Genomic DNA, 260,673 nt, shown 5'->3' with positions numbered 1-260,673 from the left:
CCTGGGAAGACCATGACACAGGCATTATGGAGGCCCCATGCCTGGGATAACCTAAGGCCGCCATTTCACTAAATCTGATTTGGTGTCAGAAACAACTGGAAAAGTAACTAACCTCAGACTGGGAACTTAAACCACTTTGCTTTTATTTCCAACACCAAGGACATCATCCTCACATCGAAATGAAGCTAGAGAGAAGGTAATAGGTTTTGACCTCAGTACTTCTAATTACAGGAAAACACATCTGGGCCTGGACATTATTTCAATGCTCTGTAGTGTCTGGATCAATACTTATGTACACCAATGTTATATTTTTACGATGTCTGCAGAGCCTTTCACTTGTCAGGTGATAATTTCTTCACTCTTTGCACAGTTGACTAGAAACCGTTGGGCGATTTTGTTTGTGCCTAAACATAATGTAATGTGTTTATGTAACTCTGTTCATTCTGTACACATGACATCTATTGCATCTGTCCATCCGGGGAGAGGGATACTTCTCTGTTGCTCTCCTGAAGGTTTCTTCCATTTTTTCCCTGTGGAAGGTTATTTTTGGGGAGTTGTTCCTGATCCGATGTGAGGTCAAAGGTCAGGTATGTCGTATGTGTACAGATTGTAAAGCCCTCTGAGGAAAATTAGTAATTTGTGATATTGGACTATACAAAATAAACTGAATTGAATTGAAAAAATTGAATTGAATTGAATTGAAAAATTGAATTGAACATACAAAAAACAACAATAAACTTGGGAAAAGACAACCAGCATTATTTTGTTGAAATATATGTATACAGATTATCTCTCAAGGTGTAAAGTATTTCCCAAAAGCGGATATTCCTCTTGGTGCTCTTTTGTTTGTTTCAGGTTTACCCTTGGTGGGTATGCCTTTAAACCCAACCTCAAAGTGACTGTTGACAGGTCAGTAGCACTACCTTTTCTGTCGGACAATGAACAGTACTTCTGACTGGTGACACTTTTGGGTGTTGGCTATAGCTCATGGGGCAGAGTGGCAGTCCTGTAACCACCAGGTCTCCGGTTCGATCCCCGCTCTCCCAATACTTCATGTTGAAGTGTCCTTGAGCAAGACACTGAACCCCCAGTTGCTCCCCGAGTGCTGCACTGCAGCCCACTGCTCCTTAATAAGGATGGGTCAATGCAGAGAAGGATTTACCCACGGGATCAATGAAAGTGTAAATGTCTTTCTTTCTTCCACTGAGGGTCTTGGTTTGTGTTCGTATACTCCGCTGGATCTCTGTCTGAAGGCAGATGTGTGTCCTCTTCTCAGCGTACATCCATAACGTCCTGAAATTGTAGCTGATCATCAGTTCAAGTGAAATCAAAGGGAAGCTGGGGTTGTCAAACACATCTATCTATGAGATGACACCACCACCAGGTTACAAGGGAGAACTACTGTCAATATTCAATTTCTTATTTCATTTTTGAATTTTAAGTGTCGGATTGTTTCTTTCTGATTAATTCTAGGACCTTGTCAGCAGGTATACAGGAAAGTGTATTAGTAAGAAATCAATAGCATGAGTCATTTGTTCCAAGGAGCTATCGGCAGCACCCTCTTGTGGTCTCGCAAGTAATATCCTCTCCAGAAACAACACAGCGCTGTATGGCAGTCAAAAAGACATTATATTCATGTTCAAGTAGTAAAGTCAGAAGTAGGGTGATGTTATATCGCTGGAAAAAAATGATTAATGAGGATGCATGTATTCAAAACATACAGAAGCACTTGTACTGTGAGATATGCATGTGTAAAAGTTGGAGAATATGTAACAATGACTGTACGATAGTCCATCCAAGACAATTGAAGATTGATATTACTTATTCCTAAAATAATTTATTCTTATAAGGACTCCAATAATTAAATACCCGTTTAAATATTATATAGCAAAAGAAAAGAATGCTTGGCTGAATAGGAAAAGTTGGTCCATCAATTAAGGTACAATTTATTTATTTATGTATTTATTTGATAAGGCAGAGCATGTTAATGAACATCAGTATAAAATACATATCAAAAATGCCAATTTAGATCCGTAGTCCCAAAGCAGGTACAAGAGCTATTAAATGTGAATATATACAGATACAAATATGCAATAAACAAGTAAAAAGGACAAAATGCATCTTACTATAATTCAAGTTAGTTCTTTTTTGCCTTTCGTGATTGTTTGAGATGGGTCTTCAATGTGGACATTCCCTTATTGTTCATGGTAAGCCATTGTAATATTTACTGTGGAGCCTGACGGTCCCCTAGTGGCGGCCCCGGTGCCAATGCCATGTTTAGCCCTCTGTTCAATTACAGTTTTTTTCAGGCGCTACCAAGCGTTTGTCCAACCAGTGGTCACATTTTCAAAACTCTAAACACAATTGGCACAGCATCGGTCTTTTGTGGCCATACCATTCATACATTTCATGTTGTTTTTAAACAATATGCAGTCAGTGAACACATTTCCACAATAATTACATTTTCTTAACAGACAAGCTATACCTCCCAACAAAATTAATTTTAATTGAATAATTGACACACAGCTGATTTATGTTGGGTAAATTGGTCAAACCACAGCTGATTCCAGTCTGGCTTAGACTCAGTGGCATTACTTATACAGTAAAAGGAGGACTTTGAGGAGTGATGTTTTTTGGAAACAGAAACAGACAAACACTGTAATGTCTGGACGAGGACGAGGAAGAGGAAGAGGAAGAGGAAGGGGCCCAGGGAGAAGAGCAGGAGCAGTGAGAGGAGCAGGGAGAGGAGCAGGGAGAAGAGCAGGATCAGTGAGAGGAGCAGTGAGAGGAGCAGGAGCAGTGAGAGGAGCAGGGAGAAGAGCAGGGAGAGGCGCAGAAGCAGTGAAAGGAGAAGGTGCAGTGGCAGGAGCAGTGAAAGGAGAAGGAGCAGGGAGAGGAGCAGGGAGAGGAGAAGGAGCAGGGAGAGGAGCAGGAGCAGTGAAAGGAGAAGGTGCAGTGAAAGAAGAAGGAGCAGGGAGAGGAGCAGGGAGAGGAGCAGTGAGAAGAGCAGGGAGAGGAGAAGGAGCAGTGAGAGGAGCAGTGAGAGGAGAGGAGCAGGAGAAGAGCAGGAGCAGTGAGAGGAGCAGTGGCAGGAGCAGTGAGAGGACCAGGGAGAGGAGTAGGGAGAGGAGCAGGACCAGTGAGAGGACCAGTGAGAGGAGCAGTGAGAGGAGCAGGACCAGTGAGAGGAGCAGTGAGAGGAGCAGGAGCAGGGAGAGGAGCAGGGAGAGGAGCAGGAGCAGGGAGAGGAGTTGGAGCAGTGAGAGGAGCAGGGAGAAGAGCAGGGAGAGGAGCAGTGAAAGGAGAAGGTGCAGTGAAAGGAGAAGAAGCAGTGAGAAGAGCAGGAGCAGTGGCAGGAGCAGTGGCAGGAGCAGTGAGAGGAGCAGGAAGAAGAGCAGGAGCAGTGAGAGGAGAAGGGGGAGGAGAAGGAGCAGTGAGAGGAGCAGGAGCAGGGAGAGGAGCAGTGAGAGGAGCAGGAGCAGGGAGAGGAGCAGGAGCAGTGAGAAGCAGTGAGAGGAGCAGGAGCAGTGAGAGGAGCGGGGAGAGGAGCAGGAGAAGAGAGAGGAGCAGTGAGAAGAGCAGGAGCAGTGAGAGGAGCAGGAGCAGGGAGAGGAGCAGTGAGAGGAGCAGGGAGAGGAGCAGGAGCAGTAAGATGAGCAGTAAGAGGAGCAGTGAGAGGAGAAGGAGCAGGGAGAGGAGCAGGAGCAGGGAGAAGAGCAGGGAGAGGAGCAGTGAAAGGAGAAGGTGCAGTGGCAGGAGCAGTGAAAGGAGAAGGAGCAGGGAGAGGACCAGTGAGAGGAGCAGGGAGCAGGTGCAGTGAGAGGAGCAGGGAGCAGGTGCAGTGAGAGGAGCAGGTGCAGTGAAAGGAGAAGGAGCAGGGAGAGGAGCAGGGAGAAGAGAAGGTGCAGTGAGAGTAACAGGGAGAGTACCAGTGAGAGGAGCTGGGAGAAGGTGCAGTGAGAGGAGCAGGAGCAGTGAAAGGAGAAGGTGCAGTGAGAGGAGGAGAAGGAGCAGGGAGAGGAGCAGTGAGAGGAGCAGGTATGAGGAGAAGGTGCAGTGAAAGGACCAGGGAGAGGAGCAGGGAGAGGAGAAGGTGCAGGGAGAGGAGCAGGAGCAGTAAGAGGAGCAGGGAGAGGAGCAGGAAGAAGAGGAGGAGCAGTGAGAGGAGAAGGGAGAGGAGCAGTGAGAGCTGCAGGGAGAGGAGCAGTGAAAGGAGAAGGAGCAGGGAGAAGAGAAGGTGCAGTGAAAGGAGAAGGTGCAGTGAGAGGACCAGGAGCAGTTAAAGGAGAAGGTGCAGTGAGAGGAGCAGGAAAATGAAAAGGAGCTGGGAGAAGGTGCAGGGAGAGGAGAAGGAGCAGGGAAAGGAGCAGGAGTCGTGAGAGGAGCAGGGAGAAGAGGAAGAGCAGGGAAAGGAGCAGGAGCAGGAGTAGTAAGAGGAGCAGGAGTAGTAAAAGGAGCTGGAGCAGGGGCAGGAGCCGTGACAGGAGCAGGAGTAGTAAGAGGAGCAGGAGAGGAGAAGGTGCAGTGAAAGGAGAAGGAGCAGGAGCAGGGAGATGAGAAGGTGCAGGAGCAGGGAGATGAGAAGGTGCAGGGAGAGGAGCAGTGAGAGGAGCAGGGAGTGGAGCAGGAGCTGTGAGAAAAGCAGGGAGAGGAGCAGGAGCAGTCAAAGGAGAAGGTGTAGTGAGAGAAGCAGGAGCAGTTAAAGGAGAAGGTGCAGTGAGAGGAGCAGGGAGAAGAAAAGGTGCAGAGACAGGAGCAGGGAAAGGAGAAGGTGCAGTGAGAGGAGCAGGAACAGTGAGAGGGGCAGTGAGCGGAGAAGGAGCAGTGAGAGGACCAGGAACAGTGAGAGGAGCAGTGAGAGGAGAAAGAGCAGGAGCAGGGAGAGGAGCCGGGAGAGAAGTAGCATTGAAAGGAGCAGTGAGACGAGCAGGTATGAGGAGAAGAGAAGGAGCAGTGAGAGGAGCAGGGAGAGGAGCAAGAGCAGTGAAAGGAGAAGGTGCAGTAAAAGGAGAAGAAGAGAAGGTGCAGGGAGAAGAGCAGGGAGAAGAGAAGGTGCAGGGAGAGGAGAAGGAGCAGGGAGAAGAGCAGGAGTAGTGAGAGGAGTAGTGAGAGGAGCAGGAGCAGTGAAAGGAGAAGGAGCAATGAGAGGAGCAGGGAGAGGAGAGGTGTATTAATATACACCTCTCCTCATGTATCGACAGTATGGCTAGCTGGAGAGAGAGTAGAAAGTGATGACATCACATGCTTTATAGCATCCATTTGGCTTTGATACCCATGTGACATCACATGCTTTATAGCATCCATTTGGCTTTGCTACCCATGTGACATCACATGCTTTATAGCATCCATTTGGCTTTGCTATGCATGTGACATCACATGCGTTATAGCATCCATTTGGCTTTGCTATGCATGTGACATCACAGTCACCTTGACTAAATCTATGCCTTTGATTTTTGTCTAGCTCTTGACATCACAGAACATTCCTTGTTCCAGAAAGCCTTCTAAATGGAAAACAAGAACGGAATACAGCAGGCACATAAGTAAGGAGCTGTGCATGTGACATCAGTCACCTTGACTAAAACTTCCTGCTAACCACTAACCCACAGTCACCGCAAGTTTAATGCATCAAAATACAAGTTTCTATTGAGCACTATTCATAGTACTCCATCTAAGTCACTCTTCTGGTCAGGGTGCAGATTTTTTTCTTTTTCTTTTTAGAGGGGTGGAGGTTGGTCTGTTGGTTAAAGTGTGTTAATTAATGTGCGTTAAATATTAATATGCATGTATCGACAGTATGGCTAGCTGGAGAGAGAGAGGCCGGCCAGTAGAAAGTGATGGCATCACATGCTTTATAGCATCCATTTGGCTTTGCTATGCATGTGACATCACAGTCACCTTGACTAAAACTTCCTGCTTACCACTAACCCACAGTCACCGCAAGTTTAATGCATCAAAATACAAGTTTCTATTGAGCACTATTCATAGTACTCCATCTAAGTCACTCTTCTGGTCAGGGTGCAGAGTTTTTTCTTTTTCTATGCTGAATGATATCCTTGAAGCACAAGTCTGTAGACCCTCTAGAAAAAAACGACGAACAATCAATCTAGTTAAAACCAACAGATCCTAGTAGAGGGTCCTCTGCTGTCCGCTCTCTGCGATTTTGGTGTCAATCGGTCGTTTAATCGTGTTTCTATTGAACCCAATAATAACTCCATGTTCTCATTGAAAATTAGCGCTAATGCGAACTTTTAGCCAATGCTAACTTTTGAATGATGCACTTTTGAAAAATGCGCTTTTGAAAGATGCTTTTTTGAAAGATGCACATTTGAAAAATGCACTTTTAAAAAATGCACTTTTGAAAAATGCACTTTTGAAAAATGCTTTTTTGAAAAATGCACTTTTGAAAAATGCACTTTTGAAAGATGCACTTTTGAAAAATGCACTTTTGAAAAATGCACTTTTAAAAGATGCACTTTTGAATGATGCACTTTTGAATGATGCACTTTTGAAAAATGCACATTCCAAGAGTGGCGTCTGAATATGAATAACCTAAAGTTTGGGGCTAATCGCTACAGGTTAAGGGCCTCAAAACAGGCCCAAAGTGTAAAATTGGGCCTTAAAAGCCTTATTTATTCGTCTTTTTTGACAAGTGCAAAACTCGCCATGAAATCTCCATACTTGGTCCCACAGACTCCAGATTTTGCACATACACTCTAGACATAGCCTATTAATAGGAAATGGGGTTACATTTGTTCAGATTGAAAGTGATTTTTGTCTAAGCATGCTAGATCTTAGCTTTCTTTTCCAGATTGTAGCCTCTCCCATATGGGTCCCAACCATGTCAGCTGTGATTCTGTAGCCCTTAGCATCTCTGTTTGGCAGTGGTTTGAAAACCCAGATTTCCATCCTTCAAACGTCCATAAATCCTCTGAAGAATGTCCAAACTGCTTGTAAGTTGAAGGGTCAATTGCCCTGGTTGAGCTGAATGATATCCTTGAAGCACAAGTCTGTAGACCCTCTAGAAAAAAACGACGAACAATCAATCTAGTTAAAACCAACAGATCCTAGTAGAGGGTCCTCTGCTGTCCGCTCTCTGCGATTTTGGTGTCAATCGGTCGTTTAATCGTGTTTCTATTGAACCCAATAATAACTCCATGTTCTCATTGAAAATTAGCGCTAATGCGAACTTTTAGCCAATGCTAACTTTTGAATGATGCACTTTTGAAAAATGCGCTTTTGAAAGATGCTTTTTTGAAAGATGCACATTTGAAAAATGCACTTTTAAAAAATGTACTTTTGAAATATGCTTTTTTGAAAAATGCACTTTTGAAAAATGCACTTTTGAAAAATGCACTTTTGAAAAATGCACTTTTGAAAGATGCACTTTTGAAAGATGCACTTTTGAAAAATGCACTTTTGAATGATGCACTTTTGAATGATGCACTTTTGAAAAATGCACATTCCAAGAGTGGCGTCTGAATATGAATAACCTAAAGTTTGGGGCTAATCGCTACAGGTTAAGGGCCTCAAAACAGGCCCAAAGTGTAAAATTGGGCCTTAAAAGCCTTATTTATTCGTCTTTTTTGACAAGTGCAAAACTCGCCATGAAATCTCCATACTTGGTCCCACAGACTCCAGATTTTGCACACACACTCTAGACATAGCCTATTAATAGGAAATGGGGTTACATTTGTTCAGATTGAAAGTGATTTTTGTCTAAGCATGCTAGATCTTAGCTTTCTTTTCCAGATTGTAGCCTCTCCCATATGGGTCCCAACCATGTCAGCTGTGATTCTGTAGCCCTTAGCATCTCTGTTTGGCAGTGGTTTGAAAACCCAGATTTCCATCCTTCAAACGTCCATAAATCCTCTGAAGAATGTCCAAACTGCTTGTAAGTTGAAGGGTCAATTGCCCTGGTTGAGCTGAATGATATCCTTGAAGCACAAGTCTGTAGACCCTCTAGAAAAAAACGACGAACAATCAATCTAGTTAAAACCAACAGATCCTAGTAGAGGGTCCTCTGCTGTCCGCTCTCTGCGATTTTGGTGTCAATCGGTCGTTTAATCGTGTTTCTATTGAACCCAATAATAACTCCATGTTCTCATTGAAAATTAGCGCTAATGCGAACTTTTAGCCAATGCTAACTTTTGAATGATGCACTTTTGAAAAATGCGCTTTTGAATGATGCTTTTTTGAAAGATGCACATTTGAAAAATGCACTTTTGAAAAATGTACTTTTGAAAAATGTACTTTTGAAAAATGCACTTTTGAAAAATGCACTTTTGAAAAATGCACTTTTGAAAAATGCTTTTTTGAAAAATGCACTTTTGAAAAATGCACTTTTGAAAGATGCACTTTTGAAAAATGCACTTTTAAAAGATGCAGATTTGAAAGATGCACTTTTGAAAGATGCACTTTTGAAAAATGCACTTTTGAAAAATGCACTTTTGAAAAATGCACTTTTAAAAGATGCAGATTTGAAAGATGCACTTTTGAATGATGCACTTTTGAAAAATGCACATTCCAAGACTGGCGTCTGAATATGAATAACCTAAAGTTTGGGGCTAATCGCTACAGGTTAAGGGCCTCAAAACAGGCCCAAAGTGTAAAATTGGGCCTTAAAAGCCTTATTTATTCGTCTTTTTTGACAAGTGCAAAACTCGCCATGAAATCTCCATACTTGGTCCCACAGACTCCAGATTTTGCACACACACTCTAGACATAGCCTATTAATAGGAAATGGGGTTACATTTGTTCAGATTGAAAGTGATTTTTGTCTAAGCATGCTAGATCTTAGCTTTCTTTTCCAGATTGTAGCCTCTCCCATATGGGTCCCAACCATGTCAGCTGTGATTCTGTAGCCCTTAGCATCTCTGTTTGGCAGTGGTTTGAAAACCCAGATTTCCATCCTTCAAACGTCCATAAATCCTCTGAAGAATGTCCAAACTGCTTGTAAGTTGAAGGGTCAATTGCCCTGGTTGAGCTGAATGATATCCTTGAAGCACAAGTCTGTAGACCCTCTAGAAAAAAACAACGAACAATCAATCTAGTTAAAACCAACAGATCCTAGTAGAGGGTCCTCTGCTGTCCGCTCTCTGCGATTTTGGTGTCAATCGGTCGTTTAATCGTGTTTCTATTGAACCCAATAATAACTCCATGTTCTCATTGAAAATTAGCGCTAATGCGAACTTTTAGCCAATGCTAACTTTTGAATAATGCACTTTTGAAAAATGCGCTTTTGAATGATGCTTTTTTGAAAGATGCACATTTGAAAAATGCACTTTTAAAAAATGCACTTTTGAAAAATGTACTTTTGAAATATGCTTTTTTGAAAAATGCACTTTTGAAAAATGCACATTTGAAAAATGCACATTTGAAAAATGCACTTTTGAAAGATGCACTTTTGAAAAATGTACTTTTGAAAAAAGTACTTTTGAAAAATGCACTTTTGAAAAATGAACTTTTGAAAAATGCACTTTTAAAAGATGCACATTTGAAAGATGCACCTTTGAAAGATGCACTTTTGAAAAATGCACTTTTGAAAAATGCACTTTTAAAAGATGCAGATTTTAAAGATGCACTTTTGAAAGATGCACTTTTGAATGATGCACTTTTGAAAAATGCACATTCCAAGACTGGCGTCTGAATATGAATAACCTAAAGTTTGGGGCTAATCGCTACAGGTTAAGGGCCTCAAAACAGGCCCAAAGTGTAAAATTGGGCCTTAAAAGCCTTATTTATTCGTCTTTTTTGACAAGTGCAAAACTCGCCATGAAATCTCCATACTTGGTCCCACAGACTCCAGATTTTGCACACACACTCTAGACATAGCCTATTAATAGGAAATGGGGTTACATTTGTTCAGATTGAAAGTGATTTTTGTCTAAGCATGCTAGATCTTAGCTTTCTTTTCCAGATTGTAGCCTCTCCCATATGGGTCCCAACCATGTCAGCTGTGATTCTGTAGCCCTTAGCATCTCTGTTTGGCAGTGGTTTGAAAACCCAGATTTCCATCCTTCAAACGTCCATAAATCCTCTGAAGAATGTCCAAACTGCTTGTAAGTTGAAGGGTCAATTGCCCTGGTTGAGCTGAATGATATCCTTGAAGCACAAGTCTGTAGACCCTCTAGAAAAAAACGACGAACAATCAATCTAGTTAAAACCAACAGATCCTAGTAGAGGGTCCTCTGCTGTCCGCTCTCTGCGATTTTGGTGTCAATCGGTCGTTTAATCGTGTTTCTATTGAACCCAATAATAACTCCATGTTCTCATTGAAAATTAGCGCTAATGCGAACTTTTAGCCAATGCTAACTTTTGAATAATGCACTTTTGAAAAATGCGCTTTTGAATGATGCTTTTTTGAAAGATGCACATTTGAAAAATGCACTTTTAAAAAATGCACTTTTGAAAAATGTACTTTTGAAATATGCTTTTTTGAAAAATGCACTTTTGAAAAATGCACATTTGAAAAATGCACATTTGAAAAATGCACTTTTGAAAGATGCACTTTTGAAAAATGTACTTTTGAAAAAAGTACTTTTGAAAAATGCACTTTTGAAAAATGAACTTTTGAAAAATGCACTTTTAAAAGATGCACATTTGAAAGATGCACCTTTGAAAGATGCACTTTTGAAAAATGCACTTTTGAAAAATGCACTTTTAAAAGATGCAGATTTTAAAGATGCACTTTTGAAAGATGCACTTTTGAATGATGCACTTTTGAAAAATGCACATTCCAAGACTGGCGTCTGAATATGAATAACCTAAAGTTTGGGGCTAATCGCTACAGGTAAGGGCCTCAAAACAGGCCCAAAGTGTAAAATTGGGCCTTAAAAGCCTTATTTATTCGTCTTTTTTGACAAGTGCAAAACTCGCCATGAAATCTCCATACTTGGTCCCACAGACTCCAGATTTTGCACACACACTCTAGACATAGCCTATTAATAGGAAATGGGGTTACATTTGTTCAGATTGAAAGTGATTTTTGTCTAAGCATGCTAGATCTTAGCTTTCTTTTCCAGATTGTAGCCTCTCCCATATGGGTCCCAACCATGTCAGCTGTGATTCTGTAGCCCTTAGCATCTCTGTTTGGCAGTGGTTTGAAAACCCAGATTTCCATCCTTCAAACGTCCATAAATCCTCTGAAGAATGTCCAAACTGCTTGTAAGTTGAAGGGTCAATTGCCCTGGTTGAGCTGAATGATATCCTTGAAGCACAAGTCTGTAGACCCTCTAGAAAAAAACAACGAACAATCAATCTAGTTAAAACCAACAGATCCTAGTAGAGGGTCCTCTGCTGTCCGCTCTCTGCGATTTTGGTGTCAATCGGTCGTTTAATCGTGTTTCTATTGAACCCAATAATAACTCCATGTTCTCATTGAAAATTAGCGCTAATGCGAACTTTTAGCCAATGCTAACTTTTGAATAATGCACTTTTGAAAAATGCGCTTTTGAATGATGCTTTTTTGAAAGATGCACATTTGAAAAATGCACTTTTAAAAAATGCACTTTTGAAAAATGTACTTTTGAAATATGCTTTTTTGAAATATGCTTTTTTGAAAAATGCACTTTTGAAAAATGCACTTTTGAAAAATGCACTTTTGAATGATGCACTTTTGAAAAATGCACATTCCAAGAGTGGCGTCTGAATATGAATAACCTAAAGTTTGGGGCTAATCGCTACAGGTTAAGGGCCTCAAAACAGGCCCAAAGTGTAAAATTGGGCCTTAAAAGCCTTATTTATTCGTCTTTTTTGACAAGTGCAAAACTCGCCATGAAATCTCCATACTTGGTCCCACAGACTCCAGATTTTGCACACACACTCTAGACATAGCCTATTAATAGGAAATGGGGTTACATTTGTTCAGATTGAAAGTGATTTTTGTCTAAGCATGCTAGATCTTAGCTTTCTTTTCCAGATTGTAGCCTCTCCCATATGGGTCCCAACCATGTCAGCTGTGATTCTGTAGCCCTTAGCATCTCTGTTTGGCAGTGGTTTGAAAACCCAGATTTCCATCCTTCAAACGTCCATAAATCCTCTGAAGAATGTCCAAACTGCTTGTAAGTTGAAGGGTCAATTGCCCTGGTTGAGCTGAATGATATCCTTGAAGCACAAGTCTGTAGACCCTCTAGAAAAAAACGACGAACAATCAATCTAGTTAAAACCAACAGATCCTAGTAGAGGGTCCTCTGCTGTCCGCTCTCTGCGATTTTGGTGTCAATCGGTCGTTTAATCGTGTTTCTATTGAACCCAATAATAACTCCATGTTCTCATTGAAAATTAGCGCTAATGCGAACTTTTAGCCAATGCTAACTTTTGAATGATGCACTTTTGAAAAATGCGCTTTTGAATGATGCTTTTTTGAAGATGCACATTTGAAAAATGCACTTTTAAAAAATGCACTTTTGAAAAATGTACTTTTGAAATATGCTATTTTGAAAAATGCACTTTTGAATGATGCACTTTTGAAAAATGCGCTTTTGAATGATGCTTTTTTGAAGATGCACATTTGAAAAATGCACTTTTGAAAAATGCACTTTTGAAAAATGCACATTTGAAAAATGCACTTTTAAAAAATGCACTTTTGAAAAATGTACTTTTAAAATATGCTTTTTTGAAAAATGCACTTTTGAAAAATGCACTTTTGAAAAATGCACATTTGAAAAATGCACATTTGAAAAATGCACTTTTGAATGATGCACTTTTGAAAAATGTACTTTTGAAAAAAGTACTTTTGAAAAATGCACTTTTGAAAAATGAACTTTTGAAAGATGCACTTTTGAAAAATGCACTTTTGAAAAATGCACTTTTGAAAAATGCACTTTTAAAAGATGCACATTTGAAAGATGCACTTTTGAAAGATGCACTTTTGAAAAATGCACTTTTGAAAAATGCACTTTTGAAAAATGCACTTTTAAAAGATGCAGATTTGAAAGATGCACTTTTGAATGATGCACTTTTGAAAAATGCACATTCCAAGACTGGCGTCTGAATATGAATAACCTAAAGTTTGGGGCTAATCGCTACAGGTTAAGGGCCTCAAAACAGGCCCAAAGTGTAAAATTGGGCCTTAAAAGCCTTATTTATTCGTCTTTTTTGACAAGTGGAAAACTCGCCATGAAATCTCCATACTTGGTCCCACAGACTCCAGATTTTGCACACACACTCTAGACATAGCCTATTAATAGGAAATGGGGTTACATTTGTTCAGATTGAAAGTGATTTTTGTCTAAGCATGCTAGATCTTAGCTTTCTTTTCCAGATTGTAGCCTCTCCCATATGGGTCCCAACCATGTCAGCTGTGATTCTGTAGCCCTTAGCATCTCTGTTTGGCAGTGGTTTGAAAACCCAGATTTCCATCCTTCAAACGTCCATAAATCCTCTGAAGAATGTCCAAACTGCTTGTAAGTTGAAGGGTCAATTGCCCTGGTTGAGCTGAATGATATCCTTGAAGCACAAGTCTGTAGACCCTCTAGAAAAAAACAACGAACAATCAATCTAGTTAAAACCAACAGATCCTAGTAGAGGGTCCTCTGCTGTCCGCTCTCTGCGATTTTGGTGTCAATCGGTCGTTTAATCGTGTTTCTATTGAACCCAATAATAACTCCATGTTCTCATTGAAAATTAGCGCTAATGCGAACTTTTAGCCAATGCTAACTTTTGAATGATGCACTTTTGAAAAATGCGCTTTTGAAAGATGCTTTTTTGAAAGATGCACATTTGAAAAATGCACTTTTAAAAAATGCACTTTTGAAAAATGTACTTTTGAAATATGCTTTTTTGAAAAATGCACTTTTGAAAAATGCACATTTGAAAAATGCACATTTGAAAAATGCACTTTTGAATGATGCACTTTTGAAAAATGTACTTTTGAAAAATGTACTTTTGAAAAAAGTACTTTTGAAAAATGAACTTTTGAAAGATGCACTTTTGAAAAATGCACTTTTGAAAAATGCACTTTTGAAAAATGCACTTTTAAAAGATGCACATTTGAAAGATGCACTTTTGAAAGATGCACTTTTGAAAAATGCACTTTTGAAAAATGCACTTTTGAAAAATGCACTTTTAAAAGATGCAGATTTGAAAGATGCACTTTTGAATGATGCACTTTTGAAAAATGCACATTCCAAGACTGGCGTCTGAATATGAATAACCTAAAGTTTGGGGCTAATCGCTACAGGTTAAGGGCCTCAAAACAGGCCCAAAGTGTAAAATTGGGCCTTAAAAGCCTTATTTATTCGTCTTTTTTGACAAGTGCAAAACTCGCCATGAAATCTCCATACTTGGTCCCACAGACTCCAGATTTTGCACACACACTCTAGACATAGCCTATTAATAGGAAATGGGGTTACATTTGTTCAGATTGAAAGTGATTTTTGTCTAAGCATGCTAGATCTTAGCTTTCTTTTCCAGATTGTAGCCTCTCCCATATGGGTCCCAACCATGTCAGCTGTGATTCTGTAGCCCTTAGCATCTCTGTTTGGCAGTGGTTTGAAAACCCAGATTTCCATCCTTCAAACGTCCATAAATCCTCTGAAGAATGTCCAAACTGCTTGTAAGTTGAAGGGTCAATTGCCCTGGTTGAGCTGAATGATATCCTTGAAGCACAAGTCTGTAGACCCTCTAGAAAAAAACAACGAACAATCAATCTAGTTAAAACCAACAGATCCTAGTAGAGGGTCCTCTGCTGTCCGCTCTCTGCGATTTTGGTGTCAATCGGTCGTTTAATCGTGTTTCTATTGAACCCAATAATAACTCCATGTTCTCATTGAAAATTAGCGCTAATGCGAACTTTTAGCCAATGCTAACTTTTGAATAATGCACTTTTGAAAAATGCGCTTTTGAATGATGCTTTTTTGAAAGATGCACATTTGAAAAATGCACTTTTAAAAAATGCACTTTTGAAAAATGTACTTTTGAAATATGCTTTTTTGAAAAATGCACTTTTGAAAAATGCACATTTGAAAAATGCACATTTGAAAAATGCACTTTTGAAAGATGCACTTTTGAAAAATGTACTTTTGAAAAAAGTACTTTTGAAAAATGCACTTTTGAAAAATGAACTTTTGAAAAATGCACTTTTAAAAGATGCACATTTGAAAGATGCACCTTTGAAAGATGCACTTTTGAAAAATGCACTTTTGAAAAATGCACTTTTAAAAGATGCAGATTTTAAAGATGCACTTTTGAAAGATGCACTTTTGAATGATGCACTTTTGAAAAATGCACATTCCAAGACTGGCGTCTGAATATGAATAACCTAAAGTTTGGGGCTAATCGCTACAGGTTAAGGGCCTCAAAACAGGCCCAAAGTGTAAAATTGGGCCTTAAAAGCCTTATTTATTCGTCTTTTTTGACAAGTGCAAAACTCGCCATGAAATCTCCATACTTGGTCCCACAGACTCCAGATTTTGCACACACACTCTAGACATAGCCTATTAATAGGAAATGGGGTTACATTTGTTCAGATTGAAAGTGATTTTTGTCTAAGCATGCTAGATCTTAGCTTTCTTTTCCAGATTGTAGCCTCTCCCATATGGGTCCCAACCATGTCAGCTGTGATTCTGTAGCCCTTAGCATCTCTGTTTGGCAGTGGTTTGAAAACCCAGATTTCCATCCTTCAAACGTCCATAAATCCTCTGAAGAATGTCCAAACTGCTTGTAAGTTGAAGGGTCAATTGCCCTGGTTGAGCTGAATGATATCCTTGAAGCACAAGTCTGTAGACCCTCTAGAAAAAAACAACGAACAATCAATCTAGTTAAAACCAACAGATCCTAGTAGAGGGTCCTCTGCTGTCCGCTCGCTGCGATTTTGGTGTCAATCGGTCGTTTAATCGTGTTTCTATTGAACCCAATAATAACTCCATGTTCTCATTGAAAATTAGCGCTAATGCGAACTTTTAGCCAATGCTAACTTTTGAATAATGCACTTTTGAAAAATGCGCTTTTGAATGATGCTTTTTTGAAAGATGCACATTTGAAAAATGCACTTTTAAAAAATGCACTTTTGAAAAATGTACTTTTGAAATATGCTTTTTTGAAAAATGCACTTTTGAAAAATGCACATTTGAAAAATGCACATTTGAAAAATGCACTTTTGAAAGATGCACTTTTGAAAAATGTACTTTTGAAAAAAGTACTTTTGAAAAATGCACTTTTGAAAAATGAACTTTTGAAAAATGCACTTTTAAAAGATGCACATTTGAAAGATGCACCTTTGAAAGATGCACTTTTGAAAGATGCACTTTTGAAAAATGCACTTTTAAAAGATGCAGATTTTAAAGATGCACTTTTGAAAGATGCACTTTTGAATGATGCACTTTTGAAAAATGCACATTCCAAGACTGGCGTCTGAATATGAATAACCTAAAGTTTGGGGCTAATCGCTACAGGTTAAGGGCCTCAAAACAGGCCCAAAGTGTAAAATTGGGCCTTAAAAGCCTTATTTATTCGTCTTTTTTGACAAGTGCAAAACTCGCCATGAAATCTCCATACTTGGTCCCACAGACTCCAGATTTTGCATACACACTCTAGACATAGCCTATTAATAGGAAATGGGGTTACATTTGTTCAGATTGAAAGTGATTTTTGTCTAAGCATGCTAGATCTTAGCTTTCTTTTCCAGATTGTAGCCTCTCCCATATGGGTCCCAACCATGTCAGCTGTGATTCTGTAGCCCTTAGCATCTCTGTTTGGCAGTGGTTTGAAAACCCAGATTTCCATCCTTCAAACGTCCATAAATCCTCTGAAGAATGTCCAAACTGCTTGTAAGTTGAAGGGTCAATTGCCCTGGTTGAGCTGAATGATATCCTTGAAGCACAAGTCTGTAGACCCTCTAGAAAAAAACAACGAACAATCAATCTAGTTAAAACCAACAGATCCTAGTAGAGGGTCCTCTGCTGTCCGCTCTCTGCGATTTTGGTGTCAATCGGTCGTTTAATCGTGTTTCTATTGAACCCAATAATAACTCCATGTTCTCATTGAAAATTAGCGCTAATGCGAACTTTTAGCCAATGCTAACTTTTGAATAATGCACTTTTGAAAAATGCGCTTTTGAATGATGCTTTTTTGAAAGATGCACATTTGAAAAATGCACTTTTAAAAAATGCACTTTTGAAAAATGTACTTTTGAAATATGCTTTTTTGAAAAATGCACTTTTGAAAAATGCACATTTGAAAAATGCACATTTGAAAAATGCACTTTTGAAAGATGCACTTTTGAAAAATGTACTTTTGAAAAAAGTACTTTTGAAAAATGCACTTTTGAAAAATGAACTTTTGAAAAATGCACTTTTAAAAGATGCACATTTGAAAGATGCACCTTTGAAAGATGCACTTTTGAAAAATGCACTTTTGAAAAATGCACTTTTAAAAGATGCAGATTTTAAAGATGCACTTTTGAAAGATGCACTTTTGAATGATGCACTTTTGAAAAATGCACATTCCAAGACTGGCGTCTGAATATGAATAACCTAAAGTTTGGGGCTAATCGCTACAGGTTAAGGGCCTCAAAACAGGCCCAAAGTGTAAAATTGGGCCTTAAAAGCCTTATTTATTCGTCTTTTTGGACAAGTGCAAAACTCGCCATGAAATCTCCATACTTGGTCCCACAGACTCCAGATTTTGCACACACACTCTAGACATAGCCTATTAATAGGAAATGAAAATGTATTACATTTGTTCAGATTGAAAGTGATTTTTGTCTAAGCATGCTAGATCTTAGCTTTCTTTTCCAGATTGTAGCCTCTCCCATATGGGTCCCAACCATGTCAGCTGTGATTCTGTAGCCCTTAGCATCTCTGTTTGGCAGTGGTTTGAAAACCCAGATTTCCATCCTTCAAACGTCCATAAATCCTCTGAAGAATGTCCAAACTGCTTGTAAGTTGAAGGGTCAATTGCCCTGGTTGAGCTGAATGATATCCTTGAAGCACAAGTCTGTAGACCCTCTAGAAAAAAACGACGAACAATCAATCTAGTTAAAACCAACAGATCCTAGTAGAGGGTCCTCTGCTGTCCGCTCTCTGCGATTTTGGTGTCAATCGGTCGTTTAATCGTGTTTCTATTGAACCCAATAATAACTCCATGTTCTCATTGAAAATTAGCGCTAATGCGAACTTTTAGCCAATGCTAACTTTTGAATGATGCACTTTTGAAAAATGCGCTTTTGAATGATGCTTTTTTGAAAGATGCACATTTGAAAAATGCACTTTTGAAAAATGTACTTTTGAAAAATGTACTTTTGAAAAATGCACTTTTGAAAAATGCACTTTTGAAAAATGCACTTTTGAAAAATGCTTTTTTGAAAAATGCACTTTTGAAAAATGCACTTTTGAAAGATGCACTTTTGAAAAATGCACTTTTGAAAAATGCACTTTTAAAAGATGCACTTTTGAATGATGCACTTTTGAATGATGCACTTTTGAAAAATGCACATTCCAAGAGTGGCGTCTGAATATGAATAACCTAAAGTTTGGGGCTAATCGCTACAGGTTAAGGGCCTCAAAACAGGCCCAAAGTGTAAAATTGGGCCTTAAAAGCCTTATTTATTCGTCTTTTTTGACAAGTGCAAAACTCGCCATGAAATCTCCATACTTGGTCCCACAGACTCCAGATTTTGCACACACACTCTAGACATAGCCTATTAATAGGAAATGGGGTTACATTTGTTCAGATTGAAAGTGATTTTTGTCTAAGCATGCTAGATCTTAGCTTTCTTTTCCAGATTGTAGCCTCTCCCATATGGGTCCCAACCATGTCAGCTGTGATTCTGTAGCCCTTAGCATCTCTGTTTGGCAGTGGTTTGAAAACCCAGATTTCCATCCTTCAAACGTCCATAAATCCTCTGAAGAATGTCCAAACTGCTTGTAAGTTGAAGGGTCAATTGCCCTGGTTGAGCTGAATGATATCCTTGAAGCACAAGTCTGTAGACCCTCTAGAAAAAAACAACGAACAATCAATCTAGTTAAAACCAACAGATCCTAGTAGAGGGTCCTCTGCTGTCCGCTCGCTGCGATTTTGGTGTCAATCGGTCGTTTAATCGTGTTTCTATTGAACCCAATAATAACTCCATGTTCTCATTGAAAATTAGCGCTAATGCGAACTTTTAGCCAATGCTAACTTTTGAATAATGCACTTTTGAAAAATGCGCTTTTGAATGATGCTTTTTTGAAAGATGCACATTTGAAAAATGCACTTTTAAAAAATGCACTTTTGAAAAATGTACTTTTGAAATATGCTTTTTTGAAAAATGCACTTTTGAAAAATGCACATTTGAAAAATGCACATTTGAAAAATGCACTTTTGAAAGATGCACTTTTGAAAAATGTACTTTTGAAAAAAGTACTTTTGAAAAATGCACTTTTGAAAAATGAACTTTTGAAAAATGCACTTTTAAAAGATGCACATTTGAAAGATGCACCTTTGAAAGATGCACTTTTGAAAGATGCACTTTTGAAAAATGCACTTTTAAAAGATGCAGATTTTAAAGATGCACTTTTGAAAGATGCACTTTTGAATGATGCACTTTTGAAAAATGCACATTCCAAGACTGGCGTCTGAATATGAATAACCTAAAGTTTGGGGCTAATCGCTACAGGTTAAGGGCCTCAAAACAGGCCCAAAGTGTAAAATTGGGCCTTAAAAGCCTTATTTATTCGTCTTTTTTGACAAGTGCAAAACTCGCCATGAAATCTCCATACTTGGTCCCACAGACTCCAGATTTTGCATACACACTCTAGACATAGCCTATTAATAGGAAATGGGGTTACATTTGTTCAGATTGAAAGTGATTTTTGTCTAAGCATGCTAGATCTTAGCTTTCTTTTCCAGATTGTAGCCTCTCCCATATGGGTCCCAACCATGTCAGCTGTGATTCTGTAGCCCTTAGCATCTCTGTTTGGCAGTGGTTTGAAAACCCAGATTTCCATCCTTCAAACGTCCATAAATCCTCTGAAGAATGTCCAAACTGCTTGTAAGTTGAAGGGTCAATTGCCCTGGTTGAGCTGAATGATATCCTTGAAGCACAAGTCTGTAGACCCTCTAGAAAAAAACAACGAACAATCAATCTAGTTAAAACCAACAGATCCTAGTAGAGGGTCCTCTGCTGTCCGCTCTCTGCGATTTTGGTGTCAATCGGTCGTTTAATCGTGTTTCTATTGAACCCAATAATAACTCCATGTTCTCATTGAAAATTAGCGCTAATGCGAACTTTTAGCCAATGCTAACTTTTGAATAATGCACTTTTGAAAAATGCGCTTTTGAATGATGCTTTTTTGAAAGATGCACATTTGAAAAATGCACTTTTAAAAAATGCACTTTTGAAAAATGTACTTTTGAAATATGCTTTTTTGAAAAATGCACTTTTGAAAAATGCACATTTGAAAAATGCACATTTGAAAAATGCACTTTTGAAAGATGCACTTTTGAAAAATGTACTTTTGAAAAAAGTACTTTTGAAAAATGCACTTTTGAAAAATGAACTTTTGAAAAATGCACTTTTAAAAGATGCACATTTGAAAGATGCACCTTTGAAAGATGCACTTTTGAAAAATGCACTTTTGAAAAATGCACTTTTAAAAGATGCAGATTTTAAAGATGCACTTTTGAAAGATGCACTTTTGAATGATGCACTTTTGAAAAATGCACATTCCAAGACTGGCGTCTGAATATGAATAACCTAAAGTTTGGGGCTAATCGCTACAGGTTAAGGGCCTCAAAACAGGCCCAAAGTGTAAAATTGGGCCTTAAAAGCCTTATTTATTCGTCTTTTTGGACAAGTGCAAAACTCGCCATGAAATCTCCATACTTGGTCCCACAGACTCCAGATTTTGCACACACACTCTAGACATAGCCTATTAATAGGAAATGAAAATGTATTACATTTGTTCAGATTGAAAGTGATTTTTGTCTAAGCATGCTAGATCTTAGCTTTCTTTTCCAGATTGTAGCCTCTCCCATATGGGTCCCAACCATGTCAGCTGTGATTCTGTAGCCCTTAGCATCTCTGTTTGGCAGTGGTTTGAAAACCCAGATTTCCATCCTTCAAACGTCCATAAATCCTCTGAAGAATGTCCAAACTGCTTGTAAGTTGAAGGGTCAATTGCCCTGGTTGAGCTGAATGATATCCTTGAAGCACAAGTCTGTAGACCCTCTAGAAAAAAACGACGAACAATCAATCTAGTTAAAACCAACAGATCCTAGTAGAGGGTCCTCTGCTGTCCGCTCTCTGCGATTTTGGTGTCAATCGGTCGTTTAATCGTGTTTCTATTGAACCCAATAATAACTCCATGTTCTCATTGAAAATTAGCGCTAATGCGAACTTTTAGCCAATGCTAACTTTTGAATGATGCACTTTTGAAAAATGCGCTTTTGAATGATGCTTTTTTGAAAGATGCACATTTGAAAAATGCACTTTTGAAAAATGTACTTTTGAAAAATGTACTTTTGAAAAATGCACTTTTGAAAAATGCACTTTTGAAAAATGCACTTTTGAAAAATGCTTTTTTGAAAAATGCACTTTTGAAAAATGCACTTTTGAAAGATGCACTTTTGAAAAATGCACTTTTGAAAAATGCACTTTTAAAAGATGCACTTTTGAATGATGCACTTTTGAATGATGCACTTTTGAAAAATGCACATTCCAAGAGTGGCGTCTGAATATGAATAACCTAAAGTTTGGGGCTAATCGCTACAGGTTAAGGGCCTCAAAACAGGCCCAAAGTGTAAAATTGGGCCTTAAAAGCCTTATTTATTCGTCTTTTTTGACAAGTGCAAAACTCGCCATGAAATCTCCATACTTGGTCCCACAGACTCCAGATTTTGCACACACACTCTAGACATAGCCTATTAATAGGAAATGGGGTTACATTTGTTCAGATTGAAAGTGATTTTTGTCTAAGCATGCTAGATCTTAGCTTTCTTTTCCAGATTGTAGCCTCTCCCATATGGGTCCCAACCATGTCAGCTGTGATTCTGTAGCCCTTAGCATCTCTGTTTGGCAGTGGTTTGAAAACCCAGATTTCCATCCTTCAAACGTCCATAAATCCTCTGAAGAATGTCCAAACTGCTTGTAAGTTGAAGGGTCAATTGCCCTGGTTGAGCTGAATGATATCCTTGAAGCACAAGTCTGTAGACCCTCTAGAAAAAAACGACGAACAATCAATCTAGTTAAAACCAACAGATCCTAGTAGAGGGTCCTCTGCTGTCCGCTCTCTGCGATTTTGGTGTCAATCGGTCGTTTAATCGTGTTTCTATTGAACCCAATAATAACTCCATGTTCTCATTGAAAATTAGCGCTAATGCGAACTTTTAGCCAATGCTAACTTTTGAATGATGCACTTTTGAAAAATGCGCTTTTGAATGATGCTTTTTTGAAAGATGCACATTTGAAAAATGCACTTTTGAAAAATGTACTTTTGAAAAATGTACTTTTGAAAAATGCACTTTTGAAAAATGCACTTTTGAAAAATGCACTTTTGAAAAATGCTTTTTTGAAAAATGCACTTTTGAAAAATGCACTTTTGAAAGATGCACTTTTGAAAAATGCACTTTTGAAAAATGCACTTTTAAAAGATGCACTTTTGAATGATGCACTTTTGAATGATGCACTTTTGAAAAATGCACATTCCAAGAGTGGCGTCTGAATATGAATACCCTAAAGTTTGGGGCTAATCGCTACAGGTTAAGGGCCTCAAAACAGGCCCAAAGTGTAAAATTGGGCCTTAAAAGCCTTATTTATTCGTCTTTTTTGACAAGTGCAAAACTCGCCATGAAATCTCCATACTTGGTCCCACAGACTCCAGATTTTGCACACACACTCTAGACATAGCCTATTAATAGGAATTGGGGTTACATTTGTTCAGATTGAAAGTGATTTTTGTCCAAGCATGCTAGATCTTAGCTTTCTTTTCCAGATTGTAGCCTCTCCCATATGGGTCCCAACCATGTCAGCTGTGATTCTGTAGCCCTTAGCATCTCTGTTTGGCAGTGGTTTGAATACCCAGATTTCCATCCTTCAAACGTCCATAAATCCTCTGAAGAATGTCCAAACTGCTTGTAAGTTGAAGGGTCAATTGCCCTGGTTGAGCTGAATGATATCCTTGAAGCACAAGTCTGTAGACCCTCTAGAAAAAAACGACGAACAATCAATCTAGTTAAAACCAACAGATCCTAGTAGAGGGTCCTCTGCTGTCCGCTCTCTGCGATTTTGGTGTCAATCGGTCGTTTAATCGTGTTTCTATTGAACCCAATAATAACTCCATGTTCTCATTGAAAATTAGCGCTAATGCGAACTTTTAGCCAATGCTAACTTTTGAATGATGCACTTTTGAAAAATGCGCTTTTGAATGATGCTTTTTTGAAAGATGCACATTTGAAAAATGCACTTTTGAAAAATGTACTTTTGAAATATGCTTTTTTGAAAAATGCACTTTTGAAAAATGCACTTTTGAAAAATGCACATTTGAAAAATGCACATTTGAAAAATGCACTTTTGAATGATGCACTTTTGAAAAATGTACTTTTGAAAAATGCACTTTTGAAAAATGCACTTTTGAAAAATGCACATTTGATAAATGCACTTTTGAAAGATGCACTTTTAAAAGATGCACTTTTGAAAAATGCACTTTTGAAAAATGCACTTTTGAAAAATGCACTTTTGAAAAATGCACATTTGATAAATGCACTTTTGAAAGATGCACTTTTGAAAAATGTACATTCCAAGAGTGGCGTCTGAATATGAATACCCTAAAGTTTGGGGATAATCGCTACAGGTTAAGGGCCTCAAAACAGGCCCAAAGTGTAAAATTGGGCCTTAAAAGCCTTATTTATTCGTCTTTTTTGACAAGTGCAAAACTCGCCATGAAATCTCCATACTTGGTCCCACAGACTCCAGATTTTGCACACACACTCTAGACAGAGCCTTTTAATAGGAAATGGGGTTACATTTGTTCAGATTGAAAGTGATTTTTGTCTAAGCATGCTAGATCTTAGCTTTCTTTTCCAGATTGTAGCCTCTCCCATATGGGTCCCAACCATGTCAGCTGTGATTCTGTAGCCCTTAGCATCTCTGTTTGGCAGTGGTTTGAAAACCCAGATTTCCATCCTTCAAACGTCCATAAATCCTCTGAAGAATGTCCAAACTGCTTGTAAGTTGAAGGGTCAATTGCCCTGGTTGAGCTGAATGATATCCTTGAAGCACAATCAAACGACGAACAATCAATCTAGTTAAAACCAACAGATCCTAGTAGAGGGTCCTCTGCTGTCCGCTCTCTGCGATTTTGTTGTCAAACGGTCGTTTAATCGTGTTTCTATTGAACCCAATAATAACTCCATGTTCTCATTGAAAATTAGCGCTAATGCAAACTTTTAGCCAATGCTAACTTTTGAATGATGCACTTTTGAAAAATTTACATTTGAAAAATGCACTTTTAAAAGATGCACATTTGAAAGATGCACTTTTGAAAAATCCACTTCTTCAAGAAAGTGTCTCAGAACACACGATTTAAAAGTTACCATGAATACCTGATGGTTTCATAACTTTAATAACCAAAACATACATTTACTTCTTTTATGGTCTTAAAAGACGTATTAGCCTTGGAAACATGCCAAAAGTGGATTTTCCTAAAGAATACTCAGTTTGTTGATTTTCTTCAAGAAAGTGTCTCAGAACACAAGACTTACATGTTTCTTTGCATTTTCATAAATATCTGGTGCTTTTATAACTTTACTGCCCAAAAAATACATTTACTTCTTTTTATGGTCCGAAACATCTTTTTAGCCTGTACAGATTCCAAAAGTGGATTTTCTTAAAGAAAACAAAGTTCTTTGATTTTCTTCAAGAAAGTGTCTCAGAACACAAGCCTTACATGTTTTTTTTGCATTTTTATAAATATCTGGTGCTTTCATAACTTTACTGCCCAAAAAATACATTTACTTCTTTTTATGGTCCGAAACAACTTTTTAGCCTGTACAGAGTCCAAAAGTGGATTTTCTTAAAGAATACAAAGTTCCTTGATTTCCTTCAAGAAAGTGTCTCAGAAACACAACACTTACAAATGTCATGACATTTCCATGAATACCTAACAGTTTCATAACTTTACTCCCCAAAAAATACATTTACTTCTTTTATGGTCTTAAAAGACGTATCAGCCTTGGAACAGGCCAAACATGATTTTTCCTAAAGAATTCAAAGTTCCTCGATTTTCTTCAAGAAAGTGTCTCAGAACACAATACTTACATATTTCTTTGCATTTTCATGAATATCTGGTGCTTTCATCACTTTACTTTTTAAAAAATACATTTACTTCTTTTTATGGTCCGAAACATCTTTTTAGCCTGTACAGAGTCCAAAAGTGGATTTTCTTTCAGGATACTGAGTTTGTTGATTTTCTTCAAGAAAGTGTCTCAGAACACACGATTTACAAGTTCAGCCTTGGAACAGGCCAAAAGTGGATTTTCCTAAAGAATACAAAGTTTCTTGATTTTCTTCAAGAAAGTGTCTCAGAACACAAGACTTACATGTTTCTTTGCATTTTCATGACTATCTGGTGCTTTCATCACTTTACTGCTTAAAAAATAACTTAACTTCTTTTATGGTCTTAAAAGACGTATCAGCCTTGGAACAGGCCAAAAGTGGATATTCCTAAAGAATACAAAGTTTCTTGATTTTCTTCAAGAAAGTGTTTTAGAACACAATACTTAGATGTTTCTTTGCATTTTTATGAATATCTGGTGCTTTCATAACTTTACTGCTTAAAAAATACATTTACTTCTTTTTATGGTCCGAAACATCTTTTTAGCCTGTACATTTTCTAAAAAAGTGGATTTTCTTAAAGAATACAAAGTTCCTTGATTTCCTTCAAGAAAGTGTCTCAGAACACAAGATTTACAAGTTTCATGACATTTCAATGAATACCTGATGGTTTGATAGGTGGTTCTTTGCATTTTCATAAATATCTGGTGCTTTTATAACTTTACTGCCCAAAAAATACATGTACTTCTTTTTATGGTCCGAAACAACTTTTGAGCCTGTACAGAGTCCAAAAGTGGATTTTCTTTAAGAATACTCAGTTTGTTGATTTTCTTCAAGAAAGTGTCTCAGAACACAAGACTTACAAGTTTCATGACATTTCCATGAATACCTGATGGTTTCATAACTTTACTGCCCAAAAAATACATTTACTTCTTTTATGGTCTTAAAAGACGTTTCAGCCTTGGAACAGGCCAAAAGTGGATTTTCCTAAAGAATACAAAGTTCTTGGATTTTCTTCAAGAAAGTGTTTTGAACACAATACTTTCATATTTCTTTGCATTTTTATGAATATCTGGTGCTTTCATAACTTTACTGCTTAAAAAATACATTTACTTCTTTTTATGGTCCGAAACATCTTTTTAGCCTGTACAGTCCAAAAGTGGATTTTCTTAAGGAATACAAAGTTCCTTGATTTCCTTCAATAAAGTGTCTAAGAACACAAGATTTACAAGTTTCATGACATTTCAATGAATACCTGATGGTTTAATAGCTTTACTGCTTCAAAGCTGTATCTCCATGTTTTTATGGTCTTAAAAGAAGTATCAGCTTTGGAACAGACCAAACATGAGTTTTCCTAAAGATTGCAAAGTTCCTTGATTTTCTTCAAGAAAGTGTCTCAGAACACAAACTTACATGTTTCTTTGCATTTTCATAAATATCTGGTGCTTTTATAACTTTACTGCCCAAAAAATACATTTACTTCTTTTTATGGTCCAAAACAACTTTTTAGCCTGTACAGAGTCCAAAAGTGGATTTTCTTAAAGAAAACAAAGTTCCTTGATTTTCTTCAAGAAAGTGTCTCAGAACACAAGACTTACATGTTTCTTTGCATTTACATAAATATCTTGTGCTTTTATAACTTTACTGCCCAAAAAATACATTTACTTCTTTTTATGGTCCGAAACAACTTTTGAGCCTGTACAGAGTCCAAAAGTGGATTTTCTTTAAGAATACTCAGTTTGTTGATTTTCTTCAAGAAAGTGTCTCAGAACACAAGACTTACAAGTTTCATGACATTTCCATGAATACCTGATGGTTTCATCACTTTACTGCCCAAAAAATACATTTACTTCTTTTATGGTCTTAAAAGACGTTTCAGCCTTGGAACAGGCCAAAAGTGGATTTTCTTAAAGAAAACAAAGTTCCTTGATTTTCTTCAAGAAAGTGTCTCAGAACACAAGACTTACACGTTTCTTTGCATTTTCATAAATATCTGGTGCTTTTATAACTTTACTGCCCAAAAAATACATTTACTTCTTTTTATGGTCCAAAACAACTTTTTAGCCTGTACAGAGTCCAAAAGTGGATTTTCTTAAAGAAAACAAAGTTCCTTGATTTTCTTCAAGAAAGTGTCTCAGAACACAAGACTTACATGTTTCTTTGCATTTACATAAATATCTTGTGCTTTTATAACTTTACTGCCCAAAAAATATTTTTACTTCTTTTTATGGTCCGAAACAACTTTTGAGCCTGTACAGAGTCCAAAAGTGGATTTTCTTTAAGAATACTCAGTTTGTTGGGTTTCTTCAAGAAAGTGTCTCAGAACACAAGATATACAAGTTTCATGACATTTCCATGAATACCTGATGGTTTCATAACTTTACTAACCAAAACATACATTTACTTCTTTTATGGTCTTAAAAGACGTTTCAGCCTTGGAACAGGCCAAAAGTGGATTTTCTTAAAGAAAACAAAGTTCCTTGATTTTCTTCAAGAAAGTGTCTCAGAACACAAGACTTACATGTTTCTTTGCATTTACATAAATATCTTGTGCTTTTATAACTTTACTGCCCAAAAAATATTTTTACTTCTTTTTATGGTCCGAAACAACTTTTGAGCCTGTACAGAGTCCAAAAGTGGATTTTCTTTAAGAATACTCAGTTTGTTGGGTTTCTTCAAGAAAGTGTCTCAGAACACAAGATATACAAGTTTCATGACATTTCCATGAATACCTGATGGTTTCATAACTTTACTAACCAAAACATACATTTACTTCTTTTATGGTCTTAAAAGACGTTTCAGCCTTGGAACAGGCCAAAAGTGGATTTTCTTAAAGAAAACAAAGTTCCTTGATTTTCTTCAAGAAAGTGTCTCAGAACACAAGACTTACATGTTTCTTTGCATTTTCATAAATATCTGGTGCTTTCATATCTTTACTGCTTAAAAAATACATTTACTTCTTTTTATGGTCCGAAACATCTTTTTAGCCTGTACAAAGTCCAAAAGTGAATTTTCTTTAAGAATACTGTTTGTTGATTTTCTTCAAGAAAGTGTCTCAGAACACAAGACTTACAAGTTTCATGACATTTCCATGAATACCTGATGGTTTCATAACTTTTCTGCCCAAAAAATACATTTACTTCTTTTATGGTCTTAAAAGACGTTTCAGCCTTGGAACAGGCCAAAAGTGGATTTTCCTAAAGAATACAAAGTTCTTGGATTTTCTTTAAGAAAGTGTTTTGAACACAATACTTACATATTTCTTTGCATTTTTATGAATATCTGGTGCTTTCATAACTTTACTGCTTAAAAAATACATTTACTTCTTTTTATGGTCCGAAACATCTTTTTAGCCTTTACAGAGTCCAAAAGTGGATTTTCTTAAGGAATACAAAGTTCCTTGATTTCCTTCAATAAAGTGTCTAAGAACACAAGAATAACAAGTTTCATGACATTTCAATGAATACCTGATGGTTTAATAGCTTTACTGCTTCAAAGCTGTATCTCCATGTTTTTATGGTCTTAAAAGAAGTATCAGCTTTGGAACAGACCAAACATGAGTTTTCTTAAAGAAAACAAAGTTCCTTGATTTTCTTCAAGAAAGTGTCTCAGACCACAAGACTTACATGTTTCTTTGCATTTTCATAAATATCTGGTGCTTTTATAACTTTACTGCCCAAAAAATACATTTACTTCTTTTTATGGTCCAAAACAACTTTTTAGCCTGTACAGAGTCCAAAAGTGGATTTTCTTAAAGAAAACAAAGTTCCTTGATTTTCTTCAAGAAAGTGTCTCAGAACACAAGACTTACATGTTTCTTTGCATTTACATAAATATCTTGTGCTTTTATAACTTTACTGCCCAAAAAATATTTTTACTTCTTTTTATGGTCCGAAACAACTTTTGAGCCTGTACAGAGTCCAAAAGTGGATTTTCTTTAAGAATACTCAGTTTGTTGGGTTTCTTCAAGAAAGTGTCTCAGAACACAAGATATACAAGTTTCATGACATTTCCATGAATACCTGATGGTTTCATAACTTTACTAACCAAAACATACATTTACTTCTTTTATGGTCTTAAAAGATGTATCAGCCTTGGAACAGGCCAAAAGTGGATTTTCCTAAAGAATACAAAGTTTCTTGATTTTCTTCAAGAAAGTGTCTCAGAACACAAGACTTACATGTTTCTTTGCATTTTCATAAATATCTGGTGCTTTTATAACTTTACTGCCCAAAAAATACATTTACTTCTTTTATGGTCTTAAAAGACGTATTAGCCTTGAAAACATGCCAAAAGTGGATTTTCCTAAAGAATACATAGTTCTTGGATTTTCTTCAAGAAAGTGTCTCAGAACACAAGACTTACATGTTTCTTTGCATTTTTATGAATATCTGGTGCTTTCATAACTTTACTGCTTAAAAAATACATTTACTTCTTTTTATTGTCCGAAACATCTTTTGAGCCTGTACAGAGTCCAAAAGTGGATTTTCTTTAAGAATACTCAGTTTGTTGATTTTCTTCAAGAAAGTGTCTCAGAACACAAGAATTTCATGACATTTCCATGAATACCTGATGGTTTCATAACTTTACTGCCCAAAAAATACATTTACTTCTTTTATGGTCTTAAAAGACGTTTCAGCCTTGGAACAGGCCAAAAGTGGATTTTCCTAAAGAATACAAAGTTTCTGGATTTTCTTCAAGAAAGTGTTTTGAACACAATACTTACATTTTTCTTTGCATTTTTATGAATATCTGGTGCTTTCATAACTTTACTGCTTAAAAAATACATTTACTTCTTTTTATGGACAAAACAACTTTTTAGCCTGTACAGAGTCCAAAAGTGGATTTTCTTAAAGAAAACAAAGTTCCTTGATTTTCTTCAAGAAAGTGTCTCAGAACACAAGAATTACATGTTTCTTTGCATTTTCATAAATATCTGGTGATTTTATAACTTTACTGCCCAAAAAATACATTTACTTCTTTTTATGGTCCGAAACATCTTTTTAGCCTGTACAAAGTCCAAAAGTGAATTTTCTTTAAGAATACTTAGTTTGTTGATTTTCTTCAAGAAAGTGTCTCAGAACACAAGACTTACAAGTTTCATGACATTTCCATGAATACCTGATGGTTTCATCACTTTACTGCCCAAAAAATACATTTACTTCTTTTATGGTCTTAAAAGACGTTTCAGCCTTGGAACAGGCCAAAAGTGGATTTTCTTAAAGAAAACAAAGTTCCTTGATTTTCTTCAAGAAAGTGTCTCAGACCACAAGACTTACATGTTTCTTTGCATTTTCATAAATATCTGGTGCTTTTATAACTTTACTGCCCAAAAAATATATTTACTTCTTTTATGGTCTTAAAAGACGTATTAGCCTTGAAAACATGCCAAAAGTGGATTTTCCTAAAGAATACAAAGTTCTTGGATTTTCTTCAAGAAAGTGTCTCAGAACACAAGACTTACATGTTTCTTTGCATTTTCATAAATATCTGGTGATTTTATAACTTTACTGCCCAAAAAATACATTTACTTCTTTTTATGGTCCAAAACAACTTTTTAGCCTGTACAGAGTCCAAAAGTGGATTTTCTTAAAGAAAACAAAGTTCCTTGATTTTCTTCAAGAAAGTGTCTCAGACCACAAGACTTACATGTTTCTTTGCATTTTCATAAATATCTGGTGCTTTTATAACTTTACTGCCCAAAAAATACATTTACTTCTTTTTATGGTCCAAAACAACTTTTTAGCCTGTACAGAGTCCAAAAGTGGATTTTCTTAAAGAAAACAAAGTTCCTTGATTTTCTTCAAGAAAGTGTCTCAGAACACAAGACTTACATGTTTCTTTGCATTTACATAAATATCTTGTGCTTTTATAACTTTACTGCCCAAAAAATACATTTACTTCTTTTATGGTCTTAAAAGACGTATTAGCCTTGAAAACATGCCAAAAGTGGATTTTCCTAAAGAATACATAGTTCTTGGATTTTCTTCAAGAAAGTGTCTCAGAACACAAGACTTACATGTTTCTTTGCATTTTTATGAATATCTGGTGCTTTCATAACTTTACTGCTTAAAAAATACATTTACTTCTTTTTATGGTCCGAAACATCTTTTGAGCCTGTACAGAGTCCAAAAGTGGATTTTCTTTAAGAATACTCAGTTTGTTGATTTTCTTCAAGAAAGTGTCTCAGAACACAAGACTTACAAATTTCATGACATTTCCATGAATACCTGATGGTTTCATAACTTTACTGCCCAAAAAATACATTTACTTCTTTTATGGTCTTAAAAGACGTTTCAGCCTTGGAACAGGCCAAAAGTGGATTTTCCTAAAGAATACAAAGTTTCTGGATTTTCTTCAAGAAAGTGTTTTGAACACAATACTTACATTTTTCTTTGCATTTTTATGAATATCTGGTGCTTTCATAACTTTACTGCTTAAAAAAAAAAATGTACTTCTTTTTATGGTCCAAAACAATTTTTTAGCCTGTACCGAGTCCAAAAGTGGATTTTCTTCAAGAAAGTGTCTCAGAACACACGATTTACAAGTTTCATGACATTACCATGAATACCTGATGGTTTCATAACTTTAATAACCAAAACATACATTTACTTCTTTTATGGTCTTAAAAGACGTATCAGCCTTGGAACAGGCCAAAAGTGGATTTTCCTAAAGAATACAAAGTTTCTTGATTTTCTTCAAGAAAGTGTTTTAGAACACAATACATAGATGTTTCTTTGCATTTTTATGAATATCTGGTGCTTTCATAACTTTACTGCTTAAAAAATACATTTACTTCTTTTTATGGACAAAACAACTTTTTAGCCTGTACAGAGTCCAAAAGTGGATTTTCTTAAAGAAAACAAAGTTCCTTGATTTTCTTCAAGAAAGTGTCTCAGAACACAAGAATTACATGTTTCTTTGCATTTTCATAAATATCTGGTGATTTTATAACTTTACTGCCCAAAAAATACATTTACTTCTTTTTATGGTCCGAAACATCTTTTTAGCCTGTACAAAGTCCAAAAGTGAATTTTCTTTAAGAATACTTAGTTTGTTGATTTTCTTCAAGAAAGTGTCTCAGAACACAAGACTTACAAGTTTCATGACATTTCCATGAATACCTGATGGTTTCATAACTTTACTGCCCAAAAAATACATTTACTTCTTTTATGGTCTTAAAAGACGTTTCAGCCTTGGAACAGGCCAAAAGTGGATATTCCTAAAGAATACAAAGTTTCTTGATTTTCTTCAAGAAAGTGTTTTAGAACACAATACTTACATGTTTCTTTGCATTTTCATAAATATCTGGTGATTTTATAACTTTACTGCCCAAAAAATACATTTACTTCTTTTTATGGTCCAAAACAACTTTTTAGCCTGTACAGAGTCCAAAAGTGGATTTTCTTAAAGAAAACAAAGTTCCTTGATTTTCTTCAAGAAAGTGTCTCAGAACACAAGACTTACATGTTTCTTTGCATTTTCATAAATATCTGGTGATTTTATAACTTTACTGCCCAAAAAATACATTTACTTCTTTTTATGGTCCGAAACATCTTTTTAGCCTGTACAAAGTCCAAAAGTGAATTTTCTTTAAGAATACTTAGTTTGTTGATTTTCTTCAAGAAAGTGTCTCAGAACACAAGACTTACAAGTTTCATGACATTTCCATGAATACCTGATGGTTTCATAACTTTACTGCCCAAAAAATACATTTACTTCTTGTATGGTCTTAAAAGACGTATCAGCCTTGGAACAGGCCAAACATGATTTTTCCTAAAGAATTCAAAGTTCCTCGATTTTCTTCAAGAAAGTGTCTCAGAACACAATACTTACATATTTCTTTGCATTTTCATGAATATCTGGTGCTTTCATCACTTTACTTTTTAAAAAATACATTTACTTCTTTTTATGGTCCGAAACATCTTTTTAGCCTGTACAGAGTCCAAAAGTGGATTTTCTTTCAGGATACTGAGTTTGTTGATTTTCTTCAAGAAAGTGTCTCAGAACACACGATTTACAAGTTTCATGACATTACCATGAATACCTGATGGTTACATAACTTTACTAACCAAAACATACATTTACTTCTTGTATGGTCTTAAAAGACGTATCAGTCTTGGAACAGGCCAAAAGTGGATTTTCCTAAAGAAAACAAAGTTCCTTGATTTTCTTCAAGAAAGTGTTTTAGAACACAATACTTACATGTTTCTTTGCATTTTCATAAATATCTGGTGATTTTATAACTTTACTGCCCAAAAAATACATTTACTTCTTTTTATGGTCCAAAACAACTTTTTAGCCTGTACAGAGTCCAAAAGTGGATTTTCTTAAAGAAAACAAAGTTCCTTGATTTTCTTCAAGAAAGTGTCTCAGAACACAAGACTTACATGTTTCTTTGCATTTTCATAAATATCTGGTGATTTTATAACTTTACTGCCCAAAAAATACATTTACTTCTTTTTATGGTCCGAAACAACTTTTGAGCCTGTACAGAGTCCAAAAGTGGATTTTCTTTAAGAATACTCAGTTTGTTGATTTTCTTCAAGAAAGTGTCTCAGAACACAAGACTTAGAAGTTTCATGACATTTCCATGAATACCTGATGGTTTCATCACTTTACTGCCCAAAAAATACATTTACTTCTTTTATGGTCTTAAAAGACGTTTCATCCTTGGAACAGGCCTAAAGTAGATTTTCTTAAAGAAAACAAAGTTCCTTGATTTTCTTCAAGAAAGTGTCTCAGAACACAAGACTTACATGTTTCTTTGCATTTTCATAAATATCTGGTGCTTTTATAACTTTACTGCCCAAAAAATACATTTACTTCTTTTATGGTCTTAAAAGACGTATTAGCCTTGAAAACATGCCAAAAGTGGATTTTCCTAAAGAATACAAAGTTCTTGGATTTTCTTCAAGAAAGTGTCTCAGAACACAAGACTTACATGTTTCTTTGCATTTTCATAAATATCTGGTGATTTTATAACTTTACTGCCCAAAAAATACATTTACTTCTTTTTATGGTCCGAAACAACTTTTGAGCCTGTACAGAGTCCAAAAGTGGATTTTCTTTAAGAATACTCAGTTTGTTGATTTTCTTCAAGAAAGTGTCTCAGAACACAAGACTTAGAAGTTTCATGACATTTCCATGAATACCTGATGGTTTCATCACTTTACTGCCCAAAAAATACATTTACTTCTTTTATGGTCTTAAAAGACGTTTCATCCTTGGAACAGGCCTAAAGTAGATTTTCTTAAAGAAAACAAAGTTCCTTGATTTTCTTCAAGAAAGTGTCTCAGAACACAAGACTTACATGTTTCTTTGCATTTTCATAAATATCTGGTGCTTTTATAACTTTACTGCCCAAAAAATACATTTACTTCTTTTATGGTCTTAAAAGACGTATTAGCCTTGAAAACATGCCAAAAGTGGATTTTCCTAAAGAATACAAAGTTCTTGGATTTTCTTCAAGAAAGTGTCTCAGAACACAAGACTTACATGTTTCTTTGCATTTTCATAAATATCTGGTGATTTTATAACTTTACTGCCCAAAAAATACATTTACTTCTTTTTATGGTCCAAAACAACTTTTTAGCCTGTACAGAGTCCAAAAGTGGATTTTCCTAAAGAATACAAAGTTCTTGGATTTTCTTCAAGAAAATGTTTTGAACACAATACTTACATATTTCTTTGCATTTTTATGAATATCTGGTGCTTTCATAACTTTACTGCTTAAAAAATACATTTACTTCTTTTTATGGTCCGAAACATCTTTTGAGCCTGTACAGAGTCCAAAAGTGGATTTTCTTTAAGAATACTCAGTTTGTTGATTTTCTTCAAGAAAGTGTCTCAGAACACAAGACTTACAAATTTCATGACATTTCCATGAATACCTGATGGTTTCATAACTTTACTGCCCAAAAAATACATTTACTTCTTTTATGGTCTTAAAAGACGTTTCAGCCTTGGAACAGGCCAAAAGTGGATATTCCTAAAGAATACAAAGTTTCTTGATTTTCTTCAAGAAAGTGTTTTGAACACAATACTTAGATGTTTCTTTGCATTTTTATGAATATCTGGTGCTTTCATAACTTTACTGCTTAAAAAAAAAAATTTACTTCTTTTTATGGTCCAAAACATTTTTTTAGCCTGTACAGAGTCCAAAAGTGGATTTTCATTCAGGATACTGAGTTTGTTGATTTTCTTCAAGAAAGTGTCTCAGAACACAAGACTTACAAATTTCATGACATTTCCATGAATACCTGATGGTTTCATAACTTTACTGCCCAAAAAATACATTTACTTCTTTTATGGTCTTAAAAGACGTTTCAGCCTTGGAACAGGCCAAAAGTGGATATTCCTAAAGAATACAAAGTTTCTTGATTTTCTTCAAGAAAGTGTTTTAGAACACAATACTTACATGTTTCTTTGCATTTTCATAAATATCTGGTGATTTTATAACTTTACTGCCCAAAAAATACATTTACTTCTTTTTATGGTCCAAAACAACTTTTTAGCCTGTACAGAGTCCAAAAGTGGATTTTCTTAAAGAAAACAAAGTTCCTTGATTTTCTTCAAGAAAGTGTCTCAGAACACAAGACTTACATGTTTCTTTGCATTTTCATAAATATCTGGTGATTTTATAACTTTACTGCCCAAAAAATACATTTACTTCTTTTTATGGTCCGAAACAACTTTTTAACCTGTACAGAGTCCAAAAGTGGATTTTCTTTAAGAATACTCAGTTTGTTGATTTTCTTCAAGAAAGTGTCTCAGAACACAAGACTTAGAAGTTTCATGACATTTCCATGAATACCTGATGGTTTCATCACTTTACTGCCCAAAAAATACATTTACTTCTTTTATGGTCTTAAAAGACGTTTCATCCTTGGAACAGGCCTAAAGTAGATTTTCTTAAAGAAAACAAAGTTCCTTGATTTTCTTCAAGAAAGTGTCTCAGAACACAAGACTTACATGTTTCTTTGCATTTTCATAAATATCTGGTGCTTTTATAACTTTACTGCCCAAAAAATACATTTACTTCTTTTATGGTCTTAAAAGACGTATTAGCCTTGAAAACATGCCAAAAGTGGATTTTCCTAAAGAATACAAAGTTCTTGGATTTTCTTCAAGAAAGTGTCTCAGAACACAAGACTTACATGTTTCTTTGCATTTTCATAAATATCTGGTGATTTTATAACTTTACTGCCCAAAAAATACATTTACTTCTTTTTATGGTCCAAAACAACTTTTTAGCCTGTACAGAGTCCAAAAGTGGATTTTCCTAAAGAATACAAAGTTCTTGGATTTTCTTCAAGAAAATGTTTTGAACACAATACTTACATATTTCTTTGCATTTTTATGAATATCTGGTGCTTTCATAACTTTACTGCTTAAAAAATACATTTACTTCTTTTTATGGTCCGAAACATCTTTTGAGCCTGTACAGAGTCCAAAAGTGGATTTTCTTTAAGAATACTCAGTTTGTTGATTTTCTTCAAGAAAGTGTCTCAGAACACAAGACTTACAAATTTCATGACATTTCCATGAATACCTGATGGTTTCATAACTTTACTGCCCAAAAAATACATTTACTTCTTTTATGGTCTTAAAAGACGTTTCAGCCTTGGAACAGGCCAAAAGTGGATATTCCTAAAGAATACAAAGTTTCTTGATTTTCTTCAAGAAAGTGTTTTGAACACAATACTTAGATGTTTCTTTGCATTTTTATGAATATCTGGTGCTTTCATAACTTTACTGCTTAAAAAAAAAAATTTACTTCTTTTTATGGTCCAAAACATTTTTTTAGCCTGTACAGAGTCCAAAAGTGGATTTTCATTCAGGATACTGAGTTTGTTGATTTTCTTCAAGAAAGTGTCTCAGAACACACGATTTATAAGTTTCATGACATTACCATGAATACCTGATGGTTTCATAACTTTAATAACCAAAACATACATTTACTTCTTTTATGGTCTTAAAAGACGTATCAGCCTTGGAACAGGCCAAAAGTGGATTTTCCTAAAGAATACAAAGTTTCTTGATTTTCTTCAAGAAAGTGTTTTAGAACACAATACATAGATGTTTCTTTGCATTTTTATGAATATCTGGTGCTTTCATAACTTTACTGCTTAAAAAATACATTTACTTCTTTTTATGGACAAAACAACTTTTTAGCCTGTACAGAGTCCAAAAGTGGATTTTCTTAAAGAAAACAAAGTTCCTTGATTTTCTTCAAGAAAGTGTCTCAGAACACAAGAATTACATGTTTCTTTGCATTTTCATAAATATCTGGTGATTTTATAACTTTACTGCCCAAAAAATACATTTACTTCTTTTATGGTCTTAAAAGACGTTTCAGCCTTGGAACAGGCCAAAAGTGGATTTTCCTAAAGAATACAAAGTTCTTGGATTTTCTTCAAGAAAGTGTTTTGAACACAATACTTACATATTTCTTTGCATTTTTATGAATATCTATTGCTTTCATAACTTTACTGCTTAAAAAATACATTTACTTCTTTTTATGGTCCGAAACATCTTTTTAGCCTGTACCGAGTCCAAAAGTGGATTTTCTTCAAGAAAGTGTCTCAGAACACACGATTTACAAGTTTCATGACATTACCATGAATACCTGATGGTTTCATAACTTTAATAACCAAAACATACATTTACTTCTTTTATGGTCTTAAAAGACGTATCAGCCTTGGAACAGGCCAAAAGTGGATTTTCCTAAAGAATACAAAGTTTCTTGATTTTCTTCAAGAAAGTGTTTTAGAACACAATACATAGATGTTTCTTTGCATTTTTATGAATATCTGGTGCTTTCATAACTTTACTGCTTAAAAAATACATTTACTTCTTTTTATGGACAAAACAACTTTTTAGCCTGTACAGAGTCCAAAAGTGGATTTTCTTTAAGAATACTTAGTTTGTTGATTTTCTTCAAGAAAGTGTCTCAGAACACAAGACTTACAAGTTTCATGACATTTCCATGAATACCTGATGGTTTCATAACTTTACTGCCCAAAAAATACATTTACTTCTTTTATGGTCTTAAAAGACGTTTCAGCCTTGGAACAGGCCAAAAGTGGATATTCCTAAAGAATACAAAGTTCTTGGATTTTCTTCAAGAAAGTGTTTTAGAACACAATACTTACATGTTTCTTTGCATTTTCATAAATATCTGGTGATTTTATAACTTTACTGCCCAAAAAATACATTTACTTCTTTTTATGGTCCAAAACAACTTTTTAGCCTGTACAGAGTCCAAAAGTGGATTTTCTTAAAGAAAACAAAGTTCCTTGATTTTCTTCAAGAAAGTGTCTCAGAACACAAGACTTACATGTTTCTTTGCATTTTCATAAATATCTGGTGATTTTATAACTTTACTGCCCAAAAAATACATTTACTTCTTTTTATGGTCCGAAACAACTTTTGAGCCTGTACAGAGTCCAAAAGTGGATTTTCTTTAAGAATACTCAGTTTGTTGATTTTCTTCAAGAAAGTGTCTCAGAACACAAGACTTACAAGTTTCATGACATTTCCATGAATACCTGATGGTTTCATAACTTTACTGCCCAAAAAATACATTTACTTCGTTTATGGTCTTAAAAGACGTTTCAGCCTTGGAACTGGCCAAAAGTGGATTTTCCTAAAGAATACAAAGTTCTTGGATTTTCTTCAAGAAAGTGTTTTGAACACAATACTTACATATTTCTTTGCATTTTTATGAATATCTGGTGGTTTCATAACTTTACTGCTTAAAAAATACATTTACTTCTTTTTATGGTCCAAAACAACTTTTTAGCCTGTACAGAGTCCAAAAGTGGATTTTCTTTCAGGATACTGAGTTTGTTGATTTTCTTCAAGAAAGTGTCTCAGAACACACGATTTACAAGTTTCATGACATTACCATGAATACCTGATGGTTTCATAACTTTAATAACCAAAACATACATTTACTTCTTTTATGGTCTTAAAAGACGTATCAGCCTTAGAACAGGCCAAAAGTGGATTTTCCTAAAGAATACAAAGTTTCTTGATTTTCTTCAAGAAAGTGTTTTAGTACACAATACATAGATGTTTCTTTGCATTTTTATGAATATCTGGTGCTTTCATAACTTTACTGCTTAAAAAATACATTTACTTCTTTTTATGGTCCGAAACATCTTTTTAGCCTGTACAGAGTCCAAAAGTGGATTTTCTTAAAGAAAACAAAGTTCCTTGATTTTCTTCAAGAAAGTGTCTCAGAACACAAGACTTACATGTTTCTTTGCATTTTCATAAAAATCTGGTGCTTTCATCACTTTACTGCTTAAAAAATACATTTACTTCTTTTTATGGTCCGAAACATCTTTTTAGCCTGTACAGAGTCCAAAAGTGGATATTCGTTAAGAATACTCAGTTTGTTGATGTTCTTCAAGAAAGTGTCTCAGAACACAAGACTTACAAGTTTCATGACATTTCCATGAATACCTGATGGTTTCATAACTTTACTGCCCAAAAAATACATTTACTTCTTTTTATGGTCCGAAACAAATTTTTAGCCTGTACAGAGTCCAAAAGTGGATTTTATTTAAGAATACTCAGTTTGTTGATTTTCTTCAAGAAAGTGTCTCAGAACACAAGACTTACAAGTTTCATGACAGTTTCATAAATATATGATGGTTTTCTTGACTTTCCATAAACAAAGCTTGCATCTCCATATTGTTATGGTCTTAAAAGACGTTTCAGCCTTGGAACAGGCCAAACATGATTTTTCCTAAAGATTACAAAGTTCCTTGATTTTCTTTAAGAAAGTGTCCCAGAAACACAACACATACAAGTTTCATGACATTTCCATGAATACCTGATGGTTTCATAACTTTACTAACCAAAACATACATTTACTTCTTTTATGGTCTTAAAAGACGTATCAGCCTTGGAACAGGCCAAAAGTGGATTTTCCTAAAGAATAACAAAGTTTCTTGATTTTCTTCAAGAAAGTGTCTCAGACCACAAGACTTACATGTTTCTTTGCATTTTCATTAATATCTGGTGCTTTTATAACTTTACTGCCCAAAAAATACATTTACTTCTTTTCATGGTCCGAAACAACTTTTGAGCCTGTACAGAGTCCAAAAGTGGATTTTCTTAAAGAATACAAAATTCCTTGATTTCCTTCAAGAAAGTGTCTCAGAACACAAGATTTACAAGTTTCATGACATTTCAATGAATACCTGATGGTTTGATAGCTTTACTGCTTCAAAGCTGTATCTCCATGTTTTTATGGTCTTAAAAGAAGTATCAGCTTTGGAACAGACCAAACATGATTTTTCCTAAAGATTACAAAGTTCCTTGATTTTCTTCAAGAAAGTGTCTCAGAACACAAGACTTACATGTTTCTTTGCATTTTCATGAATATCTGGTGCTTTCATCACTCTACTGCTTAAAAAATACATTCACTTCTTTTTATGGTCTGAAACATCTTTTTAGCCTGTACAGAGTCCAAAAGTGGATTTTCTTTCAGGATACTGAGTTTGTTGATTTTCTTCAAGAAAGTGTCTCAGAACACACGATTTACAAGTTTCATGACATTACCATGAATACCTGATGGTTTCATAACTTTAATAACCAAAACATACATTTACTTCTTTTATGGTCTTAAAAGACGTATTAACCTTGGAAACATGCCAAAAGTGGATTTTCCTCAAGAATTCTCAGTTTGTTGATTTTCTTCAAGAAAGTGTCTCAGACCACAAGACTTACATGTTTCTTTGCATTTTCATTAATATCTGGTGCTTTTATAACTTTACTGCCCAAAAAATACATTTACTTCTTTTCATGGTCCGAAACAACTTTTGAGCCTGTACAGAGTCCAAAAGTGGATTTTCTTAAAGAATACAAAATTCCTTGATTTCCTTCAAGAAAGTGTCTCAGAACACAAGATTTACAAGTTTCATGACATTTCAATGAATACCTGATGTTTTGATAGCTTTACTGCTTCAAAGCTGTATCTCCATGTTTTTATGGTCTTAAAAGAAGTATCAGCTTTGGAACAGACCAAACATGATTTTTCCTAAAGATTACAAAGTTCCTTGATTTTCTTCAAGAAAGTGTCTCAGAACACAAAACTTACAAGTTCCATTGCATTTTCATAAATACTAGGTGCTTTCATCACCTTACTACTCAAGAAAATACATTTACTTCTTTTTATGGTCCGAAACAACTTTTTAACCTGTACAGAGTCCAAAAGTGGATTTTCTTTCAAGATACTGAGTTTGTTGATTTTCTAAAAGAAAGTGTCTCAAAACACAAGATTTACAAGTTTCATGACATTTCCATGAATACCTGATGGTTTCATAACTTTACTAACCAAAACATACATTTACTTATTCTATGGTCTTAAAAGACGTATCAGCCTTGGAACTGGCCAAAAGTGGATTTTCTTTAAGAATACTCAGTTTGTTGATTTTCTTCAAGAAAGTGTCTCAGAACACAAGACTTACAAGTTTCATGAAATTTCCATGAATACCTGATGGTTTCATAACTTTACTAACCAAAACATACATGTACATCTTTTATGGTCTTAAAAGACATTTTCCTAAAGAATACAAAGTTCCTTGATTTTCTTCAAGAAAGTGTCTCAGAACACAAGACTTAAATGTTTCTTTGCATTTTCATAAATATCTGGTGCTTTTATAATTTACTGCTTAAAAAATACATTTACTTCTTTTTATGGTCCGAAACATCTTTTTAGCCTGTACAGAGTCCAAAAGTGGATTTTCTTAAAGAAAACAAAGTTCCTTGATTTTCTTCAAGAAAGTGTCTCAGAACACAAGACTTACATGTTTCTTTGCATTTTCATAAAAATCTGGTGCTTTCATCACTTTATTGCTTAAAAAATACATTTACTTCTTTTTATGGTCCGAAACATCTTTTTAGCCTGTACAGAGTCCAAAAGTGGATATTCGTTAAGAATACTCAGTTTGTTGATGTTCTTCAAGAAAGTGTCTCAGAACACAAGACTTACAAGTTTCATGACATTTCCATGAATACCTGATGGTTTCATAACTTTACTGCCCAAAAAATACATTTACTTCTTTTTATGGTCCGAAACATCTTTTTAGCCTGTACAGAGTCCAAAAGTGGATTTTCTTAAAGAAAACAAAGTTCCTTGATTTTCTTCAAGAAAGTGTTTTGAACACAATACTTACATATTTCTTTGCAATTTTATGATTATCTGGTGCTTTCATAACTTTACTACTTAAAAAATACATTTACTTCTTTTTATGGTCCGAAACATCTTTTTAGCCTGTACAGAGTCCAAAAGTGGATTTTCTTAAAGAATACAAAGTTCCTTGATTTCCTTCAAGAAAGTGTCTCAGAACACACGATTTACAAGTTTCATGACATTACCATGAATACCTGATGGTTTCATAACTTTAATAACCAAAACATACATTTACTTCTTTTATGGTCTTAAAAGACGTATTTACCTTGGAAACATGCCAAAAGTGGATTTTCCTAAAGAATACAAAGTTCTTGGATTTTCTTCAAGAAAATGTTTTGAACACAAGACTTACATGTTTCTTTGCATTTTCATAAATATCTGGTTCTTTCATAACTTTACTGCCCAAAAAATACATTTACTTCTTTTTATGGTCCGAAACAAATTTTTAGCCTGTACAGAGTCCAAAAGTGGATTTTATTTAAGAATACTCAGTTTGTTGATTTTCTTCAAGAAAGTGTCTCAGAACACAAGACTTACAAGTTTCATGACAGTTTCATAAATATATGATGGTTTTCTTGACTTTCCATAAACAAAGCTTGCATCTCCATATTGTTATGGTCTTAAAAGACGTTTCAGCCTTGGAACAGGCCAAACATGATTTTTCCTAAAGATTACAAAGTTCCTTGATTTTCTTTAAGAAAGTGTCCCAGAAACACAACACATACAAGTTTCATGACATTTCCATGAATACCTGATGGTTTCATAACTTTACTAACCAAAACATACATTTACTTCTTTTATGGTCTTAAAAGACGTATCAGCCTTGGAACAGGCCAAAAGTGGATTTTCCTAAAGAATAACAAAGTTTCTTGATTTTCTTCAAGAAAGTGTCTCAGACCACAAGACTTACATGTTTCTTTGCATTTTCATGAATATCTGGTGCTTTCATCACTCTACTGCTTAAAAAATACATTCACTTCTTTTTATGGTCTGAAACATCTTTTTAGCCTGTACAGAGTCCAAAAGTGGATTTTCTTTCAGGATACTGAGTTTGTTGATTTTCTTCAAGAAAGTGTCTCAGAACACACGATTTACAAGTTTCATGACATTACCATGAATACCTGATGGTTTCATAACTTTAATAACCAAAACATACATTTACTTCTTTTATGGTCTTAAAAGACGTATTAACCTTGGAAACATGCCAAAAGTGGATTTTCCTCAAGAATTCTCAGTTTGTTGATTTTCTTCAAGAAAGTGTCTCAGACCACAAGACTTACATGTTTCTTTGCATTTTCATTAATATCTGGTGCTTTTATAACTTTACTGCCCAAAAAATACATTTACTTCTTTTCATGGTCCGAAACAACTTTTGAGCCTGTACAGAGTCCAAAAGTGGATTTTCTTAAAGAATACAAAATTCCTTGATTTCCTTCAAGAAAGTGTCTCAGAACACAAGATTTACAAGTTTCATGACATTTCAATGAATACCTGATGTTTTGATAGCTTTACTGCTTCAAAGCTGTATCTCCATGTTTTTATGGTCTTAAAAGACGTTTCAGCCTTGGAACAGGCCAAAAATGATTTTTCCTAAAGGATACAAAGTTCCTTGATTTTCTTCAAGAAAGTGTCTCAGAACACAAAACTTACAAGTTCCATTGCATTTTCATAAATACTAGGTGCTTTCATCACCTTACTACTCAAGAAAATACATTTACTTCTTTTTATGGTCCGAAACAACTTTTTAACCTGTACAGAGTCCAAAAGTGGATTTTCTTTCAAGATACTGAGTTTGTTGATTTTCTAAAAGAAAGTGTCTCAAAAAACAAGATTTACAAGTTTCATGACATTTCCATGAATACCTGATGGTTTCATAACTTTACTAACCAAAACATACATTTACTTATTCTATGGTCTTAAAAGACGTATCAGCCTTGGAACTGGCCAAAAGTGGATTTTCTTTAAGAATACTCAGTTTGTTGATTTTCTTCAAGAAAGTGTCTCAGAACACAAGACTTACAAGTTTCATGAAATTTCCATGAATACCTGATGGTTTCATAACTTTACTAACCAAAACATACATGTACATCTTTTATGGTCTTAAAAGACATTTTCCTAAAGAATACAAAGTTCCTTGATTTTCTTCAAGAAAGTGTCTCAGAACACAAGACTTAAATGTTTCTTTGCATTTTCATAAATATCTGGTGCTTTTATAATTTACTGCCCAAAAAAATACATTTACTTCTTTTTATGGTCCGAAACAACTTTTTAGCCTGTACAGAGTCCAAAAGTGGATTTTCTTTGAGAATACTCAGTTTGTTGATTTTCTTCAAGAAAGTTTCTCAGAACACAAGACTTAAATGTTTCTTTGCATTTTCATAAATATCTGGTGCTTTTATAACTTTACTGCCCAAAAAATACATTTATTTATTTTATGGTCCGAAAGAACTTTTTAGCCTGTACAGAGTCCAAAAGTGGATTTTCTTTAAGAATACTCAGTTTGTTGATTTTCTTCAAGAAAGTGTGTCAGAACACACGATTTACAAGTTTCATGACAGTTTCATGAATATATGATGGTTTTATGACTTTAAATCCTCAAAGCTTGCATCTCCATATTTTTTATGGTCTTAAAAGACGTATCAGCGTATTATAACAGGTCAACAATATTTTTTACTAAAGAATACAAAGTTCCTTGGTTTTCTTCAAGAAAGTGTTTAATGACATATTTTCATGAACCTCTGGTGATTTTGGTCCGCTACATTTTTTTTTTTTTATGGTCTTAAACGACTTTTCAGCAAGCACAGAGGGCAAAAGTGGATTTTCTTAAGTAATACATAGTTTCTTGTTTTTCTTCAAGAAAGTGTCTCAGAACACAATACTTACAAGTTTAATGACATATTTTCATGAATATCTGGTGATTTCATCACTTTATTGGCCACAAGCTACTGTTGCTTTTTTGTTATGGTCTTAAACGACTTTTCAGCCAGCTCAGAGGGCAAAGCTGAGGAAGAGTAGTCTGTCAAGGGAGAGGGGGGAGAAAAAGGGAAAGGGGGAGAAAGGGGGAAGAAAAAGAGGGGGGGGGGGAAATGCACTGGTTCAAATCCCAACCCCTACAGGTTTGAGATTCATGATATTCATAATAAAAGTGCATCTATTCCCTGATATTGACTTGTGCAATCCAATTTACAGCTCCCTCTTCACCAAGACGGACCGGTACAGCGCCTGTTTTACTGCTGCAGCCGCACCGATCCGCCTGTCGATCTCCCGCTCCACCTTACCCTCACTCGTGAACAAGACCCCGAGATACTTGAACTCCTTCGCTTGGGTAGGCAGTTTGCCCCCACCTGGAGGGAGCAATCCGCCGGTTTCCGGCAGAGCACCATGGCCTCAGATTTGGAGGTGCTAACTCTCATCCCTGCCGCTTCGCACTCGGCTGCAAAACGCCCCAGTGAATGCTGGAGGTCCGAGGAGGCAAACAGGACCACATCATCCGCAAACAGCAGAGAGGCGATCCCGAGACTCCCAAACCGGATCCTCTCCGCCCCCTGGCTGCGCCTAGATATCCTGTCCATGAAGGTCACGAACAGGACCGGTGATAAAGGGAAGCCCTGGCGGAGGCCAACAACCACCGGGAACGTGTCTGACTTACTACCGAGGAGACGAACACAGCTCCTACTGCAGGCATACAGAGACCGGATGGCCCGTGCCAACGGGTCCGGCACCCCATACTCCCGCAGCACCCCCCACAAAAACCCCTAAGGGACCCGGTCGAAAGCCTTCTCCAGGTCTACAAAGCACATGTAAACTGGTTGGGCAAACTCCCAGGACCCCTCGAGTAATCTTGCGAGGGTAAAGAGCTGGTCCACTGTTCCACGACCGGGACGAAATCCGCACTGTTCGTCTTGAATCTGAGGTTCGAAAAGCGGTCGGAGCCTCCTCTCCAGCACCCTGGCATAAGCTTTTCCCGGGAGGCTGAGCAGTGTGATACCACGATAGTTCGAGCACACTCTCCGGTCCCCCTTCTTGAAGATGGGAACCACCACCCCGGTCTGCCAGTCCATGGGCACTGTTCCCGACCCCCATGCGACACTGAAAAGGCGTGTCAACCAAGACAGCCCAACAATGTCCAGCGCTTTCAGCATCTCAGGGCGGATCTCATCCACCCCTGGCGCCTTGCCACCAAGAAGCTTTTTAACTACACTCTGCCAGGGATATGGGTGAATCCACCCCAAAGTCTTCCGGCGCTGCCCCCTCTCCGGGGGACATGTTGGCCGGGTTTAGGAGTTCCTCAAAGTGCTCTTTCCACCGCCCGACGATGTCCCCAGTCCGGGTCAGCAGTCCCCCCCCCCCCTGCTGAGAACAGCCTGGGGTAGACCCTGCTTTCCCTTCCTGAGCCGTCGGATGGTTTGCCAGAACTTCCTTGAGGCCAACTGAAAGTCCTTCTCCATGGCCTCCCCGAACTCCTCCCATGCCCGAGTTTTAGCCTCCGCGACCATCGCCGCTGCAGCCCTTCTGGCCCGCCGGTACCCGTCAGCTGCTTCAGGAGACCCCTGGGCCAGCCAGGCCCGAAAGGCCTCCTTCTTCAGTTTGACGGCTTCCCTCACCCCCGGTGTCCACCACCGGGTTCTCGGGTTGCCGCCACGACAGGCACCGATGACCTTCCGGCCACAGCCCCGAGCAGTCGCGTCCACAATAGAGGCTTTGAACAAGGTCCACTCGGATTCCATGTCCCCAGCCTCCCTCGGGATTTGTGAGAAGTTCTTCCGGAGGTGGGAGTTGAAGACCTCCCGGACAGGATCCTCTGCCAGACGTTCCCAGTTCACCCTCACTACACGTTTGGGCTTGCCAGGTCTCTCTAGCCGAGTCCCCCGCCATCTGATCCAACTCACCACCAGGTGGTGATCAGTTGACAGCTCTGCTCCTCTCTTCACCCGAGTGTCCAAGACATACGGCCGCAGATCAGATGATACGATTACAAAGTCGATCATTGATCTCGGGCCTAAGGTGTTCTGGTACCAGGTACACTTATGAGCCACCTTATGTTCGAACATGGTGTTCGTTATGGACAAACTGTGGCTAGCACAGAAGTCCAACAACAAAACACCATTCGGGTTCAGATCGAGCAAGCCGTTCCTCCCAATCACGCCCCGCCAGGTTTCTCTGTCATTGCCCACGTGAACGTTGAAGTCTCCCAGGAGAACTATGGAGTCGGCAGGCCGCCGACTCCAACCCTTTCCAGGACCCCTCCCACCGACTCCAAGAAGGCCGGATACTCCGAAATGCTGTTCGGTGCATAAGCACAAACAACAGTCAGAGCCTTACTCCCCGCAACCCGTAGACGCAGGGAGGCGACCCTCTCGTTCCCCGGGGAAAACTCCAACACAGCGGCGCTCAGCCGGGGGCTCGTGAGTATCCCCACTCCCGCCCGGCGCCTCTCACCCTGGGCAACTCCAGAAAAGGACAAAGTCCAACCCTTCTCCAGGAGCTTGGTTCCAGAGCCCATGCTGTGCGTGGAGGTGAGCCCAACTATATCTAGCTGGTACCGCTCCGCCTCCTGCACCAGCTCCGGCTCTTTCCCCGCTAGTGAGGTGACGTTCCACCTCCCTAGAGCTAGTCTATGCCGCCGGCGATCGGCCCGCCCAGGTCTCCTGCCTGGCCCGCCGCCCGGTCTACATAGCACCCGACCCCGATAATTCTCCCTGCGGGTGGTGGGTCCACAGGTGCTCCATGATGTTTTTTCGGGCTGAGCCCGACCGGGCCCCATGGGCGAAAGCCCGGCCACCAGACGCTCGCCGACGAGCTCCCCTTCTGGGTCTGGCTCCGGGAGGGTGCCCCGGTTTCCCTTGTTCGGGCAAGGCAACTTCAGTCCGTGGGCTACTTATCATCAGGGTTTATTGAACCGCTCTTAGTCTGGGCTCTCCCCCAAGACCTGTTTGCCTTGAGAGACCCTACCAGGGGCTGATGCCCCGGACAACATAGCTTCCAGGATCACTGAGCCACTCAAACTCCTCCACCACGTTTCCCTGTTACCCGGTGAGTCGCGGACTTGCACAGAGGCAGCACACAACTTGAGGTAGTTCCAAAATGCTTTTATTATCAACAATCACAAATACAGGCTCGGTGACGCTCCTCACTCTTCCCTCTCGCCTCTCAGTCCCTCCTGCTCTTTATTAGGAAGAGACAGATAGATTAACCCCAGCTGAGGCTGATTAACCCTCAGCCCTAGCTGAGACTGATTAGACATCATTCCGGCAATGTTCCCTGAGCCACCCGCCCCCCGCTCCACCCACTCTACAGCTGAGTCTAACCACACCCCACTGCCACAAATACATTATAATCTTATAGTCACGGTTATAATACTAATAACACAGCTCACTCACACAGAAGTATTATTTGGAATTCCACTAGATCGAGCTAATTATATTATAAAATCCAGCTCATGGAGGAACACAGTGCCTACTTCACAATCACGAATCATGACGCATCTACTTAGCGCTCACCACTGTATTCCAGATTCATGCAATTCAGCCATCTGCTCCACAATACCGTCTGTCTGTACTTTGACTACTCTTTCTTCTTCTTTTCCACCGTTTTAGTGAAGTTCTGAATGTCCTCGGCCATCAGCTGGGGCTCCTCCATGGCTGCAAAATGGCCACCGTGGGCCATGGGCGTGAACGTCACGAGCTTGCGGTACTTCTGCTCCACCCAGAGTTTAGGAGTGTGGATCAGCTCGTTGGGGAAGCAGGCGAACCCAGTGGGGACGTACACAGGAATCCTGCGAGGAGATGGTGAGGCGTTAGCATTTAGCAAGGGTGTGATTTTAACATTGGGGGTTATTTAACCTCCTAAATTCCCCAGAGGCATCAATGTGTTTCAGGGGCTGTGGCAAGCTTGGTTCTAACAAATATGAAGTGAAGATACTGCCTTGTCGGGAAGGATTGTTCATAATAATTTAACCAGGAACCGACAACAAGTATTGTGACTGATTTAGAAGTTAAAAAGTTCAAAGAAATATTAAAATGAGAAAAAAATGTAAGCTGGGCACAACTAAGAGTAGCGGCTTGTCAAAAGGAGAATAACTGGTCCACCTTTTAAAAAAGGTCGGTCCACCCTAAGTGAGCCTGGGCAGAAGTTGTTACTAACTTTGGGGCTAACCCTGTTAACTTTAATCAGCCGAGGCCGCTAACTCTCCAGAGCGGGTGAACTCGGAACGGTGGCCTGTTTAGCGTGCAAGTGAAGGATTTAACCTGCTTGTGCATAGGGTTCCCGTGGCAGCTCTCTTCCACACTGAGGCCTATGGCTTCAGATGGACAACGTGAAAACATAACGCCTTGGGCCAGCAGACTTACTGTTGTAATTCTACTTCGCAGAACACAGGATTTGCTGGTCTACCGCTGCCTTGTGTTGAAAAATGTAAACTCTGGCGAATGAGCCAATTGTTTTGCATCGCGTCATTTGCACGGCCGAAATTCGCTTTATTCGCATCTGTACATCAACTTTGCATGGAAAACGCTTTTGGTGAGAACGCAGCATAAGGATTCATGTGTAGTTATGTCGCAAACGTCCTGCAGAAACCTCCGTCAAGTCATGTAGAAAAACGTTTTTAGGAGGGAAAAAAGCATTTTGACTAAAACAAACCCTTTTTGACCAAATTGTGAATATTCAGATTTGAAAACATAAGGAACACCACTGGGGAAGCTACACAATTACAGTATATATTTGTTGTACTCAATAAAACCAAAAAAGAGAAGGACCCTCCCTCAGAATAAATCAATTAGCTGACACTTTCGTTTTCCACAGCTGTTCTTTAAGCAATGTGTGAGTAACGGCTTGGTCACTGTTAAACTCACTTAGAGTGAGGCTGGTTGAGGCCTTTGCCAAAGTTCTCCTTGTAGAACCTCATGGAGGGGACGATGCAGCCAGAGGTCCAGTAGATCATCACATTAGTCAGCAGGTCATCCAGGGAGAACTTCCTGCAAGGCGCCACACATACAAAAGCTGTAATGTTACAGTAATGAGGCTACTGAGTGGTACCCACTGCAGGACCTCATCGTTCATCCATATCGTCTGAATTAAAATATACTGGATTAGCACTGGGTAAAGTAATCTACTTTCACAATTGAGCTCAAGGGCTACTGTTCATATATATGCTACTGCGACTGATAGTATTCAGGACTTATTGTGTGCTTATACTTGATAGTTTGATACAATATCTTCATACGAGAGGATAACGAAGAAGATGTGACAATAGCAAACATTCCATCGTTTTCTCATCACCTGGTGAGTCCTCCGTCCTCCAGGTTCCTGAAGTCGCGGCTAGTCCATGTCGAGAACTTCTCCAGAATGTAGGCAGCCAGACCCACTGGGGAGTCGTTCAGTCCTCGGCCTGTGGGGAAATGAGTCAGGAATTATCCGAGACGAAGGCTTCTTTCACATTACAAACGTAGAGTGTTTTTTCCCTAATCAGATCTGGGCCACTTTTATGTGTGGTCCAAAATTCAGTTCAAGTCCAAAAGTCACAAAAATCTTGTGGACATGTTGACTGGAGGGGTTTTGGGATGTCACATAGTTAAGTTACACATCTTACTATAGTTATTTTACTTAATTCACAGTATATTTAACTTAAATCAAAAATAGATATGATTTAGGAGTATTATCTGTTGGGACCCATTCTTAAAAACTGAGCAATATGTTTAATTTAATGTGTATTTTTAGACCAATGTGTGGGACGTTATTGGTTTCAGTGCAGAGATCTGTGAACACCAAAGTCAGATATGGGTCACTGCAACCATGAATGGGATCAGTGGAGGCAGATAGATCAGATGTGGGTCAAATAAAATCTGAATTAAGCATTAAGCCGAGTAATGTGAGCATAGCCTAACATAATAATACCAGAGATTCTATTAATCACTTAAAACTCTCTGGAAGCCAGTCTAGACCCTCATGTTGCCAGGTCCTTACCCACAGTGTCAGGCTTGGTGGCCTGGATGTGCATGTAGCCAGACTCCTTGATGGACTCTACCACCAGTTTCTCCATGCAGGGAAAGAGACGCTGAACATCCATGTCAGAGAAGCCAAACATCTTCGGGAATCGACGGCCGAGCATGATGGATAAAGCCATGGGCAGGCCTGGTTTGGACGGCGGGGCAAAGTTCACATGCAAGCCTTTGACTATCCTGGGATAAGAAATAAAACAAAAAGAAAAGACGAGTAATACCTTATTCAACGTTATTGTTGGTAACTTTTAACAGTCTCAAACAGGTGGGGAGCGGCGACTCCTTCTTAATAAGAAGAAAGCAGCTTTCAGGTCTGGGGAGAGTTCAGGAGAGTCCAGCGCGACCTGAAGGTGAAGCTCAGGGAGTGCAAGGACTCCTACAGGAGGAAGCTGGAGGCCAAACTCCAGAACAATGTGAGGGAGGTGTGGACCGAAATGAAGCAGATAACTGCTTCAAGGTTAGAGGGAAACAACCAGGTGGCTCCCTGGGCAGGGGGCAACGAGCTAAACTGTTTCTTCAATAGGTTTAGTTCACAGTCCTCATCTGTCTCCTCCACACAACACACCTCCCCCTCTGTCCCCCCTGGAGCGCTGCACAAACACAGAACCCTCAACATCAAAGGGTTCTTCCACCCTCCCCCCCTCTCTGTGACAACTGACCAGGTGAGAAGACAGCTGGAGAGACTCTACCAAGGCAGGACCTGATGACATCAGCCCCAGGGTCCTGAAGACCTGCGCTATCCAGCTGTCGGATGTAATGCAGCACCTCTAAAACCTGAGCCTGAGACAGGAGGAAGTCCCGGTGCTGTGGAAGACGTTGTGTCTGGTCCCTGTTCCAGAGAAGGCGACTCCGTCTGACCTCAAGGACTTCCGACCAGTTGGAGTCAAATGTATTAATTCAAATATGATTATAAATTATAAATGGGGGCTGCACGGTGGTGTAGTGGCTAGCACTGTCGCCTCACAGCAAGAGGGCCGCGGGTTCGATTCCCAGTCGGAGCGGTCCTTCTGTGTGGAGTTTGCATGTTCTCCCCGTGGCAGCGTGGGTTCTCTCCGGGCTCTCCGGCTTCCACCCACAGTCCAAAGACATGCTGCAGGTTAATTGATCTCTAAATTGCCCATAGGTGTGAATGTGAGAGTGACTGGTTGTTTGTCCCTACATGTGCCCTCGATGGACTGGCGGCCTGTCCAGGGTGTCCCCTGCCTTCGCCCTATGTCAGCTGGGATAGGCTCCAGCGCCCCCCGCGACCCTAATGAGGATAAGCGGTATTGAAAATGGATGGATGGATGGATGATTATAAATGTGCTGATGTATAATTTCTAATGAAATTGGCCTATCAGTGACATATTTGGAATGCTGAATGAATTAAATCTTCATCTTCAAGGCAGAGACCAGCACCTTCCTCAGCTGACAAGATCAACGGTTTCATTCAGAAGCTGGAGATGTGCGACAGGCAACTCGATCAAGGGAATATTGATTCCTTTGAGAATCTGAGTGAATTTGAACTAATACAACTTGATGGCTCACACATATCTGCACTAATTTTCCACGTTATTGTTTTGTAAAGATATTTAGCGTAAAACGCAAATATTTGAACTTGTTTAATTTAGTTTTTCACAGGTTGCACTTTATTGTTATTATCTTTAAAATATATTCAGTGCCAAACATGTAAATTGTAGCCACAATAAGCTATTTGCCAAATATTTGTTCTTTTTTGCACAACTTTATTTGCATTGTTCTAACAAAGTGATTGCACTTTTTATTTGTTTTTGTCTGATGGTGCAATCTGGTTTTCTTGAAAGTGATTGCAATTCTCTAGAAGTTCTGTCTGATGACTGCAGTGGACGGGTGTATTAAGGACGGACGGGAGGTGGAGCACAGGGCAGTAGTGGATGACTTTGTGGAGTGGGCCAGTAGAAATCACCTGCTTCTGAACGTGGCCAAGACCAGAGAGATGGTGGTGGACTTCAGGAGGAAGACGACGGCTCCACAACTGCTGAGAGTTCTGGGAGAGGATGTGGACATGGTGGAGGAGTACAGGTTCCTGGGTGTCTCCACCGACAACAGACTGAACTGGAAGGCCAACATCATCGCTGTGTACAAGAAGGGGATGAGTTTACTCTTTTTCTTGAGGAAACTTGGATCCTTCGATGTGTGCAGCAAGATGTTGGAGATGTTCTACCAGTCTGGTGGACCAGTGCGCTGTACTTTTCCGTAGTCTGCTGGGGGAGCAGCATTGGAGCCGAAGACACCAACAGACTCACTAAACTGGTGAGGAAGGCCGGCTCCATCATTGGCTGCAAACAGGACTATCCAGAACAGGTGGTGGAGAGGAGACACTGAAGAAATTATTGTCCATATTGGACCACCCTCTGCACCACCTACTGCAGGGACAGCGGAGCACGTTCTCCAACGGATTGCTTCAGCTCCGCTTCACAAGGACAGATACAGGAGAACATTCCAGATACAGGAGAACATTCCGGCCAACTGCTATTAGACTTTATAATAAATCACCTTTGGCCAGATCCTCTTCAAATTGAATAAACATCAATAACCCTCGCACCGCTTTCACTTTATATACTATATACATTGCATATTTATTTTCTTCATTGTCTTTATTATTTAATTTTCTTACATTTAATATTTTATTGTATTGTACTTATTGTAACCATGCTTACTGCTGCTGCTACAAACAAATTTCCACCTGGGGATGAATAAACTATATATCTATCATCTGGCCAGTAGAGGAGTTTCACCTCGCTGCTTAGCCGGTCCCCACTGGGAGCCACACCGACACCACAGTGCTGGAGACCGAGGCCGTAGTAATGGGCCACGCTGGAGAATGCAATGCACGGGAAAACCAGAACCAGAACAAAGCGGGGCAGACCATCATACCTTGCTGCAGTAAAATGAGCGCTTTCCTAAATGTTCTCTGGTGCTTGAAAAACACTTCCGCTTTTGTCCACAGGGACCGCCAAAGTCCACAGAAAATTAAAGTTCCTCATAGTGGCTTTAAGCATTTACAACAACAAAAATGTGTGTCAGGTGTTGAGGAAGTTCTTACCCGGGCTCCAGCTGAGCCATGTTGGTCGTAACCAGCCAGCCCCAGTCTCCTCCGTGAGCGTAGAACTTCTGGAAGCCCAGGCGTTTCATCAGTTTGTGGAAGATGTGTGCCGCACAAACTGAATCAAAACCTGTCCTCACACACACACACACACAGTGTAGTATGAACACATGCAGTTTCTACAGAAAAAAAGAGCCTGCATGAATATCATCATACTTTATCTCTCAAGGCAAGAGGGAACAAATATATATCTTTGCTGACTTACCTTTCTTATGCGGCGCTTCCGAAAAACCGTACCCCGGTATGGAGGGGCACACCACCTCAAACACAAGATCCTGTGGGTCCGACGGTTCCGTCAGCAGAGGGATCAGTCCATAGAACTCATAGAAGGAACCGGGCCAGCCATGGACCATTATCAGAGGAACAGCAGCAGATCCCTCTGGCACCTTTTTGGGCTTCACATGCAGGTAATGGATATCAATGCCTAGATGATGCCAGGTCAACAAGTGAGAAGGGGTTAGAGGTGGGACATATCATCCTCATCGTGAGTGTGTCAGCGGTGCAGGCCTCACCTTCGATGTTGGTTTTGAAGTGGGGGTACCGGTTGAGCTTGTCAACATGCCTCCTCCAGTCAAAGTCATTTCTCCAGTAGGAGACCACCTTATGTAGGGACTGGGAGTTGAAGCCGTAATTAAACTGGCTATCCTCCAGGGAGGGGACGGGGCGAGTCTGGTCTATCCGCCTGTATAGGTCCTGACAAAGAGGTATATGTGGAGGCGTGAGTAATCGCTACGTGGCGGCAACTCTTGAGGCGCAAACTAAGAGGGAATCTAACCTCCAGCTCCTCGTCGCTGGTGGCGACTTGAAAGGGGCGGACGGTGATGTCCTCCCCACTGCCAGGGGGCAGGCCGGCCCCCCACCAGCCATCCTCCGTCTTCAGCGCCTGGGTCCTGCTCCTCCGAACCAGGAAGAGGATCAGCCCCCCGATCGCCAGGGCAACCAGCACCTCCGTGAACATGGTGCTTGGCTTCTGCGGCCGGGTAGAAATATACAGGGCCGAACGCGAGCAAGAGCGAGACGACAAAAGGACGTGTAGAACAGATGACACTGGGAAAAAGTTGGTGTACAAACTGTTATTTTACAAGGCCAAGACACGTTGTACCGTTACTGATAAATAATAATTTGTAACTAAATGTGACAAAACCCACATGTCAAACTAAATAAAACACATAATTAAAGCTGCAAGCAGCATTGATCAGGCCCTCGCAACCCTGCACACCTCGAGGGTACTAGAAATATGAGACAAACAGTAATTACATGACTTTCTCTTACAGTGTTGTAAGAAAAAGTCATGAGTCTGATGCAAATGCTTTCAGCAAGTATATAAGGGGGGAGGTGTGGTCTAGCAAGCCAGACAAAGGTACCAGTGTTGTTGTGGTCACAAAGGTACCAGTGCTGTTGTGATCAGCTGGATTAGGTAAAGAACAGGGCTGACCAAGCCCCCCCGCCCCCCAGTTTACTGAGACCTGCATGACAGCGCTTTACAGGCTAGGACGCGGAGGGTATCGGGTCTAACACTTTCAACGCCCCCTACCCCTCCACAGAATAACCTGTGTGCGCTGCATTCCGATTAGAAAAGCAGAAACGAGGCGACATTAGCTCATCGTGACACCTTATGTTTATTAGCCAACGTAAATGGAGATTTAACTAACGTCACCTTAATATATAACAAACTATCGACTTTGAAAGTCATTTTTTCACCTGTTCGAGGCTTCAATGTAACCTTAACTTGGTCAAAACGAATCACTCTTTCAGAGGGGAGTGGCAAACAACACGGTCTAAATAACATCACCAGTTAAGTAGACGGCACCCAACGGCCGACAGTTACCTGCTGTAGCTCGCACCACAACGGAATGCAAGGTGCTGGACTTCAGTCCGCTCCTATCTGCTGGACTTAGTGGTTGTGCTGGCTTCGTTCAGTCCCTCTGTTGGTTTGCGCTCCGAAAATTACGTTTTCAAACTTGGACTGACATTTGTGTCCAGCTGGGTGGACACACGCTACTTGCTTATAGCTTTACTTGCGTGAAGGAAAAAACGTGAGGATAACGGCTGCAAAACTGTGTGGAAATAGCAGAGGTGCATTATGGGACATGGGGTCTGTAGTTATGTAACTATGTATACTGGTATGACGAAGCGATAGTAAGAAGTGGACGCTGTTTTTGATACATACAGTGGGTACGGAAAGTATTCAGACCCCTTTAAATTGTTCACTCTTTGTTTCATTGCAGCCATTTGCTAAAATCTAAATAGTTCATTTTATTTATCAAAAATGTACACTCAGCACCCCATCTTGACAGAAAAAAACAGAAATGTAGAAATGTTTGCAAATTTATTAAAAAAGAAAAACTGAAATATCACATGGTCATAAGTATTCAGACCCTTTGCTCAGTACTGAGTAGAAGCACCCTTTTGAGCTAGTACAGCCATGAATCTTCTTGGGAATGATGCAACAAGTTTTTCACACCTGGATTTGGGGATCCTCTGCCATTCTTCCTTGCAGATCCTCTCCAGTTCCATCAGGTTGGATGGTGAACGTTGGTGGACAGCCATTTTCAGGTCTCTCCAGAGATGCTCAATTGAGTTTTTCCGAAGACACTCCTTTGTTATTTTAGCTGTGTGCTTAGGGTAATTGTCTTGTTGGAAGGTGAAACTTCGGCCCAGTCTGAGGCCCAGAGCACTCTGGAAGGGGTTTTCTTCCAGGATATCTCTGTACTTGGCCGCATTCATCTTTGCTTCAATTGCAACCAATCGTCCTGTCCCTGCAGCTGAAAAACACCCCCATAGCATGATGCTGCCACCACCATGTTTCACTGTTGGGATTGTATTGGGCAGGTGATGAGCAGTGCCTGGTTTTCTACACACATACCGCTTAGAATTAACGCCCAAAAGTTCAATCTTGGTCTTAGACCAGACAATCTTATTTCTCATAGTCTGGGAGTCCTTCATGTGGTTTTTGGCAAACTCTATGCAGGTATTCATGTCTTGCACTGAGGAGAGGCTCCCGTCGGGCCACTCTGCCATAAAGCCCCGACTGGTAGAGGGCTGCAGTGATAGTTGACTTTGTGGAACTTTCTCCCATCTCCCTACTGCATCTCTGGAGCTCAGCCAGTGATCTTTGGGTTCTTCTTTACCTCTCTCACCAAGGCTCTTCTCCCACGATTGCTCAGTTTGGCTGGACGAAGAGTTCTGGTCGTCACAAACTTCTTCCATTTAAGGATTATGGAGGCCACTGTGCTCTTAGGAACCTTGAGTGCACAAACACGGCTGGACTCCAATGAAGGCGTAGAACCATCTCAAGGAGGATCAGAAGAAATTGACAGCATGTGAGTTACATATGAGTGTCACAGCAAAGGGTCTGAATACTTATGACCATGTGATATTTCAGTTTTTCTTTTTTAATAAATTTGCAAACATTTCTGCATTGGTTTTTTTCTGTCAAGATGAGAGTGTACATAAATGAGAAATAAAATGAACTTTTTTTGATTTTAGAAAATGGCTGCAATAAAACAAAGAGAAACATGTAAAGGGGTCTGAATACTTTCCATACCCACTGTACATACATACACAATCACACATACACACATGCATGCATAAACAAACACACATGCATGCACACATAATCACACGCACACTTAAATCAACGTCTGACCAGACATTGGTATATTTTGATCTTAAATACAATGTAACTTAGTAAACGTAGTTGTACAAAAATACATTGTACAGAGCACGTTCCATGACAAACGCAAGAAAAAGTCACAGTAAGGTAAATACAACATTGATGCACACCAAAATACAGACTCTGTTTGGGGGGTGTCATGACCCACTTCCACTCCCCTCTCCTTGGTTTGGGATGGCACTTAATATGGCAGAGTGCAAGTGGGTAAGGAGAGGGTGTGAGGCTGGTTTGGAATTTGTAGCAAAGAGGTTTTGAGTATTTGCCATGTGTTTTCACCACGATGACGATGCAATCGTGCAGCCATCATGAAACTTTGCTGGTGTCGAGTTCAAAGTTGGTCCTCACAAAAGGTGCCAGAAGTAGGGGGTAGAAGGTAGGCAAAGGGCCATGGACATCATGCAGTAATCGGCAGTAAACAGCAACACAAGATGAATACAGGAGATACTGGCTGTACTGGGGTAAATAAACATTTATTGAATGTAACGTAATGATTCTCAGAAAATAAAATGGCATTTGGAGGTGTGTGTGTGCGTAGGTCCTCCACACTGACGTTAGGAAATCAGATGGACCTGCTTCATTCATGTGGCACAAGTCCATGATGAAAAAGACTAAAAGAAAACAATGGCTGTGCTGAAATGTAATCCAACATAGCTACTTAGATGTAAATAGAAACAAAGAAAATACATGCAATGTCTTCATTGCCCATCCTTTTTTAAACTGAAATTAAACACAAGCTCCTGTGGAAAAAAAATTGAAATCAAGATGCCAAAGCTGCTCACTGCAGCAGAGGATTTGTCAATTGTGGACACTTACACACTTACATTACCCCAGCCCTCACCTTTTCTCCCTCTACATTTCCAAACCTTTCCCAGCAACCTACACTGACCATATGTTACAGTAATACCATCAGGGATGAGATCACAATACCCGATGAGTAAAAAGGCAAGATCACTGGATTTTTTTATGAAAAAAGTATCAAAAAAAGTCCTGAGAGTAAAATACATACAGTATACATGACACGTCCCCAACGGTATTAAAATCAGTGTAGGCAGCCAAATCAATCTCACCACAATCCCATCTCTCGGGCTCCACGGTGCACTCAGATGGTACTGTGCTCTCAACAACTAATGTGTCCACTGAACTCAGTCTGTATGATTTAGAAGGCCAGTGCCCGTAGAGCATTTTAGTCCATCTCCATGGACCCGCTGTGCGTCTCCTTGGATACCATGAGCCTCATCAGTTTCCCGTGGAGCTTCTCGATCTTCTTCACGTCCTGGGCCTGGTCTGTCTTGTACTGTAAACACTTGGGGGTGGACAAAAGACGACATGAGGGCATGGGTTAGCCATCATTACAGTCCATTTCATTAGACTAAAATACACAATTAGTGCAGCAGTGACAACCAATTTGGCACTGCTACATTGACTATTGTTTTTGAAAGGCTCAAACCCATCAAATATGGATGGAAGCAGAATATTTCATAAGATAATATCCTGTTGTGAATTCTGGAAATGATTACATCTTTCTTTCTTTTTGATACAGTTGGCTTTTTGGACCTTTGGACTGAGATAATTACTTTTCACCACTTCGCTCACAGTGCGTTTGTGTTTGAGTGTGACAGAGAGAGGGGACTATTACAGGCCATGTTTCTGTACGTTATGAATAATAATAATTTGAATGTAAATATTATGAATGCAATACTTTAAAACTGTTTGGTACAGACTTAGTCATTTGTTATAACTAATATTTACAACCGGAGTGTCACTGGGCCATTTTACGGTTTGGCAACGGATTCTTGGCCATGGCCACTTTTTAAACATTTTAAATGAACAGCCTAACATTCACCGCAAAATATATATATTTGAAATGTGTTGTTTGACTGTGGGGAAAAAAGATCGACCAGCCTGTCAAATCACAAATGACAACATTCAATTTACAGAACGAGAGGAGCCGGCGTGAAAAACTAAAAAGTGTTGGGATAATGTGTTGGGATAATGTAAATGTGACATGCTTCGCGCATGTCACATTTACATTATTAACAAGGAATACTTCAACCACGGAATGACCCTTTGTATATCAATTACACACCCCGTTTTATTACATTACATGTCATTTAGCTGACGCTTTTATCCAAAGAGACTTACAATAAGTTTCATATTGAATTCTCGAGGAATACTTGTTTATTCTTGCATGATCAAATCTCACATTTAGGCTGCCCCCCCTTTACTTAGTCAGTTGGTGAACTAATCAGTCCTTTTGGTCTTGGTTGACTGCGATATATTAGTCGATTAGTTGTTTTAATGCTTACAAGTACAAGTTATGCGGACCTGTCAATTAAACCAACCAACGGATGAGTCAACAAACCCCCACGAGCGTTAGTCGACTAAGAATGTGTTGGGCCGAGGACCGCCTGGTCTCACACAACGTTACATCCAGTCGCGTGCTCGGTACCACATGCTGCTAAAACCTCACCATCGCTTCCAACTAAACTCACTTACCGCGGCATTGTCGGTCACTTTGACGCAAAGGTTGCCGTCGCAGTGTCTGTACTTGAGGACCACGCGGACCTGTGAACAAGAACAGCTACTAATCAAGACCAGCAGCTTGCACAACCACGTCACTAACGAGCTGCCCGGCTAGCGAGCTACCCAGCTAGCATGCGAACCCACTTATAGGAGTGTTCTCACCTTCATGGGGTCTGTCAGATACAGTTTCTCTGCCGCACGGGCGAACTCCTCCCAAGTCTGATAGTACGGCATGTTTGTTTGTTTCTTTGAACCAAACAAAGTCACTATTAAACCAAAGAATCAGTCTGAATCAGTTCAGTTTTGCTAACTTCAGAACACCACATCAGCACAGAGCGCGAGAGCAGCCAATCAGAATGAAGGGAACGTGAAGCCGGAACTACTTCCGGGGTTCTGTTTCAAAACAAAAGCGCGTCAGGCATGAGTTCTGAATGTTGCGTGTTTTCCTATGCACTAATGCTGTCAGTGGATCGTAGTTATACATCGTGTATTTAATCAACAAGTTAGCATCAAAGAGACCTAGTTACACATTAACAAAAGGACAAGAAACAAATTCTTAAAAGAACCAGTCACATTTATTTATAACAAAACATGAAGAAAAAATCAACAAAACGGGGGGTCTAAAACACTGTACACTGAAAATAACGAGCCATTCAAATATTATTAACATCAGAAGTAACGATATTAATTAACTATATAATAAAAACAACACCATAGACACATTAACACAACGCTACTGCAGACGCTACTGTTTATGACAACGTCACAAACATTTTCCTCATGAATTTGCAGCACTTTAAAGACGTTTTGAATTAAAACAGCCGACTATTTGTTTGAGAAAACAGCAATATTGTAACGTCCACATTCTCCATGGTAGTCAGCAGTGTGGTCCATGTTAATCTGGTTGCCCTCGGCCTTTCGTTGCGACTGCTGCCTGAATTGTACGTTATTTAACAGTATAAATAAAGCAATTAGAGATGATCTTGGCCTAGTGGTAAGATCCCCGACTTTCAATTGTCTTATCACCCAATGATACGAGATCGAATCCCGTAGCTTTTGTTCTATCTTTTTATTTTGTTGGTACTGTACTACATAATTCTTTTACGTGACACGTTTGCACAAAACAAGCTTCAAAGTCGATTATGTGTTATTTGTAACAATTTTATTTCAAAGGAAGAGCAAGGTGGTAACTTCCTGTTTCAACACATACAGAGCAAGCGACGTTTCAACTCGAGTGGACTTTCTCTCAAAAGACACTATACGAGAAGGCTTGACATTGAATTGAGGAATTCAACAATACGGCATTCGCGAGGACAGCTACGTGTTCTCTCGCTATTCTCAACAGCTGCCGTAACTACGACAACAACAGAGGCATTCGGCCGAAAGTCGCCAGTTAACAGGGTCGCCTGTTAAACCGTAACAGCGGCCATTCGCTACGATTTCGTGCTTTTCCTCAAACGTCCTCCTTGAGAATGCCGTTGGAAGTAAATCTGCCACCAAGTCCGGTTCTAGTACTCAATAACATAACTAGTTTCAATAACATGAACCGTGCTATAGTTTTCTGTTAGACGACGAGTCACGGTAGCCGATTGACCAATCACAGCGGCTCGCGTGACCATTAACATGCGATGTGATTGGATAACGATGCTGTTAAGCAGAGGAACACATGAGACTCCTGTTTGTGCAATGAGAAAATAAGCTAATAGGGAAAAAATAATTATAATACATGTAGTGTATTTGTGAAAAACAATTACATTATAAAATAGATATAACTTTTAATTAAAAAAATTAAATAAAATTAAAAAAATAATTACAAAATTAATAAAATAGCTATAACTTTGTGATTCTGTTTAGGCCTTCAGAGAAGGCTTTGACGGCCTGCCACTGATTATTAGTGTCCGAGCAACTGATGAAGTCAGTCCGAGAGGGCCCCATTGAAATTGCTAGGATTCTTCTTATTATTCCACTTTTTATTTTTGAACATTGGGCGCATTTTTGGGGTACTTATGAGGCTGGAAAAGTAACCAAATTTGGCAAGCTTGTCAGGCTTGGTGAAAATAGCCATCTGATATAGACGTCAAATTTGGGTTTTAAAAAATTGCTCTCTAGCGCCCCCTCAAAGTTTTACAGGCGACGCCCCTCACCCAGAATGTCCGTTTGACTTGAAATTTTTTACACATGTCCATATCCACCCGCTTTACAAAAAAGCCTCTCAGACCCCTAAGCTCCGCCTACTTAGATTTCCCGCCATTTTGAATTTTGTGAAAAACATAATTGGCCATTTGTCCTACACACTGGGTCCGAATCGTACAAACATTTATATCAATCAGATCATTGAAGCCAGATGACCTATAATATGTCAACCGTTTTTTGATACCACTTACCACTCTTATTTTTCAATGCTCATAACTTTAACACTATTGGGACTAATCACTCGAAACTTGCAGGATATGTGCACATTGCATCCTGTAACATGCAAAAAAATATGATTTGAACACTAGGGGGCGCTACAATAATTTGCTGAATTTGGGCGTTTTTTGCTTGTTTTTGTCCATTTTTGCCGTTATACATTTAAGGTTTTCTCCAACAAAAATTATCCGATCAACTTCAATCTTGTTTCCAGGATGATCTGAAGGCCTTAAAGATGATTAGTAAGAAAAAAAGACCATTCACCATAATTCACTTGTCGTTATGTTGACCCCAATAAACGCCCACTTTCTGTGTTTTGTTATGTTATGTTGCTTTAACTGATCCAATCCTTCATTCGAAACATTCAAAATTGTCATAGGAACACCTACAAGTTTTAGACCATAATATATATATATTAAATATATATATTAAATATATATATTTTAAATACATATTTGTTCTAAATATAAACTATATATTTAGAACAAATATGTATAATTATATCTGTATATATATATATATGTAACAGATTTGTATAGGGCAAAGAAGTAGTTCACTCGGATGATGATTTCTTTTCCAGCATTTATTTGCTCCTGCAGAAGACAATACAACACACACATTGTCTTACAAATGGTGACTTTTCACCAAACTTGACTTGATGTTATGTTATATCCCTTTCTGTGATTTGTTATTATAGACTGTTGCTTTAACAGTCTATAATGATTATTTTTGGAAGGATTGGATCAGTTAAAGTTTAACCGATCTAATCCTTCCAAAAATAATCATGCATGATGCCAGTCAAGGCCTGAATACATTTACATGAAGAAACATTCAAAATTGTCGTAGGAACACCTACTAAAAAATAAAATTACAAGTTTTAGACAATAATGTCTTTTCATCTGATCAGTGGTGTAACAGGCTAAGCATTTGCCTTGCGACTGGGAGACCTGTGTTCAAATCCAAGCCAGGGCTAATTTTTGCTTTTTTTATACATTTAATTTACATGATGTGGTCTAGACTTCATGTAGAGACACATGATGCATGTATATGTATACATTTTCACAGCACCACCTACTGGCTCAACTGGACGTGCTCGAATCTGCCCAAACTTGTCAAGCATGTTACAAGTCACGGCCTGAGAATATCGACAAGCATATTTTCACTCATAGTCGAAGCGCCACCTACTGGCTCAACTGGACTTGCTCGAATCTGCCCCAAACGTGTCGTGCTTGTTACAAGTCACGGCCTGAGGATATCGACAAGATTATTTTTACTCATAGTCAAAGTGCCACCTACTGGCTCAACTGGACTTGCTCAAATTTGCCCCAAACTTGTCATGCTTGTTACAAGTCACGGCCTGAGGTTATCGAAAAGATTATTTTTACTCATAGTCAAAGCACATGTTACAAGTCACGGCCTGAGGATATCGACAAGCATATTTTCACTCATAGTAGAAGCGCCACCTACTGGCTCAACTGGACTTGCTCGAATCTGCCCCAAACTTGTCGTGCTTGTTACAAGTCACGGCCTGCGGATATCGACAAGCATATTTTTAGTCATAGTCGAAGCGCCACCTATTGGCGTAAGAAAATCAGCGTTACAAACGATAAAACGTCCGACCGGCGGCCCTGCGTTCCTGGCCGAGCGGGCCAGCGACCAGCCGGCGCCCCCGACTGGTGCCGAATGAGCACCAAAATAATTATTTTTTCTAATCCTTAATCTCTATTTATTCCAGCACCTTTGGTTTAGAACAATAACTGGATGTGTGGTGATTAGTATTATTTAGATAGCATTATATGACAATTGTAACGGTAATTGTAAGAACATTGTAAGTAGCATTGCTTCAGATGGTGGAAATAATATATGGCATTGATTCGTCACAATAGTTATTTACTATGTGATGACATGTTTTGTATACGATCTGAAACAGAACTAGCTGTCAAATAGATTCAGTTGAGTAACACGTGTTACTCCCCTTTTGGAAAAAAACAAGTACTACAAAACTGTTCACAAGTACAGTACAGTATAGTGTAATACCACAGGTCGCACACTAGATGGCGGACAAAGTGGAGGTATATCTATATTTTATTATTATGTTATTCAAGGATATTGATGTTTATGTCAACATCTTTATTTATATTCCTTTATTCCTGAGCATTTCACAGTGAAGGTAGAGATCTAATGACATTTCAGCGTGTTTAAATGATCACAAAGTGCCTTCAAAGTACTCCCATAGTTCAGACTAGACTGATTTTTTGTTATTGCATGAAGCCCCCCTCCCCCCACACACTTGTATTGTTTTGGTTAAATCAGCCCTTTCCACAAAGGCGAAGCCTTGTACCAAAGTCCAGTGAAGTTACATAAAGGCAAGAGCTCAAATATGAGCTTTTTTGATCATAATCCTCTTTTAAAAATTCAGACAACTGGGATCTTTCTTTTAAACATAATAACAGTCGGTGCATATCTAGAGCAGCTTAGAGGGGGCTTAGTTGTGCTCTCTTTTTGTTGTTTCTCTTATTGTATGTGGACAATCTTCATTGTGAAAGATACAGACGGAGGCTCTGGCTCAAAGAGCACCTAACTATTCTAGCTAAGGCTAACCCTTCAGCTAGGGTTCAATTACGAGACCAGAGAGGACTATCTGTGTGCTATCTGTGTCCTACCACTAATCATTCTCATGATGCTTTTTTTTTTACATTGCACCATATATCCAGATAACATAGCAAAGGGGTGTGGAGCATAGTAAATAACACAACGAGTGTCGGGGGCAACCCGTGGCAGGCCATCCATCAGTCTGCGTGTCTGCAAATGCGACCATATGCATTTGCTTTGGATTTCCAAAATTCAAAAGTTGTCGAAAGCCACCATATTGCAACAGAGCACTGCTACAGGGTTTTTCTTCATCAAAGTTTCTGTACTATTTGTCCTTTGAGCTGTGGTCTCCTAAACACGCTGTGAAAGTTTGGCATAAGAGCAAATAGTTTAATTCAGATTGTACACTGCAAGAGAGTTTATAGTGAAGATATATGTAATTAATAATACAATTGTTAATAATACTACTACTACTACCACTACTACAAATAATAACACTAATAATAAGATTTTCAGTTGAAATGTATTCCAAGATTACTGGAATTTGTATTTATTAATTTGTTTAACTTAACTTTAACGTGCATATTTTGTATTATTTGCAATCCACTGTCGTCCAAGCTCAACATCACAGACAGACAGCAAGAGAGCCAACTCAGTTGTCAGGGGCAACCTGTACGTGATACGTCCCACAAATTGCGTCAAATGCTGCTTTCAAGTACTATGGGAAAGCAACTAAAGAACATTTAAAAAACAGCTCACACGAAAGACCCAACAAAATATTTTTTATATAACCCAACGTTTATGCTATTGTAGGTGACGGGCAGAGTATATGTCTTTGTTTAATGAGACAATAATATATAAAAGCTGCACGCTGTCTAAATAATTCACCATTCAGCAATTGTGTTCGCGTCGCAATAAGTATATCAGAATTCTGAGAATTTATTTTTGCACCAAGAAAAATCCCGCTGGCTAAATATGCCTTGCCTACCTCTAGAATGTGTCGTTTTCTTTAACGTGCCTCCAATAATTTAGGACTTGGAGGTGACGCTTGTAAATTGTGCTGTGGGTCTTCAAAGTAGGAGCTTTCAGTGCGGCCATGAACGCAGAACGTGTTGCAGCCAGCAGGCAGCGGCAGCAGACCGGGCATCCGAGCCGAACAGCGCCGCATCACAGCCGAGACCCCAAGTGCGTCAGAAAACGGCGAGAAACGCTGCGATTCTCCACTTTCTTCCCAAGCGACTCTTCACCACCAGCGGAGCCGCGACGCTCTGATCATGTAGGACTCGACTGTTTCTTTTTTTAAATTTTTTTATAACTCCCAGTTTTCTTTTTTTTCCTTTCATTTTTCTTGTGTACTTTTTTTCTTTCTTTTTTTACCGGATAGCCTGCCGTCGGCACCCCTTTCATCTGGTAGCCTTTAACCGAGCGGTGAACTTTTCGGGGGAGAAAACAAAACTACCCCGTCGTTGATACCCGTCGTTGATACCCGTGGTGATATATTTGGCCCGGCAACACTTTCGTCATGAGGTAAGAAAGCTTCCCAAAAATGGTCTCAACGGCGAAACACTATCGGAGGAGATAACGAGATAAAAGTCGTGGAGTTCCGAGCGTCCCGGAGTGCGAGGGAAACTACAATTGAGATGTTAGCTTGACATGTTACAGACAGTAGCGCCGCTCCGTTATGCCGAAGAAGAAGCGGCAGCACGTTAAAGGGGGAAAAACGGAATACCGTCCACTTTTCATCGCACCGACGGGGATCGTTCAGTGACGAAACGGTTCCGCTCGAAATGTGTGCTGCATTTGTGGACGTGCATGGCTTTGGAATGGCGCTCGCGCGTTCCTGTCGCTGCACTCCCACACAGCATACGAGAGGGATTCATCTCTCAGTGCTGGAGATAGGGCGGCATTTGATGCCACATTATGAGTGACGCACACACACACACGCACAGTTCTCTCGGTGCTTCTCGGTCCTCAAAGTAGCTCGTGCGCTTTTGTCAGCTGCGGGGGGTGGAATTACACGGGAGGAGGGGGAGGGGGGGGGGGGGGTCTCAGCCTCTCTAAACACACGGTAGTTAAATGCTAATGTGAAGAACACGCGCACTGACACTTCATGACACATGTCAGAGGTGTCCTGGTGGAAGGACAGGACGGACGGTCTTGACACCCAGGTGTACACTGCTCCTTAAAGGCAGGTTTTTTTCTTTTCTTTCTTATCTTTATTTAAAAGGGACCATGTACAGTTAAAACATAAATGCCACCATTTGATGCACTGTACCAGATTGTAGCTACAGCTAATTTGCATCTGTAGTCCCTTGACAGACCATAACAAACATAAAACAATAATAAACAGTACAGGATAAGACACAATACAACTGTATATGTGGTAAGAAGAACACACAATACACACAATGTGAAGCAACAGTACAGCACTTTAAAAGTAAGTAATACAAACCATTAAAAGTAAGTAATAAAAAACATTAAAAGTAAGTAATAAAAAACATTCAAATTGATTAATACAAACCATAATAATTTTGCTCATTGAGTACAGCGCTCACCAGCTTTCAACTGATTTTTAAAAATAATTGTTAAAAGTGCTGATAGAGCAGCAGGTCTTCACCACGTCAAGCAGGGTGTTCCACTGATTTGTGGGAAATGTCCCGCTTTGTGTAGGAGGGTTAAAATGTACAAAACAGCTTCTATGGCAGTGTTGGACCTTGTCCCCTGCCTTCCTCCCATCTCCAATTAAACTGTTTGTGTGTGTATTAAGAAGTGAGACATGCAGTGTGAGATGGTGCCGGCCCCCCTTTTAAGAAAGCCCATAATTGAATCCAGATGGAATCTCTCCATTGGCCAAACTGCAGTTAAGAAAAGCTTTGGTTGTTTCAAAAAGCCGCATTTTGTGTCCATGTCTCAGAATGGAAACCACAAACTATTCCTCATACTTATATACGTGTTCTGGAGCATATCTCTCCTCGAATGTCGAGATTGGACACGCCCCCAACATCAGCATCGACTTGAGTGTGTGTGTGTGTGTCTGCAGTGAGTGGCGGCCCCAGCTGCTCAGAGCTGACTCATGCAGGACACTTGTGGCTGTGTGTTTGTGAGCCATGAGCTTGTGGCCACAGTGGCAACCCTAAGGTATTGGTCCACCGGCTGTTTGGTGCTGGAGCTAAGCCAATGCGGCAACCTCCGAGGTCTGAAAAGTCAAGCCAATGCGGAGGTGTCTTTGCATTCTCTCCACTGACCAACAGTGGGCGACTCCTCTGGTTGTATAGAAGTCTATGAGAAAATAACTCTACTTCTTTCTTGACTTATTCCCTCAGTAAACATTGTAAATATGTGTCTCACTTATGGTCTCACTCTCTAGTTTCAAGTCTTCTTCAATACAGCATGATGTTCATTTAGTAAATGATGGTCCATTTGGAGTAAAAAAAACATAAAGCAGGGTATACTTGGGGCTTAGGGTTGTCACGATACCAAATTCTAACTTCGATACGATGCCTGCCATAAATATCACGATACCCGATACTTACGATACGATACCAGAATTCGATACGATACCACAAATACGATACGATACTGGTATATTTATCTATAATAGTAATAAATAAAACATCTGTATGGTTCTCTTTTTACCAGCTTGTTCCTTCCCAGCTTTTTCAACACTTAACAAATGGTATTAATATTAGTATTAGCCTACAGCAAGATATTAATGAAAACTACATGGTGCCATCACAGCATTGATTATACACGGCTATGTAGCCTTTTGTCCATATCTGACCAGATGACTACATAGTTCCTTCCATAAGTATGAGCAATTGTAGAGTTCATATTTTATCTTAATTTATGGAATAATTATTTTTCCTTAACTAAAATAAAAAAGACTTAGCTGAAGATCCACCAGCATGTAGCCATTTTGCATCAATTGTGTTTCATTTAGTACACGTGTGTGCATTGTGACCTCATGATCATATAGACAGGTCGTCAAAGGCTAAGACTACTCATGTTAAACTGTATGTGGGTGAGCTTAAGGTGTGCACCATGTTTATAATCACATTTGATTACCTGTCGTTCTTTGAACTCTTTGAAAAGTTCGGGGTGTCTGTCTGAAAGGTGCTTTAATGTTTGACGTGTTGCTCCTTGGTCTGAGTGGCTTTGAAACACGTTTTGCAGACGGGTCTCTGTATGTCAGTGGGCCTTCCTTTACTGTCAGTGCGCTTTCCGCATCTTTTTTTTTTTTTTACAAAAAGTTGCAAAAAGCGCCTGCACGTGACGTCATGTTGTCTCCCCAGCGATCACTGAGTGAGAGCGCGCTGCCTGTTAGTGTGTGAGCGCTGCGCAGCCACGCCCCCTTGCAGTCAACGCGCTGGGCAACATTAAAGAAGCAGAGCACTGCGTCCGCTCTGATCGCGCGCTATTTTAATAAAGTATCGATACTAAAAATATGCAAAACCCTATCGTTTTGAACGTACTTGTATCGCGGTACCTTTTTAGTATCGGTACACTGTGCAACCCTAGTGGGGCTACAAGGTGATTGTCCACTCTGGGAGCTGCCCGTGTTTTTTGTCTTGGAACGTCAACCCTTTTACAGTGTTTCTTCAATTCATAATTGTAATGTTTTGGACACACCAGCAACAATATTTCTGTCTGGCAGGCGGAAGACAGACGTCAAGTTGATTTCGGCCATCAGGAGCTTCCAAGCTCTTTAAATAGGCCACATAACTGTCCAATAACTGCAAAAGGGCGCTTGGCAGACCCGCCTGCAGGCCTCCAGTCAGCAACAGAGACGGAGTTGTGTGAGGATGCTTGTCTCCACTGTAGTGGGGCTTGAACGGAAACACACCAAGCATGCACATTTTACGGCAGCACCGAGATGTGCCGATCACGATGATGAGGGGGAAAACAACAAATACCCCCCCTACGAGAGCAGCAGCAGCCAGGCAGACGGAGCATCTCAACGCTGATTGGCTTTCGCAACCTGGCGAGTTGAATTTCGCAACCATTCGCGTCTGTGCATTGACTTTGCATGGGATCTACTCGCGCGAAACATTCGCAACGCGTTTGGTGTGAACGCCCCTTAAGAGATGCTTTTCAGTTTTATAGCCTGTTGTGACCGGCTGCCTTTTGGGAAATTCCACTACTGACATAGTAGTCATCAGTGTGCAGTCAGAATAATGGACTGTGTGCAGCCACTCGTGTTGATATTAAAATGGCGAGAATTCTAACTTTCTTTGTTCTTTTTGAAGGTAAACATTTTTTATGTTTTGCGTAAACATTGGGAAGGATGAATCTGGTGATATTGCTGTGCGTCTTTCCTCTGTTTGGATCCTCTAACGGATACTCGGGCTGGCGCTTTTATCCTGACTGTTGAGGTCAAGGATACCTGGCACACCAGTACTTTCCTGAACCATGAGGACACTTCCTTGCGTCATTTCAGGCCGCATGTAGCACTGATGTCGGCCTATCTCGGGGGCGGTTGATAAGTGGCATCGCCAGGGTGACGCGCGGGGAGGGGGGGGGGGGGCATTAAGCGTCATGGTAACAAGCCCTGACAACCGCTGAAAGGCCTGGTTTTTCCCTGCAGGTTCACGCCAAAAATGACTGACCTGAGCCGAGGGCACTTTCTTTTTTAATCCAGAATTGCTGCATTTGAAAGACCTGTTTGTGTGGTCTCTCTGAGGTTTAATGTGGACAATCTAAATGAGGTGTTTAATGAGGTTATTGTCTTTTTTCACTTTGAACTTTAAAAAGTGCTCTAAAATTAAAGTGTATCATGAAGCAAATAGCGCGAAAATTCGGAATGCTTTTGCTGTGGACGCAGCATTACGCTCCCTGAGTCGGTCTTTCTGCTCTTCCCAACTTATCTAAAGGTGGATTGAGCTATAAAATGTGAATTAGGTTTTTGGGAAGATTCTGATTCCGTGTCTGGCTCCCTGCCACCATCTGCTCCTTGCTCTCCTTATCTTCCTCGCTCCCTCTCCTCCCTGTGCAGCCTCTCGCCGCCAATCTTTCCTAATCTCGCTCTCTCTCTCCCCCCTCCCTATCTGCTCCAAAAAGATCTGTTTTACGGGCTCAGAGCCAGCTCATTTTGCATTGTTTCCGTCGGTTTCCCCGGAGCAAGCCTCGAACCTCACATCTCGCGTTTCAGCCACCGGCCGCCTCTGTTTTGCAGAGGTAAAGTCAACCCAAGGACGAAAGTAATCACAGCCCGTGGCAGACGCAGGCCTCTCAGGATTATTGCTGATTCACTCGCGTGAAAGACAAAACTTTGAGCTCCGAGTGCAGCCACAAGCAGTAGTCGCGGCACCAAATCACTGCGGTCGGAATAAATCCAGTTTTAAGTATATATTTCGACCATATTACGTGGTAAAGACCAACTGAAATCACGTGCTGTAAAGTGCAGCTGAAGGTTAAGTGCCTTGATCAAGGGCAACCCAAAGGTAGCTGCAATGGGAGCAAATTTAAATAATTCTTAGTGTCCAAGTTGACCCGGTGATTAAACCAGAAAAAAACCCTGTCACAAGCTCACTTCTCTAATCTCTAGGCCACCACCACCACCCATCATGTCCTGTGTGTGTGTGTGTGTGTGTGTGTTTATCTCTGTGTGTATACCAGACTAGGTTAATTAACTGCCCTCCTATGTTTTTCTCTGTGTTTTGCTGATGTCATGGTGTGTAATTTGGTGTTTAATTGTTCCTTTGTTTTGGGGGCAGTTGGCAGATAATGCACCAACAATGCATCTTGACCAATACACACGTGTACGTCTGTTGAGAGAGCATGATGCCATCTTTCTTTTTGCCTGGCAACGGGGATGCTGGCGAAACTTAACGCCGCTCCGTCTAGGACTGTTTTTATTTGTTTTGTTTCTACCTTTTTTTACAATTTAACATTGATTTTAATTATTTTTAATTTTATTTAACAGTGTAGCCATTCTTCTGACTTAATTATTCTGCAAATCTTGGATTCTTTTTTATTTTGTGATTGCCGTTGGCTCCTGCTCTCCACCGCTGCGATCTGGTCAACTGGCGTTGGCTGGCTAGCCGACAGTCTCTCGCTGGCTAGCCAACGGTCTCTTGCTGGCTAGCCAACGGTCTCTTGCTGGCTAGCCGACGGTCTCTTGCTGGCCGGCGCTTTCCATCCCCTCCCTCTGGTCGGCCGAGAGCATCGCTGCAGCTCGTCATCACAACAACAGTCCCCAAGAGTGAGATGGTGGCACGAAATTACAGCTCCACCACCCACTACTCTTCCTGCTGACTCCACTCCCCAAAACCGGACTGGTACACCTTTTATTCCTACCGCATACCCACTGCAGCACGCTCAGTGGCATATCCCGCTGCTGCTAACCATAATAATTTGATTAGAGTTCCCCTGCAACATCCCTCACTACCTCCAATTAATAGGAATCTGGCAAATGTTGGTCTTTTAAATATCAGATCACTAAATAATAAGTCTTTTTTATGCCACAATTTTATTACTGATAACAAACTGGACTTTTTTGTCATCACAGAAACTTGGTTATCTGAGGGAGATTGTAGTCCTCTTATAGAGGCAACCCCCCTGATTTTACCCACCTTCATCAACCCCGGATGTCAGGCAAGGGAGGGGGGGTTGCTATTATTCACAGAAAAGGTTTCAAATGCTCTCCCATTTCACATGGTAACTATATCTTTTGAACATCTTGGTGTTATGGTTAACTCTAAAGACCCTGTCATAATTGTTATAATCTACAGACCGCCAAAGTCTAACAGTGTTTTTATCCAAGAGTTTGCCGAACTTTTAGCCTATTTTATGTCACAATATAACAAAATTCTTATTTTAGGGGATTTTAACGTACACGTCTGCTGCCCGTCTCAGACTCTTGTAAAAGATTTTATGGACACTTTGGAAACTTTTAACCTCACTCAGGCAATACAATAGCCGACATGCAAAGGGTCCCATCCTCGGCCTCATCCTGTGTAATGGTCTCAGCCCCGAAAACTTTAAAATTAAGGATATCTGTGTGTCTGATCACAAAGCAATTTTATTCAGTGCGGTATTATCCCAACTTCCCACAAATCACAGTGCACCTGCCCGTTGCCAGGTTTTTAACTCCATGTCTGCTAGCAAATCTTTAGAGTGTTTTACTGCTGCTTCTTTAACTGCTTTTAATCCACATTCTGATACTGAGGAGCTGGTCTCTCTTTTTAATCACACCTGTCAGACTGTCCTGGACTCTGTTGCCCCCTACAAGGTCAACAAGTTGAGCAGAACACTACAGCCCTGGCTAAATGAATCCACCAAAGAACTTAAGAGAGACTGTAGGAGAAAGGAAAGAAAATGGAAAAAAACTGCCCTCCACATTTTATAATATTTGGAAAGAGGCAATGAATAACTATCAAAAGGCAGTTAAAGAATCAAAAACCTCTTTCTTCTCCAATTTAATTCTAAACAATCATTCAACCCCCAGAGTCTTATTTAAAACCTGTTGCCAGAAATTTGGGTGTAATGTTTGACTCTCAATTAAATTTTGAATCACAGATCAAAAAAATTGTCCAGTCCTGCTTCTTTCAATTAAGAATAATCTCAAAAATCAAACCCATATTGTCACGCTCAGATCTGGAAAAAGTCATTAATGCACTCATTTTCTCCCGAATCGACTACTGCAACTCCCTCCTTTCCGGCATAAATCAAAAATCCATTTCCCGCCTCCAACTAGTCCAGAATGCAGCAGCTCGGCTTCTGACTGGTTCTAACAGACGGCATCACATTACTCCAGTCCTGGCCTCTCTCCACTGGCTCCCTGTTAGTTTTAGAATTGGTTTTAAGATGTTGCTGATCACATTTAAAGCGCGCCTGGGTCTGGCCCCAAGCTACATCATTGAAATGTTAGCCCCATATGAGCCAACTCGCAGCCTTAGATCCTCCGTTGGGGCCCTTCTGGCCATTCCAAAGTCAAGGCTTAAATCAAAGGGTGACCGTGCTTTTGCCATTAGAGCCCCTCGACGTTGGAACGACCTACCTGAGGGGATAAGGCTCGCAGAATCAGTAGCTTCTTTTAAATCACTTCTTAAAACCCATTTTTATAGAACTGCTTTTAAGTGATGTCGTCCTTTCATGCAGTTTCCCCTTATTTCCCCTATTTTAGTTTGTCTGTCCTGCTTTATTTTGTATTTGTAATTTTCTATTCCTCTATTGTGTTCATTGCCTATATGGCATTGTCTCCTTTGCCTCATGTATTTTCTGAAATGTTTACTTGTATTGATGTAATGATTTTACCTTGCTTCTATGTAGAGCACTTTGTAAACTCTGTTTTTAAAGGTGCTATATAAATAAATGTATTATTATTATTATTATTATTATTATTATTATTATCTTGTCCTCACCATGTCGAAACTCTAAGTAGGACTCCAGATTTGATTTGACTAAAAAATAGATTCACTTCAGTTTACCGATATATATTTCTTTAAAGACTTTTAGTTAACTTAGTTTAATGCCTCATGAAATACAACTCAAATTCAATTGCTATATTGTAGTCACGTGCAAGTCTGTGGTCCAAATACTGACATTCATGGTAAATGCATTAAACCGGCCCAGATGACGGGAAGAGCTAGAGACAGACTTGGTGAAGTTAGTAGATGGGTTTTCTCAAAGTGTTAATAAACATAATCTGGTACACACAAAATACAAATTTATTTGATCATATTCACCAGAAGTATCAAAGATGTTACCTGTCTCCCTAATATATTAAAAAGAGAATTACGCTAAACTATGAACAGAATGTCTCTACTTTTTAGAAAAGTAAAAAAATACAAAGCCTGATTTTGCCCGAAAAAGTATCGATTTTAGAGGTTTTCTAGTCTTCCGACCACTCAAAGCGCTTTAACACTACTTGTCATCATTCACCCATTCATACACTGATGACAGTAGCTACCATGCCAGATGCCACCTGCCCATCAGGATTATCTAACCATTTCATATACCATAGCAATATGGGGTACAGTGTCTTGCCCAAGGACACATCAACATGGACTAGCGGAGCCAGAGATCAAACCGCCGATCCTCTGATTGAAGGAGACCCTGCTCTACTACTGAGCCACAGTCGCTGATATCCCAAAGTAAAAGTCTGTAAAAGTGTATGATTCAACTTTTCCCATGGTCTAGTCTAAAAAATAAAGCAGTTAACAAAAATGTTCAATAAATCCTAATATTGAATTGCAACTCTTATATATGAGCGAAAGAGTAAGTAAAAACACAGTTTAAGAGTCGGGAGATAAGCATATCGTTCCTGCCCGACTACTAACTTAATACTATAAACACTTTATAATGACCTCAACAAAGATATTGAATGTGGATCGCTCATGTCACGGCCGCTCCCCCGAAGGTCAGTGTTGGTGGCAATATTAATTCAGCGTATGCTTGAAGAGTTCCCCGGTCCGAAGCTTTACCAAAACCTGAAACACACAAAAGTCTCCAGCCAAAAAGTCATATCTGCTCATTGTTACTCTCATTTAGCGTAAAGTGGAGGGTATTGTTTGTTGGTGCCAGAGGTCGTCCAGAGCTACAACTGTCAAGAAAATATGTGACATCTTCATCAGTCACAGCATTGAACTGACCTGAGGGAGGCCGACATTCTTATGTCCTTGTGTCACTTCCAGCCCCACAAGCTCACGCCCTCACTTGTTCGTGTTTTCACATCGCAACTATAGTTTCACAGCTCCGAATAGCCTAACCCCAGCACGTTGGCGGTATTGATTGAAGCTCTGATTGTCTTGAACCACTTTCTTATTGCCTCTGTAGCACAGCGAAGTGTTCTTTTGAGAGGGAACGGGTGTTAGTGTGTGCTTGGACTAGTGGCGCAGACAGTGTTGGGTGTATGCTGAGCTCTAGATATTTCCATCGGCATGCGAGCGACAGACAGGAGGGGAACCTGTGTGCAGGAAGTAGTCTGATGGGTCTGAAAGGTTACGGGGTGGAGGTGAGGCAACTTGGACACCACGGACTGATGTTTGGAACCCGTTGGACACGACTGCTCAGGGCTGATTTTTTCAATATTCTATGTTATCTTTACAGATTTGTATGAATTGCAGTGTTAATATTCGTGGTTTTAAGATGAATCCTAATGTGATAAAAACATTATTCTTTATTTGGTTTGTTGATCGTAACCTAAGACCACAAAGAAAGAGTGATAAGGAACAACAGAACAAGGTCTCGTCCAATCAGTTTATTCAACAATTTTGATGAATCCAGCCCATTCTTTTCTTCTTATCTGGGGCTGGGTCAAAGGAGCAGCAGGCTTAGCGGATTATTCCAGATGTCCCTCTGGTCAGCAAAGTTGTCCAGCTCTCTGCCAGTGAACCCCGAGGCCAGACGGGATGTCTTCACTAGGGTTGCAAAATTCCGGGAATATTCAAAGTTGGAAACTTTCCACGGGAATTAACGGGAATAAACTGGGAATTTTGGGGTAATTTAACTGTATTTACCTTGTCATAAGCAGACATGCATGCAAACATTTATAATACAACTTTTAAAAATGACTTTTTTGACATTTTGTGAGTAGAACTTTATTCTTTCATCGAACAACAAAAACATGAACGTTGAATAAAAAAGGTGTATTCCCTATGCTTTTTTTTTAGTGTTTTTCCCTGAATCCTTTCAGGTCTAAATGCTTTCTTCTTGGACCTCATCAACGTCCTCCTCACTGCTGTAAAAAGTTAGTCTACTGTATACAAATAAACTTGGTATTAAAATGAACATGGCTTCAGTTTACCAAGTAATCAATATGCTAGGTAATGACAAACAGTGTTGGGAAAGTTCACTTTCTACATGAACTAGTTCAGTTCATAGTTCATAATTCAAAATGTTGAACTAAGTTCACAGCTCCAAAAAATTAACTAGTTCAGTAATTGAAATCTCTATCTGTCTGCAATACCGCTCTTGGCCTCTACGCAACTCGGCGCTCTCACACTTGCCAGGCATAGGGCTGAAACGTTCAGACACAACACTGATGACAAAGACGTTCAAAAACAACAGAACGTTTTATGTTTACGTTTATGTTTCTGGCAGACAATGTTCCCAACCAGCTGCATTCAGGGTCCAGCTGTGCTAGGCGTGCATAGTCTTGTTCTAGGGTTGTCACGATACCAAATTATAACTTCGATACGATACCTGCCATAAATATCACGATACCCGATACTTACGATACAATACCAGAATTCGATACGATACCACAAATACGATACGATACTGGTATATTTATCTATAATAGTAATAAATAAAACATCTGTATGGTTCCCTTTTTACCAGCTCGTTCCTGCCCAGCTTTTTCAACACTTAACAAATGGCATTAATATTAGTATTAGCCTACAGCAAGATATTAATGAAAACTACATGGTGCCATCACAGCATTGATTATACACGGCTATGTAGGCCTTTTGTCCATATCTGACCAGATGACTACATAGTTCCTTCCATAAGTATGAGCAATTGTAGAGTTCATATTTTATCTTAATTTATGGAATAATTATTTTTCCTTAACTAAAATAAAAAAGACTTAGCTGAAGATCCACCAGCATGTAGCCATTTTGCATCAATTGTGTTTCATTTAGTACACGTGTGTGCATTGTGACCTCATGATCATATAGACAGGTCGTCAAAGGCTAAGACTACTCATGTTAAACTGTATGTGGGTGAGCTTAAGGTGTGCACCATGTTTATAATCACATTTGATTACCTGTCGTTCTTTGAACTCTTTAAAAAGTTTGGGGTGACTGTCTGAAAGGTGCTTTGATGTTTGACGTGTTGCTCCTTGGTCTGAGTGGCTTTGAAACACGTTTTGCAGACGGGTCTTTGTATGTCAGTGGGCCTTCCTTCACTCTCTGTAAGTCAGTGGGCTTTCCTTCACTATCTGTATGTCAGTGCGCTTTCCGCATCTTTTTTTTTAACAAAAAGTCGCAAAAAGCGCCTGCACGTGACGCCATGTTGTCTCCCCAGCAATCACTGAGTGAGAGCGCGCTGCCTGTTAGTGTGTGAGCGTTGCGCAGCCACGCCCCCTTGCAGTCAACGCTCTGGGCAGTACCGCCTCCTTGCAGTCAACGCGCTGGGCAGCATTAAAGGATCATAGCAGTGTGTCCGCTCTGATCGCGAGCTATTTTAATAAAGTATCGATACTAAAAATATGCAAAACCGTATCGTTTTGAACGTACTGGTACCGCGGTACCTTTTTAGTATCGGTACACCGTGCAACCCTATCTTGTTCTCAACTACATTTAAGTTCCCTGTTATATGCTCTTGCAAAAAAACTTAGGCACATTTTTTTTTCAAAATTCCCGTGGAAACTTTCCGGAAATTTACCCGAAACTTTCCGCCCCTTTGCAACCCTAGTCTTCACTCAGTTATTTATCCATCCATCCATCCATTATCACCCGCTTATCCGGGGTCGGGTCGAAGTGGCAGCAGGTTCAGCAGGCCGACCCAGGCTTCCCTCTCACCCGCAACACTTTCCAGCTCATTCTGGGGGGGATCCCGAGGAGTTCCAAGGCCAGCCGGGAGATATAATCCCTCCAGCGTGTCCTCGGTCTTCCCCGGGGCCTCCTACCAGTTGGACGTGCCCGGAAAACCTCTAATGGGAGGCGTCCAGGAGGCATCCTGACTAGATGCCCGAACCACCTCAGCTGACTCCTTTCGACACGAAGGAGCAGCGACTCCACTCCAAGCTCTCCCCTGATGTCCGAGCTCCTTACCCTATCTCTAAGGCTGAGCCCGGACACCCTACGGAGGAAGCTCATTTAGGCCGCTTGTATCCGAGATCTCGTTCTTTCGGTCACGACCCAGAGTTCGTGACCATAGGTGAGGGTTGGAACGTAGACCGACCAGTAAATGGAGAGCTTTGCCTTCCGGCTCAGCTCAACTCTCATCCTTGCCGCTTCGCACTCGGCTGCAAAACAAGTTATTTATAGCCTGTATAGCATATATATTCCAGCATCTTTTGTGTCCACACCGGGTCCTCATACCAGTAGAACGTGCCCAGATAACATCCAAAGGGAGGCTTCCTGATCCGATGCCCGAAGTTTCTCAGCTGACCCCGTTTGATGTAAAGGAGCGGCTCTACTCCAAGCTCCCTTTGGGTGCCTGAGCGCCTTCCCCTTATCTCTCAGGCTGAGCCCAGCCACCCTATTACGTGGCCTCCTCAGCTCCTCGTGTAAATCACACATCTGTGTGTGTATGTGAGGCCCTGCCACTTTGTTTTGGGGGGGGTCAGTGCCATTCGACAGTACAGCCTGTCGGCATGAAGCGCTGCTCTAGCCAGCTCTAGCCCAAGGTGAGCTCAGCTGTGTAATTTGCAAACAGGAGGCCAGGCCAGCAGGATGGTCTCATGAATGTGCACTTCTCCGCATTTTCCTGCCAGCCCCCCCGCACACTTTTATTCTTCTGAGATTTCAGCTCATGCCGGTTTAGCACGCTTCACTGAAATCTTTATCTAATCTTGGGACAAACAAACCGAAACCTATCCCTTTTTGTGTAGGTATTTTATTTATATATATATGTATATATGTATATATATATGTATATATATGTGTATATATATGTATATATATATGTATATATATGTATATATATATATATATATGTATATATATACATACATATTTATATGTATATATATATATATATATATATATATATATATATATATATACAGCCCACTCGTCATAGCCGTAAAAGCACAGGTGTTGCTGGTAAAATGAAAATAATGAAGGCTCAGCCCACCAGTCAGCCAGTGATGGAGAATAAAAGCCTGAATACTATCTGTGTTTCTTTTCTTCAACCTTTAACAAGCCAAACAACATTGGTCACCCTCACCCACTGCCCGCCGTGATGCAATGTTGACACTCACCTTATTCAGTGCATTGTTTTCCGAGGACGTTCTTTTTTTTTAAATGGGCGAAACTGTTTTGTTTTATTGTTGTGCATATTGTGATGTTGTCATTTTTGTACGAGGTTGTTTGAGTGTTTTATTTTGTCTCGTATCAACCTGCCCCCTGTTGCTGACTTTATGACAACCAAGTCATCAGTAAGAGAGAACTGGTTCTCAATTGACTTATCTCGTGAAATTAAGGTCAAATATAATAATAATAATTAAAAAAAATAGACAGACCTACAAAACAGTTTCTTAACCCGCTTGCTCCTCATGGCTGTAAAAAAAACCAAAGAGAACGCTGAACCCTGCAAACAGCTGCTCTGATTAATATATGTATTCTTTCATTTCGAAACGGCATCCTTATGTTGTTGTTGTTGTTATATACAGCCTTTCTGAGGTTATTGCATGGTTCAATATTTCATGAAATTGCTCCCTTGTGGTATTTAACAGCACCCTCATTCACTTCTTCAGCCTGGAGCATGTCTAGAGTGTGTCATTTTAAAAAGGGTTCTGTAAACGTTACTTGATACTCGTAAATCGGTAACATAAACCTATGCTTGCGTTAATGCACAGCCAAGCAGCACTGTGTGATTGAGCGGCCCATTGATCGCTCAGGACTAAGTGAAACCCCCGACACTGCACAGACAGCTGCCCGTCCTTCCAGTTGAACCGGGGCTGTAAAGGAGCTGAGGACGTGGCAGCAAAATATTCTATTTCCCCCTCTGCAAATTTTACACCCTTGTAGTTCGACGGTCCGGCGACGGCGAGGAACACGCACTCTGCCATCAGGTCACAGCACGGATGCAAAACACACACGCACACACACACACACACACACATACACACACCTAAGCCTATTCCCGTAAATTAGATTCACTTCTTCACAATACAGCATGATGTTCATTTAGTAAATTATGGTTCATTTAGAGTCAAACAGACCATAAAGCGGAGTGTGCTTTAGGCTGGGCTCACTGTGATTGACAGGTCGAAATCGCCGAACTCAAGGCTTCTTAACATCAGTCCACAAACCAATTCAATTCAGTTTATTCAATTTAGTTTATTTTGTATAGCCCAATATCACAAATTACAAATTTGCCTCAGAGGGCTTTACAATCTGTACACATACGACATCCCTGTACCAGGACCTCACATCGGATCAGGAAAAACTCCCCAAAAATAACCTTTCACAGGGAAAAAAGGGAAAACACCTTCAGGAGAGCAACAGAGGAGGATCCCTTTCCCCGGATGGACAGATGCAATATATGTCATGTGTACAGAATGAACAGCATTACAAAGTTACATAAACACATTACATGAATATGACAATGTATGAATGGAACTCCAATCCATGAAACAGAAGGAGGTAGAGAGGAGGCGCATCAGCAGGGCCAACGCGGGAGGCCGGCTCACCAGGCATCAGACACCTCCAGGTCCAATGGACCCTATAAGATGTGAAGTCACAACGACTCCGGGGAGGAAGCAGAGTTAATAAGGTGCAATGGAGAGATGTAAATTCATCCATATGGAGAGAGAGAAGATGAGATAGGTGCTCAGTGTATCCTAAAACATCCCCCAGCAGCCTATATGCCTATAGCAGCATATCTAGGATTTATAGCATTTAGTGAGCGCAACTCTCTAGTGGGGCAATATGGTACTACAAGCTCCTTAAGATATGATGGTGCATCACCAATCAAGGCTTTGTAGGTGAGGAGAAGAATTTTAAATGTGATTTTTGATTTTAGAGGGAGCCAGTGCAGAGCAGCTAATACAGGAGTAATGTGATCTATTTTCTTAGTTTTAGAGTACACCACCTGCAGCATTCTGGATCAACTGGAGGCACTTAAGAGACTTATTAGAGCAGCCTGATAATAAGGAGTTGCAGTAATCTAGTCTGGAAGTAACAAACCCATGTTACATGTGATAAGGGGCTTAATCTAAACATGTAACCCTTGAAACCTCCAGTCAACTGCAGTCTCAACTAATTGTATTTATCCCTAAATAGAGGATTGTTGTGAACCACAAGATGGCAGTAATTTATGATGATGTGGCTTCACTCTGGCTAATGTTCGCTAGCTAGCAAGCAAGCCTTTGGAGCTAACGCACTATCAGAGCACCGTTAGCTAGCTAGCGAACTAAATAAGTTCAAAATAATTACTACTAGTTATCACTCACCGGAAACGATGGACATGTATTTCTTGACGATGTCGCTCCCCTTGATGAAGTCAACGTGTGCTGGCCGGGTTGACGACGAGGAAATTATGGGGGCATTTTTTGCCCCTCTCCTAGTGATATCAGGGGCAAAATTATATTTCTTAGGGGCAGTTTTGCCCTTTGCCCTTGTGTATTTCCGACGCTGGTTTGACCAATTTTTATTAATACCATGCTGTACCAAAAAACAACCAAGTCATCTGCTGAAAAAGTGAAAGGTTTGCCTGGAGTCCTCTAGAACATGCGTTCGTTTGATCACCAATGTATTGATGGAGATATTATGGCTAGTTGTTGTGTCTTTCTAGTAGAATGACTATAGTACCTACCTTAGATGTACGATGGGGCTCCAGCCCCTTGGTCACTTCCGAAGAGAGCAGGAAGCGCAAGACGGCATCTCTCGTACCTGGAGATATTTTGGCTTCAACCGGAGAAAGTGGACACCACGGCATCAATCCTTTATTAAACAGTCTATGATCTGAACATGTGTGGACAGAAAATGAGACATGTTGAGGGTTTTTACAGAACATCAACAGATAATTTAGCGTTAGCCTTTTTGTGAGCGGATGCAAAGCCTTGCCACTTGAAGCTGAAGGGTCCCCCCCCCCCCCCCTCCGCTCCGAACAAAACAGGGTGATTCCTCAATGTCCGAGTCATTGTAGAATAACTTCACACTGTAAAATAAAAGTAATAATGCTGTACAGCAGGGGTGTACAACTTAAGAGTGCTATTAACCCCCCTATCTCCCACTACCCACAAGAAGACGACAAGCAGCAAAACGACTAAAGATACATATAATAATATTTGTTGTTTAAATACTATAAAGTGAATAATTAGTTTCCATTTAAAATGACGGGGTATTTTTGTCACAAATGTCAGCTTAGTTCCATGACAACCTATCATGTCTCTGCCACGCTGCAGGCCCCCTCCGCGCCTTTTTAAATTGTTCTGTCATCAGAAGTGGTCGTCCCGGCAACACATTGTCGCCACATTGACAATCTTTGTCCAGCCAATTGTAGCCTCGCTTGGATTGTGAATGAGCATAGAGGAGAAATAAGAGTCGCAGCTCCAGGAGGATGCTGGAGAGGGAGAGGGAGGAGGGGTGTAAAGAGCGAGCTGTGAAACGGTACATCCACGTCGCAGCCCGGCCTCATTCGGCCTCCATAATGACTGCGACCCCGGACACACCTCTCCAGCTTTGTTCCCCTGGACAATAGCTGTGCGCTGGCAGGGAGAACCATCCGACGCATGAACTCCCCCACAGTCAGCTGTGCTCAACAGGCTGGGCTGAGAGAGGGACCCAGGCCGAGCAGGAAGGATGGCTTATCCTTCGCTCCGCTCGGGCACCACCAAACAAGAGCTGCTTCAAACTTGTCAATATCTATGAAAAGAGTTGATGCGCAGTTCTAGCTTGTATAGCACCAGTATTACCCCCCGTGTGCTCATTAAATCTTTAGCAAAACAGACGTGTTTGTGATAAAAGAAGAATGAGCGCAAGAGAGCAAAAGGTGTAAAAGGGAGGTTTTCTAATTACTTCTTATTAAGCTCCAGGTGCCTGTTGCAACATGAGAACGGCAGTGTGTGTATGTGTGCTGAATAATTTATTTTGGCTGGTTAGGTTTGTGATGCAGCATTTCAAATTATGAGTCTTTCCTCTGTGCTGATTATTGGCTGGGGGAAGTGAACAATTTTCATGCCCACACACACACCACACATACAACATGGTTGTGTGTGTGTAAGAAGCTAGGCCGCTGTCCTGCAGTTCGGTGCCCCCATATTTTTGATCTTGCCAACCTTTCCCATGCGGTTACCCTTAATCATCGTTTACCATCTCTTTTATTTTTGAACTGCAGTATCTGTTATCCACCGGAGCTGTTTGAGTGGGGCATGACCTTCGACACAGTAAACACCATCAACGAGTTCTATTTCTATTTCAACTCTGAGTGCTGAGTGTGTTTGTGTGTGATCTGATGAGGTGGTCCTGTCTGGTTGCTCTCTGCTCCCACTTTCATTCACCGCTCCTCCTCCTCCTCCTTGTGTGGCTCAGACCACTGGCTTCTGAACCATCTCAAAGTGTTGTCTTGCTATCGGCTACAGCTTGAGGGTGTGAACGGTACACAGAGGTCATTCTTCGGTTCTTTTCCAGGTTGAGGAGTCACAGTCTGGTGTGAGTTTAGAAGAGCAGGGGTAAAAAAAAAAGTCATGTATTTTAAACAGACAGTAGTGTGTGTTAAAGACAGACCCAGTCCTCTTGTGAGTTCGTCCCGGTGACCAGCACGGCTGGGTGATTCCGTGGCTGTGGAGCAAATTTGATGCACCGGCCTCGTCTTTTACACAACTCTTTCTCCGTCACTGTTGTAGCTGACTAAGTCACATGTCAATCAGCTTGTTGTTCTAACCCCAGCAAATGTTTCTCACAGCGCACGGCTAACAGTGTTTTTTTGGGCTTATTTGTGTGTGAACTTTGGTCCCGAGGGCTTCAGTTCCTCCTGCAAACGGCTCCCTCTAGTCTCTGAAAACGAGACACTTTAAACTTTCAGAGTAATTCCTCCAAGGGGCCCTCTGACAGCCCTACGGTAACACAGCTGCTGCTCAGAAAGCAGCCCGCTTATCACCTGTTGACCCTCGAGGAAGAGGAACGTGTGTGTGTGTGTGTGTGTGTGTGTGTCATCAGAGAGTCTAGCAGGCAACAATGTGCTAGATTGTTTTGGGGGGTTTTCAACAGTTGTTTAGCCCCTATTGTCAGCTGCTGAGCTGTTGGGGAGGGACTTTTTGCTCGTGGACACTTCGGCAGGGTGCATCTAATCATGTATTTATGTATTCTCACAATCTATTACCCAGCCCCACACTCGTTTGGTCTCCTGCAGCTGCACTAAGTGCACCTCAGGTATGCTGAGACTAGTGAAGCCGATCCAATTTAGTTAAGATCCATCCATCCATCCATTATCACCCGCTTATCCGGGGTTGGGTCGCGGTGGCAGCAGGTTCAGCAGGCCGACCCAGGCTTCCCTCTCACCCGCAGCACTTTCCAGCTCATTCTGGGGGATCCCGAGGCGTTCCAAGGCCAGCCGGGAGATATAATCCCTCCAGCGTGTCCTCGGTCTTCCCCGGGGCCTCCTACCAGTTGGACGTGCCCGGAAAACCTCTAATGGGAGGCGTCCAGGAGGCATCCTGACTAGATGCCCAAACCACCTCAGCTGACTCCTTTCGACACGAAGGAGCAGCGACTCGACTCCAAGCTCCCCCCTGATGTCCGAGCTCCTTACCCTATCTCTAAGGCTGAGCCCGGCCACCCTACGGAGGAAGCTCATTTCGGCCGCTTGTATCCGAGATCTCGTTCTTTCGGTCACGACCCAGAGTTCGTGACCATAGGTGAGGGTTGGAACGTAGACCGACCAGTAAATGGAGAGCTTTGCCTTCCGGCTCAGCTCCCTCTTCACTAAGACGGACCGGTACAGCGCCTGTTTTACTGCTGCAGCCGCACCGATCCGCCTATCGATCTCCCGCTCCACCTTACCCTCACTCGTGAACAAGACCCCGAGATACTTGAACTCCTTCGCTTGGGGTAGGCAGTTTGCCCCCACCTGGAGGGAGCAATCCGCCGGTTTCCGGCAGAGCACCATGGCCTCAGATTTGGAGGTGCTAACTCTCATCCCTGCCGCTTCGCACTCGGCTGCAAAACGCCCCAGTGAATGCTGGAGGTCACGGTCCGAGGAGGCAAACAGGACCACATCATCCGCAAACAGCAGAGAGGCGATCCCGAGACTCCCGAACCGGATCCTCCCCGCCCCCTGGCTGCGCCTAGATATCCTGTCCATGAAGGTCACGAACAGGACCGGTGATAAAGGGCAGCCCTGGTGGAGGCCAACACCCACCGGGAACGTGTCTGACTTACTACCGAGGAGACGAACACAGCTCCTACTGCAGGCGTACAGAGACCGGATGGCCCGTGCCAACGGGTCCGGCACCCCATACTCCCGCAGCACCCCCCACAAAAACCCCCGAGGGACCCGGTCAAAAGCCTTCTCCAGGTCTACAAAGCACATGTAAACTGGTTGGGCAAACTTCCAGGACCCCTCCAGTAATCTTGCGAGGGTAAAGAGCTGGTCCACTGTTCCACGACCGGGACGGAATCCGCACTGTTCGTCCTGAATCTGAGGTTCGACAAGCGGTCGGAGCCTCCTCTCCAGCACCCTGGCATAAGCTTTTCCCGGGAGGCTGAGCAGTGTGATACCACGATAGTTCGAGCACACTCTCCGGTCCCCCTTCTTGAAGATGGGAACCACCACCCCGGTCTGCCAGTCCATGGGCACTGTTCCCGACCCCCATGCGACACTGAAAAGGCGTGTCAACCAAGACAGCCCAACAATGTCCAGCGCTTTCAGCATCTCAGGGCGGATCTCATCCACCCCTGGCGCCTTGCCACCAAGGAGCTTTTTGACTACCTTAGCGACCTCTGCCAGGGATATGGGTGAATCCACCCCAAAGTCTTCCGGCGCTGCCCCCTCTCCGGGGGACATGTTGGCCGGGTTTAGGAGTTCCTCAAAGTGCTCTTTCCACCGCCCGACGATGTCCCCAGTCCGGGTCAGCAGTTCCCCCCCACTGCTGAGAACAGCCTGGGGTAGACCCTGCTTTCCCTTCCTGAGCCGTCAGATGGTTTGCCAGAACTTCCTTGAGGCCAACCGAAAGTCCTTCTCCATGGCCTCCCCGAACTCCTCCCATGCCCGAGTTTTAGCCTCCGCGACCATCGTCGCTGCAGCCCTTTTGGCCCGCCGGTACCCGTCAGCTGCTTCAGGAGACCCCTGGGCCAGCCAGGCCCGAAAGGCCTCCTTCTTCAGTTTGACGGCTACCCTCACCCCCGGTGTCCACCACCGGGTTCTAGGGTTGCCGCCACGACAGGCACCGATGACCTTCCGGCCACAGCCCCGAGCAGCCGCGTCCACAATAGAGGCTTTGAACAAGGTCCACTCGGATTCCATGTCCCCAGCCTCCCTCGGGATTTGTGAGAAGTTCTTCCGGAGGTGGGAGTTGAAGACCTCCTGGACAGGATCCTCTGCCAGACGTTCCCAGTTCACCCTCACTACACGTTTGGGCTTGCCAGGTCTCTCTAGCCGAGTCCCCCGCCATCTGATCCAACTCACCACCAGGTGGTGATCAGTTGACAGCTCTGCTTCTCTCTTCACCCGAGTGTCCAAGACATACGGCCGCAGATCAGATGATACGATTACAAAGTCGATCATTGATCTCCGGCCTAAGGTGTTCTGGTACCAGGTACACTTATGAGCCACCTTATGTTAGAACATGGTGTTCGTTATGGACAAACTGTGGCTAGCACAGAAGTCCAACAACAAAACACCATTCGGGTTCAGATCGGGCAAGCCGTTCCTCCCAATCACGCCCCGCCAGGTTTCTTGGTCATTGCCCACGTGAGCGTTGAAGTCTCCCAGGAGAACTATGGAGTCGGCAGGTGGCGCCCTTTCCAGGACCCCTCCCACCAACTCCAAGAAGGCCGGATACTCCGAAATGCTGTTCGGTGCATAAGCACAAACAACAGTCAGAGCCTTACTCCCCGCAATCCGTAGGCGCAGGGAGGCGACCCTCTCGTTCCCCGGGGAAAACTCCAACACAGCGGCGCTCAGCCGGGGGCTCGTGAGTATCCCCACTCCCGCCCGGCGCCTCTCACCCTGGGCAACTCCAGAAAAGGACAAAGTCCAACCCTTCTCCAGGAGCTTGGTTCCAGAGCCCATGCTGTGCGTGGAGGTGAGCCCAACTATATCTAGCTGGTACCGCACCAGCTCCGGCTCTTTCCCCGCTAGTGAAGTGACGTTCCACGTCCCTAGAGCTAGTCTATGCTGCCGGCGATCGGCCCGCCCAGGTCTCCCGCCTGGCCCGCCGCCCGGTCTACATAGCACCCGACCCCGATAATTCTCCCTGCGGGTGGTGGGTCCACAGGGTGACTGCTGCTCCATGTTGTTCTTTCGGGCTGAGCCCGACCGGGCCCCATGGGCGAAAGCCCGGCCACCAGACGCTCGTCGACGAGCTCCCCTCCTGGGTCTGGCTCCGGGAGGGTGCCCCGGTTTCCCTTGTCCGGGCAAGGTGGCTACAATCCGTGGGCTGCTTATCATCAGAGTTTGTTGAACCGCTCTTAGTCTGGGCTCTCCCCCGAGACCTGTTTGCCTTGGGAGACCCTACCAGGGGCTGACGCCCCGGACAACATAGCTCCCAGGATCACTGAGCCACTCAAACTCCTCCACCACGTTAAGGTGGCGATTCATAGTTAAGATATGCTTGACAATGAAATGGCATTAACCTTAATGACACCTGACCTTTTTTAAAGGGGTGCTCCTCCATTTTTACGTGTCGGTTTCACTACAGCGTACCACACCATCTGAGCAGGTCTTTCAAGTCCTATGAAAGTGACTAAAGTGACATCCCCAGAGTAGCTCACAAATTCATAATATAAAAACTGACTGTGCCTTGCAATACTACCACACAATTTAATTATGTCCTAAAATAAAAAGTATTATGTTTCAATACATATAGTATATCAAATTTAGTATGCCAGAAAAATACCAGGATGTCTCACTACATCCGGTCGCACTTTGCAGTATGCAAGTCAGCATGCTTTTCTGGCTATTCCGACCCACAATTCTCGGAAATATGCAGCACAAGGTCAAAGGTCAAGGTGCGATGTTATTAGGTTATTAGGTAATACAAGTAGTATACCTAATTCAGTGGTCACCAACCTTTTTAAGCCCAAGATCCTTGACCTCTGCCTTGGTGACAAAATCTACCTATTGAGGCATTGAGAGAAAAACACTGTCCAGACTGGACTTACAACTGGAGGCTTTTTATTTGGCCTAATTGTGATTGAATGAAATCAAACACTTCCAGCTTTCAAATGGATGTGACCAAGAACACACTAAATGACTTAATTTCAGTGATTTAATAATAAGTGTAAGTGCTGTATCCACACGTGTCACCTCATGTCATTGTAAAAAAAAAAAAAACTGGAAGAGGCTTACATGGCACGCTGTAATGCTTGCCAACCTAATGCCCAATATCCTACCGTGTGTGTGTGTGTGGCTCAGCTAGACTGTACTACGGTTCTGCTTCGAAGAAAAAGCGGACTTTCTCTGTGTAAATGTGGCCGAAGAGGAAAGAAAGGTGGCCGACTCCGCGTCCGTCCATCTGTCCCCTCTCACTGTCCTTGTCCCCATTTTCTTCTTCCTCCGTGTCGTTGTCTCCGCTCGGTGTCGAAGGTCACAATTTGTACAAATCAGTCTGTCCATCCATACCTTTTCCCAGTGAAAACGCCCTCAGTGTTACCTGGTATAATCGAGCCGCTCTTGGTCTGGTTGTATGTGTGCGTCTTCTGGAGGTGGGAGTGTAGCAAATGAACACAATGCCAAGTCCTCGTGAATTGTCATGTTTTTATGGTGCAGGAAAAGACAACAGTGTACAACACAATAACCTCACCCTTCAGGTCAGAATAATGACAACAAACTTGGGGATAACGGTGATGGTAATATTCCTTGCATCTTTTCAAAGTTCTTGAGTCTTTCAATGTTTATCTGTATTTTCAAGTTGGCAAAAAAACAATCTTTTATCCACATTCTGAGTCACATCCTGGAGCCGTTTACTGATCAGGAGATTATTTCTCAGACATTAATATTTTTTAAACTTCGGAGAGCAGCAAGCAGTGTGTTTGTGTGCGTCTGTTGGAGAACAGCTGCATCAACTTACTGCCTTCATACATTGTGGCCACCTATGGTCTGTGCAACTCTCGTCCATTAAATATTTCTCTCTATGTGCATCACTCTTATGCTTCTTTTTTTTTTGGAAGATAATTTTGTTCATCATTTTACTTAAAGCAATATTGTCTGCTGCTGCAACTAGTCCCCATGCAACTGCATTGTTTTCTCCTATAACGAAGATACATCTACAAAAGAAACTAGGATTTCCAGCTGTTTTAAGGAATGCTTTTCCATTTTCTAAAAAGTGAAATGATGTGTTTGTGGCTGGGGCTGGAGTGCTACGGACAGGGAAGGGCAGTACGAGTCAACACACTGTTGTGACTTTTCATGGCATCTGAAGAATAGAATTTAAAAAAATCTGTTTTTGTGTTTGTGAATGTTGTCAAAGTCAGTGTGTGTGTGTGTGTGTGAGCAGCGTCTGTCCTACATCGTTCCCTTTGTGAGCCAAGTCTGGTCTTATCAGCTAAAGATGAAGAGAAGAAGACTTTTAGTGCCCGTCAGCTCCTCAGTCTCTCCATCGTTCTTTCTCCGCCTTTTTTTGTTATTTTTCCTCATTAAAAGTGTGTGTGCGTGTGCATGTGCGTGCTGAGCAGCAGCAGGATGCATCATCAGCTCTTTGGCAGATCTTTGACAAGAGAACCGCCTTGTAAAATACAATCAGCTGCTCTGTCTCTCACTTCTGTCCCCTCCCCACCCCCCATTTTGACACAGTCGTCTGTTTCCATGTTTTGCCTCCATTGTTATTCTCTATATATATCTTTCTCCTCAATGCTCAGCCCCCCCCCCAATACAAACCAAAAGGTTTAATGCTGTTTGCAAGCGTCCGATTTAGCGTTTTTAAAAGCTGCATTTGCTTTTGCCACATAGCCGAACTACAATATGATATGAAGCGGTCGGCTGCAAGCGTGCATTTTGAGCTGTTCACTTGGCCAAAGATGGTTCGTTAGAGGGAGAGAGAGAAACGCTCAAAAAGACCAACGGACTGGGGACTCCTGTAGCTCGAAAGCAGCTGAGTATTGGCCATGAATAAGAGTCAAGAGAAGTACAGTTTGGTTCATAGGAGGGGGGAAGGGGGGGGGGGGGGTTACAGATATACAGGTGCCAAAGGTGCGGAGGGTCCTAAAGAATTGCTTGTATTAATAATTTAAAACCCATTCTCGAAAAAGGGCTTCTAGAAATATACAGGCTAAGCATTAAAAAAACATTGCAGGAAGTGCAATGCACACCTCACCCACTTTTTTGAGACCCTAATGGTTCAATCCAGCAACTGTGTATAGTACTGTGGCCAGCGTACTATGCCCCCAAGTACAGAAATACCAAACTAGGTTTGAGATAAATTACAAAGTGTTTTTGTCCACCAGAGAGCACTAACAAGAAGACACTGTGTTAGCATGTGTTTGTTTGTGTCGTCCAAGTATCGATATCACTTTGGACCCAAAGACCCTACAGGGGTACGACTGCAGTCAAGAGTATGCACGTTTGGGGGCCGACCGGATGCAGCGGAGGAGTGCAGACGTGTATTCGTGAGCTCTCGGTGGTGGTACCTAGCTTCTGCCTATATCCTGATTTAACCTCTCATAACTTTGGGTTGTATGCAAGAGGCAAAGCCATTAAGAACACTTTTGTATGGCAAGCTACAATTTTCGGAATAAAAGGCGAAAGAAAGCAACAAATCAAACTTCACGGCACCTGCACGCTGTAACCACAAGAAACATGGCGGATGGGGAAACGGAAACATCCTTCGGCAAACTTCTCGATGCTATTCAAGAAAGTAAAGAGGACCTCACAATACATATTGACAAAAAAACAGCCGATATACAAAAAACATTAACGAAAATCGAGTCCTCACTTTCCACGCTGTAAGAACAGGTCGAGGAGATACAGACACGAGTGAATGCAAACGAAGATGATATTAAAGATACGCGCGACCGTGTTGACAAAATGGAGAAACTGATAACGCACCTCAAAGAGAAAACTGACGACCTGGAAAACCGCAGTAGGAGATCTAACATTAGGATAATAAATGTGCCGGAACAAGCAGAAGGTCGTGATGCCGCAGGATTTTTGGAAAAGTTTATACTGCAAATCCTGGGTAACGACAACTTCACTTCACCTGTCACCCTGGAAAGAGCGCACCACATCTGGAAGAAGTCGGACAGACCGCGGCCCCTCATCGCCAAGTTCCTGAACTTCAGAGATAAAGAGTAAGTCCTTCGACTGGCCAGAAGTAAAGGAGAGATGACATACGAGAACAAAAAGATATCGCCTGCAGCGTAGGAGACGAGTTCCGTGACGTGAAGCGGACGCTGCGAGAGAAGGAGGTGGAATACGCACTGATCTACCCAGCCCAGCTTCGCATCAAACATCTGGGATCCATCAAGTTTTTCTCCACTCCAGCGGAAGCGCAACGATTTTTGAAAGAACTATCAAGTGAGTAACCTAAAGATGACCAAAGTGACTGTAGTACACAGTCCACCGTCATAGACACTGATAAGAAGAGTTGATTGCGTTGAGTGATTAAAGCTGCGACATAGTAGCCTAAACCTGTTATCTTCAAATGCTCAGAATAACTGGGACCATGGCTGATGATAAACCTGCACCTGTTAACTGAGACATGGTCAATTGTTCACTATTCAATTATGGCTGTACGTCCATATATAAGCTTATGAGCGTGATGTTATGGGTTACACCCCAGTGGTAAAAGGGGATCACACTACTTAACCAACTTCTTTATCCCTTACATATTTAGGCCTTATTTGTGATATAGTTAAATTTAAAGCTTTGCCTTATACAAACTGTTATGAGTGGCCAGTTCTAATTTTCAGCAGTGCTGAAGCCACCACTGCTTTTTAGGAGAGTTACCTACCTAATGAGGTTTTGTTACAGGGGTTTTATTAGGCAGGTTTTTACTTTAATGTTTTGGGGATATGTATGGTCTCTCACTAAGATTCAAACTTCTACTTACACATATGTCCAGATTATTCTTATGGCTGGGTTCAGTCTTAGCATTACACTCATGTCCATTGCTTTACCACATCTAAACTCAGTGCAGAATTACAATCAGACATCCTTAGAGCTGAACACTATGATACTTATCCTTCTGAGACATCTCTACGAAGAACTTATATTATGGGTAAATTAACATGTATATCTTGGAATATAAGAGGGGTCAACTCGCCAATTAAGAGGAAGAAAATGTTGACATATTTAAAGAGGCAGAATGTAGATATTGCCTTTATCCAAGAGAGCCACCTAACTGACACTGAACATTTAAAATTGCGTAGACTGGGTGGGTAATGTTTTTTACTCTTCCTACAAGCAAGAGGTGTCGCCCTGTTCATTAATAAACACCTGAACTTTAAATAAAATTCAGTTGAAAAGGATAAAAACGGCAGATCCTTGGTGAATATATATATATGGGCCTAATTACGATGACCCGTTGTTCTTTAACAATCTGATTATGAAACTGGCTACAATTGGGGGTCAATGTGTTGTGGGTGGAGACTTTAATTTGGTCCTAAACCCTCTTTTGGATCGATCATCACCCAAAACATCTTCACTATCAAAGGCGGCAGCAGCACTAAACCAAGGTATGAAAGATATAGGCATAATTGACGTGTGGCGAAATCTTTATCCAAACCAGAGGGATTTCTCTTTCTTTTCACCAATGCATAATACACACTCTAGAATTGACATGTTCTTAGTGCCACTAGATATGATGGCCAGTGATAGAATGCTCCTATTTAGCAGCTGTTAGGGTTGTGTGGTGTGGAGGACCCAAACGCACGCTCACGCAGCAGACTTTAAGATTCAAAATGAGGATCTTTATTTCCCTAACGGAACGGGAAGGAAAAAACAGCAAAGAATAAAACAAACAAAACAATGATCAGAGTAGTCCAGCTGATCAGAAGCGAGTGTTCCCTCGCTGGAGCCGGGAGGGCAACTCAACCGAACTCTAGTCCTTGCTACCAACGGGATCGGTAGAGACCTGGTGATTCCCCAACATGCAGTAAGGAACCAGACTGGTGACCGGAATGATCTGACAACCCGCCAGGGAATGCCATGGTCCTTAAAACAGCTGGCAGCACTTAGGGCAAAGAGCCCCAGCTGAGCCAAAGGAGAGGGGCGTGGTAGTGGGCGGAAACCGGAGGTGGAGACTGTAGACTGACAAAAGCAAAACATTAAGCACATAACAAACCGGACAGGAGGGGAACAAAGAGGGGAGCCAACACTAACATCAGACAGGGATCCTAACAGCAGCTACTTTCTCAGATCATAACCCTATCAAACTCTCGTGGATGAGTGATACTCCACAGCCCGCAGGTGGAGATTTAAAAATTACATGTTGAAAGACCCTGAATTTATTTCATATATGACTACCGATATTGAAATATTTCTTGATGCCAATTCAAATTCCTCCTCGCATGCCAACATTTGGGAGGCTCTTAAAGCCTATATGAGAGGTCAAATTTTATCATACAGTGCCCACAAGGCAAAACAAATTAGAGAGAAACTCACTAAATTGGAAAGAGATATTAAAAAGCAGGAACAGGACTACATTGCCACCAAAAAGGAAGAACATCTTAATACACTAACAAAAACAAGAATGCAGTATATATATATAAATAGGAAGCATCTGATAAGTGTATACACTCAATATTAACAGAGGACAGCAGACTCCTTGACAATTCACCATCCATAAATGCAGAATTTAAACAATTTTATGAAGATTTATATAAAGCTGGGCAGGACGCTGATAATATTGGAGAAAAAAGGTTTATGGATGGAATAACCCTTCCCAAATTACAAGATGAGGATAGAGATCTGCTTGATGCAGATATATCAGAAATGGAGGTACTCCAAGCCATTAATTCTTTACAAAATAACAAGACTCCTGGGCCAGATGGCTTCCCTATCGAGTATTATAAGACCTTTTTAAAAAAAAATTACTGACCCCCCTCGTGAACATGATTAAAGAAGCTCTAGAAAATAAAAAATTACCAGATTAATTGGAAATTGCAACAATCACATTGCTTCTGAAACCGGGTAAGGACAAACAGAAATGTGACTCATACAGACCCCTCAGTCTCTTAAATGCAGATTATAAGATACTATCCAAACTAATTGCTCTCAGACTGGAAGATGTTATACCAAAGATAATACATGCTGACCAAACAGGCTTCGGCAAAAACAGGTACGGAGCTGATAATGTGCGGCGACTGCTTCACATTCTGAACACCGTTCAAAAAAATCAAAATCCTAAGCTAATATCTATGGAATGCAAACAAAGCATTTGACAGGATTGAACCAAGCTTTCTTTTTCGGACTCTAGAGGCTATGGGTTTTGGAGAGAAATTCACTCAGTATGTTAAAACACTTTTTAATGCCCTAAAGCTAATATTTTAACAAATGACATCTTGTCTAACACTTTCTCACTATCCAGAGTGAACATAAACTTTCTCTTTATGCAGATGATCTCCTATTATATATAACCAAGCCACACACATCAGTCCCCCCTCTATTGAATTGCCTCAAAGAATATAGTGCAGTTTCAGGGTATAAATTAAATTACACTAAAAGTGAGATTCTACTACTAAATATACGGGACAACAATATTAGAGCTCTCACTGACCCATTAAGATGGTGCAACATTGGTTTCAAATATTTGGGTATACAAATTGGCAAATCGGATGAGCATATATTTAAACAGAACTATATAAAATTATTGGAACAAACAAAACTTAATCTTCAAAGATGGATGGATCTCCCTCTGTCTCTCATAATGAACATTTTACCTAAGTTTATTTACCTATTTCAATGTCTCTCTGTAAATGTTCCAAAGAGTTTCTTCAAAGAGCTTAACAAAATTATAACTCCTTTTATATGGCAAAGGAAAAACTAGGTCAAACTCATCTCCCTGCAGGCTCCATATTCAAGGGGAGGACTTAACCTACCAAACTTAAAACAATTGTTATCTTGCCTCTCAGTACCAACCAATTTGGATCTGGCTGCATGCAGAGAACAGTGAGGTTAGATGGGTCCTAATAGAACAACATGAGATGAAGTCTACGCCTATAAAGGATGTTCCATTCATAGGTACAAAAAAAAGTTTAGCCACACTCACAAACAATTCAATAATACTGAACACATTTGCTGCTTGGCAGGAATCTCACTCACTCCTGGACACAAATATTTATTTTCTTAGAAGGGCACCGCTGTGGGGTAATCCCAACCTCTCACACCACATAGCTGATTCAGTGTTGTGGGGATGTAGGGATAGAGAAATTCAAACAGCTGCTGACTTATACATTAATGATATATTTGCTAGCTTCCAACAACTAAATGAAAAATTCAACCTTCCCAAAGATAGTTTCTTCAAATTCTTACAAATTAGAGACTGGGTTAAGGAGAAATCTAAAGAAATATTCCCAGATATCCCAAAAGAAACTCCCCTTGAAACCCACCTATGTAACAAATTATGCAGATCAACAAAAGGAATAATATCTTCAATATATGGTATCATCAATGGAAAGTCACTTGTTTATGATAAAACATCTACAAAAGGGAAATGGGAAACAGACCTAGGCTGTGTCTATGAGGAGGCATACTGGTAGCATCTATTGGAACAGGACGGCTTCAAATTAGCCCTCTGCAGGTTCTTTTTTTTGGTCCTCATTGATGTATATGTTGTGAGTACTGTATTGGTTTATATAGATATAAATGTGTACGGATGGGTGAATGTAAACTGTATAAAGACTGGTTAGATATATAAGTAAAAGGAAATTGAGAGCCATACGAGGGAGGGGGTGGGGGTTGGGATGGGCAAAAGTTTGTGTCATATTTTTGTTCTGTTTTGTTTTGTCTTGTTTTGTTTATGATGTTAAAAAAATCATTATGCTTGTGTGGTGTTTTTATAAGGTTATACATTTGTGTATTTTCTTTTTGTAAAATACAACTTTCAGTATAACAAACTGTAAATGCTTGCTATTCACCATAAATATCCTGTAAAAGCTTTTGTTAATAAAAACAAATCTTTATTAAAAAAAAGAGTATACACGTGACTTCCTCCAGTTGAGCTGACAGACGTCTTGCTGGCTCACACGCATGATCACCATAAAAGGATTCAACGATGAGGCTTCAAAATGACTTCATAATGACCTGCCCCACAGGATCCACTTCTAAATAAGTAAAGACCAAGAGTATTGATAAGGTCTGGAATGAATGGTTCTCCTATCGGTACTTTAGAAGTTAAAGAGTGAGATATCCTCGTCTCAAACCTCCTCTCTCTGTCTGTCTATCTTTGTGCATGCACAGACACACACACACTCACACACAGACAGACTCGGCTCAGTACAGCGTGAGACGTCACGGCAGAGAGAAGAAAAAAAGATCCAAGGTGAGGCTACATTTGACTCCGGTAGATGCTGAGAACTCTTGTTTTCTCAAACTCAGTAAAACCCTCATATATATATATATATATATATACTTATATACTAGGGGGATGGGAGGCTGTACGCTTGACTTCCATAAATATTTACATTAATTTAGAAAATGCAAAGCAAAGGGGGAAGCCAGGCGGGAGAGGAGGTCCAGCTTGTTCCTCTGTGCCGACGCTTCAGCGGACTTTACTCAGCGAGGAATCTCCCAAACACAGACTGCACTCTCCCTCTTATCTACTGTTGGCAAAGACTTCCACCAGTACGTCCTCATCGGTAAACAGAACATGGAGCTTTTGGCCTCGAAAAAAGGCTCTAATCCCATACTGTCAAAAATAAACCAAACAAAACTTTGTTCAAAAATGAGATGGATTGGATTGGCTTCAAAAGAATTCAGTAAAAAAGTAAAACCTTTCCTTTGAGCACTGAGATGTGTGCTTAGTTAGCTGGTATGTTACATTGCAACTAGTCACTGCTGTGGTTGGGCCTCAATGACTCACTGGACTTTGCTGAGGAGGAGGAGAGGAGGAAAGAATGTGTTTGTTTGTCCCGTGAAGCTTCATGAAAGCCCAAAGTTCCGTTCTAGGATGGTTCCATTGCGGTGGCAGATGGAATTCCAGTAGTTCTTGCATTGTGTTGTTTGGGCCGTGGGGTATTCACACATATGGACGAGTATGAGGGCCAGGGGGAGGGGGATGTTATTCTCAAAATTCTGTCTTTATTCTAAAAATGCAAAACACATCGGATCACTCGTGCTGCGGGGATAGGCCGCGTAAAATAAAAAATTGATATTGCGGGAACCGTTTACAAAGACATCGACTTTCTCTTTCTATAAACTCTTTCTTCAGACTTGGTTTTATTCTGGCAAATATTACTGTTCCACAATTTAGGACAAAGTGGCCATTTACGGCACGAAACACAGGATTACGACTTAAACGGCGTCGGATTGATGCTTGATAATCTATATAACTTAATTTACTACTGTTGAACGTGACTGTTTCTTCCACTTTTGTTGAGTTGATCCACCTTGATGGCGATGATGGCGATGCCGTCTGCATACACGTAAGACGTGTATGCAGACGGCTGTTCCTGGAACAAAACGCAGGTGGCACGTGCAAACCCGGTAATCCGGTTCCCTAAAAGTCCCAAATAATGCTGAGGATTACTTCAGGAAGAACTTCTGTTATCTTTGCAGGAGCTGCCCGAGACGCATTGGGTCTCAGAGAGCGACGCGGAGAGCGAGAGAGAGGGGAAGAGAGCGAGAGGAGAGAGGGAAAGAGAGCGATAGGAGAGAGGGGAAGAGAGCGAGAGGAGAGAGGGGAAGAGGGCGAGAGAAGAGAGGGCAAGAGAGCGAGAGAGAGGGGAAGATAATCTCATCAACATGAGGCCGTATGTGCATTCAAATGAGCTTTGTGTGTGTGTCTCTGGTGTCAGACCAATCACGCAAAGCGTGCAGCAAGTTAGAGTGCTTAAATCAGATCGCTGCCTAGTCTGACCAGTGCTTACCACTTGTACATTGTGTATAGATAGACTGGTGGGACTGGAACAGTCTACAGTGGTAGTAGCTGTGGTTGTTCTAGGGTGCATACATAACTTTATTTTTTACAGGTGTCTGTACACACTCAACTGTCTGATGGTATTAATATCTCCTCTGATCAAAGTTGAATACATGGTTAAACAAAACCATATTCTTACCTAGGCTTGTCTTTTTTTGGCAAACCAACCTGTGTCCATGTCTAACTTTAACCAATCGTCTCTGCCTCAAGCAGCTACATCAGGCGAGTCTTGCCAAGAAATGTATTAGAACAAATAATGACGTGCTCTGCCAGAATATGCTTTTGTCACCAGCTGTCAAAGCTTATCCCTTGATGTAGCTACCGTTGCCGCATCCCACTATTCCATGTGCTGTAGCCTGTCCACAATATCGTTACACTCAAATAAGTAGTTTTGAATATCCGACTAAGAAATTACATGTAAAAGTGATTTTAATCCACATCACGGACAACATCCACATTTCTTTGTCACTGCTGCTTCTGGTCAATGTGCTCGCTACTCCCACAGGAGGCTGATCAGGTTTGCGGCCTACCGTTTTCAGCTGTCACACCTGCAACATATTGGCACTCTACTCCTGAACCTCCTGTTGCAGTAGAGCGAGCATATTGCCCAAAAGCATAGGCAACAAAGAAATGGTGATGATGTAACAAGGGAAAACACTGTTTTATTCTTTTTTGTGGTAACAGGAGATATTAGTAGAACCCCTCTACTATCATGCAGACATGTGAAGGTGTACAGATACCCGTGTGGGTGTGATATTAGTTTTTTTTTAATTCTCGAGAGCTGCAACTGGACCCGACTGGAAAGACAGGAGATACCACCAAAAAGGGCCCCAATCAGGGATAAGTGATCAGTGAATCAAGAGAGATAGATTGGGCATCCTGTGGTGTGCAATTAAATAATGTTGAATAAAGTCTACTTACAAAGCCTGTCTTGAAGAAGTGTGCATTCTCATCTCCAAGGATGACAGGAAGGCCACAGAGGACTGCTGTTCACTTTCCAGTCACATCTGTACTCAAACAAATATTTCAAACACACACAATTCCTAAGTGGTAAAGGACAATCAATTGACAGCTCTGCATGCAATGGCACTACTTTAGTAACCACATAAATAAAAATTACTTTGCTTGAGAAACCTACCCCTGGTGTGACTTGTAGATATTCATTAAGTTTCTCGCTGACACTTTCCTCCTTGGACTTGGAAATCTCCAGGAAGTGAGGAGCAGTGTATTTGTCGAGTTCTTTGAAGAACTCTGCTTGCAGATTTTTGCTTAATAAGCGATATAACTCAGCCAGAATCTAAAGGAAAGAGTATGATAATTTAAGATTTAGTCATATTAGACCTACACAATAAAAAGTGCTTGCTGTTGGGACACGGTGCCACTCGCTGTGGCCGAGAGGTTCGCCGTCATACGGTTGTTGTTGAATTACTCCTCGTTCAACTTAACCTAACATTACATTTCATCTTCATTCAACTTTACTCACCAGAAAGTGTTCTTTACCAAGTTTCTTTAAGTATGGTCAACAAAGTACCGGATAGTGCTATCCAGCTAGCCGGACGCTACACACATCGGGCGGACAGATCATCAGACGACTCCGGGAAGACCAGAGGCGGAGGATTGTGCATCTATGTGAACAAAGCTTGGTGTACGGACTCTGTTACTCTTGGGAGACATTGCTCACCTAACCTAGAGTTTATCATGGTTAAGTGCAGACCGTTCTATCTGCCACGGGAGTTCACTTCCACCATCATAACAGCTGCCAATATCACATTGGACGCAAATGCTAAAATAGCAATGAACGAACTTCATGGGGCCATCAACAAACAGCAGACTCAACGTCCAGAGGCTGCTTTTATTGTTGCGGGTGACTTCCATCACTCTAACCTAAAGACAGTCCTCCCAAAATTCCACCAGCATGTCTTCTGCCATACCAGAGGAAACAAAACTCTTGATCAGGTTTACACAAACATGGCTGCTGCCTACATAGCGACCGCCCTCCCCCACCTAGGACAGTCGGAAGATAGCAATGAACGGACCATCTTTCTGTGTTCCTCAAACCCAAATATTTACCTCTCATCAAACTGGTCAGACCAGCTGTGAGAACCATCAAGGTGTGGTCAATTGGGACAGACTCAACACTCCAGGAAAAGTTTCAACACACGGACTGGTGTACCTCTCAGGCCACCTGTGGCTCACAAATTGACATTGCTATGCTTCCTCTGTTTTAAATTACATTACCACCACCATTGACGGTGTCACTACAGAGAAGCAGATCACCACGTACCACAACCAGAGGCCATGGATGAACAAGGATGTGCGGCTCCTACTGAAGGCCCGTAAGATCGGGGGATGCACAGGCCTACAGCACATTTAGAGCAAACCTGAGAAGGGGCATCAAAAAGGCCAATCACTGCTACAGGCTGAAGATAGAGGGTCACTTCTCCAACCACGACCCTAGACGTATGTGGCAGGGCATCCAGGCCATCACCAACTACAGACCAAGCAACACCTACTCCACACCTTCAGACATCTCCTTCCTGAACAAGCTGAATGACTTTTATGCCCGCTTCGAGAGGGAAAATAGGAACATTGCCACCAAGATGCCCCTCTCAGCAGACAATCAGCCTCTCACACTCTCCACTGAGGTCTTCACAGCACTGAGCAGGATCAACGCACGCAAGGCTGCGGGTCCTGACGGTATTCCCGGACGTGTGCTCAGGGTATGTGCGGAGCAGCTCACTGGGCCATTTACTGACATCTTCAACCTGTCCCTTACTCAAGCAGCTGTGCCTATATGTTTCAAGACCACGTCCATCGTGCCGGTGCCAAAACACTCCAAACCGACGTGCCTCAATGACTACCGCCCTGTGGCACTCCCATCTTTATGAAGTCCTTTGAACGGCTGGTTCTGGCACACATGAAGGTTTCCCTCTCACCCACACTGGACCCACATCAGTTTGCCTACCACAGCAATAGGAGTATAGACGATGCAGTCTCCACAGTACTGCACTCTGTGCTCACACATCTGGAAAACGACAACAGTTATGCATGACTGCTGTTTGCGGACTTCAGCTCTGCATTTAACACAGTCATCCCCTCCAAGCTAATCACTAACCTTGGAGACATGGGCACCAACACCTCCCTCTGTAACTGGATTATGGACTTCCTGACCAACAGACCACAGTATGTAAGGTCAGGCAACATCTGCTCAACCACTCACCACCAGTGTGCCACAGGGCTGTGTGCTGAGCCCATTCCTCTACTCCCTCTTCACCCATGACTGCATGCCTGTGTGTGGATCCAACTCCATTATCAAATTTGCAGACGACACCATGGCGATCGGTCTCATCACCAACACCGATGAGACAGCCTACAGGGAAGACCAGCTCCTTAACACCAGCAAAACTAAAGAGCTCATCGTGGACTTCAGGAGAGCGAAAAGAAGCATGCATGACCCCATCCACATTAACGAGATGGCCGTCGAGCGTGTCTCCAGCTTCAAGTTCCTGGGGACCCACATCTCGGAGGACCTGTCCTGGAACACCAACACCTCCAGCCTTGTCAAGAAAGCTCACCAGCGCCTCTTCTTTCTGAGGAAACTGAAGAAGAATCACCTGTCTTCTTCAGCCATCCTGGTGAATTTCTACCGCTGCGTGATCGAGAGCATCCTTACCAATTGCGTCACAGTCTGGTACGGCAGATGCTCTGTTGCGGAGAGCAAGGGACTGCAACGGGTGGTGAAAATCGCCCAGCGCATCACAGTTACTCTACTCCCAAGCATTGAGGAGGTCCAGAAGAAACGCTGCCTGCGTCGAGCCCACAGCATCCTGAAGGACTCTTCTCACAGACTGTTACAGGCGCTTCAGGAGCTTGCGGTCAAGGACCAGCCGTCTGAGGAACAGCTTTTTCCCCAGAGCTGTTACCCTTCTGAACTCTACCCCCCTCTGAACCCATTACACCATTCTATCTGCACTGTAGTCACTTTGGACTCTGAATTCTACCCCCCCCCCCTCCCCCTCTGACCCCTATTACATTACACCACTCTATCATGCACTACAGTCACTTTGATACAATCTGTTTGCACTCAAGTAAATATGCACTGAATATTTGCACTAGCAACCCTAGATAGTTTCCATTAGTATAGTCTGTTTATATTCTGCACTATTTAATGTTAATTTCATCTGTATTTGTATTTTATAATCTGTATATATCGTTATACTCTCTGTTCCACTTCTTGTTAGATGCCAAACTGCATTTCGTTGCTCTGCACTAGTACATGTGCAATGACAATAAAGTTGAATCTAATCTAATCTAATCAAAGTAAGCAGACATGAGTTAAACTCACTATTTTTCTTAAGTAAGGTCACCAATTACATTTTACAGTGTACATGCATACAGTGTCTTTTCATCCAAATTAGGTTTGATTATTTATTTTGGTGAAAATAGCCATCCGATCAAGGAGTCAAATTTTTTGTTTTTTTAGTTGCTCTCTAGCGCCCCCTCAAATTTTGACCGGCGACGCCCCTCACCCAGAATGTCCGATTGATTTTTCACACATGTCCATATCCACCTGCTGTGGTAAGGATCTGTGGCCCAATGAACATCTTAGGGGCGTGTCTTGTTTTTCAATGCTCATAGCGTCAACACTATTGGGACTAATCACTCAACAACATTTGTCCTAAATGCACATGGCATGCCTTAACTTGCAAAAAAAATCTTGTGCGATTTGAACACTAAGGGGCGCTACAATAATTTGCCGAAGTTGCCAATTTTTCGCGTTTTTCGCTAGTTTTTGGCACTTTTCGCCGTTATACATTTAACGTTATCTCCGACAAAAATTATCCGATCGACTTCAATCTTCTTTCCAGGATGATCAGAAGGCCGTCGAGAAAACGTAGAGACACATGATGCATGTATATGCTCACATTCTCGAAGCGCCCCCTACTGGCCAAAACAAATGAGCCTAAAATGCATCAGATTCACATGTAATTTACACAACATGGTCTACACTTCACGTAGAGACACATGATGCATGTATTTGTTCACATTCTCAAAGCGCCCCCTACTGGCCAAAACAAATGAGCCTAAAATGCATCAGATTCACATGTAGTTTACACAACGTGGTCTACACTTCACGTAGAGACACATGGTGCATGTATTTGTTCACATTCTCAAAATGCCACCTAGTGGCTCAACTGGACTTGCTCTAACCTGTCCCAAACTTCTTGTGCTTGTTACAAGTCACGGCCTGAGGATATCGACAAGTTTAATTTCACTCATATTTGAAGCGCCACCTACTTGCTCAACTGGACTTGCTCTAATCTGCCCCAAACTTGTCGTGCTTGTTAGAAGTCACGGCCTGAGGATATCGACAAGTCTAATTTCAGTCAGTCAGAGCGCCACCTGCTGGCTCAACTAGAATTGCTCGAATCTGCCCCAAACTCGTTGTGCTTGTTACAAGTCGCGGCCTGAGGATATCGACGAGCTTATTTTCACTCAGTCGACGCGCCACCTACTGGCGGAAGAATATCAGGGTTACGCGACAAACGGTAAAACGCTGCTCACAGCATTAATTTTACTTTAATTTGACTTCTAACATTTGCTACTCTGCAAATGTTTGCCAAGTCAGCAGTCACCGCGCTGGTGTATCTGTGCTGTTATGTTTTTCATGTACACACACTTTCAGCAGGTTTAACCAGTCCGGCGATGTGGACTGTAAGGCTCTGGCATTTTGTTAATTTTTGCAGAACTACCAAAAAACAATATGTCGTTGTTTGACTAATCAGTGAATCAACTCATCAGCCCACCACAAGCCATAATCATAATTAGCGTTTTATATATTAATTAAAAAAGATTCATAATACTATGCATTAAGGCAGTGGGCTGCTTTCTCACCGTATCGCTGTGGTTTGAAGGGCAGCTTCTCTGCCTGCGCACCCATTTCACTCTTAGCTGTATTGGAGTCAGACTAGATTTTTTTATTTCGCTGCGGAGGTCAACACAACACCTCCCTATTTTGCTGCTTCATAATAAAAGCTTTAAAAGGCATAATCAGGCGCCAAGTTGAAGGAAGACGGGGTATTTCACTGGGTGGTTTGATGAGAAGATTGTAGACAGGTGTTGGAGATGAGCCCAGGTGCCGGTTGAAGGAAGCCACACCCACGCCACACACACAGAACACATGGGGGAGACACAGGGAAAACAAAGAAACAGCAAAAACGGACTGGGGTCACAGGCGAGCCGTGACACTTTTATTGTGAAGAATTTACAGGAAATTAAACAAGTAAATTAACACATTTTCACACACTCGCACTTGTTGCTTTAAATGGGAAATGTTTTTAAAACCTGTAAGAATCTGTTCCACACACACAAAATCACACACATTCACAGGTTACTCAGCATCTCCCTAATCCTGTCAGTCCACTGGCCCGTTCCTTTCCACTGAAATGAAAAAGTCCATCACCATAGAGACCGCATCAATGGCCGATTAGCATGAAAGGTGAGCTGAGGAGACGAGGGGAGAGGAGTGAGAGAGAGAGAGTGAAAGAAAGAAAGAAAGAGAGAGCAGAGTTTAGCACGGACAGAGTGGGAAAAAGAGAGGAGATACCGAGGGTGGAAGGGAGCAAAAGAATGGGCTGGAGGGGACGAATGAATGGAGAGTGTGTTTGAGAGCAGGGTAGAAAGAGAGGGGGGGGGGGGGGGGGGTTTAAAAAGATGTGATGCATTGGCTCTTTCGCTGTTTAGTCAAGGAGGAGGGTTTATTGCCATGGATAACTGCTCTCTCTCTTGCCACTGCCTATCTATCTATTTATCTCTTTCTCACTGTCTGTCTCACTTCACTGGTTCAACCAATTTGTATTTTGACTAAAATTCTAATAGAGAGTTGGATAATGAAGATCTGTTCAAATAAAGAAGCCTCATCGTTGTGCACTATAGTTAGCGTCAATATTGACGAGTATTCATCAGATTTTGATAAAAGAAACATTTTGAATGTTGTGTTGATGGATTGAACAAGAATGTCCTAGAAAAGCTTCAAATTCAAGGTTATGGTGCAATTTCTAAACCCTCGGTGAGGCCCTGAAAGCCTTCATGATCACTACATTATTGACTATGACTAAGATCAATGCTTTACTTCTTCGGTCCAGTAAGTGACGCAAGAAATAGACGGTAATGACGAGTTTGTTGGCTTTGTTGTCGATTGTGTTGCAGGTTATGAGCAGGATTCTTTTTCTTTTTGAGCGCACTTAAAGGAACAGTGGGCAACATTTAGAGCGATCCAGTGGGGAGCCTTTTTGTGTTTTTACCCAATCTGAAGTTGTGGATGCATTTCAAAACCCGAAATACTAAATGTGACTAGTGCTAAATAATTTAAGATCGTATTATTGATAAGCCCCGACGTTACTGGTGATTTTTATTGGTACTTTTTAATATTTGGGTTTTATTTGTGCGCATCTGCAAGTGAACCAGGTGAAGTGAAGGATACTCAAGATTTCTGGCCACTGTACTCGTTACTGTACTTTCAGTAAAAACATTATAGCGGTGTCTTTTTACTTTTCGCCGAATTGTTTGCAATTATATGTGTGTGTGTGTGTATGTATTGTCATGACCCGGCTCTTAGGCCATAACAAATGCCACAGACAACAGCTTGGGGATACTTAAAAAAGGTTTATTGAACGCATAAAGAAACGTTTACCTGTATGACGTGTGGCAGTCAGTAACATCAGTGGTGTCCATGTGCGTGCGTGAATGATGGTGTGTAGATGTTGGCGGTGCAACCCAAGTGTAACCCAAAGACCAAGAGGTGAACGATCGCCACGGTCTAGTACGCTCCAATAGAACCGCGCCCTGAGCAACACTAGTGCCGGCCTCTTATGCCGTTGTCAATCCCGGCCCAGGTGCGCTGCATCATGCCATCTGTCCCGCACACCTGCCGTGATCAGGGGCCGTCACACACCCCCCCCCCCTTAAAGTCGGTGCCCCTAAGGGATCACCGGCATCAATGCAACGGTGCCCGTGACAATGCATCTGCAATAACATTATCCTTTCCTTTAATATGCCTAATATCTAGGTCGTACACCTGAAGAAACAATGACCATCGCGTCAACCTCTGATTTGGGCATCTGATGGAATGCAAAAAGGTCAAAGGATTGTGATCCGTATATACCAAAATCCGCCCTCCTGCTCCTACATACACATTAAAATGCTGTAGGGCCCAAATCAGCGACAAAGCCTCTTTCTCAATAACAGAGTAATTTCCCTGGTACTTGTTAAATTTCTTCGAGAAAAAACTGACTGGCCTCACCAATCCCTGGTCATCATCCTGAAGCAAGACGGCACCTGCTCCCACCTGGCTGGCATCTACCTGGAGCATGAACGCCCTATCGAAACAAGGAGCAGCCAGCATGGGAAACAAGCACAACAGAGATCTCACCGTATCAAAAGCCCCTTGACATTCAGACGACCAAACATACTTCACCCTGGCCTTGAGCAGTTTAGTGAGAGGAAACACAATTGTCGAAAAGTTTTTACAAAAGCTCCTGTAGTACCCCACTAAGCCCAAAAACCTTTGCAACTCCTTTGTCCTGGGCTGTGGATATCCGGCTATCGCCATGACCTTGGCCTGAACTAGCGCCACACGGCCCTGTCCCACCACCCGACCGAGGTACGTCACTGTAGCCTTACCAAAGTCACATTTGGCCAAATTAATGGTGAGCCGCGCTTCCGCCAAACGATCAAACAGTGCTCGGATGCGCTGAAGATGTGAATGCCAAGTGTCGCTGTAAATGACCAAGTCATCCAGATAAACCGCACAACCCTCTAATCCGGAAACTACACGATTCATCAACCGCTGAAAAGTTGCAGGGGCATTCTTCAAACCAAAAGGCATCACTTTATAGGAATAAAGACCAGACGGTGTGATGAATGCCGCAATCTCCTGCGCACGCTTCGACAACGGCACTTGCCAATACCCTTTAAGCAAATCGAATTTGCTTACAAATTTTGCAGACCCCACCTCGATCAATTTGGACTTTATAGCCTTTTTAATGTTCTCCTTGACGCGCTTATCTCCCTCAACCACCACAGAATAATGCTCTGCAACCCGGAGCAACTGCTCTTTTGTGCACGCATCCAGGGACTCCTGAGACGGCGAGTCAATGAACGCCTTAGCCTCCGACATGTTGGCTATCTACCACGACCATCGGACCAGACAGACACCACAAAGTGTACCCTCGTGCGCAACGAGGAATAATCCTCACCTCGGTTTGGAGTCTCCCCGCTATCTAGAGAGCAACCCAGCTAACTAAGCTAATCCCTAATCTTCATGCAGCTACTTGTGGTGGGTATTTATGCACTGAAGACCGCTGGTGTAGCAGAGCGACTAGCAAGCTAGCAACTCTCCTGAAACCACGGACATGCTCCCAAGCAAGCTTCAACCACGTTCACCACAGCACTACACCCAGCCCAACGAACCCAAAGGGAACGTCGCTACAGTCTATCAGCGGCACAAATGACAACAGAACAGAACAACGGACCAACATGGTCAACGGACCAAACAAACTTTTTCCCAAGCACACGCACATCCACTACACCTCCGCACACACAACGCCGGTCACGGTGAAAAACCACCACAAAACACGGGAAAAAAGCTGGACGAGCCCCCAATTTGTCATGACCCGGCTCTTAGGCCATAACAAATGCCACAGACAACAGCTTGGGGATACTTAAAAAAGGTTTATTGAACGCATAAAGAAACGTTTACCTGTATGACGTGTGGCAGTCAGTAACATCAGTGGTGTCCATGTGCGTGCGTGCGTGAATGATGGTGTGTAGATGTTGGCGGTGCAACCCAAGTGTAACCCAAAGACCAAGAGGTGAACGATCGCCATGGTCTAGTACGCTCCAATAGAACCGCGCCCTGAGCAACACTAGTGCCGGCCTCTTATGCCGTTGTCAATCCCGGCCCAGGTGCGCTGCATCATGCCATCTGTCCCGCACACCTGCCGTGATCAGGGGCCGTCACAGTATATATATAATTAAAATTAAAATAATTATAATTTTAAATGAAAATGAAAAAATACAGGGTTGTCATATTTTGTTTGACTGTAAAAGTACTTTACAGTAATGAATCGGAGTAAACTCATGAGCAACAACAGCTGAGGTGGTGATGTCATCAAGTCAGCTGCTGTTCAATTTTCAGAAAGACCGTCCTGCGTCCTCCCGTCCTCTGGAGTCTGGACTCCCAAGTCCAAACTTCAAACTCCAAAAGTGTCTGTACTTGATGTACTTGGTATTGAGAAATGGCCTTAGTTGGTTGCAACCTGCCACTAAAACTCGCACACTGTTCCTTTTTAAAGGGGACAAAAACACTTGAGAACTACGTTGCCAATTAGAGCAGATTGTCTTTTTACGAGAAGGGCTCTAATAGAGACCGACGCTAAAAAGGCACGTTTCATAAGAGGGGTATATTAAGATGGACGATATGAGAACAATTAGTTAGAGTTATTTAGTCACTGCAGACCACGGTGAAAGACGTGCCGTATCTATTCGGGTCTTCTGTGACGGAAAGGTAAGGAATCTGCAGACAGTTCGGGCTATTTAGGAGCTGACATACTGTAGCAGTGGGTCACGCCAGCGAACAGGACTTGACTGGTTGGTCTTAGACGACAGACAACAGATACACTTGACCTGCGACCTCGCGAGGTATTTGACATGTTCTATTAGGGTCAAGGCCATATGTGACTGAGTGATGGTTTTGTGTCACCTATACAGGGGATAAACAAGCTCTGCTGCATTCTTCTCTAAACGGGTCCACTAAATGTTTCTTGGACTATGTCGTCAAGTCTCTGCAGGAGGCCTGAAGGTCCGACGTCTTGAATCCTGCACTTCTATTGATTAAGTGGGCTGAGTGCAGCTGGGCTATATGCAGACCTCTCTGTGCTGCATGCAATTCATGGCTCAGAGGTCTGACATGTTGTCATTTTGGTTCAGCGTGATAAAGTATGAACTGTGACGTTTTTTCTCTCTCACATTGAACAATACACATCGGTGAAACATGATTGATTGGAACTCATCTTTTGCAATTCTACTCTTTTTATTCAGTGGAGCGAAGGTCTCAGCATTCTTTGAACAATCACAACGTGTCGTCCAGCGGCCCCTGAAGCCGAAAACCTTCTACCTGTTCTGAGCCTGCCTTCCCAAAATCCTCTCAGAGAGCTCGTGGGCTTACTGTCTCAACACAATAGACTGTAGGAATGGTGTTTGTACTTTCGAGTTGGGTGACTCAGGAGAGACGGATTAAAAAATCAAAGTAGCCAATATATTTCCCATAATGCGTGTGTGCTTCGGTTAGACCCTCCTTAAATGCCAACATCTTTCCAACTTCACCACCTGACACAATGTTCTGTTGGACATGTTTAGTTTTCAGGCCCAAGCTCTGATAACCCAAGGTTTCTTTTTTGGGGGACTTCATTTGTTGTATGGTATGGTATGTTTTCTTCTTTAGTAACCGATGGTAACATCCGCATCCGAAATTCATGACAAATGATGATGCTAGGACTTCAGAATATCTATTTTAGGAATGGGCACAGAGGCGTTCCCTCCCTGACGACCCCCCAACTGCAGATCCATTGCAACCCCTCACCCAGCTGCTCCACATTTAGCCCTGGCTCCAGTTAGGGGGTGCTACCATCCACTGTCAATGTCCGTCTCAACGCTGGTTTACTTTCTCCCAAACAGAAGTGGTTGAGCCAGCCAAGCAGCTGCTCATTCAGTCAGTGAGTCAGTCCGTCCGTGGAGGAAGTGGACACTTCAAGAATCCGACCCGAAAAAAAAACGCTTCCAAACGACGCATTCCTCTTTCAAGCGGAAGTGCCGGTTTCAGCCGAGATGACCCGAGACTTGTAAGTTTCCGAGGTGATGGTTGGGGGAGTAGCGGAGGCAAGAGGCAAGATTGTGCAGGTTAAACACACCGTCAGGAGGTATCACCTCTGAAGCCGGTTTAGCAGTTAAAGTACAGGTGCTCGGGATAGGGAGGATTAGCCGGCCTTGCTGGCCCGTCTGTTTGAACTGCCATTCAACCCTTTGGGCTTCTCTTTCTCCCCGGATGAAGAACCAGCTTTAGCTCTTTGCGCCATCCACTAGAATTATTCATTATTTGGAGGCCCTCTTGTCGAGAAGCTTGTATGTGTCGCTGTTAAACCTAGCGTTCCATCAGAAGGAGCTTCATGGGGTATCCCAGCACCCTCAGCCTGGTGGGATATTGACCGCTTTCCTATGAGCCCTCCATCTGCAGTTTCGTGTGATGTTCAAAGTCCACGGGCATGCTACCTTGAGGTGACCGTCGCGCAGAATGTAGCCAAACTAGTTATATGTGTGACGTCTCCCCACCCTCGCCCCCCTTTGCAGAGCTGCATTGTCGACTCGGTATCCGTCTGCATGTCACCTGTTGTCGGCCAGTTCGCCCAGCAACAATGACATCATGGAACCATGGAAGCGGTGCAGGTCAGCAACACAGAGTTCCTCTCCTGTCCTGTTGTCTTGTTCAGCCCCGGGCTAACTTAAGGTGGGCTGATCTTTTAAGGTGGACCAGCTATCCTCCTTTCAGCTCTGAATATTACTTTAAACCGTTACTAGAGTCCCTAAATTAATGGATTAGTTCAGGTTTTTGAAGTAGGGTTGTGTGTATACTCATGTTCTGCAAGGTCAAATATTTTAAGAGAGCGGTATAACGGCTTCAGTGCAATGTCGCAACGAGGGAAAGCGGCTGCAAAAAAAAGAAAATGGAAAACCAAAATAACAAAAGTTTTAATATACTGGGGAGCTACAGAATTATGTAAAAAATTGTCATTTAATTAGTTGTATCTGATTTATTCTGCCACCGGCAACGATTGTAATTTCAACAGGTCGCTGATTTTTGAGCATCCCATGAAAATGAGAAAATCTGCTACCTCACTGTTTTGAACATTGCTAATAAAAGGAAGGATAGACAAAAGACGTGTTATTCTTAGAGCTTCGCGAGTCTCTGGAACTCGATCCAGAGAGGAGGAGCTTTTGGAACCCAATCCCAACAGAGAAGGGCTGATAATGTTTCCTATCTGGCGACGACGTTTGGAATGTGTGCAATGTTGGCTTTTTTCAAGGAGACCATGGAGCATATTTCCTCAGCTTGTCAAATGAAGGTCGACCACATGCTTTCCCTTCCCCACATCCGCAAACGCGGCGCCAATCACCTGCAGCGCCAACACCATGACGTCACAGTTGACCTCAGGAGGAACTATGTCATATCAGATAGAATAGCTCATTCAGAAGATACAAGTAAAAAATTAAACAGAGCTGGCAGACGGGAAACCAGATTCGAGGTCACGTTAGGTTCTTTTATCTGAAATCTGCGAACATTTTCAGGTTTTCCTTCTCGCGCCGCGTACTCAGGACCGAGCCTGAACTCTCATGTAAAATGATCTGTGAGAGTCTCGGTGTACCTGGAAACGTCCTGTAGGAGTTATGAGGGGAGGGGGGGGGGGGGGGGGGGGGGGACAAAGGCTGCTCTTAGTTTGCACTGTATTCTGGTCGGTGTTGAACATGGTCTTCCATGTGTGCACAAGGACGCTTTGACAGAAACAGGTGTAAGCTCAGCCACCACCTGGCTGCCACCTGATCGTCCCGTTCCTGTTGTGTGTCTCGGTGTCTATCTGCGTCACGGGAGGGATATCAGATGACTGTCCAGGAGGAAAAAATGACGGGCTATTTACCTCTACTTTCTTACGTTCACCCAAAATAAAACATACAACAACTGCTACAACTAGCGTTAAAAGGTGTATTCAACTTGTCATTTTGTTTTGCCAATTTTATGATTTCTGAAGAACTCGGTTAAATAACTGACCCGCAAATGGGGAAATGGCACCGATGTGGGTGAAACGCATTGGTGTAACAGTCATTACTTGAAAATGAAAAATGTCCTGTTCATCTTCAAAATAACTTTTTGGGCTGAAGACTAGTCTTGCGATGCTAAATAGCCTTTCACAGGCTGCTGAGGCAGCTAGAGGTGTGTTTAGCTTCACAGACAGCTGTACGCACAGCTTGTGCGCACAGCTTGTGCACACAGCGTGCGCACTAGGACGCGGTTCAAATCGTAATGCTGCGCTCTCGCGGCTCCTGTCAATCCTATGGTGTGGTGGCAAGCTAACGTTAAGTTAGCTAACGTTAGCCAACTAGTGCTGCAATTATTATAGCTAAGATGACTCAAATCAATGGTCAACACTTCTTCAGCTCACTAACTCTAGCGATCTGTCTACTACACTAATTGTCTCATTTGATTTACGATAGCTAGCAAACGTTAGCCTAGCATATACCATGTTTAGATAAATTAGAAGATCATACACCTGTCTCCCCCCCCGTTACTCGCTTCGTTTGTAGCGAGTAACGAAGGTTTCAGGGGAAATGTATCGGAGTAGAGGCATCACTTTTCTTTGCAAAGTGTAGTAAATTAAAAGTGAAAGTCAACATAAATATAAATAGTAAAGTACAGATATCCCAAAAAACGACTTAAGTAAACTCCACTGGTGAAACGGCACGGCAGAGTTCAACACGGTCGGATTCGGGTCATGTAACGCACACAAGAGCAAAGATCTCGAGGTGATTCATTGTGTTGGCATCTGAAAAGCAGTCGCCTACAGGCGGTGATATATCAATAAAACAAGTGATATTTCCACACAGACGGCCACGTGCTGTTAGGCTGACGGCGCCCACGTTGCGGACATTTTAACATATCGCCAGAACCCTTCTCAACTGCGTTTAAAACTCAAGCTTGGTCCCATAGTATGAACAAAGGCGTTGATACTCTCCGAAACATCAGAGGGCTAACAAACCAAATGCACTGCGAAGAATCAAAAAGACGAGTGTCCGAGATACGATAACAGACTGTAGGCGTAAACAGCAAAAGGCCCTAAACCGACCGTAACAATGACGGGGAGGCACTTCATGGCCTTTGTACAAGCCCTGTAAAGAAAAGGATCATGTATTACGCATTATATATCTGGAAAATCACTATCTACACGTCAAGGCCCAATTAAAAAAAAAACTTGTCCAATAAGCCCAGTACGTCTTCCAGGAGTCATCTGCTGGCTCAGCCAGCCGGGGAGGAAATACAGTATCACGTGATATCATGTTCGAGGGTAGCAAGGTTTTTAAGAGATTCCACTCAGAGGAAATATCCATTATTACTGCATTAAAGCATTGCTGACTTGTGTGTGTGTGTGTGTGTGTGTGTGTGTGTGTGTAGGTGAACGTGTCAGTTAGCGATGTGTTGAGTTGAAGGCTCAATGTCGGGCGTGCGTGCACATTAATGTGCCGAACAAAGACACAAATATACACATCTCCTCAAGCCCTCGTTCCGACCTCCAGAGTTTAGTACAGCATCCCCTTGCAGCCGTGTGTGTGTGTGTGTGTGTTTGTGTGTGTGTCATCACCCTCCTAGCGTGCTGTGTTTCCGTGTGCCCTACACTGAAAGCACAGCACACGCCGATAGAAATGCACTGCCTTATTGTGGCTGATTTCATGGCTGTCGAGTCAGCTGTCCAGTGGGGAAAAGAGAAAGAAAACGTCAGGAACTATTTATTTGCAACATGTGTAGTAATTACATCAAACCCTTGTGTAGCCTTCAGGGTTTAAACACAATTTGAATACAAACCCTAGAAAAAACGGTCTGTTCAACAAGTTGATCCTTTGTAACTGACAGCTGTAGAGGAAGCTTATAAGTACCAATGTGCATAAAAAAAACATACTGGACTATCTAAAAAGATGTGTTGTAGTTATATAATATAGGACATGGTTGATTTATACCCCATGATTTTGTTTGCAAAGGATATTTAGCTTGTTACAGGTGTGTTCTCGCCTTCAGCACTGCTCCTACATTACAATTATGAGGCCGTAACTGGTTTGCGCATATACCATTTGATTTGCCCAGAGTATATGGTTTTAATCAGCCTGGTCGCACTCCCACAGTCCCAACACTGATGCTCAGGCAGTAGGGATGCAACTAACAGCTATTTTGATAACCGACCCTCAGAGCAGTAGACACGGTATAAAGAGAGAAAGTTCACCAAGGTCGGGATGGAAGGGTCGGTGGATGGGGGTCAAAGAAACACAGGGCTTTCACCGGGGGGGACTGGCGTTCTTGTCCCAGTTGAAACCATGCAGGCATCAGTGTCTCGCTCAAGGACACTTCAACATGCAGACAGGTCATTGTATGTATGTGACGATTGTAATTGCAATAAACCCTGACCATGGTGTTGTTGCCTAAACCTAACCCAACATTATAACAACACTAAACCACATACACATACAAGATTAAAAGTAACCGCTTCACAACTTGCACTACGTGTTACGTTAATCCTTTCACATTGTTCACTGCATGTTACAGCATGAACCACAACCGTTTCACAACGTTCACCACATGTTAAAATGTTAGTCATGACTGTTTCACATTGTTACTGGTGTCACAATGTTAACCAGGTGACACATCTTTACATGTGTCACAATGTTAACTAGGTGTCACAATGTAACCATGACCGTTTCACATGGTTAACGAGGTGTTACCCTGAAATCACAACCGTTTCACATTGTTAGCAAGTATAACGTGAAACATGATCGTTTCACAACATGACAATGTTACAACAGGAATCATGACTTTCACATCGTTAGGCAGGTGTTACAACGTTAACCGCATGTTACAACGTTAACCGAGTGTTGAAACATTAAACACGTGTTACAATGTTAACCGCGTGTTAAAACATAGAACAGTCTCCCTGACCACCTAAGGGCAACACAGACACTGGACTCTTAAGACTGGCCTAAAAACCTTTTTATTCAGGAAGCTGTTTATGACTTTGAGTTGAGTTTTATGATTTGTCAACTATTCCTTTTTTATTATAGTTGATTTTAACTATGTACTGGCTCTGGCATTCTTGAATGAAGAGTGCCTTACAAATAGAATGCATTATTATTATTAAAACATTAACTGCGTGTTACAACGTTAACCGAGTGTTAAACGTTAACCACGTGTTACAATGTTAACCCAGTGTTGAAACATTAACCGTGACCGTTTCACAATGTTCCACATTCACATCATGTTGTTTTGATAAAACCATCTGTCACATTTCAGTTACAGATGGTTTTTAATTTACCTGATTCCCGTGAACCAACCCAGCCTTAAGTGGAACTTAGCCCAAACATTCAAATCTGAAATCTGGCGACCAATTCAAATGGCTTCTTGATTAAAGCAGGAGGTTGTTCTGAGGAGTTGAATGCCAATGTCTGTCTCCATCACTTCAACAATGAATAGTGACATATTCATGACACATCCAGCTCTGTTCTTAGGCTGAGAGCTAATGAATAGGGCTTAACATGTGGACCTCTCCTGCTTAGTTCTTTACATACACATAACAAAACACGAAAAAAGACGGTCATCTAGCTCTCAATTTACCACCAAGAGTTGGCATAGCAACCAATAAAACCCAGCGAGGGTCAATCAGTAAATATCAGCTCAGTGGGAAAGCCCAAATGTTTGGCTGAAAACACCAAACACACCATCTGTAGATTTTTGATTCTGATTTATTTCCTGTGTGCTTTTTCTCGGGAGCCGCAAAAACCTTTGACCCCATTGTTTACTGACTGAAGCTGTGTTTCCAGCACTCCAACTTCAATCTGTTCTCTGTATGGTCTTTCCTAGCACAGAGCTGAAATGAAAAGACTGAAAACAAACTCCAGCGCAGTCGCACGGATGCACCACATTTAGACGGTGGACGTAAAGCCTCGCAGTGAAAAGAAGGGGGGGGGGGGGGGGGAACGCTCAGCTCATCCTTGTACCGGTGTCGCCAGACGTCGCTAATTCTGGCCGCTCATTCCTCCTAACTCTCTTCTGCATGTTTTTTGTCGGAGAGAGTGGGATGAGTTAGAGATGGGGAGGGAGAGCTCGTAGAGAGTCGCGCAGATAAAAGAAGAAAAGCCGGAGCGAGAAGAGCTAAGAGCGAGGAAGGGAAGCAGCCGCGGGCAGATGAAAGAGGGCGATATCAAGAGAAAGACAAAAGAGGTAGGATATAGATGTGGCACAGGGAACCAAAGGAAGAGAAAAAGGAAAGTGACAGAGCGAAATAGAAGAGAGGAACGCCCCCCAGCCCTCTCTACTTAAACCATCCTGAGCGGAGCCGTGCCACACTGCGTGATACCGCCGCGGTGATTCCCCCCCCACCCCATAACAGCCTCCGCCACGGAAGCCCAGAAGAGCGCAAGAGTGGGCTGTGCGGGAGCAGGAGCCTGTTGCCTGGATACCCCTGCTGTCGCCAGAGAGGGAACAAGCCAGGATTGAACCGTGTGTGTGTGTGTTTGCTGGCTGGTGTCGCTGCCATGGGAAAAACCACAGCTGGCTGACTGTCTGAATGGCTCTCTTGCTCGCCGGCCAACGCACTGACATCGCACACATGAATAAGGAAGGAATCACCCTGATCCGGGGGCTTTGAGGATAGGAGGTGGGAGGCCGGGACTGGGACGGGGGGTGGGGGGGGACTCACTGATTGGTAGAGAGGGTGAGAAAACCAGAGATTACCTTGGTCGAGTGAAAGGGAGGAAGCGAGGGCAGGCGAGACGGGAGAGGCTGAGGAAGGGGGAAGGCTGGTAGGAGAGGAGCTGGGCCGACCGGGTCAGTTCCAGCAGGAAGCGGCCGCGTGGAGACATGCAGATCCAGTCCTCTGGTACACAGTCCAAAGCCTCCAGCGTCACCCTCAGTCAGAGATGTGTGCTGGAATCCCAAATGGAAATCCACCGGTAGGTACCTGCCGTCGTCCGAGTGGGTGCTTCTTCTGTGTTTCCTTCTCGTTCTTGTTGTGCTCGCTCTCTACAGCAGGGACCTTGTCAGCAGCAGTCTTTATTGCTGCTGTTTATGGATTCAGAAAGCAGTCAAGGCCTCATGGATGGGTAGTTTAATTGAAGACAACAATGGAGGCAACCTCTAGCCTGTTACAAACTGTACAGTAGAGCCACTCCAATGTCAATGTGTCCCCACCGGCGTTGTTTTCAGCCCAGACAGCTCTGTGGAATCTCTCTGAGGAAATTGCCGACTGTTGGGGCTTTATTTTCCCGCCAATAGGAGCGCCAAAGTGACGTAAACTGTCCGGCACCGCTTGCACTTATCTCCTGCTGGGAGATCGGCGTGTTTGCTACATTCCAAATATATATATGAATAAATAAGCAGCTCTGTTACAGTACAACAATTGCCTTTTTAGACTTTTAGTTTTGAAGTTCAGTGGGTGTTCTCAGGTACATGATTTAATTAACCTTATTGCTGACTTTTCAGGGTTTTTTTTGTATTCACACGAGGGCAGGACAGTAATGGTGGCAACAGCAACACTAGATGGAATTGTCGTCAAAAGTAAAAAAAGTTTAACCTTTATGCAACGAAATGTACAACTTGATGTTATATAGCTCCCTCACACAAGGGGAACGTTGTTTACAAGAGTAGGAAAAAAACATCCATTTTATTGCTGTATACTTTACTAAAATAATCTCATAAAAGTGTAGGCACAACATCATTCTATTCTTTGTGGTCGTGCCATTCAGTTGGACTGTTTGTTATTCGTCTACCGTTTGACTGATTCCATGTGAATGTAACTTTTGTTGCGACTGGGTTTTAACTCGCTCCCGTTATGAGTTGCTGTTTGTGTTGTCGTTTACAAGGCTAACAGGTTGTTTTAAAAAAAATGGTGGTTGCATTATGCTTAAAGAATGGCGCCCCTAAACAACTACAATCGTTTCTATTTCTTGAGTGGACACAGTAAAAACGGGGGTTCTTAGTACTACGAAAGGGTTCCCCCGGGTTCGTCGACGCCTGATATCACATTTAGAGAACCAAGCTGATTTGCACCTTGCCTGTTCTTTGTGCTTCTTCACTTCTTAATGCAGGTCTCCGCTTCTCCGCTCCCGCGTTGAACCAACGTTCCAACCCCAAAAGCAAGTCGTCTGTGGCTGCTCTGTCCTTCCTCTACCGTGCAGCATGGTTTTATACTAGAGCTGATCCTTCGCTGCAGTGCCTTTTCCTTTGTGTTTTAAAGACTATTATTCCAGTAAGACGGGGACTTAATCGCTTCCATCCCAGAGAGACTTTTAATTTACATGAAATGCTGAAAAGGAAGAAAAAAGAATTGTGATCTTGATATAATCTTGGTTTTATAATCCTGTTTCAATGCTATAAGAAAGTGACAATACCACCATGGACTAATCTGTCCTAACCAGATAATAGCTGTTCTAGCCACATGATTAATAGGCACAGAGTGCTTTATTTAAAGCCTATTTGCAAGATGTAAACCATGCAGGTCTTTTGGCAGCATCTGTGAGAGAAGGGCTTCCCTTCTCATCTCTGTGTGCCTCATCTCTCAGAGTGCTTGTTTGGGATATCGATACTTGCGGCGTGCAACGGGATGTTAAACAAGAAGACAGCTCTTAATTATTGATGCATTTTGCTAAAATGTCAGAAAAAATACATCCTTCTTCAGTTCACTCTGAGGAAGTATTCCCTTTTTGAAAGGACGGCGTTCAGTGTCGGCACCTGGTCAACTGCGAGTGTGAATTAGAAGAACAAATGCATCTTGTTGTGTCTGAATGGTCTCAGAGATGATTAAACACAAGGGAAGGCCAGAAGGAGAGTAAGGTCACGTGCTGTGGTGATCTAGTGTTGCCGAACTATCTTTTGTTTTCCTTATTCAGGTAATGTCATGTTTCACCAGTCGCCCTGTATCCCTTTTTCACGTTGCAAGTGGTTTAGTGATGAGCATGTTAGACACGGGGAATGTAGCTAGTTATTTCTCTGTGTGTGTGTGTGTGTGTATGGTCTTGTACTTATTACATAATGAGCACCACGCACACATGTTTATGTGAGGACAGCTATGGAAAGTGAGGACGTTTTGGCTGATCCTCACTTCTTCAAAGGCCGGTTTAAGGTTTAAGACTTGGTTTTAAGGTGAAGTTTAGGTTTGGCATTTAGTTGTGGTGGTTGAGGTTTGACTTAGAGGCTGGGAAATGCAGTGTGTAAACGAGTGTCCTCACAAAGATAGAAGTACAAGGATTTGTGTGTGTGTGTATATGTGTCATGCCTATGGGTGTGAAGTGGTGGCATCCATATCAAAAGCAACTCAACAAACATTATTATGTAATAGTGTAATGTGTTTGAATTGTTTACATGGAAACACAAGCAACACAGACTACATTTGAGTCATTAGCGCTCAAGATGTTCATTTGTTTGTGTGCCTATGTAAACAGTTTTAAAAAGACAAAAAGAAAAGAAAACAAAGCTCGAAGACATGGAACAACAAAAACATAAAACATACCACAAAATAAACCTTTAGCAGAGGAACTGTGTGCTGCTCTCTAAAACACAAAATGATTACACATCCACTCTAATCCTGGGAAATCATTCTATATAAATTACTTAATGTATGGCTTGTTGTCATGTCATTGAACTTAATGATTAGTATTTATATTCTTTTTTTACCATCTGCGCAGGAGAATCGTGTGTTTTCTCTTTCGTGTCCGCCTCTCTGTCTTTCTGTCTTGCATTCTGGAGCAGCAAACTGCATAATATATTGGTTGGCCAGTTATGGCTGCATTCTCAAGGACCTCTTGTGATTTTGGTGAATCTCAATTTCTCAAAACATCAATAATTACCCGTTTTTTACTGCCATTGACTGCCTGCTGACTCCTCCCTCACAACTCTTAACAGGCTCCAGTCCATAAGGGGCGCTAGTGAAAACCCAGCTGATTGCATCTCTGACACCCTGCCGCTGCTCCCCACCCAGAGACACTGTAGTGGGAAACAGTTTGCATGCTTTTAGTGTTTTAGAAGGTGTGTTTGGCTAAAAGCTAACGTACTGTTGGTTCACACTCTTGATCACTGCTTTGCGCCGAGAGAAACAATGGGGGGGGAAACAGTTGGCTCACATTTATTGTTTAGTTTTGGACTTTGTTTGTCTAACGGCTAACGAAACTTCTAGTACTCAGTTTATATCTTATGCAACAACTTAAAGCCGATTACTTGCATACGTAACGGCTTGTTTTTGAGTTTGAATGATGTGGGATTAACGACAGGCTTGATAATCTGATTGTATCATTGGTCAGCCATAGTTACCATTCATGCTGTTTTGAAATGTGCCCTCATATAAAAGAGGAACGTAGTTTTCACAGTTGAAGTGTCTCGGTAAGCGGTGACAGTGAGGCAGCATGCACAATACCAGGACCCTGAGTAAGAAGCTCAGTTTGATGGAATACAACCATCTTTCATTTTATTATCTACACCTGTGAAATGTGGGAATTCCTCAAGAAAGGCCTAATTTATATGAATTGTGCCCACTATATCCTGACATTTCCCACACAAAGGCTCCCACAGGTCCCCTTTGACTGCCCACAAGGGACAAACATCCCATTCATAATTTGGCAACTCAAACCAAATTTTGCAGGTATTTAATGATCGTTTGAAGGGCATTTGGCCTGAATCCACTGTTGTGTTCCCAATGCCATTAAAACAAGCCAATATAGTTGTTTACCTGAAGGTTTCACTTGTTGGTCTCAATGGTTACATACCAGGACTGCTGCTAAGTCCGGTCCAGACCTACTCGCTGGTCAATGTGTTCCCTTTCCTCTGTGTGAATCGGAACACGATTGGAGTCTCATAAAAATGTGCCAGGCTCCCGGTTTAACACACAGGGGCTGCCCTCTGGAACCCTGCAAACACCCTGCGATACACTGCTCTGTGTGTGTGTGTGTGTGTGTGTGTGTGTGTGTGTGTGGAGGCCGGTGTGGCGCCTGGAGTCTGTTGGGGTTACAGTATTATGAGGGGATGCTTGCAGACGTATGTTTTCCGTTTGTTTTTTTGTTTGTTTGTACCGGTGCTGAAGCCCCTTTCCCACTGGACACCCACTAACATCTGGCTCTTGTCTTCAGCGGGAGAGGTTTCAATCACCATTAATTCCAAGGACAAATGACTCAGCGCTTACGAGTATTTATTGTCTCCACCGCCGATTGGCAGTAATGGAGACATGACTCCCAGGTGGACACGCTCATTTTCTCCACTTTTACGGCCTAAAAAATATATAAGAAATCTAATCAACAGGGTTTTGGACAATATTTATTATGTATTAACATACAAAACATACAGTTAATATGCTCTCCTCAAAGCCACCAGACTCCAGTCATTTTAACCTCGCTGATCATTGAAACACACTTCATTTAAACTAGACAGAAACAAAAAATTTGATTCATCAGAACCACTCGTCTTGCCCTTTGTTCTAACAACCAGCAACTCTGGTTTGGTGGAAATAACCAAGATAAGATATGTTGCCAAAGAGTTGCTGCTTTATCACGGTAACTGCTTTTCTACTTGTATTGACTTGGACTTGATCCCCACTGCTCTCTTACCAAGAAGTCAGCAGTAAAACGTCTCTTGCATCCATTCTTTGGATTGTCCATGATCCCGTTTGACTAAGTGTGCCATTTTTTATTGATTAAAATGTCAGATTTTTAAAGGAAGTAGGGATCCATAAACCTGCTCTCTGGTTGAGTTGATCACAATGATGCTGGTTGCCATGGCGCTGAAAAGGGCAGAGTCATTAAAGGCAATAAGAGAGAGGAAAGCCACCTGTGGATCCTTCCTTTGGGGCTCTGCTTTGCTCAGCTAATGGTTTCTGTAAGTGAGTTGCTCGAAGCCTAATTGAATCCAAGAGGATTGTGTGTATCGGGAGGGTGGGGGCAACGAGACCTCAAACGAGCGGCGCTTGAATGGGCCAGTTGATGGTCCAGGTAATTACGGGGCTATAATGTTTTGCACCATAATGACCTGCATTAGGTGACTAGGAAATAATTAGGGAGTAACAAAGCGGCGCTACTGCAGTAGCGAATTAAAATTAAATGCCACTCTCGGTTTACATGTGTGCGTGAATCCAGCACGAGTCTCACAATCTTGAGCCAAACATTTCCATATCTGTATTGTACAGGCAGCCGCTGAGCGAGCACGCACGTGTGGCGGTTAGAAAGAAAGAAAAAAAGCACTGAACAAACTAAAGGCGCATTGCTGGCGGCCCATGCTATGCAAGTAAGTGTTAAAGAACGTAAGCATTTTTCAACCTGGACCCTGTTTTCCCATGTGTTTTGTGTCTATGTGACTAATGGGGACAACAACGATTGTCCAAGGGTAAAATCAAAGACTATATTTTATCTGTAGCTGTAATAATGTTGTCAGACACTTCTAATAACAATCTGAGCCTGTCAGCGAAAAGAAACAAGCACTTCTACTGGTTACTGACGCTACGGAGCGATTAAATCGCAGTCCGTTTAGCGGCTGACAATTTAGAAAATTGCTCCTATTAGTCACTTAGACCCAAAAACATGGGGAAATGGGAATCAGGTTGAAAAACTACCAAGTCACATCCATATATGGTACAATAAGAGTTGATAAATGACAGAGGTCATGTCCAAATGTCGTACGATAAATCGATAAAGTAATTATCGTGACAGGCTGCTCAGATGAAGATGTACTGTCAGGACAATGAGGATGGGGCTGATAATAACATTTCCGTTCCCACTGTGACCCTTATCACTTCCTTTCCCTCGTCACTGATCCTAATGAGTGCAGACGACGTGAAGTACGTATAATTGAGAAGCGTGCGTCCTAATTCTATCCTGCCGAATTATCGAGCCGGGCCGCGACCTTCACTAACTGCCACACACACACACACAAACACATACAAACTCTCTCTCTCTCTCTCTCTTTAACAATGTGGGATGTGCTGGATTTTATATATAGCCAATAGTGGCGATGGCTTCTTTGTCACACCTCAGGTGCAATCATGCCACCAGGCTGGACCTCTTCAGCTCTGTCTCTTTCTCTCCCACCATCTGGTGGAGAGGATGACTCACACTCGTGAGCACAGGGTATTTTCTCACGGCCATATCGTTTGTGTGTGTATCAGCAAAGTAGAGAGAAGGTAGCCTTCACACAGACAAACAGCTGTTCATGAATGGTGAACAGGTTTGTGTGTGCCCACCTGTACACATCTGCTACTCTCTCTCCCACGTTCTCTCTCTCTCTTTCTGTCCTTTTAGCAGTGCACAAACCTCCCGCCCGTGTACGGCAGGGTTGCTAGGGTGACGGCTCGCTTTGTAGTTCTTATAAAAAGGTCTCAGGGTCGGGGGGAAAGGGAGATGATGGGGGGTGTAGGAGGGGAGGGACTGTCGATCAGCACCTCAAACCGCACAGCGACCAGCTGTCAGGGCATCCTGATGGAAAAATCAATCGCTCTCTCGATGTCAACCTTTATGAGAGAGCGTTGGCTTGTGATTTGAAAGCTACTTCTCTTTACTTGTGATTTGACAGGCAGAGATGTCTGGAATATTGAATACACAAGTGATACAGCACTTTAAGTTAAGCTAGTTAGCTGGGCATGCTAACATTAGCTCACATCAGAGGAGACAAACGCACTGTTTCCACTTGCGGTTGTAGAGGGAGGACTTTGGATGAAACCTTTTTTTGGCATTGACTTGTTTGTCGGACAAAACCTTCGGGTCTGATAAACTTAATTTAAAAAAAATTAATCAACAGAACAGTCGTCAATAGCTTAGCTCCAGGCGATGACTGATGTTTGTTTTTTTACTTTGTGCAGGGATTGAAAACGCTGAAATGAAAATGATTAAAACGATTTTTTAGAAGAACTACCTGAAACCATTTAAAATCGTCTGCCGGTCCCTTGAGCCCACGTTGGAATCCACTGTCCTAATTCACTACGTTTCCAAGCGCTGGCACAGAACCTGCAGTTATTGCTTGGACGGGGACTTTCTCTCCTCCGTGGGGGCCTCTGCTGTTCCTCCGTGCTCCCTCCTCCCACCGCACTGATCACTTCCATATGGGCTGGAAGCGTTCCCCATGCTGCGCACCGCACCGTGAGTGATCGCTGATTAATGAGAGGGAGACAAAAAAGACTGAGAGGCAGAGGAAGAGAGAGATGAAGGGGAAGAAAATATGGTTGGAGGAGGGCAAGTCGGTGAGCCGGAGGGTTATAAATTGAGTGGAGAAGAAGAAGAAAAAAAAGAAAGAGAAGCTGAAATTTAAAGACATGGAAAGGAAGGAAAAAGTAAGGATGAAGATGTCCATCCTTCCTTCCGTCCAGGCCCAGCTGCACTCCTCCCCGAACAAACCCTTGGGTCATCCCCCAGTCCCAGTTTACCTCTCCTCCTTCCTCCACCCCCACCCCCCTCCTCTCGTTTATTCTCACGGCGAGGACACCCGCTCCACAACATATATCTGGTTTTGCTCGCATGTTTTGCTTTGGCTTCACAGGATTAATCATCCTCCCCCGCTTCTGGAAAAACAGCTGACTCTGGCCTTCCCAGCAGAGCGCCCCTTTATTTGTCGGGATAGTTTGCAGCCAAAAAGGGCAAATGCGTCTGTATCCATCTTACGGGAAACAAATCGTACCGTAGTAGACAGCAGCTAAATTGAGAGGCCGAGCAGCTGAAATGTTCACCGTCTCTCGGATTTCATCAAGAACTATGGGAGGAAGTGTACATCAAGCCAAGAAAAAACCCAGAGATTGTAATGAATTCGCCCCCATAACTAGGATATGAATGGATACTGTAAAGAAACAGCAAAGTTCCATAAATAAACAACTGATTCCTATGAAAGTAGCTCAGTGGCACAGGAAGTAAAAAAGAAAAAAACTAGTCCAGAATTTATGGAGCTAAATCCATGCCAATAGTTTTGTTCGTTTGAAAAAAAGATTTGAACCGAATTTTTGGTCTTGAACATTGAAAAATTTAACAATGTATTCGAAATAAAAATAAGTGTATGAAAAGTTTTGTTGGTTTAATTATAATTTAGATTCAGTTGTTTTTTTTTAGAATAAAATATATTTTTTCATTTTTCAGTAGCATATTTTATATTTTCAACTTTCAATCTTTTTTTTACAGTTACAAATCTTTTTCCCCCCCCAGGCTGTTCTCAGCAGGGGGGGGGAACTGCTGACCCGGACTGGGAACACCGTCGGGCGGTGGAAAGAGCACTTTGAGGAACTCCTAAACCCGGCCAACATGTCCCCCGGAGAGGGGGCAGCGCCGGAAGACTTTGGGGTGGATTCACCCATATCCCTGGCAGAGGTCGCTAAGGTAGTCAAAAAGCTCCTTGGTGGCAAGGCGCCAGGGGTGGATGAGATCCGCCCTGAGATGCTGAAAGCGCTGGACATTGTTGGGCTGTCTTGGTTGACACGCCTTTTCAGTGTCGCATGGGGGTCGGGAACAGTGCCCATGGACTGGCAGACCGGGGTGGTGGTTCCCATCTTCAAGAAGGGGGACCGGAGAGTGTGCTCGAACTATCGTGGTATCACACTGCTCAGCCTCCCGGGAAAAACTTATGCCAGGGTGCTGGAGAGGAGGCTCCGACCGCTTGTCGAACCTCAGATTCAGGACGAACAGTGCGGATTCCGTCCCGGTCGTGGAACAGTGGACCAGCTCTTTACCCTCGCAAGATTACTGGAGGGGTCCTGGGAGTTTGCCTAACCAGTTTACATGTGCTTTGTAGACCTGGAGAAGGCTTTCGACCGGGTCCCTCGGGGGTTTTTGTGGGGGGTGCTGCGGGAGTATGGGGTGCCGGACCCGTTGGCACGGGCCATCCGGTCTCTGTACGCCTGCAGTAGGAGCTGTGTTCGTCTCCTCGGTAGTAAGTCAGACACGTTCCCGGTGGGTGTTGGCCTCCGCCAGGGCTGCCCTTTATCACCGGTCCTGTTCGTGACCTTCAAGGACAGGATATTTAGGCGCAGCCAGGGGGCGGAGAGGATCCGGTTCGGGAGTCTCGGGATCGCCTCTCTGCTGTTTGCGGATGATGTGGTCCTGTTTGCCTCCTCGGACCGTGACCTCCAGCATTCACTGGGGCGTTTTGCAGCCTAGTGCGAAGCGGCAGGGATGAGAGTTAGCACCTCCAAATCTGAGGCCATGGTGCTCTGCCGGAAACCGGCGGATTGCTCCCTCCAGGTGGGGGCAAACTGCCTACCCCAAGCGAAGGAGTTCAAGTATCTCGGGGTCTTGTTCACGAGTGAGGGTAAGGTGGAGTGGGAGATCGATAGGCGGATCGGTGCGGCTGCAGCAGTAAAACAGGCGCTGTACCGGTCCGTCTTAGTGAAGAGGGAGCTGAGCCGGAAGGCAAAGCTCTCCATTTACTGGTCGGTCTACGTTCCAACCCTCACCTATGGTCACGAACTCTGGGTCATGACCGAAAGAACGAGATCTCGAATACAAGCGGCCGAAATGAGCTTCCTCCGTAGGGTGGCCGGGCTCAGCCTTAGTGATAGGGTAAGGAGCTCGGACATCAGGGGGGAGCTTGGAGTCGAGTCGCTGCTCCTTCGTGTCGAAAGGAGTCAGCTGAGGTGGTTTGGGCATCTAGTCAGGATGCCTCCTGGACGCCTCCCATTAGAGGTTTTCCGGGCACGTCCAACTGGTAGGAGGCCCCGGGGAAGACCGAGGACACGCTGGAGGGATTATATCTCCCGGCTGGCCTTGGAACGCCTCGGGATCCCCTAGAATGAGCTGGAAAGTGCTGCGGGTGAGAGGGAGGCCTGGGTCGGCCTGCTGAACCTGCTGCCACCGCGACCCGACCCCGGATAAGCGGGTGATAATGGATGGATGGATGGATGGAATCTTTTTTTTCAGGTTCAGATCTTTTTTTCACTATCAGATCGGTTTTTTTCAGGTTCAGACTTTTGGCCGGGATGTGGCGTGGGGGGCGTGGTTTCAACTACAGGGGCGTGGTATCATGAGTGACAGCTTAACACAGAAGGCTGACGACCTGCTTCAACTACGTTGCCTTCAAGATTCGAAACTGTAAAAAAAAAGATTGAAAGTTGAAAATATAAAATATGCTACTGAAAAATTTAAAAATATATTTTATTCGAAAAGAAAACATAACTGAATCTAAATTATATTTAAACCAACAAAACTTTTCATACACTTATTTTTATTTCAAATACATTGTTGAATTCTTTAATGTTCAAGACCAAAACTTGAATTTTCAGGTTCAAATCTTTTTTTCAAACGAACAAAACTATTGGCATGGATTTAGCTCAGCGGCCATGGACCTCTGCATATGTCTCGAATCATCTGCCGATGTTCCGCCAGCAGCGTGCTGTGTCCAGCCAGCGTAGCTGCTCCGGGGGTCGCTAGATCCATGTTGGTCAGTCTGTTCTGTCACGGGAGAACAGGGTTAGGACTCAAATAGAGACAGAAATCAGAGAATTGTGTTTATTAGCAACGGTGGGGGAAGTGTGGAGCCCGAGGTCCGACACAAAGGCAAGCTGACTGTGGTGTGAGTCCCGTGGCCCGACATCGGAGGCAGGCAGGTTGCGGCGTGAGTTCCGTGGCGTGAGTTCCGTGGCTCGACCCAACTCGGGGTGTGGCCATGGGCAGCGTCTGGAGGTAAGACAACAAATGGCAACACGAAACAAACAGGGGATGACAGACACATGAGGTAAGGAAACTTGGGAGAACAGAGGTAAACACACTGGGTCAGACAGGGATCCTGACAATGGGCTGTTCGTGTCACCTAAAATAAATCTTTAAAAGATCCACTGACGTACCCAAAAATTGTAATACCACGATGCAAAATGTGCTTCAAAGGGCACTGCGTAATCCGTTCCGTAACAAGACGTAAGACACTGTGATTGTCCACATACTGGGCACTCAGCCAAGATCCCCATTGGGACTCTTCAGAAACAGTGGATGACATTTCAGCCACCCCGTTTTCTTTCCTTTGTTTCTATTTTTAGACAGTTGGCTTGTTATGTAACAGTGGCCTCATCAGCAGCGGAATTATCCCAATTTCCACCCGCAGCGGTCAGTACAATCAGGGAGCGTAATATAGGGTGTCCTGATTCTCTGTTATTCATCTCGTGGCACCATAGAATCAAAAACACAACGTCTGAATCCAAGGAGCCACATGCAGAGTCAACATCTTTCTTCCTTTAGCCCTCCCCCACCATGTTTATCTCTCTCTAAGTCCTCTCCTCCTCACACCTACACCCTGCCACCGCCAGGATGTGACATCACAGCGCCCCCCACCCCGGAGTTGCTCTGTTCCTCTTTGAAGTCGCCGCCACTCTGAACTCGGAAGCCTCATTAACATTAATGAAGGGGACGGAAATATTCTCATCTCATATCCCATTCTCCGTTCCTATTCTCAGATCTGCAGATATCCTTCACATCTCTCATCTGCGTTCCTCTGCTCCATTAGGGACCTTTCAACGCGAGTTAATGTCCACGTATTTCCATCACAGGACTCGGAGTCACGAGGTATCTGAACGGGGATCGCTCTGCTGTGTCTGAAGCTTGAAAATACAGCCGAAAACCGTGATTTAGTCTGTGTTGTATTGAAGGGGCTACATTTGTGTGCAGCATGCTAGTTCTTGCAAGTTCCAGTTAGCGTGCCCCTCTTTGCGAGCCAATCGCCCGCCGTTCTGCACTGCGCCCATGCGGTGGTTACCGCCGTTATCTTCTGGTCTGACACACAGCCCAGAAATGCACCATATGTCTAAGCTGTATGTCGCCGTCAGCGAGGCCAGAACTAAAGAAAATACCTTTTTTTGGGAGAAACAGACTTTACACACGGTGTAAAGTATAAACGGTGTAAAGTATAAGCGTCTGCACAGTGCAAGTGGCATTTGCCCTGTGCAGACGCGCCGATAGCAAGCGGTGTGTCTCAGTGGAGAGAGCAGCTGATGTGTTTAGTGGAAGAGCTAACAAGCAGAAGAGGAGGGTCAACAGGACTAGATAACACCAGTCAAGTAAGAAACAAGAGGGAAATCTACGTTTCGCTGTAATTTCTTTCTCTTATACATCATATCTCTGAAGTAGCTGTGAAGGCAAAAAAAAGGGGGCAAACGCAGCAGCACATACCGTGCGTCAATCTCAGCGGGGGACGTTAACCTCTTAGCGTTCCTGTAAAATACAGGTAAAAAACACCTATCCAGACGTACCCAAAGTAAATTGAAAGCTGTAGGAGAACCATTTGGAGTAAATGCATGGTTTTGGTCTCTTTTGAAAGGTAACACTCTGAAGTTTTTCCCCCCAACAGTCAGAGTCACTTTAAGTGCTGCTGACATTGAGTAAATAAATATAAATATTTTAGTGAAACAGATGCCTGCAGATGATTATAGCTGTCACTTATGGTCTGGAAAACACAATGGGAGCATAGCATAAAGCCTTACCTAGTCCAAGTAAAAAGTAGATTATAATTTTACAGAAAATGAAGATTTTACACATGTTTTACTAAGGGTATGTTTAGGCATTTTCCAATAAAGGCAATTTCGAGACTCCATTTTAGGCCCTAATGAAAGGTGAAACAGATGTGTCATATACACATTCACTATTGCACTATTGCTGACACAAAGGAACTGAAGCATAAACACTTTATTGTTTTTATTCCCCGAATTGAAACCAAATTGTGTGCAAAATTAACCAAAATTGACAGGTTGTCATTACGCAGTGATATTGCGGGTTTATTCACTTATCTGGCGCCCTAAGGCGGGACATCGTTGTTTTCGTCTTTTCATTGGCTATTCGAATCCAGCGTCATTTGACAAAAAGGACTCCCTGTGCGCGCACAGTAGCCAAAAGAAGTTGGTCAGCCCTCTTCTTTTTCGCTGACTCTGGTTTGCTAATGTAGGTTAAGAAGAGGATATCTTGCTCACATTTGGTGTCAATTGAAAGGTTAGAGTCCAACGAACAGTTTGATATCTGGGTTGTAAAGGTGCGCGGCAGAGAACGGCTTTTACAGCTACTTTTCTGAAATATTGTGTCATATCTGCCGGCTGATCTGAAGTTTGTGGATATTTATGGATGTAATCACGTGTTTTGGACAAAATCTTTTACTGAATTGGATCGTATGGACCTTTTTTCTTACGACGTAACAAGACCGTTTTTATTGGAATGTGATGACCTGTGGCTCAAAACGAAACTTCATCGGTGAGTCGGCTTGATTTAAAAAAACGTTTGTTTGTTTGTTGTTGTCTGACAAAAACGTTGCCTGTAGCTGCTGTGGTGGTCCGATCTTGAAATGGAGTGGATAGTTAGAATCACAAGAATCGTAGGTTTCTGTCCACACCACTACCAGCACCTTTAGGGTTCAAGGAAGTCACTGCGCCCCGGTCAAGAAGTAGTCCCGCAGAACCAACTGCCACATCAAGTCACAGAAAATACTTTTTGTATATCAGCATTGTCATAAGCATGCATGAAACTGACATTACAACACGCTCGTAACATATATATGTGTAGTTATGAATGAATTGTCCTGCCTTTCTCTCCCCTCCATGTGAGCTTTGGTTTGTTTCTGCTCACACCTAGCCAGTTGTTGGATATGTGGGAGTGGAGGTGTCAGTGCAGCCTGGAAAATATTTTTGTGATGTGGAAACAAAAAAAAATATACAAAACGTCAGCGCTTCTGTCAGTCAGCTTCTGTTGTCGGAACGACGCACCTAAGCAGAGGTGTGAATGCGTGAGAGTCGAATGTATGTTTGTATGGATGGATATGTTCCAACGCGTTCTCGCTAATCATACGCTCTCTCAGTGACCCCCCCACTCCCCCCCTCAATAGCGTCTTCCAACAGACTTTCAACTTGGCTTTACTTGGTTTTTAGGGTTTACTTGGTTTCGGCAACAAAATTACTTGGTTTAGGAAAAGATCATGGTTTTTGGTTGTTACATTTGTTACGTAAAATAACTAACGCCATATACTTTAGTTGGGTAACAAAAGTAAGTCAAATTAAGGGGCCACCACCTCCCAGTCTGAAAAGTGAAGCCAATACAGGAGTGTCTTAAACCTGCATTCTTTCTAATGGCCAACACCTCCGGTTAGAAAATGTCCAATTATTCCCTCAGTAAAAAATTGTAAACATGAGTTTATGGTCTGAAGTATTCTTCAATACAGCCTGATGTTCATTCCGTAAATGATGGTCCATTTAGAGTCAAATAGAGCAGGGTACGCTTTAGGGCGGGGCTTACTGTGATTAACAGGTCGCTGCCACGCATCAACCCTTTCATAGTGTGTTATTTAGTTCATGTTAAGGTAATCCCAGCCTTTTTGTTCGCCTAAGAACAACTTCTTCAGCATTCGGTTGGAATGATGAACAAAAACCAGGGCGGATGCGGGGCTTTTCCTTGACTACGTCCACTTGTGGATAGAACAGGTCAACGTAGACCAACCTAAAGACCGACGCGCTCCCATTGCAGCGAGCCAAAAGCTGGTGGCTCATGTTTGTAAGTACGAGCATGCAGAACACAGAAGAGACGCATCGTTACCGAGATTTACGTCAAACCCTGAACTTGTATGTTAATCAGCAGCGTGTGCACGTGTCTGAGCCTCGTGCGGGTTGTTCTTGTCACTGTGGACCCTCCAGTTTTTTATGCATTTCTAACCTTGAAATGGATACTTTAAAAAAAAACACAACATGTCTTGTCCTCCTCTCATCCCTTCCCCATCCTGGGCTGTCTTCGCCTTGGTCTTCTCCCCAGGCAGTCTGGGCTCGTCTGCTACTCCATTTTTACATTCGCTACCTCTCGCTCCCCTCTCCCTTTCCGTGTCACTATCGGTCCATTCGGCACACTGTGGCTGGCTGTCAATCATGTGTTGGCTCATTTAACGGGCACAGTTTACAGTTTAGCCTGTAAAAACTAAAGTGTCTTTGTGTCTCTGCAGGAGTCTTTTGCTATTGTAGATATTGGATATCATATAAACATGGCAAAAGGTTAATGTGTGAGAGCACCAGTGGTCACGCCCGCAATATTATTGAAATATCGATATTGAGGGTATTTGGTCAAAGATAAGTGCAATATTTGCTTTTCTCCACGTTGCTTTTTCTGGCTGGCTCTTACATGCCTGGCACTCGGGAAAAGTTTTCTCCAGTGTAGGCAGACAGGCAGGAAGCTTATTCTGCGAAAGCTACAGACACCAGAGCCATTTCTTTTTTATTTCATTTGATTTGTTGATTGCTGTTGCGATATCAAAACAATTTCAACAAATTTAACTAAATTGCAAAAAACCCTCTAGCTTTACCCGCATAGATTTTTGATTTATAAGATGAGCTAATTGAAAGCACCTGCAAAATGCAGTAGCCATGCAGTTCGTACATAAAAAAAATACATAATATTCAAATATCACAAATTAGTTTTACTTCACAACAAAGGGTGTTATATACTACTAATAAAAACAATGCTGTATGTCTAATGGTTGCCAGTGTAGTAGTAGAGCAGCAAACAAGTGAATCAGCATTTATTTTTCATTTTGCCGTGTCTTCTTTGTGTGTAGCAGGGTCACACTGACCAGATGTTGCGTCACCAACGTACCTGCAGTCCCAGTTTAGAAAGAATCCTCCAGGCTATTTTGACTTTTAGCACAACATGTGTTGAGTCTGAAAGGAGGATAAGACACAAACAAGCAAAAAACAACAAGAGAAATATGGTTAACAAGCTCCCCGGAGCCACACAGGTTACTTTTGGAGAGGGGGGTGATCAGCTCCATGCCTGTTTGACCATCACATCAGGTTGTGTGATCGTCTCCTGTCTCTGTTTTTCTGCAGTGAGCAGAGCATCTGCCAGGCGCGAGCCGCCGTCATGGTGTATGACGACGCCAACAAGAAGTGGGTCCCGGCTGGTGGTTCCACGGGCTTCAGCAGAGTCCACATCTACCACCACACGGGCAACAACGCCTTCCGCGTGGTGGGTCGCAAGATCCAAGACCATCAGGTAAGTTAGATCGGACCCGCATGGAGCCCTTATTCATCTAGTGCATGAAGTCTGTTTCTTTACAGCGGCAGAGCCAAGTCACAGAGCTGTGTGTGTGTGTGTGTGTGTGTGTGTGTGTGTGTGTGTGTGTGTGTGTGTGTGTGTGTGTGTGTGTGTGTGTGTGTGTGTGTGTGTGTGTGTGTGTGTGTGTGTGTGTGTCCACCCAGGCCACCGTGCTACCATGATCACAAGTGTAACAATACATGAACTCGACTCCAAAACACAGAGTAGCTATTAATGAGTTGATGAGGACCACCGGAGGCATGCATGTGTGTGATTGTGATGACGGGTCAGCACGCACTGCCTTTTAGAAATCCCACAATTCTCTCTGTCTTTTGTCTTGAGTTTCGCTCTGTGGCAGGAGGGAGGCAGGGAGTCATGATGCCTCTCCGCCTTTAGCGGTGCAGCATTCTTCTGCAATCAGTGCGACAGCATCAGGTCATCTATAGCTGAACTGGGTACCATGTGGTTACGGGACGACCACTCTCCCCATGAGCTACAGCCGATATGTGACATCACAGTGATGTCCACTTGCTAGACAGTCTATTGTTGTTGCTATTTACATTAAAAAATAAATACGGAGGAAGTGGACCGAAACAGGAGCCGGTCAGACAACTAAATAATACATCTCGTTACTCGGACCCCTGGATTGTTATCCTGAAGTCATGACGCACAACAAAGAAAAACAACAAACACTGGTCGAAGTGTGGCCTCACCAAATAATTGCCTTTTGGACATTTACATAAAGGATCAGGTTGGCGGTTCACACGCTGCGCTTCAGGCTGACTTTTATTCGCCTCCACCTACAACAAGCATCTAGAGTCTCACTTCCTTCTCACATTCAACAAACCCAGACTGGGAATCCCTTCCCGCCTGCCAGAGAGGCATTGTAATAACCCCCGGAAATTGACAATAGATTATTTCGTGCCGGGGTTATAATACTTTTTGCCGGCACCAGCGCCCGCTGTTAATAAGTTATATAAACTACCAGATTGGTTTCAGTTTTTAGTGCTGGAAGAGCTGTTTATTGGTCAAAGCAATAGGATGCCTGGCTGGTCTTGGTACAGTTTAATCTCTCCGCTTCTGAAAATCTCAACTCGCCACGATTAGCGTTGGACCACAGGAACGTGTCGGATTCAGTCCCTCATTAGTTTGAACGTGAGATGACACAGCGATTATGGGATTAAACCTCATTACACAATCTTCCAGCTGTATCGTCTGTGAAGCATTTTCACATCGCTTCACAGCGCCAAAGAAATGAATGCACTGATGATGATGCAGATTAGGATCTTTCGGTTCAGTATGCTCTTCACGTGTGTGTGTGTGTGTGTGTGTGTGTGTGTGTGTGTGTGTGTGGGCGTGTGCGTGTGCGTGTGCGCACATGCAAGATGCAGAAGAGGAGAGTCTTTTGTTTTTCTCTGAAGTTCGGAGACCCACGTCTGTCTCAATAACTCCGAGAGGAGAAACTTGAGGCGCTTCTGTTTGGCCACGTGCCCAGGATATGATTCCCTCCCCTCTCCTCTCCCCCTCCCCGAAGCTACAGCACCGAAAGCCCCTTCAACACGGAGCGAGTGCTTCCTGAAGTGACTTCACGTGACCTTTTCGCCACGTATTGGCCGCAGTGTCCCCAGTGCTGTTTAGAGGGACAATAATTAATTCTTTTTTTCCCCTCAGCCCCTGACCTCGGCAGCATGGCGGACGGAGCTTGCGTCATGAATGAGAGATGGGGTGTGGATGGAGCGAGACCAACATTATTTTGATTGTTCTTATGTGTGTATTTGTGCAACTGAGCCACAGATCTCAAGGGTTAGCCTTGAAACACGCCGTCACATTTCCACAAGACCCTAGCCTGTCACTCCCCACGGCCCGCAATTGGGGGCCGATTTTCACATTATAGTTAGACTGTGTAAAACCTTACAATAAACATGAGCAAATATATTGATGTTATACATCAAATTAAACAAGAATCAGTCAGCCATTTCCACACAGTGGCTGATTCTTGTAGCCCAAGTTCTCTTGTTAAATCCTCTTGCTTTTAATAATTCTTTCAGTTAATGTTTGAGTTCAAAGAATTATTAAAATATCATAACCATCATTTTGATGTTTGAGTTCAAAGAATTATTAAAATATCATAACCATCATGAGTCAGCCCACTCGGTACGTTTTAGGAACTAGCAACCCGTAGCTCAGTGCTATCAGAAAAAGCCAGATAGCAAAGAGCAAGAGGATTTATCACAGATTCTAAACTTCTTCAGAAAATCCTTCTGCACCAAAGCATCACCGAGATATGAGTCAAAGAACACAGCAACATGAATCGCTTTAGCGCTTACAGTCACAAATGTTGCTTATCTTTGGCTTTTTTTCTTCTTCTAATAAACAAAGACTGCTATATTTGGGCTACATTTGGATGTATTGAACATCATAAATAATATACAAGTGAAATATATGGTTTGGTACATGAGAAAATTCAAAATGCCCATTTCGCCGAAATTAATCTGTACTAAAACCTCTCTAACTTTGTTCTGCTTTACTTTTTCAAAGTCAAACTTTGCATAGAGACTGGTCTCATATTGTGCTATGATCTCTGTGGGTTTTGACCTTTGCTGTACATCATTCCAAGAGATAATCATCCTGAAAGTGCTTTTTTTTTCTAGGCGAACCCGGGAATTCAACTTTCGCTCTCTTTCATCTTTATTTACTCTTAACAAGTAACAAATATAATAATATTTACACATCTGAACAAAAGCACACATGGTTTGCCTTTTTATTATAACACCGACATTATTCAAATAGCCTTTGTGGTTGCAGAGATACACCCTTTTTAGTTTAGAGCAGAAACCTAGAAAATAGGTTGGGGTTTAAAAGGTTAAGCTCTCAGGACTTTAGAAACACAGCTGTGCAGAACTCGACAGCGTGTTGTTCTTTGTGGCTCCCTAAATAAAGCTTTATTACTGTGAACAGTTTAATGGTCACATTACTTATTACCAATCTAAAGGATGTTTCCTCTTCTCCCTTTCCCCATCGTGGACATCTCCAGGTGGTGATAAACTGTGCCATTCCCAAGGGGCTGAAGTACAACCAGGCCACGCAGACCTTCCACCAGTGGCGCGACGCCCGGCAGGTCTACGGCCTCAATTTTGGCAGCAAGGAGGACGCCAACGTATTTGCTAGTGCCATGATGCACGCCCTGGAGGTGCTCAACTCGCAGGACACAGGTAGGGCTGCTGTGTTTGGGTTTGACCTAAGGGTTCCAAAAGTGTTCCTCTCAGCGTTTACCCTCAAAATAACTGGAGGGGGGGGGGGGGAAACCTTTTTTATCTAAAGAACCCTTTTTGGAAGAAAGATTTCTTCAACAATTGTAAAGACGTTAAAAGATCCTCCCAGCTCACAAGCCTGTTGTAGGTTGTGCTGCACCACATCAGCCCTTGACTTTAGGAGCCTCATAAAGAACCACGGGCAGGTTCTTGATGAAACACTTGGAATAGAAAGGAGTTCTCGGTAGAGCCCCTGGGTGGGCTCTAGAGATGAAACCCTTGGAAGAGGAAAAGGTTATCATTAGAACCCCATGGGTGGGTTCTTGTTATCACCCTTAAAAGGTGGAAATATTCTCGATAGAACCAACCCTATGAGGTTCTAGTGACCATCTTAATTTCTAAGACGATATAAAGTAGTAAGGCAGAGAGATCCAGGTATGACATGCTGCACACTTCCTGGGTTTTAATCAAATACAAGCATAACGTCATTTTGTTTTCAGGAAACTGCCCTTTTAGAGTTTCTGCTAGACAAAAACATTCAGTACATGAGAATAGAACTCTCCTGTCCTAAAATAGCATGATGAGCTATGTTTTCCCCCCAGTTATCCTGTGAGAATAAAAGCATAGATTATAACAGAGGTTAGTGGTTGCGTCTGATTTGGCGTCCCAAAAACTAATCTTCAGCTACCATGATCGAGGCAGGACTTCATCTATAATCCAACAAAGACGAGGCAGAGATTCTATGTGGAGCTGCCTTGTATTTATGTGATCCCTGCATGACCTGCCATACCCCAGACCCTCTCCTCTCCTCCTCCGTTTCCTCTCTTTTTTTCTCTTCAACTTTCTTCTCTCCTTTTCTGCTTCCTCCTCTCTTTTCTTTTCCTTCCCTCTCCCGTCATTTAGTGTCTGTCTTCTGTTGTCCTCTCCTCTCCTATTTCCTCTCCTCTGTGTACCATTCCCTCTTCTCTCCCTAAGCCCCCCCCCCCTAATTAACCTGATAGTGATGCGCCTCATTATGCTAATAATGCATTGAGTGTGTGTGTGGTATGTTTGTGTGTGTTCGAGGAGACGGCGTATCAGTGGAGAGACATTCAGAAGACAACACTTACCATATGAAAGCTAAATCTACTGTGATACTACAGTAATGGGTTCTCTTCTTTCTCCCTACCAAGTTTAGTTATTTATTTAATGAAAAAATATTACACTTCTCATGCTCCTCCTATGAATCGCCACCTTAACGTGGTGGAGGAGTTTGAGTGGCTCAGTGATCCTGGGAGCTATGTTGTCCGGGGCATCAGCCCCTGGTAGGGTCTCCCAAGGCAAACAGGTCTCGGGGGAGAGCCCAGACTAAGAGCGGTTCAATAAACCCTGATGATAAGTAGCCCACGGACTGAAGCTACCTTGCCCGGACAAGGGAAACCGGTGCACCCTCCCGGAGCCAGACCCAGGAGGGGAGCTCGTCGGCGAGCGTCTGGTGGCCGGGCTTTCGCCCATGGGGCCCGGTCGGGCTCAGCCCGAAAAAACATCATGGAGCAGCAGTCACCCTGTGGACCCACCACCCGCAGGGAGAATTATCGGGGCCGGGTGCTATGTAGACCGGGCGGCGGGCCAGGCGGGAGACCTGGGCGGGCCGATCGCCGGCGGCATAGACTAGCTCTAGGGACGTGGAACGTCACCTCACTAGCGGGGAAAGAGCCGGAGCTGGTGCAGGAGGCGGAGCGGTACCAGCTAGATATAGTTGGGCTCACCTCCACGCACAGCATAGGATCTGGAACCAAGCTCCTCGAGAAGGGTTGGACTTTGTCCTTTTCTGGAGTTGCCCAGGGTAAGAGGCGCCAGGCGGGAGTGGGGATACTCACGAGCCCCCGGCTGAGCGCCGCTGTGTTGGAGTTTTCGGGGAGTAAGGCTCTGACTGTCGTTTGTGCTCATGCACCGAACAGCATTTCGGAGTATCCGGCCTTTTTGGAGTCGGTGGGAGGGGTCCTGGAAAGGGCGCCGCCTGCCGACTCCATAGTTCTCCTGGGAGACTTCAACGCTCACGTGGGCAATGACAGAGAAACCTGGCGGGGCGTGATTGGGAGGAACGGCTTGCCCGATCTGAACCCGAATGGTGTTTTGTTGTTGGACTTCTGTGCTAGCCACAGTTTGTCCATAACGAACACCATGTTCGAACATAAGGTGGCTCATAAGTGTACCTGGTACCAGAACACCTTAGGCCGGAGATCAATGATCGACTTTGTAATCGTATCATCTGATCTGCGGCCGTATGTCTTGGACACTCGGGTGAAGAGAGGAGCAGAGCTGTCAACTGATCACCACCTGGTGGTGAGTTGGATCAGATGGCGGGGGACTCGGCTAGAGAGACCTGGCAAGCCCAAACGTGTAGTGAGGGTGAACTGGGAACGTCTGGCAGAGGATCCTGTCCGGGAGGTCTTCAACTCCCACCTCCGGAAGAACTTCTCACAAATCCAGAGGGAGGCTGGGGACATGGAATCCGAGTGGACCTTGTTCAAAGCCTCTATTGTGGACGCGGCTGCTCGGGGCTGTGGTCGGAAGGTCATCGGTGCCTGTCGTGGCGGCAACCCGAGAACCCGGTGGTGGACACCGGGGGTGAGGGAAGCCTTTCGGGCCTGGCTGGCCCAGGGGTCTCCTGAAGCAGCTGACGGGTACCGGCGGGCCAGAAGGGCTGCAGTTGCGATGGTCGCGGAGGCTAAAACTCGGGCATGGGAGGAGTTCGGGGAGGCCATGGAGAAGGACTTTCGGTTGGCCTCAAGGAAGTTCTGGCAAACCATCCGACGGCTCAGGAAGGGAAAGCAGGGTCTACCCCAGGCTGTTCTCAGCAGGGGGGGGAACTGCTGACCCGGACTGGGGACATCGTCGGGCGGTGGAAAGAGCACTTTGAGGAACTCCTAAACCCGGCCAACATGTCCCCCGGAGAGGGGGCAGCGCCGGAAGACTTTGGGGTGGATTCACCCATATCCCTGGCAGAGGTCGCTAAGGTAGTCAAAAAGCTCCTTGGTGGCAAGGCGCCAGGGGTGGATGAGATCCGCCCTGAGATGCTGAAAGCGCTGGACATTGTTGGGCTGTCTTGGTTGACACGCCTTTTCAGTGTCGCATGGGGGTCGGGAACAGTGCCCATGGACTGGCAGACCGGGGTGGTGGTTCCCATCTTCAAGAAGGGGGACCGGAGAGTGTGCTCGAACTATCGTGGTATCACACTGCTCAGCCTCCCGGGAAAAGCTTATGCCAGGGTGCTGTAGAGGAGGCTCCGACCGCTTGTCGAACCTCAGATTCAAGACGAACAGTGCAGATTCCGTCCCGGTCGTGGAACAGTGGACCATTTCTTTACCCTCGCAAGATTACTGGAGGGGTCCTGGGAGTTTGCCCAACCAGTTTACATGTGCTTTGTAGACCTGGAGAAGGCTTTCGACCGGGTCCCTCGGGGGTTTTTGTGGGGGGTGCTGCGGGAGTATGGGGTGCCGGACCCGTTGGCACGGGACATCCGGTCTCTGTACGCCTGCAGTAGGAGCTGTGTTCGTCTCCTCGGTAGTAAGTCAGACACGTTCCCGGTGGGTGTTGGCCTCCGCCAGGGCTGCCCTTTATCACCGGTCCTGTTCTTGACCTTCATGGACAGGATATCTAGGCGCAGCCAGGGGGCGGAGAGGATCCGGTTCGGGAGTCTCGGGATCGCCTCTCTGCTGTTTGCGGATGATGTGGTCCTGTTTGCCTCCTCGGACCGTGACCTCCAGCATTCACTGGGGCGTTTTGCAGCCGAGTGCGAAGCGGCAGGGATGAGAGTTAGCACCTCCAAATCTGAGGCCATGGTGCTCTGCCGGAAACCGGCGGATTGCTCCCTCCAGGTGGGGGCAAACTGCCTACCCCAAGCGAAGGAGTTCAAGTATCTCGGGGTCTTGTTCACGAGTGAGGGTAAGGTGGAGCGGGAGATCGATAGGCGGATCGGTGCGGCTGCAGCAGTAAAACAGGCGCTGTACTGGTCCGTCTTGGTGAAGAGGGAGCTGAGCCGGAAGGCAAAGCTCTCCATTTACTGGTCGGTCTACATTCCAACCCTCACCTATGGTCACAAACTCTGGGTCGTGACCGAAAGAACGAGATCTCGGATACAAGGGGCCGAAATGAGCTTACTCCGTAGGGTTGCCGGGCTCAGCCTTAGAGATAGGGTAAGGAGCTCGGACATCAGGGGGGAGCTTGGAGTCGAGTCGCTGCTTCTTCGTGTCGAAAGGAGTCAGCTGAGGTGGTTCGGGCAGCTAGTCAGGATGCCTCCTGGACGCCTCCCATTAGAGGTTTTCCGGGCACGTCCAACTGGTAGGAGGCCCCGGGGAAGACCGAGGACACGCTGGAGGGATTATATCTCCCAGCTGGCCTTGGAACACCTCGGGATCCCCCAGAATGAGCTGGAAAGTGCTGCGGGTGAGAGGGAAGCCTGGGTCGGCCTGCTGAACCTGCTGCCACCGCGACCCGACCCCGGATAAGCGGGTGATAATGGATGGATGGATGGATGCTAAAACCTTTTAATCGATGCTCTGGTTACTATGGAGTGTGACCTGAATGTGTAGGGAAAGATCCACTTTCCCAAAATAGTATGTGTTAGTCGGTGAAGAAGAGTCCTGCTCAGCCTCATGTGCTCCCCCCACACCCCCGTGTACCGAAACCAGAGGAAGGCGACAGGTTTCCCCTTTTCAACCCGCTGTATTTCACTACGACATCTGCACTCCGCGGCACCAGCGTCCTAACACGATCACATTATCATGTCCCACGTCAGGAATGTTGGGCAAAGAAAAAGGCTGCCACCTGTTTGACTTGTTGTTATTGTTGTTGTTCCTCTTTTTAGGTTCTCCCACTTGAGGGCATGAAAAAGTATGAGTAAGACGTATGAGTAAAAAAATGTAGCTGCGGAGGTTTTTGCTTCAGAGTAGCAGTTGTTATTAGAGACCTGATCCAGGCAGCTGTTCACACTCCACAGGACCCTTTCTATAATAGAGGGGCACCAGTCTGCAGACAGTGAGGACAGTTAATAACACTGACCGCTCAGTAATGGCAGACAGTCTTTAAAGCCATGGAGTATTGTTTCTGCAGCTCCTTTAACGTTGACAGCATCTTCACCTTTTATGGGGCCGATTTATATTGAGCTGGTGTGAGGTGCTTTTATCCTGAGGGCACAAAAGCAGAGAAGAAAAGAGTGCGGCGAGGAGAAGATATATCAATCTAAATAATATCTCTGTCATTTTTCTTGTCTTGTTCAAAGGAAAGTAAAGCGCGAATGGTTTAAGACATGCTTGAATTTTAGCGAGCTGGTTGGTCTCCTCTGGTTTGATCGATAGATATAATTGAGTATCATCTGCATAACAATGAAAGTTTATGGAGTGTTTCCTGATGATGTTGCCCAAAGGAAGCATATATAGGGTAAATAATGTTGGTCCAAGCACAGAACCTTGTGGAACTCCGTGATTAACGTTGGTGGTCATTGAGGCTTCATCGTTTACAAATACAAATTGAGATCGATCTGATAAATAGGATTTAAACCAACTTAGTGCGGTACCTGAAATGCCAATCGACTGATCCAGTCTCTGTAATAGGATGTCATGATAAATGGTGTCGAACGCAGCACTAAGATCTAACAAAACAAGAGAGTACAGAGATGAGTCCTTTATCTGATGCAATTAGGAGGTCATTTGTGATTTTCACCAGTGCTGTCTCTGTGCTGTGGTGTTTTCTAAATCCTGACTGAAACTCCTCAAATAAACTATTATGATGTAGAAAGTTATGCAACTGATTTGCGACTACTTTCTCAAGAATCTTAGAGAGGAAGGGAAGGTTAGAGATTGGTCTGTAGTTAGCTAACACCTCTGGATTAAGAGTGGGCTTCTTTAGGAGAGGTTTAATTACAGCTGCTTTGAAGGAATGTGGTGTTAGCAAAGACACATTAACGATATCCAACAGAGGTGCCAATTAAAGGCAACGCTTCTTTAAGCAGCCTCGTTGGGATGGGGTCCAAGAGACAGGCAGACGGTTTAGAAGTAGAAACCGTTGAAGACAATTGGTCAAGGTTAATGGGAGAAAATATACACCAGGGCATACAGCCATTTCCAAGGACACTCCACTTAAGGACAGATCGGCACTGGTTGTGGGCAGGAGATCATCAATCTTGCCTCTATTAGTTAGAATCTTTTCATTGAAGAAGTTCATGAAGTCATTACTACTGAGGTCTATAGGAATACGAGCCGTGACTCTCTGTCAGCCTGGCTACAGTGCTAAAGAGAAACCTGGGGTTGTTCTTATTTTTCTCTATTACTGATGAGTAATAGGCTGCTCTGGCATTACGGAGAGCCTTCTTATATGTTTTAAGACTATTTCGCCAAACTAAGCGTGATTCTTCCAGATTGGTGGAACGCCATATGCTTTCGAGCTTTCGTGATGTTTGCTTTAATTTGCGGGTCTGAGCAAACCTCCTTTGCCTTTACCGTCTTTTTCTTCAGAGGGGCTATCAAGTCTAGTGTCATTCTCAGTGAGCCTGTAGCACAATCGACAAGATGATCAATCTGGACCGGACTAAAGTTAGCACAGGAGTCCTCCGTCACATTAAGACGTGGTATTGAATCAAATGCAGAAGGATTCGCTTCTTTAATTTTAGCTACAGCACTGTCAGTTAGACATCTGGTGTAGAAACTTTTGACTAACAGTGTACACTCCGGGAGTATAAACTCAAAAGTTATGAGGTAATGGTCCGACAGAAGTGGGTTCTGTGGGAAGACCTTCAAATGCTCAATGTCAATGCCACATGCAAGAACAAGGTCGAGGGTGTAGCCAAAGCAGTGAGTGGGTTTCTGTACTCTCTGACAGAAGCCAATCGAGTCCAACAATTAGGTAAATGCAGCACTAAGGCAATCATTATCGATGATTAATATTAAAATCTCCTACAATAATAACCTCAATTCAGATAGAAATTCTGAATATGGACCTGGTGGCTGATGCAGTATAACAAATGTTTTCCAGGTTGGATGTGAAAGACTAAGAACAAGGCTTTCAAATGAGTTGTAGTTTAATTAGGGTCAGAGCGACTGACGTCAGTCTGAGAGGACCCTATTGAAATTGTTAGGGTTCTTATTATTCCTCTTATTAAGGTCCGAGCGACTGACGAAGTCAGTCCGAGAGGACCCTATGGAGATTGCTTCGTCTATTATTATTATTATTAGGGTCCGAGCGACTGACGAAGTCAGTCCAAGGGGACCCTATTGAGTTTGTTAGGGTGAAGTTGGCCGTTTTTCGTGTTTTTCGCTCGTTTTTTGCCGTTATACATTTAACGTTATTTCCCACAAAACAATTCCGATCGACTTCAATATTCTTTCCAGGATGATCAGAAGGCCTTGAGCATGATTATTCTGCAAAAAACGTTGTTTTCACCCACTCTCACTTGTCGTTAAAAAAATTCTAAGAAAATCCCACTTTCTGTTTTTTGTTATGCTAGAGACTGTTGTTTTAACTAAACCAATCTTTCCAAAAATAATCATGCATGATGCCAGTCAAGCCCTGAACACATTTCCAAGAAGAAACTTTTGAAAATGTCATAGGAACACCAACTAAAAAAATAAAATGACAAGTTTTAGACCAGAATATATATATATATATATATATATATATATATATATATATATATATATATATATATATATTAAATACATATTTGTTTTAAATATAAACTATACATTTATAGACACAATATATAATTATATAAATAATTATGTCTGCATCTATATATTTATATATGTAACAGATTTGTATTGGGCAGGGAAGAAGTTTACTCGGATGATTTCTTTTCCAGAATTTATTTGCTCCTGCAGAATACAATAAAACACACATATTGTCTTACAAAAGGTAAGAAAAAAATAAAATGACAAGTTTTAGACACTAATATTTTCTAGCTATACGAGTTCCGCTCAAATTTTTTCAGCAAACCGGTGGTGCAGTGTGATGAAGACCTGCCTTGAGTGTCGGAGTTGTGTTTTCAAATCCAGGCCAGGGCACATTTTTTCATCACTTTTGTTTTTTACCTTTAATTTACATTACGTGGTCTAGACTTCACGTAGAGACACATGATGCATGTATCTGTTCACATTCTCAAAGTGCCCCTACTGGTCAAAACAAATAAGCCTAAAATGCATCAGATTCACATGTAATTTACACAACGTGATCTACACTTAACGTAGAGACACATGGTGCATGTATATGTTCACATTCTCATTGCGCCACTTACTGGCTCAACTGGACCTGCTCGAATCTGCCCCAAAATCGTCATGCTTGTTACAAGTCACGGCCTGAGGATATCGACAAGTCTAATTTCAGTCATAGTCAGAGCGCCACCTGCTGGCTCAACTGGACTTGCTCAAATCTGCCCCACACTTGTCATGCTTGTTACAAGTCGCGGCCTGAGGATATCGACTAGTCTAATTTCAGTCATAGTCAGAGCGCCACCTGCTGGCTCAACTAGACTTGCTCGAATCTGCCCCAAACTCGTCGTGCTTGTCGCGGCCTGAGGATATCGACGAGCTTATTTTCAGTCACAGTCGACGCAAAAGAATATCGGGGTTACGCGACAAACGGTAAAACGTACAACTGGCGGCCCCGCGTTCTCGGCCAAGCGGGTCGGCGTCCTGCCAGCTACCACGACTGGCGCGGGTGAGCAACGACCCATTCATTGCTGCTCGCAGCTTTAATTTAGGTTTAGGATTCATTAATAGGCTTGAGTCAAAGATGGCTGCTACTCCACCTCCTCGGCCGGTGCCTCGAGGAATGTGAGTATTAATATGACTTAGAGGAGTTGATTCATTTAGGCTGACATATTCTTCATGGCTCAGCCAGGTTTCAGTAAGACACAATAAATGAATGTGATTGTCTGATATCAAATCATTTACTAATACAGTTTTAGATGACAGAGATCTAATATTTAGGAGCCACCATTTAATTATCCTGTTTGGTTGCACTGTTGCTAACCTTTATGAGGTTATTTTGTATGACTCCTCTTGTGGTTACTTTTGATTTTTAAGATACTCAAAGACACTTTACATTATACACTGTAGACACAGCTACGGGCAGCAACGCAGGGTTAAGTGTCTTGCTCAAGTAGACTAGGATTTGAACTGCCAACCCCCTGATTGAAAGACGGACGTGCTAACCACTAACCCACAGTCGCCCCACGAAGTACACACCGATTCCACATTAATTTTAACAAAGCACAGAATAGTTTCTGTCTTAGCGAAGCAACTGGATGTGGTGACTGTTGACATGTGGAAAGTGTGTATACTCATGTATGTGTAGAATCATGACACACGCTCCTAGACTCGAGGACTTGTCTGTATACAGTATACACACACATACACACACACTGGTTTCATCAGTAAAACCAGTTGTTGAGTCAGAGAGGAAAAGTTTCTCCCCCTCTGACCAAACGGCGAGCCCCCCCACACAGCCGAGTTAGGATCCAGTCTCTCACTCAAACACACACACACACACACACACTGTGTTTGTGTGTTTCTCTTTTCTCCTAAAAAGGCTAAAGTCGAGCGGGGGTGGGAGGCCCGGGATCAGGAGAGGGAGGGACGGGTCACAGGCCACCGGGTTGTCTGTCTGTGTTGTGGTCTGGCGCCTAAATCCTCTCCTGGCATGTCCGATCAGGACGGGGTTGAGGGGGGAGGGGACAGGGGACAGAAACTGATTGATGGATAGATTTGTGTATAAATGTGATTCTCTTTAGGAAACAAGTTCAGGATGAACACGATTACTCACTGATGGTCTTGCTTCCTTACGTAGGCCAAATAGATGACTAAGTATGAGACTGGAACCGTTTCCTAACCAGTCGAAAGTTCCTCACGGTAACTTTACGTCGTGAATACTAACTGTAGTGTTTTGAAAAGCACAACTCTTTGAAAGTGCCAATAATTTAAAAGGATTAAAAATAGAGAGTAGAAAGCAGACTAGGAGCCAGCGGTGTGTCCTTGTGTCAGCAGCATCTTTCAGACTCTGCAGCAGCTAGTCTCCACGGAGACATGTGGAGAAAAGAAAGTCTTCATTTATTTTCAGTCTCTACGGCCCCTGGCAACAGTGGGACATGTGGGGGCTTCGTGGAGACGAGGGGTTTGAAACCCGAGAGAGGACATACAGAGACACCACTTCATCCCCGTCCCATAGAAACAGTTGGCTTGGGGTGAGGAGCAAGCTGTAAACATTCAAGGGTACAACACCTCCGACAGTGGGGGGTTACGGCACATGTGAAGCAATCCACAAACAAATGCAGTGCGATTGACAAATAAATACATACAAATCCACAAACAAATAGAAGAATCCACATAGAAATGCAGAAATGTATTTGTGGTTTTTCTTTTACATTTATATAAATCGTAATTTATTTATGTGTGCATTGGAAAGGTATTTGTGTATCGTTCTGCGTGCATTTGTGAGTCTAATTTATTTGTAAATCCTTCTGTGTGCATTTGTAAATTGTTCTGTGCGCATTTGTAAATCTTTGTGTTTGCATTTGTAAGTCTCTGTGTGTATTTGCAATTATTGAGACTGATCTGACCCCATACCGGGTTGGCAAAGTGGCAGACTAAAACATTGCAACACAGCTGGACAACAGTAGAGAGACTGAGACAGTGGATGAGGAAGAGAGGCCGATGCTGGTGAGAGAGAAGAAGGTAAAGAGCGAGTGGAAAAGCTAGGGTGTCATCAGCTTTGTGTATATTTTCTGACTGCTGCTGAAGACTTTGGTAAACCCAGGACCCCTTCAAGGCCCCGTCACCAAGGTACCCGCAGACATGCCCGCTGCAGAATTAATTAGTCCAGTGGTCCCCAACCTCTGGGCTCCCTTGGTACCGGGCCGCACAGAAAGAATGAATGAGAAAATCTTTGATTGAATATTAAGGTCTGAAAGATGTTTTTGTTTTTTTAATTACCGGATACATCCATCTGTGTGTCTGAGCCTCTGGACACGTCAAGACACTCGTCTCGGTCACGTGATACGTTACCTCCAAAAATTAAGTAAAAAACAGACGTCTTTGGGGAGTTTCTTTGGAAAGAGGAGACAGAAGAAGAGCCTCCTACTTCCAAGAAAAAGAAAGCTGCATTTTAAAAGACAATATCAGGAGTTTACTGCTCGAGGTGATTCTCACAGGCCCTCTCTGCAAATCTGTGGCAATAATTCAGCCTAATGGTGAGTTGTATTTTTTATGTAATTTGTATTTTGTTATATTGATAAATATGAAATATTGCCTACCCCAAGCGAAGGAGTTCAAGTATCTCAGGGTCTTGTTCACGAGTGAGGGTAAGGTGGAGCGGGAGATCGACAGGCGGATCGGTGCGGCTGCAGCAGTAAAACAGGCGCTGTACCGGTCCGTCTTGGTGAAGAGGGGAGCTGAGCCGGAAGGCAAAGCTCTCCATTTACTGGTCGGTCTACGTTCCAACCCTCACCTATGGTCACAAACTCTGGGTCGTGACCGAAAGAACGAGATCTCGGATACAAGCGGCCGAAATGAGCTTCCTCCGTAGGGTGGCCGGGCTCAGCCTTAGAGATAGGGTAAGGAGCTCGGACATCAGGGGGGAGCTTGGAGTCGAGTCGCTGCTCCTTCGTGTCGAAAGGAGTCAGCTGAGGTGGTTCGGGCATCTAGTCAGGATGCCTCCTGGACGCCTCCCATTAGAGGTTTTCCGGGCACTTATAATAACATTCTAATGCATTCAACCAGATATTATAATATAAAAAATGCTTTTTAATGTGATGTGATTATTGTTATAAAGCTTTATGAATAATATAAATAAGCAGCGCTATAAACGGATCGTAAGGCATGAGAAGTATTTTCATAATGCAGTACAGACATGGGCGTCATAGAACTTAGAGACAGCGGTACATTTTACAGTGTAAAATTACACTTGTCAGTGCCCTCTGATGGACAAACCATGTAATGATGTTTATCTCAAACCTGATTTGGCGTATCTGCCGACATTTTACACTGATACATCTGCATTGAACTAATACCGAACGCCTGAGAGAGAAAATAAAAGATTACAGAACCAATTGTCTGAGCTGAGACGGATGTAAACGACCATACTGAGTTACGGCAATAGTTGTCTGTGTTTCAAATCAGCGTTTATTCGTTGCATACACGATCATACCCGGTACGTTAAAACATGCCCAGAAGCAGCTACCAGTACAGAATAAACAATAAAACAATCTAAACAGAAACAGCAAGTAACCAACGCTGAAAAAATGACCAAATCACTGCCTTTTGTCATTTTTCCGCTTATCGAACTCCACAGAACTGCCTAAAATGTCATGCCGCTGAATCTGCTTCCAGCTCTGGTACACACTGGCGGCACACTTCTTCCTCTTCCATCCGAACTGATCTGCTTGTAATTCAGCGTTGACAGAAATTACCCCCCTCGTTTCCTTCCCATCTCATCACGCTCTCCTCGCTTTAGTCTTCAGTGTTTGTTTACAACGAGGATCACATGTAGAGCGACAGATGGTCTGTCTCTCGCCGCGTGTTTCTCGCGCTTCAGTTCAAAGGATTCCATCCTATTTTTTTATTCAGTGCCTATATCACTATAGAGTCCTGCACTGATATGTAATTCATGGCAGTATTTGGGTTTTGGTCCACTCCTGGGCAATGCGGCAGGTGCTGCACATCCCAGCCATGACTATGTAACTCCTATAACATAGGATTTATTAAGTGATGTCGCTTGATGAAGTACCGTAGTTTGATTTAATCCAGGAGCTTAAAGGGGTTCTATATGTCTTATTGCTCGGAAAATGTTCTTTCAAAGCACTGAGCAGTAATTTGTGCCCGTCACTGTTCCCACTGAAACGTTTTCTTTACTTTTGAGTTATTGGCTTTCTTTTTTTTTTTTTTCTTATACTTTCTTTTTTAAAGATACAATGAGACAAACATACATACATGAACAAAAGGTTGGTCACCTATACATTTATGCCAATGGTATACTGATGGAAATAAATGTCAATTCACCCAATAACAGATCAGTGATGATCCTGTGAGGTCACAAACACAATCCATTTTTCCCAATACTTAAAAAATCTATCGAACCGTAGATTCAGCGAGAAAGTCATTCTCTCCATATTCTGAACATCAGTTACAATATCTGTCTCTTCTTATATCTCTTCTCTAGTTCTTCCTCACATAGTTTGTTTATTTCTTTTCTGACATTTCTTATTTGATTTAGAATATAAGGTTCCTTATTTTCGATATGTTCCCTCTCCAGAACTTTAAGATTCTCTTCTAGATCAGACATCTTTTTATATCTTTCCTTTTTTCTGTGTGCGCCCAATGCTATGAGCCTTCCTCTAATCACTGCTTTTGCAGCATCCCACAAAACGATACTTCTCCATTATTGTTATTGTCCATATAATCTTTAAGTTCCTTCTGCACATATTCCTTGCATGTCTTGTCATTCAAGATGCTTGTGTTAAGTCGCCACAGCGTGTTTTTCTTTTTATTATCCAGATGCACAGTTAAATAAACAGCTGAGTGGTCAGATATGTATCTGGCCCCTATCCTACAATCTTTAAGTCTGTGTCTGTCTGAGTTGTAAGTAAAAAAATAGTCAATTCTTGAGTATACACCTTTACTTGCTGAATAGAATGTGAATTGTTTTTCTTTTGGGTCCCTCCATACATCGATCAGTCCTAGCGCCGTCAACAATTTTTTTGTTATCCTGGCATTAGGAGTTAGCCTCTTAAATGTATTAGAGGAGTCATGTTTAGATTGTAACAGAATGTTCCAATCTCCTCCACATATTAGAACACCGGAGGCCTCAGAGGCTATCAGGTCAAAAAATTTCCCTAATACAAGAATTGGCCTGCCCTGGTGGAATATACACATTGACTAATGTGACTTCTTTCTGGTCAAGATACCCTTTAAGAAAGACATATCGACCCTCACTGTCACAAACTTTAGAAACCAGTCGGAAGTTCACCCTGTTAGAAATTAGTATCGCTACTCCTCTCCTTTTCCCTTTCTTATAGGACGAATGAAAGGTATTTTTAAACCCTAGTTTTTTTAACTTTTCATGTTCCATGTAGTTAAGATGGGTTTCCTGCCAAAACATTACATGCAACTTTTCCCTTTTCATCTTTGCAATTATCTTACCCCTCTTACTTGGATTGTGTAAACCATTTACATTTAGGGTAATCACCCTATATTCCTGACATTGCATTTAAACCCACGGTTAACACAAGAGTTATGTACCATTGGTGACCAAACTTGAACTATTCTTGAACCATAGAATGAACTCAACAAGTGAATACAAGACAAAACAAGCAAACATATCACAAAACTGGACCTCCATTTTGAAGTAGAAAACCACTTCTTTTGTGGGGGGAGTAGTCTAGTTAGCCCCCAGAGCCCCCCTTCAGTGCAACCTATAATACCCCTACCTAGTGAGTGTATTTTGTGCACTTTGTGTGTTACCAGATCCCTTACCCATATTCGGTCAACTATATTCACTCTATAAGCTAAGAGCAAGCCAATACTATACAAAGAAAAGATAATAAAATCACGGGCATACAGTTTCATCCCTTAAAACAAATGTCATTAATAAATGTCCTTAACTGGGCAGTAACCTTGCTTACCCGATTCTTTGCCGTTTAATATGAAAAATCGTGTATCAGTCTGTTACCTCCCATTCCCCCTGTCTCTTTATTTTGGCCGGTGAAAGCCTTGCAGCTTCTCCTTAATCCACTCTTGGCGGGTCTGTCGGCTGGATGTAGTCCCTGCTCGCTGCCAGGTCCTCCTTGTCTTCTCCGGGATCCCAGACTCATCAGCCGACTTCTCCAACTCGACAGAGATTCCCCTGGTCTTTAAATCCTGTGCCGCATCCGCCGCGCTCCCGTAGGTTATCGGCCCACCATCGAAGAAGACTCGTAGCTTGGCTGGCGGTGGTGTTTGGAATCGTATTCCTTTTTCATGAAGAATTCTCCTTATTTGCACTCCTTCCTCTTTGCCAAAGTTTCAGCGGGGTAGTCGTGGTCGAAGTAGATCCTCCTGCCAGTGTGGTAGATCTCCTTCTTCTTCCATGCAGAGTGTAACACTAGATCTTTAGTTTTCAACTCCTGGAAGTATGCAATCACTGACCTGGGCTGCGCATCACTGGGGCCGAGCGCTCAATGACATCTCTGTATACCAAGTTCAGCTTCGGCGAGGGGCTCCAATTCTTTTTTTAATGAAATTCTCAATAAACTGCTGAATATTGTCTCCCTCAGTCCCCTCTGGGATGCCGTAAATGCGAAGATTGTTACGCCTCGAGCGTACTTCCATGTCCGTAAGCTTCATCTGTAAACGTTCCTGGGTTTGTAGTGAGCAACTCAGCACCTCCTGAAAGTCAATGTTCCACTCTTCTAGGTTGGCTATGTCTCTACGTCTCTGCTTCACCCACCCTGTCGGCTGTAGCTTTGAGGTCGGCTACCACTTCGCATAGCTTCTGTTGAATTTCCTTTCTTATGTCAGTTAGCTCCTCTTTCAAATCTTCTCTGATTTTGTTTCGAAAGTTACCCAATTCGGACTTCAACTCCGTGGCCACGTTTTTTTTATGTCTTTACGTATGGCGGCAATGTTGCTTTCCATGTCCACCGCAGCTAGCGTTAGCTCGGAATTTTGGCTATGTCCGCCATGACACTCACGATGTTCGTCCGTAATGGCCCCTTCAGTCGCTGTTTTATCAGTTTTATCTACTTTCCCATATGGCTTTCCCTTGCTCTTCTTGTGTTTTTCCCCTTCCATTATTATTGAGCACAAATCTTAAAAGTCACTTGTATTTAAATTGGGGAATAAACTCCGACCGACCGGGAGGTGTTCTTTACGCGACCGTTCGCTTCAGTCTCATCCCGGAAGTGAGTTATTTGCTTTTACTTGTAATTTATATTAGTTCACACAAACACTCTCCATCCATCTGATACTGGCCCAGCCCGTCTGTCAAATTTTAAAAGTCATTGTGGCCCCTCAGCCAAAACGTTTGCCCACCCCTGCCTTAACCCCTCAACGTGGCCCAATAGGCCGGACCACTTGTTGCTGGGCAGATCAGACACTATATTAAGAATGTGTATGTCACCCCTACACCCTCTCACGTTCCAACAGTTGGATTCCAATGTCCAGCGGCCGTCCGTGGAACGTGAAGATGGCAGAAGTGTAGATGTCGGTACCCTGCTGCCCCTCTAGACCTCCTCCTCCTCCGACACACACACACACACTTGTACAAGCGTGACCTATCATAAAACTGCTGCAACCACATGCAGTGTTAGAAGGTTCGTCACACTGCGTCGCATGAAATTAAGAAGTTTACTCATTATCTCATGAATTGTTCAACAGGGTTCCCAGGGGCCTCTCTTCTGCAGAATTTGTGGATATTTCTTTAAAAGGTTTTTTTCTTGTTTATTAAAGAACAGCATCGGAATTCATTTACATTACATTACATATCATTTAGCTGACGCTTTTATCCAAAGCATTTCAAGAAAGCCAAACTACACAAATACCATAAGTAAGTGCCACTGAAGTGCTAATCTGTTTTCATTCAAGGTATGGTTGGAAAAGATGTGTTTTTAATTTACGGTGGAAGATGTAGAGACTTTCTGCTGTCCTGATGTCGGTGAGGAGCTCGTTCCACCACTGAGGAGCCAGGACAGCAAAAAGTCTGGATTTTGTCGAGTTAGCTCGCAGTGACGGAGTTACAAGTCGATTAGTAGATGCCGAGCGGAGTGAACATGCTGGGGTATAAGGATTGGCCATGTCCTGGATGTAGAAGGGACCCGATCCGTTCGCAGCACGGTACGCAAGCACTAATGTTTTGAAGCAGATGCGGGCAGCCACTAGTAACCAGTGAAGGGAGCGGAGGAGCGGAGTAGTGTGTGTGAATTTAGGAAGGTTGAAGACCAGTTGAGCTGCTGCACTCTGGATGAGCTGCAGAGGTTGGATGGCCTTAGCAGGTAGACCTGCCAGGAGGGAGTTACAGTAGTCTAGGTGTGAAATGACTTGTCGTCTTCTGAGTAAAAAGAGGACGTATTCTCCTGATGTAATGCAGCATGTACCTACAGGAATGTGTTGTTGGAGTAATGTTGTCAGGGAGAGTTGACTGTCGAGTATCACACAGAGGTTCCTGGCAGTCGGGGCTAACACGGAGTTCTTGAAAGTGGTAGTCAGGTCATGGGTGGGAGAGCCTTTCCCTGGAAGGAAAAGTAGTTCAGTTTTGTCAGGGTTGATTTTCAGGTGGTGTGCAGACATCCACTGAGAGATGTCAGTCAGACAGGCAGAGATTTGTGCTGCTACCTGTGTTTCAGATTGAGGAAACAAGAGGATCAGTTGGGTGTCATCAGCATAGCTATGGTAGGAAAAGCCATGCGAGCGAATGACAGAATCGAGAGAATTAGTGTACAGAGAGAAGAGGAGAGGACCCAGGACGGAGCCTTAAGGGACCCCAGTTGTGAGAGGGCAAGGTTCAGACACAGATCCTCTCCAAGTTGCCCGGTAAGGGAGAGCACAGTGCCTGAGATACCCAGGTCCTGAAGGGGAGGAAATAAGGATCTGGTGGTTCACTGTGTCAAATGCCGCAGAAAGGTCTAGAAGGATAAGGACAGAAAAGAGAGAGGCTGTTTTAGCAGTGTGAAGTTACTCAGAGACAGCAAGGAGGGCAGTCTCTGTTGACATACGGCCGGGAGGTTGGAAAAGATAAAGAGTTGTTTGGGGTTAGAGAAAGAAGTTTAATTTTGGTTTGGTAGAAAGAGCTTTCCGACGCTCGCATGGTGGCTCTCATCAATGGGCCTCAGGACGTTTGCTTTGTCAGAGCAGGATTTTATTTTTTAAAGAGGATTTATCATGAAAAACTCACTCCTCAAGTGCTTGAACACATACATTTTGGGGTATCTGGAGTGCCTATCAACCCACAAAGTGTGAAATTAGACAACCTAGTCTAAGTTTGTTTGTGGGCCGCCACCATCAGAAAACAAGTGATCCAATGAGCCAATCAGTTTTGGCTCCCCATCCTACGTCACATGTTGGATCATTAGAATAATGTTTTATGAACATTAAAGCATGCAAACAAAATGTAAAAAGTATGATCCTGTAATTGAGCGTGATGTGTCCCCTTTAAAAGAAACTTCACTTTCCAAGATGACACCTAAGGACAGGCGTAAAACTTTGAGTCCTTGAATCACAGTAATCACAATAAAACGAGCATTGCAAGTCGTTAAGAAGTCCTTAAATGTAATAACAGAGCGTGTGTGTGAGCTTTGAAGTTCCTTCACACCACTGGTCGCCAACCCGTCGATCGCGATCGACCGGTCGATCTCGGAGACGTTCCCTGTCGCTCTCCAAAATAAAATGAAAATAAATTCAGAAACGCATTGTTCCTCATTCTCGAACATTTTCTGAAGTGTCTTCTGAAATGTTTTCTTACAGACTTCATAAGATCATCGTCAGAAAAGATCTCTGATCGCCTGATTCATGAACGCCTGTAAATTGGTTCTTACATAGCGGAAGTGTTCTCAGCTGCGCTCCTGCAATGAGGGGAACGCAGTCTGCCGTGGAACTACCGGTGCGGCGCATGGGGACATGCAGAAAGACCTTTATTGAGAACTTCACATATTACACAAGTTACAGAGCACACAGACATAAAAAAGTCATTAATAAATACATGTTGAAATGCCTATACCTTCGTGTAAATGTTTACCTTTCGACGTTAACAGGTTACGCCTGCGCAATGCGCGACGGCCAAGATTCTTGGCGACTCGCCAGGTCGGCTTTTCTGCTGTTGCCCTTCAAAACAAAAGCTCAACATTGAGCATGAATTGAGAGTGGCCGTATCAAGCCTCCAACCCCATTTTAAAAAGATTTGTAGTGGAAAGCAGCTCATTGCAGCTACTAATGCTGATAAAACATAATGGCTCACAGATATCTGTACTAATTTTGTTTTGCACAGGTTGCACAATATTGTTGTTTTTAGTTTCAGTGTAAAACTCAGTAAAACTATTTATTTCCAAATATTTGAACTTGTTTTGTTTAGTTTTTCATAGGTTGCACTTTATTGTTATTGTCTTCTAAGAAAAACTTTCATGAATGCCAAATTTGTCCCAAAAACTGTGTAAGTGGAGTTCAGAAAATCACCAAATCAAAATCCAAGAGCCGGCTCACAGACCGCCTCACACTGGCTGTCTGTGCTTATGAGCCCAACTACAAGGCACTCAGACAGTGTCACAGACACCTCACAGACTGGAGTCACATGACTTCTGTGATTGGACACAGAGCTGAACTGAACTTACATTAGTAACTGACTGAGAATGTTGTCAGTGTTGTGTTGTAGCTTCAGTTGATAAATACAACATTAATATTGGTAGTTCATCAAGCCTGCTCATTGCAAATGTGTTTTTTTTTCTTGTTCATATTGTGTGCGGTTAACAAATAATTTACTTTTTATGTTGCACTGAAATTAAGTAATTTAGTGTGTTCTTGGTCACATCCATTTGAAGGCTGGAAGTGTTGGATTTCATTCAATCACAATTAGGCCAAATAAAAAGCCTCAAGTTGTAAGTCCAGTCTGGACAGTGTTTTTCTCTCAATGTCTCAATAGGTATATCTTGCCTGTCACCAAGGCAGAGGTCAGGGGTCTTGGGCTTAAAAAGGTTGGTGACCACTGCTTCACACTGTATTAACGGCAGGGTATTTTTAAAGTAATGAAGTCAGGATAAGGCTGAGGTGAGGGTAGAGACAGAGGTGGGGAGATAACAGTTGATTGGAGGCCATATAGAGAATCTGAAGTGGGCCTGCAGTGTGCCAGGTAACCCATTTACGTTGGTCATTTAGTGTAATGGTTATTGATGGAGTTCTGATCAGACCTCGAAGAACCGTTTCACCTTCTCCTTTAGCTGGAAACGCCGACATCAGCAGGAAGCAGAAGAGAGCGCAGCAAGAGAGCCGTTAGGAAGGCGCAATCCCAAACTGTAACTTTATTTCTTCATACATTGTTTTAATTCCGACTGCAGTGGATCACGTTTGGTAGTCTACGTGTCTTGGGGTTGGGCTCTTGGATTTGGACTTGGATCAAGTGTCTCAGAGTAGGAAATCATTAATTCAATTCAATTCAGTTTATTTTGTATAGCCCAATATCACAAATTACAAATTTGCCTCAGAGGGCTTTACAATCTGTACACATACGACATCCCTGTCCCAGGACCTCACATCGGATCAGAAAAACTCCCCAAAAATAACTTTTCACAGGGAAGAAACCTTCAGGAGAGCAACAGAGGAGGATCCCTCTCCCCAGATGGACAGATGCAATATATGTCATGTGTACAGAATGAACAGCATTACAGAGTTACATAAACACATTACATAAATATGACAATGTATGAATGGAACTCCAATCCATAAAACAGAAGGAGGTAGAGAGGAGGGGGGCGGGGCGATCAGCAGGACCAACGCGGGAGGCCGGCTCACCAGGCATCAGACACCGCCAGGTTCAATGGACCCTATGTGAAGTCACAAAGACTCCGGGTAGGAAGCAGAGTTAGTAAGGTGCAATGAAGTGATGTAAATGCATCCAGAAGTAGAGAGAGAAGAGGAGATAGGTGCTCAGTGTATCCTAAAACATCCCCCAGCAGCCTATAAACCTATAGCAGCATATCTAGGGGCTCGACCAGCGCAAACCTGATTCAGCCCTAACTATAAGCACTATCAAACAGGAAAGTCTTAAGTCTATTCTTAAATGAGGTGACTGTGTCTGTCTCCCGGACTGAAAGTGGAAGCTGGTTCCATAAAAGAGGAGCTTGATAACTGAAGGCTCTTGCTCCCATCCTACTTTTTAGGACTCTAGGAACCACAAGTAGCCCCGCATTTAGTGAGCACAGCTCTCTAGTGGGACAATATGGTACTACAAGCTCCTTAAGATATGATGGTGCATCACCAATCAAGGCTTTGTAGGTGAGGAGAAGAATTATAAATGTGATTCTTGATTTTACAGGGAGCCAGTGCAGAGCAGCTAATACAGGAGTAATGTGATCTCTTTTCTTAGTTTTTGTGAGTACACGAGCTGCAGCATTCTGGATTAACTGGAGGGATTTAAGAGACTTATTAGAGCAGCCTGATAATAAGGAGTTGCAGTAATCTAGTCTGGAAGTAACAAACGCTTGAACCAGCTTTTCTGCATCTTTTTGAGACAAGATGTGCCTGATTTTTGAAATGTTACGTAGATGAAAAAATGCAGACCTTGAGATTTGCTTAACGTGGGAGTTAAAGGACAAGTCCCGCTCAAAGATAACGCTGAGATTCTTTACAGTGAATCAGAATCAGAAACTTTTAATAGCCAAGTAGGTTTACACCTACAAGGAACTTAGCGTGGTGGGTGGTGCAACATAGGACTTCAGACATAACCAAGCAACAACAGTGGACAACAAATAAACAATCAACAAAGTGCAGACGAGACATAGAAAAAAATAAAATGTAAAATGTACAGTGTAAGATAAAGTGTATGTAGTGTTTAAGTTAAAGTGACGTGCGTTATTTAAGTGTGCTGGTATGTGCAGAAGTGGTGTTGGATGCCAGGGCAATGCCATCTAGAGAAACCACATCACCAGATAATTGATCTCTGAGGTGTTCAGGGCCGAGTAAAATAACTTCAGTTTTGTCTGAGTTTAACATCAGGAAGTTGCAGGTCATCCGTGTTTTTATGTCTTTAAGACATTCTTGAATTTTAGGAGGACAACACGGCTGGATGCTAGTTATCAACTCTGTACGCCTGGAAATGACTTTCCCCTCTGCCAATATTCAGGAGAGCAATCCAGAGCGGTCGAAACCTGTGCCGCCTGGAGACAACAAGCTCATTGTGAGCTAAAAGGTTTGACGGGAACTGATTGATGTCCTTGTGTTGGAGCTTGTGTTGTTTCTTTTGCAGTTGAGAAAATGTGTTCATTTGGTAGCTCTGAATACATGTATCCAATTTAATAGCCCTATCAGTGCTTCTTAAAGCTAATTTTAATACAGTTATGTCCCCCTAACTGGATGTCACCTGATTATGATGAAGGATATCTCAACTGAATTTCAACAGGTAAAATCTGATACATTGTTTTTATTTCAAGTTGCACCGCTGTCTTATTAGAGACACAGGTCGACATCCTCCCACAACCAAAAGGGGACATACGCCCAAAATGTCATGCCCAAAATGACCTTTCCATTAATCACGCCCGTATTACCTTGAATTCCTGAGGAACATTTTTCTCTCATGCCTCTATGCTGAACAAAGAATCAGTATATTTCTTTACAAACTCTCACACAATGCAGTATAATTCAAGTCTCATTTATCCAGCCGAATGCTCACTACTTCTCAAACATCTGCATCTTCACTAAAACCTCACTATTTAAAACACTTCGGACTCATCAGAACTTGCACAGACGAGTAGCTTGAATTTTTTTAATTGTATATGTAAATTAATCATTTCTTTAGTTGTAATGTAAACAAACTATCTACTAAGGGATTACACCCAGGAGACAGCTGTTTGTGTCCCATGTAAAACCAAAAGAGAACATGGACATTACTCACATTTGATTGGGCGGTTGTTATTAAATTTACGTTGTTAATTCATATTCGTTACCTTTTTTTACGTTGGTTACATTGCGTCGTTACATTATGTTGTTCCATTACATTGTTACTATTTTAACACAAACGGACCATAATGTTTTTTTCTAACCTTAACCAAGTAGTTCTTTTGGGTAAATCTAACCCAGTGAAACCAATGTGGAAGTCTTCTTCAATACAGCTTAAATTATACTCAATTTATAGTCAAATAGACCATAAAGCAGAGTATGCTTTAGGGCAGGCTTACTGTGATTGACAGGTCGCTGCTGCTACCAGATCTGTATACAGCGTCACTCATTCGCAGTCCAAATATGTTAACTTCCAATCATCGGTTGTAAAAAGCCAAGATGGCGAAGGACAAATCGCTGAACTCTAGGCTTCTAAACAGCAGTCAACAAACCGGTGGGTGACGTCACGATGATTACGTCCACTTCTTCTGAGTGGACTGACCATGATTCAAATTTTTTTTTTAAACGTATTGGTCGCTTACTGTATAATCAGCGTGTTGGTAAATAGCATTATGCCATTTTCTGCATGATTTTCTGCATTTTAAATGTCATCTTTTTCTAAAACAAAAAAATGCAATTGTTAACTTTCTACCGTGGGGGTCGAGGAGGTTTCAGTCAGTGTAGGAGGTTCTGAAGTAAGGTGGGTTCGAATAGTTTCTGGCTTGATAAATATAAGTCCAGATCTGATCCAGGCCCGTGATCCATATACAGTATATATGTGGATATTTCTAAGGAGTTTGTGTCCTTTTTCTTTCACAGCTCAGCCTGGCCTTTAGCCAATCACATGCTGTTGCTATAGATGCTCGGACGGTGAAATCATGAGCTAAATGTGATGCCACTACATGAAAAATGTGTCCACCTTGTAGTCTGTTTTTGGACATGTGTCTCCCAGTCCGGTTTGACTTTGACAGAGTGACTGTCCTTTGCATTTTGCCTGGTATTGCAGAGCGAGTACGTCATTTAGCTCCGAGTGTGTCGAGTCACTGGCCCCTCAGAGCCACACATGTTAAAAATTGCACACACTCATCATCGCGCTAAGTCTGAGCTTCATCCATCATTCATAAACACCCTCTTGTGTGCATTTTTAGTCTGTTGTCTGTGACGGCATGATGGATGGACAGACTGAGCAAATGTTCATCCCGCACATGAACACACACCCCTTGACCTCCCTGACAGGTGACGGCGTCAGCTCATTCCTTACATCAACAGACGGGTGGCAGCTTTGATGACGGGAGGTTTGTCCTCTGCTGTCCGTCCATTTCCGTCAGTCAAAACACGGCATCTCTCGTCATGCACGTGTGCATGTGCGTGTGTGTGTTTGTTTGTTTGTTCAAAGTGTCTTATCTCTGATCTCCAGCTAAATAACAACTCAAGAAAACTCAGGACATGGAGACTTTTAAAATGTCCATCACCATCTTGATTGGTGGAGTGCAACTAGGGAGCCAATGGCAGTGTGGAGTGAATGCTCATCATCATTGTCATCATCATCATCATCGTTAATCATCGTCATCAGTACAGACGGCATTGTCAAATTCAGTGACTACAGTAGAAATAAAAATGCTGCTGTTTATATTTTATCAGCTGAGCTGCTAACTATTTCACAGCGACCATCAACGTCATCAGTTGGGAAGGAGAGCTAGTACCCTGTCCTCATTTTGGAAGCAGTACAGTGTATATGTGTTATTTTTGTAGACTTTATCTCTGCTTTATAGCAGTGTTTTTCAACCACTGTGCCGCGGCACACTGGTGTGCCGTGAAAAATAAACATTTTTTACATACTGTCACTTCATTCGTGGGGAAAAAAAAGCCAACTTGTGTGTTTGTGTGTGTGTATGTCGTCGCGCTGTTGGTGGTGTAATGTTTCGGACGTTATTGCACTGATGACACGGAGACGGGACGACGTTCTACACTTAACTCCCCTTTTCCGACCGGTTAATCCCGCCTCCCCTCTACTCCTCCAATAACAGGCACGCCCCCTCGACCAGCATGCACAGTGCCACACTGTGATTGACAGCCACGTCACAGGGTCGCTACAGTGGTATGAAGGCTCAATACTCCCCTCTGCCTGTGGGTACGCAGCGTAATTAATAGGCAGCTTTGCTGAGGCGACAATTTAAAAAAGTGAAATTAAGAGATAGGTACAGTACACGCATAAAAGTCTAATGGAGAAATTTTTGAAAAGAAAACTAGGTCCTGATCAAGATCCCCCCACACTTGATCCAGATGATGAGCCCAGTACAAGTGGGTGTCAAAAGAAGGCTAAAACGGTGAGCTCAAGACAGTACAGTGATGAGTATCTGTCATTTGGATTTTCCTTCACTGGGGTTCCCGCCGCACCGAGTCCGTTGTGCGTTGTGTGTGGGGAAAAGCTAGCTAACAGTGCCATGGTCCCTAGCAAGCTTAAACGCCACTTGCAAACTAAACACCCTGCGCTCCAAGACAAGGATCCAAACTATTTTGTTCGTTTGCGTGACAACACTATGAAACAGGCATAAAATGATCTGTAACTGGGCATAAAGCCTGTGCCATCTTGGCATTAGGATGATGTTAAGTTTAATAAAACACAACAAATAGAACACGCGTTTCCCTGATTTCTTAGAGTATATTATGCTCATGCTGAAACTATGTTTGGGTTTGATTTGCATATCATTTCCTGTTGTTGGTGTGCCGTGAGATTTTTTCTGTGTCTTAAGTGTGCCTTGACGCATAAAAGGTTGAAAAACACTGCTTTATAGTATTTCAGAATGTACTTGATGGTACTGACATGCAGATGTGTTGCGACCGAAAAGATTTCTTGAATGTAAGGGGCAATTCTAAACCCATGCACCACCGTCCAATAGTAACATGGATGGGTTTGTGTAGTTAGTCGAAAACCTTACAGACTCTAAAGCAGTGGTCCCCAACCCCCGGGCAGCGGACCGGTACCGGTCCGTGGATCAATTGGTAAAAATGACCGGATTCGCTCGTTTGCATCCCGGTCACTTGTGCGCCCAATTTTAACCCACAAGCTAGCAAAATGAGTAAGAAACAGACGTCTTTGGATATTTTTTTTGTGAAAGGGAAAAGGTCTAGTGAAGAGACAGAAGAAGAGCCTACGAGTTCAAAGAAAAAGAAAACTTTTACCAGACAATACCAGGAGACCTACTTAAAATATGGGTTTATCGCGGCAGGTGATTCCCATATTCCAAGCCCGCTCTGCATAATATGCGGCGACCGGCTTGCTAATGAGGCAATGAAGCCTTCAAAACTGCTTCGCCACTTGGAGACCAGGCACCCTGGATTAAAAGACAAGCCCCTGGAGTATTTTGAAAGAAAAAAACAAGAACACGAAGGACAGAAGAAATTACTGAGGGCCACCACATCAGTAAATGCGAATGCACTTAGAGCGTCATACTTAGTGGCTAACCGTATTGCTAAGGCTAAAAAGCCATTCACTATTGGTGAAGAATTGATCTTGCCCTCCACTAAAGACATTTGCCGTGAACTTCTAGGGGAGGCCGCTGTTAAAAAGATAGCACAGGTGCCTCTGTCGGCTAGTACCGTGACTCGGCGCATTGAGGAAATAGCCGAAGACATTGAGACACAATTGTTGGAGAGGATTAATACATCACCGTGGTACGCCCTCCAGGCTGATGAATCTACAGATGTTGACAACAAGGCAATACTACTTGTTTATGTGCGATATCTTTATCAGGAGGATGTGCATGAGGACATGTTATGTGCACTATCGTTGCCAACCAACACCACAGCCGCAGAACTGTTCAAGTCGCTGGATGGTTATATATCAGGAAAACTGAAATGGTCCTTTTGTATCGGCATATGCACAGACGGAGCTGCTGCCATGACCGGACGGTTGTCTGGTTTAACTGCTCGGATTAAGGAGGTTGCACCTGAGTGTGAATCTACGCAATGTATCATTCACAGGGAAATGCTGGCAAGCCGAAAAATGCTACCGGAATTGAACAGCGTATTGACTGACGTCGTTAAAGTTATTAACCATGTCAAAGCACATGCCCTTAACTCGCGCCTGTTTGAGCAGCTTTGTGAGGAGATGGACGCAGAGCACAGATGCCTTCTCTTATACACAGAAATAAGATGGTTATCCAGAGGGAAATCGCTGGCCAGAGTTTTTGAATTAAGAGAGCCGCTGCAAAGATTTCTCTCAGAAAAGAAGTCACCGCTAGCAGCACATTTCAGTGACGAGGAATGGGTCGCAAAACTGGCTTACCTGTGCGATATATTCAACCTGCTCAATGAACTCAATCTGTCACTTCAAGGAAAAATGACAACTGTCTTCAAGTTGGCAGATAAAGTAGCTGCATTTAAAGCCAAATTGGATTTGTGGGGACGGCGAGTGAACAGAGGCATATTGGACATGTTTCAAACATTATCGGGGATTTTGGGTGAGACTGAGCCTGAGCCTTCATTCTCCCAGCTGGGGCACGATCACCTGTCTTTGCTTTTAAAGGAGTTTGAGCGCTACTTCCCAACCACAAAGGACCCACGAACTGGCAAGGAATGGATCCGCAACCCATTTGTCAACAAACCAGGTGAATCTAGCATATCTGTGCAAGAAGATGATCAACTGCTGGAGATCGCAAATGACGGCGGCCTTAAAATTATGTTTGAGACAACAACTCTGCCGGTGTTCTGGATTAAAGTCATGGCAGAATACCCTGAGATCGCCACCACCGCACTGAAAACCCTGTTGCCATTTCCGACATCCTATCTGTGTGAAGCGGGGTTTTCTGCAGTGACAGCAACCAAAACAAAACAACGGAGTAGACTGGATATAAGCAACACACTTCGGGTGTCATTGTCTCCCATCACTCCCAGATGGGACCGTCTCTGTGTAGAAAAACAAGCGCAGGGCTCCCATTGATTATGCATTATGGTGAGTAAAAATTTCCATGCACTTTATATTAGTTTTTGTGGTGTATCTGTATCTGTGCAGGCATGTAAAACGTACGCACGTAACTCTCAAAGGGTCGGTGCACTAACGCGTCGCACCAACACCCCCCCGGGCCGCGGTAAAATTTGCCAAGCGTTGACCGGTCCGCGGTGATAAAAAGGTTGGGGACCACTGCTCTAAAGGGTTCCTCTGTGAGGCCTGCATCCGACGGGAAGGGGTCACCGTAATGAACGGACTGTAGGTGTAGGTAGTTGGAGTGAATGAGAGGTGGTGCCAAGACAGACAGCTTTCATAAAGTTTATGGTGAATTAACTCCTTATGGAACAAAACACACAATGCTGTTTCCATTCCTCCTCATATTATTGGGGTGGAGGAGGCCGGACAGGGGAAGTTCTCTTCATAAACGTTTCGTTAGTCTTGCGTTACATTCACATGTTCCCTAACTTTCTGCGTGGCTCGCAATTTTGTTGACCCCGCCCTTTTATGTTTAATGCTCCGTACCGGGATCTAAATGAATCATTAAAAAAAAAAAGACAGGAGCATCCTTCACAACATCTCTACACACTGGTGATGATATCGAGGACAGCAGCGTGGTGTGTCCTCCTCTGTATCCAGCATATGAATAATAGATTATATCCAGGAAGTACAAGCTGGCCGACCGAACTCATCAATGAGAGTCCCACCACATTCTCTCTCTCTCTCTCTCTCTCTCTCTCTCTCTCTCTCTCTCTCTCTCTCTCTCTCTATATATATATATATATGTATATATATATATATATATATTTTTTTTTAATTTATTTTTTTATGTGGCGTCCGTTCATTTCCCCTCTTTTCTGTATCTGTCCAGCTCTCCTCCTCCGTCTCACACTTCCCAGCTCCAGTCTCTCACTCCCGCTCTGCCTCTCCTGATGTTCATCTCTCCCTCCAACTCTCGATCCCTCCCTCGCTCCTCTTCCTTTGTTTCCATCATTTCTAACGTGCCGGAAGGCGAGCCGGCACAAAGACGGACCACGCCAGGCATTTCAGCATCATCTTTAAAAGCAGGCTCTTAGGGCGTCACGTTACGGAGTATAAAAGAACTACTACTGCAACAGAAGGCGGAACAATATTTGCTCTCATCTTCCTCCTGGAACTGAAGTTTACAGCCGTTGCTCTCGAGCTTCATCAACATCCAGCCAGAGCGGATGACTCGGGGCTAAGAGCACGGGAAATTGAAAAGAAGGAAAGCCCGATGCCATGGTTCTGTATGTGAGCTCCCAGGATTGTAGTGGGGGGGCTGGCAGTAGGCTGGTGGTCGCGCTGAGGCCCGGCAACGGGTCAGATGGGGCCCCGCACGGACTGTGGTGCTACGTTTGCTGCCAGAGGAGGCCTACACTGACGCTGCCTCCATGTAGGTACAGGAGAGAGAGTGTGTGTGTGTGTGTGTGTTTTTAATCTTGCTGTCAGCTAGAAAACTATTATCAGAGGACCGACTACCAGGATCTTATTGACCCAGAGCAGCGCTTGACAGTCTGTCTGCGGTCAACTGTTGTATAGGCTGAACTACTGTAAGCTATGTTGTCGAGTTTCCTTTTGGCAAAATGGGCAAAATTGAGTATCCTCTAGTGAACAGGTACTCATATGTCTAGGGCTTTTATTGTGAAATATAAGACTGGACGAAATGGATCTGATCTGTACTGCCTTTTTTCTGCCAAATGAATGCCCCTTCTATCTGCTCTTGAGTCTCCAACCCTGCCCCTTTTTGGTTGCTGCCTGCGTTCTGTCATTTGCACATAAGCTCTATTAGAGCAGACAGTAACACAATTACACCCACAGGCAGCGGAAGACATTGACTGCCCGCGGACGCGGCTTAATTCGATACTGTTTCATTTGAGCCTGTATGCGAAGGAAAACCATCAAGACGGTAATGAGACGAGAGGATTTGGATAATCATAGAAGACTGAAAGCAGGATGCAGACGTCCCCAGGAGATGCTCCCTCTCTGTTTCATTTCATGCCATTGTAAGAGATCCCAAAAATATGGTTTGGATTTGTCCGACTTCATAGTTTCGGATCTCTTCAAATGCCAAACTGCTGCTCGTCTCTGATTTACCGTGTAGCTTTCTTTGGGTTAGTGAAATGGTGAGATGTTTCCATAGTTGCCACTCTGTTGAATGCGCAGCTGACTTGCAGTCGTAGAGATTATGTTACGAACTTCAATTTATCCTCATATAATACGAATGTTGACAACACGAGCGACAACTCTACTTGATTAGGTGTAGGAAAAGATCGCAGTTTGGGTTGAAAGAACTACGGAAGTGGCGTCACTCAAGTACGTAAATTACGTTGCAAATACATCGACTTCTGGTCTCACACGGGACACTAACAGCGGTCTCCTGGGTGAAAGTCTAATGTTTTTAGACCCTCCCATCCAACGCAGACTGTGCTCGCGATTACTTACCGTACATGCAAATTCTTTATGCGCATTACATAGAAAATAGGAAATATTTTCACTCACAAACTTGCATGTTCGTTAGTAGTAATTAAGAAGAATACATTATTAGGAACAATGACAGATTATTTAGTATCTGAGCTTAAAGAATCCTGAACCTGATAAAAAATGGAACCATCCAATCAATGAATTTAGTTATTTGTCATTGAAAAGGTTATCTTGTGTCAACTTGTCACATACTATCAGTAAGAAAACTTGCATGGCCTCGATACCAGTAAGCTTATTGATCCATTCATGATCTCGTCATTTTCCAAGACGACTCTACTGGTTTCCAGTAACTCTTGTGTGCACCAGGACTCGCCCTTAACTTAGCCAAACAAGTCTCCTTTATTGTTCTCGGATGACACCGTCGCATATCCGTGCACACGTTTGTTTGTGGATTTAGAAAATACTGCATCGTGCCTCCGCTCCTGTTTTATTTTTGTGCAATTTTTCTGGTCGGATCCAACGGTTTTAATGGGAAAAAAAACCCAACAACAACAACAGACAACTGTTAGAGTTGACTCAGACGTGGCCATCGCTGTTTTCACCTCTCGCAGAAGAGTTGCTAATGCCACCGCCAATGGCGGTGTTAAGTGAGGTCAGTGTTTGTGAGCGCGTTGGTATTCAGAAACTTGTTTTATCTCCGTCCGTCTGTCCGTTCAGGTGGTCAACACTTGGCTGAATATCAATTGTGCTCAAATTGTGCGTGTGTGTGGTACACAGGGAGAAGTAGCTGCTCGGGTTCTGCAGGAAAGAAGGCTCGTTAGCGTGAGTTGTCCCATAAATGTGATGCTTATTAGGGCCCGACGTTCAGTACAAACAAATATGCGCTCGGGAGGTCGGCATTGATGCTTCCCGGTCGTCGATCCCTAATAGTTCTACATTATGAACAACAATTCCGTTTAAGAAGTCACGTTAGTTAATGTTAGCAGAGCAACATTTGAAACCAACTAAGTTCATCGGACACATTGACCTGTTTATATTGTAGGTCATTTCTATGCATGTTGCTCAGAGAAATGGCAGCACAGTCCTGCTTATACTGGAGCTCAAAGTTCATGTGCGGCGGTTCCATATCAGTGGCACCGTGGTGCTTTCAAGTTCCAGACAGTAAAAATTAGTGTTGGGTGGAGATAAATTACGACATTATCACGATGTGTTTCATTTTTGGTGGGAAACTTAAATAAATCCAGTTGTTTGAAGGAGATGTTTTCACAGCAATATAAAATAGATATTAGAGAGGAGAGGGGACACCAGCTCTAAGCAGCTTTGCTCACTATAAAAAATATATTTTTTCTTTATTTAAAGATATGACAGGAACCTAAAAGAAAACATGACATGCGCACAAACTTAATGTTAGGGTTGTGTGGTGTGGAGGACCCAAACGCACACTCACGCAGCAGTTTGCAAAACTCAAAGTGAGGATCTTTATTTTCCTAACGAGTCGGGGGAAAAAAACAGCAAAGAATAAAACAAACAAAACAATGAACAGAATTGTCCAGCGGATCCAGAAGCGAGTCTTCCTTCGCTGGAGTCGGGAGGGCAACTCGACCAAACTCTAGTCCTTGGTACGAACGGGAACGGTAGAAACCTGGTGTTCCCAACACACGGTAAGGAACCAGACTGGTGACCAGAATGATCTGACAACCCGCCAGGGAATGCCATGGTCCTTAAAACAGCTGGTAGCACTTAGGGCAACGAGCCCCAGCTGAGCCAAAGGAAAGGGGCGTGGTAGTGGGCGGAAACCGGAGGTGGAGACTGTAGAATCAGACAGGGATCCTAACAGTACACCCCCCCCTCCCCCCTCAACGGGAGCCTCTTGGCGAACCACCGGGTCTGATGGGATTCCGCCGGTTGAAATCTGTGATGAGCGACGGATCACAGATCCGGGCCATAACCCACCCAGTCCACCAGGTACTGAAACCCCCTACCTCGACGGCGGACATCCAATAGGCGGTTGACCGTGTAGACGGGGCCCCCCTCGAAGAGACGGGGGGGGGGGGGGGTGGAGGGGGTTCTGGCGGAGGGTTTAGGGGGCTGGAGACAACGGGTTTGAGGAGGGAGACATGAAATACTGGGTGAATCCTCATGGAACGAGGCAACTGCAGTTTAACCGAGACGGGGTTGATGATGGAGATGATGGGAAAAGGGCCAATATATCCGAAAGGTGATTGTGAAGTTAAAACGTGTGAAGAACAAAGCCCAGCGGGCCTGGCGGGAATTCAGGCGCGAGCCATTTGGATATACTCCAGATTCCGGTGGTCGGTCCAGACGACAAAGGGGATCACTGATCCCTCCAGCCAGTGCCTCCACTCCTCCATGGCCAGGGTTGCCAATGTCATAGTTTCTCTCCGCCGGGGAAAGTCTACGAGAGAAAAAAGCACAGGGATGAAGCTTGGAGTCGGCAGCTGACCGCTGGGAGAGTACAGCTCCGACGCCGGTGTCAGAGGCGTCCACCTCAACAACAAACTGGCGAGTCTCGTCCGGGTGAACCAGGTTGAAGCCGAGACGAACCGCTCCTTGAGGGACTGAAAAGCCCTGTCAGCCTCAGGGGACCATGAAAAACGCACCTTGGGAGGTGAGCCGTGTCAGCGGTTCTGCCGCTCGGCTGTAGTCCCGAATGAACCGGCGGTAAAAGTTAGCGAACCCCAGAAACAGCTGGAGCTTCTTTCTTGAGGCGGGTACCGGCCACTCAGTCACTGCCTTCACCTTCTCGGGGTCCTTTCTCACCTGACCCTCCTCTATGAAGACGCCCAGGAACTGCACAGAGGTGACGTTGAACTCGCACTTCTCCGCCTTGATGAAGAGCTGATTCTCCAACAACCGTTGCAGGACCTGGCGGACATGGTTAGTGTGCTCCTGAGGACTTGGGGAGAAGATGAGAATGTCATCAATATACACAAACACAAAACGGTTTAGGAAATCGCGGAGGACGTCATTCACAAGGGCCTGAAAAACGGCAGGGGCATTGGTTAAACCAAACGGCATCACCAGATATTCAAAATGTCCCAGGGGTGTGTTAAAGGCCGTCTTCCATTTGTCCCCCTCATGAATTCGGACCAGGTGATAAGAGGTCCAGCTTCGTGAAAATCTTGGCTCCAGCTAAGGACTCAAAAACAGAGGAGATAAGTGCTAAGGGATACTTATTTTTGATGGTAATCTGATTCAAACCTCTGTAATCAATGCAGGGACGAAGACTCTTATCCTTCTTGGAGACGAAGAAGAAACCCGCTCCCACAGGTGAAGATGAGGGCCGTATGATTCCTGTGGCGACTGAATCGGTTATATACTTCTCCATGGACTCGCGCTCAGGCCGGGAGAGATTATATAACCGGCTCGTGGGAAGTGGCGCGCCCGGAAGCAGGTCAATGGCACAATCGTAGGGACGATGAGGAGGAAGTGAAAGGGCCCGCTCCTTACTGAATGCCTCTGCCAAGTCCCTATATTCCCGAGGCACTGCGGCGAGGCTAGGATAAGCGTCATGTCTGCTTAAAAGACGAGGCTGACGGGGTACAGCAAATCTGAGGCAGCGGGAGTGACAGGCGGAACTCCAACCGGTGATCCGACCCCCAGCCCAATCGATCTGAGGATTATGGTCCTTGAGCCAGGGGAGTCCCAGAACCAGGGGTGTTTGCGGGGAAGGGAACTCGAAAAACCGGGTCTCTTGACTGTGGTTACCGGACACGAGCAGGGAAATAGGCTGAGTCCAGTGAGTTATCTCTCCGGAGAGAGATGAATTCGGCCGAGCTGCATCGGTTCCTCCGGCTCCAAAGGGGGAGGTGCCGAAGTAGGAGAGCGGGGACGCGCATGACTGGAACGTCGGAACAGGCTCGGAGGCTGAGAGCTGGAAGTGGAAGCAAACTGACGGGCAGGATTGGAAGGCCTGTAGCTCCTCTCCCGACGACGTTCCCGAATACGGTTATCCATATTGATGGAGAAAGTGATGAGCTCATCCAAAGACTCCGGCTCCTCTCCGACGGCCAACTCGTCCTTCAGAGAATCCGAAAGACTGCTGCGATAAATTCCTTTCAGCGCCTCCTTGTCCCAACCAGACTCCGTGGCCAGAATCTGGAAATCCACAGAGTACTCCGCTGCGCTAGTTGAGCCCTGACGAAGACTGAGCAGGCGCTGAACAACGTCCCGGGTGTACACCGGGTGGTCGAATACTCTCTTGAATTCCTCCACGAAGCGCGTGTAGGAAATCTGGGCAGGAGAGCGTCTGACGTGCCAAGCTTCAGCCCAGACAAGTGCCTTGCTGCGCAGCAACCCCACCATATAAGCCACCCTAGCATTGTCCGAGACGAATGTGCGGGGCTGTTGGTCAAAAACAAAATTACACTGGAGCATAAATCCTCTACACTCCCCGGACGCTCCGCCATAGGGCACAGGAGAAGGAACAAAAGACTCATGGTTGCCAGCCGAGTCCTGCGGAACCGGCTGCGGCGGAGAGGAACGGGGCTGGTAGTCGGGCTGGGGAAAACGGGGCAGCGCGACTTCCCGTAACAGACCTCTTATCTCCGCCACCTGGGACCCGATAGAATGCTGGGAGTCGAGGAGGTTCTGCAGCACCAGATGGTGTTGGTCGAGGAGATTGCCTTGCGACGAGATCGCCCTCTGCAGACTCTCCTCCGGAAGCGATGCTGCTGCGGCTGCTGGATCCGTCATGTTGGTCAGATCATTCTGTTAGGGTTGTGTGGTGTGGAGGACCCAAACGCACGCTCACGCAGCAGTTTGCAAAACTCAAAGTCGGGGGAAAAAAACAGCAAAGAATAAAACAAACAAAACAATGAACAGAATTGTCCAGCGGATCCAGAAGCGAGTCTTCCTTCGCTGGAGTCGGGAGGGCAACTCGACCGAACTCTAGTCCTTGGTACGAACGGGAACGGTAGAAACCTGGTGTTCCCAACACATGGTAAGGAACCAGACTGGTGACCGGAATGATCTGACAACCCGCCAGGGAATGCCATGGTCCTTAAAACAGCTGGTAGCACTTAGGGCAACGAGCCCCACCTGAACCAAAGGAGAGGGGCGTGGTAGTGGGCGGAAACCGGAGGTGGAGACTGTAGAATCAGACAGGGATCCTAACACTTAATGACAGAGGAGACCAGCAAAACAAAAAAGATTAGTACATTTATGGAACTTTAATGTTATCAAAGTAGCCGCTCATCAGTAATAGAGAAAAATAAGAACAACCCCAGGGTTCTCTTTAGCACTGTAGCCAGGCTGACAGAGAGTCACAGCTCTGTGGAGCCGTGTATTCCTATAGACCTCAGTAGTAATGACTTCATGAACTTCTTCAATGAAAAGATTTTAACTATTAGAGGCAAGATTGATGATCTCTTGCCCTCAACTACTGCCGATCTGTCATCAAGAGGAGTGGCCTTGGAAACGGCTGTATGCCCTGGTGTATATTTGGATAGCTTTTCTCCCATTAACGTAGACTAATTGTCTTCAACGGTTTCTACTTCTAAACCGTCTACCTGTCTCTTAGACCCCATCCCAACGAGGCTGCTTAAAGACGTGTTGCCTTTAATTGGCACCTCTCTGCTGGATATTGTTAATGTGTCTTTGCTAATAGGGCATGTACCACATTCCTTCAAAGTAGCTGTAATTAAACCTCTCCTGAAAAAGCCCACTTTTAATCCAGAGGTGTTGGCTAACTACAGACCAATCTCTAACCTTCCCTTCCTCTCTAAGATCCTTGAGAAAGTAGTCGCAAATCAGTTGTGCGACTTCCTACATCAGAATAGTTTATTTGAGGAGTTTCAGTCAGGATTTAGAAAACACCACAGCACAGAGACAGCACTGGTGAAAATTACAAATGACCTCCTAATTGCATCAGATAAAGGACTCATCTCTGTACTGGTATTATTAGACCTTAGTGCTGCGTTCGACACCATTGATCATGACATCCTATTACAGAGACTGGATCAGTCGATTGGCATTTCAGGTACTGCACTAAGTTGGTTTAAATCCTATTTATCAGATCGAGCTCAATTTGTATTTGTAAACGATGAAGCCTCAATGACCACCAACGTTAATCACGGAGTTCCACAAGGTTCTGTGCTTGGACCAATTTTATTTACCTTATATATGCTTCCTTTGGGCAATATTATCAGGAAACACTGCATAAACTTTCATTGCTATGCAGACGATACTCAATTATATCTATCGATCAAACCAGTGATCAACCAGCTCGCTAAAATTCAAGAATGTCTTAAAGACATAAAAACATGGATGACCTGCAACTTCCTGATTTAAACTCAGACAAAACTGAAGTTATTTTACTGGGCCCTGAACACCTCAGAGATCAATTATCTGGTGATGTGGTTTCTGTAGATATCATTACCCTGGCATCCAACACCACTGTAAAGGATCTCGGCGTTATCTTTGACCGAGACTTGTCCTTTAACTCCCACGTTAAGCAAATCTCAAGGATTGCATTTTTTCATCTACGTAACATTTCAAAAATCAGGCACATCTTGTCTCAAAAAGATGCAGAAAAGCTGGTTCACGCGTTTGTTACTTCCAGACTAGATTACTGCAACTCCTTATTATCAGGCTGCTCTAATAAGTCTCTTAAATCCCTCCAGTTGATCCAGAATGCTGCAGCTCGTGTACTCACAAAAACTAAGAAAAGAGATCACATGACTCCTGTATTAGCTGCTCTGCACTGGCTCCCTGTAAAATCAAGAATCACATTTAAAATTCTTCTCCTCACCTACAAAGCCTTGATTGGTGATGCACCATCATATCTTAAGGAGCTTGTAGTACCATATTGCCCCACTAGAGAGCTGCGCTCACTAAATGCGGGGCGGGGCTACTTGTGGTTCCTAGAGTCCTAAAAAGTAGGATGGGAGCAAAAGCCTTCAGTTATCAAGCTCCTCTTTTATGGAACCAGCTTCCACTTTCAGTCCGGGAGGCAGACACAGTCACCTCATTCAAGAATAGACTTAAGACTTTCCTGTTTGATAGTGCTTATAGTTAGGGCTGAATCAGGTTTGCCCTGGTCGAGCCCCTTGATATGCTGCTATAGGCTTATAGGCTGCTGGGGGATGTTTTAGGATACACTGAGCACCTATCTCATCTTCTCTCTCTCCTTATGGATGAATTTACATCTCTCCATTGCACCTTATTAACTCCTCTTCCTCCCTGGTCGTTGTGACTTCACATCTCATAGGGTCCATTGGACCTGGAGGTGTCTGATGCCTGGTGAGCCGGCCTCCCGCATTGGCCCTGCTGATGCGCCTCCTCTCTACTTCCTTCTGTTTCATGGATTGGAGTTCCATTCATACATTGTCATATTCATGTAATGTGTTTATGTAACTTTGTAAATGCTGTTCATTCTGTACACATGACATCTATTGCTTCCGTCCATCCGGGGAGAGGGATCCTCCTCTGTTGCTCTCCTGAAGGTTTCTTCCCTTTTTTCCCTGTGAAAGGTTATTTTTGGGGAGTTTTTCCTGATTCGATGTGAGGTCCTGGGACAGGGATGTCGTATGTGTACAGATTGTAAAGCCCTCTGAGGCAAATTTGTAATTTGTAATATTGGGCTATACAAAATAAACTGAATTGAATTGAATTGAATTAATGAATTTTCTGTGGATTGACTAATCGCGTGACGAACTAATCTTTTCGGCACTATAAATCTATATGTGTGTATATATATATATATACACACATATAGATTTTCAATCGATTGGCAGTTCTGAAGTATCATAATAAAATGACCTTTTAAGTCATTATAACGTGCTTTAAAATGTGTGATTATTGTTCTAAAGCCTTGTGAAGGTTTAGTGCTTCTCACCGTTATTATACAGTGCCAACATCTAACAGGAGCCGTCTGTTTGTGTGTTGCCCCCTACAGGCCCCACGTTGCCCAGACAGGACCCCCAGGTTCAGAATGGCCCCACGGCAGAGGAGATGGAACTGCAGAGAAGGTAAGGACACGAGGCCCGTAACATTTGGCGCGATGGAAAGTTTGCGAGGCACCATTGTTGCTTCCATTTCTGTCCCTCCCTCTTCCATTTTAGTGTCTCACACACACACACACACACACACACACTCAGACAAAGCCTTGCACACCCATAGTTGTTTTTCTTCCCCATACAAGGCTACTCTCTCCCTCAGGTAATAATGAGGCTCTGGAACAGCTAGAAAACACACATAGTTGCACACACACACACACACACACACAGAGATATATATTAATGGCAGCCAGCTGCTGGGTCACGCTTTAGAATCCTCTCCACCAGTTGGATTTTATTTGAATAGAATGAATTACACACGTCATGGACATTTTAGTATAGAAGTGTAGTCACCGACACGTGACCACACGGAGACGTAAAGGTCTAACTTTAGGGTCAGGCAGACGAGCCAAACGATGACAGCAGCTGCTGCTCACCATGTTATGTCACGAATGGCAAGTGGACAACGTAACACTGTCAAAGACGTCCGTGTGTCCACCATACACAATCTAATAAAAGACTCACTGAAAGCTTTAAGGATAATCATATCCAGTTCCCAATCCACGAAACACCTACTTAACATTTTTGGAGTGATGAGTTAAGGCAGCGGTTCGCAATTTAAGGCCCCACTTCTGATTGTTTCTTGGACAACCTTCCAAAATAAATGAGGGGGAAAAAACAACTACCTAACTTGAGAAGAAAAGGGAAAAAAATCAACTGTTATAAAATTGTTATGCTACCCAACTAAACGCAATCACGCAAGCAATATTTTGCGTCACTCAGTTTGATCACGGGATCACTGTCTATTCGCGTCACTCGTGCTAGACGGTTTAAGTTTAAAAAAAAATTTTTTTTAAAAAGGGGCGGCTGTAGCTCATGGGGATGAGGTGGTTGTCCCGTAACCAGAAGGTACCCGGTTCGATCCCCGCTCTCCCCATTAGTTGCATGTCCAAGTGTCCTTGAGCAAGACACTGAACCCCCAGTTGCTCCCCGGGCGCTTTCACAGCAGCCCACTGCTCCTTAATAATTAAGGATGAGTTAAATGCAGAGGACAAATTTCATATATATGTAAAAATGTAATATGACAATAAAATACGGTTTAAGTTTAAGACGAGACATTTCATCAGTCACAGCTGAAATAACCACTATTGCTGCTTTGTACATGTTGTGGAAGTCCCAGATACAGCAGTAAACTGTATCTGTTGTTGAGTAATAGGGTAATAGAGTTACATTACTGTCAAATGAGTAATAGGCTGCTCTGGCATTACAGAGAGCCTTTTTATATGTTTTAAGGCTATCTCGACAAACTAAGCGAGATTCTTCCAGATTGGTGGAACGCCATATGCTTTCGAGCTTTCGTGAAGTTTGCTTTAGGTCGCGGGTCTGAGGGTTATACCAGGGAGCAAACCTCCTTTGCCTCACTGTCCTTTTCTTCAGTGGGGCTATCGAGTCTAGTGTCATTCTCAGTGAGCCTGTAGCACTATCGACAATATGATCAATCTGGGAAGGACTAAAGTTAGCACGAGTCCTCTGTCACATTGAGACGTGGTATTGAATCAAATGCAGAAGGAATCGCTTCTTTAAATTTAGCTACAGCACTGTCAGTTAGACATCTGGTGTAGAAACTTTTGAATAACGGTGTACACTCCAGGAGTATAAACTCAAAAGTCATGAGGTAATGGTCTGACAGAAGAGGGTTCTGTGGGAAGACCTCCAAATGCCATATGCAAAAACAAGGTTGAGGGTGTGGCCAAAGCAGTGAGTTGGTTTCTGTACTATCTGACAGAAGCCAATCGAGTTTAACAATGAGATAAATGCAGCACTAAGGAAATCATTATCAATATCCACATGAATATTAAAATCTCCTACAATAATAACCTTATCAGTTTTAAGGACTAAACTTGATAGAAACTCTGAAAATTCAGATATAAATTCTGAATATGGACCTGGTGGCCGGTACATTATAACAAATAGAATTGGCTGTAATGTTTTCCAGGTTTGATGTGAAAGACTAAGAACAAGGCTTTCAAATGAGTTGTAGTTTAATTTAGGTTTAGGATTAATTAATAGGCTTGAGTCAAAGATGGATGCTACTCCACCTCCTCGGCCGGTGCCTCGAGGAATGTGAGTATTAATATGACTTGGAGGAGTTGATTCATTTAGGCTGACATATTCTTCATGGCTCAGCCAGGTTTCAGTAAAACACAATAAATCAATATGATTGTCTGATATTAAATCATTTACTAATACAGCTTTAGATGACAGAGATCTAATATTTAGGAGTCCACATTTAATTATCCTGTTTTGTTGCACTGTTGCAGTAGTGTTGTTAACCTTTGAGGTTATTTTGTATGACTCCTCTTGTGGTTACTTTTGATTTAATTAATTTAAGTGGCCGTGGGACAGACACAGTCTCTATAGAGTTAAGGTTAAGGATGGGTAACTGCTCGAATGGAAGTGCAGAGAAGGATGGAAGACTACAACTCTGCGTCTGCTTCCTGATCTGAACTCTGGGTCATGGATTAAGTCCGTTAATCAACTTGGCCATGTTTGCAGAAATGAGACGCGCTCCATCCCAAGTGGGATGAATGCCGTCTCGCATCATCAGATCAGGCTTTCCCCAGAAAGTCTGCCAGTTATCTGCGTAGCCCACATTATTTGCTGGGCACCACCTGGACAACCAGCGGTTGAATGACGACATGCGGCTATACATGTCATCATTGATCAGATTGGGGAGAGGGCCAGAGAAAACTACGGTGTCCGACATTGTCTTGGCATAAGCACGCACCGATTCCACATTAATTTTAGTGACCTCCGACCGCCGCAGTCGGGAGTCATTACCGCCGGCGTGTATTATAATCTTACTGTAACTACGCTCATCTTTAGCCAGCAGTTTTAAACGAGATTCAATGTCGCCCGCTCTGGCCCCCAGGATGCACATGACTTTGGTCCCTGGCTTCGCTATCTTCACGTTTCTGACTATGGAGCTGCCTATAACCAGAGTGGGTTTCTCAGCGGGTGCGTCGCTGAGTGGGGAAAACTGGTTTGAAACGTGAAGAGATTGGTGGTGCTCAGTGGACTTCTGTTTGGACTTAAAACCCCTTCGAACAGTCACCCAGCCATCCGGCTGCCGGGGGATAGCTGACAGAGGCTAACGCTAGCGGCTCCGCAACGACTATTGGGGCGGGAGGGCGGGCTAACTAGCATAACTGTCTGAGCTTCGATGGTGCGGAGCCGTGCATCCAACCCACTTAGAACTACCTCCAACCTAGCAAATGAACTACACTTGTTGCATGTACCCTTATCATTAAGGGAGGCAGAGGAATAGCTATACATGAGACACTCTGAGCAAGAGGGAGCGGGAGGGGGAGAGGAGGAAAACATCGCAAGCTGCTAAGCTGGCAACCGGAAGTGATGCAATACGCTTACCGGAAGAGAGAGAGCGATGCGTTCAGGAACCTCCAGTGAGCGGAAGAATGTATGAATGTTATGTAGGCATAAATAATGCAGCCTTGTTACTGTTTGGTTTACACACATATATTTAGACAGTTTAAAACTAGTTGACGACAGTTTAAAACTAGTTGAAGAGTTTCAAACTGGTTGAAGACAGTTTCAAACTGGTTGATGGTGGTTTAAAACTGGTTAACAACAATTTGAGATTAGTGAAAGACAGTTTAATACTAGGTCTAGGACATTTTTATCGCAGATAAATGATTTTTTCAAAGGTAAAATTCTGTATTCTGCTCAGAGGCTGTTCGTGCTCCGAAAGGTCTCACCACCGCCACAACTGACGCTTTTCCCGTTATTATATTTCCTCAGGAAATGCTGAAACGTGTGTATTCCCGGGAACCCTGTCTCCGATTAAACCCAAGCACAGTTTCAGGGTTTGAACTTTTCTCTCTAGCTTTTTCCCTTCTTGGTGACTATTTCTGTCACTTATTCATGTGAACAAACACAGTCCAGCGTGAGGCGTCCATGTTTGTTTGGTTAGATTCCCTCTAGGTTGAGCTTTGCTAAAATATGGATTATTCTAAAACATGACATGTTCATCCTGTCATCAAACAGTCTCTATATGCTCTGGTTCTCTCACCCCCTTCCCCCCCCTCTCTATCTCTCACTCTCTCTCTTTCTCTGCCTCTCTCCTTTCTCTCTCTCTTCCTCTATTCTCCTTTTCTCTCATTCTCTCTCTTTTATCTCCATCTTGATCTCTCACTCTCTTTTCGTTTTTTCTCTCTTTTTTCTCCATCTCCTCTCTCTTTCTCTCTCTCACTCTCTCACTGTAATTCAAAACCCACCTGTTCAGAACTGCTTTTAATGTGATTGTTTGTTTTTGTTTTCTTTCTTATCAGGGTCCGAGCGACTCAAAAGTCCCTATTTATTTGTTTTATTTGTTTTACCTGTATTTTAGCTATTCTTATTTATTTATTTTTAGCTTTTAGGATGTTTTAATTATGTGAAGTGTCTTTGAGTATTATGAAAAGCGCTATATAAATGAAATGCATTATTATTATTATTATTATTCACATATACATCCCTGTACTTCTATCTTTGTGAGGACCCTCATTGACATACAGCATTCCCTAGCCCCTAACGCAAACCTTAAAACCACGTATTTACCCTTTTAAGAAGGCCTTTTTAGGAAGTGAGGATCGGCCCAAATGTCTTCCCTTTCCAAAGATGTTCTCACTCTTTTTCGGTTCTCTCTATGCAGCAAGTACAAGAACACACACATGAGTAGTAATGCATTCTTTAGGTGTGAGTCAATGCTCCTTCTAATTATCTTTGACGTGAACTTGGATTTGCCAGGAGTTTTACAGACTGTGTAGGTCTGAGAGAGACTGATGGATCTGGCTGCCAGCTTCCTCTCCTTTTCTTCTTCTTCTTCTCTCCCTTTTTGTTTCCTCACTTTCAACCCTTTTGTTTCTGTGACTTCATCCCTCTTTTTCTCCTCACCTCTCCCCCTCGGTTCTGGTCATGCTCCACATTTAGCAGCGAATGTCAGACAGCAAGAGATCAGTGAGTGAGCGGGAGAGAGAGAGACTGTGTCGAGCATAGCGAGAACCGGAAGAAAGGATGGAAGAAGGAGGAGGAGGGAGCAGACCAGTGAAGAAATGAATTGGCAGCTCACTTCTGCATTTTGAAAAAGGAAAGCTACAGTATGCTTTGGAAGATGTGGACGGTCTGTTTGGCTAGCAAACACTGTCAGGTTATTTCAGAGCAGCTGTTCCACATCTTCCACTGTCAGTTTACAGCATGTATATATATATATATATATATATATATATATATATATATATATATATATCTGCACACCAGCATCTGTTATACATGAGTATTCAGTCCAGGCTTTGAATCGAAAGTTACGTATGTAACTACGGTTCTATGAATCCTGGATGACCACCAGAGGTGGTGCTTAGCACTGGATATCTTCCGTCTCGCGCAGACGCAGGTCGAGTTTTAATAACAACAAAGTCACATGTGACCTCGGATGACCCCCAGCCGGGTATAAGTTCCGGTGTCATCCCGAGATCAATCCTACGGAATCTTCTCGCGAAAATCCGAGTGACCGAGAACTCTGGCGGTCATCCAGGATTCATAGAACCATAGTTACATACGTAACTTTCGTTCTATTTCATCCTTCCTGACCGCCAGAGGCGGTGCTTAGCACTGGATGACTTATATCAACAGAGTCATAAGGAAACCCAAGGAGCCTACCTCGTATGGATCGAGTAGAGGAATATGGACGAAGAACCCCCCCCCCCCAGTGTTTGAGGGGTAGCAACGTTCACCCTGTCTGTCGTGATGACTTCTCGCCGGGATGGGACCACACCCATGGGGACGCCCCCCGACAGGTATGCCCTCTCCCTCCATGGTGATAGAGCCAGAAAGCACTGCTGTGACACCTCTACCATCCTTTGCCTGTGTCACCTGGCATCCAAACAAAGGCTGTTCAGCCATCTCTGCAGTTGAGGCAGCTGTCAATTTGCCCAATAGGCGAAGAAAGAGGATGTAGGGCAACCGCCTGCCCACTCGGAAGAGGGAAAGATTGAAGAGGATGTCGTGCACACGCTGGCGCGACGGACAGTCCATCATAGTGGGGGCAAAGGTCATGGCCATCCTCAGGCTGGAGAGGGGCCATACAGGTCCCACAGCCGGCAGAGCTAAACATAGCCCCGACTCTGGAGGGACCCTGCTTCCCTAATTTGTGTTGACTATTAAGTCAGTCCGAGCGGGGTCGCTCTGCTGACTGCTATAGAGGAAGCGGGGAACGATCAGTGAGAGGGAGCGAGAACACTCTCCTCACTAGTCTGGCAGCCAAGATTACTCGTGTCCTAGAAGTAGGCCTAAGCGAGAGCACTCAGCTACTGTGGACCGGGTCCTGTGGAATAGGTCGGAAACAGTCCGTCTAATGAGAGGGGAGCGAGGACACTTCACTAGTACGGTAGCTGTGATTACTCGTGTCCTAGCAGTAAGCCTAAGCGAGAGCACTCGGCTACTGTGGACCGGGTTCTGTGGAACAGGCCGGAAACAGTCCGTCTAGTGAGAGGGGAGCGAGGACACTCTCTTCACTTGTACGGTAGCTGTGATTACTCGTGTACCAGCAGTAAGTCTAAGCGAGAGCACTCGGCTACTGTACAAACCAGGTCCTGTGAAAACAGGTCAGGAACAGTGTGTCTAGCGATGGTCCGACGTAGAGAAACACACCGTCTCCCTCCTAAGAAGGACAGCTTGTCGCAGCCTTTGGAGGGCGAGAGACCCGCAACCCGCAACAAGGCTACACGCGACAAGCTTCAGAATTATTATTTGTACAATTTCAGCTTAGCTGATGCTAACATAATGGTTAGACTGTGTAGCGAGAAGATGAAAAATGATTGATCTCGGAACGACACCGGAACTTATACCCGGCTGGGGGTCATCCGAGGTCACACATGACTTTGTTGTTATTAAAACTCAACCTGCTTGTGCGCGAGACGGAAGATATCCAGTGCTAAGCACCACCTCTGGCGGTCAGGAAGGATGAATGAAATAGAACAAAAACCTTCTTCAGAACACTTTAGAGACTTTCATTTGTTTCATAGATGACTGACCTGTAAGTTATAATCATAGACTGTATTAATAAAGTAGACGTAGTGAACTTGACGTTTGTGGACTGATGTTAAGAAACCTCAAGTTCGGCTCTGGTCGAGCAGTAACCTGTCAATCACAGTAAGCCCCACCCTAAAGCATAATTTACTAAATTAACATCATTCTGTATTGAAGAAGACTTGAAACTAGAGATTGAGACCATAAACAAGGGAATAAATCAAGGTAGAAGTAGAGTCATTTTTTCACAGACAATCAGACTTCTTTTTGCATCCAGAGGAGTCGCCCCCTGCTGGACTGTGAAGAGAATGCATGTTTAAAACACTTTTGCATCGGCTTCAGACTTTTTACCTGACTTTGACTAAATAAATTGTAAACACATTGGTTCCATTAATATTAATGGGGATGACAGAGCAAAAAAGTCCCACTCACGAGGCCTGATAAACGAGTCAGGGTCCATGTTTCAAGACGGATTGTGTACATCGCCAATGATTGTACACTGAGGACAGGCCGCCCTGGTTAACGGTTGCGCAATGAACAGGAGGGTTCCGTCACTCCCCGCAGGAAGAGAGGGCGCAGCGAGCACCCTGAGTTCGCGGCCCCCAGGCAAGCGGCGAAGTCCGTGGCGACGGGTGCTGCAAAGCCGACACAGCCAGAGCCGCGAGCCAGTTTCATTTGTGCGAGCTGAGTTAGGGACGGTCGCTGGAGACAGCCAAATAAATTAGACTCACAAATACACGCAGAATGATTCACAAATTACATTACAATACACACATAAATAAATTACGTTTTATATAAATGTAAAAGAAAAATCACAAATATATTTCTGCATTTCTAAAAATCACAATGAATCCAGCCACGGCCATCCACAAACAAATGCAGTGCGATCCACAAACAAATACACACAAAAAAATTGAAAAATCCACATAGAAATGCAGAAATATATTTGTGATTTTTCTTTTACATTTATATAAAACGTAATTTATTTATGTGTGCATTGTAATGTATTTGTGAATCGTTCTGCGTGCATTTGTAAGTCTAATTTATTTGTAAATCCTTCTGTTTCATTTGTAAATCCTTCTGTTTCATTTGTAAATCAAATATATTTGTGAATTGTTCTGTGTTCATTTGTGAATCTTTGTGTTTGCATTTGCGAGTCTCTCTGTGTGCATTTGCAATTATTGAGACTGATCTGACCCCATAACAGCCAGCCAGCCCCGACTTTTGAGAGGTCTGAAAATATTTTTGTGCTATTATGGATCTGTGGCGAGACATTTTCAGCAAGAAAATTAATCCACACCGGGTCTGCTCCGGGTTCCTCGTGCTGGGACACTACCTAAAATAAGCATCTACACAGTCGGCCCATTGTAAAAAGAATACAAAGCTCAATGGCACACTGGGAAAATACCCTCAGATGTTTGTCAAGTCATTCATTCATGGGCTCACTCAACGCGTCAGCTAATGTTTCGGCTTCGTCTTACTTCATTATTGCTTCTCATCAGGAATGTGTGAACCATGAGGCCTGATATGGAGACAGAAGAAGAGAGGCAACCGGATGTCTGGATAACAGGCGGCGACGTTCCCCCTCTCTGCGTTCCTCTCCGCCTAATTAAAGACAATGAGCTAACCCTCATTCCACAGTGACCATACGTGTTCAGCCAGACACGTCCCTAGCATGGCCTCCAGCGAAGAGTAAACATTGGGATCATTCGGCTGTGGAGAGGCTGGAAAGATTTGAACGTCACACGGCAACCGGGAAAATACCACGTGCATTCTTCTCTCCCTTCCTCACTGTCTCACCTGCCCTTCCCCTCGCTCCCCTTGATCCCTTTTCATCCAGACAGAGGACGGATGAAGAAGCGTGTGGGAACGTGATGCTTTGGCCAATGATATTCATCGCATGTACAGCGCAGGAGGTCACGGAAGAGCGTGGGTGAAACCCACCTGTTCGGGAATGCGGGGCACTACCCTCAGATTAGAAAGGACGATGAGCTGGAAATAATAGGCCGCGGTTTAAATAGGTGCGTGGGAGCAAGGGGAATGAGTGTTGGGAGAGACAGCAGGGAGGGAGAGAGAGGGAGGGAATGGGTCTTGATTGAAAGCGAGGATGGAGAGACGGTGAGGAAATAGAGAGAGGTCTGTGTTAGCTGTTAGCACATAGCTGCTGGTATTTAACACTCGGAAGATGAAAACACCAGCAGCTGCTCTGCACATTGTCATAAGCGCAGGCTGACATCTGTGTGTATTCCAACACAAACACACACACAGAAACATAACTCTAAACTCTAAAAACCCATATGTTAGCTTCGTCATTATAACGAGGTAGGGGTCTTATGTCAGCGGGACACAACATGACACATGGTGTGTGTGTGTGTGTGTGTGTGTGTGTGTGTGTTGCACACTTGGACCAGCTCCTCACTACGAGTAGGTCCATATGGTCCATCTGGGCTCCCGTCCATTCACACACCGTTTCCTGGTTCTGCGAGCCAATCAGGCAAGCCGCTGAGTCCAGCTGGCTGACAGCTTTCGCCAGACTTCAGTGTCCCTGGAGATTTAGCACCGTTGTCACTCGCAGCAAAGTGTCAAAAACCCAAACAGGACGTTGCTGTGCACGAAGCATTGTACAACTGAGGACAATTTATCAACCAACATAAATAGCAGCTTACAGCTGGAAGGGTAAAATAAACATCCTAGGTTTCTGTGATTTCAGACAGATTGGAGCAGAACATATAGTGAGCTGTGGCCGTAGGCTTTTTGTTTTCGGGTAGTCCGTCCAGTCCATTCACATGCACACGATGTCAATGGCCATAATTAACTGTGACCTCACAAAACACATTCATGACCATAACTCAAGGATTAATATGCTATGAATCGGTTCGGAGTTGATGGTAGCTGACAAAGTGGCACGTCTCCACGCTGTGACTGCAACACCTGTCCAACAAGACTTTAGCTTATGGTGTATTTCAAACCGTCCTCACTACATCCTTACTTTCTCTGTATGTTCCCATTTTTCATTTGAATTCAGTCCACTTTACATTTTATATACATATATATATATTTATATATTTATATATATAGCATGTTTAGCTGTGATAAAAATTAATTAAGTAAAATACCTCTTATACTGCTATTCAACCAATCTATTTTCTAATACACCTTGTTTCCTTGAGTTGTTTATGCTTTAGTTTTTAATGGCTAATGTAGTGTTGCTTTGGTTAATGTTGACTGTTTTAGGTCAAACGGTTAGTTGGATAAATGTCTCAACTTCATTTTGGGAGCTAATACATTAAACTCCAAGAATGAAAGGGTGTTGAGGGCCTTTGCAGCTTCCTGTTTCTTTCCTCTTCATTTTGACAATAACGTTCCCAATATTGCCCGAATCCTCTCCGACTCGGCAACAGTTATTGTAAGTCGATGCAAAGAGGAAGAAGGAATATGTGTGCACGTATGTCTATGTGCGTGCTCGGGATTCAGGCCGTGCTGCCGCCCACGCTCCCTTAGCAACGGTATCCCTGGCAACTCTTGTCAGGAGGCGAGTGAAGCGACAGTGAAACTGTGCAGGAAGGCTTTTCACAGCTTTGGATTCTGTTACGTTGCAAGCAGGGAAGAGAAACCAGTTTTAGGTTCACCCATCAGAGGCAGGATATACTGTATGTAGACGGGGGGAGGGGGAGGTTCATGTGGGAGTCATTGGATAGGTCCCCTGGAAGTGACACAATACATGAAACAATGCTGATTACTTCATATTGACATGATTTGTTCTGGAACTGATATCTTTCAAAGAATATAAAGAGATAATCTCACTTTTTGAAATGAAGGTCCTCACTAGAACCATATAGGGTTCTTTGAGCAGAACCCCTTTTGACAGTTCTACCTCAGAACCACTTATGAGAGGTTATACGGATAACACTTATTGTATAATGGTTCCACTCAGAACCCTCCTTTGGAGGTTCTATCAGATCTGTTTCACCTTATAAGGATAAGAATCCGCTCAGGAGGCTCTACGGAGAACGTTTTTGTACTTCAAGGGTGTCACGACTTGGCTCTAAAGCCACAACAACAGAGAGGGAGACGCAGATTTAAGAAAAAATAATCATTAATTGTCTATATATTTAATCTAGAACCTACCCAGGGGTTTGGATCATTAACTCATTAATATTCCAAGAGTTTCATCTTGAAATTACCCAGGGGGGGTTGGATCAATAACTCATTCGTATTCCAAGAGTTTTATCTAGAACCTAACCAGGGGGTTCTACCGATAACTCTTTTATATTCCAAGAGTTAGAACCTACCCAGGGGATTTGACCGAGAACTCTTTTATATTCAAAGAGTTAGAACAGGGGTGGGCCGTTCTCCCTAATCTGATCAATGATGTCGTCATTCAACCACTTGTTGTCCAGGTGGTGCCCAGCAAACAATGTAGGCTACATAGATAACTGGAAGACTTTCTGTGGAAAGTCTGATCTGATGAGGCGAGACGGCATTCATCCCACTTGGGATGGAGCGCGTCTCATTTCTGCAAACATGGCCAAGTTGATTAACGGACTTAATCCATGACCCAGAGTTCAGATCAGGAAGCAGACGCAGAGTTGTAGTCTTCCATCCTTCTCTGCACTTCCATTCGAGCAGTTACCCACCCTTAACCTTAACTCTATAGAGACTGTGTCTGTCCCACGGCCACTTAAATTAATTAAACAAAAGTAACCAGAAGCGGAGTCATACAAAATAACCTCAAAGGTTAACAACACTACTGCAACAGTGCAATTAAATGTGGACTCCTAAATATTAGATCTCTGTCATCTAAAGCTGTATTAGTAAATGATTTAATATCAGACAATCACATTGATTTATTGTGTCTTACTGAAACCTGGCTGAGTCATGAAGAATATGTCAGCCTAAATGAATCAACTCCTCCAAGTCATATTAATACTTTCCTCGAGGCACCGGCTGAGGAGGTGGAGTAGCAGCCATCTTTGACTCAAGCCTATTAATGAATCCTAAACCTAAATTAAACTACAACTCATTTGAAAACCTTGTTCTTAGTCTTTCACATCAAACCTGGAAAACATTACAGCCAATTCTATTTGTTATAATGTACCGGCCATCAGGTCCATATTCAGAATTTATATCTGAATTTTCAGAGTTTCTATCAAGTTTAGTCCTTAAAACTGATAAGGTTATTATTGTAGGAGATTTCAATATTCATGTAGATGTTGATAATGATTGCCTTAGTGCTGCATTTAGCTCATTGTTGGACTTGATTAGCTTCTGTCAGAGAGTACAGAAACCCACTCACTGCTTTGGCCACACCCTCGACCTTGTTCTTGCATTTGGCATTGACATTGAGCATTTGGAGGTTTTCCCACAGAACCCTCTTCTGTCAGACCATTACCTCATAACTTTTGAGTTTATACTACCGGAGTGCACACCGTTAGTCAAAAGTTTCTACACCAGATGTCTAACTGACAGTGCTGTAGCTAAATTTAAAGAAGCAATTCCTTCTGCATTTGATTCAATACCACGTCTCAATGTGACGGAGGACTCCTGTGCTAACTTTAGTCCGTCCCAGATTGATCATCTTGTCGATAGTGCTACAGGCTCACTGAGAATGACACTAGACTTGATAGCCCCACTGAAGAAAAAGACTAGTGAAGCAAAGGAGGTTTGCTCCCTGGTATAACCCTCAGACCCGCAAACTAAAGCAAACTTCACGAAAGCTCTAAAGCATATGGCGTTCCACCAATCTGGAAGAATCACGCCTAGTTTGGCGAGATAGTCTTAAAACATACAAAAAGGCTCTCTGTTATGCCAGAGCAGCCTATTACTCATCAGTAGTAGAGAAAAATAAGAACAACCCCAGGTTTCTCTTTAGCACTGTAGCCAGTCTGACAGAGAGTCACAGCTCTGTGGAGCCGTGTATTCCTATAGACCTCAGTAGTAATGACTTCATGAACTTCTTTAATGAAAAGATTGTAACTATTAGAGGCAAGATTGATGATCTCTTGCCCTCAGCCAGTGCCGATCTGTCCTCAAGAGGAGTGGCCTTGGAAACGGCTCTATGGCCTGGTGTATATTTGGATAACCTAGATCAATTGTCCTCAACGGTTTCTACTTCTAAACTGTCTACCTGTTTCTTAGACCCCATCCCAACGAGGCTGCTTAAAGACGTATTGCCTTTAATTGGCACCTCTCTGTTGGATATTGTTAATGTGTCTTTGCTAACAGGCCATGTACCACATTCCTTCAAAGTAGCTAATTAAACCTCTCCTGGAAAAGCCCACTCTTAATCCAGAGGTGTTGGCTAACTACAGACCAATCTCTAACCTTCCCTTCCTCTCTAACATCCTTAAGAAAGTAGTCGCAAATCAGTTGTGTGACTTTCTACATCTGAATAGTTTATTTGAGGAGTTTCAGTCAGGATTTAGAAAATACCACAGCACAGAGACAGGACTGGTGAACATTACACATGACCTCCTAATTGCATCAGATAAAGAACTCCTCTCTGTACTTGTTTTGTTAGACCTTAGTGCTGCGTTCGACACCATTGACCATGACATCCTATTACAGAGACTGGATCAGTCGATTGGCATTTCAGGTACCGCACTAAGTTGGTTTAAATCCTATTCATCAGATCGATCTCAATTTGTGTTTGTAAACGATGAAGCCTCAATGACCACCAACGTTAATCACGAAGTTCCACAAGGTTCTGTGCTTGGACCAATTTTATTTACCTTTATATATGCTTCCTTTGGGCAACATTATCAGGAAACACTCCATAAACTGTCATTGCTATGCAGATGATACTCAATTATATCTATTGGTCAAACCAGAGGAGACCAACCAACTTGCTAAATTTAAAAAATGTCTTAAAGACATAAAAACATGGATGACCTGCAACTTCCTGCTGTTAAACTCAGACAAAACTGAAGTTATTTTACTGGGCCCTGAACACCTCAGAGATCAATTATCTGGTGATGTGGTTTCTGTAGATGGCATTGCCCTGGCATCCAACACCCCTGTAAAGAATCTCGGCGTTATCTTTGACCGGGACTTGTCCTTTAACTCCCACGTTAAGCAAATCTCAAGGATTGCATTTTTTCATCTACGTAACATTTCAAAAATCAGGCACATCTTGTCTCAAAAAGATGCAGAAAAGCTGGTTCACGCGTTTGTTACTTCCAGACTAGATTACTGCAACTCCTTATTATCAGGCTGCTCTAATAAGTCTCTTAAGTCCCTCCAGTTAATCCAGAATGGTGCAGCTTGTGCACTCACAAAAACTAAGAAAAGAGATCACATTACTTCTGTACTACCTGCTCTGTACTGGCTCCCTGTAAAATCAAGAATCACATTTAAAATTCTTCTCCTCACCTACAAAGCCTTGATTGGTGATGCACCATCATATCTTAAGGAGCTTGTAGTACCATATTGCCCCACTAGATAGCTGCGCTCACTAAATGCGGGGCTACTTGTGGTTCCTAGAGTCCTAAAAAGTAGGATGGGAGCCAGAGCCTTCAGTTATCAAGCTCCTCTTTTATGGAACCAGCTTCCACTTTCAGTCCGGGAGGCAGACACAGTCACCTCATTTAAGAATAGACTTAAGACTTTCCTGTTTGATAGTGCTTATAGTTAGGGCTTAATCAGGTTTGCCCTGGTCGAGCCCCTAGATATGCTGCTATAGGCTTATAGGCTGCTGGGGGATGTTTTAGGATACACTGAGCACCTATTTCATTACATTACATTTAGCTGACGCTTTTATCCAAAGTGACTTACAATAAGTGCATTAAACCATGAGTCCAAACTTAGAACAACAATCCACTGAGAGATGTCGGTCAGACAGGCAGAGATTCGTGCTGCTACCTGTGTTTCGGATTGGGGAAACGAGAGGATCAGTTGGGTGTCGTCAGCATAGCTGTGGTAGGTGAAGCCATGCGAGCGAATGACAGAGCCGAGAGAGTTGGTGTACAGAGAGAAGAGAAGAGGACCAAGGACTGAGCCCTGAGGGACCCCAGTAGTCAGAGGAAGAGATTGATAGGCGAGCAGGTCGCTGGTGTGTTTGGATTTTCGCCATTTCCTTTCCGATGCTCGCATAGTGGCTCTCTTGGCGCGCACTGGTTCGGACAGCCACGGAGCCGGAGAGGACTTGCGGACCTCCTCTTCTCTCTCTCCTTATGGATGAATTTACATCTCTCCATTGCACCTTATTAACTCTGCTTCCTCCCCGGAGTCTTTGTGACTTCACGTCTCATAGGGTCCATTGGAACTGGCGGTGTCTGATGCCTGGTGAGCCGGCCTCCCGCGTTGGCCCTGCTGATGCGCCCGCCCCCCCCCCCCCCTCCTCTCTACCTCCTTCTGTTTCATGGATTGGAGTTCCATTCATACGTTGTCATATTCATGTAATGTGCTTATGTAACTCTGTAATGCTGTTCATTCTGTACACATGACATCTATTGCATCTGTCCATCCGGGGAGAGGTATCCTCCTCTGTTGCTCTCCTGAAGGTTTCTTCCCTTTTTTCCCTGTGAAAGGTTATTTTTGGGGAGTTTTTCCTGATCCGATGTGATGTCCTGGGACAGGGATGTCGTATGTGTACAGATTGTAAAGCCCTCTGAGGCAAATTTGTAATTTGTGATATTGGGCTATACAAAATAAACTGAATTGAATTGAATTGAATAGTTTGCCCACCCTTGAGTTGGAACCTACCCAGGGGATTCTATCGAGAACTTTTTTATATTCCAAGAATTAGAACCTACCCAGGGGGTTCTACCGAGAACTCTTTTATATTCCAAGAGTTAGAACCTACCCAGGGGATTCTACTGAGAACTCTTTTATATTCCAAGGGATTCATCTAGAACCCAACCAAGGGGTTCTAACGAGAACCCTAAACTCTTCCAAGTTTAATCTAGGACACCGAGGGTTCCTCATTAGGTTCCTTTAGCCACAGGGACAATGTGGTGCAGCTCAACCTACAACCATCACATTTCACAACTAGTTTTGGGGGGTGTGAGCAGGGAGAAGCTTTTAACACCCAAGCCTTGAACAATCCTGGAATAACTATTTATTCCAAAAGGGTTCTTTGAATGAAAAAGGAATGGAACCCTAGAGTGCTTTCACACCTCACCCGTTTGCTTCGGGTTGAAACTCTGTTTCCGTGTTCCGTTAGTCCGGGTTGTTTCATGTACAATGAAGCCCCTGGTACCCAACCCCAGAACTAAAAACACCTTTTTTAGTCTTTTGATTTCTTTTTGACCAGAAAAAAGGTTTACAGTTTTTCTCAGTTGTTTACACACAAAAAGCGAAAATTCTGCACAATTTGCACAACCACAGCTCGACCCAATTTGGCACTACTTCACACTCCCTTATCAGCTTTAGTTCCACTCTATGGCTTCACTTTAGTTTCTACACTTCCACATGCAAACACACACACACCTCTCTCCAGACAGCTTATTTAAAGCGTGCATTCGCACATTGTTTAGGAATGGCGTGTGCATGTATGACATCCATAAATTACACTGCAAGGTTTGTGTGCGTGCATGTGCATGAGCTCAAGGCAACTAATTCACAACATTATTGTCCTTTCAACACAAATTTGGCCAACAGTCAGGGGTTTGAAAAGCCCCCGAGCTAGAAGACATTCATCAATGCCAGCATGGGCATTTAACTACAACAAAGGAAACAACAGTGCAACTAGACGTCAGGATAGCTGAGGTTTCCTCTCCACTCTAATTAGGACGGATCCAGCAAGTACACCCTATGTCCGCCGGAGTGGAATGAGAAAATAATGAGACAATACACAAGAAAAATTACACTGTCTTGGTTAGTTTAGTTTTATTTGTTGGATCTTGCTACAGCGGGAGTTCTTCTGGAAACAGCCTAGATGTTAAGGAGACTGACGGGTAACAGGTTGGCCATTTTTCCTGGAGCAACTACAAAATGGACATTGTCACCGTGAGTTCACCCATTGGTTTGTGGACTGCGATTCCAAAAAGCCTCGAGGTTCTATTGGCATCTTGTTTTTTTGGAACCAGAGAGGGTAGACAAAATCAAAACGCTGAATAAGACATTTTTAGGGCGTTCAGAATGTTGCTTTCATAAAGTGAAAACAAACTGTTAAAGCGTTAAAGTTGGGAGACAAAAACACAGACAACTCTCAGAAATTACAATGCCAAGGTAGCAACCTGTCAATCACACCCTAAAGCATTCCCCCACTTTATGGTCCATTTTACTCTAAATATAATAATATAAGTAAATGTATGTTTTCCTTTGTATATGTTCCCGGTAGGTTGCATCATCACCAGCCCCCTGTGACCCTCTGTCCAAGTCCTATTTTGTGTGCGCATGTGTGTGACTCACCCATCTCCATCACCAGGACCCACAATGAATGGTAAATCACATGTTATTACGTGTGTTAAGGTCAGCTAGCTATGCTTGTGTCGTCAGCAAGCTAACGTTAATGGAAGCACAACAACAAAAAAGTTTGTTTTTTAAACGTAGTTTTAGTTTATGTAAACTTTATTTTGCTAATGACATCTAGATAACTAGATAACTTGGGCTGCACGGTGGTGTAGTGGCTAGCAGCAAGAGGGCCGCGGGTTCAATTCCCGGTCGGAGCGGTCCTTCTGTGTGGAGTTTGCATGTTCTCCCCGTGGCAGCGTGGGTTCTCTCCGGGCTCTCCGGCTTCCTCCCACAGTCCAAAGACATGCTGCAGGTTAATTGATCTCTAAATTGCCCATAGGTGTGAATGTGAGAGTGAATGGTTATATGTCCCTACATGTGCCCTCGATGGACTGGCGGCCTGTCCAGGGTGTCCCCTGCCTTCGCCCTATGTCAGCTGGGATAGGCTCCAGCGCCCCCGCGACCCTAATGAGGATTAGCGGTATTGAAAATGGATGGATGGATGGATGGATCTAGATAACTAGTTAAGGTTAGAAAACCCATTAAGTTAGTACCAGGTATTCGCTGCTTAACGTTACCGTTTCTTGACTTTCATAGTTGTAGTTATATAAAAATATGAATGGCAGTCAGAATGTGTGAAGGACAAGCAGGTAGCCCCAAATGAAATGACTGCTATCCTACGAGAGCCACAGATGGCAGACTTGTTGTTCTTTTCTTTTTTTGTCAAGAGATCAGATTAATTGAAGGCGTAATTAGAATTTAAGCACAAATATCTCAAATGTTTTTATAAAGCCCTGAAGGTTGCGTTCTTTACCTTTTTAAAAACTTTTTATGGAGGTCATGTAGTTTATTCAATCTAACAAAAACATGCTATTGTATCCTTATGATCCTATCATCTCTGGCATACACAATTTCAAACGTATCTTCCTTTTCCAAGTGGACATGTTCATAGAAGGTGAGCCTGCAGGTCTGCAGCTAGACCCTTTCTATCTATCTATCTGTCTGTCTGCTTAAGTTACTTGAATGCCAAATTTCAACCACATGGCATGTTGGTAAACTCCCTTTTGGCGCTTACCTGCCAACCTAGCTGGTCGACAAACTGCATCAGCTGTACCAGCTAACGCCTGCCAACATTTGGCTGCTGGCTGTTTCGCCCTCTGCATAGAAAAGAACAACACCAGTAAAAAGCCCCTCTGAGCTGCCTAATTAGACCGCTGTCACACCATTACATCACAAGCTGTATTTAATTCTGAAGATGTTCTGGTGCAGAGGATCCCACAGGGGAACTCATTTCTATGAGCGAGGAGACTGTAGAATCCTCAGAGACATGACCCTGCCATGCTTCCATCGGCCCGTAAATCCAGCGTGCTCCTGTTCTTTCTGTAATTACATCAATGGCCTACTGACACACTGTGAGAACTGAGATGGTGAGTGCTGTGCGCGCGTGTGTGAGGAAGCAGCCATCCATGGTACATTGGTGTAACGGTGTGCATGATGTTGAAGTTTCTTTGGCTGTCTTTCCATCCCTCCAGTGCTCTGTAGTGAGAAAGATTCAGGCGTAGCGGACATGAAGAGATCATTTATTTTTTATTTTAAGTCTTCACACCGCTCCGTCACATCTCATTGGTCAGGATAAACTTCCTGCAGCCGTGTCGCAGTGAAACCTCTTCGGGTTTGAGGTAATTAGCTTTGGTGCTACTTATATTCACTTTAATCAGTCATAGTGCAGCCAAACACTGCATTAGCTAAATGCACTGGTTAGATCCTTTCCACTGGGGGAAGGAAGGGATGCAAAGTGGAAGGCTGAAAATTCTCCCATATCGTGACAAGCCTTGGCGTTAATATATTTGGCGACAGACTTTTGCAAACCATTCATCTTTATTATTTCAGATTTCCTCCATTTACCACCTCATTGTGTTCAGAATCTGTTCTCCTTGTACAAAACGTTAGACATCTTTCACGTAATCATGGCAGCTTAGACTATTGTAAGAGATTGTACATGCAATCTTACAACCTCTTTTAAAGAAACATAAGCTTGATCCTTCTGTTGTTTCCAATTTTAGGCCAATTTCAAAACTTCCATTTTTATCAAAAGTTTTATAAAAAGTGGTCTCAACACAACTCCTAGAGTTTATGAATCATAATAACATATTTGAGAAATTTCAGTTTTAGAGCACTTCATAGAACAGAAACTGCCCTCCTCAAGGTAACTAATTACCTCCCTTTAGCAGCAGACAAGGGAGAGAGCGCAGTTTTAATTCTTTTAGACCTTAGTGCAGCTTTTGATACTGTAAATCGCGCCATTTTAATCGATCGCCTCAAAACCTGGGTTGGCATCAAGGACACTGCACTTGGCTGGTTTTATTCTTACCTTTTAGAAAGATCGTACTCTGTCACCATAGGTAATCACTCGTTTTCCACGACTCACATTACCTGTGGTGTATCGCAAGGTTCAATTTTAGGTCCACTTTTATTTTCTATGCTTCCACTCTGCCAAATACTCCAGCGACACAACATATATTTTCATTGCTATGCAGACGACACACAGATATACCTTTCGCTGAGACCTGGTGACCCAGAGAGCCTGGCTGCTGTCTTAGATTGTCTTTCTGACGTAAACTGCTGGATGGCACAACATTTTCTTCAGCTCAATAACTCCAAATCAGAAGTCATATTATTCAGTTCCCCAAACAATAACACCAGCCTCATCAAGAGTGAACGTGGTCCCCTGGCTGCTTATTTAAAACCTGTTGCCAGAAATGTGGGTGTAATGTTTGACTCTCAATTAAATTTTGAATCAAAGATCAAAAATATTGTCCAGTCCTGCTTCTTTCAATTAAGAATAAGCTCAAAAATCAAACCCATACTGTCACGCTCAGACCTGGAAAAAGTCATTCATGCACTAATTTTCTCCCGACTCGACTACTGCAACTCCCTCCTTTCCGGCATAAATCAAAAATCCATCTCCCGCCTCCAACTAGTCCATAATGCAGCAGCTAGGCTTCTGACTGGTTTTAACAGACAGCATCACATTACTCCAGCCCTGGCCTCTCTCCACTGGCTCCCTGTTCGTTTTAGAATTGATTTTAAGATTTTGCTGATCACTTTTAAAGCACGCCTGGGTCTGGCCCCAAGCTACATCGTTGATAGCCCAATATGAGCCAGCTCGCAGCGTTAGATCCTCCGGTGGGGCCCTTCCGGCCGTTCCAAAGTCAAGGCTTAAATCAAAGGGTGACCCCTCGACTTTGGAACAACCTACCTGAGGGGATAAGGCTTGCAGAATCAGTAACTTCTTTTAAATCACTTCTTAAAACCCATTTTTATAGAACTGCTTTTAAGTGATGTTGTCCTTTTATGCAGTTCTTTTGTTCCCCTATTTTAGTTTGTCTGTTCTGCTTTATTTTGTATTTGTATTTTTCTATTCCATTATTGTGTTCATTGCCTATATGGCATGGTCTGGATAACTGCCGCTTCCAGCGCTACTAGAGTAGCAGCAGCCATCCATCCATCCATCCATTATCAGCCGCTTATCCGGGGTCGGGTCACGGTGGCAGCAGGTTCAGCAGGCCGACCCAGGCTTCCCTCTCACCCGCAACACTTTCCAGCTCATTCTGGGGGATCCCGAGGCGTTCCAAAGCCAGCCGGTAGATATAATCCCTCCAGCGTGTCCTCGGTCTTCCCCGGGGCCTCCTACCAGTTGGACGTGCCTGGAAAACCTCTAATGGGAGGCGTCCAGGAGGCATCCTGACTAGATGCCGGAACCACCTCAGCTGACTCCTTTCGACACGAAGGAGCAGCGACTCGACTCCAAGCTCCCCCCTGATGTCCGAGCTCCTTACCCTATCTCTAAGGCTGAACCCGGCCACCCTACGGAGGAAGCTCATTTCGGCCGCTTGTATCCGAGATCTCGTTCTTTCGGTCACGACCCATAGTGCTTGACCATAGGTGAGGGTTGGAACGTAGACCGACCAGTAAATGGAGAGCTTTGCCTTCCGGCTCAGCTCCCTCTTCACCAAGACGGACCGGTACAGCGCCTGTTTTACTGCTGCAGCCGCACCGATCCACCTGTCGATCTCCCGCTCCACCTTACCCTCACTCGTGAACAAGACCCCGAGATACTTGAACTCCTTCGCTTGGGGTAGGCAGCAGCCAGTTTGATTCAACTACGGCACGACAGGCGGAGCATCTCAACGCTGCGTCCGGCAAATCTTTCTGCAAAGTTTCAACATTTCAACTTGCGCGAATGAGGCGAATTTTTCACGGTAAAGGTTTGATTGCCAGGTGGTTCATCCAATCACCTGCCATGTATTATTTTGAACGTGTCGGCCCCTCTTCCAAACAGTTCCAAATTGTTCTGTGAAACAAACCAGAATGTTTGCTTTGGTGACCAGGACCTGGGCGGGTTTCAGGATTATGACAACGCTTTAAACTTTTTAGCAATTAGAAGTAGCCATATTACAAAACCATCTGTCTTTGTTTCATGTGTGCAACGTAACACCCAGTCCTTGGTCTTCTGGTTTCCCTTTTTGAATGAGAAATACAGACTACCGCCGCCTGCTGGCATTGGGGAGTAATTTCCTCACTTGCTAGTTGTCCGTTTGTTGTAGGCTTTTTAGTCCATAGGCCAGCAACGTGAGGCGACGTGACAGTTGGTCTTTGTCGTTGCTTGATCTGGGATTTACACATGGACCCACCAGGACTCACTTTTTTGGTCGGTATTCAAAGTGTTGAGGTTCGTTCCCCAGCTCTATCAATAAGCAACTAAATGATTTCACACCCTGGCAGAGGAAACAGGCCCAATATACGCCAACTCTCTCTCTCTGTGACCCAATTTGCACCGGACTAATGCCAACTCTCAGCAATCTCAAAAACCACCATGCTCTCCTGGTTTTTTTCTTCTTCCCACAAGCGAAGCCACCTGCTTCCCTCTGTTTCCTCGGCAGCCGAGATCCGTGGGAGCCATTTCCAAAGTGCACCGTGGCAAACACAGCGACGTGTGTCTGACCCCGGTTTTGTGTGTGTGTGTGTGTGTGTGTGTGTGTGTGTGTGTGTGTGTGTGTGTGTGTGTGTGTCACCGAAGGGGAGAGGGAGTGTTTACATTAAGCAACATTTATGCTGATGATCAACTTTTAGCTGTGACTCAGCTGTCAGCCTAACAGGACGGGTGAAGGCAGAAAACCTGGTGTATGTGTGTGTGTGTGTCACAGAAAAAGTGCACGTTGGCATTTAGCTCAAGTTCCCACCATCACTCTCCTTGCTCGAGCAATTCATGAACGTAACACTCGCTCATTTACAGCCAATGCAACTCACGACAGTCAATCTGTTCATATATTTCATATGTTGAAATGTATGACAATATATTCATATTTATGTATTTGTCGACATGTTGTTTGTTGGTGTCTTTATTTAGACTAATTTTAATTGTATAGTTTGACACTGGGGAGGGGTGCTCTACAGTTATTTCATCAAACCTCAGAAATTGGAAATGGCTGCCTCTCTCTTTCACATTTTGTCATTTTCACATGGGACCCACACATGGGAACACACTCTCGCACACTGCTCACATGCACCCCTCCTCCCCCCTCCTGTTGCTGCTGCAGTTACACAACACACAGCAGCGCTAGTGGTCCTACTAGCGCTGCCTTCTGCTGACACCTAGTGGTCCAACCCGGGCCTGCAGCCACAGTGTGCATCAAAAAACTAAGCTCCCTGAACATGCCACACTTCAAGATTATTAACGTTAAAAAACACTAATTTGCTCCTTTTTACTTGCTCTGCTCATCTTTACTGAAAGATTGTGTCCACCCATCCCCCCAACTATTAATATCTGAATTTTGCATCAATGTTTATTCTCCTCTCCTCTTGTTTCCTCTCCTCTCCTCTCCCGTTTCCTCTCCCTCTCCTCACCCAGGCAGCTCCAGGACCTGCAGAGGCAGAAGGAGCTGGAACGGGAGCATCAGGAGCGCGAGCGTCAGGAGAGGGAGCGTCAAGAGCAAGAGCGCCTGGAGCGCGATGCACAGGAGCGTTTGGAGCGGGAGCTTCTGGAGCGGGAGGCGCAGGTGGAGCGCGAGGCACAGGCGGAGCGCGAGGCACAGGCGGAGCGCGAGGCACAGGCGGAGCGGGAGCGCCTGGAGCAGCAGGAGCGCAGCGAGCGTGAGCTGATGGAGAGGGAGAAGGCAGAGAGGGAGCAGCAGGAGCAGTTGGACAGAGAGCAGCAGGACTGGGAGAGAGGAAGACGCATCTCCAACGCCGGTGAGTGACGCCCTTGGTTTCCTGCTCATGTACACTTTGAGTTTTCAAAGGCCAATAACGAGACAGTTGGACTGCAGATGTGCGTTATTTCTTCTGATTCCTAGTATGTGATGTTTAACATTGTCTTGCTACTGAACATTAGATCTAAACAGGTTGTCTCCAGAGAAGCTTTCTTGTGTGTGTTTGACGTGGGCTCCTATGAGTTGAATTCCAGTGTGTCCCAATTCTATACTGCATCCCAACTGTATACAGTACACACTCTACTACGCATCAGTTACATGTATTAGTATGTATCAATCTTAGTATACACATGCTCCAATGTTAATCACACTTGAACCTGAGACAGCCAATTCAATTACTCCATTTGACACACGTTTCTTCCATTGGACGTGGATCTTCCGCTACCCTTTGTGCATTGCATTGTGAGAGAATAGTATGGATTATCAACACTCTCAAAAAAATCTAAGGATTTTGACAGTGTGAACTGTGACCACACCACATACCCTAAAAACCTGGTGGGATGAAGAACACAGCAGGGAGTTGGGACACAGCGAGTTGAACTTGTACTTGCATGTTGGCTTGCCTTCTTAATAATCCTTGATTTTAGTTCAGTTCATCTTTATGTTCCCTTGGAGGGGAGCTTCAAGTCGGGGACATTAGCATCCGCTCAGAGTGTCATGCCCTTCTCTTGGTCTAGTAAACCACCACTTGTCGCTGCTTGAAGCTGCAATTGTTTCGGCTCACATAGCAAAGAGAGCTCTTCTCTCACCGTGCAAAAAAAAGCCCCCCAAAAAAGCCACCACGCATTTGGAGGAGTATACAGCAGCTCCTCCGTCTCCTTTGCGTTTCCTAGTGCTTGCATTGTTAGCTCCCTCTGTTAGCGCTAAGCTACAGTGCCCACAGGCCGGATAGGTGCTGTGAACAGATTGCTGAGGCACTGGGCCACAAGGGGGCGGTGAACATGAACAAACACCGCCGGCAAGCACACATGTCCAAAAAAGCCTAATGAAGATGGTAATTAGTGGTGGTATAGGAAAAGGGAAACTATGATTGCAAATCCGTCCAAAACAATCTTTAGTTCAGGAACAATTGCCAATTGCCCCCCCCCCCCCCCCCCCACCCTTCGTGGACTCGACAAAAAGCTGTGTAAAACATCTTCAGTCCAATATAATTTGCGCTTGCCACAGAGAGGAGGCGGAACCACAGGCGGAACCACAGGTGGAACACAGACGGCGGCTATAAAGTAGAGATGTCACGGATCGGTTGTTTTTTGGGGTTCGTGTGATAGAAAGGGGATACGAGCTCTCTGGTTTCAAGGACTGGGTCAGTAGGGGAGGCGGCGCTGTGCGGCACGCTTCAGTGCAGCGCTCAGCCCGTCAGCACACGCATGCATACACAGGCAGACGCAGTTCAGCGGTGTTACTCACAGGCTAAAAATACACCATCAGGGAGAAGGCTGCTGAGACCCCCCAGGTGTGTGTGTTTGTGAAAAAATGTCATACACTTAACACACATAGGCATCTGCTCTCACACACATAATGTTTTATTGGTGTGCACTGTCCCTACCAAATGAACCAATAAGTAAAATATAAACACACACACGCGCTGTTTGATCATATGAGTCTGTTGGGTTTGATGTGAGCCTGCGATTCAACGTTTAACGCTTCATAGCACTGCTTCTCTCTTCCAGATAACTGTGTGTGTGTGAGTGTGTCTTTTAAACGAATGATACTGTAACACTGATGTCAGTGAGTCAAGTGCTTGCTGCTAATGTCGGGTAGAAGTGTCTCAGTAGCTGTGAATGCTGCGCTCTGTGAATGCTGCGCTCTGTGGCTGCGTCCCCTTAATGGGTCAGGTGTCGTGGATTCCCTTCACTGACCTCACAGCAGTCGTGTTGTCAAGATCAATCTTTGTTTTTGTAATGTTTGACAATTCTTCCATATTTTGCACTTCAGTTGGCTGAAAATGGCTAATTAGCATTGTAAGCGTATGGCTTTACCCACACACACTCTCCCACCAGCACAGTAGTGTGTATCTAACGCTTCACCATGTGCAGATTGTTTAAGTATACATTCTATCCTACAGTAGGTTTAAAAAACACCGACAGCACTTCTGAAAATAAATAATTTCGTTCGAGCTTATGACAATCCATTGACAGCCACAGATATATATTTGTTTCAGTGTTAGATTTATTAATATAAAGAAATTGTCAATTGATACCACCATTTTTTAATGTTTATTAAAACAAATTATATATTTATACTTTAAAAAAAACATTTTTAATGTGGATCTGCTTTTTTTTTTTATGTTTAAAGTGTTTTTGATGTCGAGGAGTCTGGCTGAGGTACAGCTCTGTGTAATCCTGTGTTTTTCTGATCGTGAGTTGTGGAACAGCCCGGGGGCCTCTGAGTTTCATGACCCACCCAGAGCTATAGAGAGATGGGGGAGAGAGAGAGAGAAAGAAAGAAAGAAGAGGGAAATGGGGGGAGGTAGTAGTGATGAAAAAGTATGGAAAAGGTCATCGTAAGAACTAAAGCATGAAGAGGCAATTCTAGGTTGATGAAAGAGAGATGACATTTTGTGCGTGGAGTGGAAGTTGGAATGAGCATTGACTCCTGTTAGAGAGGATAAATGGTAAATGCAGCGTGAGCTGTCAGAATGCTCCACTGGGAGAAACAGAAGTCACACGGAGGAAGAGGAGGAGGAGGAGGAGGAGGCTGAACAATAATGGTTCACAATCCCAGTTGTTGTGGGTGTGTGCACTGGGAGGATCTTGAAGAACTCTTTCCTCCAAAAAGGGTTATAAGGATGATAATAGTTCTTATTGTACCCCTCAGTCATGCAAAGAACCCTAGAAAAACCCTGGTTCTAAACCAAATGGTTTTGGGTAAAACCTCAGCTGATTCCTCACGGGTTCTGCAGAAGATAAAAAGAATACCAGGTCAGCGTCATGGTTTGGTTCTAATCAAATTCAGTAATTTGCATAGTGTGGTATTGGGAATAAGGACTGCAGAAAAGTGTAAGTACAGGGAAGTGGAGCAGAAGACGAGCGGAGGATTAACAACCCAACACCCTCCACGCACAAACAAAAAATGGCAGCCCCGCACAACAGCGCCCAGGCTATGCTAAGCGCTTGTCACAATCAAGGTAATTAGTTCATGAGTTAGAGGCCTGGCCTCAGCTAGAAGAGACACAAAAGACAAAATCACCACACCACATCACCTCCCTCCCACTCCTCATAAACCCCTTAAAAAGAAAGGTATTAACTACCATTGAGACCTGTGAAGTAGAGAGATGGGTGCAGCGTGATTATAAAAAGGAATAGCCACATCATGAACACCTTTTAGACAGGAAGGGTTCAAACTAACAGAGGGACTGTAGACGAAACCGAACAAAGCTTCAATTATTCATCCCTCTGGGAGATGACTCGTGAGAACCCGACCCTGGTAACCCAACAACACTGTCTTAGTCCAAGCTCAGTGCGGTAGCAGGCCAGTGTTTGCTCATTAGCGCTGAACGCCAAGAGCAGCGGAGGGTGATGGGAATGTCATGAGTCTTTGCTCATGAACCAAAGTGTTGGACAAACCTAAGGTTTGACCTGATGGTGTCACCAGAAGACAAGCCACAAGTTGGTTTATAAGTTTACAGAGACCACGGACAGAGACACAGAAACCAGAACCCAAGATACAGAGACGCAGAGATAAAGACACAGAGACACAAGTCAGATATTTACATTACTGATGTTTATTTCATTGCGGAATTTGTCTTTGGCTCCAGAGTTGTTCTCCATTTGAACTGGAACACTTACTTTGTTGCAATGCACGTTCAAAGAACTGGTGCATGCTGGGCCTTTTCTGTACTGAGTCTCTATATGACTTTGCTTGATGACATCTACTGTGTTACTCTTCTATGTGTGTGTGTGTGTGTGCGTGCGTTCGTGCGTGCGTGTGTGTGTGTGTGTGTGTGTGCGCTACATGGTTACATGGTGACCTCCTGCTCCTCAGTCTGTTTGTCCCCTCCTCTTCTCTCACAAAGGACAAATGAAGGACTTTGTGTCTCTGGCTGTGTCAATGGTGCTAACACCTGTCCACTAACGCAGTAGCGTCACCTCAGCCCGAGAATGTACACACAACCTAGAATAAAACTTTGGTGTAGCTCTGTGCTGTTTTTTTCCTGCTTCATCTGCCCCCTTCTCTTTTTTTCCTCCCCTCCCTCCTTCCTTCCTTCTCTCTCTCTCCGGACCTGCTGTTTTTCCCTCCTGTGTGCATGTCGACTGCTATTCCTTCCTATTCCGCCACTCCTTCCCCTTCTGGCCTGTCTTTGTCCTTGACCACTGTTGTGTCTGTCTGCGTGGCTCACCTATAGCCTTCGAAAGCACCCTGTTCACTCAGGAGTACAGAGGGACGTCCTCGGCAGCCGCGTCCCTGTCCGCTCCCGCCTACCCAGCACCCGGGACGTTGTCGCGCTCCTCCACCGCTCCCCCGACCCCGCCTCTGAGGCACTCGGCCTCCCGCTTTGCCACCTCGCTCAGCTCCGCCTTCCACCCGGTCCTGCCTCATTACGCCACCATCCCAAGGCGGCAGCAGGCTTTTCCGCAAGCCCAACCCACTACCCCCGCTCCGGCCCCTGCCCCGCCTCCCCCGGCCAAGTCTGTGGTGTGGTCGGCGTGCAACTTCACACCCCTGCCACCCTCGCCGCCCGTCATGATAAGCAGCCCCCCGGGGAAGGCCACAGGTCCGCGGCCGCTCGTGCCTATCGCGGCGCCCTCACCTCTTACCCAGAAGCCGCCCTCGCCGGCCCCCAACGGCCCACCCATGTTCCCCGCGCCGTCGCCTGTGACCATCCTGCACGGACACACCCCTTTCGGCGTTGCCTGCCCTACCCCGCCTCCCCCGCCCACCCCACCCCCTCTCCCCTCCCCTGTGGCCCCTCCTCCGTCTTCCTCCTTCGTCTTGTCTCCCCCCTCCTCATCCCAGGCTCCTGGTGTGCCCTCTCCCTCCACAGCAACCCCTGCCGCCATTGCAGCCGCCACCTCTGCCGAGCACCTCTTCCTGCCCGTGGGCCTGGGCCTGTCGGGGCCGGGGGAGCTGGACACAGGCCCAGAGGCCCATCTGCCTCAGAGGGGCTCCTCCTGTACACCCCAGCCCCAGGGTAAGGCCTCCAGTCCTCTCTCTCTCTGACTCTCTCCGCCTTGTCTCTCCCATGCTGCCTTGCTCATGCACCTCGCTTTTGAACGAGACACCAGTGGATCACTCTCCGTGTTTCCTTTTAAATGTCAAAGCAAATTTTAATATTGAAACGTCACAATTAAAAACGAATTAAGACGCCACACACCGGCCTCCACTATACTGAGGGGAACTATTTGAGTGCCTTAATAAAATCCCAAAGTATTAATTTTGGTATAAAGAAACAAATATTGAATTTCCTAAAAATAGTTTGATTTGGTTAGCAACATACTCAAATGTAGATCTTCTGTTTCTAAAGCATTTATTTTTTAAAACCCTCAGACGTGTTTATGCTGCTTTTATCAGGGAACCGTGACAGAAAATAAATATAGGCGGTAAAGACGCTGACAGCTGATCCGTCACGTGACTTAGATGTTCGTCATGTCAGAATGTATTAAGCAAGGGCTTAATTGGGCATTGTCCCATTCAGAACATCTACTCTTTTTTGATAACTGCAAAAAAAACAGTGAAGCGACTGAGCACAATTTTCTTATATTTCTTCCTGGTTCTATACAGCTTTTGTAACAGTCACCCTGTGGACCCACCACCCGCAGGGAGAATTATCGGGGTTGGGTGCTATGTAGACCGGGCGGCGGGCCAGGCGGGAGACCTGGGCGGGCCGATCGCCGGCGGCATAGACTAGCTCTAGGGACGTGGAACGTCACCTCACTAGCGGGGAAAGAGCCAGAGCTGGTGCAGGAGGTGGAGCGGTACCAGCTAGATGGGCTCACCTCCACGCACAGCATGGGCTCTGGAACCAAGCTCCTAGAGAAGGGGTCCTGGAAAGGGCGCCGCCCGCTGACTCCATAGTTCTCCTGGGAGACTTCAACGCTCACGTGGGCAATGACAGAGAAACCTGGCGGGGCGTGATTGGGAGGAACGGCTTGCCCGATCTGAACCCGAATGGTGTTTTGTTGTTGGACTTCTGTGCTAGCCACAGTTTGTCCATAACGAACACCATGTTCGAACATAAGGTGGCTCATAAGTGTACCTGGTACCAGAACACCTTAGGCCGGAGATTAATGATCGACTTTGTAATCGTATCATCTGATCTGCGGCCGTATGTCTTGGACACTCGGGTGAAGAGAGGAGCAGAGCTGTCAACTGATTACCACCTGGTGGTGAGTTGGATCAGATGGTGGGGGAGTCGGCTAGAAAGACCTGGCAAGCCCAAACGTGTAGTGAGGGTGAACTGGGAACGTCTGGCAGAGGATCCTATCCGGGAGGTCTTCAACTCCCACCTCCGGAAGAACTTCTCACAAATCCCGAGGGAGACTGGGGACATGGAATCCGAGTGGACCTTGTTCAAAGCCTCTATTGTGGACGCGGCTGCTTGGGGCTGTGGCCGGAAGGTCATCGGTGCCTGTCGTGGCGGCAACCCGAGAACCCGGTGGTGGACACCGGGGGTGAGGGAAGCCGTCAAACTGAAGAAGGAGGCCTTTCGGGCCTGGCTGGCCCAGGGGTCTCCTGAAGCAGCTGACGGGTACCGGCGGGCCAGAAGGGCTGCAGCTGCGATGGTCGCGGAGGCTAAAACTCGGGCATGGGAGGAGTTCGGCGAGGCCATGGAGAAGTTCTGGCAAACCATCCGACGGCTCAGGAAGGGAAAGCAGGGTCTACCCCAGGCTGTTCTCAGCAGGGGGGGGGAACTGCTGACCCGGACTGGGGACATCGTCGGGCGATGGAAAGAGCACTTTGAGGAACTCCTAAACCCGGCCAACATGTCCCCCGGAGAGGGGGCAGTGCCAGAAGACTTTGGGGTGGTTTCACCCATATCCCTGGCAGAGGTCGCTAAGGTAGTCAAAAAGCTCCTTGGTGGCAAGGCGCCAGGGGTGGATGAGATCCGCCCTGAGATGCTGAAAGCGCTGGACATTGTTGGGCTGTCTTGGCTGACACGCCTTTTCAGTGTCGCATGGGGGTCGGGAACAGTGCCCATGGACTGGCAGACCGGGGTGGTGGTTCCCATCTTCAAGAAGGGGGACCGGAGAGTGTGCTCGAACTATCGTGGTATCACACTGCTCAGCCTCCCGGGAAAAGCTTATGCCAGGGTGCTGGAAAGGAGGCTCCGACCGCTTGTTGAACCTCGGATTCAAGGCGAACAGTGCGGATTCCGTGCCGGTCGTGGAACAGTGGACCAGCTCTTTAACCTCGCAAGATTACTGGAGGGGTCCTGGGAGTTTGCCCAACCAGTTTACACGTACTTTGTAGACCTGGTGAAGGCTTTCGACCGTGTCCCTCTGGGGTTTTTGTGGGGGGTGCTGCGGGAGTATGGGGTGCCGGACCCGTTGGCACGGGCCATCCGGTCTCTGTACGCATGCAGTAGGAGCTGTGTTCATCTCCTCGGTAGTAAGTCATACACGTTCCCGGTGGGTGTTGGCCTCCGCCAGGGCTGCCCTTTATCACCGGTCCTGTTTGTGACCTTCATGGACAGGATATCTAGGCGCAGCCAGGGGATGGAGAGGATCTGGTTCGGGAGTCTCGTGATCGCCTCACTGCTGTTCGCCGATGATGTGGTCCTGTTTGCCTCCTCGGACCTTGACCTCCAGCATTCACTGGGGCGTTTTGCAGCCGAGTGCGAAGCGGCAGGGATGAGAGTTAGCACCTCCAAATCTGAGGCCATGGTGCTCTGCCGGAAACCGGCGGATTGCTCCCTCCAGGTGGGGGCAAACTGCCTACCCCAAGCGAAGGAGTTCAAGTATCTCGGGGTCTTGTTCATGAGTGAGGGTAAGGTGGAGCGGGAGATCGATAGGCGGATCGGTGCGGCTGCAGCAGTAAAACAGGCGCTTTACCGGTCCGTCTAGGTGAAGACGGAGCTGAGCCGGAAGGCAAAGCTCTCCATTTACTGGTCTACGTTCCAACCCTCACCTATGGTCACGAACTCTGGGTCGTGACCGAAAGAACGAGATCTCGGATACAAGCGGCCGAAATGAGCTTCCTCCGTAGGGTGGCCGGGCTCAGCCTTAGAGATAGGGTAAGGAGCTCGGACATCAGGGGGGAGCTTGGAGTCAAGTCGCTGCTCCTTCGTGTCGAAAGGAGTCAGCTGAGGTGGTTCGGGCATCCAGTCAGGATGCCTCCCGGACACCTCCCATTAGAGGTTTTCCGGGCACGTCCAACTGGTAGGAGGCCCCGGTGAAGACCGAGGACACGCTGGAGGGATTATATCTCCCGGCTGGCCTTGGAACGCAGCGGGATCCCCCAGAATGAGCTGGAAAGTATTGTGGGTGAGAGGGAAGCCTGGGTCGGCTTGCTGAACCTGCTGCCACCGCGACCCGACCCCGGATAAGCGGGTGATAATGGATGGATGGATGGATGTATCCTAAAACATCCCCCAGCAGCCTATAAGCCTATAGCAGCATATCTAGGGGCTCGACCAGGGCAAACCTGATTCAGCCCTAACTATAAGCACTATCAAACAGGAAAGTCTTAAGTCTATTCTTAAATGAAGTGACTGTGTCTGTCTCCCGGACTGAAAGTGGAAGCTGGTTCCATAAAAGAGGAACTTGATAACTGAAGGCTCTGGCTCCCATCCTACTTTTTAGGACTCTAGAAGACCCGCATTTAGTGTGCGCAGCTCTCTAGTGGGGCAATATGGTACTACAAGCTCCTTAAGAAGTAGTAAAATAATTAATAAATGTGATTCTTGATTTTACAGGGATCCAGTGCAGAGCAGCTAATACAGGAGTAATTTGATCTCTTTTCTTAGTACACTAGCTGCAGCATTCTGCATTAACTGGAAGGATTTAAGAGACTTATTAGAGCAGCCTGATAATAAGGAGTAATCTAGTCTGGAAGTAACAAACGCATGAACCAGCTTTTCTACATCTTTTTGAGACAAGATGTGCCTGATTTTTGAAATGTTACGTAGATGAAAAAATGCAGTCCTTAAGATTTGCTTAACGTGGGAGTTAAAGGACAAGTCCCGGTTAAAGATAACACAGAGATTCTTTACAGTGGTGTTGGATGCCAGGGCAATGCCATCTCGAGAAACCACATCACCAGATAATTGATCTCTGAGGTGTTCAGGGCCGGGTAAAATAACTTTTTTCAGTTTTGTCTGAGTTTAACATCAGGAAGTTGCAGGTCATCTATGTTTTTATGTCTTTAAGACATTCTTGTATTTTAGCGAGCTGGTTGGTCTCCTCTGGTTTGATCGATAGATATAATTGAGTATCATCTGCATAGCAATGAAAGTTTATGGAGTGTTTCCTGATAATGTTGCCCACAGGAAGCATATACAGTATAAGGTAAATAAAATTGGTCCAAGCACAGAACCTTGTGGAACTCCGTAATTAACGTTCCACAAGGCTTCATCGTTTACAAATACAAATTGAGATTGATCCTGCCAGCCAGTTAGCAAGTAGCAAGTTTAGCAAGTGCTGCAGTATTAGTAACGAGCTGGCACACCCTGTGTCAGAGTTAAAGATCAATCGTGAACCGGTCTCTCCATGTAACCCACAGACCTTGAAGGCGTGAGCAGTTTCACCAAAGTGATCTAGAAAATGTGTATTCATGATTTTTGGGGATGACTGTCCCTTTAAGATAACTGTCCCTTTATTTTGTTACAGTTCAAAACATGTTATGCTTTTCCAAAAAGAGTGACAGTTCGAATTAAATTTTTCCATTTCTGTGTGTGCCAATCGCCACCTTCCCATTCCCCAACAGAAGTGGCGCAGACCCCGGGGTCACCCGCTGTCGCCCCTCCCCCTCCTCTGCCCTTGCCACCTGGCTCCACTGTGACCTCCCCGGCCACCACCCCGACGACCGGCCACCCACCCCCGCCCCCGCCTCCCCCGCTCCCCCCAACGCTGACTCCAGGTGGGACCCCCCCTCCTCCTCCACCAGGTCTGCCTCCTCCTTCGGGAGCCCCGCTCCCTCCCCCGGCACCCCCGCTTCCCGCCGGACTGTTCTCCCCCGCAGAGGACCATCCTTTCTCGGGCCTGGCCGCTGCCCTGGCCGGGGCCAAGCTGCGCAAAGTGCAAAGGGTGAGACCGCCTCATTGGTTGTTTGATCGGTGACAACCCAAACATTCACACTCTACATGTCTGTCCCATACACGTCATTATACATTTATTAAGGTGATTAGCTGCACGTGCACACACACAATTACATTTTCCTATTCAGCTATATGTTCTTTATTATCAGAAAAACACACACACACACACACACTCACTATCTGCATACATAATCACACTGAGTCACTGTCATTGAAACATTCATGCACACACACCATGTTCACACATGATCACACACACACCAGTCCACCATCTGTCACTTCTCATCTCAGACTGTCTGCATGTGTTATAATACGAGAAAATACATCTAGAAATAATTATGGCTTTTCTGATGTTAAATGAACAGACCAATGGTATGTTTTCAATTCTTATATCCGGACAATTGTAAAGAACTCGATAACGTTTGTGTCTCACGAGAGGTGTGGCTTGTATCTCTTCAGAGTGACGATGCAGGGGCGGCTTTGGCGGCGGCCATGCTGGGAGCCGTAGGAGCCGCGGGAGCCAAATCTGAAACCAGAGGCAACGGCCCTGTGCCTGGAGGAGGAGGGCTCATGGAAGAGATGAGCGCTCTATTGGCCAGGAGGTAGAGTCACGTTGCTTATTGTTGTCAGCTTCAACACAACCAATCACTGATATTGTGCTCTGGATATGAAATTCTTTGCAGTCAAATAAATGAAATATAGAGGCTTCACTGCAACTTATTATTAAACCTATCCTCGCTTTATCTGGACGTCATATCTTACAGGAGAAGAATCGCAGACAAGGGCTCGTCACCTGAACCCGACCAGAGATCGGTAAGCACCATCGGAGACAGTCATGTCTCTCGCATCTACGTTTTATCTGATCCAGGTCACAAACACCAGTACTCGCCTGTCAGGATCTGTAGTGTTGTTTCGTGTTTCCTGTCTTATTTTGAAGTCCTTGTCTCTCGTGTCCTCTGTTTCTCTTCACTTCCTGTCCCTGTGATTGTCTGCCCTGTTCCTGATTGTTTCCTCCTGTGTCCAATCACCTGCACCAGCCCTCTGTATTTAAGTCCTGTTCATGTCATTCCCCTTTGTCGGTTCGTCTTGTCTAGATCGTGGAAGATCTTGTGTGCATGTTTTGTATCCTGGTTTTTTGGAATCCTGTTTTGGAATCCTGTTTAGCAATAAAAGTTGCTTTTCCATCGTTGACGGCGTTTGGGTCCTGTGTTCCAAGCTGCACATAACAGAACGAACCGACCAAAGATGGACCCAGCCTACAACCCCTTCGAAGGGACCCGCTTGGCCTATGGGGGCCCTCGTAGCCTCCAGAAGGGGAACTACAACCCCCATAGGGTCTCGGCACCAAACCCATTCGAAGGGACCCGCTTGGCCTATGGGGGCCCTCGTAGCCTGCAGAAGGGGAACTACAACCCCCATAGGGTCTCGGCACCAGACCCCTTCAAAGGGACCCGTTGGGCTCGTAGCCCCAGTGGCAGAGGTCACGCAGGCCCAGCCCCGGAGTGGGGGGCGCAAACCTCCGGACCGCGTCGGTGGAGGGTTCCGGCTGCCGCCTCTGTGCCGCAGACTACTCCGGTTCCCGCAGTCGCCTCCGTGCTGCAGCCCTCGCCTGTTCCTGTTGCCGCCTCCGTGTTCCGGCCAACCCCAACTTCCTGGGACCTATTGGACTTCCGGCCGGCCCTTGCTTCCTTTGCCTTGTCCCAGGACGCTTTCCGGGACATGATGGAGTCCCTCCAGGCGTTAGACAGGGTCCTGCTTCGGCCGCAGTCCCCGCCGGTTCCTGCCGATGCTGTCCCGTCGTCGCCCCGGCCGACTCCAGCTCCCCGTGTCCCGTCGGCGCCTCAGCCGATCCCAGCTCCTCGTGTCCTGTCGGCGCCCCGGCCGACTCCAGCTCCCCGTGTCCTGTCGGCGTCCCGGCCGACCCCAGCTCCTCGTGTCCTGTCGGCGCCCCGGCCGACTCCAGCTCCCCGTGTCCTGTCGGCGCCCCGGCCGACCCCCGCTCCTCGTGTCCTGTCGGCACCCCGGCCGATCCCAGCTCCTCGTGTCCCGTCGGCGCCCCGGCCGACCCCAGCTCCCTGTGTTCTGTTGGCGCCCCGGCCGACCCCAGCTCCTCGTGTTCCGTCGGCGCCCCGGCCGACCCCAGCTCCTCCTGTCCCGTCGGCGCCTCGGCCGATCCCAGCTCCTCGTGTCCTGTCGGCGCCCCGGCCGACTCCAGCTCCCCGTGTCCTGTCGGCGCCCCGGCTGACCCCCGCTCCTCGTGTCCTGTCGGCGCCCCAGCCGATCCCAGCTCCTCGTGTCCCGTCGGCGCCCCGGCCGACCCCAGCTCCCTGTGTCCCGTCGGCACCCCGGCCGACCCCAGCTCCTCGTGTCCCGTCGGCGACCCGGCCGACCCCAGCTCCTCGTGTCCCGTCGGCGCCCCGGCCGATCCCAGCTCCCCGTGTCCCGTCGGCGCCCCGGCCGATCCCAGCTCCCCGTGTCCCGTCGGCGCCCCGGCCGCCCCTGGTTCCCCGGGTCACGTCGCCGCCCCGGCAGACCCCGGTTCCCCGGGTCACGTCGCCGCCCCGGCCGACTCAGGCTCCCTGTGTTCGGTCGCCACCATGGCCGCTTCCGGCTTCTGTTCCTGGGGTTCCCCCGGAGCCCGTCTGTTCACCTGGTGGTCGCCCTTCTGCCCGTCCCCCGGAGCAGGTCTATCTGCCTGGTGGCAGTCCTTCAGCCCGTCCGCCTGGTGGTCGCCCTTCTGCCCGTTCCCCGGAGCAGGTCTATGTGCCTGGTGGCCATCCTCCTGCCCGTCCCCCGGAGCCCTTCCGTCCGCCTGGTGGCCGTCCTTCAGCCCGTCCCCCAGAGCCCTTCCGTCCGCCTGGTGGTCGCCCTTCTACCCATCCCCCGGAGCAGGTCAGTCCTCCTGGTGGTCGTCCTCCTGCCCGTCCTCCGGAGCAGGTCAGTCCTTCTGGTGGCCGTCCTCCTGCCCGTCCTCCGGAGCAGGTCAGTCCTCCTGGTGGTCGTCCTCCGGCCCGTCCCCCGGACTTCTTCTGCCAGGCTTTTGGTCCCGCCTCCGGCTCCCCTCCACCCACCCTGGGGGACTGTGTTGGGTCGTCTGGAATCCGCCCCTTGAGGGGGGGGGTTATGTCAGGATCTGTAGTGTTGTTTCGTGTTTCCTGTCTTATTTTGAAGTCCTTGTCTCTCGTGTCCTCTGTTTCTCTTCACTTCCTGTCCCTGTGATTGTCTGCCCTGTTCCTGATTGTTTCCTCCTGTGTCCAATCACCTGCACCAGCCCTCTGTATTTAAGTCCTGTTCATGTCATTCCCCTTTGTCGGTTCGTCTTGTCTAGATCGTGGAAGATCTTGTGTGCATGTTTTGTATCCTGGTTTTTTGGAATCCTGTTTTGGAATCCTGTTTAGCAATAAAAGTTGCTTTTCCATCGTTGACGGCGTTTGGGTCCTGTGTTCCAAGCTGCACATAACATCGCCACTCACAGCTGGATGGCACAATGACTCGTCTGTGTGGCGAAAAACACACACACACACACACGCACGGGTTCTCTCAGTGTGTCCCGGCTTTACAGCGCGTGCCGCATTCACAACATTCCTGCAGTCCACAATCCCTCAGCGCTGTATCCCGTGTGTGTGAGTCTGCATGCCACATTCCAGGACTCAATCGACCACGTTCACATACCTTATTATTTGAAAAACCTGAACTGCATAGAAAATCTGGCCTTTATTATTTGATAATATTTTAGTCCAATGTCTGTTTTCATTCGCTCAGGGATTCCAGTAACTTACCCCTTCCTGCTTTAAAAAAATCATTAATTTGAAGCAAATGTTAATGAAACCGGAAACTTCTTCGTAGGCTTTTAATCTGCATGAAGTGTCGAGTTACATTGGTTTAAATGAATTCTGGACCTAGTCTGTAATTCGACACCTCAAGGATCTTTTTTTTATTTTCACGGTGCATATTTTGAATGTCTGGTTAAAATTAAAAAAGTAAAAACTTTTTTTCTCGAAAGGATACAATTGCTGAGTGAATCTATTAGCTGTAGGTTTTCACAACTGTAGAAATAAATGATTGGTGTTATTAGGGACATTTATTGCCACTTTATTACTTATTACCTTTTTTTTCTATATTTGATACATTAGTACACATATTTAGTCTTGATGCTTTAAGTTTGAATTGAAGCAAAGCTAAAAGCTAGCTGTGTGTTAGCATTACTGCTTAAACACAGACAAGAGTCTTTCACTCCCTCTAGGCTGTTTGCTGCCCTCTTAAAGATTTGCTCTTTCCAGTCTGTGTAGAAACTCTTCCTGATCTTATGTTTGACCTTTGAACTCTGTCTGTCTGCCCAACAGGAGGAGGGCGAGATCAACACAACCCCTAAAGTGTCAGCCTGTAGCACACCAGGTGAGTGTAAGAGGCAGTCAACCCTCTGAGGAGAGAAACAGGAATTAATATGCATCTTCATAATACGGCCGACAAGCATCCATGTTACTATAAATAAATCTATTAACATTTCCCCTCTGTGGTTATTGGAAGTTAACTTGTACGATCCACGTTACTGAATAGCTGAACTTCATGGCTTTTGGTAAGAGGAGTTTGGTGTTTATATCTCTGCCGTGTTCTCGTTTAATTTTTCTCCAGACATGCCCAGAAAGCCGTGGGAAAGAACAAACACCATGAACGGTAGCAAATCTCCGGTTATTGGAAGGTAAGGTATCTCCCACATTTCTAGATATTCCTTCTGTATTATTGCACTTAAAGTACATTATTTTAAAAAGTACAGTCAGGTGAATGGCTAGCAGCGATGCTACTAAACGTCTGCCATATTAAAGCACTAGCGTTGGCTAGCTTTAGCATGATGCACTGCTGGGGACCGTTCTGCGCTGGCTAACATCACTAAAGCTTACGTCACCTTCATGTGCACGCTGGCTGTACGTCAGACACCCTGCTTAAAGCAGAATGACGAGGAGTCAGGGTAGCAGCACGCTTAGCTAAGCGGCTATCAATGCTACTGGTTTCACTGGGCGTTGAAAGGATGCATCAGAACCACAATGGCCATTCTACGAACATTCTTAATTGTGGTTTCCCCAAACTTTGGGGGACAGTCGGCTGTTCACATCTAGTTAAAGGTACGGCGAGAGGGGTTTTATTTTGTGTTTGTTTGGCGGTCCCTGTGGACAAAAGCAGTAGTGTTTCCGAGTCCCTTTAGAAAACCTCTCATTTTACTGCAGCGGTGTCAGTCTGCATCAGCAGTCCAACTATTGTTCTTCCCTTCTTTATTAGTTGGAATACTTCAGCATTAAAAGGTTTCCTCTACCTTTGATGTTGGAAGCACACAGTTGTTCTAATTAGTGCAGTTTGACAGACACACAGATTCTCATTTACAGTATATGACATTGTGGGCCACACAGACAACTGCAGGCTGCTGACTGTGTATGTCTATGTGTACGCGCACGAGCGGCCACGAGCACGCGCGTGAACCGGAACATGTGTCTTTATAGAGAGATCAGAGGAGAAACAGAGTTGCTCAGGTCACATTTACTCCACAAACATAACAAACACATCAACTCGTTCGGCTCTATTGATAATAGTATTTTGGTGATTTGATCATGTTTTTACAGGGTTTTAAATGGTTTGGTAGAAAATCCACTCATAGTCTTAAGATCTCGTCTACCCTTCACCCTGGTGCCCTGGTTTCTCCCTCTCTCTCACTTTATTTCTCTTTCTCTCTTCTGTCTGAATTTTTCCCTCTCTCTCATTTCTTGGATTGTGATTCATATCTTTAATTATTTAGATGATAGAGTTTTACTTCCATCTTTTTCAATTATACATTTCTACTGCATGGATTTTCAGCAGTTCAGGTCAATGTTTTTGTTCTTCAACACTTTTCAGCAGGAAGTTCCCCTTTTTGGTATGTTCAGCAATTTACAGCAATCTTCAGCTATTTCTTTTAACATTTCAGCTTCAAGCTTTCTGATTTTAGCATTCCAACGCATTTTCAGAAGGAAATCCTTTTTCTAGTTTTATATCACATCTAAAAGTGTGTTTGCATGCTCCTCTGCCTGCTGCACTTTCTTTTTTCTTTTTTTACTACATTTAAACAGGGAAATTCAAATGTGTGCGTCACCTACTGAACACCCACCCTATCATACCCGCAAACACATGAAGATGTGTGCCCGCCCAGCGCAGAGGAGACTTGGCACAGTATTATCATTGTAGGGCCAGAGCCCATCCAGCAACATCCAGCAGGCGCCCACAGATAAGGCCCCTGCCGTGTGTGTGTGTGTGTGTGTGTGTACGCACATACACAAGACCAGTAGGGTGTTTTTGATTCCATCTCATTAAAAGTAACTTCAGCATGTGATCCACGGTTGTTGTGGTTGTTTACACTTGAGTGAAAGTTGGGGGCCATTTAAAAAAAAATCCTTATCAGCATATTTTAAATTCCAATGGTCTCAGAGGAAACTAGACTTCTGCACCTCCTCTCGGCTGTTTTCGTTTTATTTATTGATTTATAAAAATCTAGGTTGTGAAGAGAGACTTTGGTACTTTCTGAGAGAGAGAGAAAGAGAAAGACAGAGAGAGATAATGAGGCATTCCTATTGGCTGTTCTGCAAATGTGCTTGCACGTCCATACTGAAGAATATCCTGCAGGAAAAGTTTGCTATTCCAACATTGGCAACAACTGTCTGCACTGCAAAGTAATTTGCCGCATCTTTTTTTTTTAATGTGCACACAATATGAAAATGAATCAATTCAATATTTTTTTTTAATTGGATGCCCCAGCAAGTAACTCCGGCTGTGGTGATGACCATGGTTGATTTTCAGGGTTATTGTTTTTTGGCAGAAAATTATGAAATCCCATTTCTCTGCGTTGGCGTAGTCACATATACTCTGTTTGTTTTCAGTCGAGGCAAGCAAACGAGTCACAGTCAGATATGTGCATTTACTTTTTTGATGTCCCGTCTCCTTTTCCTCGTCTCCTCCGCTGAGTCCCTTTTGCATCTCTTCATCCCTCCTCACAGACCTAAATCCACCACGACACCCTCTGCATCCCTAACTGCCAACGGTGTGCCAACAGAAGCCGTCGACTATGACAGGTTGAAACAGGTGGGTGACCGCTTCATTGTTTCCATGTTACACTTGAGGGGTGTTTCCTTTACTTCTACAGATGAACATTTTTATTAATTTCACCATGAAACTTTTCCAGTTCATTACTTACTTCATTCAAGGAAAAATATATGTCCAACTTTACATTTTTAATATGCAAATATGGTTCATAATTATTGTTTAATTTTGTTTGGCATATGAGAGTCAATGGTTTTTACAGAGGGAATTCTTCATATCTTTGTATCATTCCATAAATCAGAGAATACTCCATATTTCTAGGAATCAAATGTTCTATAAATCATGAAGGGCATATGAACAAACCCCTCTGTATAAAAGTTCAGAATATAACGAGCAATAAAACTTTAAAAATTGGTGTGTGTGTGTGTGTGAGTGCTACTGAAGTGGAGGTTTCTGTCTTTTAAAAGATAAGTTTTATAAAATGATGAGCAGATGTGTACAGATGGTAAAGCCCAATGAGGATTTGTGAACCTGGGCTATACAAAATAAAATGAAGTCAATTGAATTGAACTACAGATGAACGCGGCAAAAAAAAATACAAAAAACTAATAGAAATTTCCCCAGTGATTGCTTTTTACTAAATCAATTATCTTTTGCTATTGATACATTTTCTCAAATGTTATGCAGAGATTATCTGTGAACGAGGCGTAATCTAATGGTAATGTTTGGTGATTTTCGGAAAAATCTATGAAAAGTTTTCTAGTCTAGAAAGAAGAAGCAAAGTGTCCCTCCTCTTTAATCCTATTGGATGGATGTTTTGGTGACTTCCCTCCTGGAAGCACTGCAGCTCGTTGTAGCTCTCAGTCTATCTGTGAATTGTGATAATAGTTTGCTCTTAGTTGAGTTCAAGATTTAACACACATTCCAATAATCTGACAATAAACTTGATAGTAATTTGGAGTTTGTTTGTTGTTGTTTTTCGCCATCCTCTGGGTTGTTAATAATGGATGCCTCATAATAAGTTAAGATGACTGAATGGCATGAGGTCTCCATGTACTTTATTCATGACTAAATTGTTCTTACCAATGAACGGTTGACATTTCATTGGGATTATCTCAGGCATAGTTCAATGGATTTCAATGGGTTGTTTTTATTTTGCATGTGAAGTGGGGAAGTGACATCTGACGCATTCCGACGAACTTTGAGCTGTCCACTTGTGAACATAGAAAAACCTCAAGACGTGCGTTGGTGCCAGGTCCCGACAGGGCCTGGGTGTCACGTGACCACATCCAGTGGAGTGGGAGGTTGAGAGACAAGTGTGTCTCTTCTCTGGGGGACATTTATCATCTTCGTGTTGAAAGGTGACAATGTTGAAAGGTTGAAAGTTTCTTTTTTTTGTTTCAGGACATCCTGGATGAGATGAGGAAGGAGCTGTCGAAGCTAAAAGAAGAGCTCATCGATGGTAGTTATCATCGAAACCCACGCTCTTCTTTCACACACACACAGGGGGGTCAACCGGGGCCCACTAATAAATTAATCCAGCCCTGTGTTTTTACATTTCTATACTGAGATACGTCTGCCTACTGAGATAGATCTGGTAAAGCCAATTGCCGTCTAAAATATGCAAATGTCGACAGGGAAAGCCAACAAAAGAAACCCCCAGCTCAGAGCAGACTTACAGTGAGGAGAGCGAGGGTTAGCATTAAATACAGCAAGTTAAAACATCATTATTGATAGCAAACATGGACAAGTGTGCAGTCATCAGATGCACACTGGAGCTTCCTTCTTCTACCGGCCAAAACAACCCCGGGAGATGTTATTGTATGCTTCACACCGTGTTCGCTGCCGCCAGCTACATGCAAACAAAAAGACAGAAGCAAAACGCGCCTGCTCGTCGCCATTTTGGTTTTTCGCAACAGGTGAACAGAAGTGACCATATTAGGAATGCATAGAAGTGACGTACAGTATACTTCTCTGGTAGCAGCAGTGACCTGCCAATCACAGTAAGAAAGCATGCAAGCATACCCTATTTTATGGTCTGTTTGACTCTAAATGGACCATCATTTACTAAATGAACATCATGCTGCATTGAAGAAGACTTGAAACTAGAGATTCAGACAATAGCTCATGTTTACAAAGGTTATTGAGGAAATAAATCAAGAGAGAAGTAGAGTCATTTTCTCATAGACTTCCATACATTCTGACTTATTTCTGGAGTCGACCCCTGATGGTCAGTAGAGAGAATGCAAGTTTTAATACATTTCCGCATTGGCTTCACTCTGTAGAACCGGAGGTTGCCGCTTGAGCAGAACTAAGAATTACAACAGGAAGTATCATTCACCGTCATCAAGCTGCACTCCATGTTATAAATTTCACAGGTATTACATGTACATGTCATTCTGTGTACTTCTCACATCGCTCTATTTGTGTCCCCAGCAATCAGGGAGGAGCTTGGAAAGTCCAGCACGGTGTAGAGGATCCAAACTCCCTCTCCACAACTGATAGACGACCACAGCGGAAGAAATATCTAACAATACAAAAACCAAACAAAAACGGTGACAACAAAAATGGTGACAACAATCACGCGAGAGAGAGCGAGGACGTTAATCGGAGAAGTATCGGACAGGAACAACAGGGACGGAGTTGCGGTTGGGAGGTCGGGTGCTTGTAACTCACAGAATCCATCCTCCTACGAAGCCCCGCCCTCTTCTCATCCTCCTCCTCCTCCTCCTCCTCTCTCTGAGGGGATCGCTTCCTGAAGGACAGTGTCTGAAAGAGAAGCACATGTATTTTATGCAAAGATGATTTCTTTGTCCTATAATAGAAAGCAACACACACACAATACTGAACTCTTTGATGATACTGTATTAACCCATCGGCACATCCGTTTTACGTTGATGCTAAGAATACGAACTCTTGTGATTTACTATCAAAATGGCACGTTTTATTAACAGAGTTTGGAGACAGCAAGGGACGGAAAATTTAAAAAAGAAACGTCTTTTTTCCGATAATGCCATAGGGTAGCGTGCGTGTGCGAATGCGTGCATGCCTGCGTGTGAATGAGTGCGTATGGGGGACCGACAGTCTCTGGTGAAGTCCACCACTGCAGGACACTGTAAAGCTTGTCTTCCTCAAATACTATTTTAACCTGAATATGTACAAAAGAAGAGAAGACAAAAAGTTATTTAGAATAAAAATAAAAAAGAATAAAAAAATAAAAGCATCTATCAACCATGTCTGTTCCAGTGTAGATCGTCGGCCATATCATGTAGCTCAATAGTCCCACCTTTGCAACGGGATGCTCTCTTGTCCGTCTCTTAGGAATCATAACCGTCGACATTGTGTCCTCATCAGTACAGCGGAAAGGGCCGCCGCCTCCCTGTAGCCTCCACCAAGCTCTTTCTGCAAAGATGGAAGAAAAGACTTTTCCTTCCCCGGTTGTCACATTTAGGTACTCTGTTTTCATGTGCCGTCTCAGCCCTTTCCTTTCACACGGGCGACGGGTCGCGGGTCTGCCACGAAAGTTGCGCAAGTTTTCTTACAAGCAATAAGTGTAGCATCTATTTTTAAAGGCCCACCCGCCCCCAACAGTCTCTTCTGTCCCTTTTTTTGTTTTTATTTTTATTTGTGGCCCCGGGTTGGACGATGTTACTGCAGATATTCGGTGACTCCAAGTCAGATTTTTTTTTATCCTTTTATTATTATTATTAATAATTATTATTTGACTGCATTTCTAAAGTTTATGAAAGGTGAACCGGACAACCTAAAAAGGACGTGATTGTGCCATTTTAATATTTTGTGTGCTCACTGACGACGTGCGTTTCATCTTTCTTTTCTCTCTTTGCCTTTTTCTCCTGCCGAGGTCAAAGTCCTTTCCCTCAGATGTCCCATGGATAAAGGGGGGCCGTCACTTCGTAGACCCACTCACGTCTCTTTCAGCTCGGTGCCGAGTTTGTTTTTCACTAAAACGTACAATCAACCTGAGTGTGTCGCAGGACTGATGTCTAAATGCTGTAGCTATTGCCTCCAAGATCAGCTGTCAAGGTCACGGGTATAAAAAAAAATCTAATAAATCCACCGTTCACCTTATAAATGTCAGTATTTCTGATTTCAAGGGGCGCTCTGATGATTTGTCATGGTCCTTCCATAAAGTCGGGAGACTTCCAATAGGCACTTTGTTTTTTTGTTTGTTTAAATGGAAACACCCAGCCAAGCGCATCGATTTGCACTTTCAGACAACAACAAAACCCCACAGAGCAAATCAACTCTAACAACAAAGCCTCACTTCTCCGACAGGCGACTTTCTCACCAAAGGATTCAACTCGGCTCGTCTCCTGCTCAACATAATCGCCTTTTTCTTTTCTTTTCTTCATTTCATTGTTTGTTTTTTTGTTATCATTTTTGTTTTTGAGAGATCTATCAAACAAGAAAAGACGCCCAACACCATTTTTTGGACGTGACCTGAAGGTGGCGAGAAGAAGCTTGTCTGTTCGTGAAGCTACGTGGTTTGTGCCTTGTTCCGAAGTTACATTTATTATGTCGAACATATAAAGATGACTAGTAATAATATCTAGGGGGCTGTCGTTATGATCACATGCAGTTGTTATTTAGTTTGGTTTTCTTTTTTTTCTGTTTATTTAAAGGGAGAATTTGAATGAACTTGGTACTGTTCCCCACCTAAAAAACATCTGGTTTTTGGTGTGTTTTTTACATAAATGGGATTTATTTCCGTTTAGTTGTGAGGTTGCTTTTCTAACCGCTCAGAAGTACAATCTGGCCCTTGAGACGCGAGGCCTGTCAGGGTTCTTTGCTCCGAGAGGATCTTTTCTAAAGCGGAAGTCGAGATGAGTCCGAGTAGTCCATTCAGACGCACAGCTTTTTTGAAACGGTGCTCTGCAGTGAGGTCTGCTCCACGCTGATGGAAACACTTACCTTTGTGTGTGAGGCGCCGAGTCACGCAGATGGGTTCCCAGACTTTTTTCTATATCAGCTGCATTGTACCATACTGTTCTCATGTTACAAAGTCTTTTCTTTCATGCTAACATCTTGTTTCTGTTTGAGCAAATTAAATAAAAATTGCAATACAAGACTAGAAACCGTTTCTTTCAGAATGATGTCATGGACCTTGCACTGGGGTTTTCACCTTTTAAATAAGTCGCCTTTACACACTACACTTTCAGGGTGGATTTATGGCTTGAGTTCTATTTTTTCTTTTCTAATTCTTCTTCTAAACAGTCTCACTTGGAGTGAATATTGACTGAGAAAGCCTCTGTTTCGCAGCCCGACTACTGGAACAACAACTTCTGTGGGCTGCTCGCTTCAGCCGAGGTTCAGCCGTGGACGAGGAAGAGGAAGAGGAAGAAGAAAGCGTGTTTTAATTTAGTTCTGATTGGTGGCGCATAATGTCTCTGCAGCAGCCCTTCCTTCTTGTGCTGCTGTTGGTCTGTGAGCTGTGAAAGGAGGACAGAACTGGGGGTCAAGACCCACATTTGAACTATACGGTTCTACTTGTACTGACCTGGTAGAGGAGGGGAATGTGGAAAGCACCAAACTAGCTTGTTTTTTTGTTGTGAAAAAAGAAATAAAAAGAACACTGTCTGCCGAATGACTTGACTTCCTTGTCATTCATGTGTTTATTCCAAACTGAGAAAGAAAACATGGATGACTGCTTTATTATCATTTAAAGGGTTCACATGACTAATCAGATTTCACGGTGAGGATTAATGCTATTTGACATTTGGATTTGGGCAAAGAAATAAACCAACAGTTATGTATATTCCTCTTGTTTGATTGCATTAAAGTTGTATAACTGTTGTGGCTTTAATGATAATCTGAAAATGTTTGTGGGTGACCCTCAAGAACTACATTACATTACATGTCATTTAGCTGACGCTTTTATCCAAAGCGACTTACAATCATGTTGCATTCATACACTGTAGACACAGCTACAGGGAACAATGCAGGGTTAAGTGTCTTGCTCAAGGACACATCGACTAAGGCGGGGATTGAACCGCAAACCCCCTGATTGAAAGACGGGCATGCTAACCACTGACCCACAGTCGCCCTTACTACAGTTGCCACATGTATTCTTCCTGTCCGGTATGCAGGATAAAGCCTATGTTTCAGATTAAAAACACACAAGTTTGTGGTGCAGCTTCGCTCACGCCAACGCTTCCTGTGGGCGGGGCAGAGGGAGGCCTGGCAGTGCATCTGCTGTTTGAGGTTTTGTTCATCTCGCACGCCAGAGAGGGGCTGCGCTGTGTGGCTGCGACAGCTGCTAAGACAGGAACACACCCCGAGCTTCAGATAGGAGGTTGTCATTGGATTGGAGTGTTTGAATGTTCAAAATCGGCCTTCTTCCTCTTACTGTGTTTGTTGGAGCGTTAGGTAGTGACAGGTGTCACAGCAGGCAGGTGCCCCCACAAGCATAAGTGTGTATATACTCAAATTGTGTGTGTATACACTCAAATTTAAGTAAATATATACATTTATATATTTTGTATACATATATATTTCACTATATATCTACCAAAAAAAAAAATATATATATATACATACATACATAAATAAATATGAGAATATATATATCCCCATAGGCATTTGCTGATTCCAGTGAGACATGGCATGTTACCCTCCTCTACTCTAACTTTGTGTTTGATCAATTTGAGCTGGTGCACTTCCACAGAGATGCTACAAAGTGATTTACTACGTAATGTACCAACTATCTGTATCCAGAGTTTGCTAGCATGGCAAGTCTTCCAGAAGATATACTGTACCTTTTTTGATAAATGTTTAGCGGCAGAAACATAGAGAATTTCTTCCTCTCTGTGTCAAATATTTAAACACGTATTATATATATAACAACGTATCTTACATTCATATACAATGTCAGTATTGTAATACTGCTACAATCACTACTATTTTCTTAATACATTATGTTAATCTCTGAATTATTTTTTGGAAATTGTAATAAAATCAGGGTAATTATGAAACAAAATGTGTTTGTAGCTAATATAGATGGTGTTTAATAAGGTTTTGCTACTTCTACCATTGTCTCTGCTGGTAATTTCACACAAAGTAAAGAAAGTAGTCGTAACCCCCGCCAGAACCAATCCTGGCTCAGTTAAAATCCACAGACAACCAATCAGATTGCAGAGCAATTTGAACTGAACGCTGAACACGCCAATCAGCAGCCTTCGCGCCTTCCTAGTCACTGATGGGTTTACCCAGAGAGGGAGGGAGAACAAGCGCTACGTCTTTTTAAAATATATATCTTAACTTAATATTTTCCTCGTCTTGGAAAGGATTAATTTAACACTTTTACTCACTGGAAATACTCGCACAACAATAAGGTAGGTGCGCCTGACCAATGCATAGGCTTGTGAGGAAAAATCGCAAGTCGTTGTGCGTTTCTCTTTGTTGGGAAATTTGGTTTTAGCAGAGTTAACGGAAACTAGGCTCCAACTAGTTCCTGGAATAATAACTTGTTTCCACTGGTTCAAGTAAAAAAGCCGGAGTGACCGTTAGGCTGCGTGTAAGCAGCATTTCCTTATTCTTGATGGTTCAGAGTTGTATTAGTAATGTTTGCTAGTTCTGGCAGCAGGGTGACATTAACTAACGTGAACGTTATGGACACTGGCGTTTTCCAGATTACCGACACGCATTCTTGTTTTGGCCAGCAATTAGACGGTGACCTCTCAGTCAAAGACAAATAAATATCTAGCTAGCTTCATTGTAACGACCACGATAACATTAGCCGAGTCGTGTCTTCAGATTGCGTGCACATCAACGTAGCCTAACGTTACGTGTTTTGAGGACTTTCCCTGCATTATCGTCTATGACTTGTTTTGTCGAACTTGTTCACACATGTGCTCAGGGTTTCATTCTTTTGACGGGTGGGTTTGTTTTCTTCGCCAACAGCATTTGAATGCATGCCGTGTTCCCTCCTTTCTTTTGTTGCCTCCAGCAGCATTGGGGCATCTTGAAGCTAACCGAGCTAACGTTAAAGCAACAGGTCATTTGGCGTTACGTTAGAACTGAGTTGCGGTATAAAGGCTATAAGTTACTACTGTCGTAGAAGACAGACCCGTCTCGCATTAGTATTAAGCAGCAAGACCTCTTTACTTTAATGCCCGGAGTGTAAAACAGCCAGACTTACAATAAGTTTGCGTCAATTAACAAAAGTGCTCGAGTTAAATTAATCGCTTTAACTGTAACGCGATGCCAAATGATCGTGCGCACAATGCGAGTTGCGCACGAGACTAACGTTTGAAACTCAAACGAAGATTTCACGAGTTTTTTTTTCTTCGACTGGCTTTGTTTATTTTTACTACATTATGATATATGGTTCACTCTCACATTGGATGGTCTCATAATAAATCCTGTCATTACGTTAAAGTTTGTGTTGCATGGGCTTGACGCACTCTGATTGATCCTATCTATGGAAGGTAAACAATACGGCACTGCGATGTTAACAACGGGTTATCGCCTCTATGGTGGGTGTGTACAACTTAATTCAAATGTTACATACATGTCAAAGGGGCTTCATACCAGGTGGAGCTAAACAGCAGCCTACAGCACAAAGGGGGGAGGGGTGGACTTCTGTTTTAAAACTCCACCTACTGTATGTTTTTATCAACCCGGCCTCAGATCTGATCGGGAAACTCTCATCGGCCACGATTCAGCCCTGACTTTCACATCCCGAATGGAACTCGGCTGGCAGGCCAGGAGAGCAGCCCAGGGACTTGGTTCGGGAATGGTGTTGTGTTTTTATAAGATTAGATCAGTTACCAGTGGATTAAGGCTTGACTCTCCCTACCTATTTGTCGTAATCCTGGCCAGCCGATATCTCGAAGGACTGCTGGAGTTTTGTGTTTTTTATTTATAAAGGCATACAAGAGATGAGGTACACATCGGATTTGATTGTACAACAGAGTGGTTTTGCTGTAACATAATGGTTATTATTGTCATAAAGAAGTTGTTTGATATATATGCAACAGTTCAACTGAGGTGGACGATTTAGGATTTAGAGTAAAAAGCAAAACCGTAACAACTAATCCTCACCTCAAAGCAGTTTCTATATGCTACCTTTCATTTACTGAAGCAATGTGCTGGAATTTCCACTGGAATTTTAATCAGCAAGACTGCTGACATGAGTCTGTCATTAGGGTATGTGGCTAAAGTTGTCCCCAGTACAGCGCTGGAGGTAGAGATCTAAGTTTGCTTTGCTGAAACCAAAGCGTATTTCCTCAGTTCCAGTAATTCACTGTTCTTGTTGAGGTGCTGCTAATCAAACATGTTGCACATTATTGCAACGCTTCCTCTGTTCTTATGCTGGCAGTGGCACCGTGGTGCATGGAAAAGTGATTTAGCGTAGCTGAAACATGGGTGTTTCAGTAAAGAGATTTTCTTTGAATGAGTTCTGTAATGCATGTATATCTCTTCACATGGGTTTTCCTTTTTATATTTTTTCTTATTTTTCAGGTGGCAATCATTCAAATGTTCTGCAGCATGGAATAAAATCATATTTATCCACTCAATGGGTGTCTTCTAGTAGAACTGATCAAATGTTCTCACCATTTTGGATTCTATGGTTGTCCTCTATGGCTGTGACTTAAATGGCACAACTCTGTCAGACAGACAGCTTTGGGTAAACCTAGCAGGGACGGACCTGTCAGCAGTTCTGCAGTAGTGGTTTTCTAGACACTGAGCCTCCCTGGTCCCTCATGTTCCATAATGCTGACCTTGTCTGGCCTACCTCATTGTATCCAGGGGTGCACACTACATTTGGCTTTTGGCATTCTAAAGTGTAGGCTAAAGTAACAATGCCGAAACAGACGCATCTGAAGAATCGTTATTACAGTCCGACAACTAGCAGTGTAGTTGGCTCACAAATTTAAAATTTCTTTCAGTAAAAGGAGGAGCTCAACCTGTTGCATACGTTAACATATATCTGCTGTGTTAGTTGGTTTGAATTTCTTTTCTGCTTCAATTCTTTAGCTCAAGAGCATCTTCCTTCTCAAAGAGAGGTCTTCTGTGGTTGTTCTAATCCTCGGCCGTGTGTCTTTTTGAACAACAATGAATTGCATAACTGCTGTTTGTCTACGACCATTTCAAGTTTTTGATTATAGAGTACATTGCTTCAGTAATTGCGTGAACTAAATTGTCCAGTAGTTGCCCTGTATGTAAATGCAGTGGACAGAGAGAGAGTAGTATGTCAAATATTTAACTGCCAAGGCAGAGTGAGTGACAATGAGACCATTGAGATTCAGCGATGCCTCTATAGTTGTCATTGTAGCAGATTGTTGAAGTTTGAGCTCATGCTTGGCTTCTGTGGACTGTATGGAAAAGGGCTGGGTGCAATGACATTATATCAATATATCCTTCTTTTTACTCTGCATTGACAGTTTTTTCAATAAATAAGTACAAAAAATGTCCTTATTCATGTGATGCAACATGTATGTTGATTTTCTACTCAGCCCACACTTTTTTTTTTTTGATGAAAGACTAAAAACTATCATCTTTTATCTCCTTTTCCTGTGTCCTTCCCTTCCTACCTGTTCTTTTCTCTCACACCTGTATGCACTGTCTTTGCTTCGCTGTCCGCCCTCTTGCTGTCTCTTTTATTCTACTATGACTCTTGTCTTTCACTTCTAAGGTCAATGAAGATGCCTACTGTGAGGTATCAGAATGGGGACATGGTCATGGGCCGCTGGCCTGGCAGCAACCTGTATTATGAGGTCAAGGTGCTGGACTTTGATGCCAAAAGTAGTCTTTACACCGTTATCTACAAGGATGGAACAGAGCTGGAGCTCAAGGAGCAAGACATGAAGGTAGCAAACTGAACTTCTCTGTCTTTTTATGTAACATCCTTTTTGTTTAGTATCTCACTGTAATCAGCCTTTTTTCAGTAGTTTGTTGAAACATTCTTGGTTGTCGGCTATAAAGGTAGTTCTCATTTTGGTCCTTATTTAAGCTTGAATAACAAGGGATGCACTTACCTTATTTTTCTCTCCCAATACAATTCCTGGGCTACTCTAAAGTAAAGGAGCTCATCAACCTTGAAACTTTGAAGACTCGTGTGAGAGAAATTGGAGCGGCTTCATATCGCACTTGTACTTGTTTTGGTGTGAATCCGGAGCTTTAGTCCTGTTGCCTTATCTTTTTTTTAATGTATTTTATCTGTGTTATCTGATTTCTGTTGTGTCTTGTGACTGTTGCAATTTTTCTATGTTGCTGTCTTGGCCAGGCTTCCCTTGAAAAAGAGGTCATTGTATCTCAACGGGACCGACCTGGTTAAATAAAGGCTAATAACATTTTTAAAAAAGTGGGTATTGGGTACTGATGTCATCAGTGTTTTCAATTATAAAATAAATTGATTGATTAGTTGTTATGTAATTGATGACATCCAATCCAGCTTTTTGAGTCAGTATCGGACCAATATCATTGTCTGTATCCATCCATCTCTAGTTTAAAAACGATATGTTGTTTTCCTTTCCGTGTTAAGGTCATATCACAGGAATATAGCCATTGTGTAGAAACACTGCTTTGAAGAATGTCCAGCGCTGAAACACAAATTAATAGCATTATTATTTTTACAATTGAACTATTAGGGCTGCACGATTACTATCCGAAATATGGCCGAAATTATAAAAATTATTAATTGATTTTCACAGACAAAATATTTGTATTGCACTTTCCCATTTAAGTAAACAGAGCACTACTTTCACTTCCCTGTTGTGCTACATTCCTGCTAATATTCAAATTGTTTAATTAAAACAAGAGCGGTCCTTAGTCACAGTGCATCTTAAAGTTACTGTGTCCCAAAACTTGTTACCCAAAATTAAAACAGAGCACTGCTTTGTCTTATTTGTCTTACATTTTAGCTTTTTATTAAATAATTATTTGCATCAAAATGAGACTTAAAGTAAGGTACTTCTTCACATGAATTCAGTGCATTTTCGTTTGAACCGTTGTTTGCTTTCTGTTAATTAATAATATAATCAGTATACTATTTTTGTACTCCTGACTGCAGTACAGCTCAAAACATTTGAGAAAGTTTCTCACAGACTTGTCGCCATACACAGCAGCATGACGGCTCCTCAAAAGTGAAGGCAAAACCTCTCGATCGGCCCTAATGGCTGGTTCTTGGTGTAGTTTCTTTTATGAGCGAAGCTCACATTTTGCGGGAAGCCCAAACAGTGACTGATATTTTTATATGATTAATTGTGCACCCCTATAAATGATTTGGAGGAATACCATTGTAGCGCAGAAGCCTTGCAGACAACCTCTTCTTGACCATACTGTGTAAAGCTATTGTATAAAAGATGGGATAGGCTGTATCTCTTCTGTTCCTCCTATAAAACAAGGCCCATTAACGGTTGCAATCTCTCCTATTGTGCTCAATTGCTGTTTTCCTTCAGAATGCTTCAGGTTTCCAGACCCGCTCTCGCTCCCGCTCCCGCTCTCCAGGCCGCCGCCGCAGCCAGTCGCGCTCCCCTGCGAGGACCACACGGCGCTCGTCCTCCCGCATGGCGGCTGCTGTCACTACTGCAGCTATAACAGATGGCGTAACTTCCTCCCGCAAGGATACAAGGCTGAAGGATTCGCTGGAGATCCGACTGAGTCCCCTGGTAAGTGCCACAGCAGCCTTCTCATCCTATTGTCTCAGCACTGGGGATGTTGGAGAAGCTGATGTACAGAAAGAGATTGTATAAGGCACAGCATCTTCAATTTTGTATTTTTGACATCATTTGATCAGTGTTACTGTTCATCTCTGCTACCTACATGACATTGTATGCAGCTGTAGGGTTCCATCAATTCACTTTACCTCAAGCTATAGAGTAACATGGCCTTAGTGGACTGTCTCTGATTAAGGTTAATATCATCTATTAAAGAAATTATGGCTAAGTGTCAGCAATGTCATTCATCAGATTGTTGCAACACTAAGCAGTATCTACCAATTTCAGGTTTTACTTCCTGGAGCTACGTTTTGTTGTTACCAGGCAACAAAGAGCAGAGCAGCTCTAGAGCAGCACTGTCAATTTGTAGTCTGTGCCTTGGACCTGCAATAAGTATTTCCATGTTTGCTTCCTGTGACACCAACCTAGTCATACAATACATTACATTTGGTTTTAGGCTTACAAGATAAATTGTCCATTGTCATAATTGCATATTAATCTGGGTGCCCCACCACATTAGAACACTCTGCTAAACTGTTTTTTGGGCTTTCCCTATTTAAACAAAAAATCGATACTTTATTAAACTAGCGCATGATCAGAGCGCACTCACTGTTCCGCTCCTTTTATGCTGCCCAGCGCGTTGACTGCAAGGGGGCGGGGGCTGTGCAGCGCTCACACACTAACGGGCAGGGCTCCGCTGGTTGTGCCGGAGCTTACCGACCGTCATCGGCTTTTTGTAAAAAAAAAAAAAAAAAAAAAAAAAAAAAAGTTGCCAGAAGTGAAATCTGGAAGTACTTTGGGAACATTGCAGACAGTGTTTCAAAGCCACTCAGAACAAGGGAGGCAACACGTCAAACAAGGCAAAGCACCTTTCAGACAGACACCCCAAACTTTTCAAAGAGTTCAAAGAACGACATGTAATCAAATGTGATTATAAACATGGTGCGCACCTTAAGCTCACCCACATACAGCCTAACACGAGTAGCCTTAGCCTAGTTTAACGACAATCCTATGTGATCATGAGGTGCACTAAATAAAACACAATTGATGCAAAATGGCTACATGCTGGTATTTTTTTTTTTTTGTTAAGGAAAAATAATGATTCCATGAATTAAGATAACATATGAACTCTACAATTGCTTATACTTATGAAAGGAACTATGTAGTCATCTGGTCAGATACGGACAAAAGGCTACATAGCCGTGCTATGATGACACCATGTAGTTTTCATTAATATCTTGCTGTAGGCTAATACTAATATTAATGCCATTTGTTAAGTGTTCAACAAGCTAGGCAGGAACAAGCTGGTAAAAAGGGAACCATACAGATGTTTTATTTATTACTATTATAGATAAATATACCAGTATCGTATCGTATTTGTGGTATCGTAAGTATCGGGTATCGTGATATTTATGGCAGGTATCGTATCGAAGTTATAATTTTGATATCGAGACAACCCTAGTTGGGAATGAGTTACAATATAATAAGTGTCCGAGTAAGTTGGTTGTTCCAAATGTTTTGAGTTTGTGCCTCCACAGCTTATTCAAGTCTTTCAATCAATCTGAGGCTCTGGGCACATGGTACTACTGTTCCTTTAAATATAATGAATGGTGCACATTTTTCTAGTAAAAGAAAAACACACTTTTCGAATTCTGATTTTAACTTCAGGTTTGTGCTAGCCCAGCGCAGAGAATAGTTAAACCGAAGCAAATTGAAAACCTAGTTTGCAGGTGCAAATGGGTTAATTATTAAGGGGGGGACTAAATGTCCCTATAGATGAGATGGCTTTGTTACAAGTCTTGGTCAATTAAAAATAACTGATTCAAAGTCAACTTTGTGATTTTTGATATCAATAAAATTGTCTTGACTGAAATTAAAGTTGTGCCATTAGTTGATTTTCAGAAGGACTAAAGTTATCTGGCAAGATTATGATCAAATGTCCTAAATCATCATTACCGTGTCGTGGGGAATTGTGTCAGTTTCAGTCCCTGTCATTCTGGATTCTGACCATAACCCGTCACGTTCCCTCTGCCTATTCCTCACTTGCACCCCCTTTTTGTCCCCCTTCATCTCCATCAATCTCCCTCCATTGTTTGACGGGCAGCCACAGACAAAGGCAGCTGAGAACAATGGCAACAATAAGCATGAAAAGAAAGAAGAGAAACAAAAAGATGAGAATAACACTGCTAACACAGTAAATGAGGTGGGTTTTTCTTTTCTTTTCTGTAATTAAAAACATGTTGCTCCGTGGTGGAAAAATATCAAATATATCAGTGGTGGACATGCACATTGCACAGTCACTCTTAGTACACAAATGAACATCAACACATATGAAGACAGACCAAAAGTCAAGAAAAACACCATGCCTTTGGATTTGAAAGCAACAATGCAACTTCTTTTGTATTTATGATTCAAACCCTTTTTCGGCTGTAGCTCATGGGGAGAGTGGTCGTCCCTTAACCACAAGGTAGCCGGTTTCGATCCCTGTAGGATGACAGACCTGAGACCAGCTGGCCTCAAGTCATTGTTGGTCTATATGGTTATGGGACCTAATCTATAATCCTAGATAATTACACCCTCTGTGAGAAGCTTTCTGATAGCTCAGTCATAGCTTTGGGAAAATAGTTTTTTAGTCAAGCCTTACTTTGTGAACATATTGAGATTTACAAAAAAACTTAAATGAAGAGAAGAGCTGTGAATTAATTATCATGGGGATCTTAATAAATCTTAAAGTTACTATATACAAGACATTAGAATTGAAACGCCTTCACCTGGATTTGTCTATAGGAACTTTACGTGATGACGGTTTGACGATCAAAACCTCGTCAATGAAGTGATGGACAGTGTGCAGGATTCATTGTTTTCTCTCCAAGATCCTCGGCACCTCACTTTTTGTTGAAATTGGGAGCCAACGTCTTTTACAGCTTTTTAATTTGATTTGTATTTTTTTTTTAATAATCCCAAAATCCTTCTTCAGAAATCTGAGGCTGCGGTAGAGGTGGGGCCTGATAAGACCCAAGGCCGTTACAATCTGCGCCGCAGGAAGGACGATGGAGATGCCAAACCAGTTGAGACCAAACCAAAGCAGCTGGGGGAGAAGGATGCCAAGCTGGCTGCAGCTCCTGCTGCCTCCTTGGCCACCCCTCTGGACTTTGGAGGCAAGATAGGTTGGTTATAGGATGATGAGAAACGCGGCAACTAGCCAAAGAAAGGACTCCCACAGTTTAATTCAGGTCCCGGTGCTTTCAAAGGCACACACCTGTATTTATTCACCCTAAAATTTATGTATGAATTTATGTCAGCTGTCTGTCTCACTGGCATACTTTTCAACCCTCTAAAACCCAAAACCCACCAGCGGAAGGGAAAAGCCTGTTGCCTGTTTTCTTTAAACAATCGCCAAACCTGAGCCAGAAACAATCAAATGACATTGTTAGATTTTCATCTTTGCGCCGGTTCTGTCAGAAAATGCAACCGAAACTAAAACGTTTCTCAAGTTTTTCCTCTGCTTTTTAGAAACATTTAAATATTTCTTTTAACTGACTGCTTTATTTGGTCAAAGTTCTTTAACGGTACAACGGTTAATTATTAACATCCCCAGTGAAGACAGAATCATGGGGCAATAAAGTATATCTTATCTTATGAAACATAAACTATGATTTTAACAGTCTTGTGTGTGTGTGTGTGTGTCATAAAGTGATCCTCAAACGGTCTCTCCCTTCCTCCAGGAGCGTATTTCTGGCTGCTCTTCCTGCCGGCCTGGGTTCTCTTCCTGGTTCTCCAAGTCAACCTGGAGGACCCCAGTCTGACCAACTTCCCTCCTCCTCTACCCGCTCTTGAAGCCTTCTGGGATGCTCAGGCTCTTGGCTTTGTGATCCTCTGGATCTTATTCCAGGCCCTGCTCTACATACTTCCTGTTGGAAAGGTGAGTGAGAAAAGCTTAGAACTGAACAAACTAATAAATGCAAGCATGTTTTAATTAATAGCATGAAGTCGGTGTTGTTGCACACGAGTGCAGTCTGTTTCTCCCAGTCACCACCAGTATAGTCTTTCACTGAACCCAGAACATACAGAGAAGGTGGTAACTGCCTTTACTTGTTCTATTAACTCTTTTAAAGCGGTGTCTTGCGCCGGCGCTTACAACCTGGCACCAGACGGTGACACGCAAAATTGAAATTACCGTAACTCCTCAACCTTTTGCGCTATCAAGGTAATTCAGCGGATTCTGAACGTTAAGAAGCGTAGCAGTATTACGGTAATGTTTAAAATGGTTTTAACCATCTTTTTAGCTCCCTGAAGCAGTTTTCTGTCTGTCTGGACAGGAACTGCTTCAGGGAGCTAAAAAGATTTCTAAAACGTCTGGACATTTACCAATATAACAGCTTATAACATGTTTGAGAAGATGTAGAATAGGTTAAATTTCATTCTTGTAATGTCTAAGGTTTTACACAAGTTCATTTAAAATTGTTTATAAAGAAAAACCTGATAAATTCAAATATGTTTCTTTACTTTTGTGTTATTACACTGTTTTAAGCATCTATAACATACAATAATGACATACTTGCCAGATTTGGAAAGATGCATTTATCCTTTAAAAAAAGAGCAAAAGAATTTACACAAAGGACATTTTCTGACACATTTATTGCAACAAAAAAAAAAAAAAAAAGAGAGAGAGAGAGAGAGAGAGAGAGAGAGAGAGAGACGAAGGGGACCAGGCGGCCTGTCACCATAACGACTCTACAAGGGTTTTAACCCGTACACGTGAACCAGCGGATGACTTTCTGTTTATCTCTGGCAGGAGGCAGCAATTGGATTACTGGTCAGGAGTAACCATTAACGAGATTCTCAACAGGAAAAAGGAAGCGGTTCTTTACATCCTTGCTCATCTCTGCCTCTTGATATCTTGCACTAACTTACCTAAATGATTACATTTTTTTGTGTTTGGTATGTCAGCTGAAATAATACTTACTTTCTTAGATCAAAAGCTGGTGCATGTCAGTTAATCCGAATGTCTCTTGTTTCTCTCTCTAGCTGAGCGAGGGAGTACCACTTCGGTCTGGGAAGAAGCTGAAGTATAGAACCAATGGTGAGGCTGTGTGGCGTGAGCACTTGTCTCCATGTTCCTCTACCATTCACTAATACTGACAACTAAGGATTGAGGTGCTGGCTCATCTGTTACTATAACTGATCGCTACAGGCCTCGAGTCTATAGAGGCCGCTTCTGTTGTCCTCTTTTAACTTTCTTTCTTTGTAGTTTTTTTTTTGTTTTCCTTCCGTCCCATCTGTATTTACAGCGCTCTATGCCCCTCCAGGTTTCTGCGCCGTCGCGGTGAGCTCTCTAGCTGTAGCAGCAGCGGTGCACCAGGGCGTTGACCTCACCTACATCCACAGCCACTTCCTGCAGCTGACTGCAGCCTCCTTCCTCGTCGCCGTCCTGCTCAGCGTCTACCTGTATGTCCGCTCTCAGTACGCTGCTGGGGAGCAGCTGGCACTGGGGGGAAGTTCTGGTAAGGGGGAAAGCTCCAGAGTCGCCGTCTCACTGTGTTGTGCCTCCTGATGTCTGATGTCTTTTCCACTTCACCAGGCAATGTGGCCTATGACTTTTTCAAAGGACACGAGCTCAATCCACGCATCAAAGAATTTGACCTGAAGTTCTTCTGCGAGATGCGCCCTGGTCTGATTGGCTGGGTGAGTTGTCATGGGACACCAATGTCATGTCTCAGTACTACATTTATTGAGCACTTGAAGTAAGAAGAAGTGTATTCTTATAAGTAAAAGAGGCCTTTTGTATTTCCATTGCAAGATAGACTAAAAGTAGCAGCAGTGATGTCATTTTAAACATGTACCTTTTTTATACCACAGCTAATTACAGAGTTGATGAAGGTCCACATCTGTTTCAATGGGGCTGGTCTTTTTCTTCACACATTGCAACCTCTGGTGGCCACATGCGGAATTTATTTTTAACCTCAGATTATGGCCTGAGTTTAATGAATTTAATGTGTTTGCTCATGGTCGTGGGGTGAATGCAAACTCTTAGTTTAGATTCTCTAGCAGCTCGTAAACATGGGTTCATCCTGAACGCACTAAATTGTTTCTCAAAAATGTCTTATGACAGTTGGCAGGTGTCTTCATAAATGGCTACACAGCATTCTGTATGATTTCTGAAATATTCGTTATGATTTTTCTTCTTATTTGTGAGTTCAGTGTTTGATCAACTTTGCGATGGCGCTGGCTGAGATGAAGCAGCAGGGTCTGGATGCTCCATCGTACTCTATGATCCTCGTGAACCTCTTCCAGCTGCTCTACGTGGTGGACGGCCTCTGGAATGAGGTACGCTCAGCACACAGACGTTTTCTCAAGAATATCACTCTAATGCTGCGTTCACACCAAACGCGCGACCAGATCCCATGCAAAGTCAATGCACAGGCGCGTTTAGACGCGAAAAGGGGGCGTGGCTTATCTCCGTGGCTTGTCTACCACCGTCCGCCATGAAATAAATAACCACTATTTCTACTCTACTTGTTGTGGAAATACTACAAACGTCAGAACATCAGACGCCCTCGTATTTGGGTTCATAACATCATCCGTCGCCGCACACAGCTCGGTGAATTTCACCGTCTTCTCCAGGGACTGCGTCTGGATGTCTGCCGCTTCCAGCGCTACTTCAGGCTAACCTGTAGCAGTATTAAAGAGCTCGGGGGGTCCGCAAACCGCTACGATGTCCTCTATTTTTTTCTGATTTCAACAACGGCAGGACAGTGACGGACGGAGCATCTCAACGCTGATTGGCTTTCGCCTCGGGCGAATCTTATCGCGCCCAACGCAAATTTGCGTCTAAATGCATCTGTGCATTGACTTTGCATGGGATCCTGTCTTGGTTGACACGCCTTTTCAGTGTCGCATGGGGGTCGGGAACAGTGCCCATGGACTGGCAGACCGGGGTGGTGGTTCCCATCTTCAAGAAGGGGGACCGGAGAGTGTGCTCGAACTATCGTGGTATCACACTGCTCAGCCTCCCGGGAAAAGCTTATGCCAGGGTGCTGGAGAGGAGGCTCCGACCGCTTGTCGAACCTCAGATTCAGGACGAACAGTGCGGATTCCGTCCCGGTCGTGGAACAGTGGACCAGCTCTTTACCCTCGCAAGATTACTGGAGGGGTCCTGGGAGTTTGCCCAACCAGTTTACATGTGCTTTGTAGACCTGGAGAAGGCTTTCGACCGGGTCCCTCGGGGGTTTTTGTGGGGGGTGCTGCGGGAGTATGGGGTGCCGGACCCGTTGGCACGGGCCATCCGGTCTCTGTATGCCTGCAGTAGGAGCTGTGTTCGTCTCCTCGGTAGTAAGTCAGACACGTTCCCGGTGGGTGTTGGCCTCCGCCAGGGCTGCCCTTTATCACCGGTCCTGTTCGTGACCTTCATGGACAGGATATCTAGGCGCAGCCAGGGGGCGGAGAGGATCCGGTTCGGGAGTCTCGGGATCGCCTCTCTGCTGTTTGCGGATGATGTGGTCCTGTTTGCCTCCTCGGACCGTGACCTCCAGCATTCACTGGGGCGTTTTGCAGCCGAGTGCGAAGCGGCAGGGATGAGAGTTAGCACCTCCAAATCTGAGGCCATGGTGCTCTGCCGGAAACCGGCGGATTGCTCCCTCCAGGTGGGGGCAAACTGCCTACCCCAAGCGAAGGAGTTCAAGTATCTCGGGGTCTTGTTCACGAGTGAGGGTAAGGTGGAGCGGGAGATCGATAGGCGGATCGGTGCGGCTGCAGCAGTAAAACAGGCGCTGTACCGGTCCGTCTTAGTGAAGAGGGAGCTGAGCCGGAAGGCAAAGCTCTCCATTTACTGGTCGGTCTACGTTCCAACCCTCACCTATGGTCACGAACTCTGGGTCGTGACCGAAAGAACGAGATCTCGGATACAAGCGGCCGAAATGAGCTTCCTCCGTAGGGTGGCCGGGCTCAGCCTTAGAGATAGGGTAAGGAGCTCGGACATCAGGGGGGAGCTTGGAGTCGAGTCGCTGCTCCTTCGTGTCGAAAGGAGTCAGCTGAGGTGGTTCGGGCATCTAGTTAGGATGCCTCCTGGACGCCTCCCATTAGAGGTTTTCCGGGCACGTCCAACTGGTAGGAGGCCCCGGGGAAGACCGAGGACACGCTGGAGGGATTATATCTCCCGGCTGGCCTTGGAACGCCTCGGGATCCCCCAGAATGAGCTGGAAAGTGCTGCGGGTGAGAGGGAAGCCTGGGTCGGCCTGCTGAACCTGCTGCCACCGCGACCCGACCCCGGATAAGCGGGTGATAATGGATGGATGGATGGATGGGATCTGGTTGCGTGAAAAATTCGCGCCGCGTGTGGTGTGAACGCAGCATAAGGGAATTTTATAGAACATATTGATGAATACAAAAAATTTAATTGCATATATAATCCAGTCTAAAAATTCTGAGCCATCAGAGAACATTCATGAAAACAAAGTGACAGATGTTTTTGTTCTTCCTCAGGAGGCCATTCTAACCACCATGGACTTGATGCACGATGGTTTTGGCTTCATGCTGGCTTTTGGTGATCTGGTGTGGGTTCCCTTTACCTACACCCTGCAGGCCTATTACCTGGTCAGTCACCCCAACCACCTGAGCCTCCCTGCCGTTGCAGCCATAGTCACACTCAAACGTAAGTAGCAGAGCATCAAACTAGAGTCTCTAGTTCTTGTTACTTCAAGTACAGCTAATTTGATGAAAGATACTGCCTTGAGAGTTGAGTTCGATATTTAAGTTTTTTCTTGGTGCCTCTGTCTTTCAGTCGTTGGTTTCTACATCTTTAGGAAGTCCAACTCTGAGAAGAACGCCTTCAGGAGAAACCCATCAGACCCCAAACTGTCTCGTAAGTTCTGTTGTGGAATTAATGCTAACAATGTCATGGTTGTGTAATGAGAGGACAACCCCCCACAATAACATTTCTTTATTGACCTCCAAGGGAAGATGACCAGCCATTTAATTTCCTGATGTATGGACCCTCTAGAGTTTCAGTCAATAAATGAATGATTTTAGCACCGTGTGCCAAAACGGGTCCAGATAACCACCGCCCCACCCCCTTCATGTCTTTGTCCATCTCTGTATCTCCGTGGTAACCTGTGTTTGGGTCTCTGTTCTCTGCAGATCTACAGATTATCCCCACGGCTACAGGAAAGAGTCTGCTGGTGTCTGGCTGGTGGGGTGTGGTCCGCCACCCTAACTACCTGGGAGACCTCTTGATGGCTCTGGCCTGGTCTCTACCCTGTGGTGAGTTGGCTTCACATTTACACTAAAATAAATTAAACAAACCACTTGAGTGGTTCACAGAAACTAGACTGTATTCAATGTATGCAACATTCCAGCAGTTATTAGCATATGCGCTCACCATACCTAGCATGTTAGCTTAGCTGGTTGTACTAAGACACGAAGGAGCAGACGTTCATGTACCGACTTTAAAAAAAATAAAAACCGCCTGTTTTTCATGAGAAAATGTGCATCTCAATTAACAACGTGAATTACAGATGCACCTTGATGACCAAGCAAGCGTTAAGCAACACGTCCATGTTTTATACCGTCTATGCTCGTTAACTGTCTCTGGACTGAAATTAGTTTATTATGCACTGTCCTGGTCATATGAATACAAATAAATTCCACCCCATTTCACCAACACCTCCCAGTCAATTTAAAGGATTTTCTTAAAGTGTTACATGAAAACTTGACCTTGCAAAATCCTCTAGCTCCGCACCAAACATGGTTTTAGGTATAGATTGTTGTAGTTTGTATTCTAACCACCACGAGTGGCTGTGGTAAATAAAAAATGACTAAACTCTCTGAACCATTTACTTCAAATAGTTTTGTTTTTTCCCCCAACTGACAGCCGGGTTAAAATGTAATTCTCACCCCACAGGCTTCAGCCACCTCCTGCCGTGGTACTACATGATCTACTTCATCATCCTGCTTGTGCACCGAGACGCCCGTGACATGAGCGAGTGCAGGAGGAAGTACGGCTCGGCGTGGGACGAGTACTGCAGAACTGTTCGCTACCGGATCATTCCTCGCGTCTACTGAGGAGCCTGGCTCTGGACTTTCCTGAGCCGAGGCCTTTTTCTACCCAATATTATAGCCATTAAGGCTCACCAAAAAAACAAAACTTTAATTTGAATGAATTATTTGACTTGTTATAGTTTTTTCTTTTTAATCCAAGAATTTTTCAAATCTTAATTCTGGACTGAAGGCGCTACAGTATTTTGAATTTAAGAGAAAATGTCACGGAGTGGAAACATTGCCTCTTTGTATAGAAAATCTAGGTTTGAATAGTTTTAAAAAAGATTGTGGTGGGGGGACGCCTCTGCTATGACTGTCTCGTTAGGATGTATATTTTTGTATATACACAATTGTTTTATACTTCAAGAATATCTCACCATTTGCATCATTTTGGTAGGTTTTACTCGCTCGTTACAATATCAGCTTGGCTATTATGAATAATAGTGTAAGTACGCCTTCCTACTATAATCATACTGCATGTGTATATTGTGAAGAATGGGATTGATAAATACTACCTATTTTTTTTAGATAATCTGCACAGTGGAACTAGGGCTCATATTCTTTCTCAGGACTCAGAACTTTGGTAGAAAGGTTTTGTCTTAAATGTTGTTGCATCTTTTTCTATTTCTTTTTTTGGATTATAGACATCTAGTTTTGATTTGAGAGTGTAAACTGATTTGGGAGGTTTAAAAAAAAAAAAAAAATGCACTACTGTGAAGAGGCATGTGATAATTTCTTTCTATATCAATCCCAAAGTGGAATAGATTTGGTTTTGCTACCTCAGGCCCACTCACTTTGCACTGTGCATGAATATGAAGGAAGCAAAGTGAGGTGTTTTTGTTTATTCCAACAGTAGCGTTTGTATCTGTTGTGAACAAGCGGCACCCATCCATAAGCTTTAAACCCTGACCCTTCCAAACCACGTAATTCCTGCATTTCTATGCCGATGAAACCTTCTGCATCGTATTCCTAATTCTGAACTGGTTGTTTCCCACCACTGCCACATGAATTTGTTTTGAACCTATTTGAGCTTTAACTTGGCGGTAATATGACAATGAAGTTTGTACTCTCACAAACGGTGAGCTGTTGACTGCATGAGCATTTACAAACTTCAATTGTGAACGCTAAAAAAACACATGTAACAATTATTTTTGCAGCTGTAGATGAGTACATGTGAAATATAAACTATTAGGTAGCATTCTTTTATGCTGTGCTGACTGAATTCTCTGTAAATATAATTTTGTGTTCATGTTTTCAGTAAAAGAGATACCAGTAGTGATGTTTCTCATTAGATATTTATTAGTGCTTATTTGTTTGGGTTTTTGTTTTAAAGTTTAAGTTCTGATCACTGTAGTCATGTTTACACCTAGATCGGCCATGTGTCTGGACCATATTAAAAACAAATGCTCTGTGAAACTCTACCTTATTAGAGGAAGAAGCCCCTCCTGGATGCACCGCGATACATTATGGTGATTTATATTGTCCTTAATATTCTGCTGGTACAGGTGTCTGAGTGGAAAGCAGGAAGTTGGATGTACTAAGATATAAATATGAGAAGTGAAGCAGGCTGTTGGTAACGATGAGTCACATATGTGACAGTGGCTAGAAAAAGCTTTTCTATACAATTATTGAAGCCCAAAATAAAGATTTTAAAGTATTTGCTTTTTTCTCACTTTATTGTGAACTTTGTTCATCTTGAGTCTTGCAGACGGGCTCGGTGGTACAGCAGTGCTCGTCCAGGTAGTTGATGTCCTTCACTGATCCCAGTGGCTGTGTGAAGGTCACAACTAATTTGTCCTTCTGTTAAGAAGCCATTTCTAGGTACTACTAATATTCAGCCAAGCTGACCGCCGTAATGCACCTGCATACTTCAATGCAAATATTTTAGATGCCAGACGACGGTTGCAGTCCTCCCACTTTCAGAGAAAAAACGGCTGCAATAACTAGTAATAAGACTTCCTTCTGAAAGCGCAGACGCAGATCTCACAGCGGTTATATGTATTGAAGTCAATGGGTATAGTTGAAAAATTCACAAACATTTATGTAGAAAAAAAGCTATTTAAAAAGGCATAATATAAAGTATAGCAGGGGTGTCGTTAGGACCATTTTGTTCTTCAGCCCCCCCCCCCCAAATAATTTGGCATTATTGGCTTTAACAATATATATATATATATATTTTTTTTTTTTTTGTGATGTCATTTAATTAAACTATTGTTTCTCACATGGACACGTTATTTAATTTATATCTCTAACATGCTACATATGTGCGTGTTCAGGTTTGTATGTTTTCTCCCCCTTCAAATTACAATCCAATAACCCATCATCATACTTAACTATATAATGACCGGGCACTAGGACCTTGGGGAGGCTTGCTTATGGAGCCAAATCCAGGCCAATAGTTTTGCTCGTTTGAAAAAAAGATTTGAACCTGAAAATTCAAGTTTTGGTCTTGAACATTGAAAAGTTCAACAATGTATTCGAAAAAAAAAGAACTGAAAAGTTTTGTTGGTTTAAATATAATTTAGATTCAGTATATTTTTTCATTTTTCAGTAGCAGATTTTATATTTTCAACTTTCAATCTTTTTTTTACAGTTTCGAATCTTATTTTTTCGGGTTCAAATCTTTTTTTCAGGTTCAGATCTTTTTTTTTCAGGTTCAGACTTTTGGCAGGGATCTGGTGTGGGGGGCGTGGTTTCAACTACAGGGGCGTGGCATGAGTGACAGCTTAACAAAAAAGGTGGAGGGCCTGCCTCAACTATGTTGCCTTGAAATGATAGGCTCGTTCAAGATGAGCCAGTTCTGCCCAGAAAAAATAAAGTAATTGTGTCTCCTCACACGACTTCCTCTCTAAATGAGTTGAATCTCTTTGACTTTTATGTTTGTAATTTTGTAACATTTTAAATATTATATAGGTGGAGGCTTCAAATAAGCCCAGTTGGCTTTCTGTCTCTTCCTGCACTGATATTATTATTTTTTTTTATTGTTGGAATTGTGCAAAATAAAAATAAATTAAAAAAAATCTCTTTGACTTTAACGACCTTTAGTGGGGTTCGTTTATTTGTACCAGACGGTTCCTCTAGCTGCTGCAGACCGGGACGGGCACCTTTCATCGTGCCAAGGTGACCCCGGTGTCACCAGGTGCATCGACCCCGTTAAAGACACACGTAAATGAGGGTTCCACCACACCACGAGCTGCATCCTCCAGCTGAAGAAAAGACAGAGAAACGCTCAAAGACCACCGACATGATCGTGAGTTTGAGAAGACGAGAGATGAACACAATTCTGCTCATTGAGTTTAAATAAAGGTGAGTTTATTGGACGTCTTAATCAGTGTTTTCTTCTCGTTTAGGAAAATAAAATAAAAATGACGACAACCACGCAACTGAAAAACGTGTTCAAATGAAATGTTCGAATTTAGCCTTAAAAATTACTAACCGTTCATTTTTATTAAACAGAAATACTCGAGCGTTAGTGAACATTAGTACTGGCCACAGACTGATCACCTTGTAGCCCCGCCCCTAAAGCGTACCCTGCTCTATGGTCGGTTTATCAACCAGAGGAGTCGCCCCCTGGTGGTCAGGAGAGAGAATGCAAACTAATATGCTGTATTTTGTGAAGTAGAAGTAATGTTGTGTCGAAAGGCTTTTAGGTTCTTTTAAAAAGGTTGTTTCACAAAATATTAGACGGCTGATTGACTTTAAAAGGTTTCTTTTATGATGAAAACGTATCCCAGGCACAAAAAGGGAAGTAAACAACAACAACAAACATATTGTTTCATTTAAACACTGAATTGGCCCAGAATTTCATAATTGGTGCATCCAGAATCAAAAGAACTAAAAGGAAGTCGCGATGACTTCAGAATGAAAACAAAACGCACGTCTTCTGTAAATCTTGCTTCAAATCAAAAAGGAAAGTTCCTTAAACAGCGGGTGTCTTGAAAAAAGCTGAAGACTATCTACACATTGGGGATTTAAAAATCATAAATATTTACACAAAGACCGTCATAATTGAGAAAGTTGAAGAATATGTACAGAATGTGAAATACCTCAGGTGGGTTTGATTTAGGACCGACTGGGCACTGCGCATTTCTTTACAACACTGGATTTAACAAAGGGCTACTGGCAGATTCCAAGGAAAAGACTGCCTTCGCCACTCCGTATGGGTTATACCAATTCACCACGCTTCCCTTTGGGTTGTTCGGGGCCCCAGCTATGCCTCATGGACCGGGTGCTGCGTCCGCACGCTGCATATGCGGTCCCCTACTTGGATGATGTGATCATCCACAGCACCTCCTGGGCGGAGCATGTGCAAACTAAAAACATATTTTTTTCGACTATACCTTGAATAGGGAAGGTAGAGCCGTAGTAGCACTTAAATGTCCCTTACCGATAGCACTTTGTTGTTTAGCACTTTAGTAGCACTTAAATGGCACTTACGGATAGTACTCTGTAGTTTAACGTTATTGAAGAAATTGTACTTGCTTGATTCTTGTTGTTCTGAGTTTGGACTCATGGTTTAATGCACGTATTGTAAGTCGCTTTGGATAAAAGCGTCAGCTAAATGACATGTAATGTAATGTGCAGCGGGTGGGCGCGGTGCTGGAGTCCTTGAGGCAGGCGGAGCTGACCGCCAACCCAGGGAAGTGTGCAGTTGGACGGAGGGAGGTACGGTATCTGGGGTACCACTTGGGCGGCGGCCAGGTGCACCTGCGCCACACAGGTGGACAAGACTGACACTATCGCAGCCTGCCCGCGGCCCAAGACAAAAAAAGAGGTGACGCGGTTTTTGGGGCTGGCGGGTTACTATAGGCGGTTCATCCCAACTTTTGCAGATTTGACCAGCCCCTTGACCGACCTGACCCGGAAAGGTGCCTCAGATCCAGTCCAGTGGATGGAGCAGTGCCAGTTGGCGTTTGAGAAGGTAAAGCAAGCTCTCTGTGGGGAGCCACTCCTCCACACCCCTAACTTCTCTCTTCCCTTTACCCTACAGACTGATGCATTAGCTCAATATTGCCTACACCAATATTGCCTACACCATTAAGGCTAGGTTAACATTAGTAGAATAATTTAAGTGAAAATAATCATCTAACTAGATGCTGCTATTAAGATAAATGCGTGATGCATCACATGCTTTTCTTGGTTGACTCTCGTAAGTTTGTGGCCACTAAAAGTCGAACCTAACCAAATAATAATAATAATAATCCATCCATCCATCCATTATCAGCCACTTATCCAGGGTCAGGTCGCGGTGGCAGCAGGTTCAGCAGGCCGACCCAGGCTTCCCTCTCACCCGCAACACTTTCCAGCTCATTCTGGGGGATCCCTAGGCGTTCCAAGGCCAGCCGGGAGATATAATCCCTCCAGCGTGTCCTCGGTCTTCCCCGGGGCCCATACCAGTTGGACGTGCCCGGAAAACCTCTAATGGGAGGCGTCCAGGAGGCATCCTGACTAGATGCCCGAACCACCTCAGCTGACTCCTTTCGAAACGAAGGAGCAGCGACTCGACTCCAAGCTCCCCCCTGACGTCCGAGCTCCTTACCCTATCTCTAAGGCTGAGCCTGGCCACCCTACGGAGGAAGCTCATTTCGGCCGCTTGTATCCGAGATCTCGTTCTTTCGGTCACGACCCAGAGTTCGTGACCATAGGTGAGGGTTGGTGCCGCCAGGCACCATGGCCTCAGATTTGGAGGTGCTAACTCTCATCCCTGCCGCTTCACTGCTGCAAAACGCCCCAGTGAATGCTGGAGGTCACAGTCCGAGGAGGCAAACAGGACCACATCATCCGCGAACAGCAGAGAGGCGATCCCGAGACTCCCGAACCGGATTCTCTCCGCCCCCTGGCTGCGCCTAGATATCCTGTCCATGAAGGTCACGAACAGGACAGGTGATAAAGGGCATCCCTGGCGGAGGCCAACACCCACCGGGAACGTGTCTGACTTACTACCGAGGATACGAACACAGCTCCTACTGCAGGCGTACAGAGACCGGATGGCCCGTGCCAACGGGTCTGGCACCCCATACTCCCGCAGCACCCCCCACAAAAACCCCCGAGGGACCCGGTCGAAAGCCTTCTCCAGGTCTACAAAGCACATGTAAACTGGTTGGGCAAACTCCCAGGACCCCTCCAGTAATCTTGTGAGGGTAAAGAACTGGTCCACTGTTCCACGACCGGGACGGAATCCGCACTGTTCGTCTTGAATCCGAGGTTCGACAAGCGGTCGGAGCCTCCTCTCCAGCACCCTGGCATAAGCTTTTCCCGGGAGGCTGAGCAGTGTGATACCACGATAGTTCGAGCACACTCTCTGGTCCCCCTTCTTGAAGATGGGAACCACCACCCCGGTCTGCCAGTCCATGGGCACTGTTCCCGACCCCCACTGAAAAGGTGTGTCAACCAAGACAGCCCAACAATGTCCAGAGCTCTCAGCATCTCAGGGCGGGTCTCATCCACCCCTGGCGCCTTGCCACCAAGGAGCTTTGTGACTACCTTAGCGACCTCTGCCAGGGATATGGGTGAAACCACCCCAAAGTCTTCCGGCGCTGCCCCCTCTCCGGGGGACATGTTGGCCGGGTTTAGGAGTTCCTCAAAGTGCTCTTTCCACCGCCCGACGATGTCCCCAGTCTGGGTCAGCAGTTCCCCCCCCTGCTGAGAACAGCCTGGGGTAGACCCTGCTTTCCCTTCCTGAGCCGTCGGATGGTTTGCCAGAACTTCCTTGAGGCCAACCGAAAGTCCTTCTCCATGGCTTCCCCGAACTCCTCCCATGCCCGAGTTTTAGCCTCCACGACCATCGCAACTGCAGCCCTTCTGGCCCGCCGGTACCCGTCAGCTGCTTCAGGAGACCCTGGGCCAGCCAGGCCCGAAAGGCCTCCTTCTTCAGTTTGACGGCTTCCCTCACCACCGGGTTCTCGGGTTGCCGCCACGACAGGCACCGATTACCTTCCGGCCACAGCCCTGAGCAGCCGCGTCCACAGTAGAGGCTTTGAACAAGGTCCACTCGGATTCCATGTCCCCAGCCTCCCTCGGGATTTGTGAGAAGTTCTTCCGGAGGTGGGAGTTGAAGACCTCCCGGATAGGATCCTCTGCCAGACGTTCCCAGTTCACCCTCACTACACGTTTGGGCTTGCCAGGTCTTTCTAGCCGACTCCCCCACCATCTGATCCAACTCACCACCAGGTGGTAATCAGTTGACAGCTCTGCTCCTCTCTTCACCCGAGTGTCCAAGACAGTTTTTTCGGGCTGAGCCGGACCGGGCCCAATGGGCAAAAGCCCGGCCACCAGACGCTCGCCGACGAGCTCCCCTCCTGGGTCTGGCTCCGGGAGGGTGCCCCGGTTTCCCTTGTCTGGGCAAGGTAGCTTCAGACCGTGGGCTGCTATTCATCAGGGTTTATTGAACCGCTCTTAGTCTGGGCTCTCCCCCGAGACCTGTTTGCCTTGGGAGACCCTACCAGGGGCTGATGCCCCGGACAACATAGCTCCCAGGATCACTGAGCCACTCAAACTCCTCCACCACGTTAAGGTGGCGATTCATAGGAGGATAATAATAATAATGTATTCTATTTGTAAGGCACTCTTCATTCAAGAATCTCAGAGTGCCACAGAGCCAGTACATAGTTAAAACTAACAATAATTAAAAAAAAAGGAATAGTTGGCAAGTCATAAAACTCAACCCAAAGTCAACGTGTCTGTGTTGCCCTCAGGTCAGGGAGACTGTTCCATAAGCGGGGCGCTGCTGAGCAAAAGGCCCAGTCGCCCATGGTGCGGAGCTTAGTGTTGGGGACCCGGAGGAGTGAGCTGTTGATAGATCTGAGGGTGCGGGTGGAGGTTTGGAGAGTAATGAGTTCTTGTAGGTAGGGAGGTGCATGTCCATTTATGCATTTATGGGTGAGGAGTAGGACTTTGTAGTCAATCCGGGTTGAGTCAGTGAGCCAGTGGAGTGAGTGGAGAACGGGTGTTATGTGCTCATATTTCCGGACTCTCATCAGGATCCTGGCAGCGCTGTTTTGAATTTATTGCAGTTTTTGGATGTTTTTGCCAGTGATCCCAGTGAAGAGTGAATTACAGTAGTCCAGTCTAGAGGAGATGAATGCGTGGACAAGCTTCTCTGAATCTGACAGGGTTAAAGTGGGGCGGAGTCTGGAGATGTTTTTGAGATGATAAAAGGAGGTTTTGCACAGGTGTTTTATATGGTCATTAAAGGTCAGGTGAGGATCAAATCTAACTCCCAGATTAGTGACTATGGAGGACAGGGGTATGACCTGACCATCGAAGGTGAGGTGAGTTATGGAGGATGACTGAACCTGGTGTGGAGTGCCAACAAGGAGGGCTTCAGTTTTGCTACTGTTTAACTGGAGAAAGTTGTTGCTCATCCATGTCTTTATCTCACCAAGACAGGCGGTGAGACATGACATGGCTGCAGAGGGGCTTGGGGCAGTTTTTATGTAAAGCTGTGTGTCGTCAGCATAACAGTGGAAGGACATCATATGTCTGCTGATGACACGACCGAGGGGGAGCATGTAAATAATGAAGAGGATGGGGCCGAGGACCGACCCTTGCGGAACACCACAGGGAGCAGTCTGGACTTGCATCTTCCCAGTGAGACATATTCAGTTCTGCCAGAAAGGTAGGACTGAAAGCACTTGAGTGCAGAGTCTGATAGTCTGATAGTCCGACAGCGGTGTAGAGGCGCTCAAGAGGGAGAGTGTGATCCACTGTGTCAAACGCAGCAGTCAGGTCCAGGAGGATGAGGAGTGAGGGTGATCCAGCATCGGCTGTCATCCGCAGGTCATTCGTAACCCTGAGCAAAGTCGTTTCAGTGCTGTGGGCTGAACGAAAACTTGACTGAAACTTTTCAAACAAGTTATTATGTTTGAGGTGGTTCTGAAGTTGAGAGGCGACTACCTTCTCTAACACCTTGAACAGGAAGACAAGGTTGGAGATAGGCCTGTAATTGGCTAGAACCTCTGGGTCCAGGGTGGGTTTCTTGAGAAGGGGACAGATGACAGCAACCTTGAGAGTAGGTGGGACATAGCCAGATTGAAGGGAAAGGTTAACAACCTTGGTGATGAGATGACTGAGAGTGGGGATATGTGACTTGAGCAGAGCAGTGGGAACGGGGTCCAGGGTACAGGTACAGGATTTCATTTTTTTTAGGATTTCCTCAACATGGCTCTCCTGAACCTCAGCGAGATGTAGAGTAGACAGCACACTTGTAGATAAGGTGTTGGTGTCAGAGGGAAGCAGACATGGAGAGCTGGACATCAGTGAGCGAATGTTGTTGACCTTTGATCTGAAAAAGTCAATGAAGCTGTTGCATTGCTCCTCTGTAGCCTCAGTTGAAGAGGATGGTTGTGGCTTCAGGAGATGGCTTATGGTTCAAAAAAGCTGTTTGGAGTTGCCAGGGTTTTTATTGATTAACCCGGAATAGAACTGTGAGCGAGCATCTTTAAGGGAGTTGGAGTAGGCCCTTTGATGCTCACGGTAGGCCAGTTTATGGACAGTGAGCCCAAAGTGTCTGCAGCGTTGTTCCAGGGCACGCCCAGCTGTTTTTATTTTCCTCAGCTCAGGGAGCGGAGCGTGAGAAATTGAACTCACGTGACTTGACAGGGGCATGGAGATCAAAAACACTTCTCAGGGATGTATTGTAGAGTTCCACTAATTCATCCATTGATTCAAAGGCTGGGCAGGTGATGAGCTGGAGATCCATGGTCATAGTGGCTGAGTCAATGCTTTTCCAGTTCCGGAAAGACATTTGACGCTTAGGTCTAATAGTAGGCAGCATAAAAGTTAAGGCCACTTTGTGGTCGGACACACCGAGATCATAGACCTATAGGTTACTGATGGAAGCAGAGTCAGTGATAACCACATCCAGAGTGTGCCCCTTGGTGTGAGTAGGAACCTCAACTGCAGCCCAAGGCACTCAAGCACACTCAGGAAATCTGCTGTAAACTGACAGGACCAATGTAAATTGACTAGCTAGCTGTTAGCTAACTAATGTTAATGTACTTTAGCTAACGTCAATAGCTTGTAGCTTAACCTTCCCGGCTTCCTCGGCTTGTAGAAAGGTTTAACGTTACGGACCGACTTTAAGTATATATTTTTTAACTTAAACTTATCAGTGCGGTGATATTATAGGGAACAAAAACTAAAGTTAAACATCGTTTGCTACTCTCTGGCGCCAAATGGGTTAATGTTACCGCAGCCATTGTTAAAGTTACTCCCTTCGTGTCGAAGGTAAACAGTCCTGCGTCGCTCTGCTCAACTCTTTTCGGTGCGAGTATCTTGTCACTTTGTGGTAGCTTTTCCTCGGTTATACACTAATGAGCCAGCGTTAGGTTAAACATGTAAAGGTGGCTCTGAAAGCACGGAGGAAATGAAAAATGTAAGCCGCAGCTGCTGTGTAGACGACAGAGGAGGACAAGCATGGTTGATATATGACCACAGTCCAAGATTAACTAACTAAGGTAGCTTACCCACAGTATTTTGTCTGGTAATAATTCAGAATTGACACTAATCATCAAAATATATATTTTTTATTTATTTATTTTTTATTCCAAGACATTGTACAGGGGGCTATACTTCACCTATTTTGATTGATTTAAGAAACCTTTATGCCTTTTATTGGTCATTTCCATAGTAATAATGAGGCTTTATTTAAATATAAAATGAGTTTTTTGGGATCTGATTTGAGTCGTTAGCTTAACCCAAATTACTAAGGTTTATTGAACAATTACTTATTTTTCTTAAAACAAATTTACAATTCGTGAATATTTTTTTGCAGTTTTTTTCTATCTGATGTTGGTGTGACGTGGAACAGGGCCTAACTCCTTGGGGACCTCATATTGTTTTGGTAAGTACATTTAACAAACAAACTTTTCACAGGTATGCTGACCCCAGCAGTACTGCTCAGGATCAATATTCTGTAACGGTGCGGTATTGTGTGGTACCAATCTTTGTATTCTGTCGTTTTGTTTTTTGATAGAAGATGCATGCTGACTTCCAACGCATTACAACCATCCCACTGGAATCTACCTTCATGGCACAGTTGGAGAGCCATTTTGCCCAACTGACATCTATCTTCTAGACGAAGGGTGGTGTTGCTGGCCAGAAACTAGCTAAATATCTAAAGATCTTGCAAGAGGTAAATATGTATACCAATCGTCATACTGTTGAGCTACTTTATGAAATGTGCCTGTCTACTACCATTAGAGCTCCATTTGCCTCACTACAGCCTGGATTATTTTCAAGGTGCACATTTACTCAAGGAAATCTGATGCCATGGCATACAGGTTAGACAAGTAGGAAAGGGAAAGAGCAGCACCTGCCTTGAGCAAGGCCAGCAGATCAGACTGTGGTTGTATACTTCTCTAACTGTCTTTAGTTAAAGATGGCAGTGTTCATTTACACACAGTTCCTCCTGTGTGCATTTCCTTGACGTGACACTGACCCCCAAGTCGTTCCATGGGCGCTTTTCATCTTAAATGCAGAGGTCAAATCTCATGTATATTTGTGATGATTAAAACATTAAGTTAATTGTACATTTAGGTTATTACATCATATAAATATTGTCCAATTTATTTAAATTGTTTTACTCATTTATGTATTTCAAATTATTTAATAATTGTATTGTGTCTTTTACGCAGCATAAAGGCTCTTTGCATCCACCTGGGTGAGGATGAGGGACAGCTCGGATGAGGATGAGGGACAGCTCGTTCGAGAGTATATGGTAAGTCATTTGAATTGATTTGCCAGTCACATGTTATGTGTTAAGATCATAATGCCACCCACATCAATTTTCAGAAGTTCATATTATAATTGACTTTTGAGTTGAGAATATTCATATGAAAATGAACAACTGGCTGCACAGTATTTTGAACAGGTACCCTTTTCTAAACATTCCCTGACATCCAATACTTGATCAGAAACAGTATGGCTTTGACAAGCTTTGTGGTCTGGAAATGAAATCCAGAACTGTAAAACATGCTTGTTATGGAATGATGATAATCCATGAAAAGGCTAAATCTCTTTACATTTTTTTATCTGTTTTATTCAAATGAACCAAACTGTTTAGAAGAAGAAGATACCCTAACTAACCAATATTAGTCCATCTCTTAATCTTATCTGACCTATGCACTCAGAACGAAGCTCAGTCATTCCTATGTAAATCTTTAATAACACCTCACAGATAAATAGTTTTATTAAAAACTATACATTTTTAGGGATTATTATGCAATGTAAAGTATACAAATTTCATGCATAAGTGTTTTTTTCTCTCTCCTATTTTCTTTAAACATACAGGATATTGAAGGAGATGACATCCTGAGAGACCTGCAAAAGCGGAGTATGCGCATATGTCATCAACAAGGAGGGTGGAGAAATGCGACGGAATTTTCGGTGAAGGACTAATCATCCTCGACAACTGGATCTGTGGCCAGAGAAACGAATTTGCCTCAGAGGGCTTTACAATCTGTACACATACGACATTTATTGATGTGACAGTCTCAGTTATATATTAGTTTACATCCAGTTGTGGAAAAGAATGTGGAAATATCTTATAATAATATGTAATTTCTTGCTATGTTTGTTTCATATAACAATGTGTGGAAGGTTAGTTTCCCCATTGCTCCACAGATCTGTTCTGATGTCTTCATTGTCACTATTTATAGTGGAGGAGTAGAGGCTGAATTGGTATGTGAATTACATGCTTCATGTAGGAATTGGTATGTTTTTTTTATTTGCTATGAATGGCAAAAGAAGTTTTTATGCTACACTGTGTTTAAGTGGATGGTACATTGTGTTTCAATAAGATTTGTATTAACATGCTGTTTGCTTTATTTGAATAAAAGAGTATACTAAGAATGGCTCATAGTATTTAATTTAATGAAACTCAATTTTATTATGTACAAATGTAAACAATAAATTGATTTGCATGTAAAAAAAATAATTTGTTACAGATACCTAATCCATTTGAGTCAACTGAACATGGGTTTAGTTGGAATTACTTCATAAATAGTTAACTACTACTGAAAATAGTTGACCAGAAATTATAAATAAAATTGGGCTGAAATTAGTTGAAAATAATTAGTACAATTTACTTAAATATGTCTGGATTTAGATACAATTGATGTGTGCAAACTTACCTAAATAAAATTGAGTAAATTCAAAACAACATTTTTTTCAGTGCAGCAGGAACCTGTTACAATGACAAATAATGAAAAGTCTCAGTACATAATATTGGAGGGAATTGTATAAAAGTCATAGTATGTGAAATGAAAGTAATGGGACAGAACCGGGGTATGTAGATAACATTCAGCGAGGTCCAGTCAGAGGATGTCCTCATGCAAAGGCCTGGAACATTTAATAATGCCTGATGATTTAGTCCCATTTGAAGTAGGCTAGCAGCTGTAATAACCTCTGTATGTAATAAACAACGCCTCACAGCTATTTTGTATAGCCCAATATCACAAATTACAAATTAGCCTCAGAGGGCTTTACAATCTGTACACAGGACCTCACAGGACCTCACAGGACCTCACATCGGATCAGAAAAAACTCCCCCAAAAAACTGCATAGTGGGAGCAGGTGCACCTGCGCCACAAATTAGTCACGTGAACAGACTGTAACTGTCTGTTCACGTGAAAGACGAGTTTAGAGCTCCACGTTTAATTCACCTTAGCTGCGAGGGTGCACGACTAGCGTCATGTGATCCGCTCATCAGGGTGAGGCTACCTTTGACAAAATGCCCGGATGTTCAAAGTGCCTCTATTTGAATCCAGTCCACAAAGAGCTATTAATGCATAGAAATAGGTTTTATGTTAATACAAAGTTTTATTAAGTTTCCAATAATTGCTAATTGACCAGACTTACATTAAATGAATGATCACGTTATGGAATCTATTATACTGTTTCCTACATTACATTTTTTTAAATGTCGCTGTTTTAATCTGGAGATGACAAAACACAGGGGCCGGCAACAAAAGATACACAAGATACAGTTTTAAGATTAAAAAAAAATTAAAAAAACGAGAGACATAATCTGACACAGTGTGGTGATTTAAAGGTTAAATCAGATTTTAATTCATAGACATCTATTTTGATCAGAGGCCTTATTTCCGCTGCTTCCAACGAATGCTGCACGTTTAAAGCACCCGTACGCACCATGCAGCTTCACTGCATTATTCCCACCATTAGGTGGTGCTGTGCACTGGCCAAGTGCTTCATGGAAAGTTACACAATACAGAAGAATACTTCACCATCGAAAGGTTTAGGTTTCACTTGATCATTATCATAATCATAATTAATTCAATTCAATTCAATTCAATTCAATTCAGTTTATTTTGTATAGCCCAATATCACAAATTACAAATTTGCCTCAGAGGGCTTTACAATCTGTACACATCCGACATCCCTGTCCCAGGACCTCACATCGGATCAGGAAAAACTCCCCCAGAATAACCTTTCACAGGGGAAAAAGGGAAGAAACCTTCAGGATAGCAAAGCAAATGAGCACTAGAAGACAGGAGAAGAAGAACAACAACACTTAAACACGGCTCAATAAAAACAATAATACTAAAAATACGAGTGTTCTAAAATATTACATAATAATAATGCAATAACTAAAACCACTGGAGGGGTGAGGCTTCATAAAAAAGCTTTAAGGCAAATGCAAACACAAGACAGTGTTCAAGCACACATGTACAGCTCTCTCCTCTCTCTTTTCACAGATATTGATTGAACTCTCTTAGAAGAACTTCTTAGTGTCGGTGGTCCCCTTTAAAAGCACTTCATAATTACATTTTGTGTATTCTTTGGCAAGAAACGACACTTTCTCCTCCATGCAGACCTTAAGACTTATTTTATGAAAGAAAAAGATTCTCAGACTCATAAACTGGTTGACTGACTTAATCAGAGCAACATAATTAAATGCATATCTGCCAATTTATAACAATCACCCATGGACAAAGTATCTATTTTCCTAAGCTAACTAATCAATATCCCAATGTTTGGTACAAATGCACACAAGTATTTTAAGTACACCTTTAAGTATCAGTTTAATGTACTTAAAGGGGCAACTCACCCCAAAATCAAAAATACATATCTCTCTAGATTGATAAACAGCACAAGAGGTAAGGGAGACAAAATAAATAGTCAATTTTTGTTTTGTTTTGGGGGTGAACTGTCGCTTTAAGTATAAAGAAAAGCAGTCCCTTTGCAGAGTGTTATTAGTGTTTTATTATGTATTAAGATAAGATAAGATAAGATAAAATAAGATAATCCTTTATTAGTCCCTCAGTGGGGAAATTACAGGATTATTATTATTCAGCTGCATCTTAATGTTTGTTGCCTGTTGAGGTGGATCTCATCATCATCATCATCTTCATATCTTCTAAGATGATGGTAAAGTTTTGAATCTGCACAACAATATGATTAACTTTGGATGTCAAGAAGCATGTTTGTTTGTACATTAAATCTATACTTGAGTGCAGTAGGCTCACAACACACTACATAGCCATAGTTAAAACTCCTCACCTTGTCTGTCTCTCTCTCTCTCTCTCTCTCTCTCTCTCTCTAGCGGACAGCGGCTCGGGTCTTGACGTAGAGAGATCAGGTGACCGTAACTTCTCTGACGGGACCGTTATAAAGGAAGTTTGACAAGTTGGACTCAGTCTCTCATCCCCCACCCGACCCCACCCCGGTCCCAACACTTGGATTTCAACTGTGTCATAAGTGGCGGACGGGCCCCGGACCACTGGTGTTCTTCTTCTCCGTGACTTTCCCAGGTAAGTTTCAACATTTTTTTTACATTTGTGGAATAACTTTTCTCCCCCCCCCCATCCCCCCTACCACCACCTCGTCATGCAGGCTGCTCCCGTTAGAAAACAGTCGTGGACGCTCCGGTGCGCTCCAAACTTATCGCGGCGCGTTTTTATTTTTTATTTGTTTTAAATTTGACTCCCCGACCCACAAAACCCCTCAGCTCGAGGCGAGTAAAGTGGAGTCGTTTGATTTATTGGAACATTCGAGTTTCCTTTATTAAATGAGGCGCACTGAAATCCGTAGCGTTTCTTCTTTTTTTCTTTTTTTTTGCCTGTCCAAAAGTTGCACTTATCCTTTATGTGGCGCACTGAGCTGTCCTGTTGAAGTTTAACTAAATAAAAGCTCTGTTTTGTATTTTAAGATTATCCCCATAAGCCCTTGATTAAGAAAACAATAAGAAGAAAAGTGTCCCCATAACACCAGGAAACTTCAAAATCAAAGTGCTAAAAAATGGTTGCATTGAAAAACACTGTAAGGAGTTCAGGAAAGTTAGAGACGTCTGCTTTGAAAGTCATTATGTTCATTGTCTATTGTTTTCTGTGCTGTCCTGGTCATTGTTCACCATACAAACTCACTCATGTAGAAAGTGGCGGGATGTCCCCTGTCTAATAACAACAATGACAACAAAAGACCCCCCCCCCATTCAATATTCCATACAGAAAGACCATGCGCTCTGTCTATACAGTGTGAGATGGTTTTAGGGTTTCCTACGACCTCCCGGCTCACTGTCGGTGTCCTCGGTTACTTTCATGACATTGGAGTGCACGAAGGTGAGAGTGAGAACTGGAGTTTACAATTTGTGGTTTATCATTAGTGTTATAATAGTAACTAATAGCACTGGCAAGGCACTGGGCTGCTAACGACTTAAAGCCCCCCCCCTCAGAATGTCCCAAAAGATCTGTAAAGCCCGTCGTCGATTATTTTCTATTGTTGGCAAATGTTTTGACCGAGGAGGGCGCTATAGTTCACGTGGACGAGCTCCCCGAGACGTGCCACAGAGCAAACTAGCCAGTGTTTTGCATCCTCAAACTTTTGGCTCAATCTGAATCTTGGCTAGGCAAAAGCGGAATTTAGTTGTTTCAGCGGGACGCCCCTTTAAAGCTGTGTACCGACCCCGCACCGACTCGTGTCCACACAGCGGTTTGGGAGCACACCGTCAACAGGGGAGCTGCGGATGTCCTGCTTCTTTGTACTGGGCTGAGGAAATGTTCCTTCTTCTCACACTGCAGGCCTAAACCCCCCAGCTCTTTATTCTGGAACGCTCGGCGAACACGACAGCAGTCAGCAGATCTTCTACCGCTCTCTGAAGCAGAAGAGCTGCTTTTGGGTCTTTATTTATTCCTCACTTTTATTCTCTCCTCCTCACCTTCAAGAACAGCAAGAAGACTCTGCTTTTGAAAGATTGGCCAGCTGAAGCAGATCTTTTTGTTGCAGCACAAGAAGAACAGGAGTAAGGAGGCAAATGCAAGTTGTTAACATGTATAAACTTTGACACTTTTTATTCAACTCAACCAAAATGGACAAAAAGCCAAGCAGATGATCTCACGTGGCGTGTAGTTTGGAGCTGCACGGTCCTGACATATGACTGAAATATGTCACTTTTTTTTTAAAGCTCACCAGGTTCACAACTGTGCTTGAGAGAGAGAGAGAGAGAAGTCTGTTTTTCACCCAAAGAGATGTTTTAAATCATTTTAAGATGTTCGGTGTTGAAAAAGTCATTTGAATTCTCGCTCATTATTGGGCCTCCTTGTCCCTGTTTTTACCGGTCGTTCGTCAGTAGAGAGGTTCCTTACATTTGTTTTTTTGAATCGTCGCTGGGTCCAAGACTTGATCATCTTGCTAATGCAAACAATTTAAGGGTTTCTCAAACTTGCCCTCTCAATTGAATCCAAAGCACCTCTTGTTTTGGATGAATACAAGTTGTTGTTGTTGTTGTTGTAGATTCGTTCGATGAGTCCAATTCCATTTAATGTTTTCACGTCTTCGCTTGGCTCTTAATAAGGGCAGCGTTACATAAACCCTCTCTGGAATATGTTTTCTGCCCCGGCTCCCGGTAATTGGATTAGCTTGTGTGTTGCGTCACCAAACTCTCGTTTTGTCTCCTTCAATAACGCCGCTGTTTAATCACAAAAGGCCTCCGAAATGCCAGAATCCTGAGGATGCTGATCTCCTATGATATTCATGTTTACAATTTATTATAAACGTACTAGTAATGCCTTATAATCTGCTTATAGCACTGTGTAATTATAGTAATACTCACTCCTGAATATTCATAATGCTTTATAATAATAATCAAAACACATAAGGCATTTTATAATTTCAGTGAAAAATAATGACAATTATTGAGAAACTTGACGTTATGTCATTATAAAATGCTAAAGCATAATGGGTATTTATGAGTTCTGATAGCTATAAATAAACAGTGCTATAAGCATATTATAACACATTGTAAGTATGTGTATAATACATTATAGACATGGTGTCATAGAAAGGGTTATCGTGAATATAATTTAATAGTTCAGTTGCCAGTTCAACATTGTTCCTCTTTCTTCCACCAGCTAACGCTCCCTGAGAATGGGTGACTGGAGTGCTCTGGGTCGTCTGCTGGACAAGGTCCAGGCCTACTCCACTGCCGGGGGCAAGGTCTGGCTGTCGGTCCTCTTCATCTTCAGGATCCTGGTCCTGGGGACCGCGGTGGAATCGGCCTGGGGAGACGAGCAGTCGGCGTTCAAATGCAACACCCAGCAGCCCGGTTGCGAGAACGTGTGCTACGACAAGTCCTTCCCCATCTCCCATGTCCGCTTCTGGGTCCTCCAGATCATCTTCGTGTCGACGCCTACGCTGCTCTACCTGGCTCACGTCTTCTACCTGAACCGGAAGGAGCAGAAGTTCAACAGGAAGGAGGAACTGCTCAGGGCCGTGCAAAACGACGGCGGTGATGTCGACATCCCGCTGAAGAAGATCGAGATGAAGAAGCTAAAGTATGGCATTGAGGAGCACGGCAAAGTGAAGATGAAAGGGGCCCTGCTCAGAACCTATATCGTCAGCATTTTCTTCAAGTCCATGTTCGAGGTGGGTTTCCTGGTCATCCAGTGGTACATCTACGGGTTCAGCCTCTCCGCGGTCTACACCTGCGAGAGGGATCCGTGCCCACACAGGGTGGACTGCTTCCTGTCGCGTCCCACGGAGAAGACCGTGTTCATCATCTTCATGCTGGTGGTCTCCCTGGTATCCCTGATGCTCAACGTCATCGAGCTGTTCTACGTGTTCTTCAAGAGGATCAAAGATCGCGTGAAGGGCAAACAGCCGCCCATTGTCTACACAAGTGGGAACACATTGAGCCCCACCCCGAAAGATCTGTCCACCACCAAGTACGCCTACTATAACGGCTGCTCCTCCCCCACGGCGCCACTCTCGCCCATGTCCCCCCCGGGCTACAAGCTGGCCACTGGGGAGCGGGGCACCGGCTCGTGTCGCAATTACAACAAGCAGGCCACCGAGCAGAACTGGGCCAACTACTCCACGGAGCAGCACCGGCTCGGCCAGAATGGCGGAGGAAGCACTATTTCAAACTCCCACGCACAGGCCTTTGACTTCCCGGACGACACCCAGGAGCATAAGAAACTGCCCTCGACGGCGGGACATGAGATGCAGCCGCTGGCGCTGATGGACGCCCGGCCCTGTAGCCGGGCCAGCAGCCGGATGAGCAGCCGACCAAGGCCAGACGACCTGGACGTGTAAGCCCCGGTTCCCCCCACCCCACCTCGCCTCCTCCATGCTCTGCCCTGAATGACGGGATGTGCGGCTTCAGCCGGAGAGTCAGAAAGCACTCCATCACAAATGTTCAGACAGGAGGCGGGGCTAACCTCAATCATTGTCTTCAGTTTAGAGACTCTTAGTCACTCGAGGAGAAATTAAAACCTTTTAACACTGTCAAAAAGGTACAAGTTGCAAATATGTTTTCTTTGTTTTGTTTTCAATTACTTTTACCGTAACCTTTTAGGGGGAGCAGGCCCAGCTTTGAGAGAACAGAACAGCCACAGGGGGGTGGCGTGAGAGTCCAACTGAGGGCCGCGATCGCTCTGGTTACATTTAAAGGAAAAAGTCTTCCTCTTGTTTTCATAGTTTCTGCTATTCTTCCTATTGGTGACAGCATCTTTTTATTAACCACTGTCAGAGCTGATTTCTGAAAGGTGTGGGGACAGCTTCATAACAGGGTGCCTTGTTAGTTATGTTTTTGTTTTGTTTTTTGTTAAACATGTGACCAGATTACCCTTACTTCGGTCGAGCTTTGTCAATTAAACGAAAAGAAAAGGAAAGTCCAGTAGCTGCAACATACAAATCTCTTTGAAAATTGAAGACTCACGTGAAAGTTTTCTGACTAAAACTATTTAGTTTGTCCCCTTTGTGCTTAAAAAAATAACAACACTGTTGGTATGAGATAGGATGTAAACTCTGGGAGAGGAAAAGGCCTCAACATAGGTCACATTAACGAATGATCGCTTGATAAAGCTTGCTAATGTTTGCGGTGAAAGATGGCTTCATGGCGTAAGCGGTTCGCTTACGCCATGAAGCTCATTTCACGTTCCGAATGAATGTTTTCAAACACACCTTCTGTTTTACCCCTCTCTCCGGAACTGTCGTGTCCCAGTTCATTTCAGTCGCGACAAAGACGGGAGTTATTGTTCAGACAAAGAATATGTAAAGTGCTCCCCACTTGGGAGAATACTTAATATCTGTTGTAGTGAATATTTATTGCTTGGCATCCGTAGGACACCTACCACTAAGAGGAACATTTGACTACTATCCAGTATCTCTCACTCACAGATAACATCTTCCATTAACTCCCCACAAACTGTATATTTATTGACAGTAAAACATTTTATTTTTTCCTCTTTAGTAACTTGGTCAGTCAGTGTGGACTGTTATTTCCTGATAAACTTTGAATTTATGTGGTGTCATGTTTTCTTTTTGTGGTTTTAATTTGTCTTGGGGGGGGGGGGGGGGTTGTGTGTGTTTGAGAGAGTGGCGGGGCTGAGGGGTTCAGGCTGCTGTGACCCAGCATACACTGATCTGCTTTCACGTGGCTCTCATAAAGAAAGGCTTTATTACTGTTATATCTTTTTTTCATCTTTTGCAGGCTGTAGAGAAAGACAGTAGAATGATTTATCTGCATTTTACATATTTGAGTGAATGATCTTTATTTTTCAGACTCAATGTAACCATTGCTGCTTGAGAAATAGATATTTAGTACTGTAAATCAAGCTAACTGTGTCACAATAAAAACAATGTGAGTTTTTAGAAGACTGCTTATAGATCTGGACTAATATTTAGTCAATTATGTTCAAATGTATGCCAATGTAGCTCTACAACTACCAAACACTAGGATAAATCTCAATTTGGGCCTTTCTTTTTCTGTAATT

The 260,673-nt window shown here is 43.4% G+C and overlaps 5 protein-coding genes across 9 annotated transcripts in view; 3 read left to right on the top strand and 2 right to left on the bottom strand.

Moving 5' to 3' along the window:
* Nucleotides 1-48,535: 48,535 nt before the first annotated feature.
* ephx1 (epoxide hydrolase 1, microsomal (xenobiotic)) lies at nucleotides 48,536-56,610 on the bottom strand. The gene is made up of 9 exons (XM_034527911.1): nucleotides 56,410-56,610; nucleotides 55,357-55,628; nucleotides 55,094-55,274; nucleotides 54,787-55,005; nucleotides 54,522-54,651; nucleotides 51,423-51,637; nucleotides 50,739-50,847; nucleotides 50,312-50,434; nucleotides 48,536-49,236 (listed from the first exon to the last, which is right to left on the bottom strand). Exons 2-9 carry the CDS (start codon nucleotides 55,537-55,539, stop codon nucleotides 49,026-49,028), a joined length of 1,371 nt encoding a protein of 456 aa, XP_034383802.1. The 5' UTR covers nucleotides 55,540-55,628; nucleotides 56,410-56,610; the 3' UTR covers nucleotides 48,536-49,025.
* A 2,096-nt stretch (nucleotides 56,611-58,706) lies between these two features.
* Nucleotides 58,707-61,141, bottom strand: srp9 (signal recognition particle 9). Its single transcript, XM_034527912.1, has 3 exons — nucleotides 60,943-61,141; nucleotides 60,754-60,822; nucleotides 58,707-59,560 (listed from the first exon to the last, which is right to left on the bottom strand). Exons 1-3 carry the CDS (start codon nucleotides 61,012-61,014, stop codon nucleotides 59,441-59,443), a joined length of 261 nt encoding a protein of 86 aa, XP_034383803.1. The 5' UTR covers nucleotides 61,015-61,141; the 3' UTR covers nucleotides 58,707-59,440.
* A 6,112-nt stretch (nucleotides 61,142-67,253) lies between these two features.
* Nucleotides 67,254-221,693, top strand: enah (ENAH actin regulator). The gene is made up of 14 exons (XM_034526953.1): nucleotides 67,254-67,308; nucleotides 134,275-134,440; nucleotides 137,517-137,694; nucleotides 175,622-175,694; nucleotides 199,111-199,451; nucleotides 204,456-204,602; nucleotides 209,336-209,655; nucleotides 210,126-210,268; nucleotides 210,431-210,479; nucleotides 214,010-214,061; nucleotides 214,299-214,365; nucleotides 216,683-216,767; nucleotides 218,130-218,187; nucleotides 219,162-221,693. The coding sequence occupies exons 1-14, from the start codon at nucleotides 67,304-67,306 to the stop codon at nucleotides 219,197-219,199; spliced, it is 1,722 nt and encodes a 573-aa protein (XP_034382844.1). The 5' UTR covers nucleotides 67,254-67,303; the 3' UTR covers nucleotides 219,200-221,693.
* A 2,227-nt stretch (nucleotides 221,694-223,920) lies between these two features.
* Nucleotides 223,921-241,097, top strand: lbr (lamin B receptor). Of its 4 annotated transcripts, none has more exons than XM_034526950.1 (14): nucleotides 223,921-224,077; nucleotides 227,383-227,557; nucleotides 229,148-229,357; nucleotides 231,510-231,608; nucleotides 232,383-232,572; nucleotides 233,131-233,327; nucleotides 234,434-234,488; nucleotides 234,715-234,909; nucleotides 234,987-235,090; nucleotides 235,607-235,732; nucleotides 237,887-238,055; nucleotides 238,185-238,265; nucleotides 238,541-238,663; nucleotides 239,304-241,097. In XM_034526950.1, exons 2-14 carry the CDS (start codon nucleotides 227,387-227,389, stop codon nucleotides 239,462-239,464), a joined length of 1,881 nt encoding a protein of 626 aa, XP_034382841.1. In that variant the 5' UTR covers nucleotides 223,921-224,077; nucleotides 227,383-227,386; the 3' UTR covers nucleotides 239,465-241,097. The 4 variants fall into 4 exon arrangements, with proteins under 4 accessions (XP_034382841.1, XP_034382842.1, XP_034382840.1 ...); XM_034526951.1 differs by lacking the exon at nucleotides 223,921-224,077 and adding an exon at nucleotides 225,250-225,630 and having other exon boundaries at nucleotides 232,383-232,563; XM_034526949.1 differs by lacking the exon at nucleotides 223,921-224,077 and adding an exon at nucleotides 225,256-225,630.
* Nucleotides 241,098-254,977: 13,880 nt separating this feature from the next.
* The window catches only part of cx43 (connexin 43), a 6,186-nt gene continuing 490 nt past the window's right edge, over nucleotides 254,978-260,673 (top strand). Inside the window, exons 1-2 of one of the 2 annotated variants that reach the window (XM_034528098.1) lie at nucleotides 254,978-255,213; nucleotides 257,809-260,673. The exon at nucleotides 257,809-260,673 is cut by the window's right edge and continues 490 nt beyond it. In XM_034528098.1, the coding sequence (XP_034383989.1) occupies nucleotides 257,825-258,991 (1,167 nt within the window). In that variant the 5' untranslated portion in view covers nucleotides 254,978-255,213; nucleotides 257,809-257,824 and the 3' untranslated portion in view covers nucleotides 258,992-260,673. Of the gene's footprint in view, nucleotides 255,214-256,353; nucleotides 256,701-257,808 lie in introns of those variants that run through there. The other variant, XM_034528099.1, reaches the window with a different exon arrangement.

This window comes from Cyclopterus lumpus, chromosome 24, assembly GCF_009769545.1.
Source record: "Cyclopterus lumpus isolate fCycLum1 chromosome 24, fCycLum1.pri, whole genome shotgun sequence".
Lineage (NCBI taxonomy): Eukaryota > Metazoa > Chordata > Actinopteri > Perciformes > Cyclopteridae > Cyclopterus > Cyclopterus lumpus.
The sequence above is the reverse complement of the archived record's forward strand: the minus strand, read 5'-3'. Positions and strand labels throughout refer to the sequence as shown.

Coding starts and splice junctions, on each gene's coding strand:
- ephx1 (XM_034527911.1), bottom strand. CDS start 55,539: ATGTTCACGGAGGTGCTGGTTGCCCTGGCGATCGGGGGGCTGATCCTC. Junction 55,006..55,093: donor CTTCAAAACCAACATCGAAG/GTGAGGCCTGCA, acceptor GGCATCATCTAG/GCATTGATATCCATTACCTG. Junction 54,652..54,786: donor GGAAGCGCCGCATAAGAAAG/GTAAGTCAGCAA, acceptor GTGTGAGGACAG/GTTTTGATTCAGTTTGTGCG.
- srp9 (XM_034527912.1), bottom strand. CDS start 61,014: ATGCCGTACTATCAGACTTGGGAGGAGTTCGCCCGTGCGGCAGAGAAA. Junction 60,823..60,942: donor ATCTGACAGACCCCATGAAG/GTGAGAACACTC, acceptor TCTTGTTCACAG/GTCCGCGTGGTCCTCAAGTA. Junction 59,561..60,753: donor AAGTGACCGACAATGCCGCG/GTAAGTGAGTTT, acceptor TCCACCCCCAAG/TGTTTACAGTACAAGACAGA.
- enah (XM_034526953.1), top strand. Junction 134,441..137,516: donor GCAAGATCCAAGACCATCAG/GTAAGTTAGATC, acceptor GGACATCTCCAG/GTGGTGATAAACTGTGCCAT. Junction 209,656..210,125: donor AGCTGCGCAAAGTGCAAAGG/GTGAGACCGCCT, acceptor GTATCTCTTCAG/AGTGACGATGCAGGGGCGGC.
- lbr (XM_034526949.1), top strand. Junction 234,489..234,714: donor GCTGAAGTATAGAACCAATG/GTGAGGCTGTGT, acceptor ATGCCCCTCCAG/GTTTCTGCGCCGTCGCGGTG. Junction 235,733..237,886: donor TGGACGGCCTCTGGAATGAG/GTACGCTCAGCA, acceptor GTTCTTCCTCAG/GAGGCCATTCTAACCACCAT.